Genomic DNA, 283714 nt, shown 5'->3' with positions numbered 1-283714 from the left:
TGTAGACCCAAATGAAATAATAATAATAAAATCATAATAATTATTAATAACTTTTTAAATTATTTGAATTCCTACACTTCATTAAGACCCAAATGAACATCCCCTCTTGAGTTTGTCATGAATTCCCCCATAACCATACTTTATTAATATTTGTTATTAATTACCCTAGTCTCTACCTAATCATTTTTTTAGTCAAATGCATCTCCTTTATTAATACCCAACATCAAATATTAACTTATGATCATTAAACTTTAATTATTTAACTAATGATTTAACTTTTCTTTTAATTGTCAATCAAGAGTTTAACTCAATTAGCATCATCTAAGTGTATTAATAACCACAAAGCTAAGTTTTATGGTTGAATCTCCTACCTCGTTACTATTTTTTTTTATATCAACATGACAATTAAGGATTGCATAGTGGAAATTAATTTAAGATTAGGTTTCTTCTTCTTCTTTTTTTTTTTTTCTTTTTTCTTTTTTGATCTTTTTTAAATTTGGGTTGGACGAGAGGGGACCAAAATACCAATGTGTAAAAAAAAAAGATTAAGATTCTGATTTTCTAAAGAAAAATAATGACAAAATAAAAGCTTCTTTGAGATCTTATGACCCCACCAACCCATGCATATATAATTTTTCATAATTTTCCCATCATTAGCAACAGAAATTATAACTTTTCAATAATTCCCAAAAACTAAAAACCCAAATCCTATAATTGAAAAAAAGTTCTCTTCCATGGGACCAAAAAGAAAAAAGAAAAAAAAAACATGAGTCCTTGAAACTAAGATACACATAAGAAAAAAAAACAATTAATCAACAATATTATTGCACTTTAATCACCCTCTAAACCTTCCTTAATTAAGCTATTAATATATATTTCATGAAAAAACCCCATTATTTTAATTTCTAAATTTATAGATATATATATATATATATATACACTTCCAATTTTAGACAATGTCAAGCTAATCTTATGCTCCCTCTTTCATGTAGGAGAGATAAAGATACTTGTCAAGATTATGTCCTAAAAATTTTAAAAATTGTATAACTCACTTTTTTTTTTTTTTTTTTTTTTTGAATTGATCAAACTATGGAGTTTTAAAACATATAGTTTAAAATTAGACCCAAAAAAAAAAATGAATATAAATGATTAGTGGAATATATAGGTTTTATGGAAAATCAACGACGTGGGGTTTGAAGATCATGAAAATCCATGTGCATGAGATAATATATGTATATATATTATATATATATATAAGAGATTAATGATATTAATATTATTATAAGATTGGGGATTTTGTAATGAGTAGATTCAATTAAATCTCTTTGTATGATTGAGAGAGAGTGAATAAAGTGGATGTTTGACCTTTGCTCTAACTGTTCTCTATTATTAGTGACCTTAATTATGTCATAAACTATATGCTTAAGTTTAGTTGCAAACTTTATGGGATTATACAAAAATTTCATAATTATTAACTATATATAATATTTTATTCTCTTTCTTTCTTTCTTTCTTTTTTTTTTCATGGAAAAACTTCTTTGGTAATGAACCTTTTCATATGTAGTTTTTAGAAAAAATATATTTTTTTTTTGTCTAATTTACCATTTTTCGTTTATATGTTTTCAAATTCTATAATTTTACTCTAAAGAGATTTGAATTTTGTCTTAATTTGATATTTCAAGAAATTCACACTTTTGACTTTAAATTTTTAATTAGATATTCACTTTATCGATGAGGATAATTAATTAAGATAATTACTATATAATTTTGTTAATGTTCAGGTGCGAAGATTTGGAAGTCGATTCTTCATATAGATGTCAATTGAACTAAGTTTTGTTGACAATATTTGTTTAGTGTTGTTAATTCAAATTATTAATGTTTAATTAGACTTATTTAGTTAATTATCTTATTTTATTACAATTCTATAAGTATTCAACTTAGGGTTGTAATAAGAAAGTTTTGAATATATATTTTAAATATAGAACTTGAGTTTATGGAAAATATTTTTTAGAAAAATAAAATATAAATAATATATGGTTATTTTTAAATATAGCAAAATGAACTAAAAATATTTATAAAATATAACAAAATATTATAAAATACCTACAATAGTTCGTGATAGATCAAAATAGACTAGTATTTTGTAATTAATCATTTCAAACTTAGATTAATCGTTAATGAAGCTTGGGATATAAGTAAAAATATAATTAAAAAAGAGTAAGAATAAATAAAAAAAAAAAGTATAGACCTAACAAACTAATTTATAAGATAAAATCATTACTTATCAAATGGGGATTAAAATTTAATTATCTCAAATTGTGAAACATGTGTATTGTTTTTAATTAATTATTATAGGTTGTATGTCTAAATCCACATTCCCACCTTTTGTAATGTAATTAATTTTGTATATAAATGAGTTTTATAACTTATTAAAGAACCCTAATTTTGCTGATTTCCTTTGTCTATTATCTTTTTAAGTAATAATTATATCCAATACTTCTCTTCACATTTCTAGGATCGATGAGCTGTAATGAGATGAGTCGATCGTATCGTACTGTAATCCATGTTTAAGTTGAACATTTTATGTCGATTTATAATACAAAACTCGTTTGTTTCGTTTGTTTTCAATCTAACCCCTTTTTTTTACATTTTATGATTTTTTTTTGTGTTGGATTACTTACATTTTTAAACGACACTCCTCTGATTTTCATAATCTTACTCAAACGAATCCTTCCATAATATCAAAATAATACAAATCTCTATAACACAATAACCACTTTTACGTCTATCAAACCGTCGTAAAGATACGAAAAAAATGAAAGCCGTAAGATAATCTTAAAAAAAAAAAAGAATCCCAATAATCCACATTTGATGGTGTAATTGGTGGACAGGTAACTGAAGATATAAATATGATGAAAATGAAAAGTGTAAAAAAGGGGAATAAAAATCAAATCAATCATAAGGTTTAATTTTAGAATGCATTTGTTTTCAAGCCATTAAAGTTGGAGTTGTTTGTTTTTTCTATTGATTTGAAAACCACTTTTTTCTTTCTTTCATTTTTCTTTTATTTATTTTCCATATAAAGTAAATAAATTAGAACCAAAAAAAAAAAAAAAAGTGATGAAATGATTGGCAACAAATTAATTAGCATCAAAAATTAAATGTGAAAAAGGATATAAAACAATCCCTAGTCCTTATCCCTCCAGCTGCCTCATGCCCTCACCTTCCCAACATTATTATTATATAATACCCACACATCTAAAAATTACTTTAATATGTAATTATATTACAAATTTAGTCTTCAAATTTTTAAATTTTATTCGATATACATATGAAATTTTGTTATATTTTTGTAAATATTTTAGTTCATTTGACTATATTCGAAAACATTTTCTTAAATTTATGATCTTTAGAAGGAAATACACATACTATATATTTTAGCCATTTATGATCATTTTATAATATTTTTGTAGTAGGATAAAAGAGAAACGATTCGACGTAAAATTAAAGTATTAGAAAGTTTTCATAAAACATAATTAATTGCAAATAGTGTAATTTCAAACCTTCTTTCTTTCTTCCTTTTTTTTTTTTTGAAGTTAAACTTTTAAGTGATTTATTTGTTAAATAATGAGTTCATAAAATGATATAAGATAATGGTAATGTTAATTAGTGAGTGTGATGATAGATGAGACAAAAATAAGAGTTGGTATTGTAATTAAGATGACGAATAAATGATGTTTATAAGTAGTGAGTTGGATTCCAATTTTGGAAGAGGAAGTACTTTACATAGAACCATCCTAGAAATTAGAACTCAACAAGTGAAAACGACTTCTCTTTTGGCTTCATACACTTCAACTTTATTTTCACTTAACATATCATAATATATATTAAAAGCTAACACGCGTTGTTTGATGACTGTTTAGTTTTTCAAAATTATATTCTTTTACGGACTATTTGTTTTAATATGATTTTAATTTATCAAAGTAAGCTTAGTTAATAGTAATTGATGTAATCTTTCATCTCAAAGATGAAAGGTTTGATATATCTAATTCTCCACGTGATTCTTTAGCCAAAATTTTAAAATAACAACATAATTCTTTTAAGAAAAACGATTTTAAATGACAAAACTGCAAAAGATAATTACAAATATAATAAAATTTCATAACGTTTGTCAGTAATAGATAGAGTAATATACGATAATAATGGTGTGTGCAAACATATATATTGATTTTTAAAAACTAGATTGATGCTTTAAAGCATTGATATAAAGTAAATAATAAAGCAACGGAATTTACGAGTAAAAATAGTGTTTATAAGATTAATTCGACGAAAACAAACCTAAATGGCTACAAAAAAGACTTATGATGAATATATAATAAAGCCTAAACAATTAATCAACTAGTCTTCTAATTTTATCATTACAAAATGTGTATAATATAGAAAACAAAAGTCGGTGTTTCTATTTAAAAAAAAAAATAAAAAATTGAGTGAAGACATGTCAAGATATTACTAATCTTTAAGTTTTTGTTTGATTTATTAAGATTCAAGTTGTTAGTTATTATTCATTGTTGAAAGAAGTATAGCATTGTGAAAGATACCTTTTTTTTTTAGATTTAATGACACTTAAAACGGTCGTAGGTGCATCATTATTATCTATATTGGCGAATATTCATGTGATAAAAGATGTCGAAGATATCAAATAACCTTTTAATATCGAAGTCAAGCTCTTCAATTTACAGATACTCTGACAAATACATTCATACGTTTCAATTATTGATTCAAAGTAATTTTGAGACGGAAATGTTTATGTGATTTTGACAAATCTTCGCTGTAGGACGACTTTATTGTTGTCCCCTTGTATTACGTGCACACAATTTGTCTCTTGAAGAATTTGTTGTATCCTCTAAGTAGAGTGTCAAATAACTCAGTTCAATTATGGAGCATATCTATCCCAAAACACGACGTTTGTTATTGTGCCTCAATTGATAAATTACATGTTCTAATTTCTTTTTTTTTTTTTTTTGGTTAAGATAATTATGATGAATAGATGTTTCTTCCAAAAGAAAAAGATTCCTCTAAAATTATTTTTAACATTGAACTCTCTTTACATACATTGAGCATACCACGACGATTGAACTACTAGTTGATCTTGTTGTACTTGTTCAAAGATCTTGATGATTATCGTTAGACAAAACTAGCTTACAAATCACATATCTTAATATTCAACCATCACACTTTCTTCTCAATCTTATTATAAATTTTTTTAAAAAAATCAACTAATTTCCACCAAGATATCATCTCATCAATAGGATTATTGAAACCCTTATTTCCTAAGCTTGCAATATCAATAACACATTATAACATAATGCATGATTTAACATTATAATCTTAAGTCATTAAACCAAAGTTTACATATATAGTAATCATCATCATCATTAAATCTAATCCCAAATCTCATTCTCCAAACATTGAAAAAATATATATATAAAAATAAAAACTAGATAGAATTATAAGAGAATATATATCTAGATGACAACATAAAGATTTGGAAAAACAAAAAGAAATTAAATAGGAATATATAGAGGAATCCATAGGCAAAAAATTCAACAAGATATATCTTGTTTGAAAAAGGGCAAAAATTAAGATTAGGTTACAAATTTGTAGAAATTAAAAAGAAGAACAATCCATCGGCATACATCATACATGATTTTATTTGTTCTTAATTTAATTTTGAAAGAAACAAAAGAAAAAGAACAGCTCATTTTTCCAACAAGTAAAAATATGACAACTTTTAATGTTGTCTTTGTGGCCAACAACCTTAAATTAACAATTCTTATTTTCTCTTCTAATGTTTCCCTAATCAACAACAAAATTCCCTTTCTCTTCTCTTATTATTATTGCCTTCATGAAAAGCTTTCTTCTTTTTGTATTTTTTTTGTCCTTCAAACCTTTCATTTCATTTTTTTAAAAAAAAATTGTGTTTTTTTTTTCATTATCATTATGGAATATTCACTTATTACTGTGATATGGTTATATTTATAATATATATATGTGTGTGTGTGTGTGTATGGTACATGTGCTTTTGTTCTTTGATTGGATAATAAGAAAATTGTACAAATTTTTAGAGTGAGTCAATTTTTAAACTTAAAGAAGATTTGATTTAATTTATTTAGTAGTTAGATTAAACGTTGTGTGTTTGTTAGATGAAATATTGGGATTTTTTTTTCAGATTTATGCATGCCAATGCAATATTCTCTAATTGGTTAGGTGAGACTTTTTTTCTTTCTTTTTTTTTTTAAGGGTTTGAGGAGAGGTTAATTAGAAAATGTAATGAAATCAATTAAAATAATAATAATTTATTACTCGGAGCTTTTAATTATAAAACCTATTTTAAAAGAAAAATATGGTAACTAAAATAATACATTTGAAAAATTTTAAGAACGGAATGCATGAATTGTTAATAAACTTATGAATGAAAAAGATAAATTTTCTTGTTGTTTTAAAAGTTGGTGATTAAGATTTTCGAATTTTGAGTTTTGGAAAAAGAAGTCTATAAAATTTTCTTTCTACTTTCAAATTTCATGGTTTAATTTGTTGTCTATTTTCTTTTTACCAATGTTTTAATTTCAAACTAAAAAATAGGTTAACACACTTGTTTTTTTTCTTTCTAAATTTTGATTAAAAACTAGCTCTTTTTACTTCAAAAAAAAATATGACAGTAAAAAAGTGGAAGCAAAATAAAATATATTAATTTTGAAAAATGAAAATCGAAACGAAAATTCAAAACTTTGTTTGATTCTTTATCTGAAAATTGAATAAAAATCAAGGAATACAATAGATAAATGAGTATTCGAAACGATGTTTGGTTTTAATTTAAAATTTTATTCCAATTTCAAAATTTTAAATATGATTCAAAAAATTAAATATAAAAATATAATAAAATAACTCATGTTCAAAAAATTTTAAATAAAAATTCAAAACAATAATTTATTGTTTTCAAAAATGTATTATTTTTATTTTAAAAATAAACATACCAAAAATGTTTTAATTCATTTTTTCTTTTATACTTTTTTCTAATTTTAGAAACATGAAAACAAAAAATAAATCACAAACCAATTGGCTCTTGAAAATATAAATCTTTTTAGGTTGCATTGTGAAAATTTTGTAATAGTCCTACAACAATATTACATGTTCTTCTTGATGATATACAGAAGTGAATCATTGCTATCATTTCTCTTCAGATTTCCCAGTTCTATGCCCTAATTTTTGTGTTCTGATTTTAATTTTAATTTTTGTCTTTTGATCATGGCAAAATAATAATATATATATATATATATATATATATATATATTTTTAATAGTACTTTTTATTTTTATTTTTTTCTTCTAATTATTATTTTTTTTTTGTATTTTGTAAATATTTTTATAGTTTTTTCTTTTACAATAATTACTCTTCATAAAATGCTCCTTTAGACTAATTAAAAAATTAAGAGTCTAATTAAAACAATTTAAATTAAATTTTCCTTGGATATAATGTTATAAAATTAATATATATATATATATATATATATATATATATATTTATTTATTTATTTTGAAACATGTATTTGCATATATAGATACTATATCTTTTTATTTAAAAGATATAAATAAATTGTGGTCGACTCAATTTATAAACAAGTCAAGTCAAAATATTCTCTAAATCTATTCATCGATCACACAAAGATTAAGTGAATATATATATATATATATATATATATATATATATATATATATATATGAGTTTTAAGTTTTAAGTTTTTGTTTTTAAAGAACTATTTTTAATTAAAATATTTAAAATAGATACATCGTGTTTTATCGATATATTCTATTGAGATCTATCACCAATAGAATATAATATTTCGTTATATTTTTAATTATTTTAAATAATTTTTTTATTTTAAATAAATTTTATTTATATATAAAGTTAGCTAAATCTTCTACTAAGGATTTGATTATCAAAAGTTGAAAAATAAACTTAATTTTGTTTTCTTAGAGAGGGGAGAAGAAAAGCAAACATTAACTTAGAGGTCAATATTACAATTTTTATGTTAATTGAACTACATATGATCGACCAATTATTCTTAAGTAAACATATTATTAATTATTCTTCACCATGCTCTTTTCGATTTATAGGAGTTGGGTCTAGATTTTCATATTGTTCATAAGTTTGAAAATGTTACACTTTTAATCTTTTAAGGTAAGTTTAATTTCAATTTGGTCTCTAGATTTCTAAAAGTTACAAGTTTACACTTGAGATTTGAGTTTTGTTTCAAATTTTCTTCATAGATTTCAAGATTGTTAGATGCTAAGAAACGCATATCATTTAAGACGAATCTCAACCCAAACAAAGTTAATTTGTAAAAGCACTCAACTAAACCCTAGAAAAAATATATACAAAATTACGTAATATAGCAAAAGTCGGGGATCGAACTCGAGGAAATTGCAAGGTGAATATCCAATTAAAGATAAGGAACAAATTCAAGCTAATATAAGGAGGGTTGTGGTGACAATTCCAAGAACATATGAATGTAGCTAAAGAATCATGCAAATGAATTAATGGAAATAAGAATAAAGAGAAACAAAGATTTATTTTGGATTATCAATTGAAAGAATGAGAATTGGGTGATTTAAATTGATTTTCTATCATGGAATGAATCCAGCTATTCCTAATCCTAACAATCCATGACCAATTGTTCAAAAAAAAAAAACTAATTGCCCAAGTTATGAACAAGATTATTATCTCTTCACATTCATACTAAATTTAAAGAGTACATTTCTAAGTGCTTATTTGAATTAAGAAGAATATGGAATTCAGTTATTGTGACATTTGAAAACGAGAAAGACTTAAACTAAAGAATAATTATTTTTATTGATTTCTAACTAGCAACGAAGCAATGAAGCAAAGATTCAAAAAAATATGTTATAATCCGATCGAGAAGATTTGACTAAATACTTGTGCTTAATTCAAATATCATGTTTAGCACTACAAAAGTTAAATAGAACTTCAAACGCAAATGAGCGATCTCATTCAAAGACAAAATTCATGCAAACGAGTGATCTATTCATTCAAAATCTAACGATTAAAAATACATTTTTTTTTTCTAGTTTTTATAACTTATTTAGAAAGAGAAAAAAAAACTATTAATATAAATTGAACTTTTCAAAAAAATTTGTGGTAGATAACAAAACTGTTAAAAATATTTATAAATATAACAAAATTTCATAGTTTATCAGCGTTTATCGATATCTATTAACAATATACGATAACAGTTTAATAGTATCTAGTAGCATATATTAGTAATATTTTGTTATATCTATAAATATTTTAACTCATTTTTTTATATCTAAAAAGATCTAAGTGTAAATAAAGGATTTTCTTTGGCTTTCTTAATCTCTATTTTTCAATTTAGTTATAAGTTTGAGAAAATATGATAAAATGTTGAGAAATTTGTTTAAAAAATATTAGAGATGACATAATTTTTACTTATAATTCAAAAACCAAATTGTAAATTTAGTATAGGTCCAAAGAGGTTCGTGTTGTCAAATATACTTTTTAGTATCGAAAAGTGTAAGGAGGTGGCGGTAGGGACTGTGATTATAATGGCATTCAATATAACATGTCCCTACGGCGTACGTGTGAAGAGAGCGGCACGTGTTTGTACGAACACGTTTTTGCAAACAGAGGATCCCAGCTCCAAGACAGTCTCATGGAGTTTTCGTAGAAACAGAGACACGCCAATCTTTGTCATTTTTTTTTTTTTAAATTTCCCATTTTCTTGTTCTTCCATATTCAATCTTCGAGGAATCGTTGGTAAGATATCCATTTTCTTCTGGGTCCTCTCTCTTTTTTCTCTTAGCATTTATAATCTCATCTTTCATTTCTGACTTCAAACTGTTTGATGAAATGCTTGTTTAGCATTATAATGTGATCCACCGCCATTTTTTCACATACGAGTTTGACCACCAATAATATCTTATCTTCTTTATTTTATTTTATTTTATATATATTGTTTTGTTTCATCATCTGTCACGTCCTTCCCCCATTCCCCACTTGAATGCTGCTGCTTGCCAAAATCTTTGCTTGCTTCCCAACTTGCATTTTTTAGCTGTTTGATTCATCACCGTCCTTTTGATTCTGTGCCCACTCAAGTTTTTGATCTTATTCTATTTGCCATTTTGTTTCATTGTTTTCTGGGCAGTTCTTGCATTGGGTTTCTCCCCATTGTCATTTTTTGTTATATAATTTTACCTCAAGTCTGACTCCCATTGTGTTTTTGTATTACTCTGTTGAAAAAACCCTTTATCTATTGGTTAACTGGCCTGCCCAGTCCTATATTTAGAAGGTTTAGCTGGAGCTTGAACGTTGTCCTTTAAAAGAAAAAGGAAAAAGGATTGAATTTTTGTTTTCTTGTATGGATCTGTTTCTTGAAATATCTTTTTAATGTCAAACCAATTTGGAATATCAGGGGAATGATTGAGCTGGTTCATATTAATTTTTAGCCAAAACTTGACAACTAAGGAGTCGTGTATGTAACAAGCACTCACTAGCGACACAAATGGTTGTGATTAAGAAATATTACCTTCCCATATTTCCTTCTTGCTTGAAGGTTTTGTTTTGTACATTAGACTGTAACTAGTGAGAACAATAATTGTGAATGAAAAATATAAGAAACTATGATCTCGCCTTTATTGTTCTTTATTTTAGGATTTTCTTAAATGAAATGAATGTATACATTAATTAATCAATAAAATAATTTCTTAATTCTTACCTGTTACAGAGCTGTGAAGATCACTTAGAGGGAAAAAAACTTATAAACACACTTTTTCAGAAGAGACACCTAACAGACACCTTAAACATACTAAAATGTAATATCTTTATTTCATGTAATTTGTCGCTTTTCTGACAACACAATTGAGAACTAATTTCCATTTCAGAAAACCAAAAATAATATCATACAAAATATTCTCTTTCTGATGGGAGTATTAATCATTAGGAACTCCTAAATTATCACTATGATGCTTAATTAATTTTAAAAAATTATGTGATCCAAGAACCTCCACACCACAGGCATGTCAAAAGAGGGAGTGAGTCAAGCCCTTTAGGCTAATAATGATTAATTATATTGTACATGATTTGATTTTGTATCCCATTTTCTTTTCCAGCCAAACCCAACCAGGCTGGCTTGCCGTTTGCCAACAGAGTCTATGAGCTTGTGCATTGGGACTCATGAAAATGGGGTTTTGTATAAATTAGGATTCTTTTGTTTTCGTTCTCTCTCTCTCTCTCTTTTGTGGATCAGAGAAAGGCCTCGAAACTTCAACCAACCACATGATTGATTGATTGTCTTCTCTGCTTTTCTTTCTTCACAAACAAAAGCAGATTTTCTTTTAAAAAATTGAAGGATCTTCTTCTGCAGACTGCATGCATGCATAAACATGACTGCACAACAAATGATGAATTTATATATAAACATAGAGAGAGAGAGAGAGAGAGAAGCATGGTAGTGTCCTTTTCTTCTTCTTCTTAGAGAGAGAAGCATGTTAGTGTCCTTTTCTTCTTCTTCTTCTTCACATTTCATTAATTATATTTTGTTTGTATTTTTTTTGCAGAGTTTTAGCAAATGGCAATTGCCATGCGTGATATGCCAATTGTATTTCTGCTGTCCCATTCTAATATATTAAAGTGGCAACTTGGCACTATCTTCTTTGGCTGCTGTAACTGTGTAAAAACCGAAAGGGGGAAAATCTAAGGTCACATGCTCAAATCTTACTGGTCAACAGCTGCTCTGAGAGGTGTCAAAGAAAAATATGGGTAGAAAATTTGTTTCAATTCAATTCAAACTATTTTTAGTTGTTTAGTCGTGATTTTACAAAGACGGAATTGACAATCATAAACTTCTATCAACGGTGTTTATCATTAATAAAATTTAAAATAATTTTGATACATTTTTAGTTATTTTGATTTATTTTACTATATTTGAAAACATCTCAAAATAAACCGCAAAGACTGGAATCTAATTTTTATTGGACCAAAATTATAATTAGCTCTTATATTTTTTGTTTGCCTTTTTCAAAATAATAAGATAACTTGACCAGAATATTGTTACACTACTGATTGGTGTTAAGTCACTATTGTACAAGGAAAAAAGAATCCATATCTTGATGTCATGTCAACTCAAAAAACTCTGGACTCAGGTTGCTGTCAAAAGACACTGATAGATGATTGTTTTTGTATTCTCTTATATATATCCTTAGTAATTTGAGTTGGATGTACCGTAGCCTGTCTTAACATAAGAATCATGCAAAAATATATATTAACCCGACTTGACCCAAATTCTTAAATAGTTGTCTCTAGTGCACGTAAGTCAGCATGTGCCCGAAGCTATGGGACTTCTTTACACATCAAAGACAGACCATCGAGAGAAATACTCGATGAAGCATTTATCTTTATGCATCAAATTTCCATCATTCATATAAAAAATAAATCAAAATATTTTTAAAAAATTAGTTTAGAAGTTGTTATGTACAAATTATGATCAAACAATTTGGAGAATCCATAAAGATAAATGCACTTGAATATTTTTCATCCGAATGTATAAAAATTGAAAAAGAAGACGTTTGGGTTCTATCTTCGCTGCGTTTATCTTTGTGCAATCGAGATAGTTGTTCATGAAAAGGAAACCTTTTAATTATGTACTAAGAGATGTGTACATGAGATTAGGTGCAATATAGGTTATATCTAATCATTGTCCAATAAAAACTACTATACAACATCTATTTATTGTGTGCTACGTTAGTTGACTAACGTAGAATCCGCTAAGATTTGTGATATTAACGAAGAAAAAATTATAATGGAAACAAATAGATGGAGTATGATACTCATGTAGTTCTAAAATTCTCGGGATGATCACGAGAGTAGTTGTATGGTGACAAACAGTAGAGTCTTCCCCATGCTTTGGCTTCACAAACCCCATGAGACGACTGAGGATTAGCTGTTTCGAAACCTATTGGGAATTGAATTGCAAGTTTCTATTTTGTATGTACCTCCTCGGAAACTCACCCTTTGTTTTTTTAATCCTTCTTTTGTTTGCTTGTGTGTGTGTGTGAGTATATTTATTTATTACTCGAGGCTCACTCCACTCGAGGCTCACTCCCCCAAAGCTTCCAAAGCAATGCCAATGTGCTTCTGATTTTTATTAAACGAGCCAATGGAATGGCATCAAAACTGGAAGTATTCCCCCAGGCATGGGGAGGACATTGTTTTTGTGTTTTATATTCTCAACTTTCAGGTGGATTTCTTTTTTCAATAATGATGATAATAATAATAAAAGGCTTACGTTTTCTTTTTGTAGTGGAGTGGAGGACTCAACTCTTAGGATATCTTTTTATGCTAATGATAAAATATTATGAATAGTAGTAAGAAAAATCTAATAAAAGTGGTCCATCAAGGCGTTGGAAGAGGAGGCTATGAGTACTGTAACATCATCCTCTATAGGTGGAGTTAAAGTCAGTGGATATCATTCGTGCTCTTATTGAGTCATCCGCGTACTTGACTGAGACTAAAAACTTGGTTAAAGGACTTGCTTGAGTTCTCTTAGACGATGTTATTTTTTTGTTCATTGTAAGCATAAATGTAATTTTGTCATCCACTTTTTGGCACGTGGTGTTGCAACTTTGATTCTAGGCTCCCTCCTTTTGAGTGCCTTGTGCTCTCATTGAGGTCTATGGCGTCGTAGTTAGTTTGTTGCATAATAATAAAAAAAAAATTTAATAAATTTTTAATAGAACTTGAATAACTGGTACGTTTAAGTTTTCTCTTTTTGTTGAGTAAGACTACTTTTCAGTGTCTTTGATTAATTTTCGTGTTTAACATTTATTCTGGTTGGATTTAAGTACTTTGTTAGTTGAATGTTGAGTGATTTGTTGGCTGGTTTTTTAATGCTCTTATGATTGTCGAGTTTATGAAGATATGACGTTTTGATCTTTTGATCAAAGATATATATAGTACTAGTAAATTGAGATATATCAATTTGGTTTAAAACTCAATCAAATCTATAAAATATCATTATAAAGGATGGATAATGGTTTCCTACAAAAACTACAAATTGCAAACTAGACGACAATTAGCCAAATGTATTACATGTTTATCCATCAATCGGCAAATGGCAATTCATCGATAAGACTTAAATATATGATACTCATTTTCTATAAAAATAAATTAAATCATATATCAAATATTGGTAAATATAGCAATCAAGTCTAAAATATTGATAGTTATAACATAATGTGAAAGAATCTTTCAACGATAGACTATGTCGCTAACAAAATAACGGCTAGAAGGCACTTAGCGATATAGTGCATCGCTGATACAAGATTTCTAGAATTTATCGATCAAATTCCTTTAACAATTCTATACAAAAGATAACCACGAATATAAAAATTACGTACAAACTATTTACATGTAACATAATACTAAATCATAAGTTAAATATAGCAAATTTTATATCAAAGTTTATTTTTTATAGAAGTTTATTAGCGACGAAGTTAAAATATATCATTGATAGACTTTGTTATATTTATAATTATTTGGAAGAAAATGTTCCTTTAAGCATACAGTTAGTTATTATTTTTAAAAGTGCTACTCAATACAACTACCTACAATTCTATATCACCTTCACGTGAAAATGTACCAATCAAGATCAAAGTATTAATAGTAGATATAATTCAACGTTCAAATGATTAGTGATGAATTAATGAAAAACATACCGATAAATTATGCATGATGTCATTGATAGAAGTCATCACTAATAGCATGAGAGGAAGAAAACCGAAGGAAAAAATCAGAATGTTTTAAAAATTTACCATATGACCTGTCAAAGTTTGACATTTATGCAAATATTGTTTTCTTCTGCTAATATTTATGATTTGTGGTATTTGGTGAAATTTTAAGCTTTGAGTCTTAATCATATGCTCATGATTGGGCCTTGGGGTTCACAGTTACATAAATGGGCCTTGGAATTGAGAAATAGGCCCACAACAAATGTAAGTTCAACAGGTGGATTGGAGCAAAATCCTTCTAAAATATTGTAAAAATAGTTAAAGTTTGATATTTTTAATATTAAATGAAATTTACTAAAATGACTAAACTACCCAATTCATAAATGTGTTAAAAGCTTAAATCTCAAATTGTACCAATGTGTACCTTTTTTTTTTTTATTAGATTTAACAAACTTTTACTACCATTAGGCCAACACAAATACTATAAATATTCTTAAAACATTTTGAACGAAGGCCAAACAACCACCGCTCCCAACTAGAGATATCCATTTAACTCGTGAGGTTGGGATCCGCGAGGACCCGCTCCAAACGGATAGGGAATCCCGATTACACGAGAAACGGGTGAGGGAGTGGGGAAATTCTTTTCCCCGTTGGCAACACTGGGTCGGGGACGGGGAATACATTCCCTGACCCCGCCTTTGGCCCCAGCCCCGATATATATGTGATTAAATACAAATATTTTTTATTTAATATTCTTCCTTCCCTTTTTTTTTTTTTTTGTCTATTCCATTTCTTTATTCTTTTTTATTATTATTTCTATGTTGTGAACTTTAAAAAGTATAGGTATATGTTGTACCTTGAGTTGTAATTTGTAAACTTTTCTTTAAAAAATATGTTGTGTCCTGAAAAATATGATGTAATTGGAGGCTTTGTTAAAATACTTATTGATTGATATTTGATTTTTTTTTACATGAATGTTTTATTTTTATGGATGGATTTCTAAATGAATCTTTTAATAGTTGAATTTTTATTTTTATCAATAACGAGAATTTGATATTTTGAATTGTTTTAAATAAAAAATTGATAATATTCTATCAAAAATAAAACAACATCGGAAATGTATGCACATTTCAAGTAAATGTGGATTGGAAGATGAGATTAAACATAAAAAAAAAGGAACATTTCCCTCGCGAATCCTCGACCCATTCCCTGCGGGAAATTTGGTGGGGATGGGGAATGGTTTAGGGAGGCGGAGATGGGGAGTGGCATCCCGGTCCCGCCCCACCCTGTGGACATCTCTATTTCGAACACCCAATATCATCAAATCAACAACAAATAAAAGAAATGAACGAATTCTTCATCCACCATATGTGAAAGCTCTTTCAAATAGCTTTGAATCTAATTACCATAACGATGGAATTGAAAACGAAGAGACGAAGGAATCATTGAACTAGTCAACATCTCCATTACCATCGCAAGGAATAACCGCTCTACATTGGAAGTTCAATTTTTTAGTACTTTTTTTAGGTGTTGTATCAATTGGAACCTAAACTAATAATTCTATATAAATTCAAGACCTCGAACTTCAAATGTTCTCACTATATTATACCAATACTAACCATAAAATTTCAATTTCGTAAATATAAACATTAATCTAAACACAAAATATCAATAGATTATGGGTGCATTTGGTTTGTCTATGAAAAAATATATTTTTCAATAATACATTTCCTTTTAAATACTTTCTTACAAAAGAGTTTAATTTTGAAAGATTTTTTTATAAGTGTTTATACGTGAATTTCATTTGGTTTGTCATATATAAAAAATGATTATACTTAGCATAAATAACTACAAAACACTATTACCTAATTTCATAAAAAATACATATATTTTGATTTTTTAAAAAGAAATATACTTTGAAATTAATTGCATGATATATTGAAACTAAATGTGTTAAAATTTTAAAATTAGTAAAGTTAAAACCAAACTTTTTTTTTCGTATTAAATTTTTTAAATAATTTTATTTTAAAAGTAGAAGTATGTTGATACTTAAATTTACGATTATAAAAACTATAATCAATATTTAACAACAAAACATAGTAAATAATAAATTTTCTTAAATAACATACTAATATTTTTTTTTCTTTTTTTTAATTTAAGGCATTTTTGTAGGGGCATTATTATTAACAACCAACAAAAATAAGATGAAACATAATAATAGTAATTTATTAACCACTAATAATGACATTTTTGTAATTTTCATATAAGATGAAAAAAATTCAATTTCCCGATCAATCACTCTAAAATTCATTTCGTAAAAATATGATTTACACGAATTTTTCTGAAATGAATTCTTTTATAAATCAAATTCTAAAAAATACATTATTTAAATTTATCAAACACTATAATTTCTTTTGAAAATAGTTCTTTTCTTTTTGTAAAATTAAACCCTTCAAAATCTGAACCAAATACACCCCAAGTTCTATTAAGGATAATGAGATTTAAATGGATGAAACTGAAAGTTTGAGTTTGAAAAGCGGTAATATTTATTAAGTCATGAAATTGACTCCTTTAAATGTTAAAGTCGAGAGCGGAAGAATCTTCCCAAATGCTAAAACATGAAATATATGGCAGATAGTTACAAATTGTACCCATAAACTTTTAACATAAAAAATTGATCTCTCAAACTTATCCAAAATTTAAAATCAAGTCATCAAACTTACATAACTATATAAATTATACGAGTTTAAGAATTCGGGTTTTCATCTTTAATGGATCTAATTTTCCTCGTGTCTCCGATATTAACATTTTATAAGATTAGGACATAGATAAAGGTTTGAGCATGTAATTGTAATTACAATTATATGTGTTTTTTTTTTATTTTTAATTTCTTAAGAAAAGGTCGTTGAGTTTTTGTATTAAGAGAAGAGAAAACGAAAAAAGAGGAGGAATTCTCGAAACGGCCCTTGGTGGGTATAGCCTCCGTCTTTCTCATCATATCGCATCTCCGTATTCTCTCATTCACGAAACTCCGCTTAGCTCGCGGCGGCACACTAAGAAGCTAGCCTTACGACGAAGAATCAACCAGCAATTCACTCCGTCTCTTTTTTCAATTTCTTTTTCGTTTCTTTGATTTTGGATTTCTTAATCTGACATTCTAAGGTAAAAGTTCTGCTACTCATCTTTAGTTTGCATTTGATGGTTTTGTGATTTCACCTCTGTATTGATTCTTTTTAACAACTTTTTTCATCAGATCTCAATTCATTGTTTGCTGATGTACTCTTGCGGTCTCGTTATTCTTAGATCTTTTAATTAGTTTGATGGATTATTGGGTGTGTTTTGTATTTGTTGAATTTTGAATCTCGGCTTTGAAGTCTTGGTGTTCAGGGTTTAGTCATTAGGGAACCGTCGTGAGGTGTTTATTTTCTTTCGAAAGATGGCATTGGACACTGGGTTTTTGTTTCTATGTTGAAATTAGCAATATACAGCTTATTTTGCTTAATTTGAGGGGCTTTTTTTTCGGCGATTTTGTATTGTTTAATATCTCAACATTATAGATATCTGACGGTGGAATGTGGGGTCTGTTCTGCGAGGATTTTGGTTCTGGTTGTGGTTCTACTCTTGGCGTCATTATAAGTCGCAGTCAGTGTAGTATTCTACAGCATATATTTCTGGTTCTCTATGTCTTTTTGTACTTCCTAGAAGTTTTGACAGCTACTATTGACGCTTCCCTGAGTCATAGTTTCCTCGTTGGACTGCACTGTAACTTTGATCTGCTGTCACACAACATTTCTAACCTAATAAAATTGGGAAAGAATGAACTAGTAAGGGATGGCCTAATATGGTCGTTGAAATAATCACTGGTCCAAGCAGAACGATTCAAGGTATGTTGGCCTAGAAACTCGCAGATACAGAAAAACGTGAAAGAAGGAGAGGAGGCAACTCCTACTCGGTAATCTTAGTTTTTTTTTGCAAGTTCAGCAAGTAGGCGTGAATTTTTTAGCCTCCTTCAAAGTACCAACGAGAGACTTACCCACAAAGTTCCAACCCATTGATGAGTAAGACAAAAAGGTTGTCTCTTGGTTTTGATTGTTTCATCAAAGCAGTTTAAAGTTTCTAAACAAATTTCGTTGTCTTTGTTCCTAACCAACTCAGTGGTACTAGTACTACCTTCCAATTCCAATTCCAAAATGAAAATACTCATCTCTGTCAGCGTTTGCTCTCAAAGTTTTGATCCAGGGCCAGAACTGTATCAGTAGTGTAGGAATTAAAAATTGGGGTATAAATTCACGATTGCAGATTGATTTTTTGGAAGTAAAATACATGGGTCTGCAGTCTTTTGAGGGAATTCTCTCTCTCCAGTTGCTTCTTTTGAACTTCAAGTGAGAATGCTAATTCCCCTTGCCCTATCAGTCTCGCGTATTCTAACCTTGCCCAAGGTCTAAAAGTTAGAAAATTGACATTTTGCCTAAGATATTCCATGAAATGGGCTGATTTGAGAAGAACAAAGTAGCTCGCAAAGAGGTACGACAAAGAGGTCCGTTGCCGCGGAGTCTGTTTCGAAGGTTGTTTCTGTTTCAGCTGTTGATGTGAGGATGCTCTTTCGTTCGTTATTCATAAATCAAGTGGCTTGTTGAAGAGTCTTTCTTATCTGTTTGGATGACTCACTCTGATTGGATGTTGTTTGTTTGGATCTGTTTCATGAGTAGAAAACAGAGGGAGTGGCTGCTGTCCCGAGTAGGGTATGAGTGAGATTTGAGCAAGACCTATTTACTGATGACCACGAACCGAATCTCCGATTAAAGCAAATGTCAACATCACATGTCTTTTACTCAATATACTTTACACGTCTCCCTCTGATCCTTATAACAGTGCTATTCATGTCCATATTTACACCAATAAACCCACCAGTGATGAGTCTATGACTAATACTCTGTGGTAACAATCCCATCAGAGTACAATTAATTCTTTTGCTTGTAGTGAGCGTGCTGAGTGGAGCTCCATATCATTTGTTATCAAACCTTAATGGGGAGTTTTCCGTTTGTGGACTGCCTGGCAAAAGCTACCTTGCCCTTTTGATTGTACCGTTTCTGATTGCTACTTGGGCTTGTCGATCTCTCCTCTTATTTAGGCTTATGATGTTTTGAAAGGAAACTATGGTGTCAAATCTTCTTAATACTTCAGGCAGGAGGCACTATCTAGAATATTCATGATATATCTCATCCAAGTCAATGTGTGGTTAATCATTTAGTAAACGTTCATTAGATTTTATTTTATGTTTGATTTTGTAGATACTAAAACCCGGGAAGAGCTTGGTGGTCATATCATATGGTCCTAGGTTTAAGACCAAAATGCTATGATGTCAAATGTTAGGCCACGTTTGAACAATTGATTTTGAGGGGCTGATGAGTTTTTTTGGGAAATAAAAGATTTGTAAATATATAAAGTAATATAATATCATGATTAGTTAATAAGGATATTCTATAAACACCTTTTTCGCGTTCTTGAGTCTTTTTTTTCTCTTTTAAAGAAACAATTACATTGAATTACGAACATCTATTTACAAAAGGGATTGTTGATATATGATAGTTACAAAAGGCTTTCCCAATTTGAAGAAAGGGAACCATAGGTCCATAACTATCAGAAGCCTTGATATACTCGGCTGTTACAGTATCTCATATTATCTGTATACTGCTTTTCAGGGCATAAGACTTTAAACTAATGGCATCCAAGTTGGCTCAGTTACAATCCAAGGCCACTCAAGCATCACAATTTGTGTTAAAAAATGGGTGTTCTTACTACAAGCAATTATTGGAACAAAACAAGCAATATATTCAGGAGCCACCTACAGTGGAGAAATGCAACGAGCTCTCTAAGCAATTGCTTTACACTCGCCTTGCAAGGTCAAAGTTTCTACACACTCTTTTTGGCATATTATTTGATTTCATCGCTTTGCATCTTTTTGGAATTAGCTAAGAGTACCCATTCTTCCAACAATAATGCAGACTCAAATTTTTCTTGGTCTGTTGGTGAAATATCCTCTGTGCTTAGTCATTTGTGTTCTCTAGTTTCATTTTGTCTGTAAATGTTTTCCTCCTCCCCTCTTCCTCCACTTTCACTCTTACATTTTCTTCTCAATATATGGTATCATTTGTCTAGTCCATTTGACTGAATGAGCATAAGCCTCCTCTCCAGTCTTTAATCGACACAGTCTCTGGCTTCTAGAGTCCCTTTTTACACATGTAGTTTAATTTGTCTTTTATTCATAGGATGTTGTACTTAAAGTTGTAGTGCTGCGACCTTTATGAGTTTATGTCCGACTGTTGTAGAGAAAAAAAAAGTCAATGGATCCTAACAATATATATTGTCATAATTGGCATTGCTGGCTTTGAACTTCAAAATTCATGTATTTTAAGGTTTTTCAAATATATATAGCATCGGCTTGTTGCATAGTAAGTTTTCCTTCACATTGATGTCCATAGATTTACTTTATGTGCAATATGATTTATAGAGTTCAAATGGTTCTTGAAAGGCACCTTGAACTCGTTAGAATACTTCTGTAATTACACGTGATACTTATGTCCTAGCTTTTTAAAAAAATTTAGAAATATACGAAGAAACACATAATAAGTATCATAACAACTCCACATTTATATTTATTATCAACTCCCTTTGAATATATTTTATACTACCTTACATATACAAATTAATCATTAAACTGAACACAATACTTAAGCCATCTGGAAATCATCTTTTCACATGTGAGATACTCTATTGTACTCTTCTCATATGAGCTACATTACTTTTTTTTACGCATGATGGCAGTCTTTTAGGCTCAAGGCGCTGGTCCCGCGCCTTGTCCTTCACAAAATAAGTCATACCCCTTTTGTGAAGCCCCAAGGCTTAAACCCCAGGGCTTGGAAATTTTTCATTATTTTTTAAAATAGCAATAATTAGAGTTTTTCCTTGTTTATTAACTAAAAGATTTCAAAATTACTAAAGCCTAAATGCAATATTTCATGCATCTTGGAGTCTTTTTTTTTTCTTCTCATATTTCCTCTTCAACTATGCTTTCTCTTTTTATTTTAGTTGTTGTATATATAGTCTGCCTCACAAAAAAATGCTAGTGTTTTTCTTTCTCGCTCCTTACTTGTCCTTTGAACTTTAAGAAACACTTTATGATGGGGAAACCTGATTTATTATTGACATGGAAAACTATATTCTTCTGTAATCTTATATCTAAAGAAATTCAAGCAAATTCTGTGCGTGGAACATATGAGGCTAAAGGAATATCATTTTGACATGCATCTTATCGATACAGTATTCCAGGTCGATATGAATCATTCCACAAGGAACTTGATTACGTAAAACAATTATGGAAGAACAGACAAGATCTGAAGGTGGAAGATGCAGGCATTGCTGCTCTATTTGGTCTGGAGTGTTTTGCATGGTTTTGTGCTGGTGAAATTGTGGGAAGGGGTTTTACTTTCACTGGATACTATGTCTGAGGTTTTTCGCTTTGGGAAAACACGGCTCTAGTGTTCATTCTTAAGCTCGGTTTCCAGCACCGTTGCTGCTGTCGTTTGTACCACTCGAATGACTTGAATTCTGCATGAAATTTTGTTGTTTTCCTGCAAATTTTTTTAGAAGCTTAGTATTTGGTGAGGAAATCAGTTGATTACTTATTAATAATCCATGTTCCAAAATAACTTGGATGGATAATGATGCTGTTGCTTTATTTAATCTCCCGCAAAGTTTCTAGAATCATTATATAACATTTCAATTGATTTCATGTCAATAACCTCTCTCTTGTTTTCATCTTTGTATGAATTCACTCTTAAATTTTAAGTTGATTTAAGGTCTTAGTTCATGAATCATTGCCTCTTCGTTTACTCATGGAAGAAAAAAATCTATATTATAGGTCTAATCTTTATGGATGCCAACCTATTGAGACAAATTTATTGAATTTTTTGTAGCACAGGAACAAGTTTATAGGGTTTAGGCTTAGTTTGGAATCAATTGCAATGTATGATTTTAGAAAAATCTACTTTGGGAGAATGTAAAACAGTGTTATGTAGATTTTAATTTTAAATTATAGCAAATTGCAAAGACCATTCGAGAGAGTTTAACGGTAGTTATAATTACCATTAAATTTTCTATTCTAAAAATCAGGCTTTCTATTTTTAGAGTGTAAATATTTTGTCATTTTTTATAATTTTGAAAAAGCCTCAAATGAACTTAACTAACCTTATTATTTAACCATCGGATGCTAAATTTTTTTTTTTTTTTTTTCATTTCATGTACCCTAATTTCAATTTTAAAACATTATAAAAATCTTTGTTCTAGTGACTATTCTAAAATTTGAAACTCCAAAATTTATATCCACCAAACATTTAAAATTTGAAATGGGATATTTTTCATTTATAAAAGGGTCTTTATCATGTAATTCATTTTTATATATTTTTGAACAAAATAGGTGTCACTTTCCCTCTTCATCATGTCATTAATTAATTAGAAAGTAAAAGCCAATTAAAAATGTTAGATAAAATATAGGCAGAAAAGTTGTTGGCCACTTCTTTACTTATTGTCTTATGCAGTTTATCATAAACACAGTTGAGATCCCAAACAACATTTGACACTAAATTTAAATATATCATTTCTTTTTATCATTATATTAAATAATAATCAAATTTAGTTTTGAAACTTTCAATTGACATTAAAAAATAGTTTCTCGTCAATTTTATGGTTGTATATATAAATCATTCCATTATAATTTTGTAAAAATGTTTGTTATGAAATAAAATTGGTATAATTATTTTTTTCAAATATTGATTAGTGCAATACTAACACCAAAGTTGTGGTTAGTAAAATCTACATAATTACGATTTAATTTTATTTAGTTAGTGTTACCTACGTTGGAATTGTTTATCTAATTATTTGGCACAAAGTTAAAGGTTGATCATGCGTTGACTTAGAAATCCTTTTGTTGTTGATGTTTTTTCCCAATTGGCTTCTCTGTTTGGATAAGGTCTCAACGAGGTGCATTTTTTCTACTATATAGTTTGAAATATTTTTTATCCCAAGAAGAAACATAGTATACTTTATTTAAGTTATTGTACTTTTAAATGTTCAATTTTTATATATGTACTTTCACAATATATAATATTGAACCCCTAATAATACTAATGAATTGTTGATTTCTTAAAATTCTTTTTTAGTATCCTTTAGCATTTTTTTTTACTTTATTAATCGAGAGTTATTATTATTATTCAACCAATTTCAGTACGTGTTAATTTGAGGTACAAAATTCAAAATTTAGCGACTAAAATTAGATAAGTGTCTAAGAAAAATGATGCATAATTAATAATTTTTAAAATAAAAATTTTATATATTAAAATTTATTGATAAGGTTTAATAAAATCTTTCATTTTTCTATATTAAAAATTTTATCAAATAATCTAACTTTTAAAATTATAGAAACTAAATATCAATTTTCTCTTTGTGACTTGCCTTTTTTATTATAACAATTATAGAGATGAGAATCGAAACTCAACCAAATTTTAATTTAACCAATTTTTAATTAAATTTGTTTTTAAATATAGTAAAATAAATCAAAATATCTAAAAATAGAAAAAATAATATAAATAATAGTTTTGTTATCCTTTATAATCCTTTTAACAATTTTATCATTTACGATAATTATTTTTATTTTTATTGGTAAAGAAAATGATAAAGGGTGATTTGGTCAACGTAAAAAAACAAAAAGTCAGCTACCGTTGATTGGAGGGTTACGTTGAACCTTCCCGCACTTTGGTTTTCCCAAATTTCCATCGGTTACATAAAAAATATATATAATAAATAAATAATTTAATTAAAAAAAACCCATAAAGTTGATGATCGGTACACGGAAAAGAAAGTCCTTTATCAGTTGCTCTTTCTTCGCTCCGACTTCGTTTCCGATTCATTGTTCTTCATTACTATATCTTCTTCAATCATCCAAATTTTTTCATTCATTCTTCTTCTTCTTAATCTTCACGATTCTATTTCTCTTCCTTTATTGAAAGGATTTTTGTTAGGAAAAAAAAAGTTTCGGTGCGTAATTGTCCCGCCAATTGAAGCTTTGTTGTTTGTTGCCGCCGCGTTGAGATCTGATTTCTTTTGATTCCTGCTACGATGCTAAACAAGAGCTTCAAGCCTGCTAAATGGTAGGTTTGGAATTTTTGGATTAATTCTTGAGATTGTTCAACTTAATCGTTATAGTTTTTGTTCTGTTGTTGGGTAATTTTGGCTGGGATCAATTTATTGACTTTTTTGCATTTTTGTTTGAATTGGATTGGGTCGGTGCAGTAAGACATCGCTGAAGTTAGCGGTTTCGCGGATTAAGCTTTTGAGGAATAAGAAAGATGTTCATATTAAGCAGCTTAAGGGAGATTTGGCTAAGTTGCTTGAGGCTGGACAAGACCAGACTGCTAGAATTCGGGTATTTTAGTGTTATTCTTTGTCTTTGGAATTGATTGTATTTATTTGTGTCTTTATCGAGTCACCGTGTTTTTTAGACCTAATGTCATATGGGAAGATGAACTTTATCGTGCGTGAATTTGATGATTCGTTTTTCTAAGGATTTAAGTTTCCATCTTGTTTCAGGTCGAACACTTTGTTAGAGAAGAGAAATCGAAGGAAGCTTATGAACTCATTGAAATATTTTGTGAGCTAATTGTGGCGCGCATGCCAATGATTGAGTCCCAAAAGTATGTTAATTTCTTTTTATTGAAGTTATTTTTGTTCATTTCTCACGAACTTTTGCTTATAGGGTATGCCAATGATTTCAGAATGTGCATTTGTATTCGTTTTCACATGGTTGTGATTTCTTTTAAAGCAAAAATTTTCCCTAGTGATGTATGTGTTAACTTCTGATTTCTGAGCATAATGAATGTACGCTAATTAATTCGGTTTATGTTTTCATTTTCAGAAATTGTCCCATAGATTTGAAGGAAGCAGTCTCGAGTGTTATATTTGCATCACCCAGATGTGCAGATATTCCAGAGCTCTTGGATGTTCGTAAACACTTTAAATCAAAGTATGGAAAAGAATTCGTCTCGGCTGCAGTGGAGCTGCGCCCAGAATGTGGAGTGAATCGCATGGTAAATGTGTTAGCTGTTTTGTGTTCATAAACTTAGGGAGTGTGGATTCTCTCTATGAAGATAACTCGGTTTCATTGACTTTCCTTCCATTCTTACAACTTTCCAGTTAGTAGAAAAACTATCTGCTAAAGCACCTGATGGGCAGAGCAAACTTAAAATCTTGACTGCAATTGCTGAGGAGTATAACATCAAATGGGACCCAAAGTCCTTTGGTGACAGCATCAACCCTCCGGCTGATTTGCTGGTGAGTTTTAGTTTTTATAAAAAAGAACTATTTCCTTTAATGCTCAAGGTATTTTTTTCAGGAAATGAAGACTTACCTGAATTATTTTATTTTAATATTGAATTTCTGTTTTAGTAATACTAGTTATGAACCTTGTTGAGCAGAATGGACCAAATACTTTTGGGAAGGCTAGTCAAATACAGATGGAGTCTATTGGTGGCCCATCTTCATTTGATCGCAAAGAATCTTCTAGAGAACACGTTCCATTCAAATCTGATGAAAGGCCTCATGTACCCGAAAGACCCCCTGAACACAGTTTGAGATCAGAACATCAGTCCCAACAATCCAACTTTGCTCATGTTAATGCCAATCAAAGCAACATCACTGGCCATCATAATTCAGAAACATCTTTTGGTACGTGAAAAATATATCTGATGTAATCATCTTCGTGTCTTTCTTCTCTATGTACGTGCTATGCATACATATTGAAGACAGTTACTTTTGTTTAAATTTGCAATTGTTGGATATATATTGAAACTGTGATATGCGTAAATTAATGCAGAGGGGATGCATAGGCACTCAAATTCTGGTGAACAAAATAATTACTCTTCAGGTAGGCAGCAGTGGAGTATGGATTTTAAGGATGCTACCTCTGCTGCAAAGGCAGCTGCTGAATCTGCAGAACTAGCAAGTCTCGCTGCCCGAGCTGCTGCAGAACTTTCCAGTCGTGGAAACATATCCCAACCATCCTCTTCAGAGTTTCAAAAATCTTCGTCTTATAATGTAAGGGCAGAAGGACCTCAAGGATACCCTAGTGTCCATTTGCACGATCAACAGCTTCCTAAAGACCAAGTCGTTGGTGCACCTCGTAAAAGTTCTACACCAGATGATAATTGGAGAGATAATGAGACAAGAAGATACATGGGCGATAATTCCAAGAATTCTAGTTATCCATCTTCAAGCGTTAGTAACAATGATGTCAACACATCTGTGACCAATTTCAATGCAGCAGAAAGATCCTCTTTCAAGAACTCATCCGAACCTAGGTTTAGTGGTTCCCTTGGTAGTAGTGCAACTGTGGAGAAACAACCCAGAAAATATGATGCCGACACGTCTGTACCCAGTTTCCATGCTGCAGATAGATACTCTTTCAAGAATTCATTCGAACCTGGGGTCAGTGGCTCTCTTGATAATGAGGATGAACAACCCAGAAGCTTTAATTCCAACATATCTGCCACTAATTTCAATGAATCAGAAACGTACTCGCTCAACAACCCGTCTGAATCTGGGTATAGCGACTCTCTAGGTAGAACCAGTATGGAGAAACAACCCAGAGATGTTGATGTAGAATATGTTAATGATCAGCCATTTAGTACGGGTTTTGACAGAACTAGTTCCTATGGAGATGTGAGGATTGAAAATGATTCAATTAAAGTGCCTTCCCATGAGAAGTTGGGGAATGATGCCTATGAGAACCCTTTTGCCATGGATAAACCAAATGAGAGTGAAAGTAATGTTGATATGAGTTTTAATGACCATGCCAGTGTGGTCTTTGATGATTATGGTCCAGATGATGATTATATTCCAGACTATGATTTCCGGAGGAGAGAATCAATTCCAGACCTTTCGTCACCTAAAGAGAAGGTGCTAATAAATTCATCATCAGATGATACTTGGATCTTCAACCAGAACAAGAATGATTCTGCTGAGAAGGCTGTTTCACACTCGCAAATTTCTGATCATACTTCACTTTTTGCTGAAACTATTGGAAGTTTTGATGATCCTTCCCATTCTGATGAGTTGTTGCCGGCAACTTTTGACCATTCAGACGGTTCTGAAAATGAAGAAGAGTCAAAAGAATCTGAGATCATTGCTAAAGAAAACTCTAGTGAGTTCTGCAAGAAGCAGGATTTGTACTCTGAAAAATCGGAATGGACTCATAACATTAGTCATGGATTATCTGGATCTTTAGATGAGGAGAATAGTAGCATGCCATCTCATCGCCTCTCTTCTGAGCTAAACTCTGTGCATGAACTGAAGAACGACAGCCCACTGAGTTCTCCTGATATTGTAGAAGAATCGACTTCAGATGGCTGCAGTGGCTTGAATTTCGGGAAACTGAAGGGTGGCCGAAGAAACCAAAAGAGTAATAATAAGCTTCCATTTGCAAAAAATTCATCAAGAAATGACTCATCATCTAAACAAGCATACGAAAGCAATGCCTCAAAAGCTGAGCAGTCTACCTTCATTTCTTCTTCTGCAGCTAGGACTTCGTTTCGATCTGCAGAGATATATGATACAAGTGTAGAAGAAAGACGAGGTCAAGAAAAGGAATCACAAGCCAAGCTTAATAGCTTTAATTCCAATCTTGATGATTCAAAGGAGAAGTTCTCGGATTATACTCTTAAAAGTGATCAAGAGCCATATAGCAAGAACGTGGTTGATGAAATCTCAAAGAAGCCTGCCCCAACAGGAGTTGCAGTTAAGTATCCTGGTTTCCACAATGACGATGATTCTGACGAAGGTTTACCTGAACAAAATATGAAAAACAGTCCTCGTCGAGTTATTGGACTTTCTAGACGGACCAAAGCGTCTCCTAGAAGTCCAAGTCCACAGCTAGAGAACTCACACAGGAATCCCACGAGTCATGAGGAGGATATAATTGAGAGAAAAGCTTCAACGGGTTTCTATGCAACTGCATCGCCACTGAGGGCAAAAACTGGAACAAGATACTCTGATCGTTCAGAAATTCCAGAGCAGCCTCAATCATCTAAACCTTTCAAGCAAACTTATGATACTAAGAGGTCTTTTGTTGAGGAAAGGTCTAGACCGTCTGCAGAGGAACAACAGTACAATTATCCACCAGAGATAAATAGACAAGGCAATTTTGAGAGTTCAAAGTTTTCTTCTTCAAAGGATACGACAGCGGCTCCAGTAAAGACTCGGGTTAAATCAAGTAACTTAGAGCAGCCTCAATCAAAGAAACCTTCCAAACCAATTCCTGAAACTACAAAATCTCTCCATGAAGAAAGATTTAAATCTCCTACGAAGGACTTGCCATCCACTCCTTCACCGAAATTAGAAACACAAGGCAACTCCGAGAGTTCGAAAAAGGAGAAGACTAAGGCAGTTGAGAAAGCTAGTCATGTTCACCCAAAGCTACCCGACTATGACAACTTTGCAGCTCACTTCCTCGCTCTTCGACAGAATAACAAGTAAATCTAGTCCCTTGGCGTTGTTTTATGTTACAGTTATACATACACATAAATATATTTTTTGATTTATTAATTTAATTCGTCCATGTTAATGATAGCTCTTATTCGTGATTCAAACTCTAAAGGATACATCAGATGTACAGGTTAGACTAATGGTTTGTTGTTTAGGAAAAAGCATTCAGAAGCTAATTATGGAAATCACAATAAAAGCTTCCCAATTAATTAGCCTAAAGATCAGATAGGCCATAATGTGTAAATGGAGAAAAGAAGTATCTACACCACAATAAAGCTAGAGAAAGAACCAATTCTTATAATCTACGATTAAAAAGGAGATATGTTGTTGAAAATCTGATTGTTCCTTTCAGTCCATAATGACCAGAAAAAAAAAAAAAGGCTCTGACAGGCTTAAGACACAAACTCTCCTTTTCCTTTCTAAAAGTGTGGTCTATCAAAAAAGAAGTTATGGAAGACTCCCATATTGGATGCCAAAGGAAATATGCCAACCAGGATATGGATCCAAGCCTCCAAAATGATAGGAGATTAAGGTAGAAAGATATTTATATGGTAGAAGAGCTTCTATGAAAGAACTTGTCATTTTGTTTTTCCACACTGGTTAAATCGCTGTCACTAAAACGTCATAAGTTCAAATCTTAGTTCAAGTCCTTTTTTTAGAATTCTCATGGATTAAGGTGTCATTGGTAAGGTCATAAAGAATTTTAGAAACTGTTAGTCTTGTGCATTAAAAAGTATCATTTAGTTTAAAAGAATGGCTTCAAGGATTAAGGTGTGCATTTAATGCATTTAATTATTTGAAGTATGAATGTTCTGAAGTTTCATTTTGATGTGTATTTTTAGATGCATTAATTGTTATTTGAAATAGCCTAGTGGTACTATCGGTTTGTTTTTCTCCTGTAAAAGTCAGATGAGAAAGGAATATTTTAATTATTTATTGTGTGCTTTCAAGTGCAGAGTTGATTTCAAGATATGTGTCTGAAAACGCGTCATCAACTGTCTTTTATTGTTTTATAGTAATAATTATTATTTATTAGAAAATTTATTTTAAATGACAATTTTTCTAAAAATATTCATAAATATAGCAAAATATTACGGTCTATTTGTCTATCATGGTTATCTATCAGATAGGTTGTGATATTTTGTAAAAAATTTGGTTCTTAAACTTAGAGTTTATTCATTAAAATTCAAACTAAACTTTCATAAATGATCGTTATAGATAACAAAAACAATACTAATATGTACTTAAAAAGAACAAAAATCAATTGACTACTAACTTGTTAAATTGCATGGAATTTGACCGATTTCATCAAATTGAGGTGAGACAAATTAATAAGACTAAAAAATTAAAGAGGTGAATCAATTCTTTCTTTTAAGTAATAGTAACAAAATTCTTGAAAATGATAAATTAATACCTACATACCTTTTAAGTCTTATTATAGTTCTTCTACCTTTTAAGTCTTATTATAGTTCTTCTGGTTTCTTACTAAATCAAATAATACAAGATGTACAATTGTCGGTGTTAGAGGTTGTGTGAACTCAAATTTTCTTTTAACAATTTACAAAAGAAGAGCAAAAGATATGGGAGACAAAAAGAACTAAAGAAATATGTACATTTGCTCTGAAGGGGTTGTTGTTCCTTTCCTTCCAAGTAACCTATAAGAAAAAGCTTTGCGTCAAAAGGTGGCTCCATGTCTCATGTAAGACATGGTAAATGATTCAACAGTTGCCAACTCCCAAAGAAAGAATTTGATCTTTTCAAGGAGAGGAGGTTAGAGTGGGTTAACACCTTTTGCTTCGAGATTCTAGACACACTTATCCTTTTACAAGGTAATATGAAGTTAAACCCTAACGAAACTATCCATAAGAACAACTCATTCTTCGATCTCTTCGGTTAAGTTTTTTCCTAGTAAATTCCATGTCCTGTTGGCAATTTATGCGATATATAAATTAATGTAGAGTAAACTAATTCTCAAACACAAGTTAGAGCTAAATAAATAACCGATCATAAAATTGTAGATAATATCGAAAGACACCCTCAAACACACCTACAAATCTCTCGGCCCCAAATAGTTAATATAAAGAATAAGAGAAACACTTAATCCAACTCTCCACTGCCACACAAAATGGTAGACTGGGATTTGAGAGACTTCAAAAAAGAGGCGAACTAGAATCCTCAGATCGCCGTCTGGTGCCTTTTCTCATCCGGCAAATGCTCTCGGCACAATTGGCTCGGCTTTTTCTTCCCCATCGGCTCAAAGGAACCTCACTTCTGCCTTTTCTTCTTCAGCGGCGGCAAAGCTCGGCACTTGTGCCTCATGGCACACACACCTCTTATGCTGCAATTTTTCTCCTCTCTTTTTAAAGTGAATTCACAAAGCCTCCAAATTAACCTATTAAAATAGTTCTTCCATAGGTTAATTACAAAAGAAGTGGACCCAAATTTGGTTCATGAATTAAATCACCGCCACCCTCATTAACCAATCAAATAGAAATCTTTTTGGGTTAAAGGAAATAGAAATTGAGCCTAGGAGTTTGAGCTCCGAATTTCCTAGCGTGTTCTTCGTTCTACAACTCATGGATAGTAGAGAATTTTTGTTTGGCTATAACTCAAATTTTAGAAATCATTATTGAAAACATAGTTTTTGTTTCCAAATCATAGTGAGGTAGACAAAAACAATGTATGTGCTGTTTCATGAGTTGCTGAACAAATGGTGAACCAACATTGGAATACTATCGACCTTACTAAAAGGTATAATATACAATATTTGGGTCAAGTTTTCTCATACATTGCTACAAATTTGCTACCAAAAAAAAACCTTCTTACTACTCTCCTAGAGACTGGCTAACAATGAGATGATCCATTTTCCATTCTTGAAAAACAGAGGCACAAAATTCCCGTATAATATCAGTTTATTCATCATCTTGTATTATTACCTTCAACAATATCTTCCCACATCTATTCTCCAAAGGAAGTAGCTATATCTTGTGAGTGCTGTAACCAGCATCTTCAGTTGTCAAATCCTCTTTCCAATTCTCAAACTCAGATCCCCCAAATACCAATTGTTTGATTCCAACATAGCTGTTTTGTCAAAATTTTAGTGGCACATAAAACTATTATCAGTAACATTAGAAATGTAAATATTAAACCCAATATCCATAAAGAGCTCGTATGAGTATAAGAGAGTGCATGAGCATTAGAAGAAATGCAAAACCATACCAAAAGAGTTGATTTGTGTGAGGGCATCTAGGAGAGTGATTCTGAAATGGTTAAAATTACTTTTATTTTGAAAAACACTTTGAAACATGTTCTTAATCATTCAAAACTACTTTTGATGACATGAAAATTGCACTTGTAAGTGTAAAATTAAATATTAAATTATTTTTTACTGGTTACTGGTGTGATTCGAAGTGATTATACGACGATTTTGACAATTTCACAATCACTCTCCAACATGCTCTAAAAGCTCTAAAAGGGCAAAAATCTAGTGATTCTGTTACACACTTCACAGGCAGCAGATGAGCAAAAGTACTTTAAAGGAAATTAAATTTGGGCAAGAAAACATTGGTAAGAAGTGTAGTAGGAACTTACTCAGAGCTTATCTGGGTTAATGCATTTATCAAAACATCTAGAAGCAAAGGTTCGCTGGTCCCAATATCAACCCTGTGTATAAAGAAAAGTCGATAAATGAGAAAAAAAAGTGAACGCTGACATCTTAAGGTCTTTCCTGGTATCACGAACACCTCCGTAAATGTTATGAAAATGACAGGAACATCAAGAAAATTAGATTGAGAGATATTACCATATGCGAGCCAAGTTGTCTTGAACCTCAAAATCCCCAATGTTATAAAATGTGGTTGGAGTAACATTAGCTCCCTGAATAGCATCATAACTCGGTCGTTTATCCAAAGGAGATTGAGACAGCTGTAGAGATTAACTTAAATGAACAACGGCAGTGAATATGATTCATAAAGTTTGCTGAAGGCTAATTTTTCAAACAAAATTATGCAAATCCTATAACAACGTGAAATAATAGTGAAATTGAAGTTTACCTGCATATTCATGGAATTGCATCCACCAAGACGTCCAATGATGTGCCATGACCTTATGGTCTGTGAACAAAGATCATAAATCTAATTCATTGAAGTTTTTTAGGCAGAAGCTAAGATAACAGAAACAAAAACTTACATCACAAATTAAGGTGATATCTTTTGCCAGTGGAGTGTTGTAGAATTCAAACCATATATATGAATTTGAGAAATCGAACCTGGAAGAAACATTGACAACTCATATGTCCAATTCCAAACTAAAGAGAGAATATATGTAACGGAATGGAGAGAATTCAATGCATAATTAAGCCAGAAGATACACATTCAACAGAGAATTCACATAAATTATAGAGAAGAAAGAAAAGACTCACACAAAAAAGTAACAAGTTTTCTTATTCTCAGCTGAATATGTTTTAGAGATTAAGGAGAGAATGGATGCTAAGGACATAGGAATATAACTAGGAAATATGCTTGTATTCTAACTGTTCATACACTCAGGCTTCAGCATATAAAAAGCAATAAAATTCTCAGTTATCAGAAATATACAAAAACTATTTGTAGTGCAGTTGCTACACATAAATTATATGCTTGTTGGCTAAGGAAATTCTTCCTAAATTAGAACTTAGATCCCAACTCTAGTGGAAACCAAGGAGAAACAATATGCATTTATGAAATTGTGGCTGTATAGATAGTCCAACATTGGGGTTCTCTGTTTTACTGCCTCAGACATAGCCAAATCAAATGCATTCATCCATAGATTACAAGTCACAGTAATTTCTCGACTGTCAGTATATTGATCTATTGACCTTTAACTATCAAAGTGTTGTAAATATTAGGCATTTTGCCTAGAGAAAAGCTACATCTGGTACCGGATCAATGATTCGAGTAACACACCCCAAGTCATTTTTTCCAAGTTAGAAACTTCAGGACCAGAAGTTAGAGGATTTAATCTCAGAGTAAAATGGAAAATATCTAAACATTTTTGTTTGAAAAATGATTGAAATCCAAAATAAATGTTCGATGGAAAAGCAAGAGCATGGTTAATTCAATAAAATGAAAAGGTTGAACAATCCATCTATTCACTAAAACTAATCTTACTTGTTGAATGTAACTTTTACTGGAACAGCTGATCCCGTCTTTGGCTGGAGTATCTTGTTTCTTTTCTTCCTCAGCCTCTCTTCCATCTGCAGTATGTACCTCTTACAGGTTAAACACCAAAAGCCAAAAACAAGAACGCTTCTAATAAACAACAATACATGTTTATCTAGACATATCAACTTAAGCCACCATATTTACGCTCATAAAACAAACAAAATACATAAACAAATGACCCAAGAAGAGATTATTCCCATTAAGCAGTAGCAAGAAATTGAAGTATAAAATGTCCACTAATTACTTCGCCGATAAACCCACAATGGGATAATAGAAAAAACAAACATGAAAAAGCGGTTGACGAGGAAGAGATGAGAAAGTTATACTTTGGACCGAGCTTTCTCTGGATCATCAAGACTAGTTCCGATAATTTCAGCGAATTCAGGGTCTCGATCATAGTCCTTTTCTTCTTCTCTTCCTCTAAATCCACTCTCACTCCAAAATCTGTCGTCCCCATCATCATAATCTTCACGTTCTTCATCCACCACCTCGATTTCAGTGGAGGGGATGTTGTAAATTTCCGATTTTTTGTCACGGGCAGCACTGGATAGAAAATTCCGGTGAAGGGGTTTAGAGAGGGTGTATGGGGGCAAGAAATAGTTGGTTGGGAGGGAAATTTTAGCGCCAATTGTTGTGATGGGAAGACGAATCGGCGAGAGAATGGAGTGGTGGAATTGCAAGACAATCATTTCTGTGTCTGCGGAGCTTGAAGAAAACCTTGAGCGATGAAAGATTAAAAGATCAAATCTTCTTCAAATCTGGAAAGAAAGGGGAGTTCGAAACAATTGGAAATGATCTTTTTAACAAGCTTAGTGTTCAAATTTCTTTACTACAGTGTTTATGTTCCGAAAAGATAGAAGGCAAGGAGATAATTGTAGAGTACGGATGACCCTAAAATATTGGGGAAGCAACGTTGAATGATGACCCATTTTTGTAAATATCAATGATCCTTAGGTTCGAGTGAAATTAACAAAATACACATCGTCGAAGATGTAGTTTCATCCCTCTTTTTTGTTCGACCAATTATCATCTTTCCTTTTCAGTCTAGAATGATGTTTTGATCCACTATTCCAAAAACCTAACTCTATATTTTAGTGTTTTTTCAACCAATTGAGATTGCACTAAAATCATTTGAAATATCGTAACCAAGAAGTAGGAAATGAAATCCAATACTAAAGATTTTTCCGAATATTTAAAACTAACATGCAAAACCATATCACGTGTATAAAAAAGGTTTGCTTCGTTTTTCAACATTTGAGCCGTGAGAATTTGAATTATTGTTATTTTTACTCTTTGACATTAAAAACATTTAAGATAAGTTAATCCCAAATCAATTCTATCAATGACAATAATCCATTGTTGGAGTGCATTTCTTTAATACTTCATGACTATCATGTTTGGCATTACTTAATCATCTTTGACTTGTAATCAATGCATTGGTTTGCTTTAAAGAGTAGTAAGTAGAAAAAGAAAGTTCTAGATTAGTTAGAATAAGACATCGTGTAAAATTTGCCGACATCCTTACAAAGATTCGTAGATTCATTAACTCATCTCAAAGTTATATATGTTTTATGCTATTCAATCCTTTTATTTGGGGAACATTTGAAAAGTTGATTCATTATACTATTGAGTTATGTTCATTTTCACATATATAAAAAACCAGTTCGATTAAAGAGCTAGAGTTATAAATTTTGAAACGTAGCTTTCAAAAAGAAATTATGTTTTGCTAATCTTCTATATTAACATTGTATCTATTTGTCACTCCCATCACTAATAAAGTAACTCGTGTCTTTGCGATTTTGATATTCTTTCAAAGTAGTTATTCGATCATGAAAGATTTTCGTATTCCCCCTTATTTAAACATCAAGGGAGGAGTTTGTTGTTTGTATTATGCTTAAAAGATAAATTAAGGTAAAGTTACTTGTTAACCTATGGTCCAATATCTATTTATCATAAACTTTACTATAATTTTGAATTCACACAATTATTTAATTTTATATGTCATGAATTTACATATAACATAAGTGGTTGACCAACATTTCTATATAAAATAAATTATAAAAAGTATATAAAAAAACAAAACGTGAACATATAATATTAACATATAATCTATGTATGAGTTATTTTTTAATATAGAAAAATGAATAAAAAATAATTACAAATATTATAATCGTTGCGATAAATCAAAATAAATTACTATCTATATCATTATAAATATAAATAATAGTCTACGTGTTTCTATTAAAAAATAGTGACGTGACAATATACCTATTGGCTATATAATATATCAACACAATCTAATGCATCTATTAAAAAAAAGAAATATATAATGTAGAAATTAAATTTTAGGTTTTTTTAGAATAAAATTAAATTCAGATGACAACAAATGAAAATATGGAAAGTTGAGAGGTAGAAAATGGAAATAATGGAAAAATAATGTCGTTTATTGAAAAGAAAACTCTTTTTCTATTAATTTTGATGTAAAAGAATAATAGAAAGAGATGGGGAGCGGCAATTCAAATTGGGGGAAGAAAGGAACAAAGAAATCGATACGGAGAATAAACGCGATGCCACCATCGTCGCGTCTTCTCTAGGGTTTCGTCCATACTTTTTTACTCTTTTTTCCTCACTTTCCCCATTTCTTCATCGTATTCAAATTTCAAATTCATACTTCGTGTACGGGGCAGAAATTCGTGTTTTTTCGACCTTTTGTTTATTGTAACTTTTTATCTTCACTCCATCCCTTGTAAGTTCATCCCGATCTGCGGTTATCTGAAGTTTTGATTTCTTTGCTCCAACGAATTGAAATTGGTTTGCTCTGACATTGTTGCTTCTGTACCGGATTTGGATTAACTGGTGGCTGGTGTAATTAAAGAAGCCGACTGGGGATTGGTTGAGAAAAGGAAGGGAAAGGAGGAGGAGAAGGTGGTTAGTAGAGTTCACCATCAATCTACTTAAGTGTTTGCATGGCTGGTATTATCTCGTTCATATTTTTTTACTCGTTTCTCTTTATGAACTGATGCCATTTGCGGCTTATTTATCTTCCTTTGATACAACAGATTGATGTTTGTATAATATTAGAGCTTGGGGACAAAAGATATTCAATCATTACTCATCAAATTCAAAGGTTGTGATTTGGGTTTGGTAGTTCAGGGTTCCTTCATCGTTTGCTTGACCAGCATAATTTTCCGGCCAGCTCGAACCTGGTAAAGATTTGTTCATCGTGGTTTTACTTGTGCACTATAACGAAATGAATTCTATACATCTAGAGGTAGTTTATGGGGAGGCATATGAATTATTTGTTGAATTGTATGAGAGATATTTTATTTGTATGGTTTGAATTAAGGTGATTGATTGAATTGGATTTATCTGTGATGTGTGAGTTGCTTTTTAATTGCTTGTTTATATTGGTAATTTAATTTCAGAGCTCTTGATGAGAAACGATGCTGTCGAAAGTTGATTCAAAGAAGATTGGGAGTCGCTCTGGGAGTGAGAAGTTGTTGAATGAGATAGAGACCATAAACAAAGCACTTTATCTGAACAAAAATTTATCTAAGAATTCAAATCCTGTAGCTAATATTCGACAAAGACATACGGGTAAAACCAATTTGCCCGATCCCAAGTTGAAGCCAAAAAGCAGTAATGAAGATCCAACACGCAAGGAAAAGAAATCTATTTGGAGTTGGAAGTCTTTAAAGCCGTTCTCCCATGTTCGAAACCGCAGGTTTAATTGTTGTTTCTCTCTCCAAGTTCACTCGATTGAGGGGTTACCTTCTGATTTGGACGATTTTAGTCTAATTGTATTCTGGAAGAGGCGGGATGGCTTATTGGTAACTAACCCTAAGAAGGTCGTACGGGGCAAGGTAGAATTTGAAGAGGTGTTGAACTGTACTTGTACAGTACATGGTAGTGGAAATGGACCTCATCATTCTGCAAAGTATGAGGCCAAACATTTTTTACTCTATGCTTCTGTATATGGTGCTTCAGAGGTTGATTTGGGGAAGCATCGGGTTGATCTCACAAGGTTTCTTCCCCTAACATTGGAGGAGTTAGAAGAAGAAAAGAGCTCCGGAAAGTGGGCTACAAGCTTTAAATTATCTGGTAAGGCTAAAGGTGCCACAATGAATGTTAGTTTTGGATACACAGTAGTAGGTGATAATTTACCCGCCCCTGGAAATCATATCGGTGATTCCGTAAAGGGGAAGCAGAATAAGTATGATATTGGGAAATCCGAGATGGTGGTTGGTGAATCTGGTAGTAGAAGCAGAATACAGAATACTGAGAGTATTCCTAGAAAGATGAACTATAATTCTCTTGAATCATCCCAGACGGTAGATGATATAAAGGATCTTCATGAAGTTCTGCCAGTACCTCAGTTAGAACTTGCCAAGTCGGTAGATCTATTATACAAAAAATTTGATGATGGTAAATTGGATGCTTCAGCGGACAGCAACCCTGAGTTCAATGGATGTATTGAAGATTCTCATCCAATGAAATCTGATTCTTACCTTTCTGCCCCCGAGAAAGAAAATTCTGATGTTGATTGTGGAACCGAGTTCTCATTCATTGAACGAGGGATTGAAGTGTCTTCTGAGGAACAGGTGGAGAAAATTGAAGTAGGGGTTGAAGTGTCTTCTGAGGAACAGGTGGAGCAAATCGATGTAAAAGATGTTGATTCCTCTACAGTTGGATGCCCTGTTGACAATGTATCACCGATGGCTCATGAAGAGGGTAGCAGGGTTACTGCATGCGATGGTTTTTCCAATGGCGATGATATTTATACCAAAGAATCCATCCTGAAGGAGTTGGAGTCAGCTTTGAGTTGCGTGTCTGAACTGGAGTCGGCAGCAATGGAGTCTCCTGAGGAAGAGCATTTGAACTTAAAATTTAAGTCAAGTGATGAACCAACTGAAGAGGGCATGTCCCTTGATTTAGATGATGAATTTTTGGAAAGTAAAGGGATCCCCCTTGATTTAGATGATGAATATTTGGAAAGTGATTTCTTACGTATGTTGGGGCTTGAGCAAAGTCCATTTGGCTTGAGTTCTGGAAGTGAGCCAGAGTCTCCAAGAGAGCGGCTATTACGACAATTTGAGGAAGAAGCTGTAGCAGGTGGTTATTCTCTGTTCAATTTTGATGATGAAGATGAAAATTATTCAGCATATGTTTATGATTTTAATGCAAGTTCTGAGCTCGGAGACATGGCTGATACAGCTTTTGATATGCCATCGCCTGTAAATGCTAATGAAGGCATGTGCTTCGTAGATGATGAAGCAATGAGGAGTAAGATGAAGGCCAAGATGTTGGAAGATTTGGAGACAGAGGTTTTGATGCACGAGTGGGGCTTGAATGAGGAAGCCTTTCAACAGTCGCCATCGAGCAGCTCTCATGGGTTTGGAAGTCCAGTTGATATGCCTTGTGGAGACCCATTTGAATTGCCTCCTCTTGGAGAAGGACTGGGTTCATTTATCCAGACAAAGAGTGGAGGTTTTTTGCGATCTATGAATCCTGCAATTTTCCAGAATGCTAAGAGCGGTGGGAACCTGATTATGCAGGTTTCTACCCCCGTGGTAGTACCTGCCGAAATGGGTTCGTGTGTAATGGAGATACTACAGCGTCTGGCCTCGGTTGGAATTGAGAAACTTTCTATGCAAGCAAATAAGTTAATGCCTTTGGAAGATATAACTGGGAAAACAATGCAACAAGTAGCGTGGGAAGCTATTACTACTTTGGAGGGTTCTGAGAGGTTTGTGGTCTCATTTTCAACAACTCCCCCACCCCTCTCTCGCTATGGGAGGTTCTTTATTATTTTGTTTAACTATATGTTATTTCTCTACATTGGAACAGGCAATGTGCGCCTCAGAGTGAACCGGTGTTTGAGCAAGATCCATTTGATAGACGAAAAACTTCCATGGGCAGATCATCTGGTTCTAGGCACGAAACGTATAGTAAAACCTGTAAACATGGTGAGCCCGAGACGGAATATGTATCCTTAGAAGATGTTGCTCCTCTAGCCTTGGACAAGATTGAAGCCCTTTCAATGGAAGGGCTGAGGATACAGTCAGGAATGTCTGAGGACGAGGCACCTTCTAACATAAGTGCACAGTCTATAGGAGAATTTTCAGCTCTTCAGGGCAAGGGAATCGACATTAGTGGGTCGCTTGGACTGGAGGGAACCGCTGGATTGCAATTGTTGGACATAAAAGACAATGGTGATGATGTTGATGGATTAATGGGTCTTTCTCTCTCTCTTGATGAATGGATGAGATTGGATTCTGGGGAACTTGATGATGAAGAAATTATCAGTGAACATACTTCTAAAGTACTCGCTGCTCATCATGCTAATTCCTTGGACTTCATTCGTGGTGGCACAAAAGGAGACCGAAGGCGAGGAAAGAGTTCTAGCCGAAAGTGTGGTTTACTGGGTAACAACTTCACCGTGGCACTCATGGTACAACTCCGTGATCCGTTGAGAAATTATGAACCAGTTGGTGCCCCAATGCTTTCTCTTATCCAAGTGGAGAGAGTGTTCATCCCACCAAAACCCAAAATATACAACACGGTCTCTGAGATACGAAACAAATATTATGATGACGATGACGAGATCATTGCAAGAGTAGAGATAAAGGAAGAACCGGAGGAGAAAGCTTCTGAACAACAACAAGGCATTCCTCAGTTCAGAATCACAGAAGTTCATCTCTCGGGTATCAAAACTGAGCCCAATAAGAAACTCTGGGGTACCTCGACATCCAACCAACAGAAATCTGGTTCACGATGGTTGGTTGCTAACGGCATGGGAAAGAGCAAGAAACATCCGTTTATGAAGACAAAGGCTGCTCCAAAGTCGTCGGCTCCCGAACCAACGAAGGTGCAACCTCCTGGGGATAAAGATAAAGATTCCTTGTGGAGCATCTCATCTGGGTCTAAATGGAAAGCCTTTTCCGCATTAAATCCACTTGTAAGGAACCCAAATGTTGTATTCCCTAATGAAAAATTCCGGTTAAGGTGAGGGAGGATGAATTGCTTGCTAGCAATTGAGCTGTTCTATGTACAAATATTAGTCCTTCAGGTGGAGTATACTCATGAAAGAGGTAACCCATCAGTTCTAAGAACTACGGGAAGAATCTGTATTTGATCTATAAATATACACAAATACTTAGGTCGAGTGGTTTTCATCTGTACTATGTGATTTTGGATATGTCAGCAATTTTTTTGTACAATAATTTAGGGACGTGTATCAAACTTCCGACTTGAGGTATGGGGTCCATGTTAATTGATGTGAAGCTTACTTTTTACTTTTTACTAGATAGGTGCACGATCGGAAATGATTTAAATGAAAATTTTAAACCTCTTATTCTCTTGTTTCTTGTTAGGTCCACTCCTAAGTTCAATCAAGAGGGGTAAGAGTTCAAAATAAACGACGAAAAGTTGTTTTAGGTTTTATGATTATATAAAGAACCACATTCTCATTCTCCTCGATTTCTTTTATATGCACTATCAATTTTAACAAACTGAAACAACATTTTTATCTTAGAGAAAAAAGAAGAAAATGTTAATGAAAAGGGAAATTATGGCTAAAGTGAAAAAAAAGAGACCATTCCTTGAACAAAATGCGAACGAGGAAGATAAGGCAAAAGCAAAAAAAGAACACAGAACCTACAAATAGTGAGAGGAAAGGGTGCTGTGGTTGACGAGATAAAGTGAACCCATGTTTTCTAATTATTTGGGATTTGGATTTGAGAAAGTTGAAAACAATAAAATGTTATTTTCAAAATTTGGGTTTTTGAGTTATTGTTTTTTGATTCTATTTTCAGACTTTGGGCTTTACCAAACATGTATCCATCCCCTATTCTTCCTTTTTTTAAAACATAAAATTAGATTTGGATGACCAATCAAAGTATGCCATGAACTAGGGACGCGTATGATGGACTGAAAAACAGAGTTGATCGACTAGATCAAAGTCGATCAATCGGAAAGTAAGAGGGGTTGGTCGGGGTCGGTTTCAAAAAGTTTCTAATCGAATATTTCCAAAAAGTATTTCTAAATTTTAGACTGACCGATCTTTACATTCGATGTTGAGGTTAGTTTGAACATTTACTAAACTGACTATGGTCGATTTTATAAAAAGAATGGACTTCGATGGATCGATGATCACCTTACCCTGAATTATTTTTAAAAAGTTTTCAAAAATTGATTTAATTTTTAAAAGCAATGTAATTAACAAGGAATGTAGAGAGTGAAACTATGTAACCGTGTTTATACGGCTAATCTTAAATAAAATACCGATGGATATTTGGCGGACTGTAATGAGATGAGACATTCAAACTTACGAATGGATTGAGAGTTTGGAAATTTCAATTTGTAATATTTTTCCTCATTGTTTCCCTGCTTTAGGATTTCATTTCAATTCTATTTCTATCACTCACACTTTTCAAGATCTACTGGTTCTCAATAATTTTAGTTATCTTCCAACTCTCCAAACAATCTCTAAATGATTATTGAACACTATCTCCATCCATCTATGTCAAGATATAGCAAAATCAACTAAAATATTTCTAAAATATAGCAGAATTTTAGGTTATTTAGTGTCTATGGATCACATTTATACAACTTATAGGCAATAATAGAAATCATCGATAAAATCAAAAAATATTTTCAATCATTTTTCCATTTCCAATAATTTAAACCCTATGTATATTAAAAGAAATTGTGGAGTTATTCAACATTTCTATTAAGAATATTAGAAATCATAAAAACCAATTATGAAAAGACACCACAATTTTTTAATAAAAAAAACAAGTTTTATTTTTACAAAAACAAATGGGCTTATTCTTCAATATGGGCCGCACCACTACATCAAGCCCAATGGACAACACATTCATAAAGGAGCGGAAATTAGGGTTTTTGTGGCTTCTCATCTTCACTCAACGCCTGCTTCTTCGCTTCTAACCCTCGTAAGCTTTCCCTCGATCTCCCATTTTTCGATTTCTTTTCTCCACCAATTTGTTTCTTCTGACATTGTTCATTTTTCTACGAAACTGATTTTATTGGTTATTACTTTGTTTTCGTTCTTTCTGATTTTCATCAACTTGTTACAGTTTAATCGAAGAAGCCGACTGCAGATATGGTTGAGAAAACGAAGGGAAGGAAGGAGGAGGTGGTTAGCAGAGAGTACACCATCAATCTACACAAGCGTTTGCATGGCTGGTACCATCTCATTCATCTTCATGAACTGATGTCTTTTTCGGCTCAATTAAATTAACATGCTGTACTTTTTTATGTTTTTTTTTTCAATATATATGGCGAGATATATTCAGTTTTTATGCTTTGGAACTGATATCTTTGTGATGAGATGTTAGTTTTGTTCATGGGTTTGATTATAGATTAGGAATTTGGCAACTGGTGTGGTCGGTCACAACCGATATGCTAATTCTGACATTTGTATAAGATCTGAACTAGGGGACAAAAGATGACTTTCATCATGGATGTTTTTAAAGACATGAACTGAACAAAGGATAGTAGGGACTAGAATACGCTTGCTGTTAAATGTTCCTGTCGAGGGTATTGTTGGAGAGATCAAGAAGTGTTATGAAAGCAATTTTGGAGTAATTTTACTGTTTAACATAGGCATTTGTAATGTTTCACTTGGTTAAAGATTAGAGTCTATCATGTAGGTCTTAATATTTTAGGAAGCGAGGTTGTGCGTGGATTTTATGGAAAGAGAATAATTAAAGAGGTGTTAGATGTTTGTGAAAGGACCTTATTGTTGTTTTGTCCTTGGTGAAGTTTTATGTCTCTCTTTTGGGTTCGAATGCCTTTTAACTATCCTTTAGGCAACATCTTAGTCAGTCGGATCATGTTTCTTTGAGGGGCTGTTTTGTGGGTTTCTTTTGTTCCCTTGTGCTCCTTCAATTTTCTCAATGACCGTTGTGTTTTCTGTATAAAAAAAAGTTGTTTGTATGTGCCATTTTTTCTCAGCGATTTTCTGTATTTCTCAATTGATGTTGCGTTTTCTTTCAATGGGCTGGTTATGGCGTATGTGCTGTTTCTCATTTCACCGTACACATTTTCATGAGTAATCTCTAGTCTTGTATTTTCTGTTTATAGCTTTTCCCTCTCATTGTATTGGTAAATCTTAGCATCCAAGTTTAAATTGTTAATTCATTTAGGGTTCTATAACTGTAACAACTCTCTAGTTCTCATGTTCTACTGTACTTCTTAATTATAGTACCTTCAAGAAGAAGGCTCCCAAGGCCATCAAAGAGATAAGGAAGTTTGCCGAGAAAGCAATGGGAACAAAGGATGTCAGAGTGGACGTGAAACTGAACAAGCATATTTGGAGCAGAGGAATTCGAAGTGTTCCAAGGAGAATTAGAGTTCGTATTGCACGCAAGAGGAACGACGATGAAGATGCAAAGGAAGAACTGTATTCTCTTGTTACTGTTGCAGAAATTCCAGCAGAAGGTTTGAAAGGATTAGGCACTAAGGTCATTGATGAAGAAGATTGATCTATCACACATATTATCTGTTATTTCCAACTTTTTGGCAAAAATTTTTGGTGCAAGACTTGTTTGAGTCAGAGTTATTCTTCATTGTCCTTGCTTTGGTTCACTTGTTTATTTTACTTTGAAATCTTAGCTGAAGCAGCGTTTTGTTAGTTATAATAGAACTTGCAATGCTTTTTAACTTGAGAGTTTCTTCTGTTTCAGTTCATTGTGACATTAATTTCACCTTTCATTCCCCAACTTTTCATCTTTTAATGACTAAGCTCACTTAAGCTATAAATGTAAGCTTTAGGATCAAGCATATAGAACTTGGGATTCTTAAGCTCAAAAATAAATAAATAAAATAAATAATTTCCCTTCAATGAGCAACCGTCTATAGTTTATTTTGCTCAGTTGATTTTTATAAACTAGGAAAAAGAAATACATTTTTGGTTATGAGGTTTTGATTTTGATCTATTGGGAATTGGATTTGGTTTCAATTTAGGCGAAACAAAGGAATTAGATCAAAATATAAACTCACTAAACCTATAATTCTCAAATCTTAACTGACAAATATCTCCTTTTGTACGATCCAAACGAGATTATTAAGTCTTTTTAATTTTTTTAAAAAAGATAAAAGGGAAATAACAAAATACATTTTTTTGTCGGTCCTTAAGGTTTCATAACATATACTTTAGTCCTTCAAGTTTATAAAATGATTCTAAATAATTTCCGACTTTACTTTCAACTGAAAAAATGTTACTTAAACTAGGATAAAATGACATGTCTAGTTCATTTAATTACATGGCAAAAATCTACTTAATTGGTTGGTTAGAGAATGTATTAAAATTTTAACCTATTAAAACTACAATAATAAACAACTTTAACTATTGATACAATGGAATAGAAAAAGTGGTTGGAGAAAACCTTGTTTGGATTTCTTTAAACATGTGTTAAATAGCTTATTACTATGTTTCTAAAAGTTCAAATTTTAATACATTTTGAGAAAGAGAATATGATGGAATAGAAAGTGTGGTCGGAAAAAACCTAATTTAGATTCTTTTAATATGTGGTAAACTGCTCATTATTGTGTTTTTAAAAGTTAAAATTTTCTAAATAATTAAATAGATTTTGGCCAAATGAACTAGTCATGTCATCTCATCCACGTCAAAATGAACTAGTCATGTCACCTCATCCACGTCTACACTTAATAGTGACATCTCATTAGTTGAAAGTTAAGTCAAGAACCATTTAAAATCATTTTGTAAACCCGGAGGACTTAAGTGTATGTTTTGAAACTTGAAAAGACATTAAATCCAAACTTGAAGGACCAAAAGTGTTACTTAAGGTTTTTTGGAAGATTAGGGAAGATTTAAATATTTTTTTTTGGAGAAGATTAAAAAAAGATTAATTAAGATTTGGAAAGATTTGATGGTAGAATCTTAGTCTAATGTCCACCAAGATACACCAGTTAAAAAGATTTTAATATTTTAGAGAAAAGTGGCCGACTTCTCCATGGACCGAGAAAAACAGTTTTACGAGTTTTGAAAAAAGTGTGCTACTTTTACCAATTTCTTTTCAATTTCTCCGGAAAAAGGAAAGAAGAAAAATCTGCTAATCATGGGACTTCTAACGTTACACTAAGTAGTAAGACCAAAAGATAAAATACAAATTTACAATAGGTTCATTCAGTGTTCAGTTAGCTTTATAAGAATACATATAGCCTCTAAGCTTTCGTATTTCCTCAGACGATTCGGTTAGCAAATGATCTACATACAAACAGATCCCAGCCCCACTGCAATAAACAGAATCGTATGAACACACAATGAGTTCCAAATTACAATTCAAAGTGAAATAATTAAAATTATTTATCATTTTCCAGAAACTACCTGAGAGGACCAAAAGGAAGCCAGATAACATCCCATCGAAACCTAGGCAAACTGCAATCAAAATGACATAATTACACAATGAAAATTCGTTGATCATCATCCTTATAAAGAGGCAACCAACAAGCATCACCAAGAGATGACATAGACTCTTTTATTCCCATCTCTTGTGCGTTATGACTATGATAGGAACAATACTAGGGTATTACTAAAGTACTGAGGGTATATTAGTGATCGTCTAGAGAGTTTAGCATATTTGTTGGCTACAAATAGAGGAGGTGAATGGATAAGATACACAATATCTTGGAGAGTAGGGCATGGGTGCAATCGAGATTGGGAGGATCCAAATACCTAGAAAACTTGGTTTACCTTGCAACTGTCTTATGTCGTTTATCAACTACCAGACTATCAGATTAGCTAAGCACTTTATTTTGGTTATACTATCTCTCTCTTCTATTACTACAAGAGGGATAGCCTCTTGTAAGTTAGTAACTCAATCGACTTGCTTAGTTGAAAACAGGTCACTGTCCTGTTTTATGTATATTTCAGCAATGAAATTCTCATCTTGTCGGGAGAGAGACCGGAGATATGTGGTTTGGTTACTATACCTTGCCAAAGCAAGCAAACACCCTTTAAGTATCCTGCCCTCCATACCCCTTTCTAACTAACAAAATTTCTTGGCCCCAAACCGCATACAAGCATTTTTTTCTCACGTGACTACACCCCTCTCCTCACTCCCTAACATGTATCCACTTTAGTAATTGCTATTAGAGAAAGGGCAAGACAATTGAAACGAAGTATTTGCATCTAACAACAAATGGCAAGTGAAGTCATACTGTATACATCTTCAGTTAGGAGCATAACTTTGATAAGATGATTATGAATTCTGCTAACGTACCTCATCATGAAATAAAACCAGAAAACTGAGAGTAGGATGCCAATAAAGAATGAGCACCAAAGCCATCGCCGGTGGTGACTAGACTTGCTCACAATCCCAACGATTGAAAATGTACAAGCTAAAATAGCAACCCAATCTGTAGAATTTTCAATTGTTGACATTAGCAAGATCCCAAAAATGGTGTGATAGCATAACTTAAAGAAATCGTGACAACATTTCCTGCAAACTTTCAACATTTGCAGGAAAAATAGATCTAAAGCATTTATCAGCATCAATATAACAAGGAAATGAGACTTGGCCATTGGAATGTTTGAATATGAGTGATCCAAAGACCGTTGTTGTCTATCAAAAATAAAGAATGAACTTCGCCATAAAATTGTGTTTAACGATTGAAACAAATTGAAGGAGTGAGAATCTATGATACAATAATGAATTGAAACTAATGGAGAAATTTGTAAGAAAAAAACCTGCAGCTATAATCATCCATGAATCAACATCCTCCATGAAGTAAGCATGATAACGCTGCAGAAGGGGAAAAAAGCTATGAAAAGTTGCCAAGAGCATCAACTCAATGCATCCTTTACAAGTACCGAGTCCATGACTAACATCATATAGAAGCAAAACAATTAAATTGAAGTTAAGTTCTTCGAAGAATTTGAAATTTCATCATTTCATGAAATCAGTTTAATAACATTCTCAGCAAAATTGACATACCAATTCCCATGGAGAAGAAATCTGCTGAAGAATCGAGTATAGAAGAAAACCCGCATAGCAAAAAAGAAATACCGCAAACACAGTCTGACGAACATCGGACAGAGAGAAGAACAATCAGACATGAGAACCCCTAATTTTCGTGAGAAATAAAATAAAAATCACAGAAATGAACAATACCCTCCATAGAAGACTCTGTTGATCATTTGCCCTTTCAAACGAACGAACCATCTCCTCTTGAACTGTAAAAATCGAATACCAAATTAGGGTTTTAACAAAACGTCTGGGAAAGAACTTCTGAGAGAATTGATTACCTTGGGTGTCGATGGGACGATAATCATCAAAGGATGGATCATCCCGAGTGGGAAGAGACACTTCATCATCCCGAGATTTCATCAAAATTCTTGCTAACTTCTTGATCGCCATCTTCTTCAACACTGCTACACCGTGCCGTGGTCTGGCTCCTCAGATTTGGTTTCGATGAAGAACGCCAATATTGAAGTAAGATTGGAGGAGACGCCTTGAGCCACCAACACGAACAAAGTCACATACTAAGGTAAGGGTGGTGACTTGTTGAGATTATTGTATCAAACATCAATTTTTGTTAATCTAATGTCGAATGACCCAAATTCTAAAAATAAAGACATTACTACAAGTCATATACTATGCTTCAATATGTTTCAAATTCTAAAAATCATCAAATTTGTGGTCTTATAAGATTTGATTAAATTGAGAAATGAAGTAACTTTACAAATCGGAGTAATTAAATAAAAAATATATTGGAAGGAGAATGATATGGTGCAAAACAATCTTTTAAGACATTTTTAGTAATTGACACTATAATATTGGACACGTAAGGAATGAGAAAAAAACCAGGTTTGAGTAAATGGACAAAGCGTAGGTCGATTTTGGCCTTCCTTTATTGCTAACAATGATAGTTGTGGTGCCGCTTGTGACTACAGAGGTGCATATGACCCTGTCAAATGCAATGGAAATTAGAGGAATCCTTTACAAAGATGGTACCACATTCTAAGATCGTTTCTATCTGATGACACAAACACATTGGTTATGTTTGAAGAAATTGGTGGAAATCCTCAATAAGTCTCGATTCAAACCATTACTATTGGAACTATGTGTGAAAATGCTAATGAAGGAATGACAGTAAAGTTGTCTTGTCAGGAGAATATATCATCTCTGAAATCCAATTTGCTAGTTATGGAAATCCGAAGGAAAAATGTAATTCGTTCAAACAAGGCTCATGGGACGTGATAAATAGTGCTATTTTGGTATAAAAGACTTGCTTTGGTAGGAAAAATTGTTCAATTGATGTATTTGTAATGTCATTTAGATTAGGCATAATGCAACCAATTTGTCTGCAAGATTAGCTATTCAAGCACTATATTCAATATATTTATGTATATTAAATGTAAATTTTAAGCCAACCAAATATATTTATATATGTTTTACTAATCACAACCAAAAGAGAAGCTAACAAGTTCTAAGTATTTTTTTGTTTTTTGTTTTACTGTTTAAACATTTCAAAAGAGTACAAATGTTTGTGTGCTTCGTATACCTTATCTAACAGTTGAAATTGTTCAAAAGAAAAAAAAATGTTGGAAAATTGTTAGAAACGGTATCATTAAGGTTTTGTGTTATAAAACTAGAACCTTTTAAAAAAATCATTAAACATAATTTCTCAGTCTCTCTGACAGGATCAACCACCGACATTTCACTAAAATATTAAAAAAGTTTAATTTATTGATTGTTTTGGGTTTTTTCCGTGCATCTCGTTAGACTTTACATCAAAATTCTAACAATTTTCAAATATTTTTCAAAAGTTTAATATTTTTACGAAATCTTGGTGGCAAGATGAACCGACAAAATATATTTCAATTATTTATCTAAAAATGTGCTACTTTTATAAAACAAAACCTTAATGACATCGTATCTAACAATTTCTCGAAAAGATTCTAAATAAAATATTATAACTTGATAAAACAAATTAATAAATAGGTTATTTTAGGTATCTGCGAAAGTTCCAAAACTAATATGCGAATTGGTGATTGGATAAAAGAATATACATACACACATTAACACATTGATGTGAGAAGTATATACGATTACATAGCAAAACTAACTTAATTATTAGAAGATTGAAATCTATTCGTTCTTAATCTTCAATCCCTAGAAAAGTCAATTAATTTGGTGCCAACTTAGAAGTTGGATAATAAATCCTTAACAAGTGCTATGGCTCTCAAATTAAAGACGATAGATGTTAATCTCCAAGCGGTTTGGATCGGTAAGTATCATGTTTTGTAAATTAAAATTAAAACAATAGTTACATCTATGGTCTAGAAAAGTAAAATAATCCTAATCATATTTTGTAAATTAAAGCAATAGTTACGTCTCTAGTCTAGAACAAGTAAAATCATCTTAGTTATCTCGATTATTTACAAGATTGAAAGTACTTTTATTTACCACCAAAAATATTTCTTAATCCAAGCCAATCATATTTTGAATTGATTTATGAGTGATTTAAAAAAAAAACTAATTTAAAAAGTTAGACTAAGAAAATGCTTATGAGTCGGAGTAAAGGTTTCGATTACTTTTTCTAATACCAAAAAAATAATTAATTAAAGTCATGTTTTAAGTTGATATGTAAGTGATTTTAAAAGAGTATTTCATGTAAGATCACTAAAATTAGAGTAAAACTATTTATGATAGAAATTTCTCACCCGATAAAAATCTTAGGAGCCATAAGATAATCAGGACTGTGATCCACAAATATCAATTTTGTATAGTTTCAAATAAGAGGTTTGAAAAAAAGCTACCGTAAAATAACGAAAACCTAGTTCAATTCAACGATAAGCATTCTGAAAATAAGTAGACTATCCCCTTTATAACCGAGAATAGAAAATTCATAATAAAAAAAGTCTAAAATACCCTTAATAGTAACGTGTTAAAAGATATAGAAAAAGGTAAATATTCACCATCTTCGAGAGTTTGAAGTGATGAGTTGTCCCTTCTCTTTAATATTACTTTCATAGATAGATTTGTATATTTAGAGCTTGATGGAGCTGTCAATTCATAATAATAAAGTTTGCTACTTTAAGTTTGATTCTTGAAAAAAAAAATCACTTAGAATAACATTAACATTAACATTATTTATATGGTTGCTATAGGATTGATAAAATCAATGATGATGGGTATCAATATTAGGTAAAATTTGCTATCTACTTTTTACATTAATGGACTCGAACATCAAGAATTGCATCATTGCTTTCATGTTGATGAACTTAATATTATAATGTTCTTTCTATCTTAAAGTGACAAAACTCATAACTTTGAAGATCATGATTGAATTTATGAGATCATTTTACACCGCATGTTCCTGCCTAACACTATATTATACAATAAAATTTTCTATTCTTGTCGGGTTATTTTTTAATCGAACGGTTGGAAACACTAAATGTTTGACAAAATCTTTTAAATTTTAAAGGTTGTGTTTTTTTTATCTCTAAATTTATGTTATTTATGCTATTTGCGACTTTTGTCATTTAGAAGAGTGTATTATATAAATTTGTAATCCTATTGGTGCCTCTGACTTTGCTTATGGATATAGCTAAACATACTGTTAGTAGACCACTTATATTTGTGTGTCGATTCTATATTGTTTTTATGTTTTCTTTTTCATGTTTGATTGTTGGTTTGTTGAAAATCATTATGAAAGAGTATCAAAAAATTATCTAATTATTTTCGAAGATTTGTTTGGTAGATTCGTAAGGTAAAAAATAAGCTATAGTTCCAATATCATACAGTGAACACTGATATTATAAGCTATTTGATCTCAGAGAAAGTTATTTCAATAACAAGCAAATGGTTGTGTGGAGTCTAATAGAAAGGTTGTTGTGGAGGCACACCCACCTCTTCTATATATGGTCAAACACCGTTGATTGATCACGAGGCATGTGGAAGCTAAATACTAACATGACATGGAATTCTAACAAATAGGTTAAACGTCTAGATCGGGTGATCCAAAACCATTTAGATTGAGCTTAGATGACATGGTTCAAGATCATCTCGTATTACAATTAGATAAAAGTTCCTGAAATAACAATTATCTCAGGTGGCCTAAATAGTCTTTCTAAGTTTTCAACCATCGCTATGAGAAAGATAGATTTTGATAAAGTATGACTATCTAAAAGCTCTTAATCTTCTAGTTAATGCTTCGAAGGCCATACAAAGGTCTATCTCTAGAATTTATCGGTTAAGTATATGTTTCGTTACCTTTTTCATGTATGATACCGATAGAGCATGTAAAAGAAAAAAAAAAGTCAAATTTGTTCACTAATAAAGTCGATTTTTGGATGAGATTGAGTATTGTAAAATCTTTGAGTATATAATGTTGTGCACTTAACTGACTTAAATACAATAATAATCTTTGCATTCTCTTTGATAATTTGATTTACATTTAGTTTCATCAAGAAATTAGACGTATGTTTGATTGACAACACTTCCAAATTTAGTATAGATCTAAGGACTCGAACCCCACTCAATATGTATATACATGTCCTATATATATATATGGACTCAAGTTCAAACCTCAATTTCTTACTTCTTTTTTTTTCTAGATTATTTTTACTAAACTATAAAACTCTCCATCAACGAAATTTGTGATCCACCACCGATTGACAATCTCTGTTCTTGCTATGATTTTATAATTTAATTAAGTTAGAAAATGTGTGTTTAACATACAACTCAAATTCTGTTTCTAACTATTGTTTTTAAATTTTAAGATTAAAGAAAAAAAGTAAAAACTCTAAAAAAAAACAACTTTTCTATGCTTTGATTGAATCTAAATTTTGAATTTTAAATTTAAAAAGGCAAAATTACAGTAAATAAAAATTAGAAAAAAAACTAATGTCTAAATCTACTATCACACATACTTGAAAACATGGAATACAAATTAATTTACATTTTAAAATTATCTACCAAACAACCCTACAAGAGATGAAAAACACTTTTTTTGGAACATAGAAAAAACAAATAGCTAGAATAAAAATAAAATTTAAAAAAAAGTCGGGACATATTATAAAAAACAAATATATAAGAATAGTTGCAAACATAATAATCAAATTCAAAATAAATAAATATATAACAACTTTTAAAAAAGTTACAAATACAGTAATATCATAAAATTTATTAAGTTTACGGGTGTTTATCATTAATAAATCAAATTTATCACCGATAAATTATAAAAGTCTATCACCCGTACAGCAGGAATGTATGAGCGTCTGTACTGATGGACTTGATGGTTGAAGCCCAAAATTTGTAGGCCCAAATAGAGAAGAGATACAATAATAAATATTATGAAGAAGAAGAAGAAGAAGGAAAAGGGAATGGTTTGGGGATCAAATCAAACAAGTAAAAAGATTTGCGATATCTGAAGAACAACGACAAGGGGGGAGAAGGATATTAAAGTCACCCACTTTTAACTAAAAACATTGCCCCAATTGGTTTCTTAATACCAATAGGTCACACTCAAAGAATTTTGATTGGACATTTACTTCATGCAGTTGTGTTGTCACGAGTGGCTTTAACATTTCTCGTGCCTCACTCACTTTCCCCTTTGTTTTTTTCCTTCTTCTTTCTTTTCTTTTTTTTCCTCTTTTCCTTCTACTTTTGAATTTTAGTTTTATTATTATTATTATTTTAATCTTTATTTTCCTAATCTCTTAAAAAGTGATCATTTTTTAATCCTATTACGATAAGATAGTCTCGACCACCTAAGAATACTCAATTTCTTTTTAAGTTAAAAAGATCGTCAAATCAAACGGGAAATTGAGTGAAATAACCACTCTTTAAAAGTATATAAACTAAAATGAACGTGGTAAGAATCCTAATCATTTTCGGTTTGTTAAAAATAAAAAAGATTTGTATGAAAATTTTGATTATTAGTTAATCATTTTCGATAAAAAAAATTGATGAACTAGTTTTAAGAATTATTGGAAGCATATAGAATTAGACAATATTTATAGTATAAGCCCTAAAATCAAACCCGGTAATTATAATGTAAAACAAATTTAAGAATAATAATGTGTATAGAGTCAATCAACAAGAGATTAGCTAGCTGTCTGACACTTGTACGTACAAATGTACAGTAAAATCTATGTGCAATACATCTAATGATAGTATTCTACCGTAGATAGATTCAGAAAGATTTTATTGTATTTATCGATATTTAAAAATGTTACTATATATATATGTGTGTGCGCGCTAATACCTTCATTAAAATGATATTTTAACGTACAACTGTGCAAATGAATCGTACCATTGTTGTGTGATTAAGATAAGAGAATTTCTTATCTCACTAATGTTCTCTTGTAAATAAGGAAGTGGTATTTTTTTTTCTCCTTTTTTAAAAGAAGATATTATTCGATGCTCTAAGTTCAATGTTACATAAAAAGCTATGTGTGGCTTCTACTTTATAGACATTTTTCTTTAGTGTTTAATTTAAAAATTTTTAATATCCTATGTTTTCAAACATATATTATACACCCAACATTAAATTAATAATGCCCCTTGACTTACTCACACCATACACCTAAATTAAATCTCTCAAAATAATACCAAGTCCACGTGACACCGGTTGATCTTTTTTTCTTTTGTAGAAAAAAGGTGACACCGATTGATTATTTTTATTAAGTGAACATGTCATTGTTAACATGACAATATCATAATATAATATTTAAGATCAATTAAATCGTAAATTTAGTTCCTATAAGATGGAAAATATTTGAGTTTAGTATAAAAAAATTTTAATCTTAGTTTCTACTATCATAAATAATACAATTCAAATTATTAAATTCTTTTTTCTTAAATCATATTACAAACTATCACATTCCTGATCGAATTATTGGCAAAATCATAAATAATTAAACCCTTAAGTAATTAAAAGTTAACATGTATCTTTATAGAGTGAAATTTAAAACGTAAATAGAATCATAGTATCAAATCTTGTTAAGCTATGAAATTTTGATGAAAACTTATGATTTCACGATAATGTGAGAGGTTTCATTGCTATAAATTTAGGAATAGTTCCAAATGTAGCAATTTTATTCAAAATAATTAAGTATATAACATCATTTTTGAAAAATTGCAAATATAGCAAAATTTGTCAAAATCTATCAATGATAGGAGTTTATCACTGATAGATTTTGCTATATTTGTATTTTTTTAAAAATATTATTACATGCTTAATAATTATTCTAAAAACTATTATCTATTGTAATAAAATTAAGATTTAAATTGATACTAGTAATATTTTTAATTTGAATTTGTGTAAAGTGATATATCTACCATAGTATAAAATGTTGAGATATAAGTTGAGATTATTTGTAGTGAAGTCATTTGAGTTCACACACACCCTCTCTAATTTGTCTCTTTTACTCAATGCCAAGTGCCAACGTAAGCTCAAACATAGCTTTACTCTCAACCAAAATAACTAACGCAAACATCAAATTTTAAAATATACAATTTTCTAAATGTATCAATTTACTTGTTTACAAACGAAGTAATTCGAAAAAAAAAAAAAGAAAAAAGAAAATTGTAACACATATTATTGTATCAATTGAATTTCAAAAATCATAAATTTTTATATTCTAAAAGCAAAAATTTCGATCCATCTAAAATTTAAATCAAATTATAGTTAAAAGTAATTATTTTAATGTTTGATTTAAGTGTGTGATGATAATAAGTTAAGAAGAAGAGTGTATTGACGGCAATCTCGAGGGGTTAAGATTTCACGGTAAGGCCACGTTTGAGCTTAGGGACCTACGTGTCACTTCGCACTGACTTCGACAACGACACGTTTACGGTCAAAACAGACCCTGTTGGACACGTGGATTGATTTTACCGCACAACAATATTCCACTTCTGTCTTTAAATAATGACACGTGTACGGATCACTCTATTTTCTTATAAATTTTTTTTTTTTTTTTTTTTTTTTTTTGCCGTCGCTTGTTCTCGGTGTCCTATGTTTATGCCATGTGTCCCTTTAGCACGTATTTGTGTCACCTTCTAAATCCTTCTATCCACGTGATTATGCCACGTCATCCCTATTCTATTTTCAGATTCGACTTATGATCTCTTGTACCATCACTCTTTTGGCAAATTATATATTTATATAATACTATGTTGTTATATTATATGATATTTGATTTATCATATACTAATTTAAACCTAGTTCTCAATTTTTAATGTTATGCACATTAGATATTTATTATTTGTCGTTGTATAACGCAAAAACATGAATTTCCGTGTTTCTTTTTTTCTTCTTTTAACTGAGAAATTTCAATTTATGACTGAGTTTAGTTAATAAGCAAATTTTTAGAACATTAATTAGGAGAATAACTTGTGAATTGAACATTTCTCCTTCTTTTGTTTAATTTGATTTAGTGTATTTTGTTGCAAATAGGTGAGTTTCTTTCTTTCTTTCTTTCTTTTTTTAATGTAAATGTGATGTGGGGTTGTGTTTTGATTTGATAGATGTCGACAAGTTTATGTGTTTATTTTTGGACTTGTTTAATTGTAGATGAGCTTTTAGATTAAGCTTGAAAAAGGAAGATACATTGACCTTAATTTGTATAAAATTTAAGTTCAATTTAATCAATAAATTAATTAATTAAATTATAAATCGAATTAAGTTTATCACAAGTTTAGTTTGATATTATTAAAAAAAATTGTTTATTCCTAATTAAATATGTGTATATATATATATATATATATAGTGTTAATTAAGTAATGGAATAAATATATGAAAGAAGCATGCCACGTTGGTGGTCATATCATAGTATGGTCCACAAATTTCGAGCATGTTGTCCTTAGTATAGGAAAAATTAAATAATTACATTAAAGTATGGTCCACCACCCTTGTCCTATGGTCAAGTACCCATGTTTTGCCATATATGAACTAACATAATTCTTGCTTTTTCTTTAACTTTTATACATATATATATATATATATGTATGTATATATATAATTCTTTTAATCTGAAGTAAACAAAACTCAACTAGTAAAAAATAAACTAAAATATTTATAAATTATAGAAAAATTAATTACTATGTTACCAATAGAAATTTATTAAGAGTTATGTGTTTTATGAAAGTCATAGGTTATCATATTTGTTTGGTAGAAATATTTTTTTAGGTATTTAGAAATATTTTAATTTACTTTGCTGGTTAGTAGAATTATTTTGAATTTGATTTTCTTTTTAAAATTAATTTAATTTATATTATTGTTATATGTTGTTTTTTTCATATAATTTTAGATTTTTTATTTAATAATTACTAATTTAAATTTAAATTTAAATTTGAATAATTTAAACAAACATGTCAAAAATATGAAAATCTATTATCTTGGAAGACATTAAAAAGCCTCTAGATGTCTTCCGTTACGCCTTTTTCTATGAATGTCCGATATATTACAATATCATAATAGTATGAATGTCCCACTAATAAAAATGTAAAATGTCAATAAAATAAATGATCTTTTCTCTATCAACGTTTATAATCGATAAGACTCTAAAATTTTAATATTATATATATATATAATAAACTTCATTTTTAATATTTATTCTCCATTATCTTTTAAAATTAAACAGTATTTAGTTTCCAAACTAATAAATTTAGTTTTTCATTTTAAATTTATTTGATGATATTTATTTAGTTATTAGAAAAAGATTTTAACTTTTAAATATTGACCAGTAGTGAACTTGGTTTGGTACTTTCATCAGAAAAAGGAAAAAATGGAACAAAGCAAAGAGGAAACAATTTGGTTTTATTTGAACAATGGAAAAGAAAAAAAGAAAAAGGAAATCAAATCCCTTTTGATTTTATTCCCTTTGATTTGATATTGCCAGCTAATTTAATTTAATTTAGTTTCATTATGTATGCCTCTAAAAAAATACATCAATTAATTAACATTTGTTCAACATGAAAGTTAAAAGATTTTATGTTAAAGAAATAAAAATCATAGGTTTCTTTTTAAACAACTGGATATTTGAATCAAAGAGTGTATATGTTCGTTGATCACCGATTCTCGTTCAGATATTAAGACAATACTGTTAAAGAAATACCCTACACGATCTCTTAGTTTATCATTTTATAGTAACTGGTGCCGTGTACGATCTGTATTTAAGTAGGATGTTAGTTTGAATTTATTCGCCAACGTAAAATTAGCTCGAGATAATTGATATATGCTTATTCTCTTTTCAAATTCATATCTCTATCGAATCGATTTTATTAAGAAAAAATGGCTAATTTGATTCTTGGTGTCAATTCCTTGTATGAAAGAGGAGACTATAACATGAAAATATATAGTAGAGGAGACTATAACATGAAAATATATAGTATTTGTCAACATTAAATTACAAGTCTTTATAATTGGATTGTGCAAAAGTTGATTTGGAGATATAACAAATAGTTTGTCTTTTGTGTACCTAGTAGTTAAATCTCTATGTGTAACCTAGCGACACTGTTTCAAAACGTATTTGTTATAACGTTTACTATTTACTGTCTATCTTCTTTCTCTTCCTTTTTGACACAACACTTGTTATTGTTTTTCTATTCATACTAAAATATTTTACATTTTGAGCATAGACTATTAAAATTAATGTTAAAATAGTCCACGCTCGAAAAACATATTATCATAACTTACAAACTAATGTAACTAATGATTATAACGACGAACTCAACGTCTCAACCATCCCCTCAATTAGTTATTATAATATGTAAGATACAATACGTTATATTTGATGTGCACAATATTTTAATATGGGTAGAAAATAATAAACACTATATGTAACGTCTCGAGTCTAGGAGAGAGACATAAATGAATTAAGATCGAATCTGAAGGAGAGAAATCCTAATGAAACAAAAGTATAATCAACAAATTAACTTCTTTAAAAAAAAAACGAAAGTTACTACTTATATTCAACAAGCGACACATTTTTCTCAGTGGCTCAATCCTAGAAACTCCATATTGAATGATCTTCTGAAAATTTCCATAAAAAACGTATGAGTGAGAACAAGACTAATGACGTTGTTTTGTTCGAAGCCATATAGATTTTGAATCTTGGACAATTGACTAATAAAACACTATAATCGTAACATTTCGTTTTCTTTTGTAAATGATCATTAGGCATTATCGACCACCGATGCTACACCTAATCATTGTTCTAGTTAGATGATTTTCATGGAAACAAAATGGAAATGTTGTAAAATTAGAGGAATAGGGTATAAGTTTTTAATATTGTTGTTAAAATGAGAATGTAAATATAGGGAAGTGTTGGGGGTTGAAAGTAAAGGTGGGGTAAGGGTAGGGGTAGGAGTGGGGATGGGAGAAAAGAGTTACGTGCCGCAATAAAGGGCACTCACCCCTTGTTTGGGGTCGCCAAGTGTCCTTTGTTCCATCACTACCAACATCTCTTCTTCTTGCCTTTCTTTATGCTCACTCTCCCTCCTTTTGTCAGTCCCCTAACTTTTCCTTTTTCCTTTTTTCTTCTTCCTTTTCTTTAAATTCCTTATTTATTTAACCACACAAAATCTACGTTTCAATATCTTACTATAACATAATTTAATTATTTTTTTTTGTCACATCTTCTGAATCAAATAAAAATCAATCTACATTTTAGGTTACATTTTTGTTGTGCACTACTTTCATTTCAAAGGTTATGATGACCTATGATTCCCATCTTATTTGCATATTTTTTAAATACAATCTATAGTCAATCAAATTTAAAATACATACCCTTTTTTTTAGAAGATATTTTTCATTCTAAAATTTGATTTAAATTTTATGTCAATAGAAAAATAGATATCAAAGAAAGGAATTTTGAAGTGAAAATCGTATCTCTAAATTTAATTTAAAAGAAGAAACCGTAATGTTTATCGGGGAGTTCGAATTATTACTATTAGAAGCTAAAATTAAGCTTATAAATATTCAATTAACTAAATATTTTTTGTTTTGTTATAATATTTTCTAAAATATGTTAGATTTAAAAAATTTTAAATAATATGTTTTTGGTTTTGAAATTTCATGAAAATTTGAATTCTTTGTCCTAAAAATTTACAAATGACTGGGAGAAAAAAAATTGTTGTGGAAATTAGAGAAAAAATAGTTATGAAATGAGCTAAAATTTTGTATTTTGTTGTGTAGGTTGAAAAAGAAAAACTTGTCTTAACTTTTGATATTTGAAATGGGTTAAAACCACGAACTTTATTAGTCTCTTCGTTGTAAATATATTTAGATGTTTTTTTAGAAAAAAGAATCTCGACCAAAGGGCTTGATTATACAAAAAAAACAATATTAATTACATGCTTTATGAAAATTTATCTACCAAAATTAAGAGATATATTTAGAAGGTTCGAATGTAATTAAATTATTAAAAATCAGAAGATAACAGAATGAGACGAAAATGAAATCGTGATTTGTGAAAACATACGTAAAAGAATTGGGTTTAAATATGTTGGAACGAAATTAGTTTTAAATTGCAAATTAGACACATATTGCTCAATCAAAATATGAATTTTCAATTTCGTTTACATTAAAATACTAATTAATAAAAACAAAAATGAAAAGGTTAAAATTAATATTTACAATTGTTTTATTTTGTTCTCAATTGATCTAGAAATAGAGTTTCAATATTATTTTTTTTATTTATATTCTGCCAAACCTCAAATTTTCCATTTATACATTACTCCATTTTCTATTGTGATTTTAATGGAAAAGTTAATGAAAAGGTTATCTTTAACCTCTCAAATTAAACAAGTTTAGAGGTGATTAATATATTTATAATATCCTTTTTTTTTAATTAACACGTGACTAGAGATTTAAACATATGATTCCTATCAAATTTAACGTATAAAGTAACTTTATAAAAATAGAAAAAAAAAATTCATTAAAATATTTACACTTTGTTGAAATTATATTATACCTTTTACTTTTACTATTATCGAACTAGACGATAAAGTCGAATCTTAAATTTAAAATTAAAATAAATACGTAATTCTTTAATTCTATTAGGATTAGAAAAGATTTATAAGGATGAGTAATTAACAAGAAACATAATGTAATGTTGGTAACAATATAAAGATGAAAGTGATAATATGATTGATGAATTGATGATTACTATTAAACGAAATTTGATTAGGGTAAGGGGGTGAGGTAAGCTAAGGTGTAAAGGGAAGGCAATCCGTCAGCTGTATTTAATTTTGTATGGTTATGTAAGTGAGGATTATAAATGATGTTATTAATTATGTGGAAATGGGAATTTATTAAGACAGTGCAGTGACCGTCTGATGAGTAATAGTACCTTGAGATGGTGACACGTGGAGATTATGGTTATTATAGTATTCAGAATATCTCCGTCGTGGAAGTCTCTAGAACCGTTGTTTATAATCTGACGGTAACGACTGGAGGGAACTAGAGAATCCCTCCCCCGTCACCGTCACCGTCACCGTCACCGTCTCCATTATTTATTTATTTATTTATTATTATTTTTTTGAACTGGGCGTAAAAATTGGAACGAAGTTGAGTTAGTGTTAACTTAACCATGGTTGGTTTAACCTAACCTTGGTGGATGGTTTGGTTCCCAAGTAGTTTATAAACGCCATGGGTATGGCGGTGGTTTTGGCAAGGAGTGTTGTATGAAAAGTTTTGTAACCGTAAAATCAACCACCGTGTTCTCCGGCCGACGAGATGTTAATCAGTGAACGACACCGTCCTGGTCCGGTGGTTCATATCACTCCATTGACCATACCGGAGGAACCTACGGCAACCGAGACGCGGTTTCCTTATCCTTTGAGTGGAATCTCGGTGAGTTCTGATGGTAATGCCAATGGCGGTGATTATTCTCCTTATTATCTTCAGGAAGCTTTAGCGGCACTTCAGAGGTATACGAATGAGTCGGAGATCGAGTCTGATTCGGAGTTGTCTGGACGGGAAGCGGACGTTCCGTTGAATGCTTACTCGTGCGATCATTTTCGGATTTTTGAGTTCAAGGTGAGGAAGTGTACTCGTGGACGTTCTCATGATTGGACGGAGTGTCCGTACGCTCATCCCGGCGAGAAGGCTCGCCGGAGAGATCCGAGGAAATATCATTATTCTGGTACGGCGTGTCCTGATTTTCGTAAAGGTAGCTGTAAGAAAGGAGATTCATGCGAGTTTGCGCATGGTGTTTTTGAGTGTTGGCTTCATCCTGCTCGTTACAGGACTCAGCCGTGTAAAGATGGAACCAACTGTAGAAGGAGAGTCTGTTTCTTCGCTCATACTCCTGAACAACTTAGGGTTTTGCCTCAGCAGAGTCCGAGAAGCGCGAATTCGCCTGAGTCGTATGATGAATCTCCTCTTCGGCAGTCTGTGGATGGACCCTGTTCTAAATCGATGCCGTTTATGTCCTCTCCTGTTTCTGTTTCGCCGACAGCGACTCCGGTGGACTCCCCACCGTTATCCCCCATGACTCGTTCGCTCGGCCGGTCACTTGGCTCGAGTTCCATCAATGAAATGGTCGCATCCCTCCGGAACTTGCATCTGAGCAAGGTCAAATCGTTACCATCTTCCTGGAATGTTCAAATTGGCTCTCCTGGTTATCCATCTCGAGTCTGCCATGGATTTTGTAGCCTTCCCACAACTCCAACTCGGGCTCCGACTGGTCATGGAGTTGGACTGCTTGATTTCTCAGAGTATGGATTCGAGGAGGAACCGGTGATGGAGCGAGTCGAATCGGGGAGGGAGCTGAGGGCAAAGATGCTGGAGAAGCTGAGCAAGGAAAATTCGCTGGACTGGGCTGAGTCAAATCCTTCAACCTGCACACCAGATGTTGAATGGGTATCAGAGCTAGTGAAGTGAGTATTGAAATTGAACTTTTTGGTGGTTCTTCAAATGGGTTTTTTTCATCTCTAATCATTATTCGATTCTGATTTTAAGGAAACAAAAAATTAGCCTAAGCCTAAGCCTGAGCCAAATCTTTTTGTTTGATATGTAAATACACAAAATGGGGAGGCAACTAAAACTGGGAAGACAATAGGATCTTAATTTTTACTTGTGCAAGCCTTAAATATGTGTATATAAGGGCAGCTCTGTTTTTAGAATTTTGAGATGGGTTGATAAGAATTTTGATGGAGAAATGAAAATTCCATCTAACTCTCAATGTATAGGTAGTAGCTTTAGTGAACTAGATATGATGATCCACAGGATCATGGGGATATGATAGTTTTCTACTTTTTGATCATTTACTTTCTGATCATTGTGATTATATATTGTAAGTTAATGTTTGTGTTGTTAATGCAAATTATATGGATGAACTTGATTTAAATTGTTATTGACTTGTTAATTGTTTTGTTGATGATGAAGGCGACCTTGAATTGTGATGAGTCACAGGTTTAATAATTATTGTTGTTGACATCAATTGTCGTGTTCTTGGTGACTAAGTAGTTTCGGGTTGGATGGTGGATGGTTTTGTTCGATTCTTTTATGAACAATTATGATAATTTTCTTCTCATCATTCTATTGAAAATTGTGAGAGTTTGTAGAAGATTACACGGATGATTATGATGTTTTTCCTTTTGGGTTAGAGGATTTTTTTTAGGGGGAAACAGTTTTCATATATTTTCACAAAATGAATCAAAATATTATAAATATAGAGAAGCCAATGAAAATATAAAACATTGGATAGTGTCTATAGTTTATAGGATTTAGACTCAAATTTTGCTATATCTTATAACTTCTTCGATCCTCCTGACGAATTTCCATCATTCTTCCAATTTAACGAACTTAGATCGAACATTATTTTTGTTTGAGAACTTACTGAAAAGATTGTTTATGGAAGTGGTAAAAAAAAATGTTAATGGTTTGGATGTATGATGACAAAGAACTTTGTTGGAAGATGAATATCTATTTCTTCTTTTGAACAAGTTAGAGCAAAAATTTTTGAAGTAAAATGTTAAATGTTGAATGTTGACTCTTCCAAACTGAGTTCGGGACCTAGAAGAATTTGGAACTATTTAACCTTTTTGTTATTTATAGCCCTTTTCTACTTTTAGTTACTTAATTAAATAGGTCTGATAATAAAATATGTCAATATTAAAATATCTTAAGAGATAAGAACAAAGCCTGGGCTGTTGGATTTGTAAAAGTCAGTAAGATCGTTTCGAATATTTGAGAAGATAAGAATAGCTTTTGCAATTCCTACTACTTTCTAGTTTCTATGTTGTAGTTTATTTTAGCCACCCCAAAATTGGGGAATTTCTCTCCCATTTGTTTCTTATTATTAAACCCTAATGTACCCTAAAGTTGATACCTAGTTTGTCCAAAATAAGTCCTTTGACATTTTTGACACACTGTTGATATCCATTTACAAATATTTTGGATAAAAAACGCCTAGTTCTGAATACAAGATGCAATTTGGAGCTTTGATGGACTTTATTTAATTAGTTTCATAAAAGCTTTTCATCTTCACGTTCTTGATTGATTTGATCTTAGTTTTCTATAAATTGAAGTATCTCATACACTACAGATTTTCTAAGATGTAGTTCATATTATTTTTAATCAGTTCAGCTTTGGTCTACTTTATGTATTGGGTTTTAGTATTTTAATGAAGTTAGGTACTTTATTAGTGTGTTTGGTTTTGGCTAAAATATTTGGGGATGCTGCTAGTGAGATAATAATATGAGTTGAATTATTTTATTTTTAATTAAGATGAAGTGAGATTTCAGTCACATTCGACTTTCAGTAGATTCGTGAGGAAGAAACATTATGACTTTAACAAATGTCTATCCTTTTATGTTAAAGTCTTAGGGGTAGAGAGACACCCTAAGAATAGGAAGACATGTAAATACACCTTTTTATAATGGGTTCATGTAAGACAAAAAGAGGATCTTAGTTTTGGGGGTAGTGTGTTGGTAGTATTAAATTATGTCGACCATCACACGGTTTTAAGTCTTGATTTATGTTTGATATGCGGTTTCTTCTCATCCTTTATTCTTACAAGATATTTCATTTTATTAAATTGTTAATTAGTTTTGTTAATTTTACATTATCAATTTATTGTTTTATTCAAACATATTCATTATCTTCGTCATTAAACAATATGAAATACTAATAATAATATCGAAAATTTTGATAAATATAACATAGTTCAAGTTTGTCTTTCCATCAACTATCTCTCTTCCTTTACTCTTGTTTTTTTCTATTGCGATTTGCTTTTGTTCTTTTTTGCATTTGATTACTTGAATAATGAATTTTGAATTACAATACGGTGCATTTTATTTCATATTTATCGTGATATGGAATTTATTTCAATTTTTTTTCCATGGTTTGAGGGGTCCATTGTTGTGAGAAATGTGAATGGTGAGGACCAAAGTGAAGAAAGTGACCAATTAAAGATTGAAGAGATATTGTAGGGTTATTGGGAGGCAGTGAGTTACCCTTAATTCTCCATTACCAAAACAAAGTATGGTTCAAAAAGTCTTCAGCTTTACTTCCTTTAGCTCTCCCCACCAAATTAGGGGAAAATAATGAACTCAAAGTCCATTCATAATTTGATATATCAATTCCAAGCTTAACCTCAATTTTGACACTTTTGAAACCATTTTTAATCTAAAGTGTTAATTTAAAATCATACTTCTTCTTTTGATAATTTACTCTTTTTCTGTTATATAGTTATGTTTCATATTTTTAGAAATATCTTTCACAAACAAACTAAAATTTAATTAGAGAAATTAGTAAAAAAAAAACAGAACATTTGACAAAATATTTACATTTCATTGAAGAATAAAGTGTAATAAATTTTGTCTTTTAGTGGTTTTGTTCTATAGAGTGTAGATTGTTTGTTAATTTTTCTATTTTGAAAAAAAAAAAAACCTCTTTAAATTAAAAAATGAAAAATAAGAAATACTTTTCTTCTTTCCATTCATAAGCCCTTTTATGGTTAATGATTTGCTTCTCACAAATGTGTGAAATCTAACTTTTTGTTTATGTAAAAGTGCACTTTTGCTTTACGTATTATCTTAGAGATAATCATGTCTATTGTAGCCTTATTGTGATGATCCCTATCGCGATAAAATTTTTCTGTTGTGTTTTTTTTTTTTTTCGTTTCTTTTTAGAAAAGTGGAGCTTTCATTAGAAATGTCATTGCGTTAGGGCTATACATAGTCATCCTCTAACACTATACGTTTTAAAATGTGTATATTTTCTTGTTTTTTTTTTAATTATCATCACGATTTGTTATAAAATTACTCTAACGTGATACGATCTAAAATGTAGTAGTGCAATCTAAAGTAAACATACTAATAGATTTCATACATTTGTTGGATATGTCATTAACCATAGATACGCTTCTAAATTAGTCATCTATACAAAAAAAAAAAAAAAGTCCCAAGCTCATCATCCATACTCATTCCAAATAGATTAGTTCGATTACACATATTTTCTTGTCAAAGTTTGCATTTCATTCTTGTAGGTTTGATTGTCAGTTTGAAATTGGATTATTGGTATATTGTGTAAAGGACCAATCCTCATCGCGACATGTAGCCCAACAACTTAAACAAGTTGGAAAATTTTCGAGAAACGAAATTTTCGTCGATCCCAAAAAATGTATATTATGATTGCATCAAGTTCACAATCTTTAGATTTTCGAATAATGTGGATAATGAATTGACCTTGAAAAAATAACATGTCGTTCACCATCGATAATTATAACATTTGAATCATAGGAGACAATAAAGTTACAACAACGGAACAACAAGTCATTTATAAGATTAAACTATCCTTAAATCTACAACTACATGTTGGTTGGTTTATTCATTTATCTTTGTCTCAATTAAACACGAGAGATCTTTCCTATCTATATTTACACTCTATTTGTTGATGTTTTCTCTCTCTATATGAGTTCTTTAGTTAAATATTTCAAAAGTATTGTTTAACCATATCTTGAAACAACTTATTGCCTAATTGAAAATTGTTTTTCCTCACATGGATTTGCTTATTCATTTTCCTATCTTTGGTTTAAATTTATATGTTATCAACTTCATTTACAAGGAGAGTTGGAGCTTTGTCTCATTAGTGTGATGTCCATGCCCATGGTTTCCTTCTCTTTTGAGGCCCATTGTATTTAAGATTTGACTTTACATAAGCCCAAATAGATTTAAATGGGCTTTATTGAATGTAAATAGCCCATTACTAATTCTCTAATAATTAATACACTTTTAAAATCTTGTTAAATGAGAAAATATATTCATGCAAATTAGAGATACTCTTATCTAAAACACACCATTCACTTCCAACATTAAAAAAAAAAAAAAAAAAATTACCCTCTTAATAAATTCACAAAACATAAAAAACCAAATTTCAAATAAGCATTTCGATTTCGATTTCGATTACTCTGTTTGATTTTGATTTATAGGAGAGTATACGATACTCATGTATTTCAATATACTCGAGCCTAGTTCGTGCATTCCTTCTTATGTCGATGGGCATCCTCTAATCACATTTGTTTTTTTTCTTTTATCTATCAATTTTTCTTTATTTCACTTTGTTTTTTTTTCAATTTAAAAATAGTTAACGTATAAATGCACTAAAATATCATCAAATTATATCAATGGCCTTCTTTCGAAGAAAAAAAAGTTATATTTTTACAAATATAACAAAATATTATTAATGGATATCGATAACCACTGATAGATGGTTATTAGTGACTATCACTAATAAAGTACGAAATTTTGTTATATATCGTAAATTTTTTCACCGTTTTTGTCATTTAAATAAATAAAATAGGCAAAAAAGAAAAAAGTGAAAAAAAACGCGTAAAATGACATAATGGGTAAAAGGAAAAAAAAAAGTAAGAATATAAGTAAAAGACATTTGGTATTTGGTATTGTGTTGAATTGGTAAAAACCTTAAAGCATGCCATCTCCATGCCTTCACCATGCATGTGCATATCCTACTTCACTTTCACTAATCCCTTCCTTTCTCACCCATTCTTGTGTGTATATATTTTTTCTCGGTTTTAATATTACTTTGGTTTCGATACTTTTTTTTTTACTATAGTTTAAGTTGGTTATTTTGTACGTCTTTTGTACTTTTTAACTTTTTGTTTATGTATTTTCAAGACATTTATATTTGTCCAAGTAATTTGAAAGTGGTTGTTTTGAATCCTTCAAACTTTGTGGGCTCAGTGTTCATTGTAACTTTAAACTTTAAAAGGTATATGTTTTAACTTTTAAAGTTTGTTTTGTTTTTGTTGTTGAATTCATCGATCAAAAAATGGAATTTTGAGAATTCATAAAGGATGTTGGTGAAATCAATGGAACCTTGTGTTATTTAATCATTGTTTGTAAATATTATGTCTATATGTTTAGATTTGTTCACATTAGAGAAAACACAATTTTTTGTCTGGATGTGTTACTATGATCCATCCAAACTTCAACTTTACAAGTTTAGAAGTGTAATTGATTAAAGCAACTGATCTATATAGTTCAAACACTTTTGATAATTTAATTTAAGCAAGTGGATTTAGTGTAGGCCCAAGGAAACTTGAGCCTCGACTTTATGCTCGTTGTTGTATATATTATTGGTTGATCTAGTGGTAATTTAACGTTTGAGCCTCAACTAAACTCAACTTCAAGCTTCACTCTTTTTTTTTTTCTAAATTGTTTTTACTAAAATATAAAGTCAATTATTACAATGGTTGGAGTTGAATATTGAAGCATGTCATTGCAATGATTATCGATAGAGTTGGTTGTCATTAGTAGTAAACCGAGTATAGTCATAATAAACTTTGGAGAGGAGAGTGAATGGGTAATACAAGATGCACTCAACTTTGTGCATTCCTTATCACCACTCACATAAAGAAAATGTCAAAATATTTCAAGGAAAAAAAACAAAGAATTTGCTACATGATAAGATATGATCGAATAATTTGGTGGAATACACAAAGATAAACGTTATACGTACTTATATTTTTTTGCAAGTGAAAGAGAAAAATATAACATTTCACTTAATAAATTTGCAAATTTCAATAGTGAAACATCGTTGAAAATGACTATTCTAATACCGACTTGTAAAATTGATGAGCCAAACCTTAATTAGGTTAAAGTTAACCTAAATCGATCTCAACCCAAGTCAATGCGTCAAACACTACTAGTAAAATAGCATTTAATTTTTTTTAAATATAGAAAAGAAACCTTTTTACCAAAAATTGTATTTATATACAACTTGTACAGTAGTAGTTCACAAGTCCCACAAACTAACCCCAAAAGAAACACACTCAAAAAGTTTTGAATTTTGTCCCATTTAACAAAAAGCTTCCATCCATGGCAGCCCTCTCTCTGTAATCTCTCTCTCTCTCTTTTTCTTTCTTCAATCTCCATGGGAAGAGCTCCTTGTTGTGACAAAGCCAGTGTTAAGAGAGGGCCATGGTCACCTCAAGAAGACGCCACACTCACTGCCTTTATTCATAAACATGGCACCGGTGGCAATTGGATCGCTCTCCCTCATAAAGCAGGTTCTCGTTTCGTAACCATTTTATCTGTCTTAAGCTTTCGGGTTCGTTAGTGATGTACGAGTGTTTTTCTTTCTTTCTAGGGCTTAATCGATGCGGGAAGAGCTGCCGGCTAAGGTGGCTGAATTATCTCCGACCTGATATTAAACATGGAGGTTTCACTCAAGAGGAAGATAATGTTATTTGTTCTCTCTATTCCACCATTGGAAGTAGGCAAGTTTTTTTCTTTCTTTTTTAGCTTCTTTTGCAAATAGGATTTGATCATTTTCTTTATGATTATAAACCAACTTGATGGAAAATTACTTGTTTGAAAATTTGATTTTGATAATGAAAGGCAGTGCGAAGAAGTAGTAGAGGTATAACAAAAGAAAGAAATTAATGGATGAAAAAAAATGTTAGTTTTTTGAGATGTGATATGAAATGTAGTGATTTGTTTTAATTTAGGTGGGCGATAATTGCATCACAATTACCTGGAAGAACAGACAATGACGTGAAAAACCACTGGAATACCAAGTTAAAGAAGAAGTTCAATAATTCACTCTCTGAACCACCAAATTCCACCATGATTGTTACCGACCCGTCGCGATATTCCTCAACGACTGCAAATTCCTTAAAAGTACTCCATAATGATCATGAACACAACATCAACACCAACTATAACATGTTTTCAAGCCATCCTCGTTTTGATCAAATTCCAATGTTGAACAACAACAATAATCCAATAATACCAGAATTATCCACTTCCTCATCTTCAATTTCATTACCCAATATCGAGCAAAACCACCTCGAAGAATTTTCCGGTCCCGGCTCCGACGAGGCGGAAATCATCCTACAAAGTTATTTCCATGGGGTTTATGATTATAATCAATACCCATATGAAGATGATGTTATGGAAGGATTTGGTGTGAGTAATTATATGGGATTATGATGATGATGATTATAATTAATATTAATCAATTAATTAGAATTGTTGAGGACTTGGTCAAAAGAGAAAAGGACATTTTATGTGTTTGTTTGAATTTAATGATTCATATCATATGAAGTCATCTAAAGACTTTTATGTTTGTTTCTGACTTGTCAGTGCTTCACAAACCTTGTGTTTGTTTTACCCATTCCCTCTCTCTCTCTCTCTCTCTCACCACTATTATTATTGATTCTTTTCTTTATTTTCTTTGTTCTAAATTTGACTATAGGCTTAAAATGGTCATGTGTATGTTTTCCTTTTTGAACTACTACACACACACACACAAAGGTCTCTTTCTTTTCTCCTCATTTATATATTAACATGTGTGTGACCATTAAAGTCTTGTGTACTCTTTCCTCATTTAAAACAAATTGTTATTCACGTTCCATAAGGGTTAGATCAATACATTAATCGGCAATCAAAGATAAATAGAAAAATGTAAACTATGAAAAATGAATACAAAAATTTATGTGTGGTTCATTAACAGTGGGTGTTATCTATATTCACGGGTAGAAGGAGAGAGTGACAACCCATTGTTTTAGAATATTCTTTAGATCTACTCTCGTGCAATTGTTTCTTTATTCACAAATCAAGAAATGGTTTTAGATCCACAAAAATGATATGAATCATACACGGTAAGTAGTTTTTTAAAATGGTAAGATTTTGGTCTCGAAAAGTAAGAGGAAATGAAATAAAAATGAACTATTTTCACTTTAAATAGTTTGTTACGTAAGAGTGCAACCACCTAAAGCTCGTCTGCCTCTTTTACACAATTAAAAAAAAAAAAAAACTTAAAAAATTTTTTACGTCAAAAGTTAAAAGTCTAAGTCGTCCCCAACATATGTATACTTGTTCTCTTTTTCAAACTTCATTGAAAATGAGAAATAATATGTTAACCTTTGAAAGTTATTTTCTTTGTTTAAATAAAATAAATTTTGTTGTGATATTTCAAAGAAAATTAATATATATGTGCTCAATTGATATGGACTTAAATCAAAGAAGAATTTCCCTTTTGTGTGTTTTGCAACTAAAATATTCCATGGAAATATCTAACTTAATTTTTTAAATTAAATGAGAAAAATATCATATAGTTTTCTTTTGTATTTACTTAATTTCCCTAATTTTTTTTTTATAAATCATTAGAAAAAAATAATTAAATTGACTATTGTGAGACACTGTAGACTCACATGAAGAAACTATATATATAAACTTTTGTCACAAATTAAAGTACTTTAATTAAATAAATGGATACCATAAACTATAAAGTAAAAAAAAAAAGAGAGAGAAAGAAAGTAAAATTCAAATAATTTGGCTCTTCATTACCGACTAATTAACAACGGCATTACATTATTATTAGTTTAATTATGTTGACTTTTGTGGACTGGCTGCCTAATTACATTGACCATAAGGATTACACAGCAATTATTTCATTTTTTATACTGTTATGCTTTCTTTTCAAATGAATCCCACAATAATTGTTACGATTATTTTATTTTATTTCGTTAGAGTCAACATTCGTTGGGTTGGAGTTGGATTTTCGACTAAATCGTCACTAAACCAACTCTAAAATTGTATAAATTGATCATTGGTTTAGTTCGATTTTAAGCATTTGAATTTTTTTATAAATGTTGTCATTTTGTATTTTTTCAAACCGACACCAACTTAACCTGTTTTTATGTTTGATCAACTCGTTTTTTGATCTATCATGCTCACTTTTTTTAGAAAAAAATCAAATTAAATTAAATTAATTAATCCTTTCTATCGGATAGATTATGAAATCGAAAGACTATTCAAAAAAGATAATTTTATTATATCTATTTTACTTTCTTGAATTCATTATATGGATTATAAAGTCAATGACTATTTGGTATTATGGGATATGATTAATTTCACAGAATTCAAAAATCTTTTTGTTTATGAGCGTTCATGGTTTACTTTGGTGTAATTGTGATTTAAGCATGAGAATATTTAATTGTAAAAACTACGACGTTACATTCAAGTCTTTAATCATATATTCTAATTATTTGAAAGATGGTATATTCTCAAGTTACCTATAATTAGATGTTACCACGACCTAACTTAAATTGGGCTTCGAATGAAAATTTTCTATTCTTTAAACCTTTAGCCAACTAAATCACATTTTCTATGATAGATTTTGTTTTTCAACGAAACACCATCATCCAAATTTGAATAAGATGGATAAAATTGAGGAAAATTACATAAAATAGAAAATATCTAAGCAAGCATTACTTTTTCCAAATATAAAATTTTAATTAATAATACTTTTTTATGAATTAAATAAAAAGAAAATTTTAACTATGACTTATTAGTCCCTTGATTTTTATGTTTGTCTAATTAGTTTATTAGGTCAACCCACGATGATTTTCAATTTACGAGTTAAGTTCCAATATTTGTTTTTAAACTTTAAGTACCTATTTTAGACTTAAATTTAATTTCAAAGATCAATGAGATATTTTGGGTGATTTTAGATCGAAGAGTATAATCAACATAAAACAATGATAGAAACAACAAGATCATAAAAATAATAAGGTTTAGGGTAATCACCCTACACCCAAATTTTGCTTAAGAGAGATGGTTGGTTCACGTCCAAGCCTAAACTAACGTACTTGCATTATTGGTTTTACTAAGACCAAGTTTAGTAAAATAGCCAATGGGACATGATCGACACATGCACCAACCCAAAAGCATATCTTAAGACCAAAGTCAATATAAGGGAGATTTGGGTCGTAGCAAGACCTGCAAGGTCAAGGTTGACCCTAGCCAAATATAAAACAAAACATGTCCCTCGATCTAGTAAGTTGTATGACTATCCTAAAGTAACTATGAAATTCTATCAAAATAACCTAGGTCAATCACACTTTTACAAATTGAACTCTTAAGCTACGTAGCTTCCATATTCTTTCACTGTTTGACTTAAGCATTATAGTGTGTAGTTCACACTAATATGTAAATCTTCTCTTCCATAGACTTCATTTTTCTCTCTTTCAAATTGTAAAACAAATCAAAGACCAAATGCAATATCCAAATTAGAGTCAAACAAATTAAAATGACAAAGAGGAAGAATAAAGAGATCGATACACATACATATCTTTACAGTGGTTTGACCGAAGTCTACTTCCACGGTGCAAACCAGAGGTAGAATTCTTTATTAGTAGCAACCAAATAAATATCAATATATAAAGAGGTGAACATCAGAAAGAGCTCTTGAAGAAGATGATCACATAACCCTAAAAAAACCACAAACCTAGATTTCTCTTTGCTTCTCTTTAACTAAAGCTTCATCCTAAAAGCTCTTTATACAGAGACCTCATTACAACATTTAATCACACAATATTCCTAATAACAACAAAAGCACATGAGAATTCATCACATAGTCAAATCCACGGTGCACAACCTACGTCTGGAAAATAACCTATGATAAAAAGTAACGAGAAGCAAAAACAATACAAAATAAATTCACTATTGGTGTTAACCAAAAGGTCAAATAAATTTCTCGTATCTAAATTTTGGTATTAGACATATAATAACTTAAAAGTTCAAAGTTCTATAAAAAAAAACAAACAATTCTTAAGTTCATCAAACAAAACAGGAACTTAAAATCTAATTGAGGTTGTGTTAGCTTTGTGTAAACTTAAACGTTAAAATTTTCTATCCAAATTATTGCACTAAAAATTAATTAATTAAATAAAGAGAATAGTCTTGCTATTAAAATTTAAAATATCGATGTTGATAGTGAATATTTCTAAAAAATTTATAAAAATAAAAAATAAAATAAAATAAATTAGTGATATTATTTACTCTTTTTTTTTTTTCACAATTTTGTTGATAATAAATTTGAGCTTAATAAATACTTTCCCGCCTTGCAAAACGTCTTCACTCTTCCCGCATTTCTCCGGAGGCTTCTCCTATACTCTTAAGCTTAAACAATCCCATCCAATCCATGGTAATCTTTCTTCTCAAAACCTAATTTACTAAATTCTTCTTCTTTCAATTCATCGACTTCGTCTGTTACAATCTTATCCATGCTTATTTTATCATCCGATCCTATACAGTAGTTGTGAAAAATTCGATGCATCTATGAAAATCTTGTGTTCGCGCTTGATTTCCAATTGATTCCGCTCAGTTTTCGCCAAAATCTTCCATCCGGACCTCGGCTGTTGTTGTTTTTCCTCTTTTTGTGTGTGTGTGTTTCACAAATTGACTTTTCGATACTTTCGAACTTGATGTGGAAGATTGGTGTTGGATAGATTTGAATTTTTGACGATTCTTAGTTTAGGATATTTGATACAATGTGTAATCGGAATGCATCCTTCATTATGGAGAGTAATTCTTCACCTAACAAAATTTAGGGATTTATTGGTTTTAATACGGTTCACTCAGTTGAGACTAAGGACTAGATTAGATGGGGATCTCATTGCTCTCTGCTTGATGACTTTTATAATGTATTGATTTCAGATATCGGGTTTGTGGTCTAACATTTATGCACTTGTTGAAATTTTATTTGAGAAATAGTCTAAGAAAAGAGGCCTTTCATTGGATGAGAAGCGTGAGAAGATGCTTCAGATCTTTTATGAGTCTCAAGACTTTTTCCTTGTGAGTTTCGGAAGTTCTGCAATTTTATTTTCTATTCCTGTTTGGTTTGAAGGATTTCATGTTTTTAGACCATAGCGTCATATTGTTACATTATTAGATACTATAAGAAGTTTCCTTTTTTCTGATTTTCTCGTTTCAGCTTAAAGAGCTTGAAAAATTGGGTCCTAGGAAAGGTGTAATTTCTCAGTCAGTGAAAGATGTTGTTCAAAGTTTAGTGGATGATGATTTGGTTTCCAAAGAGAAGATTGGAACTTCGGTGAGTAAAAGTTTTGAGATGAAACTTCCAGTTTCTATTCTTGTGTTTATCCAGTTTGCACCATGACTTATTTTTTGCATATGGGTTTTAGTCTTTGGACATGATTGTCTATCGTGCATTGAATGTGATTTTCAATTTGCTATATATTTATGTTTGGTTGTAAACTTCAGGTATATTTTTGGAGTCTACCAAGTTGTGCTGGTAATCAGGTGAAAGAAATTATTCGCATCATGATTTGAAATTATTTGAATGTTCACATTAATTTTTACTTTCAAAAGATCTCATGACTCTATTCTTACCAGCTACGTAATGTGTATCGTAAACTTGAATCTGATCTCCAAAACAGTAAGAATAGACTGGAAGAACTTACTGAGCAGTGTAAACAATTAAAGAAAGGGAGAGAGGAATCTGTGAGTATTTGTATTTTAAACGAAAGGTAATTATCAAACATATTTTTCCTTTCGTCACGAATGCTTTCTTTTCATGCCAGGAAGAACGAGAGGAAGCCTTGGCTGAATTAAAAGCCATTGAACTGAAGCACAAAGAGCTAAAGGTTTTGTTTGTATTCTGGATTTCATTTATTTTATTTTTCTGAAAAACAGTTCGATCACGATGATCCCATTCAGTTTTCGCGCTTACTCTGATAATCTAGTCACTCCCAGGATGAGGTGTTACAATATGCAGATAATGATCCGGCAGCCTTTGAAGCAATGAGTTGAGTTTCCTTAGCAATTTTAGATTCTCACGATCGAAAATGGTATCGGCTGCTTAACGATGATTTTATGGTTGTGTGAATTTGACAGAAAATGCAATTGATGATGCTCATGCTGCAGCCAACCGATGGACAGGTATGCATTCCGCTGCACATAAACTGCCAACTAGTTTTCGATATTCTTTTTCTTTTCTTCTCCTTTTTTCCCGGGTTCCCATTTTTAATTTCTTTGAAAATTCTCTTTATTGCACACAGACAACATATTCACTTTGCGACAATGGTGTTCAAACAACTTTCCACAAGCCAAAGAACAACTAGAGAACCTGTACAAAGAGGTAAACCACACCCTTCGTTGTAATCTTGAAATTTAGAAATCAAATTGAAATAAAGCTTAAATCCCAAATTATAGTGTTTTGAAACTTAGAGGCTATATTGAAACCAAATTCAAGATTTAAGGACAAGTACAAAATGAAAATTAGACCGAAAACCTAGAGATTGAGAAGGGTATTAGTTAAGAACATTGGAGTTACGGGGTTGTGTCAATGCAGGTTGGGATGACGGAGGATTTTGATTATTTGGAGTTGTCACCAACCCCACTGAGTTCCGTCATTGATTAAATGGAGAGGAGCTTCAAAGCCGATTCAACCCCATGGTTTACATCTCAATGATATTCTGAAGCAAACATCCATGATGTGTACAGTTGTTGGCATGTCCACTAGTTATGTGGTAAATAAGAAAGTTGTCAATTCTTATATCAATTTTTAGCTCCCTTCCCACGACACTATGAAAGAACGTCTTATGTGAAACCTTCATACCTTCATCTTCATGCCTCATGAATTTCTAATTTGTTTTCTTCTCTTAGTCGCTATCGGCATGGGAACGGTAAATGTATTGGAATGAATCCCTGCGTTTCGAGCTGCGCAGCAGTGTATACAGATTTCCTTTGAAATCCATGGTAAAAAAGTGGTTTAAGTGTAGAACTATTTGATTTTTTCGAATATGTTCACTTTTTATCGATTTTCTTACCCAAGACACTAATTTGGTATTTAGTTTTCGAAATTTAAACATGTTTTCCCGATAGTTTCATATTTAAGGTTAAATTTCAATATTCAAGAACAAACTCTTTAAAATTACATTTTAAATTAAAAGAAAAAAAAGTTTGATATTTGTAACATTTGTAAAAATATATAACAAAGCAAGATACCTTTATTTGTAATTTTGGAAGGCCATAGACAATGCACAGACAAACAAAGTTTTGAAACGTCGGGGATAATATCGAACAAATCTTAAAATTTAGGAACTAAATCTGATGCCCTACTTTTAAATAAACGCTAAAATTGAGCATGGATTTTAAAAAAAAAAAAGTAACCAACTCAAATTGAACACACAAATTCGTGTAATTGAGACACTTACACATTAGCTCCATATTAGGTCATTACTAACCACAATAATGTTATCATATTCATTTACAGAGAGTATACAAGACCTAATCGAAATTTGCATTATTGTCTGATATCACAAAGAGACCTTTCATCAGCCTTTGTTGAGAACATAGCAAAAAATGTTCAAATCTTCCAACCTCATAGCCAATTCTTCACGTCGCCTCTCTTTCAAATTCTCATCCAGCAACGCCACCTACAAGCAACCATAGAAATCTCTTAGCCTTGGCAGATGATTTAGCTCTAGATGGAAATTCAGACAAGTATGTAGGATATTCATTGCTAACAAAAGAAAAGAACTCAAGGACCTGCTTTGGAACATTGTTGGATGTGGCATCAGAGTGCCATCTCAGCCTGTAGAGCTGCCAGCTCATCTTCTTCAGCAGTTCGTTTCTGAGGAGCAGGTCGAGCAGTTTGTCGACCTGCAGGGACTGGAATTGGAGCAGCAGGAGCTGTTGTTGCCGGTTGAAGAAGTTGTTCTTCCAACTCGGCACCTTCTAGCTCTTCAAGTTCTGCTTCCAGTTCATCCTGTGCGTTACAAAGATGTGTTTAGTGGATGAACTTCATAAAATTGCAGCAGCTACAAATGAGAAGACAAATTGAAAGTGAATACAAACCTCATCAAAATCGGCTGCAGCACCAATTGGATTTGATAGTGCTTCTTGAATCTGTTTCATGTTCTCGGTTTGTTCATTGATCTCATCCATTGTTTTGTCCACATCATCGATGTTCCTGCAAAAGGAGAATATTTAAAGTTCCATCATCAACCCAACCTCATCATCTAAACTCCTTGTTCAAACGACTAACAATCTCCAGATCAGGACAGACTTAAAAACGTCTAAATTTAACAAATTATTGAAGTACATTGAAACAATGTGGTACTCACGTTGCTTTCTGCATTGCTTTCATTGCAGCTGCCCCGGTCCTCAATGCATCTACAGTCTCAGTTGTGGCTTTTGCACCTTCTAGTAATATCATCTGCAACACACATATTTACGTTGCAGAAAGTTACATATGCATGAAGCAAAAGGAAATGCTAGCCTAATACATCTACCTAGTGTCTAGTCTCATATTAGATATAGCATCAAAGATAAACCTGATCATGAATCCGCAATTGGAAGTTGCCGAGCTGCTCTATCTGTTGTTCATATAGCCTCTTCCTCTTCAAACATTGTATAGCAGCTATAAAATTAAAATAGTTAAAATTGATGCCACGTTGCTAACTACAGTTTGAATTGCAAATTGAAAGTGGGAAAACCCAATATAAAGGAAACAATTTGGGAAAAATCCTATCATCAACTGCCCCAAGACAAAAACAATTGAAAGATAAGATGGCAACATGATTCTACAAATACGTGAAAAATGAAATGCAGATACCCCAAAGTCAAGACGAACAAACAAATGAATGTCTTACACCCACATTGAAAACAAAACACATCCCAAATTTGAACATTTTACAAACACGACAAACAAAGAAAAAAAAAAGACAAAATTTGACAGAGGAGGCGTGAAAGAAGGCCAAAACAAGCAATTAGCATTAACAATTACATGGATGGTTAAAACTTAAAACCTAACTGCAACCAAATCAACAAGTTCTCTCCTTGTCTAGAAAGCATCCAACTTCATAGGCACAACTTTAGAAATTAGGAAATGTTTTAGTACTTTCTACATGTAAGGGTGCCGGAGATTCCAAACAGTCCCTAACTTGCAAAACATTTCAAATGGAAAAAGTTCATAAGGAGGAAAAGAAGATAGAGGTACATTAAGGAAAACAAATTAGATAAATAATATCCAAAGAACTCCCTAACAAAAAAAGAAAGTAAATTGTATAGTGTCACATTGATATGTCACACCCTGGATTTAATTACGAACAAGTTAGCAAATTTACTCACATCATTATATTTCAATACTCTCAGCGTTTATCATAAAACTCATACCCCTTTTGTTCTTTGCTCTGGTATAGTCTTTGGCCTTCTCAACTTCTGTGGAAGCCTTTTTCAGAAGTACTTTCTCCTTCTTCTCCAGCATTTCCAGTGTCTGAAAAATTACAGAGCATTAAAACAATTCATTTCAGCTTAGAACAAATCCTCTAGTTCCCATCAACTAATTCGACATAATTAGCCAAATTAGTGGTTTAATCCCTAACAAACAAAATTGAAAGATAAAGAATAAATCCACCATGATAGATGATGATACCTCGTTTAATTTATCAAGCGTGGCCAGGGCATTAGACTCCTGTTTAGGTTTACCAAAAAGCTTATTGAGCATGGACATGGTGGATTATGTACGATTCGAACCGAGCTTCGAACTTCTAGAACAACAACAAGAAAATAAATGATCATATCCGGTGTGAGAAGAGATTAATTCTCGAAAATCGATTAGAATCTGGATTGAAACAGGCGGTGAATTGGATCAAAGAAAGAAGATGTTGGTCAACTACCAAACTAGAAAAATCAAAACCAAACAAATTGATGAAAAAGTATGTACCTGAGAAGCGATGATCGCAAATCGAAGAGGAATTTGATGTGAAGAAATGGAGAGTAAAGAATTAAGAACAGATCTGATTGAGAGGCGAATAGGATTCGGCTTTGCTTAGGCGTGTTGGTTTAGCGTTAGGATGAGAGAGAGAGAGGGGAAGGAAGTTTCATAATTCATAGCCTTTTTCTTTAACGGCGTTGACACCGCCGTTGGATTTTTCTTACGGTCACATCTTCAAAATTTGTGGTTTTTAAGACTATTGAACTATGCTCTCTTTAACGATATTTTCTCAAAGTAACTAATTTAAGAAATTGGTAGACAAAATCTCACAATCGCAATCTTTCAGACATTGGGACGAGGGATTGTGCAACACTTATTCTGTTTAGTCAACAAGTCACTTGTGCAAAATCTAAAAATCGTTGACAAACTCATAGTATGATGTAGTGCCTCTTTACGTTCTTCAGAAAAATATTTTATAAAACATGAGAGAAAAAAAAATCGTTAACAAACGTCATTGAAATAAGCATTAAAGACTGTTTATTGCAAAGAAAAACTTAGCTTGTAAAGAGTGCAATAAGGTTTGCTCTATGATTCAACTACTATGTCTCTTCTATAGTGCATTTTGAATATTTTTAGCTTTGACAGATTTGCATATGAAAATGTTGAAACGTCACATCTTAAGTCACTGACATAAAAAGGAAAGCAATAGACTAAACTAAGAGAAAACATAAATACAAGATGATTAGGGGGTATTTGGGCATGCGGCCATAAACAAACAAGGCCCTAGACAAGTATGCTCGTGACACAAAGGTCCCCTAGTATTTACTTTTAAAGATTAATTGTATCAATATTCTTTTAAGAAAAAATCACTCTTATTTTTTAGAAGTTAACTAAAAGTCCAAGTGTCTCATAAAAAATTCTATAAAATTGGGAGGAAACAAAAACAAATTTAAAAATGTAAAAATGAAGACGAAATAGTTATCAAAAGAGACCTTAAATTTCAATGTTAAGAACTTATCCAATATGGAAGAAACTCAATTTTGACTCCAACATGTTCTTAAATTCAACAACCTACTTCAACTCACAATCGAGAGTATAACACTTAGAAATGACTTAGACCTTTGACTCATAGCAAAAAGCAAACATTATTGTGGAATTTGTCCGTATTGAAAGATTTTATTTTATCAAAAGGTATATATATATATATAAAAATCGGTAACCTAACTTCCAAATCATGAAAAAAAGACTATCATTCTTTTCTTACAAAAGTAAAACGATTCTAAAATATGTTGGTAGTTGCAATTATATCTGTAATTGATTTTTTTTTTTTATCAACTTTAGGAGAATAACTTTTGCAATATACCCAAGAAAAAGAAAAGAAAGAAATACTTGGACTTGGACTTATTGGTTGTGAGAATATTGTCTCTTTCCTTGAGCTAAGTTGGTGCTTAGAGGTCGTTCTTTCCTCGGTTACTCCATCACTAAATACCCATTTCCATTACTTTCAATCATTCCACACTCTCAAATTACATCCAAAACCAATGCCTCTATGCAGTTCCTTGAGTTTGATTCTCATTTTCCATCTCCTCATCTCACTGTTAATTCCTTCGAGTTCTTCTTCAATCCCAGAAGAGTTATCTCAAATCCCTTCGTTTTTCCTTCAATATGCTAAACATCCAGAGGTTTTTGATTGGATGGTTGATATCAGAAGGAAAATACACGAAAACCCTGAACTGGGTTTCCAGGAATTTGAGACTAGCAAGCTTATCAGAGCGGAGCTTGACCGTTTAGGCATTTCTTATGAATATCCAGTGGCCGTCACCGGCGTCGTTGGTTTCATCGGAACTGGAAATCCTCCTTTCGTTGCTATTCGTGCAGACATGGATGCTCTAGCCCTCCAGGTATACTTTATTACCCAAAACTTTTTAATCTCAGTTTTTATTTCTGTTTCTCTTGTTTGATTGTGATTGTGAGGATGGTTTTGAAACTGAAAAGTCAATGGATTTTATGTTATATGGTTAGAAAATATGAAACCTAAAAGAGAATACAAGCCCAATGAATTCAGGTTGCGTCTTTAAGAGAATTTTACTTACCTTATTGTCTGCGTTGCCAATAATCATCTCACGAGATACAATAGATTACCTTTCCTTCGAAAGCAGTACATTATCCACAAGATCACGATCTTCACTTTTGTAAAGTAAACCAAACTTCAACAAATTTTTAAGTGGAAGGCAAGTTTTATGAGAGAAGTGTTGACATATTTATAGGTTAAGAGTGTGTTTGGTTTAACTTTTCAAGTATTAATTCTGAAAATAAATCATTTTGGAAAAAATTAAAGTTTTTGACCATCACTCAGCATAGCTCTTTAAACATCTCTCAAAGTGTATCTTAAATAGTTTTTTTTTCTATAGTCAATCCGAACATATCATAATTTGTGGTTATTCGAGTTGTCATATCTTTTTTTCAGATTTGTTAAAATTTGAAAAGATGCATCCTTTAAAGAGTTACATACCTTTATTTCAACATTTCACCCGATGTTGCATAAATGCCCTTTCACTGAACTTTGAGAGTGTAATGTTGGTTGTAATGTAGGAAGGTGTTGAATGGGAACACAAAAGCAAAGTTCCTGGAAAGATGCATGCGTGCGGACATGATGCTCATGTTGCTATGCTTCTAGGTGCTGCAAAGATTCTTCAACAGAACAGCCGTCTAATACAGGTTCTTCTTCTTCCACTTGCAATTTGTATAGTTTGGAACCTTTGGATATTGATATGGAGACTAATATCACCCCCCCCAACACCAATCCAATCAACACCTCAAATTCATGCACCTGAACCTATAGCAACACACTTTCTCTTCTTTTACGAAACTTGAATCTCTGACTCAAAAACGATTGAGAAAGAACCTCCCACTACTACCATAGGAGCAAACAAGAAAAAATAACATAAAAGCAATAAAACTAGGAACACAAGAATTAACGTGGAAAACTCTATCCCAAAGAAAAAAGACCATGGACTAAAAAGAAATTCCATGGAGAAAATTTGTTACAATCACACAAAAAGAACTCCCCAACTCCAATCACAAAGAAAACACTCTCTCAAAGCATTATATCGCTCACACAAATGAGTTAATCAGTCAAGCTTATCGTGCTTCAAATTGGGATGACTTGAAACCAAAACCATTGGCTGTGAAGTTTTTACATTCTCTCAGCATGATATTTATGCTTATGACTGGCTTATATATTGTTCATCCTGCTATTCTAAATTTTGGTGGTGAGGTCCTAATTTTAACAGGGAACCGTAGTTCTTGTTTTTCAACCAGCTGAAGAAGGAGGTGGGGGAGCAAAGAAAATATTAGAGGCTGGAGTACTGGATAATGTTGATGCCATCTTTGGTTTACATTTAAGTTCCAGGTATCCTTTTGGTTTGGCGATCTCAAAGCCTGGTCCTATTCTGGCTGCAAGTGGTTTCTTTGAGTCAGTTATTGGTGGTAAGGGAGGTCATGCTGCTCTACCTCAACACACAATTGACCCAATTTTAGCAGCTTCCAACATAATTGTCAGTCTGCAACATCTCGTCTCGCGCGAAGCCGATCCATTGGATTCACAGGTATTTTTCCTTCTAAAAATTTATCTGGCTTAGTCGCTGCAACTATTCAGAAATCCGCATTTGCATTCTGGGAAAATGTAGTTGATTCCTTTATGCAAAAGCGTTCCTTAATTTGAACTCTTTTAAGTCTTGTGTTTTCCAAAAGCATAGTTCCTTAATTTGTGGTATGGTTTACTGTTTATCTGAGTTTGAGATTCTAAGAATTCAATAAGCGATCTACGTTTCTTTTTTTTATTGTAATTCATATCGGGATGTCATGTGAGTATCTGATTCTTCTTCCTGTACACTCGTTATTAAAATGCTATGAGTTTGAGAGCACTCCAACGGTAGTCCGAGTAAGAGTTGGAGAGTAGAGTTAGGTTTAGGCTGGATTAAAGGTTGAGTTTTATATGTTTTCTAGACTATTAAAAAAACACATTTTACCAATCAAACAACTCCCATATTTCTTTGCTGAAATCGTTTATCAAAAGTTATCGTAAGCTTACCATTATTCTACATCGATTTTGGCTTTCCTTCCTAATTTTCAATCTGGCAAAGAACCACTATGATTGCTTACTTTTATAATTTAGTTAAGATGTTGTTTAAACATATTTGAATCTTTTAGGTCGTTACAATAGCAAAGTTTCAAGGCGGTGGTGCATTTAATGTCATACCAGATTCTGTTACAATTGGAGGCACTTTCAGGGCATTTTCAAAAGAAAGTTTCATTCAACTTAAACAAAGAATTGTAGAGGTATGTATCTTACAAGAAATATATATTGCCTTTACGTCAAAATTCATTCTCATGATGATTCCTTCATCTTGGAATTAACAATGACAGGTTATCACAAAACAAGCCAAAGTTCAAAGGTGCAATGCCACCGTTGAGTTCAATGAAGATCAAAAGCCTTTTTTTCCAGTGACACTGAATGACCAAAATCTTTACAAGCATTTTCGAACAGTCGCCGTTGACATGTTAGGTACTAAGAACATTCTTGATATGCAACCGTTGATGGGAGCAGAGGACTTTGGATTCTACGGTGAAGTGATTCCAGGATTGTTCTACTTTCTTGGGATGAAAAATGAAACTATAGGAAAATTTGAACAAGGACATTCACCCTATTATATTGTAAATGAAGATGTTCTTCCTTATGGTGCAGCGTTGCAGGCATCAATCGCCGCAAGGTACCTTATAGAGTACTCACCTAAATCTACTTCAACTAAAGGGCACTCTCATGATGAGCTTTAACCATTTGTTGCTGTGGGATAGGAATGTCATTAGTTGTTAGTAATTAGATAATAGGGGGAGAGAAGGGAGAATGTTTTGTTCTAGTTAGTGATGATTTATCTCCTAATTTCTTTATCGTGTATTTCACCGATAAATTAAAAATCTACCCATGTATAGTGTCATTCAAGTTGGGCTCTTTTTGAAGTCAATCTATCATTGTATATTGACCCTTTTCTGCAGTCGTTCTTTGATGTGATTATCATCTCAATTTCATTTGTTACATATTAGATACCAATCACCCTAGTAGTATTTATCTAGGAATGTAGTTAAAGGATTTCTAGACGTAATTTTAATGAACCCCCTTTTGCAATGTTGGTATGACTCGAGTAGGGGTGTAGAAGAGGAGTTGGAAAAATTGGCCCAAACCAACGTCTGTTCGATCCCTGCTCGGTTTGAGAGGCGACGTGCCGATGAAAACATGATTTTTATTAAATTATCTTCTCGTACATTTTATCCAACCTTTATTTTTAGGAAAGATTATTATACCAAATCCATTCTAACATCCAAAGAAAACCGGAAAAATTGCATTTGGAAGCTTAGAAAGTAAAATAATACTCTATTAACAATTGAGATCCACTTTTATTTTTTTTTATAAGAAAACCGACTTTCATCTTTCTTAAACTTTGTCAATCAAGATAAAAATTTGCACAATCACTAAGCTAAACCACCGAATTGCTTGCAATCCTAAAGATATATTATAACACCTTCACATGTAATACTTTGGAGGAAACAAAAGCTTTGAGGTTTGTCTTTATAAAGCATGTCAAAATGATCATATATTCTCTTCAAACTGGGAATCAAAAAGAAACCTTTTCACTCAACCAAATACCAAGAACTCGTAACAAAATTTTTCTATTTTCTACTAAGAGGACTGCTTGGGGCAACGGTTGAATCACATGTAGTCCAAACTACTACAACTTCACATCTTCTACTTTTACTAAAGAAATTGATATCTTCTACTTTTACTAAAGAAATTGATCTACTAAAGAAATTGATCTACTAAAGAAATTGATCCTACTCAATGCTGCTACCTAGTTTCAATCGACAAAAGCTCACTCTAACATCTTAAATTTAAGGTGTATTAGTTATTTCATACAAGTTTAAAGAAGTTAGAGAAGCTTAAAAAGCCCTTCTGTTCTTTTAAAATGCTGCATTTACAAAGCCAAAACCCGAACACCTAGAACTTGCATTGATGGAAAGCGTAAAACTAAGAAAACCTAGACTGTGAAACTAGAAAATCCAGGACTTAAGGATAGGATTTTACAGCAAGAGTACTTTCTAAAAAACCAAATATTGTCAACAAAAGCACAACCTTCCTCCTTTAGGGTGTTTGGGACCAACTTCAATAATGTTCACATCATCAAAGAATACAACCTAGAGAACTATGCCCTCCAAACACAAATTTCATAACCCTAACATGTTAACTCCAAACTTCTAAACAAACACCCAACTTTCTTTCGGTGGCTGAAAAACTGTACAGGTTTGAGGAATCCATATTACTTTCAGCTACTAAAAATCATAAGAACTGCCTCCACATAGTTATTGCAAAATATGCTAAATGCAAGTACCAGCTTCTTCGAAGCTTCGTGTTTTAAGCCATACCCACGTGGAGATTGTTCTTCCAATTCTACTCACTCGTTTCTAAACATAACTTAAATGTGGCTGAATACCACCATCATACAGCAAGAAAAACTACGAAAATTCAGAAAGAAAACGTTTGACTAACGACAAAAATTCAGATCCAAATCACATTACTTCTGATATATTGTCAAAATAAACATCTTTTACACAGTCAAAAGCCTCAATAAACTAAAACATCTATGAGAAATAGGAAGAAAAAGATTAATAGTAAAGCACAAAACCACGCCTCTCTAGCGGCCAAGCTCCCTCAATGAGTTCGCTCTATTTGCTTACTTCTCAGAGGAGTTGGGTCCTCTCTTCTTTCCAAAACCAACCACTGTAAAGATCAAACAAATTTAAATCTCACATCAGAATGATGCTTATCGTACCCTGATACAAAAATCTTACTAATGCAATAAAATTTTATTCTGATAAAGAACTGCATCTAATCTAAAAAATAAACCAATTAACATACTTCTTAAAATAGTGATTGAATACAATGTTAAACCATAATCAGCAATGCTAAACCGGTAAAACATCTGAAAAACAAAATAATTTGAACAACAATATGTTACCTGCAGTGACGAATCTGCGATTGTATTGCATCCGCTTGTGTGCACGTCCACGGGGCTTCTTCTTCTTGTCCTGCTTCGCTACTTTTGGAGTTTGACCTCTCACCTTACCGGCACGAGCCAGAGATCCGTGTACTTTCCCTGAGATCGATAAAAGCACGAATAGACGCAATTCAAAAACAGATTCATACGGATGAAAGAACCGATAAACAAAAGAAAGAGAACTGATCAAATGTGAGGAAATCAAGAGTTAGGGTTTTGCTCACCCATGGCTGATTGATTGCTTCGGAACCTTCCCGGTGCTTAACTTCCGATAACAAACCGCTGAGGAGATGGAGATCAAGAGTTAGGGTTTTGGTCGGATGAGATTATAAAGCAATTAGAATAGGTCGGCTGAGAGACCAATGCCCAATGCATTGTAAATTTTGGGCCTATTAAATTGGGCCGTATAAATGATAATGGGCCACCACTTTGTCAAATTTAGAAACATTGGGCTCCCATCCATTTGATGGCCCATTAATAAATGTTTAAAGAGATTTTTACATTAAAAAATCCAATTTTTTACTCTATATTAATTTGAAAGATTTATAAGAAAGGCCTAATTTACCAACCAAATTTCGAAAATATCCTAAATTTTTAATTTTTTACGTAAATATAGGAATTTACGATCATTTTATCCTTATGATTAACATTTAATACATGCCAAATCCGAATTTAAGATTTAATTATTTTTTTAATTTCATTATTGTTATCATAATTGTATACATTATAATTTCCTTAATTGTATTTTTAATTAATATTCAATAATTAAATAAATCAAAAATCGTTTCCGTGTATAAATGCAATTTATCTATAATCAAATAATATATGTTTTAATATGGAAATATTATTCAAAAATGTATTTTTAAATGCAATTTCTTAATTCCTCCGTCGTTTTCTGCTCACGTCTTCTAATTTTTTGCTTACCTTCCGCCGTCTTTTGCTCACATTTTCCCTCGAAATAATTTTTAAATTCTTCACCCCCAAAAGTCCTCTACCAATTCAATATATTTTCTACCGGAAATTTCTTTCGACGTCGGATATTTCTTCCAACGTTGGAAACCCTCAACCGTCGGAATCTTTATATTATATCACTGTGTTCAGAGCTTCACCAACGTTTTTTTATTAGACGAATCTATCCGCTTTCACATATATCCGGTTAGTTTTATTCCTGTCATTCCTCCTTTGTTTTGTACTCCATTAAATCGTAGTATTCCGATAAATGAAATTGTGTTCAATGTTTTATATTATATCATGCGTTCAATGCTTGAGGTTCTGCACATGATGTTGCAAATATGGTCTTTTGAACGAAGAAATAAAGCTGATTATCAAATGACTGATTTTATTAAAACCATTAAAGGTATATTAAGGGAACGAATTGAATGTAGTCCATCAATGAAGGTATGGTTATTTTAACTATTCTTACGTATTCTTAATATTTTTGCATGGTAAGTTAATCTGGTTAGTAACATGAAATACCAAGTCATAGATGAAACTTCCCAATATGTGATTTACTTACCTACGAAGGTTTATAGTTGGAGGATGTGGGATATGTTGGAAATACCTTGTGTGCATGCATGTGCTATTTTCACCATGAAATATTTATAAATTAAGTCATATGTCTCACCTCTTTACTTGAATGACATTTTGGTTCAATATATAGAGGAGTAATGAATCCTTTAGGCGATCATCATCAATGGAAAATAGATGATGATATTATGTTCATTGTCATCCTTCCCCCTAATGTAAAACGTGTTGTTGGTCGACCGAAGAAGATTAGAATTCCTTCAAGAATGGAATTCAAGAGACGCGTTAAATGTGACCGTTGTAGACGTATTGGTCACAACTCTTAAGATGCATGTTTTCCTTATTGAACTAGATTATTCTTCATTTATTATGTACATCATGCATTATATAGTATTTACACTTACAATTGATTGTTTAAAAACCAAATAATCACTTAAATATATACAACTTCAAACTTGAAGTTTAATCAGAAAATATATACAACATGCATTACTGAATGTATGTTTTACACAAAGTCTCTATACTTTAACGTCATTAAGAATTCTAATTTTTTCGATATTCTAATCACAGCAATGGAAGAGTGTTAAATAAATAAGTGGTGATCCCATGCATACCCCATTTAATTTTAAAAAATGTTTATCATGAGAGAAATACATTGTATTAATATTTGTTTATTTTGGATGTTCCTTTCCTTACGGGTAGAGAAATATACATTTATTAGGAAGAGAGAGAATATATATAATATAATTTTTTTTTTTATTTTTAATTGGAGAGAGAAAATTGTTTCATATTTAATATAATCTTTTTTCATTTTTATTTAATGTAATTTACATTGATTTTCTTATATTACGTAAGATATTTCATTATTTATTTTGAAATGTTGAAATAAATATATGAAATATACTGATGAAAAACTTAATGCATTTATCAATATATATTTCTCTATTTTCAAAGTTTATTTAGCGATGGAATAGAAATATAGAATTATTATTGTTTATTAAGAAGAGACAAAAAGGCATGCGTAATATATTCTTATTTTCAGTTAAAGAGTGAAAATACATTTAATACAATTTTTTTCTATTTTCATTTGGAGAGAAAAAAAATGAAATTTAGTATGATTCTATTTCTCATTTCACTTTTCATGTAAAATATTTTATTATTTATTTGAAAATATTCAAACAAATATATGAAATATATTGTACTCAAATATAAATGATTTCATAACAACTTGATATATTTATATATGTCTTCAAAGTTTTCTTAAGAAACCTATGTGGAACCACCCTATCGAATGGTTGTTCTCAAATTTCTCATTAGTGGTAAGATGACTTTTTATTTGTCATCTTTACAAAGACTTCTTTCTGAATTTTTTAAACTGAAAGTTATCTATGACAATTAACTCTTATCAATCATAGCCACTTAAGATCGAGAAAACTTTACATTTTAAAAAGTTTTCTCACGTGATTGCATCAATATTTATTATTTTTGCAAATATTTTATTCTTGTGTTATATTTTTAGTTTATTTCCTAAAATGGGTTTTTCATATAATTTCCAATAATCTAACTAATATATGAATATACTACCATTTATAAATTAGACATTGTATCATTGCTTAAACATAGTTTAAATCAATATATGAAATATGCCAATAGTATATAAATCTCGTCTTAAATTTCATTTACATCATAGTATATATATTACATATACAACTTTTCTAGTCATAAATCACAACAACCAAAAATTTGTACACATCATAATACATGAAGTTTAAACAAAAAAGCTTGTTTATATAAAATAAATTATAAACAAATACATGTATCAAATTGCTATACGGAAATTATCAATAATGACAAATTTGATAAAATATCTACGACATATAACGAAATTTTAGATTTTATCAATGATAGAAGTTGATAAACACTGATATACTTCTATCAGTCATATTGATAGACAGTAATAAAAGTCTATAAGTGTCTATTATCGATAGAATTCAAAATTTTGTTATATGTTATAAATACTTTAATTTATTTTACTATATTTGAAAATGTTTTATTGCTATATCGCATTAACTCAACTTTAGGATTTAAAAAAGAAAATACTCAAAGAAAAAGAAAAAAAAACAGTATAATTCCAAAGCCTAAATCAAAGTGAAAAAGAGAAGTGAACTAAATCAAATTAAAATCCAAAAGTCCTCTTTTATGTAATTTATGCTTAAATAAATTAATAAATTTTAGCATAAATCAGCCCGTCTAGCTCAGTCGGTAGAGCGCAAGGCTCTTAGCCTTGTGGTCGTGGGTTCGAGCCCCACGGTGGGCGACTTTTTATTTCCTTTTTGGTTAACAACATATATATATATATATTTTTTTTTTCGCTTTTATATATTTTTTTGTCCTCCGAAACAAATATATTACGAAGGACACACCGCTCGAAAGAAAGTGACTAAAGGAGAGAATAAGGCTTACATTCTTACCATAGAAGCCACGAGCCACTTAAAAGTTAAAACAATTAATAAAAACATTCCGATCGAATACCCAAATTAATTATTAATTAAAAAGATGAAATATAGCTTATAAATGATGTCTATTATGATCGTGATTAATGAATTTACTAATTTAAGTGATAAAGTAACAATAATTATCCTCTCAAAGTATTAAAATGTTCAACAATATCGGAAAAAAAATGTTAAATCAAGTAAGAGCATAAAGTTGATACAATGTACTTAATGCAATTAATATTACAAAATGTAATGTTGGACTTTTTGTTAAATTAATTTTGACAATTATCTTCCTAATTTTTAATCAATGGTCCGCGATTGCGAATCTTAATATAATTCAACTCTTCGTTATTCTCTATTGTTGTGTGTGATATATGGAAAAAAAAAACGTACATTTTTTAAAAGAAGTATGTTTGGTCGATAAATTTAAGCTTTTATTTTGACTACTATCATAATTTAAATATTGTTTTAGTCTTTATATTTTTAAAATTTGTTTCACTTTGATTTTTATATTTTTCTTTTTGTGGTATTTTTAATTATGATTTCTTTTGGTACTTTAGGGTTTTGAAATGATATTTTTTTAAGTACAATAATCAATTTGAACTAATATCAAAAGTATAGATTGATATGATTCAAAAATTAGGTCTCGTTTGATAACACTTTTTGAAAATTGTATTCCTCCTCAATTGATTATCATAGTTATTAGGTAAAAACATCGGAAGATTGCCGAATGTGGAAAAAGTTCTCATTTAGCAACTTGATCGTCTTGTTTAAAACAATTAGATTTTTTGCAATTTGGATACCGATGCTTTCGCAAGTCTGCTTAAAGTGCTTGCGCCTTAAGAACTTTGATCGCATCAGAATTCAATTTTTCCACGTGTATCTTAGAAAAGTGATTAGCTAGATAAGGTCTAGGTCAACAGTGAGAGACTTGAGACCTCCATGACTCCCTTTCCACCATAGGAGATAGTTGTCCTCCCATGTGGGACCATGATTAATTTTTTGGTTTCACCCAAACAAACTTATATCATTAATTGTTCTCACTTGTAAACTCAGAGTCATACCTTGATCACATTTTTACCCAACACTCTCGAATAACAACTTTAGTTTCCACCTCCAATAAATATGCCAAACAATGATAACAACCTTTACCTATCTCCAAATACAAAACATCTCTTAAGAAGACCAAACCAATAATCACGATTGTTTCCACATCGTACTGACATCACACATAATATTATCAAAACATTTGTTCTTTAAAAAAGGTGGAAAACTAGGGGTATACAGAGACATCAAGTGGGTATAAGATTCCAAAATTATAACTTATAATAAGCACATTTTTTTAAAAAATAATAATGGATGGACACGTACCCTAAGTTTACTTTAACTATAATTTTTTCTATATAGTAAAAACCAATGGTAATGGACAAGATGAGTGTAGATATTTTCCAACATCAAGAATTGACATTCAACAAGTTGGATTTTTTTTAAAAAAAATTAGAAACAAATTTATGAAATATGACGTGGCAAAATGGAGGAGGAGGATTGGATATTAAACTAGACAGACTGTAGTCAATCTGAACGGCTAGAAAGGCTTCAGAAATTAGCAGATTACAGCTCAGCTCAGCCGTGAACGCGAAATTTGCATGAAATTCCCCAAAAAAACAATAATAAATAAATAAATAAATAAATAAAGTCAAAGAAAATTACTCAGCGATGAGTAGATGCTGCGTCAACGCGTCTACTACATGTTGTTGGGTGTTACTGCTTCTCTCCTTAATAAGATATATATGCCACGCGTTGCTGACTCATCCTCTCCTTTTCAATTTCTTCTTCTTTTGCACTTCAGGACACTATTTTTTATCAATTACTAATATTTCCTCACTCCTTTTCTTTTTTTTACCTTCAACTCAATATTACACTTTCTCCATTCAAACTAATCATATAATTCAAAAATAAAACGCACATTTTCTATAATATTCTCGCATTTTAGCTCATCGAATAACCTCAATGTTACAAACTTTATGGTGAACTAAAATATTTATCCGTGATAGACTAACAAACATCTATATTTTGTAAATATTTTTAATTATTAAACAAAATTTTATAATTTTCAAATAAATAAAAAAAGATGGGAGATTTTATTTTTGATGGCGTGGAATGAGATAAATGTGGTTGAAAATCAACCATGAGCTTGGAGTGAAGATTTTTTTTTTTCAAGACATTTGGCTAAGTAGTGGTTGGTAAGCCTTTCCTATGAACTCTCTCTCTCTCTCTCTTTACTATCTATATATAAATTTAGTTGGTACAAAAAAAATTAATTTTTTTTCACTTCTTTAATGTTTTAATTAATTTTTAAACTAATTATGATGTGTAGTTTTTCCAAGTAAAATTTAATAATGGTTGAAAAATTATTTAACGATTTTCCTATAAATTTAATTACTAGACACTAGATAAAATTATAGTTAAATATTTAGTAAAATTTAGAAGATAAAAGTGTAAATTGAAAACTAAATACTATAAATAATAAAAGGAAAAGATAAAAATCTAACATTTCTTAATTTAAAAAATTAGATAGAAATTAAAGTGAGTGTAATATTTTAGATTTAGAGAAAAATATTTATTATCGAACAAAAGGTTGGATTTTGAACGTTTCTTTCGGAGGGATTTAGATATGATAATATCTTTTTAATGAAAGTGGAAAATGAAAGTTTTGTTTTCCATTTAAGGACTCCAAATGTTGCAAATTCTCATGCAAAGGACATCTTGAAGACACTATAAAAAAAACCCTTTCCACCAACATTGCTCTTCACACCATATCTCATTTCTTTCATTCGTTCATTCATTCGTTCATTTTTGTTTTCTTTCCCTAACACTAACGCACCATGACGATCCTTATCGAACAGCCTCACTTCGGTATCGTCGTCTTCTTCTTCTTCTTCTTCTACTTTCCATTTCAGATTACCTATACCATTGTTATTGAATGCATTGTCAAAAGCTATTTGATTTTTGGGTTTGAATAATTAAGTGTATAAACAGATCCTTTATAAGCTTTTTAATGACGGGTTTTCGATTTCCATGAACTTGCAGAAGTGGAAGATGAGAAGAAGGTTGGGATGACAGAGTTGAAGGAGTTGGTGTTAGACGGGGGATTTGTGGTACCAAATGCGAGGACGACGGAGGGATTCGCAGCACCGGAAATGAATGCATTCGGGCATTCGTTTAGAGATTACGAAGCGGAAAGTGAGAGACAAAAGGGGGTTGAGGAATTCTATAGGAAGAATCACATTCATCAAACTTATGAATTTGTGACGAAGATGAGAGAAGAGTATAAGAAAATGGATAGAGTGGAAATGAGCATATGGGAATGTTGTGAGCTTTTGAACGACGTCGTGGATGATAGCGATCCCGATTTGGATGAACCACAAATTCAGCATTTGTTGCAAACTGCTGAAGCAATTAGGAAAGATTATCCTGATGAAGATTGGTTGCATTTGACTGCTTTAATCCATGGTATGATTAATAATAATATCAGATGCTCTGTTTTCATAATGTGGATGCTCTGTTTTTTTGTTGAATAATTTGCTGTGTTCTTAGATCTTGGAAAAGTGCTTCTTCTTCCTAGCTTTGGTGGGCTTCCTCAATGGGCTGTTGTGGGTAAGAACTAAGAACAAAGAACAAAGAATTTAGTTTTCTTTTCATTAAACAAATAGAATTCAAATAATTTTGTTGTCATGTTTTGGTTTTGTAGGAGATACACACCCTGTTGGATGTGCTTTTGATGAATCCATTGTTCACCACAAGGTAAATTTTTGGACTTAAATCTAAGTTTTAAGTTTTAAGTTTTGATTTTTTATTGAAGAATATATTTTTTAACACAAAACAACAAATTTGGGTAGCAGTCTTTGAATTTGAGTCTTTCCACATCTTTTTTTATTTCCAAGAATTTTGGAATTTTGATGATGAAATTGAAAATATAATATAATAATATATATATAATTACATAGTTAATGAATGATTAATGAATTAATTTGAATTAATCTCAGTATTTCAAGGAGAATCCAGATTGGGAGAATCCAACTTATAGTACCAAAAATGGAATTTACTCTGAGGGCTGTGGACTCAATAATGTTATGATTTCATGGGGCCATGATGACTATATGTATTTGGTATATCAATTCTATCCTTTTTTATCCACTTTTTCCACCAAATTTTAATAAACTTCTATCCATCTCTATCAAACAATCAAATTCTAATACTTCTTTTTACAGGTGGCTAAAGAGAACGGTTCCACCTTACCTTCGGCCGGATTGTTCATAATCAGATACCATTCTTTCTATCGTAAGAAAAACTAAACAACAATTGTTTCATTGATACGGTAAAATAAACGAAAATATTTAAAATTTGAATGTTTTGTTTTGTTTTTTTTTTTTTGTTTCAGCTTTACATAGAGCAGGAGCTTATAAACATCTAATGAACGAGGAAGATGCCCAAAATTTGAAGTGGCTTCATATATTCAAGTAATTAATAACAATAATACTAATGATAATTTTTACTTAATTAAAAGTTACTATAATTGATTATGAACTAATTGTTTTTATTTATGAAATTTCAGCAAGTATGATCTCTACAGTAAAAGCAAAGAACTAATTGACGTAGAAAAAGTTAAACCATATTATATTTCCCTAATTAACAAGGTAAATCCTAATCTATATTATTAAGTAATTATTTTGGTGATTATATATTGGTGTTAATTAAATTATTGGAATTTTCAGTACTTCCCGGAGAAGCTCAGATGGTGACCAAAGATTGCTACCGCCGGCGACGGAGGACACATTTTTAATAAACAATGAAGTTTTTATTTGTATTTTGTATTTTTTTAACTTCAATGAGTTTATGATTACTTTTTTTTCCCTACGAAATGTAATGAAAAATGTTGGGTTCCACAAAAGGAAATTACAAAATTGGATTACTTTTGTTCTACCAAGTGTTTGACTTTGACTACAACAGAGTTTATAACTTAATTGGATAATGTCAAGAAAAAGTAGAATTAGTTAATTATTTGATGATAAAATTAAAAAATATTGTTGACGTGGCGTGTAAGGCATGTGATTAATTGGAAGCCTAAGCCAACTTAAAAACTTAGATTATGGATTTAGAGAAAATTAGAATTTTACATTTTAACTTTATGAGTTTGTCTCTACCATTTAAAGTTATTAATAAATTAATTTAATTTAATTAAATGATGTTTGAAAATCAAAAAAATTGAAAAGACTCAAATTACAAAGTTATTATTTAGGTTCTTGATCACATCATACCCAACCTTTACCGAACCTTTTGTTCTCTCAATTATTAGAAGGAAGATTGAAAGTGCAATTATTGTTACATTCCATGGAAGATGATCACCCAAAAAAGAAAATAATAGAACAATGAAAACAAAAGTCATCAATAGAAGAGTAGGTATGCCACGGGGGGATTGATCTTATGAGCACGACAAAGCTAACTCGTGAGTCTTTTGGTGAATTTAAGAGTCTGTAATAGATTAATTCAAAGTCGAGAAAATACATTTCTTTTTTCAATTTAATAGGTATGAAGTTATAACATTCCATTATTCTTAGTTCTCTTCAAAGTTGAGAACTAAGTTGTAGTTTGCAAGGTTAGAGATCGAATGTATTTGTTGCATAGGTATATTAAAATAGTTATTTAATATCTCTCATAATTATTAGCTTAAAAGAATAAATCGATGGTTAAATTTTCTAACTCGCAATCTACTAGACATAATTGTTGAACTTGATTTACTAGACACAATTGAAGTTTTAAAAAATTATGTTTGTATATAATGAAACAATTTACGATATGTTCAGTCATATTAATCTCTTTTAAAAATTTATAGACAAAAACATTTATTTCTTTTCATCAAATACTTCATTTTCAAATTTTATGTTTTCAAAACACTAACAAATGCAATTCAAGAATTCCAAAAACCAAATAGCCAAGCCAAAAATCTTATTGATTAAGCTCATCAATTTAAATGGATCCTAGAGCTTTATTTAGCTTGAAAAATATTTGCATTTCAAATTGTATCCATCTTTGTGCACTCATTACAAATTAACACGTGATAAACTTAAAATATTTGTTCTCCGTGTGAATGAAGGAATTCATCGAGAACGAAATTAGATTCAAATATTTACTCATTTTGAACGTCATCAAATGAATTCATTGACATTAATCTTATACCTTAATGAAGTACTGTGTAAAGACAGCCAAGATTTTGCACCAAAGAAAACAAGTGGTAGCTTTTCATGATGATTTCTCCATCAGTTGAATTGGGGATAGAATGTTTGACTTGCTTGTTTCTACAATACACCCATTCATGACCATCTCCTCCAGCATGAAATGTGCTTTCTCTAGATGGAACATTATATCTAGCTCACACTGCAAATCAATCCGACGATTCATTTTAGAACTCAATGACACAGATGTACAATCTATAGAACAGATCTTGTTCAAGTAAGGTCGTAAACCAAGTCAACAATTCAGCGAAACCCATAGGGAAAACATCATTTAGAAGACAATATATGAAAAGGAAATTGTTTATGGATACAATCTCCCGAGAAAGAGAACGAAAAAGAAAATGAAGTTCATAAGATATCATCTTGGATCGAACATGAGGGCTTACCACATTCCCAAAATGACGGTCCATGGTCTCAACCAAAAGGTGAATGAATTCCAATATTGCCAGTTCATTCTGCAACATTGACATACCAAGAAAGGGAAAGTAGATGTTTGAGAGAGCAATCAAAAAGAAAAATTAAAGCCCCATTCTATACCCAATCTAAAACTTGACGACTCGTGTCTAATGCACCTAACCCATCTAAGTATTTTAATAGAGGCAGGTGTAAATAAGAAGCAATAAGCAAGGTCTAACAATGACATCTAGAAGCTCTCTAATTAATATTCATAGCACATAAGCACATGCGTTTTCAATTTCAACTCATAGATTCAACAAAACAGGTCACAATAAACTCGTTTGATTATTTAGCATTTAATTTATATGATGGTATACTGATCGTTACCAAACAAAAGGAAACAATCAGTTGATAAATAAATTATCAATAGTAGAGTATGAACAGATTAACTTACTTCATCATTGTCAACTCCAACCAGAAAAAAGAGAGATGCGTATCGCCTATATACAATCTTATAGTTGCGATGCTCGACAAAGGAACACTGTTCACAAAGAAAATATTGTAAGTGAAGCTCCAATGGCACTAAAATTCGTTCCTCAAAGAGGATGAAAAACAGAACACAGGTTAGGATACCAAGAAAATAAACGAACATCACTAATATTCATATGATACGACAGCTTCCTAAATGTTGTGCAAGATTAATCTTTTCAACCAAAGCAAGGAAAGCACAGTTGCATGACTGTTGCTTGTTATGGTCAACCAGGCAAACCTGGTTGCACACCATATTTAGTTAGTTTATCAATTTCTTTCTTTAACATTGCTTCCTCTTATGCATTTTATTCCAGAGAAAGAAATGGATTGGATATCATAGTATTTGGTAGACAATGGCTCGTGAAAATCCAAATTATTCATCTGAGTAATTGAAAATCATACTGTAGATTTGATTACCAACACTAACGTAAGGAAAAATAGATAAACGCTGCAAGTACAAATTAACCTGTATTAGATGCTGAAATAGAAGATGATTCATCCAATAAAACATCTACGAAACTGGGTGCAAACTAAATGGTTTCAAGTGCTACATATCAGTTTCACAACATAAAGTGCAATATCATCTAGATCAGAAGTCCAGAGTCAACTAGTGACCAGTTCTAGCTCACATTTCCAATTTGCATTCAACTTAGTGCACTGTGCACCCAAAGATAATTTTTACTGACACTAAAGGTAACAATAGCATGTTAGTACCTAATAAGGACAGCATAAATTTCACCTCATCTTCACAATGGTATGGTACCATCTACTTTGAGCATAAATCCCCATGACTATTTTCAGTACTACAAAAAATTCAATACCGATAAAGATAATTGTTCTCACTTATATACAAAAAATCACTCTCTTTCCTAACCAATATGGGGCTTTTTATGGAATGCATTGGGTATCAATCAACCACTTGTTGCACCCTTAATCTCCTCCCCTCGACAGTAGCTACTCCTTTACCAGTGATCTTGATAGAGTTATTACTTGCTTGCTGCTTTAAACACTTTTGGCCTGATCTGGGGATTCATCCAACAAACTCACTACTTTTGTTTGAAATTGTTGAGGATCCCACCCACACAGCTAGGTTAAGACCATAACTCAATATAATGAGATGATATTGTCGAGTCGTCGACCTTAGGCATAAACCCTCAATACGACCTAAAAGATCTCATACCCATGGAAAGAATTGTTCTCATGTAGACATACAATTACTTCCTTCCCTAACCAATATGAGACATTTTTATCCTCCTAACAATCCTCCCGCGAACAAAACATCACTCATTTTTGTCTGACCTGAAAAAATTCATCCACAAGAATCACTACTATGCAATCTCCACCTAAGTCCACAATACTATTATACTGCCCAATTAGAGTATAAACCCTTTCTACCACCCTAAAAGACCCTAGACAAATGGAAAAAATTGGCCTCACTTACACATCCATCCATGATCACTTCCTTTGCAAAACTAAAAAGACTCCGATACCTAGGGTCAAGTGCAGAATAAATTTCCAGAATTTGAATTTAATTTACGGATCAAGAGAAATTCAAACAATTCAAGGACTCTGATGATATGGAAGAGAAAGTCAGAGGCATTGGATTGAGATCTAGATAAAAGAACCCAAAAAAAAAAAAAAAAAAAAAAAGTTACCTGTTGTTCGTTACGAGCGAGACATTTGCGAACAATTTCACCCTCAAGAGCTCGACGTTCTTCAAGAGTAAGATTTTCGTAATACTGAGCGAGGCGGGTTTGACCTTGCTTGTTCACCATGAGAATGAATCTGATCCCCATTCTGCTTCTCACAATCTCGATGACACTCACGCCGGCGACCAAAAATCTCCTAAGTCGATCCCAAGTTCCCCATTTTATTTTATTTATTATTATTCAATAAACACACCGTTCGAAATTTTTCCCTATAAAAATAATTTATTTTAAATGATGAGTTCTAAAAATATTTAGAAATACGAAGTTTATATAATTGATATAATATGACTAGAAAATAATAATTGTAATTTTTTAAAAAGTCTAATTTTTCTGTCTTATGGCGAAGCAATCGGTGGATTACATACAAATATGTGTAGTCCGAGCTATCTCAAGTATTTTCTTCAATAAAAATTAATTATATTTACTTATATATTCATGATGATTCGTGTTTACATGAGATTTCTAATAAATGTAAGTGTGGAATTGAACTTTGTATTTTGATTGATAGAGTGGATATAATATATAATATTTACTCTTTTGATACTTTCTATCGAATATAAATTAAAACTTAGAACTTCTTGATCTTCGATTTTTAAGAAGTTGTGGTTGTAAGTCAATTCGAGCGTCAATCTTCTGGAACAAAAGAAAGTTTAATTTTCTAATATCTTTAATCTTTAAGAAGAGGATGATGATTTCAGATCGAAAGCTTTTAAAAGTTTGAGTCTTCCATTTTTCATAGCTTTAATTATTTCTTCAATCAGAAAACCCTTCAAAATGAATGAGAAAGATCTTCATTTAGAAAGAATTTCCATAAACTTTAGTGGACTTAAACTCATTGGTTTGATGGGCTTCGACTTGGGTCTATTTGACTGTTAGGATTGGACTTGGGTCCATGTGTCTATTGGACTTGGTCTTTGGTCTATTATTCTTTTTGGTCCAATTTTTATTTTTAGAGACTGAATTGGGTTGAATTTTGAACCCATGAAAAGAAAAAATAATGAGAATTTACAACTCTTCATCAATAATAGATGGAGCAAAGAAAAAACCGATATTCATTTGTATTATATTGAATGAGTGAGAGCAGATGTAAGTTTTTTCTCTTCATGATGACATCATTTTGTACACCAAGAGTCCAAATATATTGGTTTTTTCTAAAAGGGGTATTCTTCAAAAACATAAAACTTTTTATTGAGACTCAAAACACACAACACAACAAACAACATTAATTTATAATTTTCATAAAAGTTAAGTATGTATTCTTTTTTTCTTTAAATATGACATGTAATTCATTTATATCTCTAATTTTAAAGGAAGAAAAGAAAAGAAAAAAGGTAAAATTAGCACTAAACTAAGCTATACTCATTAGTTTGGATTCTTCTTAATTTTTTTTAAAAAATTTAATAATAAAGTTGATACCTACTTTTTTTAAAAAAATTAATAATATATATATATATATAGCATATTCACTAAATTAATACAAGTATTTGTTGCTTTAAAAAGGAAAATGAATATATCCCATTGATTACAATTACTATTATTTTATCAGCTACTACATCAATAGAAAGGTGTATAAATATTAATTATTAGTATAATGTTGAAGTGATGCTATGGAATTAAATTTAATAATACTATTATGGCAATATAATAAATAAATAATATTTATAATACTAAGAAATAAAAAACAAAGAGGTGTGATGGATGACATCATTAAGTAGGTTTGATATCATGTCTGTGGCACTTGATGTATAGTCTTTTTTTTATACCAAAAGTTGATAATTTCCAAAAAGTTCACATGTCCATCTATCATCATCACTTCCTATTTTTAAGATTTTGAACAGAGTTTAAAAGAAATATCATAATTTATACCAAAAACAGACTAATCTAGATGCCTACACTATGTATTGTCATGAAACGAACTGACCCTTGAAGAAACTTTTTGATTAATAATGCATTTATCAAAGCATCATTCATAAATTTAATGGCAAAAATGAGATATTTTATTGAGAAGAAAAACAAAATTGCATACAACGGTGATTCATTTCATCCAAAGACCAAAGGATGACCTCATTCACTATTTGATGACATTTATATTCAAGATTAGAGAAAGATCTATTATTTTTTCCTAAAAATCCAAGAACATGGGAGGATCCATTTCTTGGATATGGATTATATAATTCCACTCTATAATTAGCCTACAAACAAACTGAGTGATAAATAAAGAACTCCATAAAGAACAGCTTCTTCACAAGTGGTTTAGGACTTCAGCAATTGCTAGAGAGAAGAACTGAAAGGCCCAAAAATAACAGCCTTAGCTTAACTTAACTTAACTTAACTTACAACACACCCATCTTTCAAATTCTTCACACAATTGAGTTCAACAACTACTTTACACTAGGATTGCTCACCGTTTCGTCCTCGGTGTTATTGCTCAACTGGCTCAACTGGTTCATCTGGGTTACTGTCTCTTCCTCTTTCTTCTCCTCCGATACGTCTTTCGCAGTTAAAAAGCTTGGTTGGTTCGTTGATGATAGAAGCCTTGCCCACATTCTGTCAGTTATCACAACCTTGTTCTGTTTATCTATGATTCGCTGCAAGATGGACGCAATCAATGTTAAGAACATTCAAGGCATAACTTAACCAATGAACTCGCCCAACAATGATGGACAGATTGGGGTTGTCTCATATGCACATGGAATGAAGAGAACTGAAATCAGTGTCAATGGCCACATCTAACTAACTGGACCAACATCCACACTTTCTAATAACTAAAGGAAAGTAAGACTGACCAACCCACTCAGGGTCAGTTTTGTTGGTTTTGACTTTCACCTTAACATAATATGTAAAACATAATTGTCCAACTAAATCAACTTCAAATAAGAAAATCGAATATGTGTTATGCATGCATCATGTGTATTTAATCTATATTTTATATACAGGAGGTCAGGATCGGGGTCGTACGTAGAAGGGAATGTATGTCTGTCTTCCGTTAACGAGTCCGCTCGTGTAGCCAGTGTAGCCAGCCATTGCTCCATGTACAGCACTTTGAGCAAGAAGAGTGCAGTAAACATTATCTGAGGCATTACTTGGAATAGCTCGGATCATATATGTTGGATCTGTCAGAAGAATAATTTCATACGTCTCAATCATATAGTATTAATAAAATAAACAAAAAGGTTGAATTATTATGGCTTAAAACTTACCAATATATTTGAGGTTTATGGTCATCTTATGTTCTTTAGAAAAATGATCCTGCAGAAATAAATTTGAAATTTTCAGCAAACAAGGAATTGACTCAAGTACTGTATGATCAGTGAGATTCCAAAATTGATGTTCGTAAAAACACGAAATTGGAGATTTTGGCTCATACTATAACAATCACAATGTACAACACAGTCTAACAAACTGAACAAATGATGTCAACATACGAATAACAAATGACGGTAGACACTAAACAGTGTTCTTTTTTGGGTAACAAAAAGCACATTGAAAACCATACCTTGATTCTCTGAGATAGCCATAGCCCAATATCTTGAAGAAGCTTATTTCCAGAAGCATCCTGCTTATCAGAACCGAAGCTTCCAGAAAGCAGCTCCTGTCCAGCTCCTTCTGCAATGACAATGACCATGTGGCCGTTGTCTTTGAGACATCTTGCTATGTATTCATAAAGTCCACCGGGACCTTCGAGATAGAAGGGTGACTCTGGAATTAAACAACAGTCTACGTCCCTGCTTGCAAGAGTTGCATACATCGCTATGAACCCTGTGCTCGTCGCCACAAAACCAATAATAAAACTTAATAAAGGTAATGGGAAAATACACTTTGACAAGTTCAAGTCTAGAAGTTCCATTAGTCATAAATGCTATAGCGACCCAAGCCATGGAAGGTTAGATCACACAATGTAAAAGAGAGTGTGCAAAGTAGCTAACTACTAGCTTTTTTCTAAAGCCACAAACTTACCACAATAGCGACCCATCAACTTCACAAGCCCTATACCATTCTCCATACTTTCAGCTTCAACATGGGCTGCATTTATAGCCCGCTGAGCCTCTTCAACAGCAGTGTCAAAGCCAAATGATTTGTCAATGACCTGCATCAGCATAAGGAAAAATCCATTTAAATCCAGTGACAATCTAATTTACCACAATAGTCAAAGTTGGAACATGAACAATGTACCGGGATGTCATTATCGATGGTTTTCGGGATCCCAACAACTGAAACTTTGAGTCCTCTCCTTCTGACTTCCTGAAGAGAACCACATAAGAAAAAGAGGATCAGCAACTCGAGATCAACATTCTGTATTGTGCATCAAGAAAACCAAAAAACAAAAGTATAGAACGCTAAAGCACCAAGTTTTATTACTTATAGAGCATAATTCACTATGTTACCTCATATATAGCAGCTGCTCCTTTCTGAGTTCCATCTCCACCAATTATATAAACCTGAGGGAATTAAAGCAATGAACAAAGATCCAAGAATTTGAGTTTGCAGTTTAGTATGTACATTATAATAAAACATATCTAAGAATTTAATTTCCATCAAATTTGCAAAAAGATAATATTCACACCTGATTGATGCCACGATCTTGAATACTGTCAACTATCTTTGAGGTATCATGACCACCTCGTGAGGTCCCAATGACAGTTCCACCACGTTTATGGATATCATTCACGAACTTTGGAGTCAAATGGATGGTATTCTTAGAATAGAAACCTCTGTATCCACCCTGCAAATCACATTTAGCTTAATAAATTCAAGAAGATATTTTACATTGATCTCTTTTTTACCAATAAAGAACTTTATTAACCGAAAAGGGTTAGTTTGAGGAAGAGGATTAAGAAGAAAAAAACTGAAATTGAAAAGCTGCATTCCTAGTGTGGAATAAAACAATCACTTACTTCGATTCCAAGAACCTTCTTGACACCATACATATTGTATAAACCACATACTAGCTCCCTGATCACAGTATTGAGTCCGGGGCAAAGACCGCCACATGTCACAATGCAGGCATGAACCTCATCCGCCTGAAAGTATACCTGAACAAGAAGCAAATGCAACTCAATAACTAAAAGGTGATATTAGAAACCATGCTTAAGTAGAGAGAGGAATGGAGAGAGAGCTTACTCGTTGGCGGGGTCCAGCACGCCTAAAATGTATTCCTCTTGGACTACTTTTGTGAACAACAACCTGCAAAAGCAAAACAAACAATGACGCAACTTGCTACCTGAGAATGCTATAATTTTCATATTCCAATCCTTCATAAATTTTGATACTAGGTGGTTAGATTAGATCTAAAACAATTTCCTCATGAATCCAACTTTTTTTGATAAGTTTAGTGTTAAGGAAATTCTCTCACAAGAAACCGGGAAATGCGTCATTCATCAGATCATCTTTAAACACAACCTCCCTATGCATTTTGTAATAAAAATCCAAATCTTAAGATTAACTAATTCACAAATATCGTATAAACATCAACATGCAAGTTCCCTAAAAACTAACGTCAAGGCCCAATAAGATGGCTAACCTTCTGAGGAACGGAATCATCAACATGTACAAAATACTGCCTGCAAACACAGATTAAGTTCATCAAATCACAAATGGAAATCAACCAATGTCACAACAAACCATAATAAAAACAGAAGTCAGATTAAAAAAAATGACAAAAGAAGAAGCACCAACTTGACTACAGAGTATGCAGGATTATCTTGCAATGGATTAGCATACGTCTGCAAGCAAAACAAACCATCAACATCAGAATCAAAACGACCAACGGTTCCACCGAATAAATAATATGAACAGTTAAAATAAATGGGTATTGCCTAGATTCATCATTTATTAAGAATCAACAGAGTAGATTAAAACAAACAAACCCGGATTACAAAATCTCGTTAAGATCAACGAAGTAATTCTAATTCACCCTTTTAAACATTAGTTAGACAAAATAAGAAATCAAAATCAAATGGGGTTTGGGGAAAAAAACGCACAGGGAGATCGGAAATATAGTCAGAGAAATGAGGAACATCTTCAAGAACGTAACCACCATCGCCATGGACGATCTTCACCTTGCTACTGTCAATGTTATTACCAGTTGTAGCCATCACGATCCGAGACTTTGATGTACAAACAGTAAATCAGATGGAAAAAGAGAAAAAAGGGGGACAAAACAGAAATCTGATTTGGTTGAAAAGAAAACCCAATAGAGAAATTTATATATATAGGTGGGCAGTGTTGACCAAATAGTGAAAGATGACCCGCAAAAGTAGAAGAAATTGAAGAGATGGGTTTTTGTTGTTGGGGATGAAAAAGAGTCTGGAATTTTCTGAATTGGATCGGGAGAAAAACTGGTGGCTGAAAACTGGAGGAACTTTGTGACCACTTTCTTCTGCGGCCATATGATTTATAATTATTGGGAAGAAAGAAATGAGGAAATTACCATGGAATAGTTCCGAGAAGGAAGGGGTTTGAAGGAAGAAGAAATGGAAATTTTGAAAAAAAGGAATCATTTTTTTTCTTTTTTGTCTTTCTTGAAATTTGATGCTTTGATTTTAATTTTGAAATTGAATTTGTACAAAATCCATCCAAAAGAGTATTTATTCATTTTTCTTTCTATGATTCACTTGGAATTTCAAAACTACTTGTAGTAATAATTATAATAGTACATTGAAAAAGATGGGTATGAAATTGTAAGGGAATATGATATATAGATTCCCCCATTGGCGCCTTATTTTGCCAATAATTTGTAAACTTTATTTACTCATTAATCAGATTGGTTCAATTACTCGTAGTGCTACAACTCTTTTACTTTTAGGTTAAAGTTTGTAGCTTTAGCTTCACATTTACGATATATAACACTTCTTTGAATTACAAACATATTTGAACTTATTTGCAAGAGAATTTGCATTGATGTAGTGGTGGGATGAGATTGGTTTTGACATTGGCTTAGGACTTGTACACTATCAGTATAGGTATAGCTTTCGAGGATGCAAGTTTTCGATTCTAACCAATGTCCTTAACTTGGTTTGGTTATTACTCTTTTAGGTGATAGATATCAGGTTTGATATGGTTGGTGATGTTTCATTTAGGGATATGTGGGTCATACTTTTAAAGTTGTCTTTAGACTTGGTCCATCAATGGACTTGAGCTTTGTCTCGAGCAACACTACATAATTTTTTCTTCTGCTCTTAAAAGTGTAATTAGTTCATAAACTTCAATTTTGTATTATGATTTATTCCTAATAAAATAAAAATTTCCTTTTTTTTTTCTTGTTAAAAGTGCATTTGAATCTATGGTCATTGAAATAATTTTTTTTTTCAATATTATTGTTTCTAAGATGTGTGACTTTTTATAAAAGAATTAAAATTCATAAAGTAAATGTGAAAATTTGAAACTTTACCGACAAGTAGAGACGAATTTCAAAATTAAGGAAAAATTACTTAGTAATTTAACTTAAAATTTAAGTTTTAGTTGAGGATTTTTGTTAGGAAGTAATTAAGGAATTATAATATTAAAGGTGTATGTGAACTTTTAATCTTAATTTTACCATTAAAGGCCTTCTAATTTTAAAAAAGTGTTTATATTTCAAAGCTTTATGTCTAAAAAGTATTTAAATAAAGAATCCAAAGTTAACATCTTTTAAATCATTTAAGTTAGCTTATTTGAATATCGTTAAAATTTTGTAAAATAAATTTATTTTTTTTAAACTTTTATAAATATAAAAATTATTTACTGTGCATGTAATAAAGCTATAAAGTTAGTAATTTTTTAAATATTTCAGATATGTCCTTCTATTTTTACTGTCGTTGACAATCGTCTTTCTTCTTTTTCTCTTCTTTTTTCTTTCTTTGCTGCATCGTCTTTCTTCTTTTCCTTTTCCTTTCTTGTTTAGGTTGTTTAGATTTGGGGTAACCTTAATAACTAGAAAAAATCTTTAAAAAAAATCATTACAAAAGAATTTAAAAAATTCGTTTAACCAAATATAAATCGTGTACCAAAAATCTTGAAAAAAAAATAAACGATGATCTAAACAAATCTAAATGATCGTGTATCAAAAGAATCTTAAAAAAAAATCTTTTAGGAAAATTTAAAGTGTACCAAATTTTTTATAAACAATTGTGTAACTAAATTATACGATCGTGTAACTAAAATGATAGAATTGAAAAAAAATCGTTACAAATCTAAACGAACAAATCTAAACGATCGTGTACCAAACATGTTATGTGCGTTGTTGACGGGACATTTTTTGTATTTTTCATTGTGGACATGTGAATTTTTTTCGTTTTAGAATTGTTTTATACCGTTGTAAAAATATTTTGCCGCTTTGTTATATTTTTTAAAACACCCCATTTTTTTCCGTAAAAAGATAAACTTGTAGTCAAACCTTAATATTTTACTTTTTAAATATCTAGTCATTAGATATTTTTACAATTGTAAGATGGAAGGTCGTCAAACATCTAATCTTAAAGTTATCGTTTGTATTATACTAATTGAGTTATTTTCATTTTAACAAGTCGTTAAATAAAACCAAAACAAAGATTGCAAGGTTTTTGGTATATTTAATTATAAATTTTCTGCTTTGATTGGGTTTGTAATAATTAAATGTAGAATGTTATTTTTATTCTTAAGAAATAACTTTTTTTTTTTTTTTTTTTTATCCAAGTTCATACCATTTTCCTAACTATTGACGACATAAATCCAAGGTAGTTCTTGTCGGAGTTGACATTAGAGGTGGTCGTTTGGGATTGACCACTAAATATGATTTTTGATAATCTCCACTGTATTAAAAGAGGCTATGTAGGTAGTAGGAAAATATTTTATTTACTCATTTTACCCCTATATTTTCATAAATTTCCATATTACCTTGCATCGAGTGGTCATAACTTTTTGAATCAAATCTTAAGAGTAACTTAGTGCATTTGATGTTGATGGGATATCATTCTTTGAGATATGATGCATATGTTCAGGATAGAAATGTGTTACATTAGTACGTTAATTCTCTCAATGTCTCTATTTGAGGTGAAGGTATAAAAGAAAAACAAAATAAATACATACATTTATATTTTGAAAAAATAATTAAAAATTAAAAGATTTAATTGAATGAAAGTAATAATTAATACGGGAAACAAAATGCATCCTTTTGAGTTTGTAAAACATTATAATAAAATTTGTTACATTATGTATATGACAATAGTGAAATATCAACATATTAATTCAATAATTCAATTACTAGAACACTTTTCCTCTCTTTAAACTACATGAAAAAGAATAACTGATACTATAAATTTCACGTGCAATGCACGCGTTCTTGACTAGTTGTCATTAAATATGGCTTCGAGTAAGAACAATAAATGAGACAATATATATATACATACATATATGTATATATTACATATATGTATATATAGGAGAAATTTGAGTGTAATATTTAATTTGAACTGCATGTGAACTATATAAATGTCAATTGAGTTAAACTCTGATTAACCTACCGAATACTAAATTAAAGTGAGTAAATGGTTTTTGTTATTAACAAAAATACCACTAAAGTAATTCATTAATTAAATGATTTCTTCTTCTTCTTTTTTTTTACTAAAACTCAACTACCCATTAATATATATACCCTACAATTTATGTCTATGGATTTAATAATTTGATCTTAAGATTAGCCATTCCATAATATGAAAAGTACATATGTAGTTTTAGACTTGATTTTTAGGAGTATTGACCAATAATAATTTTATTTGTGTAATGAATATAAAAGCCAACTAAGGAAAGGAAAATTCATGGAAACTTGTTGTACTTATGATATCAATTGGCTACAGAAAAAACTATATAATATATATGATATTATCAATATACTATGCTTATATAAGTATCCTACTTGATTTTTGCTAGCTAATCAAAATTGAACCAAATCCATGAAAGTTTTCGATCCTAAAATGAATCGACTAATATATATATCAAACAGATTTAAGTGGTTTTGTAGCCTTTTTTTTTTTTTCAATTAATTTTACATTAAAGTAGAATTTTATTGGAAATATGTCTAATACAAACAAGATTTTATATCGCGATATTGGTTAGATTAGTGAAAGCTTATATTGAAAATATCATTTCATACTATTGTAAAAATAAGTAGACGTGTTTAGTTTTAGATCATGCATATTAAAAAGTTATCCAATGTTAAAGAAGTTTTTATATTGTCTCGTATAATTTATTAAGTCGATATAATTAGTAGTTTTAGATGTTAATTAGTATAAGTTCTATAGTTTGGAGTACAAATTGATAAAGAAAAGTAGTGATTTTAATGAAAATTTTGGCCTCTTGTGTGAAAATTTCTTTCTGCTTTTTAGCATTTCTTTTCTTCTAGATTTTGAATTTCATAAATTAATGTTTTGGATAAAAAAGAAAAAGTGAAACATTTGGTTAAACCACTTTTCTGAATAACTTTCTGACTTTTTCTTTCAAAGTCATTCTTTTTATATATAAAAATACAATCACTCGTTTTTTTTTTCTTTTACAAATTAAATTTATCACATGTTGTGTCCATTTATATTACTTTCGTCTTTATACTTTTGAATTAAACAAATTTTCAAGATGTGTTTGAGAAATTAATTTATTTAAATACTCACTCAATTTGTATTATTATTTTTGAAAAACCCTTAAATATAAACTATTTATTAATTAATTTATAAATTTTCTTTATGTTAAATTTTTGTTTGGTTAATGTTTTGGAATACATATAAAATATACCACATATTAAATACTACACTTTCTTTTTGAATTTAACAAAAATAATTGATCTATTGTATGAAACAATATATATTTCTATTGTTTATATCCTTTTAATATAATATGTTGGCACATCTCGAAATAGTTATCAACCTCTTGTTGTTCTTTTGATACGAGGATTTTTATCGTTTGATCTAAAGATATAAGGAAGCAATCTGTTTGTCTTTACCTCTCAATATATATATATATATGAATCAAAATATTGATACACTAAAAACATAAAAAGAAAATTTTTTTTTTTCAGAATTTGCATGGTTTTGAATCTTTTGATTGCTTAATCTAAAAGTAGTTGAAAACTAACAAAAACTTAACCCAATCGATACAGTATGCATACGAGGATAAAAAAATCACAAGTTCAAATCTAAATAAAAATACATCAACGTGGGAGATATTTTTTAAATCTATCATTAAAAATTCAATAACTAAGATAATGAATTTTAATTTTAAACCAACGACCTTTAAAAACATTATATATATAAAAAAAAACTAACGTGAGTTTAACTTAACTGATATTTGTATGTTCCCGAGAACAAGAGATCCTAGGTTCAAATCGCCCACCCCATGTTAGTACTTTAGAAAAATACTTTTTCAAAAGAAAATTACTTTCTACTCCTAGAAAAATATAATTGAAATGTAGAAGTTTAGTGTAAATATATATACAGAGTAAAGATTGGTGTAGCCGCAAGTCCAACCAGCCACGTCAGTCGGTGAAAGAACCGTGTCAGCCAAAAAGTGTAAATGCTCACCTGGCGTTAGAGTTCACGTGTCAAAATATTATAGGTAAGCGACGAAAAACATGTGGAGTTCGAGGAAGTTGCCTTCTTTAAGTTGGACAGTGGACACCCACTTCCTTTGGATTTTATTCTTTTATCTAAGTTTTGTATTACAAATGCCAATATATATACATATATCAACATGTACATATGCATTAAAATATGATGTGTTTCTCAATAATAATTTGTTTTTTTTTTCTTGGCTTTATGGGGGACTTGCATTTTGTGGAAGTCTAGGATTAAATTATTTATTCTCAATAATAACTATTGAAGTGAAATTAAATTATGTGAAATAAATCCTAATCATACACTCAAAACTTTTAAAAGTAATTGGCGTAAAAGTAGAAGTAATAGATAAAAAGTCAAAATTCAATTCTCAAAACTTATTAGTAATAGTTCATATTCTCAAAGTTTACCAATAGATTTTACTATTAGAACTAAATGCTATCGTTCAAGGAAGAGGAAGGACTCAACTGTCTGACAATTTGGGAAAAATTCAAACCAATAATTTCTTTAAAAAAATTAGAGGAATAAAATCGAAGACCATGCATGAGGTTTAGTAAAAAAAAAGAAGAAGACTACATTTAGAATCAATTTCCATATTTGCAACTTTCCAAAAAACTTTCAGAATAAATCAAAAACTGATTAGACAAGAAATAGATACAAAAATGGAAGAGTTTGATAATTTAAGCTAATAAGAAATTCTTAGGTCCAATTTGGAAAGGAGATAATGGGCCAGGAATCCAGTGTAGTGGCCCTCATGGGCGGCTATGAAGATCTAGTCTTCTTCCTAAAACTCGTGGCTTCATACTAAGCTCATCAAAGGCCATCATCCATTGGTTTTACAAAAACCTCAATAATCATCATCCCCTTCAGTTTCTTTATCTTGTTTTGTCTTCATCATTCAAATTAATTTTACCAATACTTTTCTTGTGTAGTTAAACTATGCTTAATTTGATTGGATTAATATAGTTTTAATACCTAAATCTATTGCCTGTTTGAATATTACTCGGTAAATATAGACATAATTGTAACACCCTGTTGGAATCCGAATTTAGCACTTGGTTGCTCCCGACATTCTCATCCTTGTTTGTCTCGAATCCTCTCGACTTGCTTCTTCCTCTCACATGCTTTCTAGGAGGTCAATTAACATATAATTACTCCAAACTAAACAAGGTTTACTTTCAACTTCTTAAGATTGAGCCACAAATAAAGAACACACACCTTGTTGGTAGAGGACTTAGAGATAGCTATCAATTCGTTTAAGCCTTTGTTAACTAACCTTCATATTTTTAGGATCTCTTTCATTTGGATGCGATCTTGGTTTATTCACTTATCCCAAAACTAGGCATTACATCAGTTATCATCCCAAAGTAAAAAGAACATGAAAAAAAGTTAGATTGCCTATAAAAGGAATAAATAAATCTATTTTCTTTTAAAATATTCCTACGCATACACTTTATTTCTTATCATCCAAGTGATAATCTAGATATGATTTATGTATGATAGATTACATTTTGAATTACTTGAAACAAGAATTTTTTCCACAACCAGGAGTAAGAATGAAGTATAATGTACGTTAGAAGGGCTAAAACTAAAACTAATGGACAAAAATGCAAGGATACACTCACAAGCCCCAGCAGACATAATAAAGCAATTGAAATTTCCTTCTTTTGCAATTACTGATTGATAGTCTGATAATTTGATATTCTTCTAATAACAGAATATAATTTGGCAATAAATGAGGGAACCCATACCTGAACGCAATTCCCGAAGCAAGAACATTGAATCCATCTGAAAATTTAGAGCCTGATTAAAGCGGAAAGATAGTGATAAAGAAGAGAAAATGCACTCACAGTATGCTTTGAGTTGCATCGAATTGCTTGACTCACAACAAAGAGGTCATATGCATAATAGTTGGGCACCACGTCAAACAAGCAATTCTCAGAAAATGATATTATAATATAGTGATTTTGAATATGATATAACCGAAGTAATTTTGAATATGTTTCAACTAGCAGGTCGGTGCAACTACAAGAATATCTCTTTCACTACAAGCACCTGTGAAAAATAATAGTGTTTTTAGTAAGTTGAGTAATATGTTAAAGAAAATTACTGCTTTACAAGTGTGTTTAATACAGCATCTTTCAAAGGTGTTCTTTCTATTTTTTTAGGAACACTTCAAAGATGAATGACTAGAAAGTGATTTTAAGTGATTGTCTGAAAATCTCCAAAATATATTGATAGAAAACAAAGCATATTAATAATTAATGGGCATACTTTGGAATGTAGTACAACCAACCAAATATGAAAGAGGCAAAGAGAAACGTGGGTTGGGCCAGAAATGAAGTCATTTATTATCATCTCCAAAAATGAAGTCACCAGTTCTCAAAGCCAGTGGGCCAAACGTGGGTTGGGCTAAAAGTGCCCACTCAAGCCAAGTCAACCAACTAGCCAAACATCTATTTAAAGTATGTTTTAAATACATAGAAAGTTATAAAAACATTTTTATCAAACATGTTGTAAGAGAGAGTGCTTAAACTAGAATGTACATAGGCTTACAGTTTACAAATAAGAGCAACGTGTGTGTGTATATGTATTGATATCGTTCAAAAGCAAATGTGTTAGTATTTTAGTCGTAAAAGAGACATGATACAGCTCACGAGTTAAATTCCTATCACTTAGAAGTTGGGAATTGGGGGTAGGTGAGCATACTTATGGTACGTTACAATGTTGTTAGTCCTACTTATTACATAACCAAATGCACATATGGTAGACAAATTGAGACTAGAGATACTTATACCTTAATAAAATCCAAAGTCAAACATGTGCTAGACCAATTTAAGCTTTTCACTTTCAAACTACATAGATTCAAGGGTTAACACTCATGAACTAAATGCTTACTATCTAAAGTTAGTGATGATATATCATAGCAATAAGGATATAAAAGGATCTTATTCTTTTAACCAGAGAGAGAACATGAGATTTAAAGTTGAAAAAAGGTACCTCCTTGTTGTCATTGATGGTAATGCTGCAACACCAATATGATGGGAGGGGCCAGAAGGAAGCATGGAGGGCAAATCAGGAATCCAGTAAGTGAGCATGACATATCCTGCTTCAGCATGATGATAGTTGAACCCTTCCTGAAAATTACAACACTAGAATATCTCATAATGGCCATGGAAGGTCATATTGGCAATCTGATGCCATTTCTTTTACAGCGAATGACGTGAAATCAATATATCAGTTAATATCTCACATTAATAGCCACAGAAACTAGTGCAGCCTGCTCTGTATCTAATTTTGAGCCACATCCCTTTTCTCCACTGCATGGGGAAAAACTTGTTTAAGGACACTATGGTATTAAAAGAAAAAGAAACTCTACTTTTTTTTTTCATACCTCGAGTCTCGATTGGAAGAGAGATGCTTGGAGGGTAGGCTCTCTGAATTAATGATGATCCCTTCATATTCATCATTCCAGTGATCTAATAGTTCCATGGCCATGTTTGGTGTAGAAATGTCGGAGACAAAACATCAAGTGCTGCTCTTTTGAGTCCAATTTTACCATTGATGGGAATGAGTTTTTCTAGTACTCGAAGTTTCTGGTGGACCATCCGTGTTCAAGACACCTAGATTATGGGAAAGGCACATTAAAGAATTGTTAATTAATTTATATTCTTTAAGACTTCAAAGAATGAAGGAATGATTAGATTGGAAGTTGAAAACCAAACCCACCATAAAAGGAGAACAGAGAATATAAGAAATAAAAAGTCACAAGATAGAGAAAATCCTTTTAGAAAATGTCAATAGCACTACAATTTCAAGTGATCTTTGAATGTTGGGAGGACAAGAAAAAACTACCTTTTGGCCACCTCTAGAAACCTGACGGCCTTCTTGACAAAGGAAAGCGCATTGTTCTTCCTCTTGAAGAAACCAGACAATAGGATGAACCCCACCATGGGAATTGACTGTAAAATTGCAGATAACTTCTTTTCATTCCATATGTATAAATATGTTCAGACATGGTGGAATATTCAAATGGGTGATGATGCAGAAGCAAAAACATAAAAGGGAATATGAATATAAGAAAGAATAGCATCGGCAGAGGAACCAGTACGTCCCTGAAAAATGATTCAGACATTTTATCAAACATCCGATGGGCAAAAAGGAAGCAGCCGTTTGTAAGTACCAAGCTCCCCACTACAAGCACTTATCGACGTTCTCTATAAGATAACGAATGAGAATATGCTGCATATTATTAAGCATGTCGTGGGTTTACCTGGCATTTTCATCAGAAGAATATGGAATAATTTGGCTGGGTTTGTGCTGCAATTTTTGGTGGCTTGTGGGAAAATATTCTTATGCTCTGCCATGCCCTTCTTCAAGTCTGATCACACCGCCATGACGATGGCAAGCACTGAGATTTGAAAGCTAGATTAAAGACAATCTCGTGATCTTTGGCTTGCAATTCAATCAGGCCCCATGAGAATTTTAAGCTGCACCATACTCTTCTTTCTTAATACATCCGGACGTTGTTGAAGAGTCGGAATATAATCACGATTATAAGTACATTTACAATCCATGTTAAATCGACAGCAAAACAAAAAATAATATCGTAAAAGATAAAACTGACAGAAAATAAAATTTTATTTGAGAACTTTCGATACAAATTGAGTTTGAAAAATGCTCCATCCAAACATAAAGTCTAATGAGTTTACAAAGAAAACATGAAATAAACTGACGTAGATGAAAAGAATCATTCGACCTAAGAATAAGATTAAGAAATATTTAAAATAATTACATGTCATATCATCTTTTTTTTTTCTTTTCTTTAGAATTTTTTCGAAGATATAATTTTCTCTCATTTTTTTAATTTATCTATACGAACAATAATCATAACTATATTAATGTATTTCTTCAAATAGAGAAAAATATAAATTTTGTAAATTTTTTTTTAAATAAAACTCGTTCTTGAAAAATTAAAGGTAAAAGTCTAGTTATATATATATATATATATATATATATATATATAAATAAATAAAGTATCTCTTATAATCGTAGAATTAAGACACGTAGATGTTTTTATATAAAACTAAGATATTATTCTCGTTTTTTTCGACCACACTTAAATTTCTTTTTCTTTTTAAAACATGTTTCATCGTTAGAATCTGAATAATGCTACAAATTGAATGTAAATATAGAACATAAAGTGAATTATTCCTAACATATGTATTAGTTTAAAAGTTGGAGAATTTCTCAAAAACACGATTAATATATATATATATATATATATATATATATATATATATATATATCACAAATTAAATTAAATTAAAGAACCATAGGGAAATAATTATATTATTCTCGGAATATTTTATCCAATGGCAGAGAGCTTAGAATATCAAATTCTTGTTATTTTATTTATTTATATATATATATATATATATATATATATATATATATATATATACATCTATCTTTGGCATAAATATTTGTTAAGTCCATATACAAAGTTTGAAATTAAATAACATATCAATTATATATGGAAGCTATAAGGTTCATAAATAAAATAATGGGTCTAGTAGTATATTAATTGATATATAGTTAATGTCACATGGATAGAATCATTATAAAGATCTTAAATTAATATATAACGATGTGATATATGACATTTTGTGTGTGTGATATATAATTAATTCATTTTGGGTCTTTTTCTATTTCGTAGTTAAAGCCACAAAAGTAGAACAAACTGAATTTTATTAAATATGCAACTATCTTTACCGTTAAATCTAAGTTAGAAATTTGAACTACGTAATATATTTATCACTTACTATGTTTTGGTTTTTAAATCTAAATTATTATCGAGATTTTGTGTTGAGTAGTCTTGTTGAAAATGCATTCAAAAATTAGGATTCGTTTGATAATTATTTTATTTTTTATTTTTTTTTAAAATAAAAGTATAGCATTCCTTTTATCTCAAGAGTTTTTTTTTTTTTTATTTTGTTATCTAATTTCTATATCGATTTTTCAAAAATTAGACCAAGTTTTATTTTTTCTTCATTCTCTCCTACATTTCTTTAGGGTGTGTGGGCAAAGAAATCGAAATCTAACCTCAAAGTTGTGAGCTTTATACAAGTTGTGCAATGCTCGTGTTTTTTTCTTCTTCTTGTAAAGCCATCGATTTAACCACGTGGAAATGAAAAATCAAACATTTAACTTAGAAGTTGATAATATACGAGGACTAGGTAGATTGGGTTATGTTTATTTTAGCATATAAGTTTCATTTCCACTACTTCTTTCTCTTTCATGTTTTGAACTAAATATTAATATTATTAGATTAATAGTAATTATAATATTATTATTTTTATAAGAATTTATGTGAGAATACGACATCTTTAAAATGATTTAGGTAAGAGATGTGACAATTTTATCACGTGAAAAGTTTAATTAGACTTAGAGTCTAGAAGATAAAAGATAGTACTGGATTGTACACTTTGATTTTAGAAGGCTTACTTGAATTAATCGATATTATATTCGAATGAGAATGATCCTAAAGATATGAAAGTATGGTTAAAAAATATTTAAAAATAATCTAAAATTATACACAAATAAGATGTACTTTTATATTCTATGACAACCTAGTTCGTTAAAATTCTAAAGTTAAACTGGGGAGGGGGAATTTGAACCAAGGACTTGAATTTAATCAATATCATGTTCAAATACTTAAAACCTTTTTTTTTTTTTGCACAATCGATTTGTGCAGATAGGGAGGAGATCTGAACCAAGAACCTCTTTAGTCTTGATACATTCGGATTTCAATTGAGCTAAACTTTGTTTGGCTAAGTGTATTTAATTTTAATCAATCTTATGTTTAATGATTTTGAGTGACCAACTCCAATGTGCAAAGAGTGTGAGAAACGAGTAATTTTGTGAGTGAGAGAAAGGGAGAAAGAGAGAGACACAAGAGGGTCGCACGATGATCCGAGGGAGAGAGACCAAGAGATATAAAGAGAATATAGTGATTTGTGAGTAAGAAAAAGGAAAGAGAGCAAGACAAAAGCATATCTTTGTAACTTCACCCAAATTTGACGTCAACAAATGTGCATTCAATATTTTTTTAAAAAAAAAACTAAATTATTTTGACACTTCTTCTCCGATTTCTAAGTCATTTATCTAGCAAACTCGTGAAATATAAAACCGTTACAAACATTAAGACAAGTATTCAAAATTTACTCGTGAATATATTTATAAATACAAATATATATATTTGTCCAATAATATTAGAATAATTTTATTATAAAATGAAGTTTCCAAAAAACCAACCTATATATTTATTACAAACAATGGCAGAATATTATGAATTTATCCTTCCAACATCCAAAGACAACCATTTAAATGTTACAAATTAACTCTGACCAATAATATTGCACTATTAATCAAAGAACAAATAGCCCATCTCTTAAATTAATTTACAAACCAATTATTTTTATTTTTAATTGATCTTTTTATTTTTTTTTAAAAAAATAGAGTACTATTAAAATCAAGTTGAATACTTTCTTAAATAAACATTAAATGTAATTTGAGTGTTGAAGTTAACATGTCTATAAATTATATATATAAAACAAAAAGTATAAATTTATTTTATAAGAGAAACTATAATCTAAGAAAATGAAGTAATTAATTAAACCTAAAATTATAGTTTGTAATTAAAACCTTTTGTTTCAAATATATTATCTCACAACTAATGAAAAAAAAAGATATATATTTAAATACTTAAAATAATAATACCTATAGAGTTTTATTTTCATTTCATTAATTAATAAACCAAGATTGAAATATTTTGTTACTAATAATCTTCATTCCTTTTCATTTCCTATCATTCCAACTAATATCAAAACAATTTTCTAATTTATACTCTCTTTTTCATTCATAAACTTTCTTTTTTTGAACCCTAACACAACTATGAAGGCATTACTTTACCTCTTTAAAGAATGAAAAAAATTAAAACTTTTTACTCAAAGAAAAAAAATTATCCAACTAACACAAAGTATAAATATCCTATGTATTGTTTTATTTGCTAAATATAAGCAAAATATTAATGTGAGTATAATTTAACTAAATATGAATAATGTCACATAAATTTTAAAATTTAGTGAAAGGTGAACTAGAAAAAGGATTATTGATACAAAGCTAGTGTATATGCGTAAATTAGTAGAAATGAGTTATGAAGGTTATAATATCATCATTGATTTTTAATATAAATGTTTCGAAATTATTATTAGAGTAGAAAATTCGTTAAATTATCGAGAACTTGAAACGATATTACAATAATAAAAAAGAAAAAAGAAAAAATGAAGACAAAGTGATTGTAGGATAGAAAGTTGTGTAGTCGTAGGTTGGGGACGAGAAAAACTTTGGTTGGATTTTATTTTGACAACAACAATAATTATTAATTAATAGGTAGAGGGGAACGACATTTTCATTAATGTTAAAAAAAAAATTCAATCTAGTGGGAGGCAACATTTTCGTCCCACCTAAGTTGTCAAATCTCAAATTTTGACTTTGTTCCTCATCAAACTTTGTTTCCCTTTAATTCATTTATGTATATACTTTATAACATAAATACACACCACCATTGTTACCAAACCCAACAAGTTTAGGAAATTAAAAAAAAAAAAAAAAAGCATATAGAGAGGTCGACATATAGATAAACAGTGTGTTAGCTATATATGTTATTCACGAGACAGAAGTGAGAATGATATTATTAGAAAAAATGTTTAATCTTCAAGAGTACAAACAACACACACCACTGGATTAGAAAGTTTATATATTATACCTTTTTGAATAGGTTTTGAGGGTGTTGCCCTGAAACGATATAAGAGAGCTTAGTTGTGTTCGTAGCATCAGATAACAAATTCAAAATATTCCAAACAATTTTCAAATTTGAATGTAAACCGAAAGAAGAAGCAAAATTCCAGCACTTCATCGTAAACCTTTTTTGAAATTAGTTCCATATCTATAGCCATCTGATCTCCTTATAAGTTATTCAAAAAAGTATTTGCAAATAACAATACTTTACTTTTTACCAATAATAGATCGTGGTAGATGTATTGTTAATTAACTTATACCGCGATAAATCGAGATAGTAGTCTATCGCGATTTGTCGTTGATAAACAGTGATATTTCGTTATATTTATAGATATTTTCATCAGTTTTGTCATTTAAACCAATTTTCCTAACTATTGATAATTTGTCCTTTTTTTTAAAATGAAAATGATCACTATTACCATTACAATTACTTTCTCAAAGTTAGATAAAAATCAAAAGATATCCATGAATACTAATTTAAGATTTATTGAAATTACTCGAACGTAATTTGAAACAAGACTCAACGTATAACACAGAAAATGATATTTTAATTAGTAAAATTCACATTTAAAAGTTTATTCACAAAATTGGATTAAAAAAAAGAAGAAGACAAAAGAGGGAATATAATAACCCCACACTCAAAAGAAAATGTTATAAGTTATATAACAACATCAAGGTGTTTATAAATGATTTATATAGTTATATATATATACATATCATAAGATCTAATGTGACAAAAAGCCTCTTTACAAAAAAAAAAAAAGCATAAAAATTAAATTGAGTCGTTGGCTTGCTTTGCATCTCCAAATTAAACCAAAAAGAAAAAAGGAAAAGAAGAAGAAAGAAGAAGAAGAAGAAGAAGAAGAAGAAGAAGAAGAAGAACATTGCAAAATTCTCCCACAAAATTTTATTTGTAATAAAATGAATACCTTTTCTTTTCTCTCTTTCAAGAAAGAAAAAGAAAAATTAAATCCTTTTCTTTTAGTAAATGATTCTAAAAAAAAAAATAATAATAATAATAAAAACAATTTGGTATTTTATAGTAGTTGTCATAATTTTTAGTTAAACAAAAAAATGGAGTTATAAAAAATTTATTAAAAGTAAAAATAGGATTAAAATTGAATAAATTAAATTTCATAGTTAATCCGAACAATACGATATTTTAATCTAATTATTTTTTTTATTGATATATAACAACTACATTATTATAAATTGTGAAGCGTAGAAATTGGGACTAGTCATCAATCAAATTAAATATATACAAAATCACTAATTGACTATAGATATATATAGTATCTTTGATGTATCAATCAAATTTCAATTCGTCTAAAGTATCGATTCATTGAACCTAGTTATATCTCATTAGGTATGGAAAAATCCTTGTTTTGTCACGAGCAATTACAAGAGATAACAATTGTGTATAGTAATATTTTCAAAGAGTCGCAAATATAATAAGATCTATCAGTGATAAACTCTAGATAACAGCTAAATCTACACTTATTTATGCTCGGATTTTATTTAGAAGTAGCCCTAGGTAGTGTTCCTTTTAAAATTTAAAACTCAAAGAAGAATATATATATATATATATATATATATATATATATATATATATATATATATATATATATATATATATATATATATATATATATGATTGAATGAATTAAGATGAAGTTTGAAAGATTGATTTTAGAATAGGGGAATTGGGGAAAGGGGAGAGAGAGGTTGGTGGAAAGTGGAGCCTTCTCAATCCCATCATTTGGTTCCTATATTGTTTGAATGACAATGTGAGAAACAAAACGTGAAGCCTAGCCATCATCTTATCATTTTTACTTTTCTTTCTTTCTTTCTTTAATTTTAATTTCTTTCTATACACAAATAAGATCTCTTACAAATGGCCCCACTTAATTACTCTAATCCATTTGAAAAAGGAAAAACAAAACAACTAATTATTCTAAATTTTATTAAAAAAAAAATTAGTGTTGAAACACATGTACTTTTGGGTACTAATCTTTTAAGTAAATGTTCATTTTCTATGTTTCATAATTTGAAATGATGAGGGTAGATGTTATTGTAAAAAAAATTAGGTTAAAATACCATTTTCGTTTCTCGATTTTCAAGCTTATTCAATTTCGATAAATAGGTATATATTGTATTTCCTTGTATGAAGTGAAGTTTGAAACTACATCTAAGATTTATCGAAAGTACAATGACTTTAAATTCCTTACATAATTAAATTGACATACACGTTGTTAAAACGAAAATCGTTCAACTAGCATAGTACTTGTACTATAAACTTCGACATAATGGAGACGAATTAACCGTTACAAAGAAAAGTACGAAGACTAATTAAATGGGTACGTATGCAAAAGTTGGGAAGACAAAAATGTTTGTTTGTTTTTAACCTAATAGGAAGGCTAAAATTATGCAAAACCTAATTAAGTAAAAAGGGAGTTTGGAGGATATGTGTGTGTGCGTGCTTCTGGTCCAAGTTTCCATAGGTGCTTTTTAGGGTTTTTAATCAGCTGTAATTAGAGAGAAGGGGTACTTTGGTGGTGGTCCATTTCTAAGAGTTTGTAATGTACTATTTGCCATCCTCTCCTCATTTCCCTTTCTTATGAAGCAACCTATCTTCTTCATCATTCATGTCCAGCTCAAACCCCATCAAAACATATCCACTTCTCTCACTTCTCTTAAATAATTCACACAACTCTCTTCAATACAATAAAAACCCCCCTTATAATTCCCTATATATATATATATATATATATACACACACACACACACATTTCCATTTTAATTATTATTTTCATACATATATACTTTGTATTTCTACATCTTTACTTTACCTTCATTTATACCTCTTAAACAAACAATAAAGCTTTCATTGTTATGATAGAAAATGAAATCGATGATCAAAGAATAAAGAAAAAAGAAATTCAATAGAAATTTATGTGTGGTTCACTTGACATTGTGTTTGGTTAGGTGTGAGAGTGTAATTTTTTTCATGAGAGAGAAAAATCAAATCATATAATATAATACAAATGCGTATGTGTCATAGAGATTAGTGGGTTTATATATAACATCCCTCTAAACCCTAATTAAATTGAAAATCGTAAATAAAATTTAATGTAAGATCTGGTGTTTGGTCATTTGGAGTACTAGATAACATATATTTAATATTTTCTTACATTTTAATTTCTTCAATGTATATAGGTTTTTAGTTACTTAAATTTACACGAGCCTATTTCTGATGGTACTTAAGATCATATGTACACATTCATAGGTTAAAGGTTCAAAATTTTCACGAGTATTCATTGGTGTAAAAAAAAAAAAAAGAAGACATGAGATAAATAGCTTAATTTCTCTCGATGAATGATCTTGTCAATAATGTCAATCAATAATCATCTCAGAAACGGTTCTTGATGTTCAAATCTCTCCAATTACCATTTGTTGGTTTCTTCAAAAGCGAGAAACAATCGTCAAGAAATTATTTGAAATTAAATAGATTTGAAAAGATGTTAATTAAAACTACTACTCTTCATCTCTCGCTCTTAACTTATCTATTTTTAGTCTTAAAATCAACTCCTAATCTTTTGATCAATAACATATCTTAATCGATTGAATTATACTCATATTTAATTACCATAATAATTAATTTGCTTCAATATAATGTATGTCTAATAAATTGTAGTTTAATTCAAACTTTCACAGCACATCATAGTAAAAAGAAAAGAAAAAGAAAAATCTAACCGTTAATATTGTTCAAGAATATATCTCATAATCATTTGAATTGGGTTTGAATAAAAATACTTTGTGTTTTTAAAGTTATATATATTAAAGTTTTCAAACTTTAATTCCAATTTCGTATATTATGCATATGGTATGAGCATATTTTTATTTATTTAACTTTAGCTTAGTTTGAACCATTTTTGCATCTGAGTGTTGGGCAAATAAAACCAACGTCTTGATTCGAATAAAACTTTTATTAAAGTTCTATGTATATTCTCTACTTTAGTCTTAAAAACTACAAATATGATATGTTTAATTTAATGTGTTTTTGTGTACTCTTATACATTTATTTATATAACAATATGGTCTTTATTCAACCGCAGTCTTTGGTTAATCAAAAAGCAACCCAAAGTTGTATACTTTTATATAATAATAATAATAATAATAATAATAATAATAATAATAATAATAATAATAATAATAATAATAATAATAATAATAATAATAATAATATACCTAATTACTAAAAACATATTTTTGTATATTTTAGTATTTTATTAATCAATTCATTAATTAAAGTACAATTTTGTACTGTTCATTGTTAAATTTAGTTATTCGGAATTATTATTTTCGTTGACACATCCATATTACCTTCATCAAACCCTAAATCCAATCGATTTAACTTCCATGCAAGAAAATACACAACGTAAAAATATAATCCATAAGGCCAACTCATAAAAGCTTGGCTTAAGTATCAACCTAATGAAACGGGGATAATGAGGTTGTTAAGGGGTAGATGTTTGTTCACTCTCGGATCTTTGGGCTATTAGATCACCGGTCTTCTCTGGTTATGGTGCTAGTACCATTGCCTTAAATCTCAATGCTTTTTAGGTTTGTTTTAACCAGGGCTTGACCCTATCCCTTTGATCTTTTCTATTATTGTATCATTTGCTTCTCATGTACTTTTTTTCTCTATATTAATGAAACGGGGATGATGAGGGTGTAAAGGGTTGTGTCTACTTAATGGAGATGTGTTCGAGCGCATCTACTAACCCAAGTATCTTTTTCCAAAAAGACCATCAACCTAAAATCAAATGTTCATTTTTTTCATTAATACTCGTAGACGTCACTAAATATTTGAGAAAAATTCAACAAGAAAAACTAATTACAAATATTAATTGCAAAATCGAGTTAACTCAACCGTAGTTTACAATGCATGACCTTAATCTTAAAGGTAGGATGTTTGATCAATCCTTTTATCCCTACAATTAATTATTCTACTTAAACAAACTACAAATATTAATTGTAAAATTTATTGAAAAAGTATACATAACACAACTAAAAGTTCATAAATCAAAATGAAACCAAAATTCATATATATATATAATAATAGCTTTCATGAAATAAAAATACACTGTGTAATTATGTTTCTCCATCTAATAATATATATATATATATATATATATATATATATATATATATATATATATATATTAAAGTCAAAATATGCAAATACAATATCTTAGAAATTGGGTAAAAGAATAAAAGTATACACACCAAAATATATCTAAACCTAATGTAATTAACCTTAATTTATACTAAGGTATATACAAGTAAAGTGTGTATATGTGTATATATATATTAGCAACAGCTGTGAGAAGCTGCCTTCTCTTTCCCTTTTTTTTTTTTTTTTTCTCTTTTGTAGTCAAGGCTCAAACAAAAGGGTATCTAGAGAGAGAGAGAGAGAGAGAGATAGGGAGGAGAGAGAAACTTTATTTTATTTATTCATTTATTTGTTTATTATTTTCCCTTTTTTATAATTAATTTCTTCTTACTTTCTATCTTTTTGTGTCTAAATTTTTTTTTGTTGAAAATTTTGAACATAGAGAAGATAAAGGGTCGGTGGATTTGTATGTTGAATTAACAGCAAAACCCTCCTTTTTCTTTTTTCCCTCATCATCTTCTCTCATTCTTCTTAGTTCTTCCATTTCTTTTCATTTTCGTTTAAATAAATTATAATTTTTTTTTCCTTTTTTCAGTTTCTCTCCTTCTTCTTCATCTTCATCAATTTCTCTTTTTGAAAAAGAACAAAAAACTATATCATAATATATTGATTTAAAACTTAGGAAGAGTTTTGATGTCGTCCTCTTAGGATGATAGGATTTGGAAACCACAGCCAGCTCAAGTAATTGAGATATCATGAGAAATAATAATACTAAGATTGTTAATCCAACCATCATCGGTAGCGGCGGTAGTGGTGGCGGAAGCGGCGGCGGGTCGGATTCGTTATTAGATGCAAAGCTTGAACAACATCAGATGTGTGGATCTAAGCACTGTCCTGGTTGTGGACATAAGCTTGAAGGAAGGCCGGTACTGTTTTTATCTTTTTTCTCTCTCTTTTTTTTTTTTTTTTGGATATTTACTATAAAGGGCTTTAATTTCTATTTAATTACAAAATGGGTTTCTGTTGTTGTTGTTGTTTTTTGTAATTTTTGGCAGGATTGGGTAGGTTTACCAGCAGGAGTGAAATTTGATCCAACAGATCAAGAATTGATAGAACATCTAGAAGCTAAAGTTAAATCAAAAGATATGAAATCTCATCCTTTGATTGATGAATTTATTCCCACAATTGAAGGAGAAGATGGAATTTGTTATACCCATCCTGAGAAACTTCCAGGTTAATTTTTCTCTTTTGATCTTTTAATTATTAATTTTTTTTTTTTCATTATTCAATGTAGTTAGGTTTTCAGGTATATAAAAAGACAGTTTCTTGTTACACCTAAGTCAACCTAACTTTGATTTTAATTTCTTTTTTCCCCTTTTAACAAAACCTCATTTTGTACGACATGTAGTACTGTTTGTGAAACTGTTAATCACATTGTGTGGATTTGAATATGTGTAGGAGTTACTCGAGATGGATTGAGTAGGCATTTCTTTCATAGGCCATCGAAGGCATATACGACGGGGACGAGAAAGCGGAGGAAGATACAAACGGAGTGCGATTTACAAGGTGGGGAGACGCGGTGGCATAAGACGGGAAAGACGAGGCCGGTGATGGCGAATGGGAAGCAAAAAGGGTGTAAGAAAATATTGGTTCTTTATACAAATTTTGGGAAGAATAGGAAGCCAGAAAAGACTAATTGGGTGATGCATCAATATCATTTGGGTCAGCATGAGGAAGAGAAAGAAGGGGAGCTTGTGGTTTCTAAGATATTTTATCAAACACAGCCAAGGCAGTGCAATTGGTCGGAGAGAAGTTTGGCCGCTGCCGAGGGAAATTTCGAGGTTGCAAATTTGAGTCGACGGGAGACGAGTGCTGTGACGACAGGGAGTTGTTCTTCTATGACTCAGGCTGACGACGTGTCTCCGGCCGCCACAACCGGTGTTGGATGTTCAATTTCTAGCTTTAGTTCGATGGATATTCAACATCTCAAATCTGACCATTTTGGGTTTGTCCCATTTCGAACAACGTTTGATGATCAGGTTATTCATTTTCACATCAAAATCACTTGAAAATATGCGTCTACTACTCATTTGAAACTAAATGATTTTGGATTCTTAAAATAGTTACATGCTAGCTGATTAATCAAGTAGAACTTTTTTAAACTGATCAATGAAAATATATATAAACAATGAGGCAAATAATAACATTAGAGACTAACTGTTGATGAAATTTTGTGTTGGTATCACAGGTGGGGATGGAGGAGGGTTCGACAGAAAGGAAAATAGGTTCAAAGGATGGAAGAGGTAGCGGTGAGTTTGAGTTGCGAGACCACCGTCATCAAAGAGCAGCACCTCTAGATCATCATCATCATCAGCTTGTAGTGGCCCACGACGACCATCATCATCATCATTCAGTTGTTAACCATCATCTACCAACCACAACCTTCCACGTCACAAATCCGACTCATCAAATCTCCAGCATCGTCATCTCTCCTCCTCCTCTTCTTCTTCTCGATCACGACTCGTATCATCATCATCATCATCATCACTCTCCGATCATCCTCCAAAATCAACCCTTTCATCAGGTACGCTACACATTTGATTTTGAATACGATCGATACAAGAACGAGGAATATTGAAATAGAATATTTTGCATGTGGGTGTGTGTGTGTTTTTGTTTTTGGTGGGTTTTGTGTACATTTCTCGAGAAAGATTGAATTTTGGAAGGTATTTTCAGTTATATGGGAAAAGGGAGAGAGAAGGGATAAAATGTCATAAATGAAGTTTGTTGTTGAAAACTAAAACCTTTGAAAGTTGGTTCATTTGTTGAATAGCTTTTTCCATTATTAACGTGGAAAGATTAAAAAAGAATAATATATACAAACACTATAAAAGATAAAGGGTGTGGGAATTTCTCTGTGTAGTCAACTTCATCTTTTAAAAGGACATTTCAACCTTACTCATCATCAAATCACTTAATTTTTTTTAATCTATAAATTTTGGATTTAGTTTCCATTTCATCCTTAGAGTTTCTAATTAAATATTATACAATTATTATACCATTTCTTACAATTTAGTTAGTATGTTTCAAAATGTTATAATTTCAATGCTATGTCTATTAATTGATTAAAAATAATTATAATTTAATTAAGTTTTTCTTCTATATTGTTTTCTTTTTATTAAAATTAATATCATAAAACAACACTTCCTTATTATTTCAAAATAATTAATAGACATTAACAATCAATGACTAAACTCAAAACTTAAGGTCTAAACGTATAATATTTTAAAACCTAGATATTATTTATTTATTTATTTATTTATTTATTTATTATTATTATTATTATTATTTGATTTTAGAGTAATTGAGTTTGAGTAAGAGTTGAGAAATGAAGGAAGAGAAGCTTAGGGGTTGGGGGGAGAAAAGGGGCAACAAAAGACATGGAAGTGTCTTATCAAAATAAATAAGGAATTAAGATATAATTAAATAATTAGATTATGTTAAGTATAGTTAATTGAATTAAAAAGAAAAAGAAGAAGAAGAAGAAGAAGAAGAAGAAGAAGAAGAAGAAGAAAGATAATAATGATTAAGATAATGATAAATGTCTGTATTAAAATGGGCAGGAGGAGCAGCAAGAAGAAGGTGAAAGTGAACATCATAAAATGGGAGGAGGAAGGTCAGCATCAGGCTTGGAAGAACTCATCATGGGTTGCACTTCTTCTTCCATCAAACACCAACCTGTGAGTCTCTCTATCTATATACATCATTATTACTTCTACTCTTCCTTTTCTTTTTTACCATTACAATATTAATATATAAATTATCCATATCCATATATATACATACACACACACACATATATCACTTAATTAGTCTCTGTACTTTGGTTTAAAACTTAGATACATATGCATTATCTCGAGTTGTAACTTTACTTTTCTCGAAATATTTTAGTTTAGTCTTTATGTGTGCAAAGAGAATAGAATATTTATCGGTGCATTCTAGTACTATTCTTTTCATTTATTTTTCCTACACTCGATAAATCTTGAATTGGTTGAATAATAATAACGATAAAGTTAAAAAATTTATTTTTCATCCTAGTAAAAGAATCAAAACATTTACAAACTATAGTAAAATATCACTTTTATTACCGATAGATCGCGATAGACTAAAACATGTGTCCATCTGTATGTCATTGTAGAAACATAGAGTAGTTTATCCTAATTTGACATATATAGATTGTGATATATATTTTTGCTATATTTGTAAATTTTTTCATTTAAAATAATTTTTTCTAAAGTTAATAAACAATCTCATGTTAGTTGGGAGTTTTGTTTTGTCTATATACGTTCTAAATATTTGATTTTATAGTTTCTTTACTTTCAAGAAATCTTAATTTTAATCTCCATTGTTTGTTTGGTTATCGTTGTCTTCTTCAAAATCTTTTTTTTTATTTAGTTATAATAAATAATAACTTTGAAAGACCAATTAAATTTAAGATTTTAGGACCGAGATGCCGTAAAATAACTTAATAACAATTTTCATGCAGGAAAAGACATTACATTAATATATCTTTGAAACTAATTTTTTTTTTAGTAAAAATGAAGTAAATTTAAGGATAGAAACTAATTTCAAAATCTATTGATAGTATAATTATAGTATAAATCTCAACATAAGGATGAAAATGAGGATTAAATAGATGACAAACTAATTATTTTGTCTTCTTTTTCTTCTTTTCTTTTCTTTATTGATTACTTTTTGACTCTGAATTCGATGAACCCCACTGGCTTTTTCTTTTTGTTTAATTATTTATAAAACATGCAAAAACCAACAAAGACAAAGGTTGTTTCGAAAGAACCGAAAGAAAAAGAAATGGAATTGTACTTAACTTCTCTTTCTTCTTATATATATATATATATATATATATATATATATATATATATATATATATATATATATATATATATATATATATATATATTAGAATTTATAAGTTTCATTTTCATATCTAATTTTGTTGAATTTCATAGGTTAACCTATCATATTTTAGTTTTTATATTTTAAATTTTTGTTGAATTTTAGTCTATTGTATCTATGAAGAACGTTAAATTTAGCATCTCAAAGTTAAATTTTTTATTGAAATTGGTTAGATAATAATAATAATTTTCGTGCAAAAGTATAATGTAAATATGTTTCGATATTTGTAGGAGTAAGCATTTAAAGAAACAATAATAAACTACTTATAGCGTTTATATATAGACTAGAATCGAATAATTGGAAGTATTATATATGAATTAAAATTGATCCTATAGAAAACAAACTAGTATTTTAATCTTTTTAGTCCTCTTAGTGTTGCATGTTTTTATTTTACGGTACGTTGTTATAGGTTTTTTCTCTTTTTTTTTTTAAGTGAACTTTAGCTTAATGATAATTTGCATGAAGGTGAATCCTTAGCCCAAAAATTGGTTTACTTCAAAACTTTTGTGTTTTATATTGATTGGTTGTGTTAGTAAAACAATAGTATTATGAGAAGTTTATAAGGGGAACGGAAAAAACATATAAACAAATTAAAACGAGTGAGTTTTCCATTGGGTTAAAATTGATGGTTGGAATTATTTTGTGATTTTTTTAGCTCACACAAATTATTTGATGTGTTTATTTTCTCTGTAACACTAAATAATTTTTGTTTGACGAAAGTGTATGTTTTTGGATCAGCAGGAATCATCCATGCCAAGTGGCCGAGAGACAGATCAATGGATGAAGTATTCATCGTATTGGCCCGACCCGAACAACCCAAACCTCCACGGTCATGGATAGTTCGATCAAAAAACCCGACACAAAATTCATCATATATCCCTCATCATTGGTACTTCAAAAAAAAAAACTTTCAAACTTGTTGAATTGAAACCCACGTCAAAGTTCATACTTATATATATACATATATTTCTTCTCGTGGGTCTTTAAAAAATAACCCGACCGAATTGATAAACCACAAATAAACCCATTTCCCTTTTCGGATCCCTGACCGAACCCGATATAAATATCGAACCTTTCACACCAAAAAAAAAAGTGAAAAAGAAAATATAAGGGGATGAAAGGAAATGAAATAAAAGGGAGAGAGAGAGAGGAAAAAAAAAGACCATTCATATAAAATATTTACATAATATTATATATATATATATATATATACACATACACATATATAGGTGAATAGTTGCATGAAATTTGTCACCTTTGTGATGATTACAAAACATCTTTATTGCTATTCATATTCTCTTTATTGGATTATTTTATTTAATTTTTTATTTTCAAAAAGAGAACAACAAAAAAGAGGACATTTGTATAACTTTGGTCATTCTCTAGAGAGTTGAAAGTTGCAAATTTGCATAAACACATTTCTTCATTTTGTTGGTTCATTCTCATGCAACTTCCCCTGCCTTTTTTTCTCCATCATCTATGCCATCAAATAATGTCTTCTATAACTTTATGTCTCCTTTTTCTTTTTGCTGTCTCTTCCTAGATTTGTTGCTTTTTTTTTTTTTTACTAATGTATTGTATAATTGTATTTGAGACCTAAACATTGGGATTAATTCGAACACTTCTTGAAATTGTCTATAGTTTATGTTAGTTGACACGTTTGGAAAGCTGATATTATTAGATACACGTGTTATGTTATTTTATTATAAAACCATAGGATTCGAGCACAATACTCACCGTTTTTTTATAAAGACTATGAGGATATATAAAGTTTAATGTTTATTGAGTTATGCTCATATTGACACATTTGGAGACTGGTGTTATTATATTATAGAAACATGAGATTCTATTAGGAATGATTCATGTAACTTGTTCTCTGAGTTCGTCATTCTTGAACTGATTCTAAGTTTTGTTTTTTTTTCTTTGTTTTTTTTGGACTTAACACTGATATACCATATTAGAGGAATATGGAAGTTATTCGCCAAAACCTAACTGACAAGTAGAAGAATAACTCATTTGTATAAATAGATATATTGTGAAGTCTTTTTATTTATTCAATGTGGGATTTTTTTACATATTTTGAACACGTTTGAACCTTAAGAATGAAGTTTTTTGAATACACTGTAGCATCTAAAATTTATTTATATTTCTATCCGTTTGAAAGATCGACACAAACGGTATAAATTTTGAAATATATAACAATAATAATAATTCTTTGAGGAAATTTCACAAAATACTATTAATTTAATATGTATATATTCTAAAAGAAATGTTTACAACACTTTTTTTTTATATATAATGTATTTCCAAATATTGCATAATATTATGTTTCATAACTCTACTTGTAATGATAATTTAGCTCATTATGCAACCATTATAAAAATTAAAATTTTCTACTATATTTTGAAAACTATATATATATATTTACTATTTTAAGCCATACATGTAAATAATCTTAAAATATTTGTGATTGATTTTTAGAAAAATTGTTTTCTAAAACTACTTTTTTTTTTCTTTACAATGTTTGACTTAGATTAATAAAAACATTTTTCAAAAGTAAATAGGTATATTTAATTGGGTGGCCCAAAAGAAAAAGGATATATAAAAAGATTATATTCTAATTAAAAACTCCTTAATAAGAAAAATGTAAATTACTAATGGAGAACAAAGTGAAAAAAAAAAAAAAAAAAAAAAAGGCTAAGGGTAAGAGAATAATATTAGCATCCTTTTTTCTTGTTATATAGTTTAATTTTTGTCTACATTTCATATATCTTTCCTTTGAAAATTAAAGCTAAAAGATAGAGGATATATATATATATATATATATAACAATAGAATTAATTAACTCCTTTGTTTTTTAAATAAATAGAAAGAGAAAAAATTTATTTTTTAAAAATAAATTTTCAAAAACAATTAATCTCTCTCTTATAATATACCATTCATATACTATTGTAATTTATATAATAAAAAGAAATCATAATGTTGAAGAAATGGGTTATTGGATGAACTTCTCAATTCCATGCAAATTATATATAACACTTATATGTATGTGTGTGTGTGTATATATATGTATATATATTAAATAATTATAAAAAAAAGTATAAGCTTTACTAACTAATTAATTATAATATATAATACATAGGGGAGGAACATATAAATTTTTACTAGATTCTTATCACCAAACTTTATGAAGAATATATAACAAAGAACTCGCCAAAAAATTTACCATTTAATTAAGAGGCACACATATATATATGTTTTCCAACACCATGACAAAAGATACCAATAAAATGTCAATATTTATTGAATTTTTCTAAGAAATTATTTAAATAATATCATGGTTTTTTACGACATAAATACCTTTTTTTTTTTTATGTTGGAGTTTTTTTTTAATAATGTAACAATTGTGAGAATAAGAGATCGAATCTTTCACCTCAAGGATGAAATGTCGTGTCGATCATCTTTGACTTAAACTCATTTTTGTTTTCTCATGTGATATATATATATATATATTGAACATGTAAAAATGTGAAACTAAGAACATGTCGTCGTGATTTAATAAAAAGAGAATGATAAATAAGGGTGAGAAAATGAATGGTAGTTTCTAAAGTGGAGATAGTGGAAGGAATATATAAAGAAATAGAGAGGACAAGAATAAACTTTTGAAAGGAAAAAGTGGTAGAAATGACCATTTCTTTGCTTTTTTTTTTTTTTTTTCTTTAAGAAAACTTATTTAAATTACAAACTCTTTATTTCTTTATAATATTTTTGAGTGACAAAAACCTTAGATCTCCTCGTACATAAAACTGCCAATAATTAATGTACTTTAATGTGGTCGGGTTTTGAAGTTTGGGAGAGAGTGTGTACATCTCATGTTTCTTCTAAGATATATATATATATATATTTAATATAAAGTAATTTCTTAATATTTTATGTAATATAGAAATTCGAAACTTGGAACTTAGGAAGTTTCTGCTTTTTTGGAATTATATAATTCGAAAAGGGTTAGTGTTATGACTTTAAAAGTCTCGAAGAATCAAGAGTATTCTATTCTTTTACGTACTTACTATAGGTTTCTTTGATTCAGCTTTCTCGTAAGACTTTGGCTTAGCCGCTTGGTTTTGTTCTATTGTTTTTTTTTTCTTTAAAAGAAGTATGGTCATATCTGATATATATTGTTTTTGTGGAGACGCGAGTTTGTAGAAGAAACTAAAATCTAACTTTAAAGTTGATTAAGTAAGAGGACGGTTGAACTATATCCTAATTTTAACGAAAATTAAGTTGTTGTGTTTTTTTTTTTTTATAATAATTTGTTGCTTTAAACAAAAAAGATGGAAGGAATATTTATAAACTTAATTTTAAAATTTCAAAATGGATATGGTTTGATTATTAACTATTTGGTTTATTTTAAAATTAAATTTGTAAAGAGCAACTTTTTGTCCATGAATTCATTTTTATAAATAATATTTTCAAAAGTCAATCGTAGGTTTGAAAATGAAAAGAGAAAACTATTTTTTCTTACGTATCATTTCCACGAGTTAGTTTTTAAAAAATTTTAGCTTATAAACGCTACTTTTATTTCATATATTTTTATATTCTGCTACCTACACTGTTTATTAATGTTTTGAAAGCCAAGCCAAGACAAATTGCATAGAAATACAAAGTAGTTTCCAAAAACTTATTTTTGTTTTTAGAATCTAATTTGAAATCTAGCCGTCATTCTTTAAGAACCGTGAAAACTATAATTAAAAATTTATAAGCGAAAACAAACGTATATTTAAAGAAACAAAAATCTAAAAACAAGATTGTTGGAGGTCTTTATCTTTTGATAACTATGTTTGTTTTCTACGGTTTTCTTAACGGTTGGCTTTTATCTTTCGTAATTAAACATTTGAATTCTTAGTCCAAATTTCAAAAGAATAAATAAATAAAACTTTGTTTTTTTTTTTTTTTAATTTATTTATTTAGTTTTTCCATAGTTTTTACAAAACGATGTTAACTCGCTTTTGTTAAGTAAATTTTGGCCCAGTGTTATAGTAGAGGCCCAAGGGGGGAAAGCCCAGCCCAGAGTTATGGGCTAAAGGTATAAAGCCCAAATATGGGAAGGAGGGTACTTACGTAATTTAAAAGCTTTTGGCGCACTTTAGCATTACAGCGTACGTTTAAGCTTTCTTCTTTAATTTCCTTTTCCCTTTGCAGTTTTCCCCCCCAACAACTTTCCATTTGTTACCTATTTATTGTACTTTGCCAACAATAATTCTTTGTGGAATTAAATGACAAATTTATACTACTTTAAAAAAAAAAATTGTAAGGTTCGAGAAAATCCTCCGTTCAATTCAATTCAAGTAAGTTGAATTATGTTCTCGTTGGAATAAATTTAGAAGTTGGTTTCTTCTGTTTGGTGTATACATCTACTTCAGTTTTAGGTTAGGATATTGTTCTGATCGACATATTCAATTTTGTTTTATTTCGAACCTATAGGTTAATTATTATTTCAAATATCAAATTTTAGTTCATATGAAAAAAATCTTAAAGGATAAAAGGCAAACATCGTACTTGAAGTATGAATAACAATATATCTTGCAAACTTTCGATCGTAAAAATTGAGTCATCTAATTTATACAAATGTTAAAACATTAAACTCGTAATTATCGTGAAAATTGGTTCAGGGTATTATTGATTTGTTTGTGTTGGATGTTGAAATACATTAATATTCTTGTTCATTTATATGTTTTGTGAGTTATGACTTAGCTTGGCTTGTTAAAATAAAGTTGATATCCCTATCTTGTTTGAGGAGAAAAAAGTATATATTTAATATCTCATTCACATGGGCTATTAATTGTGATCAATAGCCCCAATCAAGTCAATTTGTGCAATGATTTATAGTTCAACAATGTTGTGTAAAGATTGCGATGGAATAGAGGCCAATTGAATGGGTTAAAGTATATATGTATATATGCCTACCACCAAAGGTCCAATAATTAGTTTATTAATTTTAGGTTTTGTTCATATAAAGAATAATGAAATTAAAGTCGTAGTTTGGCTTAAGGATGAGCATTGGTCGGTTAGAATCGATTTTTATGGACCAAATTGACATTAAACTGACTATGATTGGTTTAGTAAATGTTCAAATCGATCCAACTACGAAGAAGTAAAAACCGATCGAAATTGAAATAGTATACATTAGAGATTTGAATTAACAATATGCGTAGAACTATTACAATGAAGTTTGAATTGTGAAGTACCCTTTAAAGATAACTTCTCTTGTTCTATATTTCCTAAAACCCACACCATATTTTCTATTACAAACTGATTTTAATCAAATTGAAACTAAATTAGATTAAGAATAATAATAATGGAGAATACGATGGGAGAGAATAACACAAATAGATTTTACATGAAAATCTCCTAAACAATTAAGGTAAAAACTATCGACTAGGATAAAAGATTGTTTCTTTATAATAATAATAATAATAAAAAAATAGCAAACGTTCTTATATATAAGAAGAAACTCTATGTTTTATCACTAACACTTTTTTGGTCGATTGCTCATTTAGAAAATTTATCATCGTTTGATTATAACTATGAGGTGTCCTTTATTGAAATAATTGTCACAAAAGAAAGAGAAACAATCTTCGAATAAATAAAATTTTTATCGAGAAATTGAGATAATACTATTTTATTCTTTCAAGATATTCACGCACTTTTTTAACTCAAAATTTTTTTTTTTCTAACTCCCTTGCTTTCTTTCTTCCTCTCTTTGACTACTTGCATTGCTTCCTTACTCTTGTTTGGTTCACAAATGAAAGACAACTTCTATTGATAGGGGAAAGTGCAAGATCTTCCGAGCCCAAAGCACAAGGATTTCTCTATACGTTACTTCTAAATATCTAAATATATATTTTTTTTGTTTGTTCTTGTTTAAAGGAATTTTCAAATTTCTTAACCGAAGAAAATCTAAAAGTTTCTAAAATAGTTAACCGTGTTGCTTCTTCTACTTCAATATATATCTTCTTGTTTATAGCTCGAACAAATTTGGATCGATTGCAACAATTATATTATTATGAAAAAAGAAATTAATTATAAAGTTGAATGACAGATGGGCTACAAAAATAATTAAGAGAAGAGTAGGTGAAGAAGAGAAGGGGGAAAACAAGTGAAATAAATTATTGATACATTACTCTAAATGCTCTATCCATACTCAAACCAAACCTACATGTATAATAAAAATGTGTACTTTTTATTGCTCAAATCAAATGTCTATGGTGAAAATTTTTCTTTTAATTTTTAAGTTTGAAATCATATAATACAATTATAATTAAGTGTATATATATACTAAAAAAATTTTAAAAAAATTAAACTATTATTTGAGTAAATTTGGAAAATTGTATGCATGCATGCATGCAATAAAATGAATGAAAATAAAAGATATAAAAGGATGGGCCATGAAAATAATTTATAACATTTGGTTTTGTATTGTATCCCATTATTGTGGAGAACATTCATTACAAAGCACCTCAAAAGTATGAAGTAAATTAAATGAAGATGAAATTTCATTTATATATATTCTCTCTCGAATTTAATGTTTTTATTTTGGTGTCGTGTTCGAACTTCAATCAAAATTATTATAACTTTGACATATATGACTTATAGGATGTTGTGTATTCAATTTGACTTACCAACATGTATTAATGATTTACAAAACTGTTCAAAATATTTATAAAATAGGTTAATAATAATTATTATAATAGTTGTTATCATTTGTTATTTTTGATACATTTTGAATTTGTAATCCCGAACTATTCTTTTTTCTTTTTAGAGCCCAAAGCTTTCATTTCTAAGAAAAAAAATGAAAGACAAATCTATACTTTATTTTTCAATTTAATATTGCATCTATATTGACAATAATTTATATATGTGATAATAAATGTCTTCAACTTTTCAACTATTTTAATGTCTTAATCTTACTATATGATTGAATGTGCCAAGATTAAAACTTATGTTAAATGTTATAGGCCCATACTCCTTAGGTAATCATCTAATTAATATCGAATATTGTACTTGACATTATATATACATTTTTCGATGATCTTCCGCCGTTATCTATCATTCCATTACTAATCATATTTAACTTCTAACTTTTTATTTGTTTGTTTAATTTTATTGATCATATTTTATTACTTAAAGAAATATTTTCTAAAATTTCGTTAAATAATTCGCAACTTCCTTATTAATTTTCGTAATATTCGTGACCTTTTTCAAAATATTTATTAGTATATATATTCATAAATTTGAGATATCGATATTAACTATGATTCCTACGTTTTATAATAGTGAATTTGTTCGACTTTATTATTTATTCCATTTCTTTTCTTAAAAGGTAACCAATATTATCATAATCTCTTTAATTTGAAATTGAAGAACAGCCTTCTATTAGCTGTTTTATTTTACATTTTATCTTTACAAAAGAATCATCTTATTAGATAATTACTTTTAATTAAAATAAAATACAACTCTAAATTAGCTTCCAAATTAGTAAAATTACAATACTACTCTTTGGAATATTAGGTTTATAAATTTATAACATTCAATATGGTTTAATAGGTCGATTAACTTTCATTTTCGCGTCTCATGTCCTAATTTTCAAAAGTAAACTAAATACTAATTTATCTTTTAAATTAATATACGATAGCTCTAAACTTTCAATTTTGTATTTAATATTTCTTGATTTTCTCGTAAACGTAAAATGGAAACTCTATATTTTCATTATAGAAATAATTTGGTTTTCTATATAACAAATAAATATCCACATGTACTAATATAAAATTAAAAAGTTACATACTAAATTACACATCAAATTTAATATATGTACAGTTATCGTACATTTTCGTTGAACTTAAAAAGTGAATCAATATTTTTGTTATATCAAAGAAAAATTAATTTTTATTTATATATATATATATAACCTTTTGTCAAAAAAATTTAAAAAAAAAACCATAACAAAAAAGAGAGTTCACGAGGTCTATATCCACAATGAGTCAAATTACAAAACGAGATAAAATAAAAGAGATTAATAATTGAAGAGGGACAAAAAAAAATTATTGTTAGTCAATTACAAATGTAGCCTTTGGAATTCGTGTCTAATATAATTCTTAAAAATTTTACTATGATTAATCATAAAATTACTCGTCTCATTGTCAATTTAGGGAATAATTTGTATTGAAATTTCGAATAATTACCGAAGTTTTAGAATAAAAAATATTACTTAAAAAAAGAAAATTTAATAGAATTAACAAAATAAAATTTAATTTGATAAAAAAAAAAAAAAAAAAAGGAGGTCAATTCATTTCCATGGCTACTCTACTTTTGACAAACAGAAACATTTTCATTTCCTTCTTTCACCAAAAATTGAAAATGAAAATTTTCCCATTCCTCACTTCTCTCCTCTTCTTCATCGTCACAAATTCCCCTCCAACTAAAAGCTTCGAAGTAGCCGTCAATGGCGGAATCGGAGTTGGCGTTACTATCGGCGGCGGCGGCGGAGGAACCGGGGTTTGGATTGGCGGAAATAATGGCTCACCAACACCAAGGCTAAACAGAGCTTACACTGCACTACAATCATGGAAATCCGCCATTACAAGCGATCCGTTAGGGATTTTAACCACTTGGGTCGGCCCTAATGTTTGTTCTTACAGAGGGGTTTTTTGTGCACAAGTTCAAGACGAAACGACGTCTTCACCCGTCGACATTGTCGCCGGAATCGACCTAAATCACGCCAATCTCGGAGGTACACTCGTTAAAGAACTCTCGTTTCTCACCGAAATCACTTTGTTTCACTTAAACACCAACCGATTTTCTGGCACCGTACCGGAATCCTTCAGAGAATTGTCATCTCTTCAAGAATTAGATCTTAGTAACAACTTGTTTTCAGGTCCGTTTCCTATTCAAGCATTATACATTCCGAATCTGATGTATTTAGACCTCAGATTCAACGATTTCCACGGACCCATTCCTGAAGATCTCTTCAATAAGAAACTCGATGCGATTTTTCTCAACAACAATCATTTCGAAGGTGAAATTCCTCAAAATCTTGGGAATTCTCCTGCTTCTGTGATAAATTTAGCTAATAACAAGCTATATGGGAATCTCCCAAATGGGTTTGGTTTATTAGGTTCAACACTTAGAGAAATCTTGTTACTAAACAACCAATTAACTGGTTGTATTCCAGAAGGAATTGGGTTTTTCTCTGAAATGCAAGTGTTTGATGTGAGTTTCAATTCATTAATGGGTCATTTACCTGATACTCTGTCTTGTTTAAACCAAATCCAGATTATGAATTTTGGGCATAATCGGCTATCTGGGGTTGTTCCTGATTTCATCTGTTCGTTGAAAAGTTTGGTGAATTTGACTGTTTCTTTCAATTTCTTTTCTGGGTTAAAGGAAGACTGTTCTTCTTCTTCTTCGAGGAACAATGTTGTTGGGAATTTAGGTTTTGATTTCTCCGGAAATTGTATTCCGGGAAAGGATTTACAAAGACCTCGTCCTGAATGTAATGTGATTCCTGGTGGGAGTTTGAATTGCTTTAGGATACCTTCCATTGTGAAGCCTTTGGTTTGTGGGACATTGGGTGGAAGAACAGAGAGTGATCTTAGTTCATCGCCGCCATGAGAAGAGGGAGAATTGAGAGAGGTTGAAGAAAAGAGAAAGAAAAATTACAAGAATTTTAGATGGGTTTGTTATTATTTTGATAGTGATTAATGAAATATTTTTTTGGCTTAATCGTTTTTGTTTTTGTTCGTCGATTTGATTTGATTATTGTCCGATGAGTGTGTGTGTTTTTCAATGGATATGGGAATTTCAGTGTCATTAATTAATTAGTGATTTACGGATTATATTATAATACACATGATTAGTAATAAATAATATTGGCTTGGTTAGGCTCTAACTTTCATTAGAGCTAATTAAACAATAAAATTTCTATATAAGATAGTATGAAAGATTACTTAGCATTTAATAATCACATGAGAGGTAGCTAAATTATTTAATGACGTGTTAAATTATGATCGAGAGATATTGAAAATAATACTAGATATTTTTCGTAATCAAACATATGACAATTTGTCTTTCTTTTCTTGTTATCTCCAATCATTGTATTTTAAAAAATATATATATACAAACCATTGTAAGACACGGAAAATAAAATAGACTTGATTTTCAAAAACAAAAATAAAAAATCAAATAATTACCTGAACAAAAAATAAACAAATATTTTCTCAAGCTAACAATGATATAGAAATCACTATCATAAAATACATTTATTACTCTTTTAAGTACAAATTTAGACAATTATACGGTGAAATAAATGTTAGGGAAGAATTTCCTCATTGTCTATGACATGAACAAAACCAGGTCTCCATATAAATGGTGAAATTATTAGAAGGACAGTAAAGTTTGTCTATGCTTGTTGTTTGCAAAAATTTATTGAAACCTATTTTATATATATATATATATATATATATATATATAATATAATATATTAGAGAAAAAAAATATATAGCTAAAGATTTGTAAATAATTTCAATAGTTTGCTATGTTCGAAAATGTTGCAATATATTATATATCTTATTTAATTTATTACCAAAAAGAACAAAAAAAAAAAAGGTTTGCATTGTAGTTCTAGAACTGACTCATGTGACATTTCTTACATATTTACCCCTATCATGTGTACAATTGGTCTAATGTCACCTAGTAATATTCCCCTCTAAGAGGGGCATCGATGGGATTTTTTAATTTATATTTAAAATATATAAGAAAGGTAAAATAAGATAAAAGAAACTATATTGTCTTTTTCTCTAAATAATTGATGGAGACACTAACTCCAACCATGACAAAAAAAAAAAAAAAAAGAAATAGATACATGGACAATGAAATTAGCTCGTAACTCAATAATAATTGTTATACTTTGGGTATTATATATATATATATATATAGTTTTAAATATATATCTAAAAGGGGCACTTTAGAATGTAGATAAAAAAAATAAATTTATTTAAAAATAAAGGAAAATCTATTAACTTATTAAATTTTTTTTGTTATACTTTATAGATAGTTTAAATTTTTTACCATCCGTAAATATTTCTCTATTATATTTTAGAATTTAAAATCATCTAATTAATTTTAATAAAAAAACTACTTTTGAGAACAAAGTACATCTTATAAAATAGTTATTAAATAATTAAACATAGGGTTAAGCAAATGATTAAGTTGGAAAAAAAGAAAAAAATATATATTATTAATTAATATAATTTTAAATAAGAAAATAGAATAAGTTAAAATGAAAGAGATTGGACCGGATTAGGTGCGGCCCAGTCTAAGATCAGAGAGCGACCGGCCACATGGATAAACCACGTCAAGATCCACCTATTGGCCCCACGTCACTTACCAAGTGTACACGTAGTTTCACTTTCTCACATCCTGCCACGTGGATTATCCGGGTCCCATTACCCTCCTCTACAGGAATTATTTTATTAATTTTTTGTTCAAACTACCAAAAACAAAAACAAAAATTTTAAAACTTATTTTTTTTAGTTTTAAAATTTTGGTTTGATTTTTAAAATTTTGGTAAAAGTAATTACATTAGAGGAAGAAATAGTGTCACACAAACAAAAACAAAAAGAAATTTCAAGGTTTTTTCTCTCTTTTTTTTTTTTACGATAATGGAAAAGAAAATTGTTTTCCATCTATAATGTATATATTATATAACCGTATATTAGTTAAGCTCGTTTAGCTCAATAAAGAAAAACCAATTTAATGCTGTCGATTATTTAAATTGTATAATTTCGCTTGAGTGTATGTGATTTGTTTTTTATCCTCATATCATTCAAAATTTAATTTTGAAAGTTTGACATATTTATTTTTAACGTCATTTTCTTCCTAAGAATGGAGATGATCAATCTTTAACGTTAGATGTTGTCAGAGGTGGATCTAAAAAATTTTATTAACAGAGTTTTACGGTTTAGTAAAAATAAGGAGTGAAACTTGAACTTGAATCTATAAAGGATTAGGGACGATTTAACTATTGAACTAACTTCTATTATTGATATTATTTCAATCTTTTATATATATATCCAGAGCAGCATAAGGTTGGGGTCTATACAAAATCCTTCGATATATGCTCCAATATCAATTTATAATTACGTTGTATTTAAATATTTCAGGATAATTATAATCTTGTAATTACTCATCAATATCGGATAGTTTTCTTTTCTGTAAATATTTTTCATTCACTAACACCTTATTTACTAATATACATCTAATTGCTGTCTTATTTTCTAGAAATGATGATTTATAAATTCTTAATTATAGTTTAATTTATCCGTTATCAAATTTTCATTAACTAATTATAACAAAATTCACGAGTTGCTTACAGAATTTATAAATTTCCATATTTTCATAAAATTTGGTTGGAAGAGATGATTTATTATAAGAATCAAATAATAATAGGAAATTAGATTATTTTATATTCTATTTTGAAAGTTAAAAAAAGCTTTGTCCATATTCATAAAAGGTTACATTTACACAATACACTTTGATCAATAATTCAATATTCGTATATATTACCTTATTTGATATTCTTTTTTGAAAGTTAAATAAAGTTTTCTAGGGTTGTATTGCATGCAAACAAGAATTTCTTTTTATGTTGATGATTTTACTTTTGAACTTAGAGAGCAAGAGTAACATTATTCATTATTTTATGATTGTTATTATTATTCGGTTGGTTTTAGTGTTTTACGATATAATTTTGCTAAAATTATACATGCTATTGTGTTAATTTAAGGATTCCCAGGTTTGTGTTAAAATAGTTAGATCTATAGTTTTTCAATTTTACGTTTAATAGGTTTTTTAACCTTAATTAAACTTATATAATTAGTCCACAAACTTTAAACTTAAAGAATCTTAAATTAATTTTTCGTAAACTTAAAATTGAATTTTATGTTTACTACCCAGCTTGTTAAACTTTTCATTTCAAATCTAGAAAACTTGTGAAATTTAAATTCGAGAGAATGAGTTCAATCAATAATAATCATCTACTTAATATTTAATATTATATGAGTTTACTTTGCTCTAAAATGTCATAGATTGAAACGAGTTGTCTTGTAAGATTAGAAGAATGCAAACACTATCACACGAAGTATGAAGGAGCGCAAACACGTGTGAAAGTGATGCAAGCAAAACGTTGTACATTATTATTTTCAAAGTTTAGGTCAAACAGCATTTCAAATACAAATTTTGAGTCTTCCATGCAAAAATTTATCAAATAACTTAAAATTGGAGATATTTATTGCAACGTGAAATTCTTTACGGTAGTTGTAGAGGATAATGGGCTAATAAGTGAATATAACATTTTTAAAGAATTGTAAATTATGAGTGAGCATGATAGATTGAAAAACATAGTTGATCGATTAAAACTAGTCGAATCAAATGCGGTTGGTTGGAGATAAGAAGATGCTTGATCAGTGTTGGTTTGGGAAAATTCCAGACTGACAACATTTTAAAAAAATTCAAAAGTTTAAATCGACCAATCGGCTGACCAACTATTGATTTGTACTCCTTCTTGATCAAGGTTTGGTTTGAACATTTACTAAACTGACTATAGTCAATTTAAAGTCGGTTTGGATAAAAAGATGATCTGACCGACTGATGCTCGCCTCTACTGTTAATAGAGCAAAGTCTATATGTGGTAGACTCCTATGAACGATATAGTCCATTAAAGGTCGTTTGGGATACACAATATTCTAAGATTATAACAACTATCTCCTCAAAATCCTCGGTTTTTACTATTTTATATTTATCATGTTTTTATTCTTTATCATAATATTTACTATTTCACTCTCAAACTAAAATAGTCTACATTTTAATGCCATCAACACTTTTATATCGATGTCCGCTAATGCAATGTATTATTTGGGCCTGGCCCAACTCTCTTAGTCAGCCCATTAATCCGCACGCACGAGAGCGAGGAAACCACTTCGGATTCAGAACATTCTGGGTCGTAGAGAACTCTTCCATTGTTCATCTTCTAATTTCTTGTTTGTTAAGTCTTGTTCTTCTTCTGGCGGTGAAATTTCTTATACAAGAACTGAAAGATCTTCATTTCCCATAGCTTCTCTGAATTTCATTTCTGTTTCTACAATGTCTTCTCCTGCCGAGTAATGCTGCTTTTCCCTCTTTGAATTTTTACGAATTTTACTATTGTTTCATCTTTTTATTACCTTTCCATTTCCTCTGTTTCATATTGTAATCTTCTCATTTCCAATGTCTGTTCTGATTCTTCACTCTCATTTTGATCTGTGTTCTTAGTCTTGAATCATTTTTTATTATGATTTTCAGATTTTACAACTCTCTTCCACCTATTAGTAAGGCGTATGGAACTCTGTGCCTTTTGGCAACTACAGCCTTTCAACTTGGCTTGTACGATCCCATGCTTATTGCGTTGGATTATGGACTTGTGTTCAAGCATTTTCAGGTATTCACTTCAATCTCCATAGATTGAATTTTTAGTTTTTTTTTTTCAAACATTTTTCTGGCTCCTACTTACTTACCTTAGGGATTTTATTATGCACTTTTGAATGAAGGTTCGATTTATAACAAATTCTCAAGAGCATTGGAAATATCTTCGACTTAACTTTTTAGGTCAATTTTCAAGCCTCTCTTGTAATTGATGTGGGTTTCTTAATAAATTCCGTTAGGGCTTCTTGGAGGAACTTTTGTTATTGATCGAGTAGTTTTGTCTTTTTCCCCCCATATTGATGAAATTTGCTTTAAAATTCTTTTTATGTTAAATCTTGTTGGGTAAGGCAGTCATTGCATCACATTGATTGAGACACAATGTAAAATCTCCTCCCCTGATTTCAATTTGCTCTGTCATGCTTGTTCTTTATCGTCTATAATATGGAGCTTGTAAAATTTATTAAGACTAGAAAGCCCTATTTCAAGTATTTGAGAAGACATGAGAGTTATAGTTAGAATTAGAACCAGTTCAAGTATGAACTATTTGTTCTTAATGTCGTGATCTCTCTATTTGAAGCCTAGTAGTCAACTCTTTTATCAAATGTCAATAAATGAAGTGAGCCGTGTTAAACTGCAAGTAAAAGTAGTGAAGGGCGTGATGCAAGAATATGGGGCATTTTAGCAGAAAGAAATGACTACTTTGTGTGGTGAAATTCCTTGTATGTTTGAAATTTAGGTATAATTGTATCTGATCTTTCAGCCTAAATGACTACTTTCAAGTAGTCATGAATTAGAACTTTCTTTGGCCTTTAGACTAATTATTTAATTTGAGTTCCAACACATTCTTTTCATTTTATTATTATCATATTTATGGCAAGGTCACCTTTATTTTCAGGTGTGGAGGTTATTCACAAACTTTTTCTTCCTAGGAAAATTCTCTATCAATTTTGGAATTCGCTTATTAATGATGTAAGTTTTTGTGTGTGCTTGTGGTAACTTTTTTATGATGTAAGTGGAGAGCTTGTGTTCAAACACTCGATGGTTTTTGATGCACTAATAGTTTCGTGGTTGTGCCCTTACAGAGCAAGATATGGGGTTCAACTTGAGAATGGACCATTTCAGAGGCGAACAGCAGATTTTCTATGGATGATGATATTTGGAGGCTTGACATTATTGGTTTGTGAGGATCTTTATTAAGCCATTCATTTAAATGCAGTGACTGTTTTTGCCTTTTGTTTTGCCTTTTTGTATTCTTTCATATTTTTTCCTCAAGCTTTGGTTTTTGGTAAAAGATTAGATGCCAGTGGTTCTTAAGACTTATGTATTTGTAAAAATAGTAGATTTTGCAGATGGCACCTAATGTTTCCCATATTATTTTTGCCAATCCTTGTTCATTTACAATTCTTTGACGTAAAACCCTCAGATTGAGTAGATAATTACCAGGTATCCAATGTTTCATCATCGCCACAATGCCACCTTAAAATGTTTTGCATTTTGTATCAATATTTCATCGAGTTACTGGTAGGTTAAGATTTTCCAACAGCCTTGACTTTGGAACTTTTTTTCATGAAATCCTCCCATATATGAGTTTTTGGTTGAATATTTTCGCTGATTTGTTACAACCTTTATTGTTATGTATACTTCCTCTTGTATAGGTACTTGCTGCTATCCCAATCTTCCGGTTTCCAGTCTTAGGGATATCACTTGTGTTTATGCTTCTCTATGTCTGGAGTAGAGAATTTCCTAATGCACAAATCAATATATATGGCCTTGTAACTCTTAAGGTACGGCATTGAGATTTAGGTTTCGACAAATTGTTGTTTTTTCTTCCCTAGGATTGTGTTACTCAGTTCCTCATATCTGAAACTTAAATGTAATGCTTTTTATGCAGGCATTTTATCTGCCATGGGCCATGCTAGCACTGGATGTCATTTTCGGTTCACCCCTTGTACCTGATTTACTCGGAATCCTAGCGGGGCATTTGTACTACTTTTTGACCGTGTTGCATCCGCTGGCAGGCGGAAAGAACATATTGAGAACCCCATTTTGGATGTATCCTTCCTCTTTTGGTTTTTTAACAACAAAATTTTAGTGCCTATGCATCTATAATTTTCATATCGTAGTCGGTCTGCTTATTCACTCATAATCTTCCAATTTCATAACAAATGCTTACATTTTGGGTATCATCTTATTCACCAAAATGTCTTTCCATTTCCATCTTACTCACCTTCTTGTTTTTTTCTCTGTTGTTTGTCTTGCTTTATTCGGCATTTCTTTAACAATTTCTACAGACAGAGGTTAGTCTCAAGGTGGAGGATAGGTGCTCCACCAATGCAACGTGCGGCAGTGCCTGATGATAGGGGTACGAGTGGGGCTTTCAGAGGGAGGTCATATCGGCTTAATGGCTAAACAGCTATCTGTATAAGAAACAAACATGGTCAATCCTCTTAACACTGGAGATTTTCAGATTGTGCCGCCAACATGAAGAGGTAAAGATTGGGCTGAAGAATTTGATTAGGTTCAAAATAGTTGGTCTCGAGAAATATTTGTTCCATGCTTAGTGATCAGTAAGTGCTTATGTTTCTTCGTTGAAGGAATTTGGATTCGGAAGGAGATTTTGAAAACGTGATATTTCTGACTCGAGTTTCGCTTCGAGACACTTCTTCTGAACTCTGTTATCGAATAAAAATCCAAACTGTTCTCAATCCTTCCTAATCGTCTTGCCCTCATGCTTCTTCTTACTCTCGCACTCTTTCTCATTATCTCACTTGTGTTCTTTCTTATTCTCCTACTCACTCACCATTTTGAACCTTCATTAATTGTGCGCAAGAGGTGGTATAAATAATTAAACACGTTAGTGCACTCTGACAATGACTGAGGCCCACTCATTATTATTCTCAGAAATTGGTCCAAGAAAAACAACCCCAAAATGCGAGGCATATATATATAGTGAAACCAAGAGATTCTGACATTGTCCTTGTAAAGTTATTGTTTTACCCGAATAAGTTAAAAACAATGCTCTCAGTAAAGTTTGGTCATCGAATAACTTTGATTGGATTTGAAATAGAAAGACCCAATTTTTACGATTTGATTTGGACATCTTGAATTCCTTTCTGATTAGTGATTTTGTTTCATTATATGTAAAGAAAAATTGAGTAATATTCAAATTTTAAGTAAGGTATTAACGTATGTCATGCTAAAAGTTTAGAGAACACACCACAATTGTAGGAGCCAGTCAATTCTAATATTCTATGAGATGAATTATTTTTTGTAATAAAAATGTTGCCTAGTGCATGTAACGAAAGATGTTGATTCTCTACTTTTACATTTCTTTTCCTCTTTATTAGTCTATTTCATAACAACATCAACAACTAATTCCATTGACTTCCTCCTTAAAGCTACACATCCTTATCATACAGAGCAGATACACATTTGCAACTCCTCCCAATAAATTACAAAAAACAAGGAAAATGGTCGATCCAGCAATGTCTTTCTAGCAAAATCTGGAATTTTCAGGCTTAACACCCCATCATGAAATTTTCAGAAAACATGATATAAAAATCAACATAACTAGTAGACCACCAGAAACTTTAATCCTTGAAGAAGACGATGACGAAGTTGAAGATATTGCTGTCGTGTTACTCGAAGAAATCGTCTTGTTCTTCCTGCTTGACAGACCATAAAATAAAACAAAGGAAAGCGAAGAACACATTAGGAACTAGAAATCAAAATCCATGAACTTCATCAAGTTTGTTACACCTCAAAAGCAAAAAGCTTACCCTGCTGTTGCATACAAGCAATTATCATAGCCTGCAAAGTCAAGATACAAATCCAAGATTAGGAACACTTCCTAGTAGCTAAAAACGTTAACATTATATATCCGCTTTCCTAGTGGAAACACAATCCCAAAGCAGATATGTTACCTAAAAGTCGTTGGAACTCTTTACACAAAAGAGAGATGTAGATTTCAATTTAAATTACCCTAAAGAAGCATAGATATGAACATGAAACATGGATATCGGACGCCATAACACATCATGCTTTAGAAATATAGGACATGACATGGAAATGATATGTTTCATATATTTATATGCTTAAATTTATTGTTATTGTCATGTGTCTTTTTAGTCTACTCAACAAGTATTCTATGCATTGGTGTGCCCAAGTGTCCAACATGTATTGGAAGCATTCGCAATAGGCAATCTAAAGTGTTTCTGTGTCTTTTAGATTTTACCCTTATATAAAAAGCAATTGAAAAACAGATATAACACTGAAAATATATAAAGAATGTTACGGGAATGTGGTTGTGGCTTGTGGAAGTCAACTTACTTGGGTCCTGGTTAACCCTAACTCCATTCCCTCCAAAACCACAAGCAACATCAGTGGCTCCATTTTGCTGGAAATAGCTATTGAATGCATAAGATGCATGGGAAAGCAGAGTATCTGGCTCGAAACAAGGCTGACTTGGCTGAATGGGTGTGCAATCGACGTTCCCCGAACCACAAGCCCAATCCAAGGCATTTTGCAAGTCCATGTCGGACGCCTTGCTTGAAGCTATGCACCAAGCAGTTCCATTGGAAGCAGTGTTATTTGCCTGTGCAGTCATGTCTACCACACTCTTTCCTGTGAAATCCAAGTTGTAGACGCTGGTCTGGTCGGGATAAAATAATCCCCAGTTTCTTTCGGAATCTAACCCTGGCTTCCTGTTTTCGTTGAACAAAGAGAAGATATATACATCTAGTTCCTCTCCAGGCCTTGCAGGTGTCCCCGTGTTATTGATTACATGGCGGATAAGATTTGTGTTGTAAGTTTGAGCGTTGTCAGGAGTAGCAGATGTCTCCTTTGGTGAACCTTTGGATGGCCAACCTGTTTCTGTTACCATCACCCTAATTGTTCTGAAATTTAGGGCCATCAAAGCAAAATAAAGAGCATCGATCTGAGCATCAAACATATTCGTGTAAAGCAGACCAGTATTCGGGTCAATAACTTCATTCGATGACTCGAAAAGTGCATAATCCAATGACACATTGTTGGGGGATTCTCGATATGCATAATAAGGATAAATATTGATCATAAAGGGAGATTGGTTCTCAGCAAGAAACTCCAACAATGGTTTCAGGAAAGATGCATAGTTACTACTAAAAGCCCCAACCGAGGGAGGAAATGACCGAGACAGAACTCCGAGAGAATGAGTGCTAGAAACTTTTATCTTCTTGTGCAAACCAGCCTTTTTGAGGCCAGCGAGTACATTATTCATGGCAGGCACCACCAATGCAGACACATTGTTGGGGCTCTCGGTGACCTCAGCACCAACCGTAATGTACGTTATTTTCGTAGCTGGGTAGTAAGGAAGTATGCTATTCTTAAGCCAAGTATCTACATTAGACTGGAACTGGGCAAATGGCAGCAAATCGGAGTTTGGAACCCCAATCATAAGTTCAACACCAGTGTTGGCAAAGGCCTTGAGAACCTGAATATTTGAATCATAAATCCGAATATATTTGATGTTATGAAGTTTGACTAGCTGAGCCACTTTATTAGGTGTTGGGAGGTCATCTGCATTCCTTCCATAGCAAACTCCAACATTACTTCCTTGGCAATGGCCTGCAACCAAATTCAATAAGAACAATGGTGAATCCGAAAACCAAAAGAACACATTCGATGACCAAATAAACTGCTGTCTACCAGAAGGGTTCATTCTTTATGTACTTCGTTCCTCCGAAAACAATAGAGCCAAAACGCAAGTTGCCTTGCAATGCACTTACATTGAGCTCCAATCTACTCTCTATTTCATGATTTCTATCAATCCTAGCGCATAAATATCTTACCAAATAGGTAGAATAAGAATTAGTTTAGTTCCGAATGGTTAGAGGAAACTTATCATTTATGCAATACCCTTTAACTAACACTAGGAAGACATTGCAAGTAAACACACGTTCTAAGCTGAAGCCTTATATTGTTAAATGGTAATTCCTAAAAGGTCTCCAAACTGACTGTTCAATGATCCTAACAGTTAGTAATATTCGACAAGTTCTAGCACAATACACATCCAAAGTTCACAAAAGAAAAGGCCAAGTTAGAAGAAATACACAGTGAACTTCTATCAATAAATTTGGCAACAAAGTCAAAGAACGGCTGTCACTACAAATTACTGACAATGCAAATGAAATGGAAGATCCAACAAGTATAACCAAACAAAGCCACTTCAAATAAACCAAAATGTGACCCCAAAATCCAAACTTAGAGCTAGAAAACAAGAGGAAGAGATTCAAGAACTAGAAGAAGTAACAGAGAGGAACAAACCCAAAAGTATCAAGAACAGTGAAATCCCAAGAAAAAATAGACTGAATCCAACCCTTTTCCCCATTCTCCTTCTCTTTATCACTTGAAAGCCAAACCCTTTTGTTTGGCTCTTCCTCTGCTGTTGTTTGTGTAGAGAAGAAAAATGGGAATGAGGGATTTCTTGAAGCTTCTTTTATGGGTTGGATTTTAGAACAGCAACGGCTCCTTTCGCTTTCTAAAAAGTTACTCTTGAGAGTGATTACGGATGTCGAGATTATCTGGTTATGGTTAAAAACAGAGCAAAAATAGCTTAAAAATTGTAGTGCTGGAGAGTGTCGATGGAGTGTGTCAGCATAAGGACCGGACTTCAGAGGGAATTATAAATTTTTGTTAATTGTGAATCCTCGATTACGGTGCCACGCATAAGCATGTCTGTTCCCCACTACCTTATAATCTTCTGCTTCATTTCACTACATGTCATCTAAACGCTGCCGTTTTCTTTTCTTTTCTTTTTGAAAAATAAGAACTTATTTTCTTTTGTTCTTCATATTTATTGGCTAAAGATATTTTGGAATTTTGGAATTTATTGTTTGTTTCTAAATCTAAACCAATGATTCTTTCTTTCTTTTCTTTTTTGGTTAAAGTTTACATGGTTGATTGTAAGCAAAAAAAAAAAAAAAAAAAAAAAAAAAAAAGGTTTGAAATTTGAATCTTTTGATTGTTGATCGAAACAAAGTTTGACTTTTTAAAAAGCTTTAGATCCGTAAGAGTGTTCGTGGGTTAAGTCAAGTTGGGTCGTTATACTTTCTCCTTTACGAGTATATTTAATATGAAAATCTTTCAACTTTCAAATAAATATGAAATGTTTTTTTGACATACTTGATATAGGTCACATGACACTTGTATATTATAAGAATTTTTTGTTTCCTAGGTGGAACTAATGAATTTAACATTAAACTATTTTCAAATATAGCTAAATCAATTAAAATATTTATAAAATATCACTGTATATTTACGATGGACTACAAACTACTATTTATGTCTATCACATATAGGTTGTGATATTTTGTTATATTTATAAATACTTTTAAAAGTTTTGATATTTAAGACGATCTTTCTTGATTATGAACTATTAGATACGAAAGTTAGTATATTATTTTAGTAATTGTGTGGCATGGGTAGTAATTTTAAATAAATACTAATTATTATGGTTTATAATTATTACAATATATATATATATATTTAATTTTGAAAAATTGACAAAATATTCACACTTCATGAATTAAAATTAAGTGCGACGAATTTCGTCATTTATTTATAAAATATATTAAAAAAAAACGAAATGTTAAAAAAGAAAGAAAAGCCAAATTAAAAATTGATTTAATTTTAATTTGAAAATAGAAAAGACTAAGGGAATGGATCAAAGCCTACACCCCAGGCCAAACAAACTGGGCCTCAGAAATAGAAAAACCAAATTGATTAGAATGAAGCCCAAGTGAGAATGAAAGTGGGCCACCGTGTGAGGCCCATTATATTTGAATGGGCCAAAAGGAATTAAGCGACAAAATGGATAAGAACAAAGATTGGGACAGCGTGGATTTATGATTAGATAAGGGAAATTGATGGGATGGGAAATTAAACATATAAGCCTAAGCCATATCTATTTATCCCCATCGTGACTTGTGCCAAACTCCATTTTTAGGATCTTCCTCCTCAATTTTATTATGAAATTTTGATAGATTGTTGTATGATTTGTGGGATATACATATAAGTTAGAGCTACAAAACAACTCACTCTACCATGGGTGGTGTTTAAGTTAGCAAATGAAATGTGCACTGTGTTTAAGTATTATAAAGGTGTTTGGGATAAGAGGTGGATCAATATATTCAAATGTTATTATAGTTAGGTTATAATTGTTTATGTTTGAGTTGTAGATTATTTTAGTTTGATTATAATAGTATCTGTTTGAAGTGTAACGAATGAAAATAATCTCTACACCACATATACATGTCATTATAATTTGAACTAAAATAATTTAAATTCTAAACACAAACCATTATAATTCAACTACAATAATCTAGCACTAAAACAACTCACCTCCGTAGTGATTATTACAGTTTTATACACAAGTTTTTTGTGTTGCTAACACTATCTCTGTGGAGAAATACGAAGGTGGCAATTAATTTGATTTGTACTAGGGGTGAGCAGCGGACGGTCGGGATCGATTTTCTGACCAAATCGCCCTTGAACCGACCACAAGTCGGTATATATGTTGCAAAACCGGCTTCAGCCGCTATTTCCAATAAAATCGATCGGTCCGACAGTTGGTCGGTCGGTTAGTTTTGGTCGAGTTTTTTTCCCTCCTCCTTCTTCTTCCTTTTTTTCTTTCTATGTTTCTTACTTTCTTTTCTTTTCCTCCTTTTCTTTTTTTCTTTTCCTTTCCCTTTTTTCCTTTATTTTTTTGAAGTGTGAAATATATAGGTTCAATTTTTTTTTCCTTTGACCTTTGTATGGATTGTGGTTTATGGTTGGAGAAAAATTTTCTTTGATAGACGATTTTAAAGATTAAAAATTGCATTATTTTGTTTTATTTCTCTTTTTAAATATAAACTTATAATTATATAATATATATTATATATATTATTTAAAAAAAAATACATGGGTTGGTTCAAACCGACCGGTCGATAACTCGGTTTTTTAGTTTCTAGAATCGAAATCCGATCGCCGATTGTACTATTCCGACGTCTCGACCTCGGTTCGTTCGTTTCGGTTTTTCGGCCCACCATGTTCACCCCTAATTTGTACCTTTTTCTATGAAAAATGAGATGACTTAACTTGACCATATCCCAATGATTGCAGTCTGGTTTTTCTCTTTTGTAGGATTCATTTGACAATCGACATGTAATTGAGTTAGATGGGTAAAAGAATCCAACTCACCATTTGGATACACCAACAATTGAAGATATTTATTCTCTCATTATTTGTGTGTTATTTGTATTAGCTTTTATTTTCACCTTGTATTTGCGTCAATTCTCCTAATTACTCTCTCCTATAATAATTATCAACTAAACCCTACAAAAACAACCAAACACTCCCTTCATGCACAAACTTTTGGGTTTGGCTTTCTCTTGTCCACTGTCACAAATTGTTGTGATTCCAACGAAGTTTATATTTAAAGTTTCGAATATTTTAAAAAAATAATATAATTTTAATAAATTAACACAAAAGTAATGGAGAACGATAATATTTAATAAAAATAGGAATCGAAATCGTGGCTATCCTAGTCCACAATTTCTAAAAATCGTGGACACAAAAATAATTGCTCTCGTATGTTTAGAAAAAAAAAAGTACTTTTTCGTTCATATCTTTATTTCACAAATTAAAACGAGAAAAATATGTACTAAACATCAATTTTGTTTTCAAACGACTCCACCACCGATGTATAGAAAAAGACCATTCCTATCCACTTTATTTTCTTATCTCTTATTTTATCTTGAATATGTTTCTAAAGTATTTTGTTTTAACAATTAGACAATCAAAAGAAAACACTTTTACAAATTTGTATTAAGTTATTTTCCATAATCTTCTAATTAAAATCTTTGAAGTATATGTAAAAGAAGGTATGAATCAGAAGAAGAAGAAAAAGAAGTACGAGTAATTCAAACGAAAAGTATTTTTCTTTATTAGGACAAAAATACATATGAACTAATTTTGAGTACAACCTAATTTTTCTGGAAAAGAAAGTGTATTTCAAAATGCCTTTGTTTATCCAATTTCTTCTTTGTTGTGTATTTAATTAAACTTGAAATTGAAGCTTTCCCATCAAAACCAAAGTTCTTATCTATCATTTTTCATTCAATTATATCTTTTTCAACAACCATAAAAGTATTCCCATTCAATTTCATTTCTTTCTCTTTTTTTTTTTTAGTTTATTGAATATAAATTTTACCATCCGTTTGTTTGGTAACACCTCGTTTGATATTAATTTGATGTTTTTTGTTTTCGTACTTTTGTAAATTAAACTTCTAAACATAAATTTTGTTAGTAAAGTTTTTTTTTTCAGTGATTTGTTAATCACTTTTTGTGATAATTTCTAAAAATATTTACAAATCACTATAAATTGTAATCTTCATCGTCATTGCCATGGTCATAATTAAAAAAAATATAGACTTATTTCTCTTTTACAAAACTTGAATTATCCTTTAATTTATAAAAAAAAATACGTTGAAGAAATTAAAGTACAACCTAGACTACTTCTTCATTCTTTATACATTTATTCAATGTTCTTTAAAAGAAAACTACGTGGTAGATCATGATTGGATGTTTCGTACTTACAAACCCTTTTGGTTACTATATACATCAATAACCAAACTTATTTTATGCATTACTTAATAGAAAGTAATGTTGTTCATGAAGATTTTCACTATAATTTTCTTAACCAAAAAAGAATGATCAATGCATGAATTAGCAAAAAAGTGAAACAAAGGTTTGTAAAGTCAAGAGTTTGAATAACAAATTTAAGTTAATTGATTAGTATTATATTATTAATAGTGCAATATATAGAATCTTTTTGAGAAATGTTAACATCACACTTTTGATTGGGAAGGAGATGAGAAAAATGAAAAACAAACCTCAATAGGTATAGATTAAGAGAGAGAAATAATTCTTTTAATGAATGAATTAATCAATCCCTCTTCCTCAAAGGAAGGTTGATGATACATGAATATTAAAAAGTATGGGAATAATGTCATGGCTTTATGAAGCAAAAGTAACTTAGATGTTGACCTCAAATTTCAATTTCAATCCTATATTTTAGAAAATGATAGAATTTTAAAATTAAAAAGAAAAAATTAGTGACTTGTGGATATGTCTTCCAACCTTTAGATCTTATCTCTTTTCCTAGTAATATGGGAAGAAAAAAAATAGACCCCAAATATATATATATATATAAAATTTATCAATATAAAAAGATGATAATTGATGATAAAGTTCCTTTCTTTTCTTTTTTTTTTTTTTGGATAAAATAACTAAAAAAGAAAGAATATTATCCAAGTCTATCTTATGATAAAACCAAAAAGAAATCGTAATTTAATCCAAACATTTAAATATATAAACTATGCTTTTCCAACTTTATATTATACTATAAATACCTTTTCTGTGGAACCATATATATGCTACAGTTACAAAATCTTTATTTCCTTCAAAGCTTTATCACAAATCACTAAAAAAGACCATTCCTTTTTTCTTCCTTTCTCCATATATAGTTTCTATTACCCATTTTCTTCTATACCCATCTTTTCTTCTTCTTCTTCTTCTTCTTCTTCTTCTTCTTCTTCTTCTTCTTCTTCTTCTTCTGAATTGATTTTATCCAATGGAAAAATTGCAAGAAAATGAATTAGCTCAACATCATGGCTATGTCATGGAAGATTATGAGTCGTCTTCTTCAATGGAGGAGCTTAGTCGTTCTATAAATTCAGAAGAATGTTCTTCATTAGAAATGGTGGAAGATGCAAGTTCTTCGTTATCGTCATCTTCTTCAAATGGGCCTTTGTTTGAATTAACAGAGCTAATGGTTCATCTTCCTATGAAGTAAGTTCATGGGATTATAAAATTTACTCTTTATTATATTATTAGTTTTTATACATTGAAATAATTTATATCATTCTTTTTCTTTTTGCAGGAGAGGATTGTCTAAATATTATGATGGTAAATCTGAATCTTTTACATCTTTAGCAAGTGTTGAAAGATTAGAAGATTTGGCCAAAAGGGTGTCTCCAATTACAAAAAAGTTCAAATCTTGTAAGAGTTTTGATGCTCATAAATCCATTGTTCCCAGAGCTGCCATAGCCAAGAAAAGTTCGAGATCAAGAGGAAAAAGTAGTTTGATCTGTGGTTCTAGGGCTACAATTTCTGTAAATGGACAGTGATTAGAGGTTTAATTTTAACAATGAAAAGATCGAACAACACAACTAACATAACAGTATTGTTGCATAACTTTTTTCTGTTTCATTTTTCATTTTTCCAAGGAATTTTGTGACATAGTGTAAAGTGTTTTTTCCCCCCTTTCTTGTTATAAAAGAAAAAATTTGTAATGTTCTGTTGTTGATTATTTATTACAATGTTTACGTGCATAAAAGTGTTGGCATGGATAAAATGGTTGCAAGTAGTTCTTGGCATTTATGTTATGAAGATGGAACTATAATTTAAGTGTCGTTATCTTAAATATTGTTTATTATTAGAGTTTTATGAACATAGATATAAATTGGAGTTAAAGTTTTAAATATTCATTTAATTTCTTTATTTAGTTGCTTAAACCTCTCGTAGAATGGGATGGGAGAAAGCATAGATCTTGTTTACTAATTTCACCATAAGAAGATTCTATTAAAGGTAATAACTATAAATTTGTCATATTTACTATTATCTTTTGATCTTAACGATAAGATAATGATAAATCTTAACAATTTTCAAGTAAAAATTGGATAAAAATGAAAACGGATCAAACTTTTTCGTAATTTCGAAACACTTGTCAACAACCACAAATGTCATCAACTAGATCCGGTAGGTTACAAATTACTGGTAAATCCTCCTTCAACTTCTACTTTATAAGTCATTTAAACCTGATTCAATATCTTAGGCAAATTACATGGGGGAAAGTGGTAAGATTTGACAAACTAATTAAAGAAGTAAATCATGAAGGGGCTTTCACATTGACAATAGAATGTAAAGGCTGAAGCTTTTGGTATAAAGCTCAAACCAAACTAAAACAATACAAGGTTTTCTGTATGAATTCTTCCTCCATTTTTCCTTTTTTTTTTTTTTTTTTTTTTTTTTTTTTTTTTTTTACTCTCACTCGAGCTCAACTATAATGTCGGCAAAAAGAGTCTTCCTTGAAAAGGGATTTGGAAATTGACACTACTTAGAGATTATATTTTGTAAACAGGTACTATTCCAAGGAGATGGAAGCATTTTCTCATTACTGTTCCTGTAGCTTCACAAAGTAGAAGTCTGCTGGTTTCTTGGGCCGACCCGACAACCTGACAAATATTAATCAACATTCAACGTTAATAGAATGAATTTTTGAAAAATACTCGAGTGGATCTCCAGGTAAGTAGATCATAATTTGATACGAGGTAAATACTTAATATTTTAATTTTCCTTTTTGTAAATATGATGAGAATGGGATGGCAAGAAGATGATATATGTATCTTGAAACCACATTTAAGTATTACTCCTTTAGGAAGGAGTTGGAGTACGGAAATCGGCAACTTTGGGACAAGGTTCAAATATGGTGAGCTTTTTCCAGCTCACAACCATAAGGATGGGAAAAGATGAAAAACGTCTTGATTTGATGCAAATGGGATAACAAAACAAAATGATTCAAGAAAGATAACACTTCATATTCTAGGTAATTGAAGGTAATGAGTTGAAAAACAAGACATAATTAGTTGCCATGACGCTATCAGCCGACAAGAGCTAGTGATTTAGTAATTATCCGACATGAATTAGTGGGACAATGATATTATTATTCACAAAGAAAGAGATATTGGTCTCGAATAGTTGTTGGCTGTACCTGGCAGTTGGAATAGAATTTTTTCGTGAATATTTCCGATAAGTTGTATAGGTATTCACACAACACATTTGGCAACAGATTGGTGCAAGCTTCCTCGACAACCTAAGTAGAATGGGAGGAGGAAAAGTAATTATGATGAAGGTAATAAATGTGTACCAAATATAAAATGGTCAGAGTTACTTCAGTTAAAATGTATATATGTTTTACCTCCGCAAATTGTAACAAATGAAGCCCCAATACACGCTCGTCCTCGTGCTCCAACACAATTGTTCCCGTCTATCAAGATAATGTTGACTAAATTTAGAAACAAATGGAAAACTGGTGATCTACCCCAACTGAAGACTTGAAAAGAACTGGTAAAACTTACTTTCTTTAACTCCTCTATGTTTTTACCAGATTTCCTGATGATTGAACAAATACGAGCATGGGCGTACAGCAAATACACGGCAGTGTTGCCCTGGTCATCACAAAATTTAGGTGTGTGAGGAGAGTAATCTCTGTATATTATTATGCGCTATGCCTAGAACAAGGCGAGAAAGTGTACCTTATCATTGAGCATCTGATCAAAATTGAATGTATAGTTGGTCAACCTATTGTTCTTGAGGTCAGCATATCTGTTAAGAAAATTTGGGAACATAAAATCTTAATAAACAATTCTGTATATTCGGACGAAGAAGCATGAAGCAGACAAGTGTGTAAATAAGAAAAAAAAAATTATTGAAAAGAAGATAGGTATAAAAGAAGGCATAGACAACGAGCCCCAACCTGAGCCCACGTGATTGGAAGATTAAAGAACAGCTTTGAGTAAAAAACATGGAAACATAAAATCTTAATAAACGATTCTGGATATTTGAACGAAGAAGCATGAAGCAGACAAATGTGTAAATAAGAAAAATAACTTGTTGAAAAGAAGATAGGTATAAAACAAGATATAGACAACGAGGCCCAACCTGAGCCCACGTGATTGGAAGATTAAAAACAGCTTTGAGTGAAAAACAACAGAAAATGGTTTTGTTTTTGGATAAGGCAGCTCAAGTTCCAAGTGTACATTAGTTACGGATGATTCTAGGATTCATGCCAGAGGCAGAAAAAGGTAAACCGGCAATGAAATGATAAGTTGGTAACTTACTTAACAGCACCATAACCAACAGCTTCAGCAATTTGTTCAAGTTCTGCCTCAGTCCATTCTGCAGCTTTCTCTGCAGAAGGTTATCAAAAATCAAATTAAATGGTGACATGAAAGGAAAGTTGACAGTAAAATGTTTTGATAGAGGAAATGAAACAACACATTCACTTCCAATGAATCTAGCAAGCTGAACAAATGTTTTCAATGAAATAAAACAGAGTTCTTAATAATCAAAATTATTGTTACCCCTCTCAATAAGTGCAGCTTTACTGCGGTTCTTGGCTTCATCAAGCAAATCAACTAAACGAACCACTTCAGTATTTCTAGTTCGAAAACGCTTGCCATCTTCACCAAGAACCAAACCAAAACCAACATGGGTTGTTTTGGGATACTTATTATCCTCAAGTGGAAGCCAGCCAGCACGTTTACAAGCCTGAAACAAATAGCCATAATTACTTCCAATTCAAGCATCCACTTCACCACTTTAAGATGATAGCAAATCCATAAAACAATTGTTAGCAGCAGTTCGGTGGATCAGAGTTAACCACCAGGTCTACAGTAAGTAATACTCATATGCACAAACAAAAGAGAGGAAATGTACGCCAACGACAAAGCTAATAAATAATTGCTAACTACAGTTTGGACGGGATACCAAGTCTACAAATAACCACATATGCAACAAACATGGAATTATTAAAAAAAAAAAAAAAAGGTGTGTCAGAGCATGATTTTCTCAAGACACATACCCGGAAAACCATGTCAAAGTGCTGCTGCTGCCCAACATCCGTGACATATATAATCCATTCAGCTTTCTCTTCATTAAGGCGATACCTGTTCAGGGAAAAGCAAAAATGACCAAATAAGAATGTTTCAGCTCCACCATACTTTGAAATTATGCAATCAATCAGAGAGAATCGAAACATGCACAATACTGATACGTCATTATAATTGATCATGAGATTGATGAATATGTCAACTTTCAAGTTACTTATAACCAGTAACAATAATTCCGTTAGAAACATGATGAGAAACAGAAAAACTGACCATATGGCTGCAAGATCAGTTGAAGCATAATTGAAACCACCATCACTCTTGACAACAATTAGAGGAATATTTATTCCATCAATAAAGATTACACGAGCACCCTGGCTTTCTTCCACTAAGCCTTTATCAGTCAATTCTTTTATGACATTAGGAATGTACGGGTTGTAAAAGCTCTCTCCCTGGAAAAGATGAAAATACATTAACCAAATGGCAACTGAGGATAAGCCGTTGGCTCTTATGACAAATATGGAAATCAAAAGAGCCAGACTTGGGACTTTGCAAGTAAAGATCCCTATAAGAAGCGGACAATAGTCAATAATAATATATTAAAGCATGTTCAAGAAGCTGATGTTGTTTGATAGTGGTGGTCATGCTATTAACCGCACCATTCAAACTAATGAATATGATGGTAAACACGATTCAAAATTATTAAGGTAGACTCCATACAATTTCATATTTTTGCCTCAATAAATCAAAAGCAGAAAAACATTCCAACTAGCGCATGACATGAGAAGGAATATTTTTCCAATCCAAACACAAACAAGTAGAGGAAAGACAAGTAGATCAGAAGTAAAATGTTATATGAGGAAAGACACAAACAAGTACCAAGTACAATGCATAAAGGGGAGTCAAAATGTACCTTCTCCTCTAATTGAACTCCAAGGCGTTCATACACCCTATTAAATTCACTCCTGCTGATTTCACATATTTGTGCCCAAGCCTTGCGATATTTAGGTTCCCCACCCTAAACAAACGATAAAATCAGCTCAGCAGAAATCATCTATGAGATACTTCCAACTAGTTCACATGCTCTTGCAGGGAATCTTTAAATCATAAACAAGCTTGAAAAAAGTAGATAATAAGTTTATGGGTAAACTACCCGACTTTTCAGCTATGATCAAGTGGAGTCCAGTTATATCTCTTTCAACATATGAAACTCAAACTTCCAATTTTCAATCTAATTGCAAATGCTAAAACATGTTGCATAAAATATGTAATTTACATCCACCAGGTTGATCAGGGACAAGTGATACAGGTAAAAGGAGACTTTAGAGAATGAATCCAAATCCCATGGTGGCCAACTACTATGGATATTAAACCCAACAAGTTCACTAGCAGTAAAATACTGTAGGGTTAGGCAGTTGTTGCTAAATAATAATGGAGGGGCATGTAAATGTCTAACCCGCAAACACTCATGGATAAAATGATAAACAAAGCTCCTTCTTAAATATGGCTTCCATTGCTTTTCTTAATGAAAAAGCTTCCATTGAGACAAAATTAAAGAAAACAAGACAAAAGGTCCACAGGCAATAAAAAAATGCCGAAGGAGCTGGGCACCTAACTATAAAAAAAGCAACTCCGGTCTCTAGTTATAATTATAAGACCAAAACAGGAAGATGCCCAAAGAGAGGCATAGAACTTCTTTGTGTTAACTTCAAACTTCATTTTGTTACTTCATTGTTTATTTTTTATGTTTATATGAAATAGAAGTATTTATGAATAAGAGAACATGCAAAAACAAATAGTAAGAGGGCAAGCTTTCATTGAAAATAATGAAAATAACATGCAAAAATTGAATAAACAAGTAGATTTTGAAATGTAATGCATGTAATCATCTTGAAAATTAGCAGGAATAAATAAACTTAACAGGTGAAAATGGCAATTGACAGAAGCTTTGAGACAGTTTTTTTAGATTGAAGATCTAGGGTCCACTGTACTAAATTAGGATCGAAGAGGGAGCCAAGTGTGTGTGTGTGTGTGTGTATTATCTATAAGTTCACCTGAAGAAGAACCACTGCCTGTTGTGCCTTTTCCTTGAATACAGGATCGCTATCAAATCTCTGCTTTGACGCCTTATAGAATGTCTATTTAATCAAAATGTCAAATAACAGTTTGTCAGTTCTCATTGAATAAGGCAGATAGACATTACCAAGTTCTCTATATCCATTTTTTAAAGTATGAACTGGGACACAATTGTATCACATAGAGAGTGAAGTGCCTATATTTAACAGAAAAAAGTCCACTATGCGAGACCAAAATTATCAAAATTCTTAACCATATTAGAGGAATATTTAATATACTAAAAACGTAAACATGTTAATAGCCAAAGGAGATTTTAAAATGTCTCTTCTACCTGCAGATCTCCAATAGCTGTTTCAGTAACCTCTTCCCAGTTAGGAAATTTTTCAAACAGGAATTCGATCAACATACCAAACTGCAACCAAGAAGCAAAAGATGAATAGTTGGTAATACGTTTATGTTCTGGAGAAGTTGTTTATTGTCAAGATAGTAAAACCTCACACCAAAATCAATTTTGCAAACACTAAAGCATTTCATGGGCATTTGAACAAATTTGAAGCCACTTGAAAGGCAGGAATTAGTATGTATTGGAGAATCTAGATATATCATATATGCATCATTTTCTACTGATTCGACTGCCTGTTTTCAACATAAACCGACATGGCAGAAAAGACTAGGGCAAAAGCAGCAAACTAAATACTAAATTCACTTTTCATTTTCATGTACGCTTTGAAAAAGTAACCGTTTTGGAGGTTTATGAAAAAGCCACTTGTCTACTGCAAAACTAAACACCCACAAATAACATTAAATCCTTAGATAAAGTTGTACCTGCGTTCCCCAATCACCAACATGATTTCTTCGAAGAACATCAACGTTTGAAAATTCAAGCATTCGAGCTAGAGTATCTCCAATGATCGTAGATCTTAAGTGGCCAACATGCATTTCTTTTGCTATGTTAGGTGAGGAGAAATCAACTACTGCTCTTTTAAACGGAAGCCGGGGAGACCAAGTCTCAATACCATCAATTAGCATATTTTGTATGCTCTGTAGAACAAAATGCATGTTAAGCATACTTAAGTTAACACACACGTAGAACTGTTGACTATAATGAACTGGAAACTCTTTTTTCCGAAGACTATAGAATTGAGAACTATTTTTTTTTATTCAAAACAAGCACTTTTCTTAGACGATAAGAGTAATTCCCACTAAAATTATCAAGAAAATGACATTACCTTAGCAATCCAATTCTTAGATATTACAACATTCACAAAACCAGGGCCTGCCACAGAACTTGATTCTATAATTTCAGACGGAGGAAGATTTTTCATGATGGCCTAGAAATCAAGACAACAGTTAAGACTTGAACAATTAAAAAATTATCCTAAATATCCTATACCAAAGAAAACCCTCACAATAAAAAAATAAAAATAAAAATAAAAATAAACCACAAATACCTGCCCAACGGAAGGAGGACCCCTAAACTGAGTTCCTTTTCCTTTAATTTTAGACCAAAGCCCCATCGCATTATTGCTTCACCAAATAAATAAAAACTCATCTTAGCAACAACAATCTAATTAACAATACTATTCATTCCCATAACATATTACCACTGATAGTCGCCAAATTTTCCAGCACAAGCAGCAACTAAAGGCTCAACATCAGTCTCATCAGGAACCGTCGTTCGGAGCGAAACATCAAATATTTTAGCCAATTGTCGCTTAATATTACCAACGTTGTCTTCCTCCTACACCAAAAAAACCCCCCACATTAAGAAATTTTACATAACAGTAATCAACAAAATGCTTCACACATAACTTACAGTTGCCATAGTGGAAACAGATTGTGGTGTCTTCGTGGTAGCAGAAACGAGGCGTCTAGATGCTGCCCGGAGTAAGTCTGTCTAGTTTGAGATATTGAGAAGAAGAATTACTACAAATAGGAAGAAAAATAAAAAAAGAAAAAAAGAAAAAAAAAAGGATGATTATAGATGGAAATGAATAGCTAGAGAAGATGAGTTGAGAAAAGAAATGAGAGTGTTACCGGTAGTGGGAATGGAAGAAGGTGAAGAAATGTGAGGGAATCGATTGAAGGAGAGGAATGGAGATGGTGAAGCCGGCGGTAGGAATAAAGCTAACATTTTTTTGAATGAATGTTATATATAATCATAAAATTTCCTTCTTCCACTGCTCTATGTTCGTCTCTCTCACTTCTTTTTTTTAGGGCTTAAGGAGGATTTTATTTATTTTTCTCTTTTATTTAAAAACTACTTGTAGGATAGGAGCAGCGTCGGGAGGGTTTTGTTTTAAGCCCAATCCCAGCTCAACGATTGGGAGCCGGAATTGCCACCATTTTGTCTCCTCTTGTTTTTGTCCTTTTTTTTCTTTTCCACTTACATAACTCTCGTCTTTTCGATTCATCGTACTCACTTCTATAATTATTTTGAAATATAGTAGAATCAAAATATTGTAATCAATATTATCATCCCAACAACCAGAAAATCATATATTTGTTATTGATCTGAACTCAAATTTACTCACTTTAGTACTTGAGTTTCAAGAATAACTCTCCCACGTATCACGTTTTTTCTAAGGGTAACACCTCAATTTAGAAGATCAACAAACGAAATTTTTGATCGAGATTGTAGATAATTATGATAAATTCTTTTTCGATGAAATAAAAGATTATAGAAATAATATTCTTCGACCAAATAGGAAAGGATTTTATTTATAGATCGGTCATTCAAAAAGTTATGTCTTTTATAAAATTTAGTTATTAGTATTTTTGATGAAGTAATGAACCCACTCGTGATGATCCATTTATGAAGAAACACAAACAATCCACTCTCGATACATCCATTTATTTAAACATACCAACAACTAACCATTTATTTCAATAATTATGATTAAAAATACATGTTCGAAATACCTACATCATCCATTGTTAAAAAGAAATCGAGCTCTTTTTCATGAGTCTAATATAGCAAGAAGTCAAAATTTATACATTTGTGTTTCGTGTTTTCTTGTAAGAGTTTGGTGGGTTATTAAGAAATTGAGTTATAATCAAACCATTGTTTTAAATGCATTTGAAACTATATTAATAAATCATAAATATTAATTCGTGTATGTACCCTTTATAATATAATATTATTTTGTTAGATGGTATGATTTCACAAAAATAAATCGAGTTTACATCTAGATTTGTTTAAATATTTAGAAAAGAAAAATTGACTCTGGCTTATCTCTACTATTTTTAGATTCAATCGACTCGGTTTTTTGATCTAACGTTCTTACCTAAAACCTAACGGAAGGACAAAATTGTACTTTTAGCAAAAAAGAAACATTATCCGGTCATACGGATCGTAGCATACACTCGAGGGTAGAGAAACATTTTCACCGCAAACCACGGCAATCTTATCCGCTTGAAGTCGTCAAATCAGAGAAGCACACATCATCACCAACGCCCACAGATCTCCATGATCTTCACCCTCTCCCATTTATATAAAACCCTTTGTTCGATTCAATCTTCACTCGTACTCATCCACTGTTAAGAAACGAATCACCGAATCGGCGGTAAGAAGATGAAGAAATCAGAGAAGAGTTCGAAGCCAACCGGAAAATCCGAAGTTAGGAAGGATCGGAAATCGGCAACAGGAATGAACGGATCACCGAAGAAAGGAGGCCATGGCGGCAAGTTCACTTGGTCGGGAGACGGTTACTCTCCGGCTGAGATCGGGTTCAAGGCTGAAGTTATGGACGTGAAGGACCCTAACTTTGAAGATCTGGAGGAGGCGGTGGCGGTGGCGGTTTGATTAGGTCATTTTCGAATCTGAGATTTGTAAATAGTCTTCATGAAAACGGTAAAAATCCGTGGTTTTTCCATTTGAATAAAATCACGCAGCAGCATCGTTTTGTACAGTTTTCTTGATATTTATAAATTTCATTGTCGATCTTCGTTCTTTCGTGTTGAAGAAAAATGAAGAAGAAGAAGAAGAAAAAAAAAAGTGGGGAAATGTGTGTACCTCAAAGATCTGGAAATTTGAAAACTCGTCTTCAGTGATCGATGAACAGAAGATTGAAGAATGGGAAGGAAATTAGTCTTTTAATAGTTAAATTTGTCGGTCAAACTTGGGGATCACGGTGGAATTAAAACTTGAGTGGTGATGATCAAGCAAAGTTCTTGGCGTGTGCATTTTGATGTGATGCGAGTGTGTAAGCTAAAGGATAAAATTGTGCATGTCAATATTAGGATATGGAATCATTATACTAAAGCTTGAGTTATAAGTTATAATGCTTCGCTTATACAAATCAACCAATTTATATAATTAATTTAGATTAATAACTAACCTATTTTTTTAAATAACAAAAATTAAAACATTTGTATTTATAAATATAGTAAAATATTAATGACTCGGGTCCGAAAAATAATTTCGTAAAACTTTATAACTATCTCATGAGTATTAATAATAACTATCTTATGAGTATTTAACCAAGTATCTCACCGGGAAGCCTTCTTCGTTTGATAACTCTATGCCCATATTTTTATTGATATATCTACGAGTTTTTTCTTGAGATAATTAATAAATTTACATTTCTCAACTTTCAAACGCTCAATTCCAAATCGATTTTACGCTTGTGTTTATGTGATTCATGAGATAATTAATAAATTTACATTTCTCAACTTTCAAACGCTCAATTCCAAATCGATTTTACGCTTGTGTTTATGTGATTCAGAGAAGTTCTACATGCATTTTAAGAAGTTTTTAGCTACTTTTTTCTATCTCAAAAAAATCTTACAACTTCCAAAAAAAAAACTTATATCACAATATAAACATGTATTAGTAAGTCTATAGTTATAAGTTTTTATCTCGCAAACATCTTCTACTTATGTCACAATTTCTAAAATTGAAAATTTCAAATCAAGGATGAATTATGGTGATTTTATCCATGCTCTATGGAATTTTTTTAGCCAAACAACATTGAATTCAATGATGAAAATACAAAGTAGAAAAGTATATGAATTACTAAAATGGAAGGTGAAACGAGTTTAGGTGAATAAGGAATGTCTTTTCTAAGACAATGTCACAACTAAAATTCGAAAAACCAAAGTTTTTCGCTATTTTTTCTAATAGTTTGAAACCTACGAATGATTGGAAGAAGAAGAATCCAACCACAAAATTAGAAAATAAAAAATAGTCAACACAAGAACAACCGACATTTACTAATTAAAACTTTCGAATCTTTGCCTTCACCATTTAATATCAAAGTAGAATGAAACTAAACCTTACTTTCAATATTCACTTTAGTACATATGTCTCAATTCATTATAGAAGCTCCATCAACATGGCCGATATCAGACAAAATTACAACAAGTTTAAAAGAAACAGCTTCAAAATTTCATAAAACATGTGGTAAAATCACTGTAAATCACTTTTATAATTAATTTGAGATTGGCCATTTGAAATATGTTACAAAAAATGTCGTGAGATAAAAAAAAATGTAAAAGAATATTTTAAAAGATGAATAAAACATCCACAACTCAAACTACTTCCTTGAGTAAAAGATCAATTTACAATATAGTTTCTCTCGGTCCATCTCGCCCAAGATCATCATTGAGATTGTGGGTTTTTGTTTCAAAATGAAGGGTATTCTCAAAATACTAAAATACCCATTGGAAACCCGAATGTTGGATATTCTCTCAATACCCTGAACCCTAGGCTCATTTCAACCAAGAAGAAACGTGCTTTGCTCGGGAAAATATTGGTCAAGAACAACATGTACCAATTGAACTAGGACAACATTGCACCAGGATGTCACGAGATAAGGGTTTTACATGCATTATGTGATGTATCTCGGCTCAATCTCGGGTGAAATCGTCCCTAAGATTACCCCACATAATGCATGTGAAATGCAACAAATCTCACGGCAATTTCATCTATCTTAACCGATATTCTTCATCTGCATGTGCCCAAATGGATAAAATTGCCGAGATTCATTAAACGAAACTACACGTGTTAACTTAAAATCTAGTTCTACATCTAACTAAAACAAAAAAACTGACTACATATTTTTCCATCCACCTCATATTTCACATAAAACATTAAAACATAACCTAAAATCTAGCTCTAAACTATGAAATTGTTCAAAGTAAATCACCTTCGCAAATTTAAGCTCGAAGACAACTTCTTGAAATTTTGGGGAGCAAAAACCAGACAAATATCTTCGATTATGAGAGCAAAACACATTTTGTCTCGATCGAAATGAGTAAAGGGTTTAGAGTTTTGTGAGAATATCAAATGTTCGGGCCTTCAAGGACATCTTAGTCATTTGAGAATATCATTTATTTTGAAATTTAAAACAAAAACTCACAATCTCGGTAACAATCTCGATCGGGATGGACCGAGAAATTACGTTAAAGCAGTTTTTTATTAAATTTGACAAACAAAATTTAAAATTTAAAATGTAAAAACAAAAGCATGCTATTTTCCAAAATTTTCCAATTCGTACGTTTGTGAAAAAAGTGAAAATCGCACCATTATCAACCCTCCATGATGAACCAATCTAAGCGACGAAGAACACCAATTTCAATCAAATCTCAAAGGGATTCATGGCCGCTTCCTAGTGTAGCTACCATCCGTCGGTAAGCACCGTTGTAGTCGCCGCCGGTCGTGGTAGTCGTAGCCGGCCGTACGTCGAAGTTGCACAGGATTAAACGTTTGAGTCGTGAGGCTACTGCAGTTGGGAGAATCATGCGAGTGCTCCGTGTATCCTACCTTTGTCTATGCGAGTGCACCGAGGCAACTGCAATTGTCCAAGTCTTTAAATTTAAAACTTATACCAAAATTCTTCAATCCCTCTAATTTTATGCTACTTCTGGCAATTGCACGAGATTTTGGAAGCCCATCAATTGCTATGAAAATTTGAAGACAGAATTCAAGGCAATAGAATGGGCAACAAAATTGCAAGAACGACCCAAGTCTCCGACACGGAGTTCTACCTTCATGACCTACCTTCTAGCTATAATTTGGTTCTCAAAGAGGTACTCGCACGAGGACGGTTTTTGAAGTCTATTCTTTGCAAGCACGACGAGGGCTTAGTTCTCGTCAAGGTTTACTTCAAACGAGGTGACTCCATTGATCTCAAAGAGTACGAGCGTCGTCTCTCTCAGATCAAAGAGATTTTCCTTGCCCTTCCTCACCCTCATGTTTGGCCATTCCAGGTTTTCTTTAATACCCACTTCTTATATTGTGTTGAAATTTCAATTGGAATTGGAATTTACTTCTGTAGTATGGTTTTCAAGATCATTCGGGCAATGGATGGAATTCTCGTGGTCGTGAAATTATCTGTTTTGCTTAATTAATATTGGCTTATAGCTTAATTCGATTCTGCTGCTGCAAGATATGCATCATAGTTGCTTAAGATTCTTAGGATCAGAATTGGAGTGGTAATTTGTTTCTTTCTGTTAATTAATCAAGATGCTAATACAAAAAAAGGCTCTTTTGGGTGGGGATGAGTGTGACCCACAATTTTGTTTCATAGGGTTGGAAAGTTTTAGTGTTATTGTGTAAGTGATGATGCAATTGTAGCTGTTTGAGTTGAGAAGGGTGTGAAACGATATAGAGTTATTCCGTACATTACCTTGGGTGGAGGGAGCTTGCTTGTTGAATCCATATTTGTTTGGGTTCATCTCATGCTCTACTGGCATGTTATCTGCAGATTTGGCAAGAAACGGATAAGGCAGCCTATGTGTTGAGGCAGTACTTCTTCAACAATTTACACGATCGATTAAGTACTCGACCTTTCCTCAGTGTCATTGAGAAGAAGTGGTTGGCATTTCAGGTCATTTTTTTTATTATTATCATCATTTTTCATTTATATTGAGCATAATTACCTATGTTTTCTTTAATCATCATCATGCGTATTTCTCTTAATTCCTTTGTTTTCTGGTTGGTTGCAGTTACTCCTTGCAGTCAAACAGAGCCATGAGAAAGGAATTTGTCATGGTTAGCTCAGTACTGTGGAAGATTCATGCTATTTTCTGGATGCCACTGTAACTTGCTGGCTTATTTTCTTCTTTTGCATCTTTGTAGGTGACATTAAGTGTGAGAATGTACTTGTTACGTCTTGGAATTGGCTCTACCTTGCTGATTTTGCGTCATTCAAACCAACTTACATTCCTTATGACGACCCTTCGGATTTTTACTTCTACTATGACTCTGGTGGAAGAAGGCTTGGTTATCTAGCACCCGAGGTCAAATTCTTTTCCTCCCTGGCAATTTAACTTTTTCTTCTTTTTCAAGATCACTGAGTTATAACACGAGCTTCTAGTGTAACTGCCAAAGCATGTAGACAATTTTTTTATAGGAAACAATAGAGAAATATAATAAAGTCAAGAGAGGGGCACAAACAAAGGGGATAAGAGGGCCCCTCCCAAAGAGTAACTGATAAAGCATGGGTTCCAATCATTGAGAATGAAAACTAGGCTATAGTTGCAAGAAAACTCCTTGTGTCTAAGACACCATAAAGAAGTAAGAAGTACATAATACCAAAGGTGTCAAAAGTATTGGACTTATCTTCAAAAGTTGTTCCCTTTCTTTCTTCATATCACCCAGAGCAGGGCATGGATGCAGGTCTTCATTAAATTTGGCCTTTCCTTTTGAATTCCACCCTTGAAGCAAATCATGTAGATAACTAAAGTAATGATATCAGTTCACTACTTATAGAAAAAAGAGCTTGAAAAAGACGATGGTATGAAATTAGGAAAGTTTTTCTAAAAGTTCTCTACAAGTAACTTCTTTAATGATATATTTCCTCTACCCTACGTGGTCATGTTTTTGGAACACAGTAGCCTTGAAGAAAATGAAACAGTAATATAGGATTTTTCTATTACATAGCTCAATTCTATTGTATTCTTGGTCTCATTTGAGTTCCTTCAGAGGGTTGGTGCATCATTCTTCCAATTTTGACAAGTACGTGAAGTTTTATTTCGAAGTATTGCTAATAAATAAAACAAGGTCAAAGACTCAAAAGTCTATTCAATTATTTCAGTAAGTGAAAATTAATGCCTTTTACCATATTATCTTATTTATATTTATATAGAATCTGAAAGTTTCAGGACTTCTATTTTGCACAATTCTTTGGAATCCTTTTATCATTTGAGAATTAGCTCTCTAATATTCTATTTATGATGCGTATTAATGTAGTGGGTCCAATTTTCATGCCTTGTTTTCAAACTTACACATAAGTTATTTGTGTGCTAAGATTGCCATTGGCCGACAACCCTAGTATTAATTAGTAAAATCGATTTATACGAATGATCAACTCTTGTCTCAAGGGCAAAGAGACATTAGATTTGGACCTTAGATGCTTTGAGGGACTTCTTGTGTAGCTCTTTTTTTCATTTGCTGTGTGTGTGCGTGCTTGCGCCAAGATCGCCATTGACTTGCAACCTCAGTAGTAATTGGTAAAATTTATTTATACGTGTGATCAGCTCATATCTCAAGGGCAAAGAGACACTAGATTTGGATCTAGTAGTAATTAGTAAAATCTATTTACACAGATTCACATTATGAAATTTGAAGTTTGCACCATCAGCTTAACACCTTCAGATGTTGATCCTCTCTTCTGTTATCTGCTTTCACATGTCACCTTGTGGGGTTCTGTTGACACTTGTATGGTTATTCATTTTACTTTCTATATGGTCTAAAAGGCTGTCTAAATATAATTATTTATTTATGTTTAGCAATATTACATCTATCATTTATCAACCTAGTTGAGATACTTGGGTGCATGTGTTGATCCTAAGTCTTTTCTTTTATTGTATCCCTTGTACTTTCAGCATTAGTTCCATTTCATTATCTTAATGAGGAGACTTGTTTCTTGTTCAAAAAAAAAAAAAAAAAAACTATCTTCAATTTCTCACTGTTTCCAAACCTTTAGAGATTCTATGAGCATGGAGGTGAGTTGCAGGATGCACATGATGCCCCTTTAAGGCCATCTATGGACATATTTTCTGTGGGGTGAGTGATCTTTACATTGCCTCTTTAATTTATTGGCAGTTTTGTAGTAATTTTGTGTGCATCGATGTGTGACATTTTCTATTAAAGAGTAGAAAGAGTTATGGTAAAATTCTTTTGGCAAACAACATTAACCTCATTTTCTTTTGTTTCATAACATGCAACACGATGGAAATCATGATTTCAAAATGAAATATGATGGATGTTTCTGACAAAATTACTAAAGTGCTCCAACCTCCCAATATGTTTCAGGTGTGTAATTGCAGAGCTTTTTCTGGAGGGGCAACCATTATTTGAGCGCCAGCAGCTTATTTCTTATCGTAGAGGACAATACGATCCGAGCCAACATCTTGAAAAGGTACCTTTTTCTCTGTGCATGTTCTATTTTGCCAACCATGATCCAAAATTGTCATGTTGATGGATCTGTCATTTTCCAATGATCAATATTAACAAGATTCGTTCAGTTAGTATCTGTACCTCATGCTTCAATTACCCTAGTTGGAAGTTGACATCCTTTCATTTTCTCTCTTTGGGTCAGAGTTCCAATGGCTGCAACTTCTTTTGTGTTTTTATGTTTAAATCCTATGTTAGATGCTATAAATTATTATAAGTACCGTGACTTAAAAGAAGCCTTAATGTTTGATACTTTTTTTCAACCATGTTGAGGATCAACTCTTAGTTTATATAGTATTGGTTGTGCAGATCCCAGATGCTGGAATCCGCAAAATGATACTTCATATGATCCAGCTGGAACCAGAATTACGTCTTTCTGCTGAAAACTACCTGCAGGATTATGCAAATGTTGTTTTCCCCAACTATTTCTCGCCGTTTCTGCATAACTTCTATTGCTGTTGGAATCCTCTGCATTCTGATACAAGGGTAATACTTTATTGCTCAATATTTGAATATTTGATTGCCAGGCATCTTTTATGACGCATTCATCACCACCTTGTAGGTTGCATTGTGCCAGAAAGTTTTTCCCAAGATTCTTGAGCAAATGACAAGTTGTGGCAGTGGGTTGACTGGAACTGAAAAAGGCTCACCCACAAATAACACGAGTGGATGGTCACAAGATATGAATTCAAAACAGAATGAACATCTGACAAAGCTAGAGAGCACAGAGAAAGGACTACCACGTGATCAATTTGAACTTCTTGGTGATGTTGATACACTGTTCAGGGATGTAAAACAGAATAATTATTGTACTGGTTCTGAACAGCTACTGGAGGATGCAGCCACCAAAAATATTACTAACTGTGTAGATCAGTCTCCTGGTGAGCTGTTCCATAGCATCTCCAATGCATTCAGGAAAAATGACCACCCTTTTCTGCAGAAGATTACCATGAGCAATTTGAGTTCATTGATGTCCAGCTATGATAGTCAATCTGATACATTTGGCATGCCTTTCTTACCCTTACCTGAAGATAACATGAGATGTGAAGGCATGGTTCTTATTGCCAGCCTGCTTTGTTCCTGCATACGCAATGTCAAGTTACCACACTTGAGGAGGGCAGCTATACTTTTGCTGAGGTCTTCTGCTTTGTACATTGATGATGAGGATCGCTTGCAACGAGTACTCCCTTATGTTATTGCCATGCTCTCAGATTCTGCAGCAATTGTTCGTTGTGCAGCATTGGAAACTTTATGTGACATTTTGCCTTTAGTACGAGAATTTCCTCCAAGTGATGCTAAAATTTTTCCTGAGTATATCCTTCCAATGCTTTCAATGATTCCTGATGATCCAGAGGAAAGTGTGAGGATTTGTTATGCCAGCAATATTGCCAAGCTGGCACTGACTGCTTATGGATTCTTGATTCATTCCATGAGCTTTAGGGAAGCCGGGGTCCTTGATAAACTAAGCATACCACAGAAGCCATCAGCTCCGAGCAGTGAGACATCTGGACAACTTGGGAAGCTACATGGTGATGTCCAGCTTGCACAACTGAGAAAGTCTATTGCAGAGGTTGTTCAAGAACTTGTTATGGGTCCAAAGCAAACTCCTTGCATACGGAGAGCACTTCTAAAGGACATTGGCAATCTTTGCTGTTTTTTTGGGCAGAGACAGAGTAATGACTTTCTCTTGCCTATCCTTCCTGCATTTTTAAATGATCGAGATGAGCAACTGAGGGCAGTATTCTATGGACAAATAGTGTATGTTTGCTTCTTTGTTGGTGAAAGGAGCGTGGAGGAGTATCTTTTACCGTATATTGAGCAGTCCTTAAAAGATACTGCAGAGGCTGTCATTGTTAATGGACTGGATTGCTTGGCTATTTTGTGTAAAAGAGGTTTCTTGAGGAAGAGGATATTGCTTGAGATGATTGAGCATGCTTTTCCATTGTTATGTTATCCCAGTCAATGGGTAAGAAGGTCAGCCGCTACTTTTATTGCTGCTAGCAGTGAGAGGTTAGGTGCAGTTGATTCCTATGTTTTTCTTGCTCCAGTTATACGGCCCTTCCTTCGTAGACAACCAACTTCCTTAGCTTCTGAGAAAGCCCTACTTTGTTGCTTGAAGCCTCCAATCTCCAGAGAAGTATATTATGAAATTCTTGAAAAAGCCAGGAGCTCAGATATGTTGGAAAGGCAAAGGAAGATTTGGTACAGTTCTTCACCTCAGTCCGTAAATTGGGACGGTATAGATTTTCTCAAGAAAGGAATGGGAGAGTTAAATTTAATGAAGAACTGGCCAAGCAAACCTCAAAGCTCTAATGGCCAAAACCCTGCCGATAGTTTATTCTGCCCCCCAGAGCTAATTGATGGTGATGAAAAGTTGAGAGGGATTAAAACTCCTGTTTCCAATGTGTCAAGCAAAGTTGACATTAATGATCCTGTATTCTCAGAGAAGTTGCAACTCTCAGGTTTTATCTCACCACAAGTTAGTGGCATCAGTAGTTTCGTTCTTGATAAAACGTCAGATGGCATTCCTCTGTACTCCTTTAGTTTGGACAAGCGGGATACAGGATTTCACTCTGTGGCTTCTGATTCTCCATTAGAGTTGAACTCCCTAGAATTTGATTCGTCATCCATACCTTGGATGGACCCTGTAAATAAATCATTTAATTTGGCTAGCTCAGCTCCAGCACCTAAACTTGGTTCAGGATCCCTATGCATTGGCAGTGGCTCTAAACAGTTCTATAGAGTGGTTCACGAGCCAGATGGTAGAGAAAGTGATCAGACATCCTATATCAGTAGTAAATTTCAGGAGATGGGATCATCAAGTACACTGAAAGGAAATTCTTCAATGACAGAAGATGTTACCTCTACAAATGATTTGACAACATCACCATCTTTTACAAGAACATCAGCAATTCCAGATTCAGGATGGAGACCCCGTGGGGTGCTGGTTGCACACTTGCAGGAGCATCATTCTGCTGTCAATGACATTGCTGTTTCAACTGATCACAGTTTTTTCGTTAGCGCATCTGAAGATTCCACTGTAAAGGTGTGGGATTCGAGAAAGCTGGAGAAAGATATCTCGTTTAGGTCAAGGCTAACTTATCATCTGGAAGGAAGTCGAGCCCTTTGTGCTACTATGCTCCGGGGGTCTGCTCAAGTTGTTGTTGGTTCTTGCGATGGTTTGATTCATATGTTTTCAGTTGATTACTTCTCCAAAGGTTTTGGCAACGCTGCTGAGAAGTATTCAGGCCTTGCTGATATTAAAAAGAAGGACATCAACGAAGGTGCAATTATTACCATGCTGAACTACTCTACTGATATAAGTCAGATGGTTATGTATAGTACGCAGAATTGTGGAATACATTTGTGGGACACTAGAACAAATGTCAACGTTTTTACATTGAAATCAACTCCTGAGGAAGGTTATGTGTCATCTCTTTTGGCTGGCCCTTGTGGAAACTGGTTTGTCTCTGGGTCTTCGAGGGGTGTTCTGACACTTTGGGATCTCAGGTTCCTTGTACCTGTGAACTCGTGGAAATATTCCGTTTTGTGCCCCATTGAAAGGATGTGCCTCTTTGTGCATCCTCCAAACACTTCTGTTGCGACTGCTGCAAGGCCCCTAATTTATGTTTCTGCTGGCTGTAATGAAGTTTCCCTCTGGAATGCGGAGAATTGGAGCTGTCATCAGGTGCATGGTTATCTCTTTTATTCATTACATCTTTGATGCAGTGTTATTGCGACTAAAAAATTCTTCTTATTGCCATTTTCTTAAATTGTTATCCCCAACTTAAAAGAGATGGCAAAATGATGATCAGAAAAATTATTTTGTTGTTTGGAAATGGTTGGAACATTAAACATGACGTTTTAATCTGAGGTTCTATTGTAGGTGAGGCCTTTATACTTCACATAGATATAAAACAAATTAAAAATTAATTTCTAATTCTTGTATTCAACGTGGATTCAATTTTTTGCCTGCTCTTCGGCGATTCTTTAATGCAGCAGATCAGTTTACATATATTATGAGCAATCGAACTTTGCTATTTTGTGTCTTCAAATATCTGCCCAAACAAGAAATGTTTACCGATCACCTTTTTAATTCATTTTTTAGCATTATATTTTCTTGGTTAAAATTTTCTATTATCAGTCATACACGTGATAACTTCTACTTAACATACTATGGAGCAACTGATTGTGCATATCTTCATTACAATTTTAAGGGTTTGATGAGAAATTGGTGTTTGATGCCGAATTTTCTAAATCTTAATAATTTAATGGTACAAATTAAATATTGTTACATTGAACACAATATCTTTTCTCTAAAGTCTTCAACCTTTTCTGTTAGATACTGCGGGTGGCAAGTTATGACAATGAAACCGAAATGTCTGACCTACCTTGGGCTCTGACTAGACCATCGACTAAGGGAAATCCTATACAAGATCTAAGACGTAATGTGAATCCAAAGTACAAAGTTGATGAGTTGAATGAACCTCCCCCTCGACTTCCTGGCATTCGCTCATTGCTTCCCTTACCTGGGGGTGATTTGCTGACTGGGGGCACTGACTTAAGAATACGTCGATGGAACCATTACAGGTTTTTGTTTTACTCTCTCTCTTTTACTTGGTTATGGGGAGAAGTTTATTCACTCATTTTTTTTGTCGCTGCAGTCCGGACAGAACTTACTGTGTCTGTGGACCAAATGTGAAGGGAATTGGAAATGAAGATTTCTATGAAACAAGATCTAGTTTCGGTGTGCAAGTTGTGCAGGTATTTTTGCTTTTCTTGCGTTTTACCTCAAAATTTGTGAATGTGTCAAAGGTTATCAATCTTAGATTATGCACTATCAGATATCTCTTATTCAACCTTTTCTTATACATTCCATTTAATATTTATCTGGTTATACATGTAACAAATGATCCATACATTTCAAAAAAACGTGACTCTGATTACTGGGAGAGGAATAGGAGAATCAGTAGACCCCTATGAGGTTCTCACCTGGAGAGGGAAAACAGGGGGAGAGAAGGAATAAGGAAGTCCAAAAGGGGTGGAAAGCAAGAAAGCAAAGACATCGTACATAAATTTTCTAGAAGTTTATCTTGATTTATAGTAGTAGCTTGGTGCTCCCGTAAACGGCCATTGTCTCATGCTTTTAGATGTTCTCTGAATCTCTAAGGAGGCACAGTTTGAGCCCACAACTCCAATTAGGTGGCGTGGGCTATTATAGTCCTTTCAGCTCGCTCTCTGATTATAATAGTTGGTATTTCCAACTTCTATAACCCACCAGTACTATTTGAAATCCCTCTTTGTTAGTTGTTACGATATTTACTATTTACTATCTATTCTCTCTCCTTTGTCATAGTACTTACTATTTCGCACCTAGACTACAATAGCCTACACCTCAGGTATAGACTATTATAACTCATAAACTATAATGACTACCAACTATAATAAGCAACTCAACTTTCCAAACACCACCTAAAACTCTAACTACCTGCTTCTATATGAAAACAAAAGTGCTTATGGTCAATCATTTTCTGTTTTCTGTCAAAACAGGAAACTAGGAGACGACCTCTATCAACAAAATTGACCACAAAGGCCATTCTGGCTGCTGCTGCAACCGATTCAGCTGGTTGCCATCGGGACTCGATTTTGTCCTTGGCCTCAGTGAAGTTGAACCAAAGACTTCTATTATCAGGTAGTAGGGATGGAGCCATTAAAGTTTGGAAGTAAAGAATACGAGTAAAACTGCTTGATTTTCTGTACATACACTTAGGATGAATGCTAATTAATTATAATTGCACATGTTCTTAGGCTCAAATGATTAGTTGGTAGTAAGGTATATGAGTTGTATTATTAGTTTCTCTTCTTTGTACAGCATCTGCAGTGAATATAGAAAAAAGAAGCAATATCAATTCTTTAGATCTATAATTTGTGCAGTGAGTGTCGTTACCATTTTAAGTAGTTTTGAAATTTTGTTTTCTTGTTTATTTGGTTATTGCCTGAGGATGTTTATACATTTATTGGTTTTCGTTTTTGGATTACTTTTGTGGAAGAGATGGTCCTGTAGGGATAAACGCTTTAAAGATATGGTATTTACAATTTTTTTAAACATAAAACATGTTCCTAAATAAACTAATAATAGTAATATTACGATAAGTAGAACTAGTTTTATGGTTTATATCATAGAAAAAAACACATTTGAAGCAATTACGGACATGTTTGGTAATCATTTCATTTTTTGTTTTTGAAAATTAAGTCGATTTTCTTACCATGTCTTATAATGTTTTGCATGGTTAGAATTTTTAGCGAAATTTAGAAAAACAAAAACAAACTTTTACAAAAACTACTTGTTTTAGTTTTCCAATTTTACCTTTGTATTAAACATTGGTAAAATATGTATAAAAGATGTTGGAGGTGGAATTAGTGTTTATAGATTTAATTTAAAGAAAAGATAAACGGTTACTAAACCAATAAAACTGAAATCAAACTTAAACTTGTGTGAAATATCTTTTTTCATCAAAAACTTGTCTTTTTAAGTTTCTTTAGATTTTCTACTAAATAGAGTATGAGATTTCGCGTTAAGATGTACGTCCCAAATATACAATTTCATAATTTAAACTCAACGTCATCCATAATCCTTGAGGTGCGATAATGAACGTCGCAGTAGCAATGGTGGATTTGTTCTTTACATGAAGCTTTGCTTTTCCACACAGTAAAATTTAAACCTATTTGAAGACCATTTTCTTTTTGAAAATTAACTTTCTATGTTTTGTTATTCCCTTTCTAAAACCAAGCAAAAATTCAAAAAACGTAAGTGTTTTCTTTCAAGAAAAAAAAATCCCATAATGGAAAAACTTGAGAAAACATGCAAAGATATCAAAAACAGAAAAAAAAAAAAAAAAAAAAAAGAAACCCTAAATCATTACTAAACAGAACCTATATGCTGTTTGTTCTTATGGCTTCGAGTTTAGAGATGGGTCAGTTGGAAAATCTGACACATGATGAATCGAGAAGTTTATGCTCTGTAATTCTTTAGATGATGAAGAAGAAGAAGATAATAATGCTTCTCCATTGAACAAAAGTGTAGAAGACAGTGGTCTATTTTGATGTATACTTTTTCAGAGAGCCATTATATTTATGGAAGTAGGTTTTTTGTTTTTCTAAAACAAAGGATATTTCTATTATAATCAACCAATTTGGTAACTAAACAATGAATAAGAAAAAAAAGAGAAGAAAATTCCAAATAAATGATATATATTCTCTCAACACCCAAACGGCAATCTCTTATCTTCAACTTTTTTTTTATTCCTAACATATTTTTGAGTTCCAATCCCATTTTGGCAAGAATGCTTTGTCCCATTCCACCACTTATGATATCTGTTTTGAGGGTTTTTTTACAACATATATATAATGCTTCCTTTATGAAGTGCTTTCTGTCTCATTCCCATGTCTTTCTCTCTTTACTCATGGGACTTGCATTGGACCATATTGTTTGGTTTCATTTCATTCTAAACCCTAAATTTTTAAGGAACATGTGACACTCGAGTAGAAGAAGTACATCAATAAATCGATACCACTTTCGAATGAGATTCATCTTTGAAATATGCAAGGTGTAGCTAAAAGTTACGTGTGTAAAAAAAATATCGATTTGTACTTTTACACCATAGGGGTCGTATCAATTTAAGCTTTTAACTTTTGTAATTTACACCATCCGTTACGTTTTGTTCGAGAAAACCTCATACGAAATTTCGTAAATGAATCGATTTAATCTCTAACTTAGAATTTTCTTTAAGAATCGGTCCATGAGATATTTACTTTAATAGTCCATTTTGTAAAATTGATATTTGAAAAAGTTTACACGTGTTTGCAAATTTAGTGTATGGATGATTTTCAAAGGTAATCATATAATGGTGGGTTTAAGTTGTTTGACTTATAAATTCTTTGGAGTTTATTAACTCAAATCAGTTTTCCAAGATATTTGTCAAAGCGAAATATGAAAGAGGGTATATATTGATGGATCTAGTTACGAAAATTCATGATTTAAATTGATACAATTATTAGTTTAGAATTTTAATTGATATAACCAACACACTTTAGGACTATGAATTAGTATTTGCCCAAATAGTTTTAAAAAATTAATAGTTATCACCTATACCGACAAGATTTACATTTCTTTTTAGTGACTTATTAAAAATAACTTTAACCCAAACCTATTTGGCTTAAGTTGAATCAATATATGTAATAGATGATCTCGTAGGAATTTTCTGCATAAATAAGTATGCGAGTAAAAACAAAATATACTTGAATAATCTGTATTGATCTACGAGAATAGTCCTCATTCTCGAGATAAGTAAGGTGACAGTGATTAGGTTGCAAATAAATAGGAAAATACGACCAAAGTTGTAAATGCCAAATCTGGATTCGAAATCTTGATCGAAATCATGGGTCTAGAAGATTACATGATATCATCCTCCAACTTTTTGTGTTGGTTTCTTAATTTATGTTCCAATGCATAATGTGGTTTGGTAACCCTAGTTGGGAAAACCAAGCAGATGCACTAAAAATTTGGACAAATAATCTTATTTGTTTTAGTTTCTCCATAAACAAAGAAATCCAATTTTCTATAGTATCTACACACTATCTTCCAAGTCACATGAGGTTCAAACTTTGTGTTTGATAAGTAATTTATTATAATTGTTGTGCTTCTAAGTTATAGACATGAATGGGAGTAAATACATTTTCTTTGAAAATTGAAAGTACCTTTGTTGTTATATTATATTTAGTAGTTTTGATTTCATTTATTTCTTTTTGAATTGTTAAGCATAGAATCTCATTGTTCTCTTCCTAACTCAACTATTAATTGTTCTTCTAATGCAATGTCTAGAATGAAAATAAAATTTCTAAAATTGCTATTATTACAATAACATCAACAAAAAGAAAAAAATAGGAGAATTTTTTTTTTTAAAAAAAGAGAATTAAAATACATTAGGGTAGCTTCTAGCTAATGACATGTTTTTCCATTCCCTTTTTGGTTAAGTATTGGCAATTTGAATCTTTTCTTTAGACATCCAAACACTACAAATACCACATTGATCACTACGACTAGCCAACTGGTTCCTTAATCTTCTCGTTTATCGATGAAGGAAAGGATACTATCTGGAAAACATCTTTCCGTATCAAATAACAAACTCGAAATGATGCTAATGTTATATGTTGCTGAAATATGGAGAAATTTGTTCTCTTCTTTATGAATGTGACAAAAACTAGAAGTATTAATCGAGGTTACAACATAAATGACATTTGCTTTAGAAAATGTGCTTGATTTTACCTCCCTCGAGTGCTCGATTGATGTCCATTTGCTTGATCTTTGCAATTGTTGGCAAACATTCGAGAGATGAGGCCTCCTATCAAGCCTTGACCCCTCCTATCTCATGTTTTCTATCCTTTCACGCTAGCCTCCACCTAAGTCAAGTTGCTGAATACAAAATGTAATCATGGTTTGGTCAAAAGGATGAGGGATTCGATGGTCTTGGGTGGATTGTTTGAGATCGTTGAGGTTGAGTGATCCTAGGGATTGCAAATGTCTTTGGAATGCATACAATATCAATTTCTAGAAAGTTGAAGCGATTTTGGAGGGTTAGTTGGTGTTACATCGAGATTGAGCTTGAAAAAATCCACTGTTCGAAATCGAGTCATATGTTATGAAGGTGATTACTTTGTTGTTCATATATAGAAGACTTTGTTACCATTGTGCCAATTGGAATCTTCATCGATCATGAGAACAATGGTACTTTTAGGTTAAAAGGTGACTCTAGCTAAGAATATAGGCATAGTAGTTTAAATAGTTTTTCATTTGGTGTTGAAATCATTAAAGAGAATTTGAAAGTAAAATAAAAAAAGAAAAAAGGCAAATGAAAAAGGGATAGTGGAACAAACAAACCAAAATGGTTTGAATGAAAAATGACATTAATTATACTCACAAGTGAACATGAATTTTTTTGGGAATGATTAGTGATTCTTATGTATGAAAACTACAAAATGAAAAAGGAATAATATTATGTCATCACTGTCATGTGATTACTTCACCTAAAAGTTTACATGTTAGGTTTCATTTGTTGCAGCCAGATAAAGCACAAAGTACAACCATTCTTTAACCATTTTTTAATGACATATTAGGCAACCCTATTAGAATTAGTTTAAACATTTGAAAAGTTGTTCTAAATAAAGAGTCTAATCCATTAATGCCCACAGTTTTGGATCAAATTCACAACAGCCCATAACTCATAGGTTACCAATAAGTCAACAAAAATAGTATATATGAAACTATACAAAAGAAGCTACTTAGACTTAAACTCATCTTAAGATCACAATTTCAAGTAATTTAAAATTCACTTGGAGTTGATAAAAAAAAATAGGTCAACGTTCGATGACAAATTTCAAGCTTGATAATAATAAGCTCATAAGCTTCGCTTTATTTCATTGTCGAGAAATCGAAAAAATTTATGTCTCAAGGTTTAACTCAACGATAACTCACTTTTTTTTATTAACATATCTAATTATTTGTGTGAGAAATTTGCTTATGTACTAGTTGCTCCTCCAACCTGCTTCTTAGTCTCGTAAATAGAATTGACCTAGGCAAAAATACTTGCAACAATGTGAGGTTGAGATGGGTATATTTTGATTGATAACTAAGTTAATACACGAAGTTTTTAGCTCAATTAAGCATTAAAAGAGTTAAGTTTCTTCCTAGAGTTACTTGCATCCTTGCCTCGAGGGTGTAGATATGAACCTATTCATAAGACCCTTCCTTAAAATTGCAAGGTGCTAGTGCCAGTGTCGAGTTTGGCTTAGTTATTTCCTCTTTGGTTAAACTCCACGAGCTTGGCTAGTTGAATCGAAATTTTTTGGGATACACAGGCTCATAGCTAGTCTCCTGTCTCAGTTAATCATTTCGATGGTATTACGATCAGAGGTTGATCTTCTGAAACGTAACAAGGCAATCGAAAACCGACGTGCTGATCCGTACTTGTTCAAAACCGACATTGACCGATCGACGTTGACCGTATGAGAGAGAAAATATTAAGAAAGGACGAGAGAGAGAGAGAGAGAAGGAAATAGAAAAGATTCACGGGCTAACTCCAAAGAAACAACAAAAAAGAAAGAGAGAAAAAGTGTTAAATTTCTTTGTGTTGTAAGTTGTAACCCACATTTTTATATCCCAAAAGTGCAACCTGTCATCTCCTTGTGGTTTATATTCAATCTTTTCTCCCTCTCTCTCTCTCTCTCCCTCTCTCTCCGCTTTCCTCTGTCAGTAAAACCACCCGTGAACACTCTTTCTTAACTCTTTCATTCTCATTTCATTACCATTCTCATTTCCACCTAATCCCATTCCTTTTCTTTCTCTCTTTATAAAACCCCAAAACCCCCCATTTTTAATATCAATTCCATTCCCAATTCCTCCCTTCAAAAATCATGTCGAAACTTCACCCTCATCCTTCTCTCCTTCTTCTTCTTCTGCTTCTTTTTCTTCTTCTCAGCTTGAGTTTCACTCAAACACACTGCCATACTAAACGCCTAAAACCCAATAACTCATCCAGAAACAAGAACTTTCTTCCCAACAATTCAACCAAAACACAATTCTCAGAACAACAGTTCCTGAAATGGGTGAAATTCGTCGGTAGTCTCAGACACTCTGTTTTCAAAACAGCCAAGAACAAGCTTTTTCCTTCTTTCACACTCCATGTAGCTAAAAATCCCGCCGCCGGCGACTTCACTTCCATCCAAGACGCCATTGATTCCTTACCTTTCATTAATTTAGTCAGAGTCGTCATCAAAGTTCATGCAGGTGTATACACGTGAGTAAATCCTACTAAATTACAACACTCTGTTTTTTCTTCTTTTTTTTGGCTTCTTTCTTCTATAAAAAAAAAAAACCAACATTATTTGAATGCTCTGTTTATTTGGTTTCTTTCTTCTATCAAGAATCCACATCGTTAGCCTCAACCATCAGGTTTTTGGTTTTTCGATTTTGAAAGTTAAGCCTACACATCCCACTTTAGTTTTCAAGTTTCGTTGGCTACATTCTAGAATCGTTTTTAAAAAAATCAATTCAAATTTTGAAAACTTTCGTTTTGTTTTTGGAATTTGACATAGATTTCAATTCTTATGTGCATGTCATTGTAACAATAAGAAAACAAATAAACTTAGTTCGACATAGTTACCAAACCAGCCATAGAATACTCTTTTTTTTTTTTTTCGTTTTCTTTCTTCTATTAAGAATCAACATCATCAGTAAAATGGGAGATTAAATTGAACAGAGAAAAAGTAAACATTCCACCATTAAAATCCTTCATAACGATCGAAGGAGCAGGAGCAGAAAAAACAATCATTCAATGGGGAGACACAGCTCAAACACCAGGCTCAAATGGCCAACCAATGGGCACATACAACTCCGCCACATTCGCCGTAAATTCCCCATATTTCATAGCCAAAAACATCACATTCAAGGTAAAAAAAAAAGAAAAAAAAAACCCTTTCTCTTACTTTTCTTTTTCATTCAACTCATTCTATTCACCAAAAAACAGAACACAACCCCGGTTCCAGCGCCAGGGGCAATCGGAAAACAAGCAGTAGCATTCAGAATATCAGCAGACACAGCAGCATTCTTCGGATGCAGATTCTTAGGAGCACAAGACACACTATACGATCATTTAGGAAGACATTATTACAAAGATTGTTACATAGAAGGATCGGTGGACTTCATATTCGGAAACGGGTTGTCTCTGTTCGAGGTCAGCAATTCAAATTACAAAATTTTGAAATTGAATTTAATTGATTGATATTGAAAAAAGAGGTTTATGGGTTTTGTTTAGGGATGTCATGTTCATGCAATAGCACAATATACGGGAGCATTGACGGCACAAGGGAGGAGTAGCTTGTTGGAAGATACAGGGTTTTCGTTTGTGAAATGTAAAGTCACGGGTTCGGGAGCTTTGTATCTGGGAAGAGCATGGGGGCCATTCTCAAGAGTGGTGTTTGCTTATACTTATATGGATAATATTATCATTCCTAAAGGATGGTATAATTGGGGCGATCCTAACCGCGAAATGTATGTCATCTTTTCTCTCTTCTTCCCCTTCAATTTTTTCTTCAAATCTATCAGTCAAATAGGATCAAATGTCTGGAAACGCTGTCGTTTTTGCTCATCCTACGTGGGATGCACCAAAGCAAAAAGAAGCAAAAAACCACCGTCCCACCACTGTCTCCGCCGCCCCCGCCGCCACCTAACCTCTAACAATGGTGGTTTAGGGCGGTGGCATTTTCCATTTGGCTGTCTATGATTTGTCACAGAGCATACGCATGCAAGGGCATTTTAGTAATTTAATATTATTAGTGGTTATATTTATAATTGTTTTTGTATATGTTTTATATGTTAATAGTTTTGTATAATCTAATTGATATATTTACGATTAGGACGGTTTTTTATGGACAATACAAATGTACGGGAGGAGGAGCAAGCTTTGCTGGTCGAGTTTCATGGTCGAGAGAACTTACAGACGAAGAGGCCAAGCCTTTTATTTCTCTTACTTTCATTGATGGCTCTGAATGGATCAAAATATAAACCTTTTTATTTTTATTTTTATTGTTATTATTATTATACACATTTTAATTACTAATTAAACAATAATTCAAATACAATATGAAGTTTATTAGGTTAATAATTCTCTTTGTATTTAATTCACTTTATTTATAAATCTATAAACTTGTGTATTCACAAAATTATATAATGTATCTAATATCTTTGTCTTGTATTTATTTAAGTTGTAATGTGACATTTTTGTCCTTTCCTGGAACCATTTTTCTTTTCTTACTTTTATCTTTTTTGAATTTATTCAATCTACTACTTTTGATGGGTCTGGTTTGATTAATAAATGAAACTGCTTTTTTTTGTTTTTAAAGAATAATTGAAGAATCTTCTTCAATTTTTATGATTATTTTGAGAATATTTTAAATATTGTGAAATGCATTTGTCTAATAATGTTTTGTTCATATTCGAAAATAAAAATTTTAGTTATTGTTTTTTTAGGAAATCTTAAATTTAGCCTCACTAAATTTCTTAGCTAAAATTGATTAAGTAATCATCATCATTTTCATTAAAATTAAAAAAAAATATATGTAAATATAAATTTTAAAATTTATATTAAAAATGATAGTAAAAAAAAAAAATCTACCATAAAACGAGTATTAGGGACTAAAATTGAGTGTTTATGAATTAAAATTGAACATTTAGGATGAACAAACTCTAAGATATAGGAATCGAAATAATATTTTATTTGATATTATTTTACAAACACATTAATAGATGTTAATACTTTAATGTGTTTTGGCATAGCTTCTTAAAGAAAACCCATCCTAAAGAATAAAATAAATCTTTATAATAATTGAAAAGTATTTCAAACAGAAATCATTATTGTAGACATGAAAAAAAATAGAAATTACTACCAACCCCTAAATGCTAATTAATCAGAATTTATTAAGAGTATTTAAAAGCTTTCTTATATTAATTAACTAAATAAAATTAACTAAACCAATGATCAAATAATAAATATTTTCCTAATGAATATATAAAAAACCGATTTATGTCCAAAATATACAATATAATACTACAATAGGAATCCATCGCCTAAAAGTCGAAGTTAATCGTCCGTAACAATATGATTGGTCTACTAATTCCTTGAATATTTTAACTAGAAAATTCAAAAGAAAATGGCAAACATTTTTGTCATTTTTTCATTTCCCCCAATAAAATAAAATATTAAGAAAACATAAAGAAATGGGTCTATCTGACATTGTTGGTAGCATGTGAAGGTTTGCTGTAGAGAGGAAGAAGAGGAAAACTTTGGCATACTCATACATATTTCACAAATGTCAAACAACTAATTTTAATTATAATAATTAGTATTTTTAATCCTTATAACCTATCGTTAATAATAACTCGGGTTAGTGCTTGAGTCGAGTCCGAGTTAGATGAGCCTCTGAAGCCCCTCTACTCGATCTAGTATAGAGCTATTTTGAGCTAACCTATATATAAGATCTTCAATCGATGCGATGTCGATTCTATCACATTATGATGTCTACATTAATATTTGAATTGCAATTTAACTAAGCATATAAAAAGTTGGGTCCTCTCAAATTATGTGTAGCACCAAAATGTTGGTGTTTTTTTATCAGAATTGGAGGTTGTAAGATGTCAAACCGAGCATAATTGTTAAATTTCTAGATTGGTGTATATTTACTAGTTCAGTTGGTCGATCCAAACCCCAAGGCACTTACTTTTTTTTTTGTATTTTTGACACATATTTCCCTATTGCTCCTCCTAGTACCTTATGGGCTTAAGATGACTTGTGGGCTTTGAGCCTTACCTTGGTCAACCCTCGATAGTTTATATCAATCATAATATTTAATGAGTAACTGGAGTTAGTTTATGGCTTATAGATATATCATCAAACACATTTGAACAATTATTTACTGATATTGATGTTCTTTAGAATGATAGAGCTCATGGAGTTGTCAAGATTGATGGCATTGGATTCTTTAGCATGCGACATTTGTTGAGATTGATAAAATTGTGATCATGGTGTGACAGATTTAAGAAGCTCGAAGTAAAGTGGTGTTTTAAGAAAATATCAATTGGTGTAGAGTTACTTTGTGATGTAATTGCCATGCATATTTCAGACTCTTGGTTTCATGGTGAGCATGCAAGTCAATAACAAAGGAAATGGCTCAATCTAGATACCCACACCCAGCTCAAATTAGTTTGCACCCTTCTACCCATCTTTTCAGAAGTTGAATATTAACACAACTTGGAACCCTCATACCAACTCTGGTGGGTTAGTTTATGGTGCTTTGAGACCCTTTGGGTCATATGAGCTTAGCAAGACTAAAGCGTTTGTCCTCAAGTGCCATACTGCTTTGGGCTTGAGACTGTCTTCCATACATGTACTGAATATATCAGTAGAATATGGTTACTTGGAGGTCATCAATCTACTAATCAATAATGTTGTTGATTTTTTTTCTAAAGTCTCTAGGTCCCATGATACTTTTGTGTAGTTGTTTGATTTTGGTTGCATTGTCCTTTATCCTAAAAGAAAACAATTGCTTGAATTAAAATTCAAATTTTAAATCTTTATTCAAACACATATTTAAAACCATGAATTACATCTTTATTTTCATTGAATTATTTGTTTTCAAATTTCTCTCTTCCGACTTACCTATCAAACCGACCCTTAACACTTGTAAGTTTGAGTTTTTTTTTTGAACTTGGGGGCAAAAGTAGAGCATAAAAATAGAAAAATAAGGTTTGGGCAAGTGGTTAAAGATGAAAAGGAAATCCCCATTCCTCCTTTTCTTCTTCATTGGGTCTCTGTTTAGAATGTGAAGTGAAAGCAGAGAGGCCCACTGCCCATTATTGGACCTATCATTTTAGGGTTCACAAGAAGAAGAAGAAGAAGAAGAAGAAGAAGAAGATAGAACAACACTAGTGTACCATCGAAACCCATAAATCATGAGTTATCTTATTGTATAAAAGTTCAAATGTTTACCTTATATGATTTCTAATGTTATATATATTCACAAAGTTGGTATAATTGAGCTTATTCTCTTGACGGTTTATCTCTTGAAATAGGTTTTTGGAATATATTTGAATTTTACAATCCAAAAAACCAAAAAAGTTTTGAACAATGGATTCTATGCCTAGTGGAGAAAAAGAAATAAGTCTATTTTTTTTAAAATATATTCAATACGAACACTATAACATAAGTCTATATTTTAAATTTCAACTCATCCGAACACTAAGATAACGATAAATATTTATAGAAATCTATAATATGAAATTTTGTTATATTTTTGTAAATATTTTTAAAAATTTTATCATTTAAAATATTACCGAAATATATATTTCAAGAAATGAAAAAAAAAAAAAAAGAAGAAGAAGGTGGGGCTAAAAGTTGGTAGATAGAAGGCAAATACAGCTCTACTCCCACAGAAATATTTGTTTTATTTGGGACTCTCTGCCCATTTCTCATTTGGTCTCTTTCACTGCCTCTCCTATCTTTTCACTGATTTTTTCTTTTACCCCTCCTCTCTTCCACTTTTCTTTATATATTTTGTTACAAACTTACAATATATGGTTAATACTTTTATATCATTCAAGTATAAAAGACTTAAGTTTTGTACAAAATTTCGTACGAGGTTTCTTTTGGTTGTTCTAGTAGTCGTTCTTGTAATCTTGTTAACCGTTCTTTAGTATGTGTTGCTACAACCTTTTTGATTCCTAGGATTCTACCTCTGAAAAGGAAAGTCGTGATGCCTACTAGAATGTTGTTTATCCTAATTGGTTGCAATCTAGGTATTATGTGGTTGGTTTTTTGATTTAATGAACTTTGTTCTCGGATAATAATAAATAGATTTAGATGGAATTTTTTCTAGTGATGGTAGAGTTGTCATAACCGTAGCTTTTGGACGTTTAGAAAATTTTGTTTTAACGAGCTTTAAAATCACTTCTCATCTTCCCAAAAACTCTACGTTTGAACTTTAATTTAATTATTGTGTGGAGGTATGAAAATCACTTTTTATTAGGTCAAATTCATCAAAGTTGGGAAACAAAAATCCTCTTTTAACCATCAAATATTAAACCTATCAAGAACTTGGCCTCCGTATCAAAACGGCAGCATCACACAATTTGAAATTTCCTCTCTTCGTGTTTAATAAATTATAAAACCTAAAAATTAAATCGTGAATATATCTTAGATTAAATTGTCGACTTTAGAGTAAGATTTGACACGACTTCAAAGCTTTGAGCTTGTTTTTGGAATTAGTGATGCTTTTTTTTCTTTTTTTTTCCATTGTTGTCTCTCAATCTAAACCCTAATCATTGTTTAAAAAAATATATGTTTAAAAATAAGAAATAATAATAAAAAAAGAAAGAGAAATAAAAAGTGTGAATTGATTTGATTTGACTGTTCCCTTTTGCCTTATTCCTCAACTTTGCAGAACTCCCTCAATATAATGTTCAATTATTTTGTTTTGCTTTTGTTTTCATCACTTATTTTATTTTATATATATATATATTTTAATTTTGAAAAATTAAGATTAAAACAAAATTTTCCACCTTTAAATCTCTTTAAATATCTTTAGAGTATACCTTTTTCTCAATGTTTTTAAGAGCTAAAAATAATAGATTTTAATAACTTTTTAATATAATTTTACTCAAAATCCTAATATTTTACTTGAAGAAAGATGGAAAGTGTTGTACACAATAAAACGAGAATAGGTTTAATTTTTAAATAAAATAAAATACAAAAGTTGAATTAAAAACCAAAACATATTCTTAAAAACAATTTTAAAATATAAAAAAAAAAACAAAAAATCTAGGGTTTAAATGAGTATATATATAAACTTAATTTTTGCCCGTCTTTAATTTTTTATGTTTTAGTTTTTAAAGATTGATTCAATAAACATTTATTTTATTTCTAATTTTTTACTTTAAAAAGTGAAAAGTGGTCAAAAATAAAATATTTATAAAAAATCAAGAGTGTTAAATTTTATCTTTTAATAGTTTTGTTAAATGCAAATAGTTTGTCTAGTTTTTTATTTATTTATTTATAAAAAATTCCCTTAAAAATTATATTTTAAAATTTAATAGGAAAATTAAAATTAAAGGAAAAGAAATAGTTACCCCTCTCTTAATTTTGATTTAAAAATAACTCTCAAAATAAAATTTAAAATAAAACTAAACTAAAACCAAATAAACTTATGAAAAATTATAAAAAATGGTAAAAATATTAAAAATATTTATATGCAATCTAAAATTTAGAATTTTGCTATATTTAGTAAATATTTTGGTTATATTTAAAAATGCTCTTAAGCTTTTATTTATATATATATATATATATATATATATATATCAAAAGTAAAAAATATATTTTATTCTAAAAAACAAACTAGACTGTTCAATATTAAACACAAATAAGAGAGGTAAGTTGAGTTAAGTTATAGTGTAAAACAGGGGAGATAGAGAAATGTGTAGAACTTGAAGAAACTTGAAGATCCATTAGAAATCTAATCTACACTACACTTACATTCACAGTTTGATTCAATCATATAAATTACATATTCTAAAGAAACTGGTAGGGGAATTAATGAGAAATAACTTCAAAAGAAAAAGAAAAAGAAAAAAAAAACAAACATACAAAATTTGTTCATAATTTCCTCTGCAAATTGTTGAATTCTGATGGCCGATCGAGTTTACTCATCACTGCATTCTTGAAATTAATGGCTTCTTGAACTTGAGAACAAGATCTCTGCATTTTAACCCCACTAAGACTGTTCCTCGATTCCATCAATTCATTCAACGAAACCCTTTTCTTCGATCCAATCTCCGGCCTCTGTTTCGGCGCACTCTGAGACCTCAATTTCGCCTTAAACGATTGAGTATTCGCCATGTAATTTGGAAAATTCAAATACCCTCTGAAGAAATTCTCCCCACACATACTCTTCGCCGGCGTCGGTGGACCGTTCGACCCACCCCCAGATCCCATAAATCGTGGAGTGCTCTGTGCCGTCGAGATCAAACGCCAGTCATCGCCACCGCAAAAATCAGAGTTCTCATGGAAATGCCGGCAATCCGGAATTTGCAAACGAGAAGGTGTCCGACAAGGGAGTGGAGAAGAAAGCGTTTGGTTAAATGGGTCATCGCTTAATTCCGACGCCGACGTGTTCGTCCGTCGTGACCAGGATTTTGGCCGGCCGGTGTCAATTTCAACGATTTTGGGGCTTTCTTCCATAAAAGTTGTGTTGTCTAATGAAGCAGAGAGTCTTCTACTGTGAACTGAAACTGTGTGTTCGCTTTTTGTGTCCTCAAATCTCTCCTAAATTGAAATTTCATTTGTGGATTTCAAATTTCAATTCATTAAAACATAAACATTAACAACAAATTACAAATTCTCACCGTTGATTTTCTAGAGTCGTTTATGAATCTACGAGTTCTTTGAGATCGAACGGTGGCTTGAGCTCTGATTAAAGCTTGCATACTATGAAGAGTCGCTGTTGCTTGTTTACGAACTAAATATCCTCTAACAAGTGCTTGTAATTTCACTAATCCTTTCAAAGCTCTAAGTGCTTTCCTCGCCTAATTTCACCAATTTGTTAAAATAGAGAACCAAAAATGAAAAACAGACGAAATTAAATCGCTCATTCACTTACCAAATATCCTCTGAAGCAAGTTTGAATCTTAACGGAAGCCCATCTTTCCCGTCCCCCACCGAACATAGTGCCTCTACCGTGGCTGGTTAACCGGACAACTGCGACTGCGGCTTGTGCTGCAGCAACGGCCGCATCGGCTGCAGCGGCAGTGGCTGCAGCTACAGCTATGGCGTGTTTGCTTTGTTCCTTCTCTGTTTCCGAGTAGAAGGATTTCAACCAAGCGGCCTCCGCCGCTGATAAATTCGGCGGTATTGTCGCCGGATTGTTACAGAGTTGGACGTCCACGGCGGTGGTGGGTGGTTTCGATTTGGGAATTTCTTTTGTGGGTTCTTTGTCTCTTTTAATCCCGAATAAGCTCTTGAACCATCTCGTTGCTTTCCCCATTTTGGTTGAAAGATTGGGTGACTGAGGAAGATAAGAAGATGAAGAAGAAGAAGAAGAAGAAGAAAATGAACTTAAAAACAAAATAAAATAGAAAAAAACATACGAAGATATAAATATTTTATTTTTATTTTTTAAATAAAAAGAAAAATATAGGAAATGTGAAAATGTTGAGATTTTATTTTTAAAAAAAATGTTATAAGATAGGATATCCTTATCAATGGCAGATTGAAAAGGTTTTACATTTTTGGAAAAAGAAAGAAAGAAAAAAAAAAGAGAGAGTTATTTTTATATATATTGGTTTTGAAATTATTAGTTTTATATGTTAATTATATGTTGGGAATCTCTTTAAGGGAATATTTGTAAATGTTGATATTTGAAATTTGGTAACGGGTAGGGGAATTTCAATTTCTTGTGTTTTGAATAAATAATAACAATAACAATCTAATGAGACACAAGTGTGACGTAGAAAATTCCAAACTATGATTTGATTTGAAACCAAAAGAGAAACACATGAATGGAATCAAATATAAAAACATTACATAGCTACATAGGTTAGATTAGATTCAAAAAATTGGGTTGAAAAAATGTAAATATTAAATTAAAATTTACCAACCTTAGAAATATTTTTTATTTTTTTAAAATTTTTTGTACTATCTTCTTTCTTTCTTTCTTTTTTTTATTATTATTATTTTGGTTTTTTTAAAAAAGAAATAAAAAAAAAAAAGAATAAAAAAAATGTGTGAGTGTACTTTATGGAGCGATGTGCCGTTGCAAAGGAAGACTACAAAGAGCAATCCCTGAGGGTATTGTCGTCTTATGAATTTCCCTCTATTTTCTCATTTTTCTTTTTTACTCTTTAACTTTTTTTCTATTTTAATTTCCATCCATACATACAATACCAAATCTAAATTCACTCCTTCTTCTACTTTTATTATACAAATATAAAAACAAATTAATACTTAGTCTATCATTTGTGTGTTTATGTTATATATTATTTTTTAATACCTCCATAAAAAAATAAAATATTAATCGTAAGTTCGTTTATGGAAAACAATTAGTCCAATTCCACAGGTCAATGTTCAATTTAGTCTTGTGTTTTTTAGTAGCTAGACAAAAGAAAAATAATAGAGTATGTTTGGGTCTACACCTTTGACAAATATAGAATAACAATTTCTAAGTGATGTAATTTTTGGACAATTACGACACTATCATTGTAACAAATGTATGAGTGCTCTCAACATTTTCTTCATGGCTCTCGTCGGTTGAGATTAATCCAAACAGTGCCACACTTCAAAGATCTTCCTTCATAGTCTTCTTGGCCGATCCAATTCTTTTTAGGCGGCTAAACTTTCCCTCGTGAATCCTCCTCTTGTGAACTCGAACTTGAGCTTTACTAAGTTCACCTCACGAGTCCCATCGACCCCTTTTACGACTGACCCGTTTTGGTTAAAAGTAAAAAAAGAAGAAGTAAAAATGGAGAGAAAAAAAGGGTAATTGTTTTGTTATTCCCTTTTTTCAATGGAGAGAGAGAGAGAGAGAGAGGGAGAGGTTAAAAGATGATAATAAAGTTTTTGATAATATTAATAAGAATGTACTTTATCCAGAGCCTTGTCTTTTCAATTACATCCTTTTCAAACAAAACCCTAAACCCCATTTTTCTTTTTCTTCTTCTTCTTTTTATTCCCTCTAAATTACCAATCATATTTACTTATTTATAACTACAATAATAATAATAATAATAATAATAATAAAAAAAAAAAGAATAATATGTTGGCTTTTGAATTGATAGCCTCGTTTTCCGAGCATTAATTATTTATATATTATTATTGTTGTTGTTGTTGTTGTTATTGTTTAATGTTATTTGTATTTTGTGATGGTATTGATGATGTAATTTTCTTCCTCTTTAACTGTACCCATTATTGGTCAATGTTTTCACACCATGTTAGTTTCATAATACCACCTTTCTTTTTTTTTTTTTTTTTTTTTTTTTGCAATTTCTTAAATGAATTTTCATTAGGGGTTTACAAACATTCCAACACACATAATTATCTCTTAAATAACAATGGCCTTCCCTAAGTTTTTCTTTTTTACTTTCCTTTTTATTTTCAAGTTGAATGAGAAGTTTAGGTAATTAGCTCGGCACAGAGAAAAATAAAAGTATAAAATAATCTTTTTAAACATAAAAATTTAAATTTGAAATACAAAGATTTTATTAAACAAAAAAGTTAAAAATTAAAGAGATCAAAAGGACAATTGTTGAAGAATCTCTATTCACTCCAATAATATTTGATCATTTTCACACTACTTTACTCAAGTGTAATTGCAAAATTGAGTTGTTTTTACGATCAATGATTGAAAAATTACATAAATAAAGGACGTAAGAAGGGTCACATTCACTTCCATTTTCTAACCCTAAATTTAATACATATTTGTAAATCAACACGAGAGGACAAAATTTAATGGGGAAAAATCAAAAGCCAAAAAAGAAACAAAAAAAAAAAAAAGAAAAAAAAAAAGAAGATATGATTGACATTGCTTGTGATAAATGGTTGTTGATTACCTTCGACAAAGACTTAAAGTTCATGGATGAGCATAAGCTAAAAGGAAATATGTACCTCCATATAGATTTTTGTATTTTAAAATTGGACAGTCTAGAATGGTTAAGTTTATGGTCAACTAGTTGAGTTCGTGGAGTTTTACCAAAGAGAAACGATCAAGTTGATCTCGTTGCTAGTACTCTACTAGCTTTAAGGTCACACCTATTTGGATATTGTCGGCACTATATGTAACCTCAAGTAAGACTCGGACGAAACACTATAAATAAACCTCATATCAATAGCCTAAAGAAAAAAGAAAAAGAAGCAAGTAATTCTTTATGTGCTAATTAAGTCAAGTTGAATGGTCTCTGTGCTAGTTTTAGACATTAGAGTGACTTGACTTGGTATCCAAAATCGGTACGAGTGCTTTCATGCAAGATAGTTCTAGTAACATATTTGGACTAACACCAAGGCTCGTGTGCGAGTTTTCATCGTCAACAAAAATTAATCTTTTTTAAAGAATATAATTTAGAATGTTTTTAAATAGGAAAATCCATTTTACGTTTGTAAGGTTAAAACTCTCGAAACGATGACGATTTGTCTCAGTTTGAATAATGTAACCCAAATCCTTCATTTAAATCTCTTAGTCGAATATGATTATTTAGAGGTGATTAACCTATGTAGATATCATAGTTGTCTCTATTTCTCCATAGACGACACAACAAGATATGAGATAATATTATGCGGGTTGTCTAATAATCTCTTTCTCTTATGCGTTCATCAACATCATAATGGTCTGGTGCGTACTCTCTTGCATCTAAAGCTTTAGAGGAGCACAAGTCTTCTCATCGTATCTTTTTTTCCCTACCTTAAGTAGTTTTCGATGCTCGATGTAGTTTAATTTTTTAGCTTGCTTGTGTACAGTAGGTAATCTAAACGAGGAGTAATTCAAATAATTAAAAAGATAACCTCCTCTTATCGTATACTCTTCCTTTCCCTCAAAGATATTCTTTTTGCAATAATGTTAAAGAGAAAAAGTTATGACATATTTCCAAATAGAAACTATGGAAATTATTATTCTCCAGGCTGTCCTTTGGAAATTTTGGGAACCCTCATAGCTTCTAATTTCAGCAATGTATACTTCAAATTTTGCTTCTCACCCAAAAGTTAAAAAGAAGCTAAGGCCACATATCATCACCATATCCTATATAGCCTCTCTCCTTTATTTGATCTATTTGCTTTTCTCTTCTCTATCTCTTTATATTACAAATCAAAAGAACAAAAGCATGTTGCCTTCTGAATTTCATCCCTTTTGGCTCTTTTTTTTTTTTTTTTTTTTTTACAAAAAAAATTCAACATTTTGGCTATAAATAGAAACCCTAAACCTAATTAAAAGACCAAGATATTTATATATTCCTATGGAGTAAAGAGAAAGGCAATGCCCCATTTCAATTGATGAGTAGGTTTCCTCCATAAGATTGTCCTAGCTAGGGCCTTCTTTCCATCTTGCTGACTTTTTTTTATGGTTCATATGGTAAAATATTCAATTCAATAATTCACGTTGCTTAAGGATATGATGCTCTTCTTAGTTCAACTTTTTTTCTTCTTCTTAAAATGATTCTTCGTATATAGGTTAATTTAATTTAAGGAATATAAACATTTTTATCATCTCGAACTAGGCTATAACCACACTCCTAAAGATCCATGCTATCTCTCGCATGTTTGAGAGTAAAGAATAATGTTGTCAAGAAGTATACATCTTCATCACCACAAATAACAAAACCCTCACAAGCTTGATTTCGATCCACGCAAGTTTTGATGTTGCTTTGGTTATAATTTAGAGATGAGAATTTTTGATTTTATCAAAAAGAGGGAGTGACGATGATAAAATTGCAAATCAGAAGAAGAAAGAATATAATGGAGAGGAGGGATCGATGAGGTAGAAAATAAGCCAAGTACAAGAAATCATTTGAATTGTTGCATCATAATTTCACTCTATGTATAATATGTACTATATGTGTCATATTTGCTCTCTTTTTTGTCGTCAAGTTTCATTCACATATTTCAAATATTTCTTTTGACTTATGAATCATTCACCCATATTTTGGTTAATTAGGACATGATCAATTACTATTTGAAACATAGATTATAAGAACTAAAACAAACTCGACAACTAAAAGTTATTTTAAAATATCAAGGTTACCTAGTCCCCTCTCTCTAGGTGACTTTTTAAGTATTGTGCATTGACGTCCATAGTCTAACATAATTGTTGATGAAAATTTTTATTTGAAATTTTATTCCATCCAGAGAATCCTACATTGTTAATATTTAAACAAGCTCATCTATCTTGAGTTATGGAATTGGAAAGGATACCCAAGTTTTAGGGAGGCAGGTGAGAAGATAAATCACAAGTGTAGACTTGATGATCTCTCCACACGTGTCGCCTATCAAATGTGGTGTGGTGTGGTGAAGAAACGATTTTTCTTTAATCACCCTTTAGTAGCTATTGTCGATAAAAGCTATTGTTAATAGTCGTTATTAATTATATCAACTTATAACATATTTCTCAAATTAAAAGCTATCTTTCATAACATCTATTAGTGATAACAACACATAACAACTATCAATTGCTATCAATAATAATTTTTAATTAAAGAAAGCTGAGAGAAAAATACTCGTAATGGTGACAAATTGTCACTAATAGCAGTGATAACAACTATTAGTGATATTCACTAATTGTTAGCTATTAGTGGTAGCTTTCAACATGAAAAAATCGAGAAGAAGAAATAATTATTTCCCAGATTGAAAGTTATCAGTGATATTGATTTATGTTATCGTGTTAGTTGTTATCACTAATAGATACTATTAATAATAGTTTTCAATTAGAAAAGTTCGACGAGAAATGCCCATTATGGTGATGGGACGTGGGTCTTTTAGTCTTTTACTATTTTTTGTGCTATATATGCAATTACTTTATTCTTGTGCTATACGTAACTCGGCCTATATATTTATTTCAAAAAATGGGATTGAAACATGGCACTATGGCATTGGGCCACGAGGCAGACTGTAACCAGCTCTTGCTCAATGAAGATTTAGTCGTGGCTGCAATGCTTTAGTGGGCTTCCATTGTGGGCTTCAGTCCACAGCCCATTAGTAAATGAAGTTGGTGCTTTTGAACTTCAACATATGATATCAAGGAAAGCCCAAACGATGCGGTATTGGACCAGGCAATCCATCTCTATGGGCCAACTCTAAAATTACCCAAAACAGATTTCATATTTTCTTTGGTGTCATTGAAAGTTTAAATTTTTATCCTCTCCTATGTAACTATTTTCAAAAATTATTCTTCCTTAATTCATGGTTAAAAGAATAAAATTGACGTTCACATGACCTCAATAATAAAATTATAGTTTTGAATAAGAAAAACGACATGCAAGATCAAAAAGAAAATACATTAACGTGCGACTTCTCATAAGACCTCTTATTCAACGAAGAGCACCTTTTTTTTTTTTTTTTTTGTGGAGTTATCGTCTCTTATTTTATAAAGAGAGGAACACTAAGGTTCCAAATCCGAAAGCAACTTAGGAGATGCCAATTCATGTCGATGTAAGGCTAAAACTGTAGCCCACAAAAGACATGCATATTGAACCACTCGACCTAAATTAATCTCAATCTAAACCCCTAAAGGTGAGGTGGGTACATCTAATGATTCTCCTCAACCTCTAGGCCTTAAGTGAGCAAATTGGGTCGATCGACCCAATTTCCTCCCTCTCTCCACCTCTTCCTTTGGTTTGTTACCTACTCGACTATAGTTGTTCTTGTTTTACCCTTAATGTCACATTTCACCAAATTATTAATATTAAGAATAAGTATTAAATATCTATCCAATGGACTATGCTCGGATAATTGTAATGTTTAAGAGTTGTACATAAAGTTAATAAATTTCTTTTTTGAAAAAAAAAAAAGTTATACATAGTCGACTAATATTAATCATATTATATTTTCAAATATAGTAAAAAAAAATATTTACAAAATATAACAAATTCTATCAAAATTCTTTACACCACTTTTAAAGTTATATATATATATATATATATATATATATCTTATAATAGTTTATTTTTTTTTCTATCTATAAGAATTTCTCATTATTTTATTTCTAGAAAAAATAAGTAAACCTTAGTTCTTAAATTTTAAATTTAATTTCTATTCAGTCCCTGGATTTTCAAATGGTACTATTTTATCTTTGAATTTTGTGTTTCGATTTAGTTTAAAACTAAAAATTAAATTGAAACCAAACTCAAAATTTAATACCGTGTAATTTTTAAAATTGAAAAACTAAGTAGACATAAATTTAGGGATATTTTTCATGTTTTTTTTTTAATATAAATTTATAACTCCTTAGAATGTAAATTTAAATTCAAGTCAAACCCTTTGAAGATAAGGTTTTAAAATAAATAACTATCACACCCTTTGATTTATAATAATAGTAATAACCACCACCATCTAAATATTAAACAAATACCAAAAGGACAATTATAAAAATTAAAAATAATAATAATAAAAATAAATAATACCAAAAGGACACTTCCAAAAAAGCAAACTAATTTATATATATATTTGTAGAAATTATATATAGTTGAATTTTTATTTTGCTAAATTTTATTCAATTTTGACAACTCCTAGGAGTAATTTAAGCAAAATAATAATAATAATAATAATAATAATAATAATAATAATAATAATAATAATAATAATAATAATAATAATTCAGCTGTTAATTCGCCACATAAACATTGATTTAAAAATAATAAATCCCCAAATATATATATATATATATATATATATATAATATAAAATAACATAATTAGGGTTTTGTATTTAAAAATGAGTCCTCATGTTCATGTTGACCTTAATTAATTGGATCCCTTTTATCCTTAAATATCATTTTTTTCCCTTTTTTTTTTTTTTTTTTTTGTAAAAATTAAAGTTGACATTATTAACTAATAGTATCTTGTCACATGACACAACAAAACTCTATTTTCTATTCTTTTAATCTCTTTTCTAGTTGACATTAATTAAATACATCTTGTATTAATATTATTATTACCCTATAATAGATTATTAATGTAGATCTTATTTGAGATTTAGAAAGGAAACTAAAATCCTTTTTTTTTTTATCGAAATAATTATTTAAATTATTCTATTTTCGTAAACGTCGTGCCCAGATGATAATTTATTGTTGTGATTGATGAAGAACATGCCTCTTTTTTTGCTTTATTTTTTTTCGAAGGAAAGCAACGAATATGTCTTGTGCTATTAATCTACCGGAAATATGCCTTCTAGTGACAAGAAACAAAAGTTGTAGTTTTTGTGATGACACTGTATCGTATTGGTAACCATGTGACAATTATTTTTTCGTGGAGAGTGTAAAATTATTCTTAATTTCTATAAAAGCATAACAAGTTCTAGAAGGTCAAACCTCACCCTAATCTACTAAAATAATAATAATGATAATAACAATAATAAAGTAGTTAGTTAAAGAAAATGAATAACCAAAATTATATTTATATAATTTGCTTATCGAATGTATTACGTGTCTTGCGTAGTACAAATTAAATGGTAATTTAAATTCTTTTCATCGTATTAATTATTAATAATAATAATGTAGTCGCCGTTAGATGTTGACAAATGAAAAAAAAGTCAAAACTTTTTTATTTAAAATAAAATATAGTTGACGTTGTATTTGGATATATTCGTGATTTAAAAAAATATTAAATTTTGCTTTTGTGAATTTGGTTCTTTTTATTTTCAACCATTTATATGAAAAAAAACAAAAACACAAAGTTCATGCAAAGTATCAAACTTATATTTGGAGTTTGACATTTTTAATCAATGGATTAATTATTAAGTAAAAGAAAATAAGATAGAGAGTTGACAATGTGTGTTAAAGTCAATAAACACACAAACACCATTTAATTGGTTGATTTAAGAAACAAATCAAATTTAATAAAAGTCAAATTAAAAAAAATTCATAGTGAAATCTTTAAACTTCATTTTAGTTTATCTCGTACGGCTCAACTGCAAAGTCAATTTACATAATACGAAAAGTCGAAACCAATTACTCACATATATAGTCTTATTCAACTTTATCTTTGTATAACTTGTCAAGTCGAGAATTTAGAGAAAAAAAAATGAAAATCGATTAAACTGTACATTTGATCTCTGAACTTGTGTCTATTTGATCTTACTGAATTTTTAAAATCTCTAAATGAATGAACTTAATTAATGAATTTGCTAGATACAAAATTAAAAGTTTAAACATTTACATAAAATACTATGAAAAACATTCATTCTACTATTCATCTTTGAGTAATTGAATTATTCAAGAGGATACATCTGGCGAATATCATTTTCGAATGGAAAGAATTACTACCTATACAAGTTAGGAAGGAAGATCGATGTGTACGTACTTTTATTCAATGATTCAATTATTAGAATTTCAAAGTTAAACATTCAAACTAAATGTATAATTTTGTTAAATGTAAGATAGTAAAGAATTTGTTTTTGATATGGGGGGTGGAAGAGAAGACAGTAAAGAGGTTGAGTTGATTGATTTGAATGATTTAATATTTATGAATTATGATTTTTTCCCCCCTCAATATCATTATCGTTGACGACAAACTTTATTAAAATCAAGGTTTTGGGTTTTATTTGATTTGTCGTTTTTTTTACCATTATTGGTAACAAAAATATATTTCTAATTTTTGAATACAAGAAAAATTGAAATGATTTGAAATAATGAAAAAGGTCAAAATTTTGAGAGACAATTATTTAGAATTTGATTTAGGGTTGTTCAATTTGGAATTGGTCTTTTTTTTTTTTTTTTTTTTTTTTTTTTGTTTCCATTTCTCATTAATTAGTAACTCTCAAATTCTCTTTTTTTAATTACTTCTAACTTCTAATTATTAACCAACAACAAGTACTCCTCTCATTAATCACTTATCCCTAATTCAATTTTTAGATAGAATTATTTTTCTGTGTTTTTGTTCAAAGTTTGAAAATAGACCCATTTGATTTTGAGGGATTGATAAGTAAGAAAAGACAAAGGAAAAATGAGAGCAGAAAATGACAAAGAGAGAAATGAAAAAGGCTGGTTGAAGTATTTTATTTTGCATCCTCTGCTATATATATATAAGTATATGTATGTATGATTGAGTGTCTTTGTTTCTTGAAAAACAGACATAGATACCCCAACAATTATCACCAATATATTTAGGGCACAAAAAAACAATGCTAGACTTATGATAATGTTCACTCATGATCATCACCTAATGTCTATCCTTACATTACATTCATACATTTAACTTCAATACAATAATGTGGACCTCTTCATGGATAACACGTTGATATATACTACTTGAGTTATCTACTTGTTTTTTTCCATTTGCATGGATATTACTAGTTTTGATGGTCTATTATTAGTTCGATGAATTAATCCTTCGTAGTTAAGGTTTATGTTGACAATAAGTTCAATTAATTCGTTTTGTGCACTGAGATTGGAGTTGTAAATTAAATTCCATACCCTCCCATGTCGAGGATTTTCTAATGTATCATTTTCTTGGGTTTTCAATTTTTTGAATCGGTTAGTGTCTAGTTATATGCATGATGTACAAAAAGTTCTCATTCTAATGGAGAAGTTGAGCTAATTATCTTCGAACTAGTGTTTTTTTCTTCTTTTTTTTTTTTTAAATAAAAAAGTATAGAAGGCAAAATCAAAGTATATAATTATCATATTAAAATTAAATATTATTGCAACAATAAACTAGGTTAATGATAAAATGTTACGTTCCTACATAAAACTAATTATAGTTAGGGTAATTAGAATGGATAGCCATTGTTAAAATAATGATTAACTATGTAGCAACATTTTAAAAAAATTGCAAATATAACAAAATCTATCGGTGATAGATTTCTATCGTTGATAGACTCCTATGGTTTATCAGTGATAGACCAACATTTGCTACATGGTCTATCGGTGGTAGACTCCTATCATTGATAGATTTTGACAAATTTTGCTATATTTTCAAGTTTTTAAAAATGTTGCTATATACTTAATTATTTTAAATATAATTTCTACATTTGCAACTATCTCTTATAGTTACTCATCAAATATTATCAAGTTGGATATAGAGTATTATTTATTAATTAAAAATAGTTAAATTTATAACATGAATTAAACATATATTCCATAATAATACGCAAATTTACCATTTAATTAAAATATGAAACAAAATCTAAAATCATAAAAAAAAAAAAAAAAAAAAAAAAAAAGGGTCCATTAGTACATTAGAGAAGAAGACAAGCAGAAGCAGAGGGAGTGGGCGTCACGTGCCATTCCAACCATCCATTTTCTATATTTTTATTTCATTTCATTTCCTTCCTTTTTCAAACATATAATTATTTATATAAAAAAATATAAATAAGGAAGTGATGTGATGTGATGGGTTGTAGGTTAGAGGCCCAGTGTTTACTCTTCAGAAGTGTCGTCTTCTTTCTTTATGCACTTTAATCCCAATTCTTTTCTCTTTATTTTTTTTTCCCCTCAAACATTTCTGTCTCAATATCCCAAACATCTTTTATATATCACTTCTCAAATATTATATATACATAGATATGACAGAAAAGAATTGGGCATTCATTTACTTTTGTAATAGATACACGAAAATACAAGATCAAAATGATTAATATCACAAAACAAAACTCGAGAAGAGGTGGAGTAAGAAATAATGTTTTTCTTTTCTTGAAAAAGTTTGAATTTAGGGTTTAGTGTTTTCGGTGAGGACGACGACTACAGAATTGAGAGGAATAGTTTCCCCGACGACGTCGTCTTCTTCTTCTTCTTCGTTATCGAAAACGACGTCGGATGTCAACTCCTTCGACCTTTCGGCTTGTGAATCCCAATCAGTACTTCCAATTACATACAACATCAGGCCGGCACAACTCACTTGAGCCGACAATAGGCCCAACCACAAACCCGAAAACCCGACTCCTAAGAAAAGCCCAAGCCCAACCGCCACCGGCATCCCCACTAAATAAAACGCACTTAAATTTATACGCGCCGCCGTTGACGGCCGAGCACTGCCTCTCAAAACGCCGCAACCTACCGTCTGGGGACAGTTTCCGATCTCGCACAGACCCAATATCGGTAAGGCTGTAGATGTGAGACGTAAGATTTCGAGGTCGTTTGTGAAAATCCGAGCCCAGATGTTTCGCATTGAGACGGCGAATGTAGTGGCGGATACCCCCATGATTCCGGCGAGGAAAACTGCCACCACGGCGGATAATTTCGCTTTTCCGGGACGGTTGGCTCCGAGTTCGTTACCGACCCGAGTGGAAACGGCGAAACCGAGAGAAGAAGGGAAGATGTAAATCAAGGAGGTGGTTTGAATCAAGACACCCATTGAAGCAACGGTGGCTTTGGGGTTGGCTAAAAGTCCACAGAGAATGATCATGATCTCATACCACCACCACTCCAAACAAACCGAAACGCAGCTCGGAGCGGCGAGCTTCAGAAGTGGGGTCCATCCAGTCAGGCACTCGCGTGTGGGTGGGCTCCATGTGGGGACGAAGATACCAGAGGCCACGATGTAAAGGATCAAGAAAAACAGAACAACAAAATTCGTGGCGGCGGAGGCAGCAGCAACGCCGGCGATGCCAAGTCGGAAATGGGAAACGAGGAGGAGATTAATGGGTAAATGGAAAATAGTACCGGCGAGAGAAGCCAAGGTTAGAGGATGGGTAATTCCTTGAGCTCGAAGGTAAATTCGTATGGGGTGAATGAAGGAATTACAGAGCAAATCAGGGAGGGACAAGATTAGATAAGTATGAGCTAATTTAGTGATGGTGGGATCTTGGTGAAGGAAGAGAAGGATTTTGGAGATATTAAGCCAAAGAATTGAAATGGGTAATGAAGAAACAAGAAGGAAAATGACAGAACGGTGAAGAGTTAAACAAAGGAGTTTAGGACGGTGGGCACCAAAGGCTTGAGAACAGAGTGGCTCCATCCCCAAAGCAAGGCCTGATAAAACAGAGTAACCCGTGATGTTAGCAAAAGCGATGGCTAAAGAACCAGCCGCTAGTTCCAAATCACCCAAATGACCTAAGAAAAGCATCGAAAGAATGGAACGAGAGTAGAGAATGAGAGCTGTAAGAACAATGGGGAAAGCTAGTGAAAATAGAGATTTAGCTTCGTTGATGATTTCAATGACGGATGAACGAAGGAGAAGTGGGGTGTTTTTATGACGGTCTGGGTCTTCAAAAAATGATAAGAGTTCTAGAAAGAGGTTAATTTGAGACGACGAAGACGACGACGACGACAGATGAAGGAAGCCAGAATAAGAATTGGGTTGATACATGATGAAGGAAGAAGAAATGTTGTTGTTGTTGTTGTTGTTGAGGATGATGATTGTGTTTGTTATGGAGGTACAATTGAGAGTACAGACAGAAGCCAAAAAGCTCTATTTGTCAAATTCTGTGGAATCAACGCAAAAGAAATAAAAGAAAAAAAGAAGATGTCGGAGAAGGAAATGGTATGTTTAATGTGGAATTGTCTATGTCTATGAGTGTGTGTGTGTTTGTGTGGGCGTAAGTGCAATGGACATCATCCTTATTTATAGCCAAACATTGCCCCCAAAATTTTATAATACCCTCTGCCTCTCATATGCTTATTTCATATCTTCTCCATTCAACTATATAATAAAAAATAAAATTTAAAAAAAAAAATCCTTAAACTTTATCGTAAGTTACGCCATTACGAATTACCTTTCTTACCCATCTCAAAAAACCACTACTATTATGTATTTGATAAATCGTAAATCTTAGATCAACGATATCCATGCTTGATAATTTAGAGCATCAAATCACTTATTCAAGACATTCTTACCTTTAAAGTATGATTTTTTTTAGAATTTTTTTAAGTGTTAAAAGAACTAACAAACTTCAAGTTATAATTTTTAGCCTTTAATTATAATGATAATAATAATAATTATTATTTGTCTTCCATTTAAATAAATAGTAACATCAAGAGAGTCAACAATCTAAAACCTTTCCTCAAGGTCTCAAAATTCTCTCTCCATATTAAAAGTAAAAAAAAGAAAAGTATACTTTTTCTATGGCAATTTGAAACTTCCAAGTATAAAAAATGACTACTTATAAAGTGATACGTATGCAATACTTTAGTTATTGTATTGTGTTCTTATTTATTTTTATACCTATAGTGAAAAGAGGGTTCTAAAGAATAATTTAAATGTTAATTATGGTTGTCTCATCTTGGGTTTCATATCATGGTTTTATCTTTCTTAAATTAACAAACGTTTAATTTTTTAGTAAAATTCTAAATACAAAACAACTTTTTTTTAATTAATTACGATTTAACGTAGGTGATTAAACAAACAAAAAAGACTAAGAAATGGAAAAGTAGCATTAATAGTATGTTGGAATACAAAAATCAAATGCTTATAATCAAACAGTGTGTTTTGGCTTTGTTTGATAACGATTTGATTAAGTTTATATAGACATTGCTTCCTTCTTTAAATTTCTTCATTTGTTATCTAGCTACTTTTTTTATTAATGGTTTAAAAAATAAAAACAAAAAAGAAGTAGTTTTTAATTTTTGAAATTTAATTAAGAATTCAACTATTATACTTAAAGAAATATGCAAATGGTAGTAGAAAAATGGAGAGAAGATAGATTTGATTTTCAAAAACTAAAAACAAAAAATAAGATGGTTACCGAATGACACCTTAGTTTTTGAAAATTCATCTAATTTTTAAACTTGAAAAAAAAAATCATTTATAACACCCTGAGTTTAGAAGGAAACATAAATGAACCGATATCACATCTGAATAAGAGAGATTATGAAAATATGAAAGTAAGGTTAAGAAAGACTTAAAAGAAACTAAAGTTGTTCAATTTCAGTGGCTCGATCATAGGAACTTCAAAGTTAATTAAGCGTGTTTAGCTCGGAACAATTCCTACTGAGAATTTTTCTAAAAATGCATGTGAGTGAAGACAAAACATGATGTTACCAAGTCGTAGAGGATGCAGGAAAATATCGAGGATTCGAATTCTGTATCATAAACCTAAGGTGTTACATCATATGGGATTCTAGGCATGAAGTATAAACATTATTTTTACTTTTTCTAAAATGAGTTTGAATCTCCAATCTTATATAAAGAAAAAGGCCTTCTTGAGGGGCAAAATTGATTTCATGTGAGTATGGTATCACTTGTATTAAAAGTCAGCCAGGGAGAGATTAGGGTTTGGCGAAATGCATGCCAATCTCTATATTCATCAACATTTGACTTTTTATACAAACATAAATGGAACATTTTAATATCTAATTATCAATTATTAATTAAAACACACAATAAAACTAATAATAAAATAAAAAGGTAAATAAATAAATAAAAAAATTAATTATTATTTTTCTATATTATTTTCCTTTAAACACAATTCAACTCCTAATTAGGACTTAGCTTATAATTATTATTATTATTATTATTATTCATTAAATACAAAGAATATGAAAGCACTTACCCGTGATTACTTACGTATATCATTTTGAAGAAAAAAAATTGATTGGATGTTCATACCCTAAATAATACTTTTAAAAAGTAAGCTTATATTATATTAACATTAAAAACAAAAAAATTCTCAAATTTTTTATTAATTTTTTTACAAACCAAGCTAAATTTGAAAGCCGAACCAAGTAGTTTTTAAAAACTTGATCGTGTTGTTTGAGTTGTAAGTTTATTGCGGTGTTTCTTTAAATAAAAAAAAACACAATTCGATTTGTTAATTTACAAACCTATAAAAACTAGTTTTAAAAATTATTAGTACCAAATCTTTTAACATAACCTTATTGTTTTTATTTATAGTTTTCGTGTTTAAGAGTTTGGTTCTTCGGCCATCGAGTTTCGAAAATGTTATAATTTTCTTATTGAATTTTGAATTTTATTTCAATACGACATTTCCTTTCTATATTTACCTATTAAATCGATTTTTTCAGCGAGAAGACCGACTTTTTGTCTTTTGTATTAGTGTCTATTATTTAATTTTAAATAAATATAATTAATTAATTTTCATTATCATTTAAAATTAATCAATAAACATTAATCCAAAATACTAAAATTGAATAAAATTTAGTAAAAAAAAACAATTTAGAACTCATAAACCAATTGAATAATATTTAATATTTGTTGAGAGAGAGAGAGAGAGAGAGAGAGAGTTAAAATAAGAGTAAGAGATATGATGTCGGTAAAATGAAGGGAAGGATGACGGCGTGGTGTGAAAGTAGAGGGAAGAAGAGGGGACATGTCTTTATAGATAGATATATTACATATTAATCCCACGTGTCGCAATCGATGATGTGGCTGTGTGTGGCTGGCTCTGAAAAATGCTGACTGGACCATTCCTTTCTTTTATTGTCTTTTTGGAAAAATCAAAGATAAAACGGGGAAGGACACCCACTCGTTTGCTTAAAAACGACATCGTTTGATATGGACCCAATCAATCCTTCATTACCCACTTCTTTTCTTTTCAGCCTCAGATATGTTTCTATAACGGAGCCCTCTTCCCTCCTCCGTTCTTCATAATATTCATTCTTTAATTTCTTTTTCTTTTTTTTTTTTCCATTAGTTTTAATTATGTCGACGATATGATATATAAATAATAACTTTAGAATTTAGATAACTTTAACATGTTCAATTTTAATATTCACTAGGGCTACTCTATATACTATAATAACGATAGATTATAATATATTATAGGTTGAAAATTTTGTTTTCTGTTTTTAATTAGGATTATTGTGTAATGTCAAAAGGTTATTTTATAATATGGGTTGGTCTCTCGTGTCGATTGGATTGAATTGCATCATCAAAGCAACCTAACCAATAGTGTTGGGAGAAAAAAGGGTTGCTTTGCTACCAAGAACATAGATAAAATAGAGACAATGGAAAGTCAAGGGAGAGAGAGATATTCCTTTAATTATTTTTTTCTTATCTTTCAATTTCAACATCAACATTATTAATAATAATAATTACTATTATTATTATAAATTACCTCACTAACTTCACAAATCTTAATTCAAATATATTTCTTTGACTAAAAGTTGCAAACTTTTTGAAAGGAAGTGAATCTATTTGTTACGACAATGACCATCAATATCTCTCTCTACAATAGTATGGATCGAACACTATACACCACTAGCATTAGATATTTTCATTTATATATTCATGATCATCTTTTTGTGCACCCTCGAGCATATATATATATATATAAATGCAAGACTCTATATCATTGAAATAACTGAGTTACAGGCAAGACTTTGATACTATTTGTTAAGTCAATGATCCTCTATATATAAATGGTCTCATACAATATATTCCTATTTATATATATTGATAATCATCATACATTATCTAACTAATATGAAACTCCGGTTACATTCTCAATAATATTATTGAAAACTCATAAACCAACATAACAATACCAAACTCAAGGACAAAAAACAATACTTTTGTGACTAAAATAGCGCATTTTAAATGCTAAAAGATAAGAATAGAATAAGACATGTAAGTTGTACAAGACGAAAAAAATAAAAAATTATTTGCAATCCTACATACATACATATATATATATATATATATTCTCTATTTTTTTTTCATTTTAAATAAATCAAAATTGATATCACAGTCAAAGATTCAACCTACCCAAAAGAGAATATTTGATAAATGTAATTAATAAATGTCTTGATCAATTCTTGAACATAAAATTTCATATATATTATGGGTATAATTATAACATTTGTATAAAAGGGTTTCATAGTATAGTTCTAATTTTTATTTACCATAAATTATGTTTATTATAAGATATAATTAATCAAATTTAGTAATTTTGAATGTGTCCTAATCTCTAAGTTGTCTTTTCCTCACTTACACATCACCAAGAATCTTTCTTTTATAGCCTCTCACAGCTGTATTTTGTTTTCAATATTTTTCTTTTCATTTTTGTTTTATTCCCTCCATTATTTATTTATTTATTTATTACTATATTATTGGCTTAATTTATATAGATTACAGTGTATTAAATATTTAGGGAATGCAGAGAAGACATTATTATGATTTGATAATATTCTAATTAAACGAAGGGGGGAAATTTAATTAATTTTCTTTTCTTTTTCTTTTTTTTTTTGTAAAAATTAATATTTATATAGGAATTATGGAATAAAAGAATAATAGTATTTGTTGGGAGATATTTCTTTTTTTCTTCCCAATAATGGAAAATGGAGAAAGATGTGAAATGACATTGGCTATGCCCCATCAACTTGAAGCAGAAATGTGATTGTTTGGATGTATTTGTTTTTTTTAAATTAGTATATGTTATTTAAGATTTAGCACTATTTAACTATTATTTATTTTGAATTTATTTTGTTCTATATGTTTCATGTATTGAAGCTGCCTCCAACTTAAACAAAATCAAATCATTAAAAGTAGTTTTCTTTTTCTTTTTAAAAAAATACTAATAAAAAAATTATTTAGGAAAATAGATTAACTTTAGTTGGACCTAGGAAAACACATCGAAAGTTGTCTATGGCAAGACTCAAAGTCGATATAGGTAATCCAAAGTTCAAACGAAATTGAGAAGAGGCATGGAGGAGCTCGCATCTCAAAAAAAGGAGTCAGAACTTGGAGGTTTGGGTGTCGACCCAATCGAGTTGGTAAAATATATATCAGTCGAGAAATAATTAAGATGCACTTGATTTAACGCCCTATAGTCTTTCGAGCACCGAAAACAACCATGTGATTGGTAGAATTATATGTGTGTAAGCACTTGTGAGTCGTATCAATATTGGAAACATGTACATTATAAATAATTCCACTAATGATCCCTAAGGAAAAAAAGTAAGTAATCTCCAAATAAGAGTTTTGACATTACTTCTCGTGTATTTAATTAGTTGAATTATATATCTTATATACTAATTAACTTCGACATTGTCAAAGTATAGTAGGCTTGGTATTATACCAGTATGAGATTCTCTTACATTTGCATATTAGATCGAAAAGCAAAACCAAACTAGGAGTAGGTTGGAGGTCAAAACTATATGAAAGACCCACGCAACAATGATATGAACGTATAAGATTCGAGTGCCAACACTTAAAAACAAAAGAAATCAAACTTTAGCATTATGCTTTAGATTATTTGTCCTCATCAAATTCCTTGACCACTCAATATACAAAGATAACAACAGCATCACTCAAATTAGAATAGGATCCTAAAACACATTTATGAATTAAGTCAAATATATGACCAAACAAAAGAACATTCTTAATTCTTAGACTTGAGGGAGAACTCTTAAACTCTATTGTGAAATAAAAAAATTAAAAAAAAAATACCTATTTCTAATTAATTATACCTTTGATAAATTAGAACTAATAGAAACTAAATTATTATAACTAATTATCTAGCAACATTCACATACATCTTATACAATGTTATATATAAACAGTACATTGGTTTAATCATATTATTGTATAACTAGAGATTCTCATTTATTCTTTTCCTTTTTCATATTATATATAATGTTCACTATTAAAACTTTTCATAGTCACATCACACACCCATATATTTATTTAAACTTAATTAAGTTTGATTCTATAAATTAAAGAATAAATATAGAGGAAATGCACGTGTGTACAAGACTAACTAATTAAAACCACAAACATGATATCTAGGAAAAAAATATAATTGATGTCACCTTTTGGTGTCTCTTAGGTTTATTCTAAGGCCAAACAATAACCTTAATACATATGCTCTCATTTCCCAAAAAAGCTGTTTTTCTTTTTTATTTTTTAATTATAACATTTTAATATTTTTGTGTAATAATATATAATTCTCAACCCTAGATTGTCTCATATTAATTAATTATTAAGATTCATAATGTACACTCATACTCACACATTTTCACAGACAAGGCTTTGATAAGACCACGTTTGAGTTTTTGGTACATATCCAAAAGTGGTGTTATTGTGTTAAGAATAATATTGTTGTTAGTTTAATTATTATCCCAAGTTAAATTAATTAAATTCATTAACTTCCCTTTTTGGGATTAGCCTTTTTCATTCGTTAATAGGGACATTATCATGTTCATTGTTGCTTCCCTTTTACCTAATCCTAGGAACAACTTTACTTTATTCTTTCTATTTTATTCCTATGACACTTCATCATTAATTAGTTAGACTAATTTCGTCATTTTCTATGTATGGTCCACTAATTAGGGTTAGTTGCGTTTTTCATTAGCATCAATCGGAATCGTTTGTAAAAAGCGAAATAGTAGGGAAGAATGAAAGTTATAGATGTTTTGGAATGATTTGAAATCCATAATCTAGTGCTTTTAATGACCAAACACGAGGGTTTTGCTAAAGTTGCATTTATAACTATGGTGTTTACATTATATTTATGTTTCTGTCCTTAGGCTTTGGAGGAAAATATGCAGTACTATATGAACTAAGCATATAGACGCATTTATATTTTGAAATCTAACATGTTCTCTATAATGAAATAAAAATGCTCTCTTTTTGCTCGTGAATATAATTAATAGACTATTGTTAATAAAATCACGTAAATTTTTGTGTTGATTCTTTATTGTTTATGTTTTCTATTTATCTTTGGTTGTCAATTTCAAGAAAAAAAAAACAATTAGAGGTTTTATGTATTATGCTATATATTGCTCAAAAGAAAAGAAAGTAATGATAAAAAATAAGGGGTTGTAACAAAGTAATTAAACCCTAATTGTGCGTCACCATAGATAGAATTAATACATTGTATCACTTCTATATAGTGATCTCATTATTGCGTATATCTAACCATTAGAAATGATATAGTATATGGCGAGTGATATCAAGGTACAATAAAAATATAACTTTTAACAACTATTTCAAATACTTGCCTCGTTCGCACCGCAAGCTCGTCGATTGTCATCTCCTACCTAGAGGGAAGTCCATAAACTCAAAATAGGTGTACCAATGGAGGAAGCAAAAAAGAAAATATGGAAAGATACCTAGCTTTTTAACTTGGTGTTCTTTCTCTTCTTTAGGGAATCAATGGATATTTATATGAATATATTATAGTGCAAATATATTGTAGTTAATAACGTGAATTAATGTTAAACCTTTTGTGTATGAAACTTGTTTTGTGATGCCAAACTTTGTCCATTGTAAAATGTTAATAATTTATTATGGGGGATAGAGTAAGGTCCACGACAGCAACACATGCATATGCTAAATCATTCCCATGTTCATTTCCCCTTACCCCTTACTTTGACACATTTTTCCTTAAACCATATATTAATTGTAAACACATCAACGTTTTTATTTTTAAAAAAAGATATGTATTCATTGAACTTTAGACGATCAAATTATTCTTATATATAAACACACTTTCTTCACTCAAGTTATATTAAGCGTTCCTATCAACTTGTACTAAGCCAACTTTCTAAATCTACAATATTTAGATGCAAAAGAAGTTGGTAAGGATATATTAGAACTTAAGTAGGTCCTAAAACGGTCACCCTAATCTTATATCGTCACTAATTTTTTTCTTAAAGTTAATCAAGCAAAGTTTTCAAAACTAAACAAAATAGTTCACATAAAGTTGTATTTGTTTTTAGAATTTGTCTAAAAGTTTAATTATTGTTTCTTTTGTAAGATGACCATAATTATATTAAAAGTCAGCATTCAAACAAACGTAAGATTAAAAACAATGAAATTGTGTAAAAAAAAAAAAAAAAAAAAAAAAACCTCTCATCACTGTCATAAAAATAAGCGAAAAAAATCAAAAGAAACAGAGAAACTATAAACCACAAGAATTTACTTTAAATAAATGAAATCCATGGTAACAAAAAAAAAGCTACGATTCACAAAAAGTAAATCCATTACATGAGGAGTTAAAATAAAAGAAAATTCTCCCTATCGGATGCTCGCTCTTTCAAAATTTTTGCATAATACTCATACTCTTTAACCACGTATTCTCAAACTATAAAATACATAAGGAAACTCAACTAATTAAGTTAATGCACCAAAACTTAAATATTTCTAATTAAGACCATTTTAAAAAAAAACATTGGATTTTTTTCACCGTATACTTATAATGGATCAACTCGTTACTTACTCAAGCTTTTTTTTAACGTGAAAACAACTCCTCTTTTTCTGATATTTTACCAAACTTAGCCCATAATAATGGTCTCCAATCTTGATAAGTATAGAGTTTTAACACATCAAATATTTATAAAAATGATAAGTTTTCAAAACGAAGTTTCAATATTTACAAGGATTCTACAAATTATATACTTTGTGTGTGTAGATATATATATATATGTGTGTGTGTGTATTGCAAAATTCAATATTATTATTTGGTGGGGAAAAGACAATACGCACGTGTATGCATACAAAGGACAAAATCACATAAAAACATAATACTTTTGGATAAACCCTGTTGAGTTATGTCTGCTTTTAATGTCTTTTTTTTTTTTCTTTTTTACATTTATATAACTTTTTCTCTCTCTTTTGGATTTTCTTCTTTTTAATTGGTGGACCTAAATGTTTGAGTCAAAAAGAAAAAAAGAAAAGAAAAGAAAAAAGAAAAAAGAAAAATTAGGGTTTGTGGTTAGCTTGTTCATGGAAGCAAAAAATAATTATATTTTGTTGGTATTCATATTCCACAAATATAGTATACTCAATATAATCCAATGGAGAGATCAATACGTTTTGTTATATGGTCAAATATTATAAAATTCCTCTAAACAAAGATTGAGAAAAATAAATATAATATCTCTTTTTAATAATTAATCGCCGAACTTTGTATTATAAAACATTATCTTTGGTTGATAAACTAAGCTAAGTCTACATTATTACTATATTAAATAGCGCCAAAGAAATTAAAGGCTCTAGTGTGTGGTGCGGTAATAAACAAACATCACATCGTTTTTCTTACCTTATTAATACGTTGTTATTTTTTGTTGACCTATTTGTTGGAGAAAACCATCTACTACTGCTCTAGGAATAGACAAAAAATAAAGAAAATAAAACAATAAACACGAAAGAAATTATTACAATCATATGAAAAAACTTTTCACACCTCCAATTATAAAGAAAAACAACTATTTTGGAATGTTATATATCACTCATACAATTGAGTTAATATATGCCTAACTTTAAGATACGTTTTGAATTGAGACGATTTGAAAGTAAAGATATATAGACTTTTTTTTTTTTTTTTTTTTTTTGTAGTATTTGGAGTGCACAGAAACTCGAGTTAGGTTTGGTCGATTCAAATTTTTAAAAATGTAACCCAAATCTAACCAAACCCAAAAAATCATAAACCCAATACAACTCAAACCAACCGAACTCTCACAGTTTAGATTGAGTAGTCTGAGTTGTATGGGTTGTCGAGTTATTTAAACAACCTTATTTTGTCATTCAAGAACACTATATCTATGCATTTGGATAAGTTTGTTTCACCTAAGAGATTCATTTAGTTGACACTCAACCACAGATGTAAATAAAAAGGATATAGATAATAAGAACATATGACAGCCACAACATTAACGCCATGACAGTACAACTACTGTCATTTAATAGCCATTTTGGTTTTTAAATATGTGAAACAATAAATAATTTCCAAACATAAAAAATCCAAAGATCGTTACCAAAGTTCAACTGCTAAATCTGTAATCATCATCTATAAATTAACATTATTTTAAAATTTAGATGGCTCTAAGGAAAAGGGGAAGATAAACAAAAACTGTGGGTAATATATCTTGTGTTTTGAAAACATACACACACACACACACACATAGATATATATAATTAAAGGTTGAAATTAACATGGGGAATGCAGCTGAGTTAGCATGCTTATTAAGATACACATTTTTTAAAAATAAAAGGAAATAACATAAAGATTAAAGGGGATGAAGGCTAAGTGTGGGAAGAATCATTGTGTCAAATATTTCTATCTTTATTCTTGATCTTTTTCTTACATTACATTACATTTCATGCTTTTTAGTCAAGATTGGAAGCTCTAAAAGTTTAGTTTTTATTTCCTTTTATTTTATTGTATACTATCATCTTTATCTGTTTAATAGTCGTATGAATGAATTGAGAAATATGTATATATATATGTGTGTGTGTGTGTGTGTGTGTAGAAATATAATGGATAAGCATTAAGGTTGAAATTTGATGGAATGTGTATGCATGAATAATGCTAGTCTTAATTGATACATAGAAAAAGTTATTATTATTATTATTTTTCTTTTGTTTAACAAGTCTCAATCCAAATTTGTCAAATTTTAACTAAAGTGCTTCTCATGATTTTTCATTCATTATTATTAATTATTGATATATTTTGGGTGATTTTGTAATGGTTATTGTTTAATGAACGTGTTTTTTTTTTTAATTTATTAATTCATAAGGGAAAAAGAATACTTTTTATAGTTATTAAATTTTGGGTTTGGTTCTTATTTAATCTCTAGGTTCCTAAATGTTACAAATTTAGTTATTAAAGTTTGAGTTTGTCTTGAATATATATAGCGTAGATTTGAGCTTTTGTTTCGATTAGATTATTAGGTTTCAATATTATTTGTAATTTTAGTCTTGGTTTTTAACTAAATACTCGTGTTTATCTTTTAATTGTTAATGTTTATCAATCAATTTAAATGATGATAATTAATAAAGTTTCAATAAAATTCATCGCTATAAAAATTAAATTTAAAATTTCAGTTCATCACTATTTAAAATTAATTAATAGATATTAACATCAATAGTTAAAAGTGGGTATGTAATAATAATTAAAAAAAGAGTTAAAAGTGTACCTTTTGAAACTTATAAACTAAAAGCGAACGAAATTTAAATCTCAATAGTAAAAGTCTAAATGAAAACTAAACTTAAAAATTAAATTGAAAAGGTAATTTCCTAATTATTTTTGAAAAATCGTTAAAAATAGAACGTTTGACAAAATATTTACACTTCATAGAAAAATCAAACTGAATTTTGTCTTTTAGTAGTTTTGTTCTATAAATAATAAATAATTTATTTTTTCTTTTGTTATTTAAAAAGAAAAAACCTTATTTTTATTATATAAAAATCAAATTTAAGAATGTAAAATCAAAGATATAAAATTAATCTCGAATGATTAGATATATATATTTAAAGTGATTTTAAGGGATTTTAGCTATTTGAAAATAATGCATACTACTTGATGAAATAGAAAGAAACAAAAAAGATTTTCTTTATGGAAATTTTTGGAATGGGCAGGAGTTATTGGGCTGGGCCCATTTACATACATTAACATCCATCAAACAAATATAGAGTTTGCATCCTCCCCTTATGGAGTTTGAAAAAAACTTTATTTTAGTATTACTTCTTGACAACTTCAAGAGATTATATATATATATAATATATATTACATCACTTTTCATGTGTGAAATTTTTTTAATATGTTCTTATTTTTAACCCAAAACAAGTAAATAATTGAAATATCGACTTTTAGAATAATAATTGACTTTTGTGATTCAGACTGTTCTCTCCATAAAATTTGAATTTCGTTCTATTTTAATTCTCATCCAAATTATATACCTCACAAATCATACTATCCAAAGAATCAACATGTGTGCAATCAAATGTCAAATTCCAATTCAAACTAGGAATTTGATTTAATTAAAAGAAAAGAAGAGACAATATATATATATATATATATATATATATATATATATATATATATATATATATATATATATATATATATATATATAACATATTAACATATATGCACTTTTTAGCTGGCAAGTGAGAATTTATTCTTTGTACTTCAAATTCGAAAATCTTTTCTTCTTATTTCTTTGGAAGAATTATTCAATATGAGAATATTGAATAATTTATATATATATATATATATATATATATATATATATATATATATATATAATTTTTTTGTTTTTTTGTAACTCCTCTAATCTTTTATTTGTTGTCTTTTACCCCATGAATCAATAGACAACCCACTAGCTCCAATTTCCTAAATATTCTCTTCTTTTTTTCTTTTTCCTTTTTTCTTTAAAATAAAAAATGGAACTTATCCACTAGGGTAGAAGATGGAATTTCCAAAACAAAAGCTTGGAATAGTTAGGTTTTGTAATTACATGTGACTCTTAGAATTTTCTGTTCACCATTTGTATGGATCATATAGTTTGATTTGATATAAGTTTATCTAAAGTTAGTAACATCTCATACACTCTCTAATGCTTAAGTTATTCGATGGTTTACGATATAGTTGTTTGGACATGATAAGATTAGGAGAAAAGAAAAAGTATTTGTATGGTTGACACAAAAGATTAGCCGAATAAGTTGAAGTCAAACCAACATTGATTTAATTTAGGGTATTTGAAATGTATGAAGCAAGATTTTACATCTCACATTGTTATAGTGTTATGTCAAACACATGCTCTAATGTTTATGTTATCGAATATCATGTAGTGTAGTCATTGGGCAATGTAAAATTAGGTTGCATACAAAAGATGCGTAAGCTACTTCATTTATCTAGCTATATCGTGTGTTCGGCTCTCAACTTCAAGTTGGTGAAGTAGGCTATTATATTTAAGTCACTTCATGCTTGGGGATGATTATATAAATGGTGCTTCTGGCTAGCTATTATAACACATAAGTAACTGTAATATTATTATTTTAAATATATTTTTTTGTTACAATGTTTACTATTTCCTACTCATACTTTCTTTCCCACTTTGTTATTGTGTATACTATTTCCTACCAAAATTGAACCAGTTTACACTCTAAGCATGCACCGTTATACCTTATTTGTTATAGTAATTACTGACTATAATAACCAAGTTAGTGTCTGTCAAACACTATGAGGTCTCGACACTGGTGTTTAAGATTTGTACAAATAGTTTGTTGTAACCTTGAGGTAAGATCCCATGCTTTGACCTTACTGTCACTCGCTTGGTAGGGTTTCTCCATGTAAAGTGAGTCGGTTATGAGTCTTCAAATCAACCAATGGCCTAGGTTTATGTAAGTGAGTCATTATTGACCTTTGAAACTCTCCCATGGCATTGTCCCTAGTAAAAGTAATTGCAACGCAAGGAACACCTTTAAGAATAATATGATTAAGTGTATAACAACATTTTAAAAAAATTACAAATATTGCAAAATCTACCAGTAATATAATCTATAAATAATAGATCTCTATTTAGCTATATGATCAACAAGATGGCGAAATCTTAATCCGTGTATCACTGATAAGGCCTGCTAGACCTGCTTTTATTATATTTTTCAAGTTCATTTGCATTGTGTAGACCTGCTAATACTTAATATTATTGTCGATGATCTAATGACACAAATATTATTGTAAGCAAAAATGATTAAAATAAAGGTAAATTACATTTTTAAGTTTATAGGAACAATTGAACTTAAAATTCAAGTTAAATTACAAATTTTGAGGCTTGAACTTTGATATTTGTGTTCAATTTTTTTCAGTTGTGTAATGCTCCACACTCAAGAATGAGAATCTGGATTTGGCAATTGACCGCAACTTTGACATTTCCTTGCATCCCCTTTGACCTCGCTACGCCATCCTTACATGTCTTGAACGTAACGATCCAAAGAGTGAAAGTTGTCCTCACAAATCCTTACTTGTCTTGGGATGCTTCAAGGAGTGAAAGTTGTTACCATAAACCAACATGGATCTGTTCAACATGTTTTGTCCTCACTCTCATGCATCTTAGACAACTTTCCAGGAGGTCTCCGGACATAGAATTACTCAAAGTTAAGTAGTCTTAACTTTGGGGTTACTATAATTGAGCCACAAAAAAAAAAAAAAAAAATCACACACATACACATACACATACACATTGTTGATATAGGTAATAACTTTTAATTATTTAACTCATTCTTAACCTTACTTTCATGTTATAGGATCTTTCTCATTTAGATGTAATATCATTTCAATCCTATACTCCCCTCCTAAACTTGGACATTACAAGTTGTTTTCAAACATAGCAAAATGAACCAACTTATTTACAAATATAACAAAATGTCACTATCTATCATAATAGTCTTGATGATATTTGCTTGTTTTTTTTTTTTTTCTTTAAATCATACATTCATGCACATTTCTTTTACTATATTTGTTCCTCGATTAATAATTAGTGAAATGTAAGGAAGCAGTTATAATGAAGCAAGTTTCCAAACAACTTGAGCAAAGAAAATTTTAGATATATATATATATATATATATATATATCAAAAAAGATTATTTTTTTCTCTAATTTAAAAAACATGAAAACAAAAAACGTTATCAAACTTAAACGGTCGTAACTCCTTTAATTTTTTTCTTCCGTAAAAAACAACAAAAGCAAAATCTAAATGACCTATCTAACAAGTTTTAAATAAAACTTAAATTAAATTTGGGGATAAAAAAAAGTAGATTTTGGTCGAAATAAAAAATACAATAGAACATGTTTTGTATATATTAGGGGGAAAATGGAGAATTGAGAGAAAGAAAAAGGGAAGATTGAGATTGAGATTGAGGAAAGAAATGTGTCATTATTATAGGATTAGATATTTTTGTAGTAAATAAATAAATAATAAGAAAAATGGAAATTGAATTTTGTGGATATTTATGAGGACCACATTGGAATCTTTTTATTATTATTATTATTATTGGAATCTTTTTAATTGAGAATATATTTAAAATTTTAATTTAGAAAAGAAAAAAAAAAACATAAGAAGAAAATGAAAAGGAAAGCACTGCCCATAAAACCATTAAAAACCACTCCAATCCCTATCATCTCATTATTTGTGGCGATTGCCTTTCAACGGTCAAAACCACTTCTCTAAATATCTATTTTTCCTTTTTCATTCTTTTCTTAAATACATTATTATTATTCCTTCATTTTCAACCAAATTAAAATTAAAAAAAATTAATACAAAATTCTTTTAAATAAATTATAATTATTTTAAAAAAATATTGTTTCTTAGAGGTTTAGCAAATGAATATATATATACACGGTTAGATAATGATGCTTTTTTCAAAATGAACATAACTCAATTAATATAGTGTTAAAAGGACAAACTGATAGTTTATATCTATCACTTCAAATTTTGTGATTAGCGAAGAGAGTTATCTCTTCGATAAGATTGTAATTAGGTTTGCACATTCTGTTGCGTTTTTCTAACAACCATTTTAATTTTATGTTCAAAACCTCTTGATTTCAAGAGATTTCGATTCCTTGTAAGATTTTAAATGAATTTTGTTGTTTGTTATTGTAGGAAAGAGATTGATTTACTTAAAAATGTTATTGTCCAAAATGTTAAATTTTGAAGGATTTCAAAGTGAATTATTTTATTGTGATTTTCTATATTTTTATAATTACCATTTGTTGATGGTGAAGCGAACTCACCTTACTTTCACATGTTGCTAATAGTAAATTTGTAATTTGGAGAAGAGGTTGCCTGCAAAACAAAGAAAAGATAGCACACACTAGTGTGGTGCTTTTCCATAGATATTATGATGCGCACAAAATGAGGGAAATATAACTATGAGATTTTCCTCATTCCTTTATTGAGATGGAGATTTATTTCCTTATACTAGTCTAAAATTGAAGGCGTCGAGACCAATTCAGGTTTGGCATCAACTTAAAGGGAATGAACCTCGGAGGTGCCAAATGTCGAGGTGAGCCTTTGGACTCAAGAGGTTTGACTCCCTTAGTCTGGTTATCCCTTTTATATATATATATATATATGAGAAAATTACCTTTTTAGTTTTCAAGTTTTGAAAAATAGATGCTTTTAGTCTTTGAGTTTTAAAAACATACATTTTTAATCTCCAAATTTATAAGAATAGACTAATTTAGTCCCCGAATTTTCGAAATGACCCTTTTAGTTCTTGAGTTTTTAAAAATAGGTTTAAAAAGTCTTTCAAATAACTTTATACTTTTATTTTAAATAATTATTGAAGAATAATTTCTAAAAATCATATGCACTCTGAAACCATTTTTTTTTCTAATTTTAAGTATTATATAATTATTTTTAAAAACAAATCGAACAAACAAGAAAAATACTTTTATGACCTTTTAAATCAACTTTTAAAAACCCAAAGTATCAAATTAGATATATTATTATAAAATCCAAAGACTAAAAAGTTATATATTTTTAAAACTCAGTGACTAAAAACGCATTTTCGTCAAAACTTGAACACTAAAAAAGTGATTTTTCCTAAAATTAATTTCAAATCTACCTTGTTCTAAACCAAGTAGTTAATTTCAACTCATTTCTCAAAATTCAATTCACAAGATTAAAAATGGGTTTTTTTTCTCAAAAATAGGAAAAAAATTTGACAAATTATTTATACTACATAGAACAAAACCACTAAAAGATAAAATTCATTACACTTACTTTTTCTATCGAATGTAAATATTTTGTCATATGTTTTATTTTTGACAATTTTTTTAAAAATTTCTTAAATCAAAATGGAGAATTAGGGAATAAATTGAGTTTTCTAATTTCTATAGTTGAATTTGTAAAAAAGAAAAAAAGAAAAAAGTGATATTTTGTTTTTGGTGCTCTCTCATGTTGGGTGTTTTTAATTTTCCTTTTTATTAAAAAAAAAGTCAAAGTAGTAATATATTTTGTTCAACCAAATATTTTTTTTTTAAAAAAAAAGCATAATTATTGTTCATAAAACAATTAAAATATGTACAATTTTGAATAATTAATAACGTTTAGTTTCTATATTTTATAGCATAAAAAAATAATAATATTATGGGCTCTTTTTTCAACCTGTGGGTACTTATTTGAATTATTAATTCCATAATACTGCCTTAATTAAACCCATTTACCTTTGGCCATTGCTTCATCACCAAAACCAAAACCAAATAAATAAATAAACAAAAAAACCTTTGACAATTTGACCCAAATTTATGACTTTTTGGATTTTGTTAAAATATTGAAAAAGCAAAGCAATTACATGAAAAAAGGTTAATTAGATTAATTATTGTGTTTTTTTTAACTTCTAAACTAAGTTAAGTATTATTATTAGTATTTATATCCATATTCGATTAAATAGATGACATTTTTTTCTAATGTTTTACGAGCATTGTAAAAACTATCAATGAATTTTTAATATTGATATCAAAACCTTTCAATTTATCTTGTTACCTCTTTATAAAATAGCATATAGCATGTTACGATTTCTTTTTTCGAATAATTACTTTAATAAAAAGATATTTTAAAAGTGTATAAATATAAACGTAAGACTATTGAAAATTTGAATGGATCATTTGAATTTGTTAAGGGCAAAAATATTTATCCATACTTCTTTTTCAAACAAGATACCAACGATAATTTCGTCAAGTGAATGTAATCCTCGTAATGTTTTGACGAGGTTACTATATCATATGTATTTAATATCTTTTGAAATATAAAAGATTATGTTTAAAGTGGTATTTTTAAATTATGTTTAATCTAAACTGTATTGGTAAAAATTGGATTAAAAAAAGATGAACTTTATGAAAAATAATATTGAAGAGATGAAGAAGAAACAATGGATAAAGACGAAATAAAGAGGTGGGGGAAAGAAAGAAAGAAAGAAAGAAGGAAAATGGTAATCGGTGAAACGACAGGTCAGAACCGTAATTTCAACTCAAAACTTTGTCCAATTTCCCATCTTTTTCCCTTTCCTTCTTCAAATTCAATTCCTTTACCTCCCTCATGTGCGAACTACAGATTCATTCCATTCCATTTCCAATTTCAACTCTCAATTCCAATCTTCAATCTTCCATCTCCGATACCCTTTTCCCCTTTTCCCCATTCCATTCTTAAATCGCTTCATTCCCACGCTCTTTCCTCTCCGCAATGAATCTCTGATCACTTCCCCCATCGGAAAAAAAAATTATCTGTTTTTCCTTTTTTTTTTTCCTCCCTTCCGGTTAATCGCTTCCGATTTTCACCCCCCTTTAATATAATCTTTTCCCTTGTTTTTTTTTTTTCCTCCAATTATGAAGAAGGTTGTTGTTGGAACGGCTTTGGTTTGTGCTGCTGCTGTTTGTACGGCGGCGGCGTTGGTAGTGCGTCATCGGATGAAGAACTGTGGGAAGTGGAGTAAAGCGATGGGTATATTGAAGGAGTTTGAAGAGAAGTGTAGAACTTCGACGGAGAAGATGAAACAATTGGCGGAAGCTATGGCTGTTGAGATGCATGCTGGTCTTGCATCTGAAGGTGGAAGTAAGCTTAAGATGCTCATTAGTTATGTGGATAATCTTCCCACTGGGTAATTTTATCTTCTTTCACTTATCCTATTTTTTGTTTCTTCATTTTGGGTTCTGATTAAATTGGTAGAAACTCATAAAAAAAAGTGGATGGTATTTTGTTTTTTTGTAGCGAACTTTGATATGAACTTGGGTTTTGTGTAATTGAATGGTGTACTTTACAATGAAGACGAATCTAAACCCTTTCAGGAAAGCGGGCAATTCAACTGAAAAAAGTGAATTTTCCCTTTAGTTCAATCGTTATTTATGTCTTTTCGATTTAAATGTAGTACCAAATGGCATGCTTGAAGTGCTCATGGTTCATTTAGTTAATAATGTACAAGTTGGAGTGATCAAGTATAATTTGAAATTAGTAAAAACTTCATTTTTTTTAATAGGGAACTTTAATATGAACTCGAATTTTATGAAATTGAATGATGAACCGTACATTGAAGATGAACCTGAACCCTTCCAAGTAAACTGGCAATTCCAACTTAAAAAGAGTGAAAATTTCCCTTTATTTCAATCGTTAGTTATGTATTTTTAAAAAAATGTAGAAAAAATGTAGTGCTTCATTTAGTTAATAATGTAAAAGTGAGGGTGATTAAGTATAGTTTGTCATCTCATTACTTGTTATTTGATGTAATCTCCATCTTTCCAATTGCTACAAAAGCTGAAGAGAAGATTTTTTTTCCTTCCCCTTTCTTATTTTTCTTCTCAATACTATTAGGGACGAGAAAGGGCTGTTCTATGCATTAGATCTTGGAGGCACAAACTTTCGTGTGTTGCGTGTACAATTAGGAGGAAAGGATGATCGTGTTGCTAGGCAAGAATTTGTTGAAGTTTCGATTCCTCCACATGTAATGACGGGAACTTCAGAGGTTAGTATTTCTGTTAGCAAGTTGTTTAGGCTAAGATTCCAAGTTCTAAGTTCTCAGAATTGACTGAAGAATGTTTTTCAGGAGTTATTTGGTTTTATAGCTGAAGCACTTGCAAAATTTGTTGAAGAGGAAGGTGATGGCTACCACCCGGTATCTGGTAGACAAAGAGAGCTGGGTTTTACATTTTCTTTCCCAGTTAGACAAACATCTATTGCCTCAGGGACACTTATAAAGTGGACAAAGGGATTCAATATTGAGGACACGGTCAGTATTCTTTACCTTGATATCTATTATCGTTGTGGTGTTTTATACATCCATCTCTTTCTATTTGTTTGAGAAAAGTTTTCACTATGGTATGTATATATAGAAACCAAAAAATGGAAATTAATGTATATGTTAAGAATATTGAACCTGGAAGCTATTGTTTATAACTTTTAGGGAACTTATGTTCTTTTCATGGATCGTCCTCTTTATGTAGTGGTAATCTTGTAACAGAAAGCCACCTTAGCTTTGATGTCATTGTGACAGGAAATAAACTAATAAGGTGAGTGACTGTGATTGTGTTTTGTTCTTACCATAAACATAACACTACCAATAATAAGCTTTCGCCCAAACACATATTATCACAACACTAGGATTATCATAATCCTAGGATTATTATAATCTTTTTCCCCCGTAACTCTTTCTTTCCCCCAAATGCACCCTAAGAGTTTAAAGTGCCTATGAAAGGTATCCACAACCAATTGAAGTGTTGGCAGGTAATCGGTGGATTGATGGGAAAAAAATAAAACAATCAAATTACCTGATCTGTGAAAGAACTGAAATTCTTTGCAAGCATGTGTAACTATAGAATTACTTTATTGGAAACTGAAATGTAGCTGCGAAGTTTTTAACTGTTATCTGATTTACAAGTTGGGAGGATAGATAAATTGCACGAGGATTCATTCAGCTTACAATCCTATTGAAGCAGTAGTCCTCATTCCTAATATAGGAATATTGCTTTCCTTTGCTAATGTAATGTCCTACAAATTTTCTAGACCACATGTTCTCTGTAATTGTTATCACTCGTACAATCTATCTAGTTTAAGATTTCAATATTGGTACATTTCTCGGCTGTTGCATCTTTTCTGGATGTTTTTGATGTAGGTTGGACAAGATGTGGTAGGAGAATTAACAAAGGCCATGGAAAAGATTGGATTGGATATGCGTGTGGCGGCTTTGGTATTGCCTTTTATTCACCATCTACAATATCTTTAACAAGCTTTTGTTACAACTCTGTGATGTGAATTTTCCCCATGAATTTTGCTCCTCATTATGTTGGACATTCTAACTAGTCTATCTGGCTCAGGTAAATGATACAATAGGCACACTAGCTGGGGGCAGATACCACAACGATAATGTTATTGCTGCTGTGATTCTAGGAACTGGAACAAATGCTGCATATGTGGAACGGGCACATGCAATTCCTAAATGGCAAGGCCTTCTACCTCAATCAGGAGAGATGGTTAGTAAGAACAAATGCTGCTATGCTCCGCAGGCACATGCAATTCCCATATTTAACGTTCTTTCAAACTGACAGGTTATTAACATGGAATGGGGTAACTTCCGGTCTTCTCATCTTCCCTTCACCGAGTATGATCAAGCTCTAGATTCGGAAAGTTTAAACCCGGGGGAACAGGTAAAGGTTCTCTTTTCTTTAAGCTACTCGTCTTGTAGTTTTTTTCATTTCTAATTGCGAAGTTGCCCGTCCTATATATAATACATATCTTGTGGCTATCTATCTTACAGATTTTTGAGAAGATGATATCTGGTATGTATCTAGGAGAAATCGTTCGCAGAGTTCTGTGTAGGATGGCTGAAGAAGCTGCCCTTTTTGGTGATGTTGTTCCGCCTAAACTTAAGAAACCTTTCATTCTTAGGTATTGCTCTTGCTCACATGTAGTGGGGCATGCTTTTTAACTGACCTCTTTGTGAAACAAAAACGTAGAAGGTTTTATCTATGTTTCAACTACAAAGTTGGATTATTTGTATTTATGCAGGACTCCGGACATGTCTGCCATGCATCATGATACATCTCCAGATCTGAAAGTTGTTGGAACCAAGCTAAACAACATTTTGGAGGTTGAATAACAATTCCCTTTCTTGTTCGTTCCATTAGTTATGCACCTTGAGGAACTAATTGATCACTTTTTTCTTGGTCATTTGAGTTTTTGTCACTTCATGAAAGGAAAAGATAGCCTAATCTTTTCTTCGGTCACCAAAGCTCACGCCATTGTTGACATCTAAACTTGCTCTTCTGTGTCAGGTATCGAACAGCCCCCTACCTTTGAGAAAAATCGTCTTTGAGCTATGTGACATTGTTGCCACTCGTGGTGCACGTCTATCAGCTGCTGGGATTTATGGGATCATCAAGAAATTGGGAAGAGACACTCCAAAAGATGGGGATAACCAGAAATCTGTCATAGCTGTTGATGGTGGGTTATTTGAGCACTACACTAAATTTAGAAACTCCTTGGAGAGTTCACTCAAGGAATTACTGGGAGAACAAGTTGCGGACAACTTTGTGATCGAGCACTCAAACGATGGCTCTGGGATTGGAGCAGCACTTCTCGCTGCATCTCATTCCCAGTATCTTGGGGTAGAGGAGTCCTGAAAAAAGGAGTCCAATGCCAGCCAAGGTAGCTCAAAAGGATGAAATAGTTCCAATTTTTTTGTTGTAATAGTACTTGTATTCTTTTTCTTACAGACTTGAGATTATTTAGACTTCTTGTTTCAATGACTCTTAAGTCGTTAATTTTATGGCTCAGAGATCATTATGTGGTAGATTTGCCTGCGAAAAGTCCCAAGATTTCGAAGTGGCTCCCTCTATCGTTATGATGTTGGAACCAATGTTGATGGCATTGGGGCACAAGTCCTCCCTTCAGCTCTGACATGGTTAATAAATGGGGACAAGATTTCCCTTCTCGCCAGCGTCTCCAATGAAACCATCCTTCTCCGGTTCCTTTGCCAAATAAATTAGAACCACATGGCCTGTTTGAAGGCTGTCAAATTTCTCCTTTTGAATTAGATCAATCCATCAATGGATGATAGCGAGAACTGTTATCAAGTATACGAATAAAGAATTTCAATTTTCATTCGTTCTTTCTGGTTGCCATTTTGATCTTGTCAATAGTGTTCAATACTCAGAAACTTGGAAGTCGGATCCTTTCACGAGCTTCCAAAATGAGCAACTGAAAAGTGCTTATTTAAAAAACGATGAAGAGAAACCGTTTGGCTCTGCTTGAGCTGAATGAGTTCTCGTTTATTATTATTGTGGTTCTTGTTAAAATACACTCCGACAGATATTGTTATTCAAAATTTACAAAGAAACTGATCCAACCCATCAACTCGATAGCCATTTCTCCTTGGAGCAGTGGCTGGAGCGCATGGTCCTCTTCAGTCTCCACCTTATATTTAACGACCAAGTTTCAAAAACATGTGATGCTGAATCTTGATCTAAAGAGACCATTGAAGAGTACGAGTGATTGTTGCATCTTTCAAGTAATGGTCATTATCGTTTCTCAGCTTATTTTCACTGGTCCTGTTTTTTGTCTCCATGGTTTTGGGGAGCCGAGGTCCGGCTGCGGATCAAGATTTGCAGTGCTTGATTCATGTTCGGCCGGTTGGTTGGCAAACCAGAAGTGCAGATCAAACCCAGTTTGAAAACACTGCACATTTCATCAAGATATTGTGGCTCCTTCACATCCTCATCCAATGCATCGGCTATCGGTTTGCCTTTTTGAATATAATCCCAAGCCCACTCTGCCAGAGATGAGTCTGCATCGCCGTTGAGAGCTTCCTTTCCAGTTGCCAACTCCAGAAGAATGACTCCAAAGCTAAACACATCGATCTTCTCGTTAATTCTTGGTGTCTGAGCATACTCTGCAGTTAGAAGAAAGGGAACAAGCTTTAGTTCGCCCATTAATGCCTCATATCAAATTCTTTGATAGGTTTGAATTGAGGTCTCTTACCTGGAGCTATGTATCCAAAAGAGCCAGCAACGGCGGAGACTGAAGCCGGTTCCCCTTGCTTTATGAGCAACTTGGCTAAGCCAAAATCTGCTATTTTGGCATTGAAATCTGAATCTAGTAAGATATTGCTGGACTTTAAATCTCTATGAATTACCGGTGGGGAGCATTCGTGGTGCATATAACAGAGGCCTTGTGCTGCCCCTACTGCAATTTGAAATCTTGTCGGCCAATCGAGGGCGACACCACTAATAGGTTCTGAGCCTGTAATTCTCGGCGGCGAGTTCTTATGTAGCCACTTATCAAGGCTTTGCTTCTCCATGTACTCATAAACGAGGAGCTTTGAAGTCTCGCAAGAAACGCAGCAGAGGAGTTTGATTATGTTGTTGTGTCGAATTGAACTGAGGATTTTCACTTCCGCCATGAATTGTTTCTCGAGCTTATGGTCTGACTTTCTGTTGTTCCATATTTTCTTCACGGCCACTGTTTCGCCCAAACTATTCACTGGGATTCGATAAACTTTCCCGGATCCACCGCTCCCAATAACGTTGTTCTCCGATAGCCCAGATAAAAGATTTGCCTCCGAGAAATTCAACCTCTGAAATGAGGTCAGCTTCCATTCAACATCTGCTCTGTATCCATTTCTCCTATAGATTTTGATTATGAACAGAGCAGACACTGCAAAGAGTATTACTACAATTACGCCCAAGCTTACGATCAGCGCAAGATGCTGCGACGAAATCTTCCTCGAATTCTGAGTTCTCAAACTACAGCCATCGAGATTTAGAACTGCATTGTTTGAGCAAAGACTCGGATTGTTCAAAAAGCTTCTTGCAAAGATTGCATTTTCTAATGCAGATGGGATAACCCCGGACAGAAAATTTGAAGACAGGTTAAGAAAATTCAGTGCCAACTTCCCCAACGAAATCGGAATCGACCCAGAAAGTTGATTCTCCGAGAGATCAAGATCATTAAGGTTCGGTAAGTAGCCAAGTTTATCCGGTATCTCACCGGAAAGACGATTTCCATTCAGCTTAAGACGCTGCAATGATTTCCATGAAAAGATTTTCTTTGGAAGCTCCCCATTTAGTTGATTTCCATCGAGCGAAAGCTTGTACAACTTTGAAAGAGCGGTTAATTCTTCAGGAATATTTCCTGTCAACAGATTGTTACTTGCTTCAAACTCGGTCAAATTCCAAAACGAAGATAACTCCGACGGAATTTCACCTGAAATTTTGTTATTACTGATTTGGAATCTCGCAAGATTCTTCGAAACCGTCAGAGGAAAATCACCGGTGAAAGAATTGTTGTTCATCACTGCATAAGTCAAATTCAGAGCAGTCCATAAACCCGCCGGTATTTCCCCTGAAATATTGTTCTCGTGAACATCGACAATAATCAAGCTATCGCAATTCCCAAGAGATTTTGGCAACTCGCCACTAAGATTATTCTCATAAGCAATCAATCCTTTCAGTTTACCACCGGAGCACAAATGCTCCGGTAAGCTTCCGGTGAGTTTATTGGAATTCACTTGAAAACCTTCGAGGATCAAATTCCGGCCGAAATCTGGCGGCAGAGTACCGTTTAAATTGTTGTCGAATAATCTTACGTCCGTTAATAATGGAAGACGGCCGATGCTTTCTGGGATTTCTCCATATAAATGATTTGTAAACAGAAGCAGAGCCGTCAGGTTCTGTAAATCGCCGATAGCCGCCGGAATTCTTCCGGTCAAATTATTTTCGGACAAGTCGTATTCGATGATGCCTTTAGAATCAATCCGTTGAGGAATTTCTCCTGAGAGATTGTTCTTGAACAGATAAACAATACTGAGGTTCTTCAACGTAAACAAACTATTGGGTATTTTCCCAATCAAATTGTTCCTCGACAAATCCAATTTCACGAGAGCCGTCAAATTTCCAATCCATTCAGGAATTTCACCGATTACGTTCGACTTTGCCATCCACAAATACGTCAATTTGCTCAATTGCGCAAAAGTGGAAGGCAATTCAGCCGGTTCCAGTTGCAAATTGTAAGCCATTAACAATTCTTCCAAATTCAACAAGTTACCAATCTCAGATGGGTAAGTCCCATTAAATTGATTAACATAAAGATGAAGGAACCGGAGTTCAGACAAGCGAGAAATCGATACCGGAATTTCGCCGGAGAAGCTGTTTCCACCGAGACTAAGAAACTGGAGGCGAGACAAGCGGTCGACATCATCAGGAATCGGCCCGGTGAGTAAATTCTGCGAGAGGTCGAGGTAATTGAGATTCGAACAACTGTAAAGAGCGGTGGGAAAGCCACCGGTGAAGAAATTGAGTTGAAAATCAAGGTGGGTGAGATTTTTGAGATCGCAAATGAAAGAGGGGATGGTTCCGTTCAAATTGTAGAAAGAGAAAAACAGAGCAGTGACGGAGTTGTTGGTGCATTGAACCTCCGGCCATGAACAATGAGAAACATTTGAGGAAAGCCAATGGGTGATCGGTGCTTGGTTTTTCCAGAACCGATTGATTCGGAGCAAAACAGAGTGTTCTCGTTGGTAAAGCTGGGAATTGACATGGTGGAAACAGAGGAAGAGGAGGAAGAAGGAAATGGGTTTCAGAAAAAAGAAAAGAGAAAGAGAAGAAAGAGATGTCGTCATATGGAGAAGTTGATTCGAAGGTTTTCGGCTATGGCGGATTTGTTGTTATTAGTTTTTCATGTGGTAGAAATTTTGCAGGTGAAGTGTGAATGTAAAACGAAGCTTCATAGCCGAAGTTTGAGTTTTGCTTCTAAATTTCGCCTCTTAAATTCATATAAAACGATTCCAACATATTTTATTTATTATTTTATTTTCCACTTCCATTTCCAAGTTTTTATCTTTATCTAATAATGATTCGAGGATAAGTCTAACGATGCTTTCGATTTCATAAATGTATCAATTTAAATTAAAGAAAATTCAGTGTAAATCACGAGAATCTTCCATATACTTATAAGGCAAAAAGAAATTGAACATCATATCAACTGTAAGAGTTCATGTTAATTGAGTTATATTTATAGTTTTATTTAATCCAACTATCGATTCACTTTTAATTGGTTTTCTTTTCTTTAAATATGGTTTCGAGCGTACAAGAAAACTTCTACTTCCTCTTTTCTTTCTTTAAGAGTCGTTGTTTTTTATGTGGTAGATACAAAATTGTGAATTAGAAGTCTCTCTTTTCTTTTTCTTTCTTTTCATATTTAATCTTCTCTTACAATTGAAGTTTTTGTAAAAGACTAAACCTATTTTCGAGTTTGGATAAAACAAACCGACGCATGTTAGTTTTCTTTGATCTTTAAAACTTTGTGTTGTTATTACTAACTTGGCTAGTTCGTCGTGTGAAAGGAAAAAATAATGTTTAATATACTTTTGTTCGATATGTTATCTCAACATCTAGTTCATACCTTTTTAGAGAAAAGAATTGTTTCTATGGTCAATCGTTTTACTGATGAATAGATAACATTGTCTCAATTGTGTATACTAACATATTGATGTAGACATATATTAACATCAAATTGTCTGGATCGTGGAAATCAAGCAAGGCTAACATTGTCAGCAAAATACGTAATATGGTTTCAACTTTATATAGCTAACATGATGTAGACATACATCAAAAATCACATCGTTTGAATGTGAACATTGAGAAAGGTTAATATTGATTGTAAAATACTGTTTTAAAACTTAAAAGAATTAAAATATTACCCGTATGTATGTAATTTATTCCACTATGTGATATCATTCTAATCCATCCATAGGTCCCACAATTCTTTAACGATTATTTTATTGCGAGCAATGAATTTACTCCACTTTTATAAATAAAAAAGTTTCTCAATCTTTTAAAAGTTAATAGAGAAGACAGTTAAAACGAGTATAGATCAACTGATATTACTTAATCCATTGTATTAAGTATAAAGGAAAGAGGGAGAGAAAAGGATGGGGGAGGAAATTGCATGGAAAGATGAAACAAAGAATACTTAAATAAAAGGTTTGAAAAGTCAAAGTTGGCGATTGGTCAATGGAACATGTTCAAGATTCAAAAGCAAACCCTAATAAATGTTTTTTTTGGAAAAAATGAAAATAAACAAATAGGAAAGCTCTCTTCTTCCCTTTCACTTCACTTAAAAAATAAAAGAATTCATTCCTTTTTAAGTCTTTCCAAAAACAAAGTCTTCCACTTCTTAATATCTAATACAATAATTCCTCTACTTAGCTTTACCTCTCCTTCAAAGCTTCTTAGATTGCAATTGTCTTGCCTATTATTGTTATTAGGGTTTATTCGTTTTTTTTTTTTTCGAAACGTAGATAATTAAAATATTTTGATATAAGATAATTAAGGAATTTTTTTTTTAATCTTTATAATAACAAAAAACAAAAAGAAACACACATACGCAAAAAAATCTTAATCATAGTTGTCGAGACTCAATAAAAGTTAAAGAAATATGTATACTGAATTTAGAGCTAGACTATAATATCAAATGAGAGACATTGCAACCCTAAAATTTCAAGTATGGTCTTGACTTATAAATTTCATATAAAAAAATTATAGATGATTTCCTTTTTGAAAGGTAGGAGAAAATTACAAAAGGAGAGAAAATGTGCAAATGACCCACGGAAAAACCTTGAAGGATTTGTATATGACCCACAAAGAACATCATAGTCGAACAACCCTAGAGGACACATGAAGGACCTCGAAGGAACCCAAAGTGATTCAAGTTTGGAATTATGCATATTTTCAACGAATTAACGATATTCATAAGGGAACTCTTGAGAAGTTGACGAACAGATAATATCATTTAAACATTAGTTACAACTACTCGATGTGTAACAGCTCAACGAGTTCAAAAATTTAAGAGGTGCAGTTTATGAGTTCAAACATAGACGATCAAATCCATTGATCATAAGTACTAAAATGATGTATTATTTCAACTCTTTTCAATAATATAAATTTGAATTTGATTTAATTTTCGAGATCATCTATTATTATTATCATCGTCATCTTTTTTTAATAATTATTTTTAAATTAATATTTATTACTATATTATTTTTCAAGAAATTTTCCTTTTTCATCTCCAAACCCTACACGTGTGCACTATGACTAATTTATCAAAGTATACCCTTTTCTTTTTCTCGAAGAAAACAACAAATCTTGAAAGGTTATCCATACGTTTTCTTTTCATAATTATTTTTATATTTTGAACACTTAAACTTGTAAGAATTAAAATTAATAAATTCCAACCTCTAACCATTTGGACATAAAAATCGTTACGATATCAATAAAATTTTATTGATAGATCAATTGTAATAAGTTTATATTATAATCATATTTACTTATAATTATAAATTTTGTTAGATTTAATGTTACCATTATCTCTATCTCTGTTTTTAAAAACGCAGTAAAAATATTACAACAATATTGATATACAAGATCATTTTAATTTTATTAAAATTTATGAAATCAATGTTAGTTGATTATTCAAGAATCTATGTTTAAAGCTCGTAGGATTCTATTTCAAAAGGTGAGCAAACCAATGTAATTAATAAAGTGATTTTCAATACATTCATTTACATTTCACAATTAATCTTATCAAACGCTCTTTTCAAATATATATATAAAAAAAAACATTAGTCGTAAATATTTAAGTTTAGCTCAATGATAATTGACATAATCATGTTTGAATTTTCAAATACCTAATTGTTGTATACTAAAAAATATTTTTAACCCACTTTAAAGCAATCACAAACACATATTCAATTAACCGTAACGTTTTTTAAATCTTTCAAATTAATTAATAAACATTTGAATATTAAATAAAAATTCAATAAAATCTAAATCTTAAAATTTAGAATTTAAAAGGTAATTAATTCGGAATTTAAAAGGTAAGTAAATAACATTTTTAAGTTTTAGGAACCAACAATTTTGTTGTTTCATTATATATATATATATATATTATATAAAGTGAGAAGAAAAGGTAGGGAGAAACTTGGGGCAGCAGATGGTATTTGACCGCCACACACTCTTTTTAATATCATTCATACCCTTTTCCATTCTTATTATTATTACAAACCTTTTCCTTTCCACATTATTATTAAATTCTTTCTTGAATTCCCTTCCACACTTCAATATTATATTTATTACTTTATATTCCATTATAATACACCAAACCATTTAATTCCAATGAAGTTGATTTAAATATTTAATAAATCGACCATAATCGGTTCAGTATCAGTTTGGTCCTAAAATCGACTCCAACTGATTGATACTCACTACTAAAATTGTGTATAGCTTGAAAGAAAACATGTGAGTGAAGACAATAACTAATGTTGGTTAAGGACTTGTGTTGCTTTGAGAATTGAAAATTGAAAACCAAAAATTGGTTAAAGACAATATCATAATTTCCAAGCATAATTGAAAACCAAACCACTCTACCGTTCAATTGGAATTTTGGACCTCAAGAAGTTTATATATAATTGCACTTCTTTAATTTAGGATTCACACTTCTTAATAATTGCAAGGTGGATTTTTTCTTCTTTAATTTCCAAAAAGAGAGAGAAAAACAAAAGGAAGACTTTTTGGTCAACGGACCAAATCTCCCTTCAATCACTCACAGAGGAGTCTTTGGTCTTCTATTTACTATCACCTAAAATCACCACTATACCCCTAAATGCGTCGTTTTCCTTCTTCTTCGTTGCTGTTTATTTTATCTGCTTCTTCTTATTTTCTCGGTTGTTTCTTCTTCTTCGTTTTTTCTATGGGTTCTTTTTATCGTTTCTTTGAGCATCAAGTAGCGATCCATATGGTATATAGCGTAGAGCGTAGAATAATATCAAGCATCGAGTGAACTTTTGAATCAAGTATGGAAGGTAAAGTATAGAGCATAAACCATAAAGTGACCTTTTCAAAGTTAAATCAGTAAATTTGCAAGGTGTTGACACAAAATGGAAATCATTTTTCATTCAATTTCAAACGAATATTAATTTATACTTCGAGCTTTGGGTTGTATCAATTTACCGCCGGAGCACATATTTCCGGTGGTTTTATTGGCAGTAAATTGAAAGCCTTGAAGGATCAAATAACTGAACAATCTAACGTTTGATAATATCGGAACACGGCTGATGCTTTCCGGTATTCGTCCGGTCAAATTATTTTCCGACAAGTCGTATTCGGTGATGTTTTCGGATTCAATCCATTCAGGAATGTCTCCGGCGAGATTGTTCTTGAACAGGTAAACAATTCTGAGTTTCTTCAATTTAAACAAACTGTGGGGGATTTTCCCAATCAAGTTGTTCCTCGACAAATCCAATATCACAAGATCCCTCAGTTTTCCGATCCATTCGGGAATTTCTCCGATTAAATTCGACTCTGCCATCCATAAATACCTCAACTTCTTCAACTTCGCTAAACCGGAAGGCAATTCAGCCGGTTGGAGATTTGAATTGTAAGCTATTAACAATTCTTCCAGATTCAACAACTTTCCGATTTCAGATGGGTACGTCCCATTAAATTTATTAACATAAAGATGAAGTTGTTTAAGTTCCGACAACCGAGAAATCGATACTGGAATTTCGCCGGAGAAGCTGTTTGCACCGATATTGAGATACTCGAGGCGAGACAAGCGGTCGATGTCGTCTGGAATTGACCCGGCGAGTAAATTGTGCGAAAGGTCGAGGTGATTGAGGTTGGAACAATGGTAAAGAGTGGTGGGAAAGGTACCGGTGATGAAATTGAAGTGAAGATCAAGGTGGGTGAGATTTTTGAGATCGCAAATGAAAGAGGGGATAGTTCCGTTCAAATTGTAGGAAGAGAAAAACAAACCAGTGACGGAATTATTGTTGCATTGAACCTCCGTCCATGAACAATGAGAAGCGTTGGAGGTGAGCCAATGGGTGATCGGAGCTTGGTTTTGCCAGAAGTGGTTCAATCGGAGTAAAACAGAGTGTTCTTGTTGGTAGAGCTGGGAATTGACACGGTGGAAACAGAGAAGAAGGAGGAAGAAGAAGGAAATGGGTTTCAGAAAAGAGAGAAAAGAAAGAGATGTTATCATCTGGAGAAGATGAAGAAGGTATTTGGCTATGGCGGTTCAAAGAGAGCACTTACTATACTTTTGTTGTTATTAGTAATTTGACTAATTCTTCTTCATGTAAAAAGGAGAAAAGTATTTTACAAACATATGTTGGATTTATTATCACAACGTCTACTTTCTATCATTTTAGAGAAAGAGAAATCTATTCCCCACTTCTTGATTTCTAATTAACTTTTGTTTTATGGTCAATTTTTTTTCCTACCGATGGATATGTTAGACTGCTTCAATATATTAACATCACATTGTCTCGATCGTAGAATTAAGCAAGGCTAACTAACATCGATATCAAAATACCTGAACTTTAATATTGATTGCAAAATTGAACAAAAAAATTTAAATTAATGGGTGAGATAAATTTAATCAAAGTAATTATAAAGAAAAATAATTTTTTAAGATTAATAATTAAATATATAATAAAATGGTGTAGTTGATGGTTAAGAAATCTATGATTCGTATCAATTTCTTTTTTATGAAAGAAGAGGGATAGACAAATGGGTAGGAAAATAGATGGGAAGATAGAAAACACAAAATATTTAATAAGATGTTTGAAAAGTCAAGGTTCGCAATCAGTCAACAGAACATCCTCAAAATTCAAAACCAAACCCAAGAAATTTATTATTTCTTTAAATATAATTGTAATAATAAATAAGTTCATATTAATATAAAATCTAAAATTTTGTTATTTTTATAAATATTTGGGTTTGTTTTGTTATATTTGAAAATGCTTTTATAATATTTCGTATAAATATACTTTCAAATATTTGAGATAAAAAATAAGTGTTTGAAAAAAGATTAAAGTGATTGTCAGCCGTTACAAAATGTTTTATTTGGTCTCACACTTACCCCTTTGAGCATGTGCTTCGGGCTAATTTATAGTTGCACAAGATTCGTTTCGGTCTCATTTAAGTAGGTACCAATGGATTTACCATTCTTTATCTTCAATTGTAATTTGAGACATATGATAGGTTAGTTTCTAATTAGAAATGACCATTAACATGTTTGATTAATTTTCAAAACTTGAGCTTAATTTTTTTTAAAAAAAAAAACACAATTACCAATACAGTCACGAATGATTGCTAAATTAAGTGTGGATTGCCCTCAAAGGAGCTTGAAGTTTAAACACCAAATGCCATCCACTTAGAAAGCTCAAGCATATTCCATAATATTAATTATTAGTAAGACGTGCGTCTAACAAGCTAAAACACCATCGATAAGAAATGAGAGTAAAAATAATACTTGGTACATTCTATAGCAGTATTCTACCCTCATTATTTTGTAGCTCGTACAGTTGTCCAACTCAACTCAACTCAAAGTTTACCCTTTTCTATCCCAAACATTTTTAAGAAGATGGATGAAACCCGGATGTGTGAGTATTTCTCAATAAAAGAAAACTTCAGGTTGAATATATCAAATGGACCAACCATAAAATTGATGGTGACTAGGAAACCCAGTTTTTGAAAACTGTGTTTGAATTGATCCTCATGTTCTAAAGAGGCCCAGATGGCCCTACTAACACTGTCCATAGTTGGAGTTTCCTCAGTATTTACCAGAGAGATAAAGAAGATGTTTTTCCTTTGTTTTTTTATAAATTTTGATGCATTTCTAAGCTTTAATACATTCAAAAGTGATGTCTCTTTTAGTCTATCCAACAAGTGTTCTGTTGTGCTAGATCACATACAGTATCTTGTCCAACTAGTGTTGGAGTGTTCATCGTTAACTAAATGTGTGTCCGCACCTTTAACAGTAGGAATTACATACACTCTAGGACCCTCATCTTATATCCAACTCAAAACCTCCCATATTCTAATACCCATTAGAGGATCCAATGAATTCAATGGACTTTGATGGCTCTCATAATTTGAACATGAAATAAATTTCTTAAGCTACATTAGAGAGTGTTTGAATTCAAAGATGTTTCAAGAAATTCTAAAACCAGGTTTCTTGTTGTTTTCCCAGTTAAATTGGTAAAAATAATGTTCCTCAATTGATTGAATGCTGTGTTCTACAATCTTATTGTTACAGATCACTATTTCAGAACAACAAACAATAAAAGAACACTTCACCCATTGCAATTTCAAGTCAGCATGAATCATAAAATTCCAATCCTACTTCACTTTCCCTAAACAAATCAAAATCTTAGAATAAAGAATATTTACTTGAACTCGAAATTTGGCACCGGCGGTGAATCGAAGCTCTCCAAAATCTTCGTTTCCCCATCCCCACGATTTGCCTCTGAATCCTTTTTCTGTCCCCCACCGAACAATCCTCCGAACCACGACCCTGAACTTGCATCTGAAGATCCCGGACTTGCCGACGAAGTTCCCGGTGGCGTTAGTCCCGGAATCTGATCCATAGGATAACCAGGGACGCCTGCCATAGCACCGGCATCGTCGATCATAATAGGAGCGTTCTGCGGTTGACTAAGAACCTTATTAAGCATGATCCCGGCTCCCTCAATCAAAGCCAGCAAAACACCGCCAAACAAAGCCGAACGGGCGGAGGCGCCGACGCCCTGACGCATCTGGAGGAAGCCGCCAGTAGCAGCACCGGCTATGATCGAGTTCCATGGATCTTCCTTCTGACGGAGGTAGACCATGGAGCAATCGAAAGTGGAGAACAAGCCACCCCAAACGGCAAAGCTACCGCCAATACGAGGAGCATTCATTCGGACGGCTTGAGAACCACCAAGAAGACGAGCACCTTTAGGAGAACTGTAGATGCCTTTGAGGAAATGGAAGGCGGAGCCACCGACAGCGCCCATGCCGAAGGCGCCACCGATGTCGTCGAGGATCCGATCTGGACAAGGCTCTCGAGAAGTCTCGGGCGTTCCCATGGAAGGTAAGGTTTTTGCGTTTTGTGTGGGCGGAGGTTTGAAGAAGACACAAAGTCGGCCGAAATTGGGAAATAGGTTTTCTTTCGCTTTGGTTAATGGAAGGTTTCGGGTCAGACCCGACAATTACTTCAACATTAATTATAAGTCGGCACTTTTCTTTAATTTCCATTTAGTCCCTAATTTTATAGAATCTTCCAATTCTTACCCTGTAATTTTATTTACATTTCTAAACTTAACCTTTAATGTATACTATGTATTCTCAAAACTTTGCTATTACATGTTTCTATGTTTAGGCTTAAATTTGTAATACGTAATTGCAAGTGAAGTTATACATGTGACACTGAATGTTGTCATGTCAATAGATTCTCATTGTCTTCGAGATCCACATGTCATGTTGATACTTTTCATTCCTAAATGTCCTCATAGAAAAATAGAAAGGTATTCAGTTGGCTCGGAGGTAAATGACGCAACGTAAGGTGAATTGAAGTTGACTGAAATTTTGATAGTTTTCAACTTGAATCAACGACCATGGCATGGAGGAGGCAAACCGTCACTAAACTACCAACGGTTTTGATCGGTGGGTAATTTAATGGGATCCGACAATTTATGAGTTGCACCCTTGGTTTAAAAATAGTTGTGAAGTGAATTTTTTTTTTAAGTTGATTTTAATAGTGGAGACTATTTGTAAAATCGAAGTTGAAAGTAATAAATATTATGAAAAATCAATGCATACTCTTAAAACGTCTAGATTGTATCAACTAAAATTTCAAACTAATTTGTGTGAATTTAAATCATTGAATGAATTAACAAAGACCTTTTGTTGGTAACTAGAACTCAATATGATATGAGAATTGCAAATGACTCAACAACTCATTTCAAACTCTCCAAAATTTCTCTTTTGCCTCCTTAGGCTTTGGGCTCATTGGGCTTGAGATGAGAGTCACCCCCACAGCAAACAATTTACATGATTCTCTTGGGAAAGAAAATTATAAAGGTAATAATAATTAAAATGTTATTGAAAAATTATTTCTTTGCTTTTAGTATTTGATCACATGAGATTTTTGGAGGAATGAGATCATTTCTTGGATCATTTGTTCACACCAGATCTTTAGAGAAATGAGAGCAACATGAACTTTAGGTGGACTTGGGTCCATTTGCTTGTTGAGCTTGGGCTTGGGCCCATTTTTTTTGTTAGGCTTGAGTCCATTTGCATGGTAGCTTGGACTTGGGTCCATTTTTTTTACGGGCTTGAGCTTGGGCCATTTGCTTAGTGGGCTCGGGTCCTTTATTTATTTGACCTAATTTTTCATCTAGGATTTGAACTGGGTTGGATATGAGAAAACTTGACTACCCAAATCCAATCAAATTATAATCATTACAATTTTGTTGTGCTGACATGACGCGATTTAATTGGCTAAAATTTATTGTTCAATATTATTATTATTAAAAATAGTTTTTTAATAGTAATTTAATTAATATTGGTATTATAAAAGAATGTCATGCTCACAACAACAAATTTTTAACTATTTTAATGAATTATGCTAGCTAAGGGATTGGAAGGGGTCATCATTTAAATGTTGAGACTTAATTGCTTGATTTTGAAATGAACCTCATAATCAATAAGCTTATAAGTTAATGATTAGCATCGACGAATTTAGTATAAGTCAAGGAAGGCTCGAGCCTCCCTCAACTTTATCACCTTTATATAATAGTGATGATTCTGTTTGTTAGCTCCCTTCCAACCCAGGTTTAAATCTTATGATGATTAGTTTAATCAATTTAGTCGTTCAAAGTTTTAGGCTTCTTGTTTCATTTTTTAAAATATTTATTTCATATTGTTTAACAAGCTAACACCAAATTTTCTAGATTCGTCATTGATGATTAGTTTAATTAATTTAGCCATTCAAAGTTTTAGGTTTCTTGTTTCATTTTTTAAAATATTTATTTCATATTGTTCAATAAGCTAATACGTGTTCGTGTGTGTGGGGAGCCATTTGTACTCTTTCAACGCTCTCTTTTAGTTCATGTTGTTGGGCTAAATTATATTGCAAAAATATTCACTCTAGTTTAGAGTGGAGTCTTGTATACTTCAACATTTAAGTTAGTACATGGCATATTTAGCTAATCTATACATAGATGTTCCTTTGTGTGGGGGCTATTTATAAGACTTGTCATTTGACTCCAATTTAGGGATATATGCAACATATAGGTTATGTTAGAGTAAGTGTATCCCTTGAGGTTGTAGGGTGCTAGTGGAAAGTTCGGTTCAGTTGTTTCTCCTTTGGTGAACTCCCGGATAATCTTTCTTCTCCGATACCCTAAAGAGAAAGAAAGGAAGGAAAGAGGACATTTTCTTTTAGGACAAACTCCTATGCAGGTCTTTGAACAACCCTCAAGAATAAGTAAAGTTCATATAGGTTAGCTTATTTTACCAATATAGAATATTAATGTTGTAGAGGTTGAATTAAGACAAAAAATCCATCCGTCATCACTAATCTAAGTCTAACAAATCCAAAAAAAGAGGCAAAGATCTTAAGACTTGATAAGATTTTGATCATACAAACGACATAGATGTTCCATTCCCGAACACAAATAAGGTATAGATAAGAATGAATACAACTCTACCTAACTCAACATCAACTATATTCAATAATATAACTTAAGTTTTGGAATGTGTTAAGCCAAACACCACAATGTTGTTGAAGATTTTTTTTTTTTTTTTTAAAGAATAGATAACCTAGAACACTTACCGTCACAATCACATATCAACAAATATCTACAACAAAATATGATCAATTGAAAGATATAAAAGTATTTTCATTTAAATGATATATTCTAAACTAAAATACCTATGGTCCTATATCATTCTTAGGCGTGGATGATTTCAAACAAGTTTGTTTGAAACACCTTTTTTTGGTTAATATGAACTCAGCTCAACTGACACTTGTATGTATTTGAAAATATGAGTCTCTCCACTCTAAATTGTATTAACCTTTTAAAAAAAACTCCTTTCTATTTTTATAAATATGTGAAAAAGAAAAATAGTAAAAAGTTAAACATTTAACAAAATATTTACGGCTAGTAAAAAATTAAGTGTAATAAAATTCACAAAATATTTATGAAAAATCAAGTATACGTTGGAAAATACCAAAAAAAAAAAAAAAAAGAAAAAAAAGATCAGGTTGAAACTCGAAACGACGTCGTTGACCGTATCACCATCCTTCTCCATTTCTCAGTCTCTTGCCTCAACCATATCTAGCCACCGTTGAATTTCATCTCGAAACTGTGCGGCGGCGGACATTCGGCGATCAATTAACCGGAGATAAGGTATTCACCGCTCATTTTACAACTCTTGCATTTCAATATTTGTCTTTCTTCTACAGAAATCATGGTTTTTTGCTTACAAATTAAGCTCGTAACTATGGTAAACTTCTAGAATTGTATTCATTCAATGTCGCTGTTTCTTTAACAGAGACGCGCGTTTCTTCACACCCATGAGAGTTTATTCGGGACTAGATGCTCCAAATCATTTACTTCCTCAAATCTCCAAATTTTACATACAGGGCCATCTCCAAAACCCCCAATAAACCCTAGTTTGCTCACTACATTTTCCTCATCTAGGTCATTTTCAAGCTTTCACATTAATCTCTCTATGGCTAACCTTGTGAAGCTTTCAATTCGTGGTCGCCATTGTTTTCCAGAAATTAGGGATTTAGTAAGCCCCCAATTGAACTCGCTGCCTTTGAGCGTTGGGAGTTCTTTGAAATCTTTGTCCTTGAATAAATCTCGATGTTTTTCGAGTTCCTATCGTCTTAAGGACGAAGGAGTGTTATCTGGGAATAAGCTTCCTTGGTTAGCTGCAGCTAACAGTGTTGAGAAGGCAAAATGGTTGGATAAATCTACTACAAAGAAGAGAGGGGACCGATCGTCTTGGAAGGAATCGGATTTTAAGTCAAAGAGATTTGGAAAAAACGGCAATAGGTCGTCTCGGGATGAACCGGAAAAGAGATATGGCAAAGAACCAATTGGTAGTGCTAATCGTTCGACTTGGGAGGTCTCTGCTGAGAAATTTGCTAGACGAGGTATTGAGTCAGCAGATGAAAGAAGAGAAAGGAGGACAAGAATGGACAATGAAGAGCAGGAAAACGATGATATCGAAAGGAGGGGAAATTATGAAGAAGGGGAAGATGAAGAAATAGAAGCCATTGCAGACCCTAGATGGGATAAGATTAAAAGTAGATTTAGGGGAATGGTGGATGAAAGAGGTGCAACTGAGCGGCCTCAGTTTCAGAGATGGAATAAACAAGAAAGTTGGGGCAGAAAAACATGGAAGGAAGCTTCTGAATCCACTTTACCTAAAATGATTGGTGAAGGGGTTTATGGCGTTGGACCAGTTTTGGCTGCTTTGTCAGCTGGAAGAAGAGAGTTCTATGCATTGTATATGCAAGAAGGGATTGACTTGAACAATAACAATAAGAAGAAGAAGGACAAGAAAGGGTTTGAGAAAGTTCTCAAGTTGGCTGAAAAGAATGCATTAACTATCAAGGAAATATCGAAGCACGATCTCAATATGATTTCTGATAACCGACCTCATCAAGGTCTTGTGTTAGATACTTCTCCCTTGGAGATGGTTAAAATAAAAGAATTGGATCCTGTCTCACTCGAAGATGACAAAGGTTCACTTTGGTTGGCTTTGGATGAAGTTACTGACCCACAGAACTTGGGGGCAATAATAAGATCAGCTTATTTCTTTGGCGCATCGGGAGTTGTTTTATGTGCAAAAAATTCAGCTCCATTAAGTGGTGTGGTTAGTAAAGCAAGTGCTGGTTCACTTGAGTTAATGGAGCTTAGATACTGTAAGAACATGATGCAATTCTTAACATCCTCAGCCGGAAATGGTTGGAGAGTCCTTGGAGCATCGGTTTCTTCAAAATCCATTGATTTGGAAGAGGTACTGCCCGGTGCACCAACGATTCTAGTCCTGGGCAGTGAAGGCACTGGTTTGAGGCCCTTGGTGGAGAGATCCTGCTCACAACTTGTTAGAATCCCTGGGAATATTCCAGCTAATGTAACAATTGATAAGGAAAACGACATTGAAACAACAGATGGGTGCTCGGTGGATGAGTTTCGATCCTTTATGGCTGTTGAGAGCTTAAACGTCAGCGTTGCGGCAGGTGTGTTTGTTCATCATTTAATTGGAAACAGTTACAAAAATGAATCATTAGAAACCTAAACCTTCATTACAGGTTAGATCAATTCATTTCTACATGATTGTGTGCAACATTACATGTCATGTTCGTCCCTTGTTTATCATCTATAAAAGGAAACAGAGTTGTCAAAACCATGTGAATTGGCTTTGCCAAAGTTTTCAAATGAAGCTACAATCAAGACATGGCCCATAAGACAACTCATCTCTTCCTGTATCTCCAACTATTTGCCTTTTTCTAGGCTTATTGTTCTTATTACCCAATCACTTGAAACCATTTTAGTTCTACGAGTCTGTTTTTCTTTTCAAATTTCTTCACTGAGAGGGAAATTTTGTTTTTTTTTGTTTTTCCAAGGAAAAAAACAAGGCTGTTCTTCGTCTTCTGGTATGCTAAGTTGTAATTTGTAATAATTGATAACCGGCATTTCTTTTTTGTTTGTTTCTCTTTTTTGGAGTTTAACGGTGGGATTCGTGATACCCGATAATTATGTCTCATGCATTGAGTTATACTTAGATTGACTTTGAATACTAGAACTATAATCATTAATTATTGGTACCTTGAGATGTTATTATATTTCAAATTTTATTTTATATAAAAAAGGGCTTTTTAAATTCATTAAATTATACAGATTACAACAAATAAAATAAGTTGAAATTGTTGTTGAATACTAAATAATGTAGAATCTTAGAATATTCTTTACAAGGAACTAAGGATGCTATGCCACAGCTACCCCAAATTCCATAAGAAAGCATAAATTATATACTAATCTTGTATTCTATTTACAATTAAGACTATCAATACTTTATAAAAAAGATCTACTTTTATTACAATTCAATCTCACATGGTATAAATAACAACTTTTGTTTTATTATTTATACAGCCTATGCCTATCTTAATTAATTAGATCTTTCGAAATTACCTTATGTTAACAAATTTAGTAATTGTAACATCAATAAAAAATAAAATGTTTTTTATTATTTGTAATTTTTAAAAAATATTATTATATACTTATTTATTTTAAATTTAATTACTATATTTAAAACTATCGTAGATAAATATCAATGTCATTATTGATATAAATCGGATTTTATAATAAAATATTAGAGAAAGAAGAAAATTTGCGATAATCCATATGAGAATTAATTATTTTCTATGTTTGAGATAACCAATTATCCATATGACATCAAGCCTCATAGGGAATTTTGACATTTCAAGAAACTACAAAGTTAGGTGATTACGTGGAATATTTTTGTTGACACGCCAACGCAAATTTCCATGGGATTATTTAATTAATTGCGTAGGTGTGGATTTGGACAAATATATATTATTATTGTTGGAGAATATCAGACATCTTAATTAAAAATAAAGGACTACTCAATTATCAATTAAAGCTAATCAATGTTCAAAATTTAATTTAATTTTTTTAAAAATCATTGATAAAATATAGATAAAAAAAAAAAAAAAGAGATAGATGGAGTGTCTACCTGTCTTAATAATAATAATAATAATAATTAATAATTAGCATGAGGTTCTTCATTAATAATAATTAGTACATTTGTAGAAACTAAAACTCCATAATTATTTGTAATAATGCACGTACTATTAACTAACAAGATTTTGAGTTTGATTCTCTAGAAACAACAAATTAGTTTCTAAATTTAAATCATCTTTTTCCTCCTATTAAAAAAATCATACCATATAGTGATTTTATCTATTTTTAAAATAAATTCCAACCAATCGTTATAGCAAAAGTGATTTTCTTTTTTTTTTTTGAAATAAAAGACAAAAAACAAAAATCCAAAAATGAGTTGGATAATTTAGAGAGAAAAAAGAAAAAGAGAAATAGGAAAAAGGTTTGAAAAAGAAAAGAAAAGGAAGAAAAAAAAAAAAAAAGGCTGTAATAATAGCGACAGCATGGAAAAGGAAAATGAATAGGAAGGGGAGATTCGAATCAAAGAAGCGGCATCTTATTCTTACAATTGACACGTGAGAACTCACACGCTTAATAGGGTTAAAGAATTAATTAAATTTTCTAATTAGCTAAGTTTGTTAACTATAAATACAAACCAACCGACCATATGTAACGGTCTCTCCCTCGTCTCTCGTTTTAACCTTCATTCTCTCCTTCCCTCTCTCCCTTTCTCTCTCTCTCTCTCTCTCTTTTCTTTAATTATTATTATTATTATTAATAAATTTAAATTCACCAATTATTATTATTATTTTTATTTGTTAAATGGTCAAATCTCGGCCTTGCCCTCTTCTTTCCATTATATAATCTCAACGACTCTCATTTCTTTCTTTTTTCCCCTTTTTTTCCTCTCTTCCACCGGTGAAAGAGCTTTTCGAGATCTCGTTTTTTTTTTTTTTTTCTTTCTTTCTCTCCGGAAGCCGGCGAAAGGAATGCCAGCTTTTCTTCCTTTCTAGGGTTTCTTCTTCTTCTTCTTCTTCTACTGCCTCCACCTCCGCCTCCGTTTTTCCTTTTCCTCTTTTTCCAATGGACGGAGGAGGAGGAGGAGGAGGAGGAGCATTGTTGTCTTCAATGGATGCTTTTGATTCCTTCCTCTTCTCTCTTAGCAATTCGTTTTCTACTCCTCTTGCTCTTTTCATTCAGATCCAGGTTCTTTTTCTTTTTCTTTTTTTTTTTTCTTCTTTTTTTAATTTTAATTTTAATTTTTTCAGATCTGTTTTATTATTATTATTATTGTTATTTTAATGTTTTTGCTCTCGTTCTGTTTTCTGAAATGCGAAATTCGGCTTAGTGAGTTAGTTATTTGGTTTTTATTGTGGTTTTGGAATGTTCTAATGGCTGGAAATGGAATAATAGCAGTGTTGTTTGTGATTAGGCGGAAGTTTGAATTTATTATTTCTGTTTTCTTGCTGTAATAGAGCTTTGTTTAAACTGGAATTTGAAATTTCAGTTTGGATTTGGAAATGTGTTCTTAGTTAGGATAGTTATTGAAGTTATTTGATGTTTGATTCTCTCGTTTTGTATTATGTTATGGATGATGTTATGAAAGGTAAAGTTTGAATTTATTAGTTTTCGTTTCTTTCCAGTTTGAAAATATCTAAGCTGGAAGTTGAAATTGCGTATTGATTTGGAAATGTGTTCTTAGTTTAAATTTTGATGATAGTGATTGGATTTTTTTTGATGTCTGATTCTCTCATCCAGTGTTGTGTTATGGATGATGTTATAAAAGGCAAAGTCTGAATTTATTATTTCCATTTCTTGACGGTTGGAAAATATTTACATGCTACTGTAATTTTCTTTTTAGTGCTTGTTTAAACTGGAAATTGAAATTACGTTTGGATTTGGAAATGTGTTCTTATTTTAAATTTGATGATAGCGATCAAACTTTTTTTGATGTCTGATTTTCTTATCCGGTGTATTGTTATAGATAAGATGATGATTTAACTCGGTGAAGATTTTTCTATTATTTTACAGGAGTTTATTCGTTTGATTTTTTTTTTCTTTTTTGGTGCAGGGATGTATAATATGCCTTGTTCTTGCCTTTGGGTGGGCTTGTGCTGCTTATGTTAGGTATTTATAGAATCTGAACGCTGTTTGGCCTCTGAATGTCTAGTTTGGCAACTTTTTAACTTAAAAGGTGTTATGTTTTTCCATTCCTTCTGCAGAAATAGAGAGATTAAACGTATAAAGGGGAGAGTTCGAGCTGGTAATAGTTTTGCTTTCATTTGTAATGACATCAGTGAGCTCGAGCACTCCAATCAGGTCAATTTACCTAGAGTGACAGTTATTATGCCTTTAAAAGGCTTTGGAGAACACAATTTGCACAATTGGAGAAGTCAGGTGAGTTTCTTTCTTTTTCCTTTCTGATGGGGCTAGGGGGGATTCTTTTGTATGCTTTTGCAAATTTAGGAAAATACAAAATTTTCTTTCATATTCTTTCATCGAATAATTGCCGACGTGTTTCATTCGAAGAATGATGATTTTTAATTTTTTGTGAGAGTTTACTTTATGCTTACTTCAAGTATTATGTTTTTATCATTTCTACCCTAATTAGGTAGGAAAAAAAAAGATGAATTAGGAGATCAATTCGAAATCTTATTTATTATCATTGTAGTTTACAAAGAGACAATATAACCCTAGTTTGTGCTTTCAAATGGGAATAAGATCTTGCTGTTGTATATTCATAAATATTAATAATTATATATAAAAAAAGGAATTTTCTAGGTGGGGTACTTTCCCTCATATAAGATGATCTGCTGACTCCCTATGACTATCATCTAGCTTTAGATCTCCTGAAAATGGTTGTAGTTTAGTACTCTATTCCCTAATAACAGTGTTTTATGTCGTCCCTTTGCAAATTAAAACTCGTGTTAACTTGTTCATTTATCAATGAATTTCCAGGTGACATCCCTTTATGGCGGTCCTTTAGAATTTCTTTTTGTAGTGGAAAGTACTGAGGATCCCGCTTACAATGCTGTATTACGGTTGCTATCTGATTACAGGGTTTGTATGACTTCATTTTCCTTTACCAATTGTTTCCATCGATAGTTCTTATCATCACACATCATAATTCATGTGAAGTGGGTTCAACGGTTTGCAGAACTGTTTCCTCATCATTTCCTTGCTTGACTTTTAAGTATTATTATTATTATTATTATTATTTTTTTTTTCAGGATGAGGTTGATGCTAGAATTCTAGTGGCTGGCCTTGCAACAACTTGCAGCCAAAAAATTCACAATCAGTTGGTATGTGATAAATTTGTTTGATCTTATTTTAGACAATTCACAATCAGTTGGTATGTGATCAGCTTGTATAATCTTGTTTTAGTGTTCTTCCTGTCGCAAAAACTCATTGCGAAATAATCTGCCTCTTCAGCTTTTATGATTGAAGATGAACAGTTTTTTTAAAATTTTGTACTATTTTGAAAACAATGTTGGACGGGAGGATTTGGACATGATAAATAAATCAAACCAGTTATTTCCAATTTGGCTATTTTTGTTCATTCATTGTATTGGAGAAACTAATACTCTTCTGCAGGTTGGGGTGGAGCAAATGCATAAAGATAGCAAATATGTGCTATTTTTGGATGATGATGTCAGGTTACATCCTGGAACAATTGGAGCCCTCACAGCTGAGATGGAAAAGAATCCTGATGTATATTACTATCCAATTTCTTGACAAATGTTCTTTTGTTGATTCATAACTCAATTTTATGTTTAATTCTAGTTTACATTGTATGCAGATATTTATTCAAACTGGATACCCACTTGATTTACCTTCCGGGAGTTTAGGGAGTTACTGCATCTATGAATATCATATGGTATGATATGATTTTTTTTACTCTGTATAGAAGAAGAGGAATTCTTTTATGTGGAATTGCTGGGTCCAAAGTCTGAAGAAGAAATTCTTACTTTAATGTGTCAACTTTACAGCCTTGTTCAATGGGCTTTGCTACTGGTGGAAAGACATTTTTTCTTTGGGGAGGTTGCATGATGGTAAGTAGATTCGACATCTTTGTAACCACTGTATGTGTAAGCAAACAAGTAATCATGACTTCATTTGACTTGTGACAGATGCATGCTGATGATTTTAGATATGACCGTTATGGTGTGGTTTCTGGTCTACAAGATGGTGGATACTCGGACGATATGACTCTAGCAGCTATAGCGGGTAACATACAGACTACTGATACTTATAAGGATGTGTTGAGGGGAGGAGTACTCTTTATCTTGTAATTCAGGATTTGCAGCTTTTACTGAAATAACTAGAAGCATGTTTTTACATTTAACTAATTAATTCGAGTATAATTTTTATAGGTATCCGATGGTTGCTTTTCCGTTGATTCATGCTTTGTCTTTTCAGGTGCTCACAAGAGGCTTATTACGTCACCTCCTGTTGCGATTTTCCCTCATCCTCTTGCTAGTGATCTAAACTTAGGAAGGTCTGATATCTATACAGACAAATACAGTCTAGCAATCTTCTTTTATTTACTTCCATGCTTTTGACCTCTTTGACTGACATGACAGGTATTGGAATTACTTGAGAAAACAAACTTTTGTTTTAGAATCATACACGTCTCATGTTAACAAGATAATGAACCGGGCACTATTTACTTCTCACTGCTATCTGTCATGGGGGTTTGTGGCACCATACTTTATGTCTATGATTCACGTTGCTGCTGCACTACGGTTCTACGCTAAAGGTTACTCACTCGAGGAAACTGGTTTTAGCACTGTGGGTGAGCACACTGCTTTCCGTTTTAGTTAGCCTGTCAGTATTACTTCACACCAAACCTGCTTCTTGAGATCCTTGTGCGAGTTGCATTTCATTTTTACTTTGCTCAACGCTGAATGCCATCAATGATGAATTGACAGTAGGGCTTTCAAAGTGAATTTGGGGAATGTAAATAATTTTATTCATTGCTGTTGAAAGGCTGTTTTGAGGCCTTAAGTATCAAGCCTTCTGAGAATGGTTTATATTATTACTGATTATTGGTGGTTATTGACGTAGTATTAATGGTTTATATAAAATGGCCACTTAAGTTATTGCGAAAAGGCAGTTGTTAATATAATACTCATCAAATACTCTTCCCCTCTACCTGAATGCTCATGTGGTCCACTTGTACAATTTTTGAGTTGTCATGTCACAGCTAACTTCTCTTTTGTTCTTTCATAGGGATGACAATGGTGTGCAGTCTTGCTGCCTGCACTATTATTGAACTCTTCTCAATGTGGAACTTGACAAGAGTAGAAGTTCACTTATGCAACATTCTATCACCGGAGGCTCCTCAACTCTCTCTTGCTTCCTACAACTGGGGATTGGTAAGTGGCTATAGCTTGTTGTTTGGAGGATAATCTTGGTAGACATAATACAACTTGGTTTCTTGGCTTTACGTCTTAGGGGTCTATTTGGATTGAATGGAGAAAAAAGCAATCATTTTTATTTGAACTCTTTTGACAAAAAGAGTTTAAGATAAATTACTTTGAGTGATTGCCAAATACTTGTATATTTATCCAAATGAACTAATTTTCAAAACTAAACCAAACACGCTGTTAATGTCTAAGATTTTGACGTTCTAATTTAGCTTGAAGAGGCAGCTGCATTGTAGGTTAAATTATTATATAATGTTATCTTTTGATTAGATCATCAAGTAAATATGCGAATTTTGTTTTTATCACCAGGTATTCATTGCAATCTTGGTGGACAACTTTTTGTACACTATCTCTGCAATACGTTCTCATTTTTCTCAATCAATCAACTGGTCGGGCATCCGATACTACTTGAAAGATGGGAAAATACACAAGGTATGTATACCTATCATTATATTTTCTGTTCAATGAACTGGTGTTAGACTTTATAATATCATCAAGAAATTTTCTTGACGTCTAGAGGTCGTTGCTTCGGTTTTCCCTAGGCAAGAAAATTGTATCTGTAATAAAAGTATAGTCAACCAGTTATGACTACTGGATGAGATGAATAGTTATTTTCATGGTCTGCAGATCGAAAGAAGTATACCGAAAGTGGACATGGGTCCGATTTATACAGACTTGGGAGGGAAGCATTTATATGGAAAGAAAGGAATGGCTCCAAAGGTTTCATTCCTTGGCTCCTTAGCCAAAACTTTGGCACAATGGCGTCAACCTAAGAAATTCGATAGCTAGGAAGAGGATAGAGTATGTTCACAAGAACTACTAATTATTGATTATTATGTGCTTTCCCCATCATGGGGGAAGGAAGGGGGGCCATAGAGCATAGGTGAAAGAAAGAGTGGGGATTGATTTTAGTTATAAATTCTTTGGGATTACTCTTGCCACTCCCATTTGTTGATTGATCATAAATAGAAGTTCTAGGTACTTTCTCTTCATTCTTTTCTTTATTTTTTTTTTCCCCATTCCATCCATTTGATTCTTCTTCTTCTTCTTCACCAGCCAGGGTTTGTTTGGGTAATTGGCAGTGATATATTTTTTCTTTTGGTTTTCTTTCCCCATGTGATTCTTGTAATCTTTCATTAAATCATGTAAAACTTGAGATTGTGAAGTATCAACCTTGTGATTTGCCATCTTGTTTCTTATTTGTAATGATGTAAACTCTTGGCAGTGACAGTGTAGTGATTATAATTGTGGGTGTTTTTAATGTCAAGAAAATTGCTTCTTTTTTTTTTTTTTTTCAATTTTAAGTTTGTAACCAACAAATTACCTATCATAAGCTTTTTATGAGTCCAAGCCTCCCGAGGTGGGTAACTAAAGGCTTCCTCGGTAACTATTCGGTAGTTATTTGGGTATTGTTTGGTAATCATTATTGTTTGGATTTTAGTATTTGCAAATTAAGTCTATAAACACTCATCTTCCTCTAAAATTGTTGTTTAGGTATGTACTTTCTACTCATGCATTAAAAAGTCAAACCAAGTTTTGTTTACCGAGAGGAAGTAGATCTAATTTTTTAAAACAAAAAATCAAGTTATTACCAAATTGGATTTTTGGTTTTACGTTTTTTGTTTTTGAAAATTAATCTTATTTTTCTCAATTTTTTTACCATGGATTGGTATTTCATAAGTAAAAGAGTTAAATTTTTAGCTAAATATGAATCTTTTTAGTTGTCAAAACTTACCACACGTTTTGAAGACATCAATAAAAAGTAGACAACAAAATAAAATTTTTAGAGATGGAATAGTTGTTTTTGTGCTTTATTTTCAAAATCTAAAAGCCTAAAATTAAATGAATATAAAATGAGGTCCAATAATTTAAATTTATTAGCTTTTGAAGTTGAATTGAAGGGTGAGGAGGAAAAAAAACCAAAAGCAATTATTATAAAAATTGTCATGTTCATGTTAGTGATTTTTGATTGATTTTTTTATATAATACAATTGAATGTAGGAAGATTTGAATCGAAAACTTGTTACTAGCAAATTTAAATGTTTGCTTTGATTCCTTTGTTACATAATAAACCAACACTTTGAATTTTGAGTTAAAATTGGCATAACTCTTCCCTTAAAGCAAGAGTTTCAATTTTGACCAAAATACATTTGTTTCTTAAAATTCTAATTCTATTCCTATCTCATAAGATTTTCTCACAAAGTCTTACCCTTATGTGATTAAAGGCATCAATAAAAAAGCCTTTAAATCTCTCATTATTCTCCACCAAAGAGTCACTTTCTTTTAGTGCAAAAATGCTTCATGAAGAATAGTATAAAGTTACACCAAAAGAATCAATTACACAATAACTTCTTCAAGAGCCAATCTTTAAATTTCACTTGTCTTTTAGATTCCTTCATCAATCATATAACCACAAGGAACACAAAATTCCATCATAAGAAAAACAAAAGGACTTCCTTCTCCAGTTTTAACCATAATGGGGTGTTTCAGCTTTCGCCCCTCCAAATCTCAAGCCTCCATGAAGCCCTCTAACTCCATTCAATCTCCTCTGAGAAATCCCGAACCACAAAAGCTCAAACAAGAAGTACTTTTACAGATACAAGGATGTAGAGTTCATTTAATGGATGGAGGAGAAGCTCTAGAACTTGCCAATGGAGAGTTTAAACTCGAAAGAATCTTGGAAGACGAAGTTTCCCTCGCAACAATTGTAAAAGTTGGCGACGATCTTCAATGGCCTCTAACTAAAGATGAGCCTGTAGTGAAACTTAACTCATTGAACTATCTGTTTTCATTGCCAATGAAAGATGGTGATCCTTTAAGCTACGGAGTGACATTTTTGGAGCAGAATAGCAGCAGTTTGAACTTGCTGGATTCGTTTTTGAAGGACAATTCTTGCTTCTCTTCGTCGTCGTCGTCATGTAATGCGCCGAATAATAAGAGCATGATTAATTGGAAGGAGTATGCGCCGAAGATTGATGATTATAATAACATTTTGGCCAAGGCAATTGCTGAAGGAACTGGGCAGATTGTGCAGGGGATTTTCAAATGTAGTAATAGTTATGCCAATCAGGTTTTATTAACAATAAACCAACTCTTTTCAAAGAGTTCACTACGTCATTTTTTTCTTAAGTAAAACAAATTCAGATTGTTTGTTCTGCTAAGAGAAGTTCATCAAATTATCAGGTTAACAAAGGAGGTGAAATGATTCTTAATAGTCCTCCAGTTGCAAGTGTACAAAGATCAGGAAGTTCTCCTAGTGCCACCAAAATCAACAAAAGCTTAAAACGGTAAGCGCCGTCGTCATTGTCGTCACAAGAAAAAATCATGTTAAATTGTTATCAAGTAAATAGAAGTTTTTGTTTTAAAAAACTTCGATTCCAAAAGTGCATTTTTTAGCATACAAGTCGATAGAAATTCGTGTAATAGCTTATTCTTGTAGGGAGTTGTATCATGGAGTGTCGAAATACTGCAAGTGAAACACGTCTTCTCTCAAGACAGTGTTCCACATCATGCCTCGACTCAACTTTAATTTTATTTGGTTTTAGTATATTTGCATAATTAGCTTTCACAACTTTAATTTTATTCTTCCAACAATTTTAGAGAAGACATGTTAGGAATTTTGATCAATTTGTTGTGTTCGTTTTAAAAAAAAAAATTATGTACAACTGTTATACCATGAACTCTATTGAGTCAAAATACATCAGTTAAGCTTGAAAATTAGCTGGAAAAATTTTCAAATGTTGGCAGCAACCTAAGAAAATTTGGCTCACTACTTTGGTATTTGTTTTGTAATTTCTTCTGCTAAAATAGAAAAAGGAAAAATCAGTGAATTTTTATATTACGATCCTTTAACGAGAATGTTATTGAATAGGCACGGGGTTGACTTATTCTTAACGAATGATTCAGGGTAAGAAAAATGTCAAAGATGACAGAGAAGCTGAGTAAATCCATGCTGGACATGGTTGGAGTAGCTTCAGGATCAATGATGGGTCCTGTGATGAAATCCCAAGCAGGAAGAGCCTTCTTTGCCATGGTTCCAGGGCAAGTGCTGTTGGCATCATTAGATGCAGTCAGTAAGTACTTTTTGAGTTTCCCCACTCTTCTCCAAAGATAGAAAGTTGGAGAAGATTATGAAAAATGATTTTTTTTTCCCTTGTACGAATGAACCTTATCCAAACACACCAACGATGAATGAACTGCTCTTCGAAAACCAATAAAAAACTAACCTTTTTCTTAACGTCTTTGAACACTCCATTGCCTGATACTTCACATCGTGTTAGGAAGGTCTCACCTACTGCAAAAAGAATGTAGTCCCTATCCCTATGTCCTAAAACTTCGCCAAACAGCCTCATGGGATGCCTCCCAATTAGCGAAATGGTGACGAACAAATGGAAATCGTGATAGACATTGACATTAGATGCAGTCATGAAACACTTAAACCACTTGATACTTGGTTAAGTACATTTCACCCATCACAAAAGAATTGTAGCTAGCCTTATCCCAATCTCAATGTTTATCAAGATTTTCATTCTTTTCTCGCCACTTCAGCTTAGCGTTTGCCCTCCCAATTTGCAAAGTGGTGAGAAAAAGAAATGAAAATCGTGATAAACACTGACATCGCCCGTTGGAACAAGGCTACGATCTTTTTGCGATAGGAGTGAGATGTCTTTGATGCGATATCAAGTATCCAGCAGTTAAGCAAAATGTTAGCTTTCATTGGTTTTTAAGAATGGATCATTCATCATTAGTGTGTCAAAAAAAGAAATCTCATGGAAAGCTGGGAATAAATTGCAGACAAGATAATGGATGCAGCAGAAGCAGCAGAAAAGCAAGCACTTATGGCAACAACACAAGCCACAACAAGAATGGTGTCAAACAAATTTGGTGAAAGTGCAGGGGAAGCAACTGGGGATGTTCTTGCAACAGCAGGCCATTGTGCAAATACTGCTTGGAATGTTTTCAAAATTAGGAAGGCCATTAATCCAGCTTCTTCTGTTTCTGCTGGAGCCCTCAACAATGCTGCAAAAACTAGAAACTTTTAGCCACAAAAATGGATGAAACTCTCCCTAATATACCTAAGAATATTGTTTTAATATTCTCCAACCATCGTTTGTTCAAATGACTTCGAATCGTGTATCTAGGATTTGATAACGTTGTTTTAAGTTTCCTTAGCAATCAAATGTAATATGCTAGTCTTGTGAAAGACTAGCCAATGCCTGTGTAATACTAGTTCTGATGTTTAGTGAAATCTCGATGTATAAAATATTTTAATCTTTGAAGTTTTAAGTATACTTTTCTCTTCGAAACTTTTAAAATATTTTAAGAAGCTAAAGAAGTTTGCAGCGTCAGGCAAGGCCAGAGAATTGCATCCACCATCCTCTAAAAATTTTCATTTAATTTTGTCGAGATTAGAGTAGGAATTCCCATAGAAAATTCACAAGGATTGAACTGGTTGTATGCAAGCATTATCGGATTTTTTTTCTTTATGTTAACAAGAATAATAATTTGAAAGCTTTATATTTGAAAGTTGTTATTGGTATGATAAGATAGTGTATTGATGTTGGTACTATGCCCAATACTTTCAGATACGTTAATCATAACGTAGGTCTTAGTTAGATATTGTACGCCTACAGTGAGTTATTCATTTTATTTATATCTTTAACCATCCTAGTGAGTACCACCAATCTTGTATGTTCAATCATTCGAAATCATGAGAAGAGATACCCATACCAATTCGATAAGTATTGACTATTTTTCCTTTTCTACAACGCTCCTAGGGCCACATACCTGCGATTGTGACCATTGAAACCCCCAACCAATCTAACCTAATCTTGTTTAGCTAAATTCATATGTCAACTATCGATTATTATTATTATTATTTTATATATAGAAAAAGAACTGCCCTATTGGAAAAAAGCAAAATGTGTAATTGTATAGCATAAGAAAGTGTGAATTTAGCATTTGAAAGATGAGGTCATCAAATTAGGTGTGAAATTTGTTTTTTCCTCTAAAAAGACTCTCCCAATATTCATCCTTTTCTTCATATTATTATAATAACATTTTTTTTCTTTCATATAACAACAAATATCTAAACAAAAGAAAAGTTGAAAACACAAAGCTATTTATGTATAAAGTTGGGTCAATTTTGCACTAAATATACAATAGGACAAAATATGCTCCCCCTTTTCAAATTAAAGAGAAAAAAAAAAATTAACTATCCATTGAAAAAAATTTGGGCTTCCACTTTTTACATTCTTTTTAGCCATTTATTTTTGTTTTGTTTTATAATAATAATTTCTTTTAAGGAAAATTATTCATTTTGTAAATTATTAATTAAAAATATATGGATACCACCAAAATTCCATTATTGAAAGATATCTTCTACACTCAAAAGCTCTAGTCTAGACTAAATATCCAACGAAATAAAATCATCTTCATCAAGATGACTGATTTCTTCTCTGTCGTATCCATAGGATCAATTCTAACAAGTCACACACTCATATTCCGAAAATACAGAAAAAGATAAATTCCACGATCGAACTACCAAAAAATAGTGGGCTAAAAAGCAGTAACCTACATACTTTAGACTTTCATTTTTATTGAAAAGTTATTTAGGGGCTCTTGTGAGCCCTTTTTTTTTTTTTTTTATAGTTGCAAATATAGCAATTATATACAAAATAATTAAGTATATAGCAACATTTTAAAAAAATTACAAATATAGCAAAATCAATCAATGATAGGAGTCTATCAACTGATAGACCATATAGCTAATGTTGGTCTATCATTGATAAACCATAAGAGTCTATCAACGATAGAGTCTATCAACGATAGAGTCTATCAACGATAGAGTCTATCACTGATAGACTTTGCTATATTTACAATTTTTTTAAAATATTGCTACATACTTTTAAAAATTGTTACTTATTATAATTATCTTTTTTTTTTCCGAGTAGCATAGATGATGGGCTTGGGCCTCGTGGTAGATTAGGTTTAGCCCAACCAATATTTGGGTAAATTACTTACAAATTTTGGTCATAGAAATTGTAACTTTTTATTCATCAAATTATTAAGAAGGAAGATACTTAGATGATGTTGTCTAATGAAAAAAAATTGTCAAGTGAATATTTTTTTAAAATGAACGAGTTCTTAAATACTTTTGTGCGTGTAAAGAGAAAAATGGAACAAGACTGAACCTAATTATTGTTCTTAAGTATGTGTATATGGTCTGTCTTGAAGGTTTTGAAATGTATCTTGTCTCAAATTTTAGGATTTTTAGGAATATGGTCGTCTAGGTATTTTTAGATTATTTTAAGAAAAAATTATATGTTATTTTAAATTATAAATTATTTTTAAATAAAAAAATAATTATTCAAAACTACTCTCCTAATTTTAAAATGATAGATATATATTTAAAATAATAATTAAAAATATAGTAAACTAAATTAAAATATTTACCAAATATAACAAAATTTCAAATCTATCACTAATAGACATTAATAAACACTGACAGATATTTTATTGATAAAATTTAAAATTTTACTATATATAGAATACTTTCAACAATTTTACCATTTACAGTAATTTCCCTTTAAACCTATTTTTAAAAATTCAAAGACTAATAAGATATATTTTGAAAACTTAGGAAGTAAACGAAATTATTCTTAAAATTTTGGACATATATACATTTTTGACTAAAACGCACCTCCTCTTTGAAATTAAAATTAACAAACAAAATTTTCTTAAAAATATATAATAAGAAAATACATATTATTAAGATGAAAAAAAGAAAGAATTAAAATATTTATAAAATATAGTAAATTACATATAGTTTATTTATAATAGATCGCGATAAATCAAGATAAACTACTATCTATTTATATTGATCCCTAACAATACACATATAAATATTAGTTTGTCGTAGTCTAAAATATTTGTAAACATTTTATGAAGTTTTATCATTTAAAATAATTTTCAAAAAATGTACAAGAATACTAACAAAAGTGATTTCTTTCTAAAATAATGTAAATAAATAAAGACTAAATTATAAAAAATCTTCTAAATTTTGTAATTTGGAAAACAATACTTTTATACTTTCAAAAGTTTAAAAACTTAAAAAGGTTAAAAATTACTTTTGTTATTAGTTTGAATAGGAACAGTTAGAAGTTTTGTTTCAAAAATACATATTAACAAGTTTTATAAATACCCTTCAACTTATTAAAAAAAACTTGAAAAATACTCTCATTGATCCAATTTTACACCAAAATTTTCAACACCCAAAATAAAAACCTAAATTCAAAGTGAATAGGTAAAATTTTACATAATGTCACAAAATTTCAAAATAAAAATTTAACGTCCCAAGTTTAGAAGGAGGACACGAATGAACCGGTATCACACTTAAATGAGAGGGATCCCGAAGACATGAAAGTAAGGTTAAAAAAGATTTAGAAGAATTAAAAGTTAATAGCTATACCAACAAAGTCCACCTTCCTTTTTGGTGGCTCGATCATAGGAACACCAAAGTTAAATAAGAGGACTTGTGCGGGGATCCAAATTCTAAATCTTGGTCCGATTATTCGTATGACTTTGGGATATTATGTTTTTACTTAAACTTTTGGTTTTATTTTAGTTGATTTGAAAATTTATGTAAAATTTCCACCAATGCAAATATCTTTTTAAAATTTTAAAATATTTTAAGATTATTCCCTAGACTTTCTAATAATTTAGTGATATATTTATTTAAAACAAAACTTAATAATAGTTTTCATTAAAAAAATAAAAATAAATAATAGCTAGATTAATTTTTGAACCATTTTTAATCCAAACTACAAAGTTTTTGGATGTTTTTTTTTTTTTTTTTTATAATGTAACCATAAATAAATAAATAAAAAGAGATTTGTGGAAAAGTTGATGTGATTGGATGACACTTAGAATTTCCATAATTGGAAAAGTTAATAATAATAATAACAAAAGTTATTGATTAGAGACCCACTTGGAGGATTTGGTTCTCTCTATTTGTTGGGATAACATATTTTAGGAGAAAAATACTTTATTATTACTTTAATTGATGATGCAATATAAATTACTATGTGGGCAGAAGATTTCAATATTAATGTTATGACTTAATATATGTTTAAAACCTAAATTCTTTATTATTTCAATTTTTGTTTTTAAAAGTGTTTCAAATCAATAACTTTATGGATTTATTATTAATGGTTTATAAAATGCTAGATTAAACATGTAGGGTCAGTCGAGTAAAATACAAAAAGAAAAAAAGAGTAAGAAATAGACCTCTAACGAGAAGAGAATTAAGGAAAGAAGAGGGAGACCGAGGTAGAGGGTTGAGACAAGTTGGGCTAAATAGTCTAAAGTGCTTGCCTCAACCAGAGCCATCTTCCATCCTTGAAGGTTTGCTTCTCATAGATCATAATCCAAACTCCTTCGACCTAAATTTGCATTCCCTAATCCATCTGACCACAATAAATAAAAGATCATAGACAATATTCAAGGTAAATCCTTATCCTTGCTTTAACCCTTTTGTTAAGTCCCGATTCATTAGAGATATGTGTTAGGCACTAATTCGATATTTTCATTTTTTTTTATCTAGCGGATCACATTTCTTTTTCTTTAATTACAAATTTATCATTGAAAGCATATGTACATGAAGGCAGGGAGAGTCTTTCTTGTTCGAAATTTTCCATCAACAAATATGATCAAATAAAGTTTAATCGAAATATATACTTACTTACTAATCATGGATCGAGAGTTTCATTATATTTAAATAATAATGAAAAAGGTTATTGAATCAAAATAATTGAATGAAGTAATAAATTATTAAAAAGGGATATAAGATTAACCATTTGAGGGGTAAAAGAAGAAGCAATAGCATTAAGGCAAAGTGATATAAAAACCTAAAGGGATATTAAATTTGTCCCAATTTAATTAGAATAAATTAAAGAAAGAAAGAAAAATTTAAAAGCCAAATTGAGTGGAAAATGGATCACTCTCAAAAGCATAACAATAAAAAGACAGAACAAAATCTTACAACAAAAAAAACACATCAATAAACCATTACCAGTCAAATCTTTGCTCACTTTGGTCTCAACTTTTTGCATTGATATTTCTTTTTAATAAAAATTGTTTTGGGTTTTTATGAAGAACTTAATTAAGCCTATTTAAAACTAAAAAAAAAAAAAAAAAAAAAACTCTAACTGTGTAAGAATTAATTTACTTCAAATGAAGAAATCTAAACCTAAAAAAAAAAAAATGAATTTGAAGGTTAGAATCTGTTAAAAAAATCACAAAATGAAAGAACGTAAAATTGGAGTTGTGGGATTGAAAAGATGCAGAAGAAAATAGGTATATCTCATATGTGTCACGTATCTATATATATATATATATATATATATATTAATGTACCTATTAGTTCCTAGCTCCCCATCTAGGTTAAAGGGTATTATAAATAATATAACCATTCATTAAACATGGTGGAAATGTTAGTGGAAACCATATGGAACATAATTAGGGTATAAGATCCACCATATATTCCATAATTAAGACACATGATAAATGTGTAATGTACAATTTATTTAGTACTATCAAAATACATGTATTAGAATAAAAGCTTAGAAGAGAATTAATTAACAAAAGAGTTAAGATGGACATTTTAATAATGGGATTATGTTAGCTAGCTAGGGAATAATATAATTAATTTCTTCCACTTTTTTACCAAAATAAATAAATGAAACAAAGTGTGTTGTATATTAAATTAAATATAAAGGGATTCTAGAAAGAAGTATCCATTAATTGCAAAAAGACTCAAAAGATCAAAATCAAGAAAAAAATAATGAGGATTTAGGTTAGAACCAATGTTCAAAATTAAGTAATGAGAAGTGAGAAAACAATTAAGATTAGTGTAATTTGGAGATTTGATGATTGTGTTTGGGGAAAAGGTAATATATAATAAGACCAAAAATGTGAGTAATATAATAATAAACCCACTACTTTAAAAAGTTGTGTGTACCCATCCAAAGTTGCCCTAAGCCTAACCCTACATTAAAAAAAAAAAAATTGCCCTTTCCACCCACTAAATTATTCATTCATAAAGAAAACTATATATTATAATTGTACTATAAGTGTTTTTAGTTAAGAATTAAAACCAAAATCATGATAAATCAATTATATAAAAGAAATATATGCATAATATTCAAAACCCTAAAACCAACAACTTTCTAAATTGGGGTTTAAGTTAATTTGGAATAGTTATTGAAATTGTTTAGATATTCATTTTTTCAAAAAAAAAAAAATTATTTGAAATTTCATAAAATCATTGGTTTAGATATTCATAAAATATATGGATGTGCTAATGTTTTAAGAATGTTTTGAAATTAAACAAAAACGTAATGTAACTCACAACTTTTAATTAGTATAATTTTTCTTGATTAGAGATTCAAATTCCTATACTTACATTTTCTCTTTAAAGAACACGGTCTAATAGAACTAACATCTCCAAAATATTACAAAAGGTAGAAAATTGAAAAAAAAACTTGTTTCGATCTGATTCAGTTCTTACACATAGCGTTTTTATATAATCGAAAACTTAAAAGCAAGAAAAATGTAACATAGTACTTTATTAACGGTTAGTGAACACAGTTTATTATTAAAGAGAAAAATTCAAAATACATAACAACGATACATCTATTTCTAGAGTTGATGAATTTATATAGTGAATATGAATCCAACAAAATTTTGTAAATTATTCGTTAACATATTTTAAATATTCCGACTCGAAATTATGAAAATGAACAAAAATAAGACAATTTATGACAACAATCTCAAGTTTTCTAGATCATGGAGAGAACTTTTGTTTTTGAAAAAGTATAACCATAATTTTTCTTGAATAATAAAGTAGGGTTGGATCAAATATTTTCCAAAAGAAGACATTATTATCATGGGACAAAGTGTTGATTTGATTGGGACAAATAAAAAACTATATATTAAATCATTTTCCATTACATGAAAAAAATAAAAAACAAATGTCTATATTAAAGAAATCAAAAGTATTTTATAATACCATTATGTAATTTAAAATTAATTATTTTCTTTTAGAAAAATACTTTACTTTTTGTTAAAAAAAAAAAATTACTCAATAAAAAGTTATACCAAACTTTAAATTTTAACTCTAAATTCTAGACTCTAGAAAAGGAGAAAATGACTACGCAAGCACGGGATAAAAGATATCGAGACATAACCAATAATATAATCATTTAAATTTAAAAATAAATAACCTTAACAAAATATTGAGACATATAGAAACATGGATTGCTTTGTTTTGTGAACGAATTATTCTTAGTTTGTTCTTATTCTTTTCCTTTTATACGTTCTTTGATAAATTTATTCTATTCCTCACAATTAATTTTACTCTAAAGTCTTTTTGTTTAAATTCAATAATAAACTTAAATTATTGAATTGTGCAAACTTTTAATTCTTTGTCGATTGTAACCTTGCAGAGAGATTTATTCGGTACGAATTAATGTAATTTCTTTTAATTTTTATTTTATCGTATAGTTTTCTTTTCAAATATATTATCTTTCTTTTGCAAGGATATACTTAATTATATATAGTTTGATTTCTAAATGTTTTTACATTTAATTTCTTTCTTCTAAGCTCTTTAACTCTTAGTTTAATCTTTTCTCTATATAAAAGATTTAATTTTTTAGTCAAGTTTAAGAACAAGATATATTTTTTACTTAAAAATTTTACTTAATTAGAAAATAGATAAGAAATTTACCATGTTTATGAAATTGAGAAGATTAATTATGAAATGGAGATATAATTATCAACGTTTTTCCTCCAATAAATCTAATTCATGTCCACAAAATCAATCATTATATTTGAAATCCAAAATTTGTTGGCTATATATGCACCCAACCACTATCTAATGTTACCAACATGTTTTTTAGCATAGAGTTTCATTTAAATCTTTTAGTATATGTCATCATGAAAGTGTTTTTCTTTGGAATTATCAAACCATTATTATACATTGCAGAAAAAGGAAAATGTAGAAAAATAATATTTAGAGTTTGTTTAAGTTAAGAAAAATAAAAAGTACCTTATATTTCTTATAAAATAAATGAGGATGCTGCTATTTTTTTCAAAATCGATAAAATTCAAATAAGAAATTGTGATCCAATCAAAAACAGATTCTGACGTCGTGTAAAAACCAAAGCTAGCTATAAAGTTAGAATGAGACGAAAAGTGGTAAGTATTATTGGACAATTAGCCACTCCTACTCATCTTAATTTGTTTAATCCAATAAATGTGTCCTAAAAAAGTTGTATTGATTATTAACTAAGTAAACAATAAACCCCACCAAAAACCATCCATTAAAAAATTATTGGAAATAAAAAAGCATGAACTTTGAAAAAAACAAAACCCCACATAAAGCTCATGCTCATTTACAAGTACAGAAAATTCAATATATGTATACACACACACACACACACACATATATATATTATGTGTTTCGTTGATCTCCACCATTGAATAAGAAAGTGGAATTTGCAGAGAAAAAAATGGGTTCAAGAAATGAAAAGGAAGAGATGACTATGGGTTCTTCATCATCATCATCATCATCATCATCATTTGGAGTGATTTTTAGATATGCTGATTGGGTTGATCTTTTGCTAATGCTTTTGGGAACAATTGGAGCAATTGGAGATGGAATGTCCACAAATTGTTTACTGGTTTTTGCTAGCAGTCTTATGAATAGTTTGGGGAATGGTCATATTCAACAAAATTTCATGGATAATGTCAACGAGGTAATATATATATATATACCCTTTTGATCATAATCATAATTACTAATTAAAGTTTTTCCTACTTCTTATACTTTTGATTTGTTGTTTTTCTTCTCTTTTGATCTCTTAACAGTGCAGCTTATACTTTGTTTACTTGGGATTAGTAGTAATGGTGCTGGCTTTCATGGGTAACTATATACTTTCAAAACTCTTCTTTTAATTTAGTATGTAGAGGTGGTAGCGTTGAATCTCTTATTTGACATTTCGAATTACCAAAACATGAGGTTTTTATGTCAGTAAATCATTTAAATATATCTTTGTGTCGACTCTTAGATTCGAATTTGAATCTACATTCTAAAAAAGATAATAATTATAATATAACTATTGATTTTACAGAAGGGTACTGTTGGAGTAAAACTAGTGAGAGACAAGTATTGAAGATTAGACACAAATATTTGGAAGCAGTTTTGAGACAAGAAGTAGGGTTTTTTGATTCACAAGAAGCAACAACTTCAGATGTTGTCAATAGTATTTCCAAAGACACTTCTCTCTTGCAAGAAGTTCTTAGTGAAAAGGTATACCAAACTTTCATTTTTCTTCATTTCATTTTTCATTTGGAGACTTACACTTTAATTAGAATTAATGCTGAGGATCTCACGTAAAAATTTCGTCTCTTATGGTTACTTGACTATGGATATAAAATCTAATGCATTTATCTAGCTACTATAATATCAGAGACCATAATAATCCCCAACAAAAATGTATATCGAACCTTCATCGAGTATTTTGAGGACGATTCGCACATTGGAAAGATTGTGAAGAGATCGATCTTACAATTTCTATTAGATTATGCGACTCGTCCTCTTGTTTTATATTGACAATAGATCTTGAAATGAAACGGTATATTTATATACATTAATAACCTAAATTTAACACAAAACAGGATAAGTATTTATCAACAATAATAACTAAGATATAATGAATTGAGTTTATTCTCTCAAGCATTTTGACACTATGGTGCAAAGGAGTGCATCGTGTTAAACTATTTAACCCTATTGACGCCTCTAATTTCATCATATGAAATTTTCACTATAATAAAATTGTTGCTAACCGCCAATATGAACTTAGTTCAACTGGCACCTCTATGGACAAGATGTCATGAGTTCCAATCTTCTCATCCCTACATTTAATTACAACACCTTTAAAAAAAAAAAAAAAATTGTTGTAACTCTCTCTACGTTTGACGTAACTAAGATACTACAAATAAACCATAATACATCTTATCTTGTATTTCATATTTTCTATCCATTTTTTATTGTTGATTTCTTAACACACTTAGAAAGTCATTTCAAAATTATATATTTCTCACGCAGCAATTAATAATTAATCTTTATATTAAAAGAAGTTCATTCCAAACATATACTAAGCTTTACGATAATGATTTAATATTAGAACGTCGTCTTATTAATTATCCGCATTGTTTCAGGTCCCGTTATTTATAATGAACTCATCTGTCTTCTTATCGGGACTTGCATTTTCGGCATACTTTTCATGGAGATTAGCCCTAGTAGCATTTCCAACCATGTTACTACTAGTAATCCCAGGAGTAACATATGGGAAATACCTAGTCCATGTAACAAACAAGAGACATAAAGAGTATGGGAAAGCAAATGGCATAGTAGAACAAGCACTAAGCTCAATAAAGACAATATATGCTTTCACAGCAGAGAAGAGAGTAATAGAGAATTACAAAAGGATTTTAGAGAGAACAACAAGAGTTGGAATAAAGCAAGGAATAGCAAAAGGATTGGCAGTGGGAAGCTCAGGACTTGCTTTTGCAATATGGGGTTTGATTGCTTGGTATGGTAGCAGATTGGTTATGTATAAAGGAGAAAGTGGTGGCAGAATCTATGCAGCTGGTATCTCCTTCATTTTGGCTGGCTTGTATGTATACTCTCCCTTTCTATCTCGGTTACGAGCTTACTTCTTTAACTTTGCTTTATCAGTCTCTTTGTTACGAGTCTTCAAAGTTCGATAAAATTTTAGGTTAAACAACACAAGTTTAGATTTTGGTTTGGTAATTATTTCACTTTTCGGTTTTGTTTATGAAAATTTGGTTTGTGTTTTGAAATGTTGGTAAAACTAAATGATAAAAGTTAAGAACTTTAGAAGTGGAAAGAGCGTTTAGTTTTCAAAATCTAAAAACTGAAAACCAAATGATTGTGAAACGAAAACTTTGTTACGTTTTCTTCACGAATTATTAATAATTATCTAATATAAATTCTAAAAAGTTTCAAAATTGTGTTAAATGACTTTTTTTTTTATTTATTTAGAAAATGTTTAAATTTTTTTTCTTAAGTAGTGATATCTCTTACCTATTTGATATTTCAAATAATAAGTTGAGAAAAATAATTAATAATGTCTTAAGCTGCATCTATCTTTTATATAACCGATATGATATCTATTCAAGTTGTAGTCACATCGACGAACTTTTCTTTTTCAAACATAATTTTCTTTTTTTTTTTTTGTATTTTTTTCTTATCGTAAATTGATGTGTATGTTATAAATTTAGATCTTAAGCATAAACAAAAATCATTAATCTATTAAAACATAATATTATAATTTTTATAAAATTGCTAAACACAAAATTAAAAATTTAGGAATTTTTTTAAAATCATTTATAAAGTTTAATTCTAACAACATGTATAGATGTTTGGTAATTGAATGTGCCAATGTTGAAGTTAGAAAAAGGTAATGGATGTGACAACTTTAAGCAAAACTAATATTAGATTATCACATCACTTTCAAACAATCACTTTTCCTTTTCCTTTTATTTCTATTTTCTCTCTTTTTTTTTCTTATTTTATTTAAAGAAAAATAATGTTCCTTTGTCATCGTTTTCTGTCCTAAACTTTTCTTTAGCACTTTTACAAGATTTTAGTTTTTTTTATGTGAAAGCAAAGAGGGAAATATAATTTTGAGAAATTACTATAAATTTTAAAATCTACTAGACAAAACTTAATCTCTTAACGTTTACTAATGATAAAAATATAAAATTTTGTTATATTTTACGACTATTTTAGTTCATGTATATAATTTTTTAGGAATTTATTTATATTGTTAATGTTAGAAACTCGTTTTTTGAATGGAAATTTATGATCTTGACGGTTTGAAACTCTATTTCTAAATGGAGATTTATGATCTCGACTCTAAATTTCAAAATGACAAATGGGTTAGATTCTTATGCCTTGGGTAGGTAATGAATGAACTGCGACTATACAATAGTATCAACGTTACATAACATAAGGTTGTTATTGTATATTGTAATGTAGGTCTCTAGGAGTGGCACTTCCAGATTTGAAGCATTTAACGGAGGCCAAAATTGCAGCATCACGAATATTCAAAACCATCGATCGAACTCCATTGATCGATGGTGAAGACTCAAAGGGTATAATTCTCAACAATCTCCAACCCCAAATTGAGTTTGATCACATCACATTTGCATATCCATCGCGCGCTGATTCATTCGTCCTCAAGGATTTCAATCTCAAACTCGATCCCGGCAAAACACTAGCTCTCGTCGGGCCTAGCGGCAGCGGCAAGTCCACCGTCATTTCACTATTGCAGCGATTCTACGACCCCATTGATGGAGTTTTGAAGATTGATGGAGTTGATATCAAAGCATTGCAGCTTAAATGGATTAGATCTAAAATGGGTCTTGTTAGTCAAGACCATGCTTTGTTTGGGACTTCCATTAAGGAGAATATTTTGTTTGGGAAGCTTGATGCTTCTATGGAGGAGATTATGGCTGCTGCTATGGCTGCTAATGCTCATAATTTCATTACTCAGCTTCCTGAAGGCTATGAGACCAAGGTTTGTTATGGAGTTCCTTTTTTAACATTTTTCTTTCTTGGATGACCCTTTCACAGCCGTTTTTATGATTACTGACCTACCTCCACAAACGTATGAACACCTTCTCCTTATGTCACAACACACTATTGCATGTTGGGGATGAGCATGTCTACCATAGCTCTTGCGAGAACGAGATGATTACCGCGTTAGGATTGATCTTCATTTTTCTAACCCAATATTCATGGGGAAATCACAACTGAGTGTGAGAAATATAAAGATCACAATAGAGATTTATGATAGATATGACCATCCACTATTCGAAAGACGTTGGATTTCATATGTAGTCATCAACCATGAAGGCGTTTGTTAGGTCATACGTACGAAGAAAATCTTAGTTGTTATGTGATTTCTTAAAAAAAAAGAAATGTACGGATGACTCTTTCACAGATGTCTTTATGATTAATAACCCACCTCACTAACGTTTGTTTACATAGCGTAAAAAGAAGATGAGAAAAATGAAGGTTGCATTAGAGATGAGGATGACCATCGCGTTAAGATTACGTTAGACATGATCATTCTCGACGTAAGTAGAAGGTTAGATTCCATATAAGTTTGTGTAGGCGGGTCATTAATCAAAGGCACTTATGAGATCATCCGTATAAAAAAATTGTTTGTTATGCTATAACTTATTCCATATGTGTTGTTTGGCGGAGAATTGGTGAATGAAATGGATGATTTATGTTGTGAAATAGGTTGGGGAAAGAGGGGCACTTTTATCTGGAGGGCAAAAGCAGAGGATCGCCATAGCTAGGGCAATTGTTAAGAATCCTGCAATTCTACTGCTTGATGAAGCTACTAGTGCTCTTGACTCTGAATCAGAAGCACTTGTTCAAAATGCACTTGATCAGGCTTCTCTAGGAAGAACCACCTTGGTGAGGCTAACTCAAAACTTTCATTTCCTTTTTGCTATGCTTTTCTTTTACTAAATTGCATTCATTAAATAAAAAGGTTAGCTTACTAGTTTGGTTGTTCAACTTTTCGAGTCCCCTTCTATATTTTACAAAGTTCTTAATAATACATAAGTTAACTTTCAATGGTCCGGGTAATAAAAGAATTTTTCCTATATTGTAATGGTAATATGAAACTGTCATTTATTGTGTGTCACATCAGCATGCTTTTAAAAATAAGATAGGGTTCACTAATATTAATGTGGGGTTCACTAGTATTTACAAAGATAAATTTATGGTATGGACAAATCGAGTATGATACTCTCGTAGTAGTAGAAAATTTGTCCTAGTAGGGTTATGTGAACTTTGACACTCTAGACCTTACCATTGACCTTGCTATTCATAGATTATGAGGTGATTTTGAGGTTAAGTTTGGTGATTTTGAGGTTAAGTTTAGGCATTTTTGTGGTATAAATATTAAAATAACCCAGATCTATTAAAGTGTAAATTTAAACTAAAGAAGACTTGCTAAAAACTTGTACTAGTTAGATATATTTTTAGATGTTTAGGGACATGCTAGAAACTTAAGAATTGGGATTTATATACAATCCTAAAGTTTAAGGACCAAACTTGTGATTTAACCTTAAAGAAAATGGAAGTAGTTCACCAACTTTGAGTTTTGTTCTTTGATTGAGTGATCAGGTAGTTGCACATAAGCTCTCAACAATAAGAAATGCAGACGTAATAGCTGTTGTAAATGGTGGTTGTATAGTTGAAATTGGTTCCCATAATGATCTTATCAACCGAAAAAATGGCCACTACGCAAAACTATCAAAATTACAACGACTTTCAAGCTATGATGACGTTGAACAAAATATAGAAACACGTACCTCTTCAGTTGGAAGAAGCAGTGCGAAATCGAGCCCGGCTTTCTTTGCAAAATCACCACTGCCTATGGATATCCTCCCTCAGTCAACTTCTCCTCCCAAGCCACCTTCTTTTACTCGTCTTCTATCTTTGAACTCGCCGGAGTGGAAGCAAGCTCTTATTGGAAGCTTATCAGCTATAGCTTTTGGTGCAGTGCAACCGGTATATGCGCTAACTGTTGGAGGTATGATATCAGCCTTCTTTGCTCAAAGCCATTACGAAATGCAAGCTCGAATTAGGACATATTCTATGATTTTCTGTTCGTTATCGCTGGTTTCCATCATTTTGAACCTCGTTCAACACTACAACTTTGCGTATATGGGGGAGCACTTGACGAAAAGAATTCGCTTGAGGACACTCGAGAAGATCTTGACATTTGAAACAGCTTGGTTTGATGAGGAGCAAAATTCTAGTGGAGCATTGTGCTCAAGATTGAGCAACGAGGCTTCCTTGGTCAAGTCTCTTGTAGCAGACAGAGTTTCTCTATTAGTCCAAACCACTTCAGGTGTGACCATAGCAATGATCCTTGGTCTAGCAGTGGCTTGGAAGCTTGCCATCGTTATGATCGCAGTCCAACCACTCACAATTCTTTGCTTCTACACACGAAAAGTCCTCCTCTCGAGCATTTCCACAAATTTCACCAAGGCACAGAATCAAAGCACACAAATTGCTGTAGAAGCAGTGTATAACCACAGAATAGTAACATCCTTCAGCAGCATCGGAAAAGTCCTTCAAATCTTCGACAAAGCGCAAGAGGCACCGAGAAATGAAGCTATAAAGAAATCGTGGTTTGCAGGGATTGGTATGGGGTCTGCTCAGTGCCTAACATTCATGTCATGGGCATTGGATTTCTGGTTTGGCGGAACACTCGTGCAGAAAGGTGAAATATCTGCAGGGGATGTGTTCAAAACTTTCTTCATTTTAGTAAGCACTGGCAAAGTAATTGCTGAGGCTGGTAGCATGACAACAGATTTAGCAAAAGGATCAGCAGCCGTGGCCTCGGTGTTCGAGATTCTCGACCGAAAATCACTCATTTCCGATCCATCTAAGGTAAAGCAAACTTCTATGTTAATGTAAGAACTGTATTTTCTACCTTGTCATAACTCTAAGCTTATTTGAATATTGTTTGAATTTGTAGGATGGGAGAGGAAGCAAGATGGAAAAGATAACAGGGAACATAGAGATGAAGAAAGTGGATTTTTGGTATCCAAGTAGGCCAAATAACATGGTACTGCGTCAGTTCAGCTTGGAAGTGAAAGCGGGGAGGAGTGTCGGGCTAGTTGGGAAAAGTGGCTGCGGAAAATCGACTGTGATCGGACTAATACTTAGGTTCTATGATGTAGTAAAAGGATCAGTGAAAGTTGATGGTGTGGATATCAGAGAAATGGATCTGCAATGGTACAGGAAGCATGTGGCCCTTGTTAGCCAAGATCCCGTGATCTTTTCGGGCTCCATACGCGACAACATTCTCTTTGGGAAGCTCGATGCTTCTGAGAATGAGCTTGTCGATGCAGCCAGAGCTGCCAATGCCCATGAATTTATCTCGTAAGTCTCCTTTTCTTTTTGCTAATTGTTTGGTGAACTGTAATTTCTTTGTTTTATGTTGGTTTGTTTTTAAAAATGGGAAGGAAACACAGATTTAAAGAGTCTAAGGTTTCAAGCTTCTTCATCTAGTTTCTATATTTGAACACTCAACTTATGCTTTTTCAATTTACAACTGTACTTTGAAAAAAAAAATAGTTCTTACTATATTATTAAAGGATTGCAATTTGAGATTGCACTTGGAAACAATGTTTTATACGAGTGTTAAAAAAAATCGTGCTATGTCAGTGTTCGAGGTAACCAATAGTGACTTATTGATACAAAATTAAAAATTCAAGAACTCATCCAACACTTAAAATATTTTCAAGAGTAGAAACTAAATGAATATAAGTCTAGTAAATACTTTTTCAAGCATAACAGCTAAATAAGCACATTTTTTTTTTAATTTAATGGACCATATTGCACTGTCTAGAATTTTCATGTCTTAAATGTGTTTTTATTCTTCACCCAAGCTTATGGACCATATGTCATTGTCCAGAATTTCTACCTCTTTTGTTTGAAATATGTTTTTATTCCTCCACCATTATCACCTTTCATTTTCTTGGAGTCAATCCAACCCCTTTTTCTTTTTGGACGGATTTTTTGATGCCAAAATTCATAAATTGAATCTCAACCGATACAAGTAATAGCTTGAATGATAGGATTTAATAAAAATGATAACTTTAATCCATACTACCTTTTGAACTTTATGGTTTTCTTAATCATTGTAGAAAAGGAATATATTTCATTAGAGTACTATTCTCTTTGATTATTCTAGATGAATTCATCTGAAAACAGTTAATTATCGAAAACTATTGAATCGTTTTGCTGCCAATAGTTTCATAAACCAGCATCTTAGTGAAAAACCTTTTTACAAACAGACAGACATACACTGAAAATTGTTGAAATGTAATAAACTGTATGAATGGGTGGTAGATGAACATGCCATATTTTATGAAGAAAACTACAAGCATACTAGGAGTTACAAATCTAAGTCTATTTATTATATGTGTGATGGTGGTTGTAGGTCTTTGAGAGATGGGTATGGCACGGAATGCGGAGAAAGAGGGGTCCAACTCTCAGGAGGACAGAAACAAAGAATAGCAATAGCTCGAGCCATAATTCGAAACCCAACAATTTTGTTGCTGGATGAGGCAACCAGTGCTCTGGATGTTCAATCAGAGCAAGTTGTGCAACAAGCATTGGATCGGATTATGGTCGGAAGAACGACCTTGGTCGTAGCCCACCGGCTAAACACCATCAAGAAGCTCGATTTCATCGCTTTTGTGGCAGATGGAAAGGTGGTAGAGCAAGGTTCCTACGCACAACTCAAAAGTCAAAGGGGTGCTTTCTTTAATCTTGCTAACCTCCAAATTCAGCCATAACCCTCTAGAGTTTTTCAGCAGTGCTTAAATTTTCTACTTGTGCTCATGGAACCAGAGCTGAGTTGTTGTATAGTCTGGAAATGTATTGTATTTGTCCCAATTGTTAACTATGCTTGAGAAGGGGGAATGGGAGTGCAAAATCTAGAGGCTAAGGGCAGATAGAGAGCATTATTACACTAGAATTTTATAAATGTTGGATACGGTAAAGATCTACTACTTGTCAACTCCAAGCATATTTTTCTTTATCTTGATGATCTTCATGGACTTGTGTCCAAGATACATTTCTCTACTAATGAAAGAAAAGAAAAGAAAATCAATTCAAATTGATAGGAAGGTTTTAGAGAGAGAAAGGAGAGAGAGAGAGCAATTTCTCTCAGTGACCAAGCAAAAGCAGATTTTTCATTTTTGTTAGTGGGCTCTGTACATGTTTTTTGATGGAGAGTGGTGAGAGCAGTGAAGGAAACAAAGATGGTATTATGCTATCTATTAGTTATGGAAGAGAACAGGGTGGAGCTATTAGAACCTTGCCTTCCGGACATAATGTTCTGTCATTGCCTCTGTGTGTTTGCTTTCCTTGCTTTCAGATCAATGACGATAACTGAAATGTTATCGGAACTGTTTCTTCCATATGCTATTTCAGTGAGATTATTAGCGACAATCTGTGCTGGAGGTATGTCGTCGGTCGTCGACGACCTGCGGAGCCTCCTAAGAAGATGGCAAGCCACCTGTCCAACCTCTTCATTCGTCATTACGTCCCAAAGTCCATCGCTTGCCAGAACCAAACATTCATCCTCATCACTCCTAGTTGTGAAACTAATTTCTGGTACTGGAATTATCCACGGCCGTAGATATCGATCCCCTGGACATCCATACACGTAAAAGCCAACTTGTCAAGCTTAGAGTAAATCCAACCAGCAAATATATGTACTATGTGTATATCCAACCAGCATATACATATGTAAATCCAACCAGCAAATACATAAGTATTACATTGAAAAGCGTGTTTGGCCTAAAAGAGGTGGGAAACTAAGTTATTGAACTCCATCCTTATTTGTCCAAAAAATTCGTGCTGCCTTACCACTAAAAAAGTCAAGTTCATACATTATAAATTTTTCTGTACGTCCTAATAATTCACAAATCTCTAGACTTCATAAGAATGCTCTCATATGCTCTTCAAGAATCCTTGGATCCCAATTTCTGTCAAATCTCCCTCACGTCCTTACTTTTTCTATTATCGGTAACAGTAGAAATGGAAATAATTGTGAGACACTAAGCCATGTTCGCATGGCTATACTCACAGTGGAAATAGGAATAGTCTTCAAAATTGAAAATCATCCAAGTATAGACACGTGTAAGTTCTCTGATGGTTCTGATTAATAAAGAATCGAAATTACGGTAAGGTTAACATTAACAAAGACAGTTTGAGAGAGAGGTGGAGGAAACCTATGGCTCTTGACATGGCAAGAACTCCAAGAACTCTAGCACCCATCCAGTTTATGACTTTGCCTCCGTCTCTTTCAATTCTCATAAGTTCATCCTGTCTATCAGGCTGTAACACGATCAATAAAACAAAATGCTTTCCCTTAATGATCTCTTAAAAACAAGTACTTGCAATACACTACATGAATTAAAATCATAATGTAGTTTTGGGAAACTATTGACCTTTTGATCCACTGTCAATGGAATCGCTTTATTCCTTTGACAAAGAACAGCCCGAGAATCACCGCAGTTGGATGCAATAATCTGGCACCCAGATAGAACAACTACAACCGCAGTAGATCCAACCATGTCGGTTGCAACCGCCTCCGATACCACCTCGTTATCAGTCCTCTGAAAGCCATTAGAGAAGGCAACTTCCCATCTCTTCTGCCATTCAAGGTCGTTGATTCCTTCTTTTCCCCACTCTTCTGCTATCACTTCATGCATTCTCTCGGAACAGAATTTGGCCACCTATAGATTATATATATATTAAAGTTTCCACGAAGTCGTTAGCTGGGTGTCAGATTATCTGAAAAGATCATCAATCCGACGAATCCACGCCGGAGAAAATCAGTACCAATCATAAATCAACAAAACCAGTTAAACTTAATCGACCAAAATGGCATACTTTTACAACTACTCATTTTGTGAAGAATATAAATCTACGCTGCGACTTCAATTATTCGAATAAACTTTTGATATAAAATTTTCAACTTTCCATCAATCCAGTGATCATAAACCATGGCTGAAAATCTTGCACACAGATCTTGATTCTTGGGTGGAAAAGGCAGCTATTGGGGAACATTGTCCGCAGTAATCTACTACCTAGCCCAAATTAAACCTTTTTTTAGGCATATGGGTGGGCGTGCATCATTAAATACATAATAGGGATAACAGGTCCTTCATTTCAAAATGGTACTCGATCAATCTTTTTAAGTTTTGATTTTAATTTGAATTTAATCCTTGAATTTCAACATGCTATAGCTTCACAAATTGTTTCAAAATTTGAAGATTTTACATTTTAATTTAATCCTTTTTATCAAGTACACTTTTGATCGTTAATGTTTATAAGTTAATATTAAAATAATTATAAAACAAACTTTTAATAGAAAAGAAAAGTAAATTAATTATATTTCTTTGAAATCAATTAATATCATTAACACGAGAAAACGAGAAAGGAATAGTTGGTGAAAATTTGTAGTAAAAAACATAAATGTTAAAATTTAAAGAGAAAATTAAAACCAAATTCAAATTTGAAAGAATTAAATACATAGAACTAAATCTCTTCAATAAAAAAACCAGTAATAACGTGATGTTTATAAAAATATGGAGGTAGTCTCCAAACTATTTTGAAAAGTCTTCTTATTTTATTTTTTTTGGCAATGTGGTCGGTCGATAGGTGGAATAAAAAACATTTTCTAAAACGAATTAAGATAAATTATCAATTGAATAATTTAATAGATTTTTTTTTTTAGTAGCTTACACTACAATTTAAATAGAATCCAAAAAGAGTAGTACAAAATTCAAAATTTAATATTAAAGAAAAGCCGACACAAAACTCCCATTTGAGGGCAATAAAAACGTGAAATTACAAAAACAGATTTCTTGTTTTCTCCTAATTAAACGCGCCATTCACTGAATTAAGAAAATAATACAAACCAAACCACTACCCAAGTAATAAAGCAAATCGGAAATCGTGTAAGTTCCTCAGATACTAATGATATAAAAACTCTAAATCCATTAAACCAATATCTCCTGTGACTAAAACTCGCCTAGATGATACACATGTGATATTATTTACAATTAAAATTAATTACAATAATACTAGTACTTCAAAATAGTTTTTACAATTTGTTAACACTAAGAGCAGGTTTAATCGTCATCAAGAAAATGCATTATGACGTCATAATAATTTTTAATCCCACTGATTTCTTACCATCTTAAATAGAGCATTTCTTTTTTCTTTTTTTTTTTTCCCATACCTAACCTCGAAACTGATTGAATCGAAGAAAAGGAGGAAGAAGAAAAAATAAATAATGACACGTGTTCTAATACTAAAATGGGAACCTCCCAAATTCTTTCGAATGGGGACCACTCACTGAGTGACATGTGTCGTTCCTTAGTGGAAAAGGCAATTATTAGCTTCTTAAAAAAAAAAGTAATAATAGTAATACGCAATGCTTGTAATTAGAGTTCTCTTCTAGCTCTTTCTCGTTAATGCTTGTTAATTTTCATCAACAGGTCAAACCAAAAAATTAGCCCTAATTCCAAATAATGCACAAATTCAGAACAAAGCAATAGAGAAATTGAAGAGGAAGTAGGGAACCTGAGAGCCGCCGTGACCGTCGTACACGGCGAAGAAATGGACTGGCGAGATCTCTCCGGAGGTTCTAGAACCTGGAGCCGTACAACCTCCAACGTGATCGCATCTAGAAGACATAAATCCAGGTTTAACAGCGATTGCATCTTCCATCTCTCTCCGCCGTCCGATAACGGAAGTATGTCCCCAGTGTAGTCCGGCTCTATTATTTCTCCCGATACACTTCCGTCTCGGTGGTTCTGATACCGGCGTGGTTATAAGGTCTAGGGACCTTGTTTCCATAGCAGCCTCGGCTACAATTAGAGGCGGAATCTCACCGGAACTAGTGCTGGTGACGGAGACGTCACCGGAACTAGAGGAGCTTCGGAAATCGTCTGTGCTGAGTATAGAGGATAAACCGGAACTGGTGGATGTGAAGTCGTTGTCGGAGGAAGCGTCGTCCATGGCGGAGGAAGGGCGGGGAAAGAGAGGGGAGAAAAGAGAGAGAATGAAAGGGGAGAGGAAGAGAAGGGGAGGGATAAAAAGTGGAAAAAATGGACAGATATAAAGTTGACACGTGTGAGAAGATATATAGGTAGAAGCCACACGGTTTTGAAGAAGGAAAGGACATGGATGGGATTTCTTTTAATTTTGTTTTTATTTTTTTTTTTAAAGGCTTACTCAATCGCTTTTTTGCTTCGACTGCCACGTGTCCTTTAATCGTCCTACGGTGTTGACGTTCTTGTTCTGGTCGACTCCGGATACTGACTTCTCATTGGACCGTATAAAATTATTCCCTACTCCACAACTACACCTCTCCATTTTGCAACCCCATAATAATACATAAATTCAAGTATTATATTTAAAATACAACCAAATAATCCAAAATATTTATATAAACTGATTTTTACATTTCTAACCTTTTCTCTATCACAACATATAAATTAAATTTGAAATTCAACATAATCAAAATAATTTTTTTTCAAGAAAAATAAAAATAATAAAAAATTGTCACAAATATATGATTCAACAAAATATTTACCCTCGCAGAAAAATCGAGTGTAATTAATTTTATCTTTTAATAATTTTGTTCTTACAAAATGTAAATGTAAATAGTTTATCAAAACTTCTTTATTTTTTAAAAAATTTCAAAAATAATCTTGTGGTTTGATAAAATTTTTATAAATAGTATTTATGAAAATGTAAGGACTAAGCTTTAATTTCCCAAAATAAGAAAACAGAAAAGACAAAATTATGATTTAATATGTAAATTTCTTTTTTCTTAAAAGAATTGTTATATGAATAAAATGGATGAGCAACATCTTTTATATATTCATGTACTATTTTAATTCTAAAAAATCTTTGGACATCTTAATTTTTCGTTAATGTTAGGTTATTTGAATTATAATGTTTTGGACAGCAATTTAGTTAATATCGTTATAAAAATTAGAATTTAGTTTCTATAGTTTATTGAAATCTCATAAATAGTTTTTACGGTTTGAAAAAATTCTTATAATTGTCTAAATTTAGAGACTATCTCAAAATATTTTAATTTTTATCAAACTATAAAAATTAGAATTTAGTTTCTATAGTTTATTGAAATCTCATAAATAGTTTTTACGGTTTGAAAAAATTCTTATAATTGTCTAAATTTAGAGACTATCTCAAAATATTTTAATTTTTATCAAACTATATGAATTAAATTTTTATTTTTATTCAAAATCTAGACCAAAATTTCAATTTAATCTTCTCCTTCTTACCTGTTTTAAATCATAATAAACTTATTTGATATTAATTTTGACATCGTTAAAATCAAAACTAAATATACCTAACTTGTTATTGAAAAATCAATTTGATTAATATTTGATTCCACACATTAAAACATAAAATTTTATTCCAACAAAATTACCGTTGAATAGTTAAAAGTATTGTTTCTTCCACTTAAGTTTGAACAAAAATATGGTTCAAGTTAAATTTACCATTATTTAGATTCTTACGGGATAAAATATATAAGACCTAAAACTCAGTTTCAAGTCCAAAGTTCAAAGTTCAAAA

At 31.3% G+C, this 283714-nt stretch overlaps 34 protein-coding genes, 1 long non-coding RNA gene and 1 other non-coding gene across 53 annotated transcripts; 22 read left to right on the top strand and 14 right to left on the bottom strand.

The window, feature by feature from the left end:
* Positions 1–9640: 9640 nt before the first annotated feature.
* LOC103492294 (uncharacterized) lies at positions 9641–11985 on the top strand. The gene is made up of 2 exons (XR_538233.2): positions 9641–9852; positions 11652–11985. It is a non-coding gene; the product is annotated as an uncharacterized LOC103492294 (long non-coding RNA).
* Positions 11986–17738: 5753 nt separating this feature from the next.
* LOC103492293 (uncharacterized) lies at positions 17739–22620 on the top strand. The gene is made up of 3 exons (XM_008452601.2): positions 17739–17981; positions 20522–20722; positions 22141–22620. The coding sequence occupies exons 2-3, from the start codon at positions 20541–20543 to the stop codon at positions 22325–22327; spliced, it is 369 nt and encodes a 122-aa protein (XP_008450823.1). The 5' UTR covers positions 17739–17981; positions 20522–20540; the 3' UTR covers positions 22328–22620.
* Positions 22621–24701: 2081 nt separating this feature from the next.
* LOC103492291 (uncharacterized) lies at positions 24702–29495 on the top strand. Its single transcript, XM_008452598.3, has 7 exons — positions 24702–25024; positions 25167–25299; positions 25464–25567; positions 25789–25960; positions 26067–26204; positions 26348–26597; positions 26746–29495. The coding sequence occupies exons 1-7, from the start codon at positions 24993–24995 to the stop codon at positions 29400–29402; spliced, it is 3486 nt and encodes a 1161-aa protein (XP_008450820.2). The 5' UTR covers positions 24702–24992; the 3' UTR covers positions 29403–29495.
* A 1387-nt stretch (positions 29496–30882) lies between these two features.
* On the bottom strand, positions 30883–35624 carry LOC103492292 (uncharacterized). 3 transcript variants are annotated; one of them, XM_051081325.1, is made up of 8 exons: positions 34939–35521; positions 34559–34644; positions 33600–33678; positions 33464–33523; positions 33214–33335; positions 33003–33074; positions 32348–32492; positions 30883–31066 (listed from the first exon to the last, which is right to left on the bottom strand). In XM_051081325.1, exons 1-7 carry the CDS (start codon positions 35299–35301, stop codon positions 32390–32392), a joined length of 885 nt encoding a protein of 294 aa, XP_050937282.1. In that variant the 5' UTR covers positions 35302–35521; the 3' UTR covers positions 30883–31066; positions 32348–32389. The 3 variants fall into 3 exon arrangements, with proteins under 3 accessions (XP_050937282.1, XP_008450822.1, XP_016901029.1); XM_008452600.3 differs by lacking the exon at positions 30883–31066 and adding an exon at positions 31413–31803 and having other exon boundaries at positions 34939–35558; XM_017045540.2 differs by lacking the exon at positions 30883–31066 and having other exon boundaries at positions 32126–32492; positions 34939–35624.
* A 1491-nt stretch (positions 35625–37115) lies between these two features.
* LOC103492290 (protein PLASTID MOVEMENT IMPAIRED 1-RELATED 1) lies at positions 37116–41914 on the top strand. Of its 3 annotated transcripts, XM_008452596.3 has the most exons (5): positions 37116–37358; positions 37488–37585; positions 37672–37818; positions 38038–40358; positions 40460–41914. In XM_008452596.3, exons 4-5 carry the CDS (start codon positions 38056–38058, stop codon positions 41619–41621), a joined length of 3465 nt encoding a protein of 1154 aa, XP_008450818.1. In that variant the 5' UTR covers positions 37116–37358; positions 37488–37585; positions 37672–37818; positions 38038–38055; the 3' UTR covers positions 41622–41914. The 3 variants fall into 3 exon arrangements, with proteins under 3 accessions (XP_008450818.1, XP_050937280.1, XP_008450819.1); XM_051081323.1 differs by having other exon boundaries at positions 37116–37540; XM_008452597.3 differs by lacking the exon at positions 37672–37818 and having other exon boundaries at positions 37116–37585.
* A 1549-nt stretch (positions 41915–43463) lies between these two features.
* On the top strand, positions 43464–45298 carry LOC103492289 (60S ribosomal protein L31). The gene is made up of 3 exons (XM_008452594.3): positions 43464–43566; positions 43711–43819; positions 44841–45298. The coding sequence occupies exons 2-3, from the start codon at positions 43737–43739 to the stop codon at positions 45118–45120; spliced, it is 363 nt and encodes a 120-aa protein (XP_008450816.1). The 5' UTR covers positions 43464–43566; positions 43711–43736; the 3' UTR covers positions 45121–45298.
* A 1410-nt stretch (positions 45299–46708) lies between these two features.
* Positions 46709–49269, bottom strand: LOC103492288 (uncharacterized). Of its 2 annotated transcripts, none has more exons than XM_008452592.3 (7): positions 48906–49269; positions 48772–48833; positions 48595–48678; positions 48348–48481; positions 47881–48016; positions 46986–47036; positions 46709–46891 (listed from the first exon to the last, which is right to left on the bottom strand). In XM_008452592.3, the coding sequence occupies exons 1-7, from the start codon at positions 48972–48974 to the stop codon at positions 46792–46794; spliced, it is 636 nt and encodes a 211-aa protein (XP_008450814.1). In that variant the 5' UTR covers positions 48975–49269; the 3' UTR covers positions 46709–46791. The 2 variants fall into 2 exon arrangements, with proteins under 2 accessions (XP_008450814.1, XP_008450815.1); XM_008452593.3 differs by having other exon boundaries at positions 48348–48402; positions 48906–49257.
* Positions 49270–62354: 13085 nt separating this feature from the next.
* On the top strand, positions 62355–63965 carry LOC103492287 (zinc finger CCCH domain-containing protein 49-like; the record flags this gene model as incomplete). The annotated part of the gene is given in 1 exon segment (NM_001328454.1): positions 62355–63965. A coding segment is annotated over 1 exon segment (1145 nt), but the record flags the coding sequence as incomplete, so codon positions are not given.
* A 5925-nt stretch (positions 63966–69890) lies between these two features.
* Positions 69891–71216, top strand: LOC103492286 (transcription factor RAX2-like). The gene is made up of 3 exons (XM_008452590.3): positions 69891–70151; positions 70232–70361; positions 70593–71216. Exons 1-3 carry the CDS (start codon positions 70016–70018, stop codon positions 71074–71076), a joined length of 750 nt encoding a protein of 249 aa, XP_008450812.1. The 5' UTR covers positions 69891–70015; the 3' UTR covers positions 71077–71216.
* Positions 71217–74971: 3755 nt separating this feature from the next.
* LOC103492285 (meiotic nuclear division protein 1 homolog) lies at positions 74972–77674 on the top strand. 2 transcript variants are annotated; one of them, XM_008452589.2, is made up of 10 exons: positions 74972–75076; positions 75646–75726; positions 75866–75982; positions 76153–76191; positions 76285–76392; positions 76473–76535; positions 76645–76696; positions 76786–76830; positions 76950–77029; positions 77243–77674. In XM_008452589.2, exons 1-10 carry the CDS (start codon positions 75074–75076, stop codon positions 77309–77311), a joined length of 657 nt encoding a protein of 218 aa, XP_008450811.1. In that variant the 5' UTR covers positions 74972–75073; the 3' UTR covers positions 77312–77674. The 2 variants fall into 2 exon arrangements, with proteins under 2 accessions (XP_008450811.1, XP_016900987.1); XM_017045498.2 differs by having other exon boundaries at positions 75018–75076; positions 75640–75726.
* Positions 77675–78051: 377 nt separating this feature from the next.
* LOC103492284 (vacuolar protein sorting-associated protein 32 homolog 2) lies at positions 78052–80782 on the bottom strand. Of its 2 annotated transcripts, none has more exons than XM_008452587.3 (8): positions 80621–80782; positions 80330–80444; positions 80071–80170; positions 79230–79315; positions 79020–79111; positions 78751–78865; positions 78442–78661; positions 78052–78329 (listed from the first exon to the last, which is right to left on the bottom strand). In XM_008452587.3, exons 2-7 carry the CDS (start codon positions 80405–80407, stop codon positions 78470–78472), a joined length of 663 nt encoding a protein of 220 aa, XP_008450809.1. In that variant the 5' UTR covers positions 80408–80444; positions 80621–80782; the 3' UTR covers positions 78052–78329; positions 78442–78469. The 2 variants fall into 2 exon arrangements, with proteins under 2 accessions (XP_008450809.1, XP_008450810.1); XM_008452588.3 differs by having other exon boundaries at positions 80330–80441; positions 80621–80777.
* A 1232-nt stretch (positions 80783–82014) lies between these two features.
* Positions 82015–85694, top strand: LOC103492283 (IAA-amino acid hydrolase ILR1-like 4). Its single transcript, XM_008452586.3, has 5 exons — positions 82015–82512; positions 83204–83329; positions 83905–84219; positions 84824–84952; positions 85040–85694. The coding sequence occupies exons 1-5, from the start codon at positions 82153–82155 to the stop codon at positions 85445–85447; spliced, it is 1338 nt and encodes a 445-aa protein (XP_008450808.1). The 5' UTR covers positions 82015–82152; the 3' UTR covers positions 85448–85694.
* A 1514-nt stretch (positions 85695–87208) lies between these two features.
* LOC103492282 (40S ribosomal protein S30) lies at positions 87209–88087 on the bottom strand. The gene is made up of 3 exons (XM_008452584.3): positions 87945–88087; positions 87682–87819; positions 87209–87443 (listed from the first exon to the last, which is right to left on the bottom strand). The coding sequence occupies exons 1-3, from the start codon at positions 87946–87948 to the stop codon at positions 87397–87399; spliced, it is 189 nt and encodes a 62-aa protein (XP_008450806.1). The 5' UTR covers positions 87949–88087; the 3' UTR covers positions 87209–87396.
* Positions 88088–91488: 3401 nt separating this feature from the next.
* TRNAK-CUU (transfer RNA lysine (anticodon CUU)) lies at positions 91489–91561 on the top strand. The gene has a single exon. It is a non-coding gene; the product is annotated as a tRNA-Lys (tRNA).
* Positions 91562–94487: 2926 nt separating this feature from the next.
* LOC103492281 (inositol oxygenase 2-like) lies at positions 94488–96726 on the top strand. The gene is made up of 9 exons (XM_008452583.2): positions 94488–94655; positions 94830–95252; positions 95337–95396; positions 95491–95543; positions 95786–95908; positions 96011–96080; positions 96181–96259; positions 96355–96436; positions 96515–96726. The coding sequence occupies exons 1-9, from the start codon at positions 94625–94627 to the stop codon at positions 96539–96541; spliced, it is 948 nt and encodes a 315-aa protein (XP_008450805.1). The 5' UTR covers positions 94488–94624; the 3' UTR covers positions 96542–96726.
* A 1170-nt stretch (positions 96727–97896) lies between these two features.
* Positions 97897–100911, bottom strand: LOC103492280 (AP-4 complex subunit sigma). Its single transcript, XM_008452582.3, has 4 exons — positions 100615–100911; positions 98883–98969; positions 98419–98487; positions 97897–98174 (listed from the first exon to the last, which is right to left on the bottom strand). Exons 1-4 carry the CDS (start codon positions 100753–100755, stop codon positions 98040–98042), a joined length of 432 nt encoding a protein of 143 aa, XP_008450804.1. The 5' UTR covers positions 100756–100911; the 3' UTR covers positions 97897–98039.
* A 1731-nt stretch (positions 100912–102642) lies between these two features.
* On the bottom strand, positions 102643–107152 carry LOC103492278 (ATP-dependent 6-phosphofructokinase 7-like). The gene is made up of 13 exons (XM_008452581.3): positions 106650–107152; positions 106345–106391; positions 106190–106229; positions 105790–105852; positions 105564–105701; positions 105233–105391; positions 105054–105107; positions 104842–104910; positions 104626–104755; positions 104165–104427; positions 103869–103917; positions 103627–103781; positions 102643–103256 (listed from the first exon to the last, which is right to left on the bottom strand). The coding sequence occupies exons 1-13, from the start codon at positions 106761–106763 to the stop codon at positions 103050–103052; spliced, it is 1488 nt and encodes a 495-aa protein (XP_008450803.2). The 5' UTR covers positions 106764–107152; the 3' UTR covers positions 102643–103049.
* Positions 107153–111923: 4771 nt separating this feature from the next.
* LOC103492277 (nudix hydrolase 8-like) lies at positions 111924–116969 on the bottom strand. Of its 5 annotated transcripts, none has more exons than XR_007818960.1 (7): positions 116500–116952; positions 116082–116188; positions 115621–115849; positions 115480–115546; positions 115227–115363; positions 113445–114281; positions 111924–113354 (listed from the first exon to the last, which is right to left on the bottom strand). XR_007818960.1 is itself a non-coding variant. In XM_008452579.3 (7 exons), exons 3-7 carry the CDS (start codon positions 115722–115724, stop codon positions 112089–112091), a joined length of 465 nt encoding a protein of 154 aa, XP_008450801.1. In that variant the 5' UTR covers positions 115725–115849; positions 116082–116188; positions 116500–116952; the 3' UTR covers positions 111924–112088. The 5 variants fall into 5 exon arrangements, 3 of the variants coding, with proteins under 3 accessions (XP_008450801.1, XP_008450802.1, XP_050937278.1); XR_538232.3 differs by having other exon boundaries at positions 111924–112193; positions 113978–114281; positions 116500–116950; XM_008452579.3 differs by having other exon boundaries at positions 111924–112193; positions 113978–114014; positions 115227–115378.
* A 9616-nt stretch (positions 116970–126585) lies between these two features.
* On the top strand, positions 126586–132212 carry LOC103492276 (NAC domain-containing protein 75-like). Of its 2 annotated transcripts, none has more exons than XM_051081318.1 (6): positions 126586–127190; positions 127320–127497; positions 127723–128303; positions 128513–128848; positions 129888–130004; positions 131977–132212. In XM_051081318.1, the coding sequence occupies exons 1-6, from the start codon at positions 127020–127022 to the stop codon at positions 132076–132078; spliced, it is 1485 nt and encodes a 494-aa protein (XP_050937275.1). In that variant the 5' UTR covers positions 126586–127019; the 3' UTR covers positions 132079–132212. The 2 variants fall into 2 exon arrangements, with proteins under 2 accessions (XP_050937275.1, XP_050937276.1); XM_051081319.1 differs by having other exon boundaries at positions 126588–127190; positions 131980–132212.
* An 8383-nt stretch (positions 132213–140595) lies between these two features.
* On the top strand, positions 140596–142017 carry LOC103492275 (leucine-rich repeat extensin-like protein 4). Its single transcript, XM_008452576.3, has one exon. The coding sequence runs from the start codon at positions 140653–140655 to the stop codon at positions 141904–141906; it is 1254 nt and encodes a 417-aa protein (XP_008450798.2). The 5' UTR covers positions 140596–140652; the 3' UTR covers positions 141907–142017.
* Positions 142018–146269: 4252 nt separating this feature from the next.
* LOC103492274 (derlin-1) lies at positions 146270–149455 on the top strand. Of its 2 annotated transcripts, XR_007818959.1 has the most exons (8): positions 146270–146447; positions 146629–146764; positions 147644–147717; positions 147831–147924; positions 148404–148532; positions 148640–148800; positions 149040–149237; positions 149343–149455. XR_007818959.1 is itself a non-coding variant. In XM_008452575.3 (7 exons), the coding sequence occupies exons 1-7, from the start codon at positions 146431–146433 to the stop codon at positions 149155–149157; spliced, it is 729 nt and encodes a 242-aa protein (XP_008450797.1). In that variant the 5' UTR covers positions 146270–146430; the 3' UTR covers positions 149158–149455. The 2 variants fall into 2 exon arrangements, 1 of the variants encoding a protein (XP_008450797.1); XM_008452575.3 differs by having other exon boundaries at positions 149040–149455.
* A 589-nt stretch (positions 149456–150044) lies between these two features.
* On the bottom strand, positions 150045–153395 carry LOC103492273 (glucan endo-1,3-beta-glucosidase 13). 2 transcript variants are annotated; one of them, XM_008452574.3, is made up of 4 exons: positions 153052–153395; positions 151078–152352; positions 150528–150558; positions 150045–150413 (listed from the first exon to the last, which is right to left on the bottom strand). In XM_008452574.3, the coding sequence occupies exons 1-4, from the start codon at positions 153113–153115 to the stop codon at positions 150278–150280; spliced, it is 1506 nt and encodes a 501-aa protein (XP_008450796.1). In that variant the 5' UTR covers positions 153116–153395; the 3' UTR covers positions 150045–150277. The 2 variants fall into 2 exon arrangements, with proteins under 2 accessions (XP_008450796.1, XP_050937273.1); XM_051081316.1 differs by lacking the exon at positions 150045–150413 and having other exon boundaries at positions 150527–152352; positions 153052–153380.
* Positions 153396–158012: 4617 nt separating this feature from the next.
* Positions 158013–159871, top strand: LOC103492272 (protein OXIDATIVE STRESS 3-like). The gene is made up of 2 exons (XM_008452572.3): positions 158013–158619; positions 158711–159871. Exons 1-2 carry the CDS (start codon positions 158402–158404, stop codon positions 158955–158957), a joined length of 465 nt encoding a protein of 154 aa, XP_008450794.1. The 5' UTR covers positions 158013–158401; the 3' UTR covers positions 158958–159871.
* LOC103492270 (arginine--tRNA ligase, chloroplastic/mitochondrial-like) lies at positions 159829–166875 on the bottom strand. Of its 3 annotated transcripts, none has more exons than XM_008452569.3 (18): positions 166611–166875; positions 166390–166466; positions 166178–166314; positions 166025–166100; positions 165803–165904; positions 165399–165614; positions 164905–164985; positions 164552–164635; positions 163411–163515; positions 162771–162949; positions 162473–162557; positions 161973–162159; positions 161730–161799; positions 161145–161214; positions 160968–161057; positions 160808–160876; positions 160601–160702; positions 159829–160064 (listed from the first exon to the last, which is right to left on the bottom strand). In XM_008452569.3, exons 1-18 carry the CDS (start codon positions 166705–166707, stop codon positions 159954–159956), a joined length of 1938 nt encoding a protein of 645 aa, XP_008450791.2. In that variant the 5' UTR covers positions 166708–166875; the 3' UTR covers positions 159829–159953. The 3 variants fall into 3 exon arrangements, with proteins under 3 accessions (XP_008450791.2, XP_008450793.1, XP_008450792.1); XM_008452571.3 differs by having other exon boundaries at positions 166390–166499; positions 166611–166777; XM_008452570.3 differs by having other exon boundaries at positions 166390–166470; positions 166611–166777.
* A 4196-nt stretch (positions 166876–171071) lies between these two features.
* On the top strand, positions 171072–180900 carry LOC103492269 (serine/threonine-protein kinase VPS15). Its single transcript, XM_008452568.3, has 11 exons — positions 171072–171785; positions 172283–172405; positions 172524–172569; positions 172657–172817; positions 174506–174585; positions 174835–174940; positions 175285–175461; positions 175538–178663; positions 179318–179565; positions 179640–179739; positions 180526–180900. The coding sequence occupies exons 1-11, from the start codon at positions 171513–171515 to the stop codon at positions 180700–180702; spliced, it is 4617 nt and encodes a 1538-aa protein (XP_008450790.2). The 5' UTR covers positions 171072–171512; the 3' UTR covers positions 180703–180900.
* Positions 180901–186265: 5365 nt separating this feature from the next.
* On the top strand, positions 186266–188937 carry LOC103492268 (probable pectinesterase 53). Its single transcript, XM_008452567.3, has 5 exons — positions 186266–186827; positions 187290–187479; positions 187557–187763; positions 187845–188080; positions 188446–188937. Exons 1-5 carry the CDS (start codon positions 186445–186447, stop codon positions 188591–188593), a joined length of 1164 nt encoding a protein of 387 aa, XP_008450789.1. The 5' UTR covers positions 186266–186444; the 3' UTR covers positions 188594–188937.
* A 5119-nt stretch (positions 188938–194056) lies between these two features.
* Positions 194057–195724, bottom strand: LOC103492267 (protein IQ-domain 26-like). The gene is made up of 3 exons (XM_008452566.3): positions 195235–195724; positions 194981–195160; positions 194057–194900 (listed from the first exon to the last, which is right to left on the bottom strand). The coding sequence occupies exons 1-3, from the start codon at positions 195616–195618 to the stop codon at positions 194232–194234; spliced, it is 1233 nt and encodes a 410-aa protein (XP_008450788.2). The 5' UTR covers positions 195619–195724; the 3' UTR covers positions 194057–194231.
* An 11053-nt stretch (positions 195725–206777) lies between these two features.
* LOC103492266 (protein DETOXIFICATION 51-like) lies at positions 206778–208889 on the bottom strand. Its single transcript, XM_008452565.3, has one exon. It carries the CDS (start codon positions 208571–208573, stop codon positions 206975–206977), a length of 1599 nt encoding a protein of 532 aa, XP_008450787.1. The 5' UTR covers positions 208574–208889; the 3' UTR covers positions 206778–206974.
* Positions 208890–226889: 18000 nt separating this feature from the next.
* Positions 226890–231547, top strand: LOC103492265 (hexokinase-1-like). Of its 2 annotated transcripts, XM_008452564.3 has the most exons (10): positions 226890–227548; positions 228256–228406; positions 228488–228670; positions 229553–229627; positions 229755–229910; positions 229986–230084; positions 230195–230325; positions 230446–230527; positions 230712–231084; positions 231214–231547. In XM_008452564.3, exons 1-9 carry the CDS (start codon positions 227277–227279, stop codon positions 231057–231059), a joined length of 1497 nt encoding a protein of 498 aa, XP_008450786.1. In that variant the 5' UTR covers positions 226890–227276; the 3' UTR covers positions 231060–231084; positions 231214–231547.
* A 128-nt stretch (positions 231548–231675) lies between these two features.
* LOC103492264 (receptor-like protein kinase 5) lies at positions 231676–235246 on the bottom strand. The gene is made up of 2 exons (XM_008452562.3): positions 232417–235246; positions 231676–232327 (listed from the first exon to the last, which is right to left on the bottom strand). Exons 1-2 carry the CDS (start codon positions 235052–235054, stop codon positions 231978–231980), a joined length of 2988 nt encoding a protein of 995 aa, XP_008450784.2. The 5' UTR covers positions 235055–235246; the 3' UTR covers positions 231676–231977.
* Positions 235247–242474: 7228 nt separating this feature from the next.
* LOC103492263 (mitochondrial import inner membrane translocase subunit TIM17-2-like) lies at positions 242475–243458 on the bottom strand. The gene has a single exon (XM_008452560.3). It carries the CDS (start codon positions 243344–243346, stop codon positions 242666–242668), a length of 681 nt encoding a protein of 226 aa, XP_008450782.1. The 5' UTR covers positions 243347–243458; the 3' UTR covers positions 242475–242665.
* A 3050-nt stretch (positions 243459–246508) lies between these two features.
* On the top strand, positions 246509–248985 carry LOC103492262 (uncharacterized). Its single transcript, XM_008452559.3, has 2 exons — positions 246509–246673; positions 246819–248985. Exon 2 carries the CDS (start codon positions 246999–247001, stop codon positions 248577–248579), a length of 1581 nt encoding a protein of 526 aa, XP_008450781.1. The 5' UTR covers positions 246509–246673; positions 246819–246998; the 3' UTR covers positions 248580–248985.
* Positions 248986–250664: 1679 nt separating this feature from the next.
* Positions 250665–256580, top strand: LOC103492261 (uncharacterized). The gene is made up of 14 exons (XM_008452558.3): positions 250665–251170; positions 252036–252091; positions 252187–252361; positions 252923–253024; positions 253195–253266; positions 253559–253675; positions 253764–253841; positions 253954–254016; positions 254095–254191; positions 254384–254462; positions 254548–254759; positions 255197–255342; positions 255703–255825; positions 256021–256580. The coding sequence occupies exons 1-14, from the start codon at positions 251048–251050 to the stop codon at positions 256180–256182; spliced, it is 1605 nt and encodes a 534-aa protein (XP_008450780.1). The 5' UTR covers positions 250665–251047; the 3' UTR covers positions 256183–256580.
* A 1103-nt stretch (positions 256581–257683) lies between these two features.
* Positions 257684–260682, top strand: LOC103492259 (senescence/dehydration-associated protein At4g35985, chloroplastic-like). Its single transcript, XM_008452557.3, has 4 exons — positions 257684–258463; positions 258577–258680; positions 259300–259466; positions 260188–260682. The coding sequence occupies exons 1-4, from the start codon at positions 257870–257872 to the stop codon at positions 260433–260435; spliced, it is 1113 nt and encodes a 370-aa protein (XP_008450779.1). The 5' UTR covers positions 257684–257869; the 3' UTR covers positions 260436–260682.
* An 8266-nt stretch (positions 260683–268948) lies between these two features.
* LOC103492257 (putative ABC transporter B family member 8) lies at positions 268949–277881 on the top strand. Its single transcript, XM_008452555.3, has 9 exons — positions 268949–269210; positions 269323–269377; positions 269586–269764; positions 270676–271133; positions 272522–273062; positions 273794–273973; positions 274691–275965; positions 276054–276460; positions 277524–277881. The coding sequence occupies exons 1-9, from the start codon at positions 268965–268967 to the stop codon at positions 277879–277881; spliced, it is 3699 nt and encodes a 1232-aa protein (XP_008450777.2). The 5' UTR covers positions 268949–268964.
* Positions 277882–278258: 377 nt separating this feature from the next.
* LOC103492258 (probable protein phosphatase 2C 6) lies at positions 278259–282440 on the bottom strand. Its single transcript, XM_008452556.3, has 4 exons — positions 281687–282440; positions 279544–279831; positions 279325–279430; positions 278259–278740 (listed from the first exon to the last, which is right to left on the bottom strand). Exons 1-4 carry the CDS (start codon positions 282122–282124, stop codon positions 278430–278432), a joined length of 1143 nt encoding a protein of 380 aa, XP_008450778.1. The 5' UTR covers positions 282125–282440; the 3' UTR covers positions 278259–278429.
* Between the last annotated feature and the right edge of the window lie 1274 nt (positions 282441–283714).

Source organism: Cucumis melo, chromosome 2, assembly GCF_025177605.1.
Source record: "Cucumis melo cultivar AY chromosome 2, USDA_Cmelo_AY_1.0, whole genome shotgun sequence".
Taxonomy (NCBI): Eukaryota; Viridiplantae; Streptophyta; class Magnoliopsida; order Cucurbitales; family Cucurbitaceae; genus Cucumis; species Cucumis melo.
This window is presented reverse-complemented; position numbering and strand designations above follow the sequence as displayed.

Coding starts and splice junctions, on each gene's coding strand:
- LOC103492282 (XM_008452584.3), bottom strand. Junction 87,444..87,681: donor TCGCAGATTCGTCACTGCAG/GTAACATATTGT, acceptor TGATCTTTACAG/TGGTTGGTTTTGGAAAGAAG.
- LOC103492258 (XM_008452556.3), bottom strand. CDS start 282,124: ATGGACGACGCTTCCTCCGACAACGACTTCACATCCACCAGTTCCGGT. Junction 279,832..281,686: donor ACGGTCACGGCGGCTCTCAG/GTTCCCTACTTC, acceptor TATAATCTATAG/GTGGCCAAATTCTGTTCCGA. Junction 279,431..279,543: donor CATTGACAGTGGATCAAAAG/GTCAATAGTTTC, acceptor ATCGTGTTACAG/CCTGATAGACAGGATGAACT.
- LOC103492274 (XM_008452575.3), top strand. Junction 147,718..147,830: donor GGAATTCGCTTATTAATGAT/GTAAGTTTTTGT, acceptor GTGCCCTTACAG/AGCAAGATATGGGGTTCAAC. Junction 147,925..148,403: donor TTGGAGGCTTGACATTATTG/GTTTGTGAGGAT, acceptor CCTCTTGTATAG/GTACTTGCTGCTATCCCAAT.
- LOC103492275 (XM_008452576.3), top strand. CDS start 140,653: ATGAAAATTTTCCCATTCCTCACTTCTCTCCTCTTCTTCATCGTCACA.
- LOC103492263 (XM_008452560.3), bottom strand. CDS start 243,346: ATGGGAACGCCCGAGACTTCTCGAGAGCCTTGTCCAGATCGGATCCTC.
- LOC103492267 (XM_008452566.3), bottom strand. CDS start 195,618: ATGGGGAAAGCAACGAGATGGTTCAAGAGCTTATTCGGGATTAAAAGA. Junction 195,161..195,234: donor CTTGCTTCAGAGGATATTTG/GTAAGTGAATGA, acceptor TGGTGAAATTAG/GCGAGGAAAGCACTTAGAGC. Junction 194,901..194,980: donor ACGACTCTAGAAAATCAACG/GTGAGAATTTGT, acceptor ATTTCAATTTAG/GAGAGATTTGAGGACACAAA.
- LOC103492270 (XM_008452569.3), bottom strand. CDS start 166,707: ATGTTAGCTTTATTCCTACCGCCGGCTTCACCATCTCCATTCCTCTCC. Junction 160,877..160,967: donor ACATAGAGGAGTTAAAGAAA/GTAAGTTTTACC, acceptor TTATCTTGATAG/ACGGGAACAATTGTGTTGGA. Junction 160,065..160,600: donor AATTCTATTCCAACTGCCAG/GTACAGCCAACA, acceptor AATATTTGTCAG/GTTGTCGGGTCGGCCCAAGA.
- LOC103492261 (XM_008452558.3), top strand. CDS start 251,048: ATGGACGGAGGAGGAGGAGGAGGAGGAGGAGCATTGTTGTCTTCAATG. Junction 252,362..252,922: donor TGCACAATTGGAGAAGTCAG/GTGAGTTTCTTT, acceptor ATGAATTTCCAG/GTGACATCCCTTTATGGCGG. Junction 254,017..254,094: donor TTTGGGGAGGTTGCATGATG/GTAAGTAGATTC, acceptor GACTTGTGACAG/ATGCATGCTGATGATTTTAG.
- LOC103492288 (XM_008452592.3), bottom strand. CDS start 48,974: ATGATGAAGTGTCTCTTCCCACTCGGGATGATCCATCCTTTGATGATT. Junction 48,679..48,771: donor AACAGAGTCTTCTATGGAGG/GTATTGTTCATT, acceptor GATGTTCGTCAG/ACTGTGTTTGCGGTATTTCT. Junction 46,892..46,985: donor CTTCCTTTTGGTCCTCTCAG/GTAGTTTCTGGA, acceptor TGTTTATTGCAG/TGGGGCTGGGATCTGTTTGT.
- LOC103492259 (XM_008452557.3), top strand. CDS start 257,870: ATGGGGTGTTTCAGCTTTCGCCCCTCCAAATCTCAAGCCTCCATGAAG. Junction 258,464..258,576: donor GTAATAGTTATGCCAATCAG/GTTTTATTAACA, acceptor TCAAATTATCAG/GTTAACAAAGGAGGTGAAAT. Junction 258,681..259,299: donor ATCAACAAAAGCTTAAAACG/GTAAGCGCCGTC, acceptor CGAATGATTCAG/GGTAAGAAAAATGTCAAAGA.
- LOC103492290 (XM_008452596.3), top strand. CDS start 38,056: ATGCTGTCGAAAGTTGATTCAAAGAAGATTGGGAGTCGCTCTGGGAGT. Junction 40,359..40,459: donor ACTTTGGAGGGTTCTGAGAG/GTTTGTGGTCTC, acceptor ACATTGGAACAG/GCAATGTGCGCCTCAGAGTG.
- LOC103492266 (XM_008452565.3), bottom strand. CDS start 208,573: ATGTATCAACCCAATTCTTATTCTGGCTTCCTTCATCTGTCGTCGTCG.
- LOC103492291 (XM_008452598.3), top strand. CDS start 24,993: ATGCTAAACAAGAGCTTCAAGCCTGCTAAATG. Junction 25,568..25,788: donor CCAATGATTGAGTCCCAAAA/GTATGTTAATTT, acceptor TTTCATTTTCAG/AAATTGTCCCATAGATTTGA. Junction 26,598..26,745: donor TAATTCAGAAACATCTTTTG/GTACGTGAAAAA, acceptor AAATTAATGCAG/AGGGGATGCATAGGCACTCA.
- LOC103492280 (XM_008452582.3), bottom strand. CDS start 100,755: ATGGGGATCAGATTCATTCTCATGGTGAACAAGCAAGGTCAAACCCGC. Junction 98,970..100,614: donor TCGCTCGTAACGAACAACAG/GTAACTTTTTTT, acceptor CTTTGTGAACAG/TGTTCCTTTGTCGAGCATCG. Junction 98,175..98,418: donor ACCGTCATTTTGGGAATGTG/GTAAGCCCTCAT, acceptor ATTGATTTGCAG/TGTGAGCTAGATATAATGTT.
- LOC103492292 (XM_017045540.2), bottom strand. CDS start 35,301: ATGATTGTCTTGCAATTCCACCACTCCATTCTCTCGCCGATTCGTCTT. Junction 33,679..34,558: donor GTAAAAGTTACATTCAACAA/GTAAGATTAGTT, acceptor TGTTTCTTCCAG/GTTCGATTTCTCAAATTCAT. Junction 33,524..33,599: donor ATATCACCTTAATTTGTGAT/GTAAGTTTTTGT, acceptor CTTTGTTCACAG/ACCATAAGGTCATGGCACAT.
- LOC103492265 (XM_008452564.3), top strand. CDS start 227,277: ATGAAGAAGGTTGTTGTTGGAACGGCTTTGGTTTGTGCTGCTGCTGTT. Junction 227,549..228,255: donor GTGGATAATCTTCCCACTGG/GTAATTTTATCT, acceptor CAATACTATTAG/GGACGAGAAAGGGCTGTTCT. Junction 228,407..228,487: donor TAATGACGGGAACTTCAGAG/GTTAGTATTTCT, acceptor AATGTTTTTCAG/GAGTTATTTGGTTTTATAGC.
- LOC103492257 (XM_008452555.3), top strand. CDS start 268,965: ATGGGTTCAAGAAATGAAAAGGAAGAGATGACTATGGGTTCTTCATCA. Junction 269,765..270,675: donor AAGAAGTTCTTAGTGAAAAG/GTATACCAAACT, acceptor GCATTGTTTCAG/GTCCCGTTATTTATAATGAA. Junction 271,134..272,521: donor TCCTTCATTTTGGCTGGCTT/GTATGTATACTC, acceptor ATTGTAATGTAG/GTCTCTAGGAGTGGCACTTC.
- LOC103492277 (XM_008452579.3), bottom strand. CDS start 115,724: ATGGCCATGGAACTATTAGATCACTGGAATGATGAATATGAAGGGATC. Junction 114,015..115,226: donor CCATCAATGACAACAAGGAG/GTACCTTTTTTC, acceptor CTAAATTTTCAG/ATGGATTCAATGTTCTTGCT. Junction 112,194..113,977: donor GCTTCGGGAATTGCGTTCAG/GTATGGGTTCCC, acceptor CTCTAACGCCAG/GTGAGCATTTACACTTTTTG.
- LOC103492278 (XM_008452581.3), bottom strand. CDS start 106,763: ATGGCTACAACTGGTAATAACATTGACAGTAGCAAGGTGAAGATCGTC. Junction 105,702..105,789: donor GTGCTGGACCCCGCCAACGA/GTAAGCTCTCTC, acceptor CTTCTTGTTCAG/GTATACTTTCAGGCGGATGA. Junction 103,918..104,164: donor GGCTATCTCAGAGAATCAAG/GTATGGTTTTCA, acceptor TTATTTCTGCAG/GATCATTTTTCTAAAGAACA.
- LOC103492293 (XM_008452601.2), top strand. CDS start 20,541: ATGGCATCCAAGTTGGCTCAGTTACAATCCAAGGCCACTCAAGCATCA. Junction 20,723..22,140: donor CTTTACACTCGCCTTGCAAG/GTCAAAGTTTCT, acceptor TTATCGATACAG/TATTCCAGGTCGATATGAAT.
- LOC103492283 (XM_008452586.3), top strand. CDS start 82,153: ATGCCTCTATGCAGTTCCTTGAGTTTGATTCTCATTTTCCATCTCCTC. Junction 83,330..83,904: donor AGAACAGCCGTCTAATACAG/GTTCTTCTTCTT, acceptor TAATTTTAACAG/GGAACCGTAGTTCTTGTTTT. Junction 84,220..84,823: donor CCGATCCATTGGATTCACAG/GTATTTTTCCTT, acceptor TGAATCTTTTAG/GTCGTTACAATAGCAAAGTT.
- LOC103492276 (XM_051081318.1), top strand. CDS start 127,020: ATGAGAAATAATAATACTAAGATTGTTAATCCAACCATCATCGGTAGC. Junction 127,191..127,319: donor ATAAGCTTGAAGGAAGGCCG/GTACTGTTTTTA, acceptor AATTTTTGGCAG/GATTGGGTAGGTTTACCAGC. Junction 128,849..129,887: donor AAAATCAACCCTTTCATCAG/GTACGCTACACA, acceptor TAAAATGGGCAG/GAGGAGCAGCAAGAAGAAGG.
- LOC103492285 (XM_008452589.2), top strand. Junction 75,983..76,152: donor AAGAGAAGATTGGAACTTCG/GTGAGTAAAAGT, acceptor TGTAAACTTCAG/GTATATTTTTGGAGTCTACC. Junction 76,536..76,644: donor TGAAGCACAAAGAGCTAAAG/GTTTTGTTTGTA, acceptor AGTCACTCCCAG/GATGAGGTGTTACAATATGC.
- LOC103492289 (XM_008452594.3), top strand. CDS start 43,737: ATGGTTGAGAAAACGAAGGGAAGGAAGGAGGAGGTGGTTAGCAGAGAG. Junction 43,820..44,840: donor CACAAGCGTTTGCATGGCTG/GTACCATCTCAT, acceptor TCTTAATTATAG/TACCTTCAAGAAGAAGGCTC.
- LOC103492269 (XM_008452568.3), top strand. CDS start 171,513: ATGGGCAACAAAATTGCAAGAACGACCCAAGTCTCCGACACGGAGTTC. Junction 171,786..172,282: donor CTCATGTTTGGCCATTCCAG/GTTTTCTTTAAT, acceptor TGTTATCTGCAG/ATTTGGCAAGAAACGGATAA. Junction 174,941..175,284: donor CGAGCCAACATCTTGAAAAG/GTACCTTTTTCT, acceptor TTGGTTGTGCAG/ATCCCAGATGCTGGAATCCG.
- LOC103492262 (XM_008452559.3), top strand. CDS start 246,999: ATGGCTAACCTTGTGAAGCTTTCAATTCGTGGTCGCCATTGTTTTCCA.
- LOC103492273 (XM_051081316.1), bottom strand. CDS start 153,115: ATGGGGAAAAGGGTTGGATTCAGTCTATTTTTTCTTGGGATTTCACTG. Junction 152,353..153,051: donor ACTGTTCTTGATACTTTTGG/GTTTGTTCCTCT, acceptor ATTTGGTTGCAG/GCCATTGCCAAGGAAGTAAT.
- LOC103492264 (XM_008452562.3), bottom strand. CDS start 235,054: ATGACGACATCTCTTTCTTCTCTTTCTCTTTTCTTTTTTCTGAAACCC. Junction 232,328..232,416: donor TTTTGGATACATAGCTCCAG/GTAAGAGACCTC, acceptor TTCTAACTGCAG/AGTATGCTCAGACACCAAGA.
- LOC103492284 (XM_008452587.3), bottom strand. CDS start 80,407: ATGTCCATGCTCAATAAGCTTTTTGGTAAACCTAAACAGGAGTCTAAT. Junction 79,316..80,070: donor CAGAGCAAAGAACAAAAGGG/GTATGAGTTTTA, acceptor TTAATTTTATAG/CTGCTATACAATGTTTGAAG. Junction 78,866..79,019: donor AAAGCAATGCAGAAAGCAAC/GTGAGTACCACA, acceptor CTCCTTTTGCAG/GAACATCGATGATGTGGACA.
- LOC103492268 (XM_008452567.3), top strand. CDS start 186,445: ATGTCGAAACTTCACCCTCATCCTTCTCTCCTTCTTCTTCTTCTGCTT. Junction 186,828..187,289: donor GTTCATGCAGGTGTATACAC/GTGAGTAAATCC, acceptor TAAATTGAACAG/AGAAAAAGTAAACATTCCAC. Junction 187,764..187,844: donor ACGGGTTGTCTCTGTTCGAG/GTCAGCAATTCA, acceptor GGTTTTGTTTAG/GGATGTCATGTTCATGCAAT.
- LOC103492272 (XM_008452572.3), top strand. CDS start 158,402: ATGGAAAAATTGCAAGAAAATGAATTAGCTCAACATCATGGCTATGTC. Junction 158,620..158,710: donor ATGGTTCATCTTCCTATGAA/GTAAGTTCATGG, acceptor TTCTTTTTGCAG/GAGAGGATTGTCTAAATATT.
- LOC103492286 (XM_008452590.3), top strand. CDS start 70,016: ATGGGAAGAGCTCCTTGTTGTGACAAAGCCAGTGTTAAGAGAGGGCCA. Junction 70,152..70,231: donor CGCTCTCCCTCATAAAGCAG/GTTCTCGTTTCG, acceptor CTTTCTTTCTAG/GGCTTAATCGATGCGGGAAG. Junction 70,362..70,592: donor TATTCCACCATTGGAAGTAG/GCAAGTTTTTTT, acceptor GTTTTAATTTAG/GTGGGCGATAATTGCATCAC.
- LOC103492281 (XM_008452583.2), top strand. CDS start 94,625: ATGACGATCCTTATCGAACAGCCTCACTTCG. Junction 95,397..95,490: donor TCCTCAATGGGCTGTTGTGG/GTAAGAACTAAG, acceptor TTGGTTTTGTAG/GAGATACACACCCTGTTGGA. Junction 95,544..95,785: donor AATCCATTGTTCACCACAAG/GTAAATTTTTGG, acceptor AATTAATCTCAG/TATTTCAAGGAGAATCCAGA.